Genomic DNA, 288,358 nt, shown 5'->3' on the forward strand with positions numbered 1-288,358 from the left:
AAGAAGAGGTCTTGATTAACAACCTGAGACCGTGCATACCTTTGACGGGCGGAATGGGCCTCCCCATACCCAGTCGCCACCCTTCATTTCTTCCAGGGCTGCTTCATGGGCATTTGCTTGCTTAGTTAATTGTGGTTGCCCACAAAATATATTGCACTTTGTGTGGGGCTCTTCTGTTTTGAGTGAGTGGTGTAAGAAAGACTGCTGACTGGAGTATCTTGAACACTGGTGATCCATGGCTCCTTAGAATGGAGTCTGAATCCTCCAGGGTACTGTTTTATCCTGAGATTTTGCCCACAGGTTCTAAGCTGCTTGGGGGAAGGATTGCAGCTTCACATCCTCTGTCTTCTGCAGACATGGATGAAATCACTGAACTCTCTTCCCTACCCACTTGTGTGCACTGAGATCCTTCCTTTTGGTTCGCCTCCCTCTCCATGGGCTGAAAGCACCAAGGCGATTGATTTCTGTGTTTCTGCAGCTAATGAGATGTGCCTTTCCCTTCAAATTGTCCCAAAGTCCCATATGACCTTAGGCAGGAAAGGGTTCTCAAATGATGCTTTTGACTGTGGATGAGGAGATCAAGTCTTGATAATTCTCTTTGTCCGCCTTTGTGACCAGTGCTGCTTCTCTGTTAAGTAGCCGGGCAGAACTTAGTGGTGTCACCAAATGGAGCCAATTAGCCGCAGACACAGTATAGAAAACATGGCCCTGAGTCTTAGTTTAAAATATGTCTATGTGGCGTGATACAAGGAAAAGTATGCATGACCTTGGATTAAAATTCAAACAGGGTCTGCATTAGTGGCTTGCATGCACCTATGTCCACGTGCAGGATTCTCTATGTAAGTGAGGATGGCTCTCATCCAGACCATTTCTTGAAGTTGATGGAAGCCCATTTCAGGGGAAACTTTTATTTGTATTTCTGGCTATTCTCAACCACAGGGAAAATGTGAGGTAGCTGTGGAGTCTAAGAAAAAAAAAAAGTATATAAAATTAGAAGGCACCCCTTCCTGTAATACTAGCAAAAATAAAAGAAATCTGACTTCTTTTAATATTTTCAATAAATACCAGCCACCCCAAAACAAAATCGGTATTTGTAGCAAGTGGAGGAACTTGATTCAATCATCTACAAAATAGCTGCTAGATGAAAACAGGAAGGGGAGGAGGAAGTCTCTGATTACCAGCTGATTATTTTCAAAGTGGCTTCTCCTACCTGATCTCAGGTTATAAAAAGTAAATTTAATCCTTTTTAACGTGAGTGAAGTAAGTGGTTTACAATTTCTTGAAATAAGCACAGGACATTATATTCCCAAGTATGCAAGTTGTGAACCAGGCAAAACATTCTCTTCTGCTGCTTTATTATTTTTTATTAACCATCACAGGTTCATGTGGAAGATTTCAGATGGGGAGAACTTACTTCTACATCAATTTTTAAAAAAGACGTTTTTATCAGTGTGCTTTTTACCTCCTTTTCTGGCCTCCATTTCTTTCCCTGGTACCTTTTCCCTGAATGGTGAACTATTACTTGCATTTGAATAGGTTATTACTTCGCTTGCGAAGTAAACGACTTTTCCCCTTGTTAAAATCTCATCATTGCCCAACTTCATTAAGATAAATGGAATCTGTCATTTGTCTCCTCGCTGCCCGCCCCCCCCCCCCCCGCTATGGGGTCAATAAAATGATGTCAAGCAGGAGAGGGTAAGGCTGAGAACACTTTTAAATGTCACTAAGTAATTTCAGGAAGGAGTCAGTCTGCAATTGTGCTGGATGATGGATATGCTCTCGACCTTAATGGCTATTAATGACTTACACAATCACAGCTTGCATTATAACCATGACTCTCCAAAATGTTCACTCTGTAATAGTTATAACTAAACCAAAACAGTTACTATCAAGTCAATTCCGACTCACGGCGACCCCTGTGTGTCAGAGTAGAACTACGCTCCATAGGACTTTCAGTGGCTGATTTTTGGGAAGTAGATCGCCAGGCCTTTTTTCCAGGGCACCCCTGGGTGGACGTGAACCTCTAACTTTTCCGTTAGCAGCCGAGCCCGTGAACTGTTTGCGCCACCCAGGACAGTTAAAACTTAAGTACACCATGTCCTCAGCCTGATTAAAACACACCGAAATGTAAAAAAAAAAAAAAAAACCAAGCAAGACAAATAAAACCCTGAGACTGACTAGTAGTCAAGGATGGCAACCAAGAAAGAAAAAGAAACAAGAGTATAGCCAACCTTTTTTTTTTTTAATTAGAGTATATTATACTTCCAAACTGGATACACTAGAAATTGGCAATGCAACATAAGATGCAAAGGAATATACCAGTTACTGTCAAAATGACCCTGTACAGCCTTGTAATGCAAAAAGCTTTATACAATACAAATTTTCAGAAATGTACACAAACCTTGACAGTATGATCATCTGAATGTAGTATGAGGAGTTAAAAAAGGACAGAAGAGAGAAAGTGCTGAGAACTTTAACTGTACTCCGATATGGAAAAATAAGCTAGCTTTCATTGAAGAATGCATAGTGGAAACAGAATTGGAGCTAGGTGGTAGGTGAATTTCTCAAAGACGTTAGTGTTTTACACGGAAAGGATATCTATGGAATACATCCTTCCCTGAGTATCAAACTGCAAACCAAATTCAGGGGTCCATATTTATCTAGATGGAATCTGAAAAATGCTGTATATTTGTCTTTATTAATAACAATAATAATAATATAAAAAGTCAAACTCCAAACACACCTTTTCTCACTCAGAAAACTTTTTTTTTTTTTTTTTTATAATTTACCAGAAAGATGGATGACTCTTTCCAAAGTGCTAAAAAAGTTGCCCAATTACATTAAGCATGATGAAGTCATTCACATACAGGTTCAGTGGCAAGCAGTGAAACGCGTGGCATCTGAGCCCTCAACGTCTCTGTCCGTCGCCCCTCTCGCTCTTCCAAGTCTCCACTCTAGGACCTCATATTGCACAAGTGGCATGTGGGAAACCTACAGTCCTGACTGTCAGGGCCACCTTTGCAGGTTTTCAACCTGCTGGTGCTTCAGCAGGATTCGCCTTTTCTGCCAGCCTTTGGGGAATCCCCGCGGCCCCCTTTCCTGTCATCACTGAGCTTGTCATTTTGAAAGCACATTACTAGCCAAGTGGCACATTCTCCATTATATGGGGATAAAGACATTACTTTTAAAAACGTAGCCCACCCATAGGTCCGGTATTCTTGGAGTGTATCGTCCATAACTGTCTATAGTGTCTTTTACTGAGACGTTGACGTGGCGAGGTTGAACGGCGCTTCAAACGTGGCCCAGAACGAACGACCCCACTGGAGAACAACTGTGGGGTGGAGGCTCCCTGCCTAGCTGGCTCGGGCTCCAGCTCCGGCTCCAGGGCCATCTCCTTAGCGTAAACAGGTCTGCCAGGGCACCGAGCAGCCCCCCTCGGTGGCTGGGTGACTTGGCAGAGGAGTGCTGCACTTCTGCTAGGTCTGGGGGAAGGGGCTGGGTGCGGAGGAGAGACGGAGGAACAAAGGACGGATGCCAGTACAGTCTCTGGTTTCTGGGGGAGCTGTGCTAACTTAGGGGAGGCTTTCAGTAATGCAAACTGACTAGAGGGAGAAAACGTGGGACACCTTTATTTTTCCCTGGTGGAACAGATGGAAAAAAAAAAATCCCAACTCAAGGATAACACATGATGGAAAACAGCAACACAGTAAGAAAGCGTTCCTCCTGTACACCAGTTCTTTGATAGATAAATAATATATAAACTTTTATATTCCAAACTTCCCATTATTATACAAAACACATGTCTTCCTGCTCTTGCAGCCTGCTTCATACTGGAAATTCTGTTGTCTTAAAAATACAAAGCAATTAATGTATTCAGCCCGAGATTTTTTTTTTTCCTTTTTAAATCACCCATTGCCTTTTCAGCTTAGCAAAGGGCCTCACCACTGATCCACGTCTGCTTCCTGCTGCCATAAAGTGCTGCACATGAGTTGCCATTTTAATGACCACAAAATAAGAACTTTAAATAAGTATAAAGTTAGTCTCCTAGCAGGTTACATCTACCAGGCGTGAACAAAATGGAATACAGAAGGACTAACAACATGGACAGACACCGCGATAGCCAGATGGTCTGCAAACACAATGGAAACTTCTCAGGGGCATAAACCAAACCGTAGAAGGAAACAGCACCTTTTTGTTGTGTCAAAGAGGTTGGGACTCAATTTTGAAACATACTGTCTACTCATTCCATATACAAGGTAGATTTTCTTCCTTTTTACTTTTTTTTTTTGCTGCAGGTGAGAAACAAAAATTAGTGCAAGACCAAAGCACTGTGCAAAACTGCCTTTTTTTTTTTTAGTCTGAGCATTTATACCCAGAAGTTATCCAAACCCCTTTTAATCTCCTTGGCTGGATTTCTCAACCATAAAATTTTTCACTCACACTTTTTTTTTCCTGCAAATGAATGGTAACCACTGAATTAATACATCATATATATGTATATATATGTGTATATATATATATAATCTGCCCTTAAAAAATGATGCACTGTGTGTGTGTAACCATACACATTGTATACGTATGGACACACAAACTTTTAAGTTTTGTTTTGTTAGCTGCAGTGCTGCGAGATATTTCTTCTGAGATCGGTCGCTTGATTCCTCGAATCTTCACAACCAAAGAAGATGGAAGCGCAAGGTCACCTGCGCTCTGCTGGAAATCTCCAGCAGCACTGTCGATATCTACCACGCCTTCACCAACTAAGCACCAGGCCCTACCGCTCTGTAGCCATAAAATTGAGAGGGAAAGGTTTTGAAGGACTCGAGGAGACTGGGGTGGATGAACAACCCAGGAGGGCAAAGGACGTTCATTGCTGTTAAGTGAGCCAGTACCAAGAAGGTGCGGTGGAAACGTCATGGCACACAACACACGCGTGACCTTCTCTTTCAGAATCTACAAACGCCCACACACCCCATTCACCCAACAGAAAACAAAATGCACCGGTAGATAATCTTACAAGTGCTGATTGCTATTAAGGACACTCTCTTGAGGATTAAACAAGACAAAATTCCTTGAAAAGTACGGAGAAGGGGTAAGAGTGGGAGGTGGGGAGGAAGGCATGCCTCTGAAGGTAGAAGTATGCAGTAGGTCACCTCTCTGAAGACTGACTAAAGCAGCTTTCATGTCAATGCAATAGGTATACACACAGAGCCAATTTTCTATTCCTTACTAAAGATATACAGTACACATGGTTCAGACCCAGGGGATCTGTGGATTTTGCAGCAACATACACCTGCTGGGGTTGTGTGTAAGTTTAGTGGGTTTTTTTTCTTTTTTTGTCTTTGTCTCTTTGTTTTTGGTACAGAGCATGGCTGCTCTCAGACAGTCTCTGCTCTTTCTCTTAGTCCGAGATAGGCAAGGAAGGAGTGTTTGGGTGAAGGGATGCTAGGAGGTGCAGTCTGAGGTCTGGGAGGGTGGAATGTGAGATCCAAGTGGTTCTTGGGGTACAGCATTGTCAAGGGAATGAGATGGGCAAAATCCGAGTTCCGATACTTGTCAAAGCGCAAAGGGGAGCCGTTGAAGGCCAGAGCCTTGAGTGCCAGGTTTGGCTCTGAGCTGCTGCCGTGGACTGCCGACAGGGCCACGGTCTGCAGAGCCTGGGAGGCGGACATGACCGACAGGGGAGACAAGAGATTACGGGAGCTCCCCACGACGAGGAGCGGGGCCCCAGGACCAGCTGGCTCCTTGGGGGTTGGACACAGGCCCTTCTTGTCCTCCTCAGGGCAGTCCCCACTCTGGTGCTTCTTGAGGTGGCGGCTGAAGACGAAAGGGTGTGTGGTCTTGAACAGGCACTCTTCGCAGCTGAAGGTCTGGCGTGGGGCATGCTTCAGCTTCTTGTGCAGGTTGAGATTGTCCTTGCGCTTGCAGCTGTAGCTGCACTGGTCACAGTGGAAGGGCCGCTCCCCAGTGTGCACGCGCACGTGCTCGATGAGCTTGTTGGCGGTCTTGGACAGGTAGCCGCACTGCTCGCACTTGTAGTGGTTGCCGAGGCGATGCTCCCGGGTGTGCGTCTCCAGCTCCAGCTGGTTGGCCTTCACCGTCTGGCAGATCCGGCACTTGTACTCCATCTTGTAGTGGGTCTTGAGGTGGCACTCCATGGCGGCGGGGCGGTTGGTGGAATAAATGCAGAATGGGCACCTGCGGGGGGAAGCAACGGAAGGATGGTTTCAGCCAGGGAGGTTCTGTGGCTGGTATGCTGCTACCCCTCCTCACCAACCTGTCCCCAACCCACCCTCCAAAATCCAAGGCCTGGCCTGCCCTGCCCAGCCCAGCCCTGCTGCCTCTCAGGGGCTAAGAGACCCCCTGTGGCTCTTCCCAGCTAACAAGGAGCTCTGATGAGGTGCACTCAGCCTACTCTGGGTCTACTGGCTGGGACAGCAAACGCCAGCCCTCTTGAGAGGGAGCAGAGAAAGTGTGAGGAGTAAATAAGCTGTCGCTCCCCTCCCCCTCCTCCCGTCCCCTATGAGCCCTCCCCACACCCCACCAGACATAGCAGAGGTCTAAACCACCTCACGACCTCCCCTCTACATGGGAGCAACACAAAGAATCGACTTTTCATGCACCACACCAAGCACACGCAGAAAGGCTAAGAGGTTTTAAAGAACAGCTCATAGGGGGAGGGCTACCTCCAGCAAACAGAAAGTCACAGGGGTCAGAATCGTGCTTATTAAAGGGTGGTTAGGATGAGAAGGCCTCTGTGTGTCTCTCTCTGTGTGTGAGCATGAGTGTGTGTACACATGTAAAGCATCCTTGGTCTCTACCAGGAAAGGAAGGTGCGGACTATGTCGGGGGCAGGGGAGGCAGCCCACCCACCATCCCAACTACTACTGAGGGATAAGAAGGAAGGGAGCTTGAAGACATTAGGACACTACTGTGTCAAAGAAATAATAATAATCCGACTGGATCATAAATTCGCAGAGGGCAGGACCATATCTTACACTTCTTGTGGATTCTCTACAGTGCTTGGTAGAGTACTCAGCACATGGGGAGCACCCAGGAAACACCGATTCAGTATCTGAGTCATCTCTACACAGAGTTTAGGCAGATGCTGGAAGGGCAGATTTTAGTCCCAGCTCCATCTCCTCGTTGGGCTCTGGCTGGAAGCCCTGGGACAAAGCCCGGGCCGCTCAGTGCCTCGGTTTCTCTATTCCTTGCAGCGAGGATACACTACCACCAACCCTCAGGCTGCCCAGAGGGATCGGGAGGAGCGGTGGGGGCATGTTTACAAAATCTGCTGAGCTTCTCTCTTAGAAGCCGCCATGCGTGAGTCAGTGGTTTATATGATGGCTGTAGTGTTTGCTCTCTTTACAACAAGAATGCTAATGCAAAAGTGGCTGCCTCGACTCTTCTTCGGCAGCCGCAGGGCAAGGGCCAAAAGTGAATTGTCCTCTGAGGGTTTGGAGAGGTGTTCAGCAGAGCCCAACACAACCAAATGCACCGTGCGCTGCCTCCTCAGCGCCAAGCTCGCCGTTAGCCTTTGAACCTCAGCTCACAGAAGAGTGCACACGAGAGAAATATAAAGCCCATTCCCAGGTCAGGTGCACACACAACCCCTACGCCAAGCTGGGCCTTACCTAGAGGAGTGTGACACTCACCACTGTCCTGAGCTACGGCAAAAGAAAAATAATAGTATAATCTTATTTGATCTGCATTATGAACAGGATATAGAGTACAAGCAGTTCCATCACAGAAAAGCAATTGAGACATCTGCAGTCTGTTTCACTTTAAGGACATTTCTGTGACCCACAGCTCCATCTTTCTTTCACTGCTCAGGCAAAGTGCTAAGGATTTTCTGTGCTCCCGGGATTTATCTTAAAGACATTCTCTCAGGCAAATTAATTCTCAGATATGGCAAAGGAAAACAAAACAAAACGAAACAAAGACTCACTGTATAGCCAGAAGGCATTATGAATTTTTTCAAAGTATTCTTCTACTTGGTCATCCTAGAACATAAACTATTACACAGGGGACCGTTAGCACCGCACGGGAAGTGGCTGGACCGGCAAAAGCATCAGATTTCACTGTGCATTCTCCCCAACAGGTTCAGAGGCTCGGGATTTCTCAGGGTCCTGAGGAAAGGCTGACTGGCAAAGCCATGACCGGCAGGTGCCGCAAAGTTAACAGGTGTGACTGGGCTACTAGTTAGGGCAATGAGCCCTAGTCCGATCACAGGGGAAAAAAAAAAAATTTTTTTTTTTAAGAGTATATAAATATTTAGAAAGGGACGGGGAGGGGAGGAGGGGGGACAAGCCAAATCAAATTCTCCAATAAGCTATGGCCAGGCATTTCCCTTCTATTGTGTTTTTTTTTGAATTATAACGGCCTCCTTCCCTCAATTTCCTTTAGCCCCGCCCCTTCTCCCACCTGAGTGACACAAAATGGAAGTCAATAGCAGCTGCTGCTTTCTGACTCTTCTATTTGGGCAGGAAGGTCATCCCCCTGGCCAGGCAGGGGAGCCGATCCTGGCACTGCCCTGACACTGGGCCCTCAGATTCCTTCTGGCCTTTCCATCCCTCACCTACTCAGGAGGGTTACGCCACCTCTCTGGCAGGTTGTGGGTTTCAAAGATGAAAGCATTTTAAACCAAAAGTTTTTTATTTTTTTTCTGTATTAAATTACATGTAATTTTCCATTCTTTTAATTACATTATCATTTTAACTGAAAATTAACAGTAAAGCTTTGAAAGTAGCATTGTGTATCTTTCTGTCTGCCTGACTAGATATGCTTCTTTCTCTTTACTAGACCCTAAGTGCCTTATGGACAGGGATTCTGAATTCAGAATCACTGGGAAGATGAAATTCTGATAGTGCTAGAACATACATTTCCTGAGTGTGGAAATTTTAGCTTATTTCTTGCTTGCCCTTTAGCACCTATTATCAAGCCAGACACATAGTATGTATGATAATAACTGACTGGTCTCAGCTGGGACCAGCTGGCTTCTTGCAAATGCTGGTTAATGATGCAACAGGTTGTCTAGGTCTTTGGGCATCTGGGAATAACATGTGACTGACCATGTCAGATCTCAGGAAGGCTCAACCAAGGAGATTCCAGTGCTGGTTCCTGGAAGGGTATAAGGTATGTTTGCAGGAATACATGAGGCACGTGATCTTTGCGTGAGAAACGTTGCCTCCTGCCTATTCAAACAGCCAAGGTTCCAATTTTAAGGGGTGGAGTGGGGGCGGGGTGGTTGTCATGATTGTTTAAAAGATACATGGCAAATCACCTAAAACTAGAGATGGTGAACTGAAGTGATAATGTAATGATTTACACTTGGCAGACACTAACCCGAATCCATTATTAACATCAAAAGTCTGAACAAAACTCGATGGTGTGGGATGACTGCACCCTTGCAGGCTGGCTCATCCAACATGTCTTCTTCCCCACCCTGAATCCCAGGACATCTGTGAAATGGATTCTCCTGCTGAGAACTTCTGATGACCCCTGGGGGACAGGTCTAAAGGCCACAGAGATGCTCAACTCCCCACATACCAAGCTTCCCCTCTCTAAGACCCCAAAACCTTCAGGGGCAGGATGGGGCAGGGAAGGGGAAGGGGTGTTTAGTAACAACGCAGTAAAAGGTTCTGTACTTGCTTTCCTTACTTGAGCCCACCGGTGGGGACAGTGTGGCATTTCTTATGCTCCAGCAGCTGTTCGGGGGTCTTCATGAACTTGTGGCACACGTCACACTCAAACATCCGGGTGATGAGGTGTATCTGCAGATGGCGCTCAAACATGTTCTTCGTCTTGCAGACAAAGTTGCAAAAAACGCATTCGAACCCTGAAAGGACCGAAGCTGGGTGTACAGGTGCAGGGGGCAGAGAGCCAGGAGGGCCGGAGCCGGGCCAAGTTTCCCCGTCCTCCTGCCCCGTGCGGCTGACCCCTCCAGCCACTGCTTTCCGCACCTCTGTGGTGAAAGGCACTAAATGTGCGGCTTCAGAGTAAGCACCAGGCCCTCCATCCTTCCACCCACATCTGGACGCAAACCAAGCCAGAGGAAATTCAAATTTTGGGTGATGCATATTACACTGCATCCTGGGCTGAGTATTTGCTTCCCAACACCACTTCTCCTGTAGGGCTATTCTCAAGACTGGGTCACCCTAGAGTGAGGAGGGCTGAGGAGGCCACACCCACCTCCTACCTTACCTTTCTCTGGCTTCTCCTCACTATTCAGTGAGGACTGGCCCCCAGGCACCACCGATATGACCAGCAGGTTGTTCCCACCCTTGTTTTTCTGAGAGCCATCTGAGTCATCTTTGCTGTTGGCTGAATCACTCAGAGCTGAGAGGGAGGATGAAGAGGGGCTGTTTGATTCACTGGGGGTCTTCCTGTCTTCCCCTGAAAAACAAAAATCATCCAGGTCTGCTTATTCAGGGGGTGAGAGCCCTCAGAGTGACAGTGATTGTGGGGAAGGGGTATATGTATCATTGGTGTGCTGTAATTCAGGGAGCAAAAGGCTGTTTTCCAACTCCCCCAGTGCACCCACTGGAATTCCAGGTGCCGGTGCACCTACGGTGATAATACTGGTGGTACTTGAGGCCAAGAGCAGGCGTGCTTTTACTCAACAAATGTTTACTGAGGTCTCATAATAATTACAGTAAAATGACAATAGCTGAAATGTAATGAGCACGTAACCAAGTTCCAGGAACTGTTATACTTTAACTTCATTATCTCATTTTATTCTGTGAGGTGCAACTATTATCACCCCCATTATACAGGGGAAAGGAGCCCTGGTGGCGCAGTGGTTAAGTGCTTTGCTGCTAACCGAAAGGTCAGCGGTTCAAACCCACTAGCCACCTCATGGGAGAAAGATATGGTAGTCTGCTTTTGTAAAGAATACAGCCTTGAGCGATTACGAGCCCAAGAGACAGAAAGGGCCACATGAACCAGTGACTACATTATCCTGAGGCCAGAAGAACTAGTTGGTACCCGGCCACAATTGATGACTGCCCTCACAGGGAGCACAACAGAGATCCCCTGAGGGAGCAGGAGAGCAGTGGGATGCAGACCCCAAATTCTCATAAGACCAGACTTAATGGTCTCACTGAGACTAGAAGGACCCCGGTGGTCATGGTTCCCAGACCTTCTGTTGGCCCAGGATAGGAACCATTCCTGAAGCCAACTCTTCAGACATGGATTGCACTGGACAATGGTTTGGAGAGGAATGCTCGTGACGTGGACTCTTGAGACAATGGACAGGAGAACAGAGGGTGGAGGGAGAGAGCAGGCTGTCTCATTAGGGGGAGAGTAATTGGGAGTGTGTAGCAAGGTATATGTGGGTTTTGATGTGAGAGACTGAGTTGATTTGTAAACTTTCACTTAAAGCACAATAAAAATTATTAAAAAAAAAGAATACAGCCTTGAAAACCCCATGGCGGGGAGGGGGGGCGTGGGCAGTTCTACCCTGTTCTATAGGGTCACTTTGAGTTGGAATCAGCTCAACAGTACAAAACAACATCATACAGGTGAGATAATGGAGCCACAGACAGGTTAACCTGGCTGAGGGAGTGGTAAAGCAGAGATCCGAGCCCAGGTGGTCTGAGTCCACAGCCCATATTCTCCACAGTGCACTGGACTACCTCCCTGTACCCTCAAAGTGCAGTAAACACGTCAATGGGCCATTAAAATCTAGTGTCGGGAGATTTCTGTTTCCACTCAAGTGGAGTATCAGGGGCTGGATTTACCCTTCTTACTGAAACAACTAAAAAGCCAGACAAACTATATCAGTGTTTGTCACAGCACCGGATATTAGGCAATGAAGAAGAGTGACCCCTGAGGGATGGGGATCAAGAGGTGAGCCTTCTGATTGCCCAGCTTACTGCCTTGAAAAAGCCTCCAGCCTGCAGTGCAGAGAGGAGCCTGATGGACTCCGTAAGTTGAGGAAACAGCTGAAGGTATAAGGGCTTTGACATGGCTAGACTTTGCAGGACAGAGTGCTGGAAAGGAGACAGCAGCACACAGAAAGACCTCCAAAGACCTGCAGAAGGTCCCTCTTGGGTATTCAGCAGAATATGAATCAGAACATGTGTGTGAAGAAACTACCCAAGGCTGAAGAAAAAATTATTTCAAAGGCCCTGTATATACGTGCCTGGCACATATATACAAGGCCACAAGTAGTGCCAGCTTCCACCAGCCAGACTGGAAAAACTCATAATTCAGGGCCATTGGGTAGAAAACTCAGGAAAGTCTTTTAATAGTGGGAAATAATTACCCCTACATGGAGCACTGCTCTAGACCTGCCTAACGAACTATAAAAGCAAGACCCAAAAGGATCAAAGTTGCCAAGTAACTGCATCCTAGAACAAAGATCAAGAATATTTATAGAAATATACAATCTCCAGCACCAGACAAGGTAAAATCACAATGACTGGCAGAAAATAAAAATTATCATGCATGAAAGAAGAAAACACAACCCAAAATGTGGAGAATAATCAGCCAATGAAAACTGACCCAGAACTGACAGAGACGTGAGAATTTGTAGACAAGGACATTAAAGAAGTCATATGTTCAAAAAGTAAAGCAGAGAAAAGGAAAATACAAAAAAAAAAAAAAAAAGACCCAAAGCAAAGTTCTAGAGATGAGAACTACAACGACTGAGATGAAAAACACACTGGGTGGGATTACTGGCAGTTTAGACATGGCAAAAGCAGAGATTAGTGAACTTGAAAATAACAGCAATACACAGTATCCAAAAGGAAACACACAGAGAAAAAAGAATTACTAAAAATGAAGAGACTATCAGTGAGCTGTAGGATGCCTTCAGTCAGCTTAACGTGAGTTTTATTGGAGCCCTGGCTGGAGAAAGGGGAGAAAAAAAAAAAAAATTAAAATGGCCCCAAATTTTCCAAATTTGAGGAAAATCATAAACTCATAGATCCAAGAAGCTCAAGGAACACCAAGCACAAGAAACACAAAGAAAATGACACCAAGGGCTCTCATAATCAAAATGCTCAAAACTGCTAATAAAGAGAATATCTTAAAAGCTGTCAGAGGTCCAGAAGAACTAGATGGTGCCCGGCTACAACCGATGACTGCCCTGACATGGAACACAACAAGAATCCCTGAGGGAGCAGGAGAGCAGTAGGATGCAGACCCCAAATTCTTGTAAGACCAGACTTAATGGTCTGACTGAGGCTAGAAGGACCCCGGTGGTCACGGCTCCCAGACCTTCTGTTGGCCCAGGACAGGAACCATGCCTGAAGCCAACTCTTCAGACATGGATTGGACTGGACAATGGTTTGGAGAAGGATGCTGGTGAGGAGTGAGCTTCTTGGATCAGGTGGCCACTTGAGACTATGTTGGCATCTCCTGCCTGGAGGGGAGATGAGAGGGTGGAGGGGGTTAAAGCTGGCGAAATGGACAAGATAAGAGAGAGTGGAGGGAGACAGCGGGTTGTCTCACTAGGGGCAGAGTAATTGGGAGTGTGTAGCAAGGTGTATATGGGTTTTTGTGTGAGAGGCTGACTTGATTTGTAAACTTTCACTTAAAGCACAATAAAAATTATTTAAAAAAAAAGTCAGAGGAAAAGACGTTTCTGTAGAGAAGGATGGCAACAGATTTCCCATTGGAAGCAATGTAAGTGAGAAGACAGTGGAGTGACATTTTTAAAGCACTGAAAGAAAAAAAACTGTCAATCTGAAAATCTAATCTGACATAAAAAAGCCGAAAGTATTTATCACCAGCAGACCCACATTATAAGAAATGTTAAAAGAAACCCTTCAGGAAGAAAGGAAAATGATGCCAGATGTAAATATGGATCTACAGAAAAGAATGAAGAGCACCAGGAAAGGTAATTACTACATGGGTAAATATATGATTTTTTCCTAATACTTAAATCTCTTTAAAAGGTAATAAAAATGATTTCGTTTAAACAAAATCAATAATAATGTATTGTAGGGTTTACAACATATGTATAAGTAAAATGTATGACAACATTACCATCAAGGCAGGAACGGGAGAAATGAAGTAAGGTTCTTATGCTACGTGTGAAGTACACCAAAGGTACGCTGTGATACGTTAAAGATGAGTATTATAAACCTTAAATAACTGGACAGCTATACCTTGTTCACCAGTCAGGTGACTCAATGTTGTTAAGATGTTCATTCTCCCCAAACTGATCTATAGATTCAATGCAATCCCATGGTTTTAGGTTAGAATAAAAAATATAGGGAAACTGTTCTTTCAATTTCCTTTAAATCAATTAAGCAAGCTACTGATTGTAAACCCTAGGAACTTCTTTTTTCAAATTTTTAGAAGATTAAAAAGTAAATCATATATTATATGTAGGCATAAAATGTCTTTCTGAAAAGTCACAGCCTTGAAAACTGTATGGACCGGTTCTACTCTGCATGCCTGGGGTCGCTGTGAGTTGGAATCACCTTGCTGGCAACCAATAACAACAACAAAACAAAGTTATAATAGAGTTACACCTAGAGTGTGGAATTATCTGCATTATATTTGTTTTTCACATTTTTCTACAGGGACCAAGAACTACTTGCACAATTAAAACTGTCTTTAAAAAGAAAAAGGAAAAAGACATATACCCACTTATAAAGTTTTCAAATCTCATTCCTATCAGAGAGACATTTATGTCCAGGGCAAACAACTCTTACTTCGCTTTATAATTTTTCAAATTTTGTTCCTATCAGAACCAAGTTAGGTTCCTGGACAAACAGCATGTGACCCCATTTTCGGAGACGGGAGGGATGGAACATGCCTTTCTAATAGCACAGTCCTCCCTTGACACAAGGCAGCTTTGTGAAGGTTAGCACTGCTGCTGTCAGCCCCTTACCTAAACACTTAACCAACTGCAGACAAATGAACCACTTTTAGTGGGGCCCTCAATCCCTGATATTGCTTGCTTCCCCAAATCCATCTTCTAAGACTGGTCTTAGCAACAGGACATTACAAGTGATTACTTTAAATTAGTTTTTAGTATTAAAACTTATTAGTTTTAATCACTGTCTTTAAAAACAGATTTAAGTGCCCTCAGGCATAAGGCACTGGGCAGAGCTACTTAAATTAATAAATTTATAAATATACAGGGTACTGAATCAGCCATTTTGTGAAACAGTATGGGAAAACAGTCCAGCTTGCCTATCTGTAATCCTGAGCCCAAACAGCCTCCTCTGCTTTCAGTCCTCATCTTCCTTCGCTCTGTCTGTAGGGAGTGAGCCAGGGGGCTCTTACCAACTAAATCCAAGGCTAACTATAATCCCAGCGGCCAATTATTTTCAACATCACAAAGATTCCTGGTGAAGGACGCCTGTGCATAGGTACTGTCACTTCACGCATCAAGACAGCCAAGTGAGGAAAACCTAAAAGAAAACCTTAAATAGTTCATAAATTAAAAAACAGAACAAAAAATTGAGACCACAAAGTATGATCATTTTGCTGTCTCAATATAAACACCAATACATTTTTGGTGTTTTTTTTTTTAAGAAGTAAGCATCTATTCTTTAATTATTGCCATGAATTGCATAGTGGTATTTTTCTTTTTTTTTTTTTTTAAGAATGAGGACTTCAAATCCAGAATACCTGGGTTTGAATCTTACCTGTGCTGCTTAGTAGTTGTGTGACCTTGGATGAGGCACTTAACTCAGTGCCTCAATTATGTGAACTATAAAATGGGGATAACGTCAGCGCCTGCCTCATATGACCGTTGTGCTGACTAAATGAGTTTTTACACATAAAGCATTGAGAATGATGCCTGGCTCGGGGTAAGCGTCCTAATAATACCATCATTATTATTACTACTAACATTTTCCCATGCTGTTTTATATACTACGTGGAAACCCTGGTGGCATAGTGGTTAAGAGCTACGGCTGCTAAGCAAAAGGTTGGCAGTTCAAATGTACCAGGCGCTCCTTGGAAACTCTACAGGGGAGTTCTACTCTGTCCTATAGGGTCACTATGAGTCAGAACCAACTTGACAGCAACTGGACGGCACACGGTTGGCTCTCAAAAAGAATTTTTACAAATATTTATGAATTAATCATGTTAAATGTTGGAATTATTTATGTTGAGTGGATTTATCATACTCAAATATTTCCTTGAAATTAAAATTTAAGTTAAAATTAGCATTCCACTGGTTGAATTTTTTCCCTACCGATAAATTCCTGGAAGTGGGATTACTGAGTCAAAGGGCATTCATTTTTAAGCCTTTAGGTATATATATTGCTTCATTAGCTTCCAAAGAGTATTTTCCTTTTGCAGGGCCAGAGCAACATATGATTATCAGTACCATCCTGGCAACCGTGGGTAATACAACAGAATAGTCTCCTAAGGTAATAGGTGAAACATAGGCCATTCCTGAGTTTTAATTGGATTGCTAACAAGGTTAAACATCTTTTCCTTATGTTCAGTGTTAGTTTTATTTCTTTTTTTGTAAATTGACTGTTATTCTTTGCAAATTCTGCAATTAGAAGCCTCAAGTTCTTCTTACCAGTTGATACGAAGTTTCTATTAAACGTTATTAACCTTTTGCCATTTTTACAAACATTTTTTCCAACTGTGGTTTTTGTTTTTGGTTTAGTTTTCTTCTCTCTTTCTTCTTGTGCAAATAGAAGAATGTGTCACATTGCTCCATCTTTTCCTTGGTGATTTCTTGTCTCACACTTTTACAAATCCTCATCACTCTAAGTTTGAGAAATATTCTATTTTGTTCTAGCTTTTCTAGGCCTGATTTGCTTACAGGGACTTCTTATTTCATTGGGAACTTATTTTGGCGTTGGCGTGAAGTGAGGCATCGATGATTTATTTCCCAAATAGCTATCAGATTCCTTGGTGCCATTCATTGCAATGCTTAAAATTTGCAGCAAAATTTGCATTGCAGAAGTCACAAGCACCCAAGGGAATATTTTTCCTTTGCTGATGTTCTCTGCAGGGACAAGGAGTTGGGAAGTGGGAGAAACGGGATAAAGAGAGGTCACCATGAAGAAACACCCAGACAGCAGACAGTTCTCAGATACCGCCTAAGCACCGCATTCACAAGCAGGTCCTGGGTTAGAATAACCGGTAAGCAAGTGTGAGAAACCACGTGAGTTCTGTGGGAGGTTAAGTAAAAATTTGCTGTGCTGAATAAAGCCCAGCCTGTAGATCCCAATGTCACTTAGGTAATAAGAAAGCATTGAGTATTTCCTAGGGTAGTGGGATAAAAGGTTGAAAACAACAACGTGCATTTTCCCGAAACAGGTAAATCGAATTAAAGAACCAGGCTCATTGAATTAGAGAATCTTAGGCCTCTAGGGCGTCTCTTGCTCATTTTGAAAAAACCAGGATGGAGGTTCAGAGAAGTTAAGAGTTCTGAGATTCACAGTATTATTTACGGTAACACTGGGTCTAGAACCCCGGTCTAGAATTCAACGTGTCTTTTCCTCCACATGGAAACCCTGGTGGCATAGTGGTTAAGTGCTACAGTTGCTAACCAGAAAGGTCGGCAGTTCAAATCCACCAGGCGCTCCTTGGAAACCCTATGGGGCCGTTCTATTCTGTCCTATAGGGTCGCTATGAGTCAGAATTGACTTGACAGCAATGGATTATTATTATTTCCTCCACTTAGTTTCTTCCAAATGGTTATACAAATAAGTCAATACACTGTCAGCTTCGAGGCTATGACCATGTCTGAGCAATTTTCTTCCTGAGCACGCACACGTGTAAGGAGATGTGCTTGCACACATACATTCATTCGCTGAGTGAACATTTACTCCCTGTCCACCCTGTACAGGGGCTGTTCTAGGCGCTGGCCACACAGCAGTGGCCTCCACAGTCAAGCTCCCTATGCTCAGGAATATAAGTGGTTATGGAGCCCTGGTGGCACAGTGGTTAAAAGCTACAGCTGCTAACCAAGAGGTCAGCAATTTGAATCCACTAGCCGTTCCTTGGAAACTCTATGGGGCAGTTTTACTCTGTCCTATAGGGTTCTCTATGAGTCGGAACTGACTTGATGGCAATGGGTTTTTTTTTTTGTTATATGTTGTACAGCATACTAATTGCTGTTTATGTCATAACTTTGAAATGATACAGCTCATTAATTTACAAGTTTAGATTGATATATTTGGTGTCAAATTCAAACACCTCAAAATATCAACTAAATACAGGAAACCCTGGCTTTGAGACCATTAACTTACAACAGGGGTCAGCAAATTACACCCTAGGGCCAAATCTGGCCTTCTATTTTTGTAAATAAAGTTTTATTAGAATACTGGCATACCCATTAATTTACATGTTGTCTGTGTGCCCAAGGGCAGATTGAGTAGTAGTGATACAGACTGGATAGACTGTAAGCCTGGAATATTTATTTTGTTGTTGTTAGTTGTCATCAAGTCGATTCTGACTCGAGGCGACCCCATGTGTGCAGGGTAGAACTGCTCCATGGAGTTTTCAAAGCTGTGATCTTTCAGAAGCAAATCACCAGGCCTGTCTTCTTAGGCGCTTATGAGTAGGTCTGAACTGCCAACCTTTTGGCTAGTAGTTGAGTGCTTAATTGTTTGCTCCACCCAGAGGCTCCAAAATATTTATTACCTGGCCCTTTCAAAAAGAAATTCCTGCCCCTAAAACTATTGCCCTGAGATAAACTTTTAAATCTGAAACCATATATATCCCCCGAAGTCTCTTTAAAATCAAATGCCAGTTTAGCTTAACTAATAAAGAATGTCTGCCTTGAGCACTGTGCTCTTTTAAGATCTCTCTATATGGGATCAGACTGACAGCAGCAACTGGGAAGATTAGATACGAACCTTAGGGGGCAGTGAGTTTATTTTAAGGGGGGAGGAACAACTCGGAAAAGGAGGGTAAGAATGGTTGCGCAACTCAAAAATGTAATCGATGACACTGAATTGTACATGTAGAAACTGTTGAATTGGTGTACGTTCTGCTGTATATACTCTCAACAACAACAAAAATAAAATAACTTATTTAAAAAAAAGTCATTTGCCAATCCTTATAAGGTAAGCTATAACCTTATTCTCTAATAGTTGTAGGAATGCCTTCTACCACATTAAAGAAACTTCTTAATATATTTGACTCTTGGCTGTCTGTACTAACAAATGAGACCATTCTTCCCAGCTCGACAAGGAGCCCTGCCACTTCATGATATCTCTGCTGTGTTTCCTGTGACAATCAGGAGGTGAATCAGTTTGCAATGGCTGTTTGTGAATGTGAAGTTTCCACTGATGACAAGTAATCAAATGATTAGACATCCAAAGGCTTTCCAGTCATTATGGCTTCTACGGTTTCTCTGAGGTGAATGGTGGGGACCTGTGGAGCAGGGCGGGAGGAAGGAAGGTGTTCTGCTGGGTTCACGCACCCTTTGGGGCAGCAAAGGTTGGAAAAAGTGGGGTGTACCAGAAAAGAGATGAAAAGAGAATCTGAAGAGCCAGTGGAAATGGAAGAGAACCTGGCCTTTTCCTCCATTAGCCACTCCAGAAATGCTAAATTTAATTTGTCCTCAGCGTGGGCTTCCCAACTCACCTGCTGCCCACAGAGCTAATATGGTTACGGTCAGACAACCGACTGTAAAGATGGCACCTTCTCACTCAGCTAACGGCTCTCTGCAGACCTCCAAGTCATACCTGCTCAATTTACTGACTAAAACAAGCTTTTATTGCTGTTGGCACCTTGAAGCCAGAGCGGCTAGAGAAGCTCAGATCCTCCTCGGCCTGTGCGTTGTCAGCACAACTGTCAGAGAAATTCCCCGTCCAGAGGCCTCCAAGTGCCGATGATGTGAGGGGCTGACCCAACACTGAGCACTGGCCGTTAGCGGCATCAGCTCTTAATGTGTAAGCCCTGCAAACTCAGGGGGAGGCACCCTCGTCCTCACTTCATGACTCCACGCCATGTCATTTGTAACCATCACTTGTGAGAGTATAATTGCAATGTGAAGTCAAAATGTTAACATCACTAAATGGAAGGAGTTATCCAGAATGGTAAGAGGCTTAAAGGAAAGGGGAGCCTCGGCAAAGACTTGGCCATGGCCTAGAGAGTCACTGAACTGTTTAAGGAGAATCTTTTTTTAACCCCATGAACAGACACGGCACATGTCATTACAGAGAATGTCAAGGATGCAGATTCACGAGAGAGGAAAAGAACCTCTAGAAATGGGCACTCAGAGCCTGGGAAGAGCAACACAGGAAGGTTCAAACCTCTGCCAAGTGGTCAGCGTCACATGAAGCTCTCAGAACAACAATGATACAGTGAGAAGGCTCTGGAATTAAAATGGATCTGCTGTGAGCTTCTGTACTCATGCCTTAGTTGTGTAACCTTGGACAGATTGCCTCACCTGTTAAGCCTCAGTTTCTCCACCTAAATAGTGGGATATGGGCCAATAAACAACATTACAACAAATGAAGAAAAGATTGATGTTGTCAATGATCTCATTCTACTTGGGTCAACAATCAACATCTATGCAAGTAGCAATCAAGAGATCAAATGACATGCTACATGTCATTTGAATGACTAAGGTTGACTGATTCAAGATATGGATACGGTCTTTTCAATTGCCTCATACGCATGCAAAAGCTTGACAATGAAAAAGGAAGCAGAAGAGTGGATGGCAAAGAATATTGGATATACTGTGGATTACCAGAAAAACGAACACTGTATTCTTAGAATACAACCAGATGCTCCTTAGAAGGGAGGATGTTGAGACTTCAGCTCGTTTACTTTGGACACGTCATCAAGAAAGACCAACTGCCAGAAAGGAACACCACAGTTGGTAAAGCAGAGTCAGTGAAAAGGAGGGAAACCCTCAATGAGATGGATTGACATAATAGTCACAACAATGGACTCAAACATATCAACAATCATGAAGATGGTGCAGGACCGGGCAATGTTTTGTTGTTATACACAAGGTCGCCATGAGTTGGAGCCCACTTGACGGCAACTGACAACAACACAGTGGGTAGTAATAGTCTTTACCTCAGAGAGTTGTTACGTGGCTTATATGAGATATGGCATGTAAATGCACAAGCTTAATGGGTGCTACCTATGACGATGAGGAAGAGAACCAGGACGAAGAACAAGCAAACAGCCCAGTACCTCTCAATTGCACCTGAGCCTACAGGCCTTCAGATCAGCAAGGCTCAAGCCGTACCTCACAATGGCCCTGCAGCTAGAGTGAAACATGGTGCTGCTACCCTCGGAATGTCCTTCCTTCTGAGGAAGGAAACGCTGATGTCTCATGGAGGTGGGGAGGCTTCTGCCAAGTGGGCAGGCACTCTAGGATGGCAGGGGATGGAGGAGAGAAGGGTGAGGAGAATGGGCAGGAATGGTCACCTGTGTGCTTGGTGCTGATGTGAGCCTTTATCTCCGCTTCTTCCATGGTGACGAAGTCGCAGGTGGTGCAGCAGATAGAAAACATCCACTGCTCCTTGTCCACGTGCAGTGACATGTGGCTGACGAACTGGACATTGAGTTCAGTCTCAAATCCACACACATGACAACTACAGGAGAGAATGAAAGAAGGGGGGGCAGAGAAGAGTCACATGTACTTCAAACATAGACTACCCATTCTTACGTAGAACACTCAGAAAATGGGAGCTGTGTAAACATTCTTCTCTCCGCTCAAAAGGCTTTGCACTAGAAAATTCTTCTGCTTGCTGGTATGCCTCAGAAGTGGTCACCATGCCAAAGAGATTAAGCGCCGGCATAATGTAACAATCCCATACATGCTATAATGATGCAAAATAATCATAAAGTTAATTAAAAACTACAGAATCCAGATGCTGCACATCACCCAACTGATTCCTTTGGGCAAAGAGATGCAGTGCAGCCTTGCCAAGATATTTAGCAGTGCTGGTACACACATACACCCCAAGCGCTCTGCACAGCCCGGGAGCCTCTGCCTGGCTCTGGAATCCTTCCCGTATGGGAATGGAAGCACACAAGGTCATTGCCTGGCACTCTGAGCAAGAGCCAGACGCACCTGTGACAATTCCTGATAGAAGCCACCCTTCCACAGAGACATTTTGTGCAAAAGCAAGTTTCCATCAATTTATTCGGCTTATCTCTAGGGCAAGAATCAGGAGACAGACTGAAACTTGGGATTTTCTAACGACCAAATCAAATACTGATTTATAGTTGATTACGGAGTCCCTGGGAAACCCTGGTGGCGTACTGGTTAAGTGCTATGGCTGCTAACCAAAAGGTAAGCAGTTCGAATCCACCAGGTACTCCCTGGAAACCCTATGGGGCACTTCTACTCTTTTCTATAGGGTCACTATGAGTCGGGATCGACTTGATGACAACGTTTTTTTTTTTTTAATGGAGTCCTTGGAGCCCTGGTGGCACAACGGTTAAGCGTTCAGCTGCTAACCAAAAGGTCAAGAATTTGAATCCACTAGGCATTCCTTGGAAACTCTACGGGGCAGTTCTACTCTGTCCTACAGGGTTGCTATCAGTTGAAATTGACTCGATGGCAACAGGTTTGGCTTTTTTTTTTTTTTTTTTAAGGAGTACTGGTAGTGCAATGGTTAAATGCTCTGCTGCTAACTGAAAGGTTGGCAGTTTGAACCCATCAGCGTCTCTGCAGGAGAAAGATGAGGCAGCCTGCTCCCATAAAGATTATGGCCTTGGAAACCCTCTGGGGGGTTTCTGCTCTGTCCTACAGAGTCGCTATGAGTTAGAGTTGACTCGACAGCAACAGGTTTGCTTTGGTTTGGTTATGGAGTCCCCAGGTGGTACAAATGGTTAACGTGCCCAGTTGCTAACTGAAAGGCTGGAGGCTTGAGTCCACTGAGAGGTGCTTCAGAAGAAAGGCCTGGTGATCTACGGCTGAAAGATCAGCCATTGGAAATCCTATGGAACACAGTTCTACTCTGACACACATGGGGTAGCCATGAGTCAGAATGGACTTGATGGCAGTTGGTAAATGATAGAAAAACTTAAGATTCCAGGTCTAGAAGGACAACACAACCAAGGGTACACATGTGATTGCCTCAGGGTTTTACGATTTATTTTTCCTAGCTCCCCCCTCCCCCTACTATTCCCAGGAAGCAGACAGGTGCTCGGTTACAATGCTAGGGAGCTTTCCAGGTGCACAGACCTAAAGCTAACCATCTCCAGGGCCCTGCCACTCTCTGGAGCTCCACCCCAGAGCCACCTCCAAGACCGTTTCACTTTCACTTAACTCTCCTGGAGCCACCCAAACCAAGGGACGAGTCAGTGCAACCACAGGGTTCAACGTAAGCAAAGAAAATATTAAAAAGGAAGTCCGGCATTACGATTGAGAAAAGGGCCTTGTAACGTATGCCCCTGGCAAACAGGCAGAGGATTTTCAAGCAAGGACTTTGAAAAATGTGGGCTACTGTTGCATTGGCAACTCACCTGTAATAGTAAGGGTGTTTCTTCCCGTCACTGCCTTCGGAGGTGACAGCGCTGACAATGTCCTCAGTGTCTGTACTCACCAGCTTCACAGAATGGACCGTCAGGTGCTGGTTCAGGTTCGCACGGCACTTAGCAGCATAGGGGCACAAATGGCATTTGTATTTTCTTTCTTCTGGGGGGAAAGAAGAACAGGAAAAAACCCAAACCATTCTTAAAAATGAATCCCACACCTTGCAAGAGATCACTTAATGGTATTAAAAGAATGGTTTCAAGTCTCATTCCAAAAGGGGAAAAAGGTAACTAACGCCTTGGAATTTTAAGTATCTAAAAGTCTTTGTGGGGGGGCAGTGTGGTTCAGTGGTAGAATTCTCGCCTTCCACCTGGAAGATCCGGTTTGAGCCCCGTCAATGCACCTCTTGTACAGTCAGCACCCGTCTGTCAGTGGAGGCTCACATGTTGCTATGATGCTCAAAAGGCTTCAGCAGAGCTTCCAGACGAAGATGGACTAGGAAGAAAGGACTGGCAATCTACTTTTGAACATCAGCCAGTGAAAACCCTATGGATCACAAGGGAGTCACCACGAGCCAGGGCTGACTCAAAGGCAGCTGACAACAAAAACAACCCAAGTCTTTACCCAGCAGGTCACTCCTGTATTAATACTTAGAAAGATGAGAAACAGTCCCAAGGCAACTACACCATCAGCTTTTTCCTGGACACCTACAGGCCCCTCTTCCCGATAAGATGAACTCTATAGACGTTAAAAAGAATACTCTGTGTGCGTGTGTGCAGTGTGTCAGTTGTGGTGGGGCTCCTGAACACATAGAGGGGGATTGAAACCCAGCATTCACAGCACTGGAACGTCAGAGAGGGCTCACATTTTCCCTAAGCTCCAGGCCTAGGTCAGCCAAGAAATTAAAAACTAATGAAATTAGAGGGGGAATAAAAAAAAATGACTCATGTGAAATAATTTAATTGAAAATTTTCATTTTAAATAAATAAACTAAAAAATTCCAATTAATTTCTTAATGGAAACCTTCTCGTAAAACTGATGAATGCTGCAGGCCCGTTTCCAGAGTAGCATTCTGAATTCATTTGATTAATCAAGCGAATTAAGGAGCAGGCTTTGCTTTCAATGCACAGATAAAGGGTAACAGTGGTAGATGAAGAAAAAACAACTCCATTTTCTATCCTTATTTCTTACTTTGTATTGCTTGGGTTAAAGAAAGTACCTGTCTGATCTACTTCACAGGGTATCATGAAGAACACATGAAAGTTTCTAAGAGAAACACTGGTCCCCAGTGTCTGAAATGCTGGGGTCTGCAGCTCCACGAGGCCAAGAGAGGAGCCCTTACAGTGCAGGTAAAACAGTACTTTATTTAGAATTTTTGCATCTGTATTAATAATTGAGCAGCCACGTGGTACAATCAGTTAAAGTGCCTGGCTGCTAACCAGAAGGTCAGAAGCTCAAATTATCCAGAGGTGTCTCGGAAAAAAGAACTGGTGATCTACGTCCTAAAAATCAGCCACTGAAAACCCTATGGAACAGTTCTACTCTGACACACCCAGGGTTGACGGGAGTCAGGACTGGCTCGACGGTAACTGGTGTTTGGTTTATCAATAACTGAGGTAGTTAAGTTTTGGTGTTAAGCTTATGCTTTCTTCATAAAGTGAATTGTTGAGCTTTTCATTTTTTCTATCATTTAGAAAGGTTTAAATAACATTTAAGTTACCCATTCTCAAAAGGGAAACCCCGATGGCATAGTGGTTAAGTGCTACGGCTGCTAACCAAGAGGTCGGCAGTTGAAATCCGCCAGGCGCTCCTTGGAAACTCTACGGGGCGGTTCTACTCTGTCCTATAGGGTCACTATGAGTTGGAATTGACTCGACAGCAGTGGGTTTGGTTTTTATTCTCAAAAGGTCAGAAAGAATTCACCTGCGAAAGTTACTGAATCTAATGCCTTTATTAACAGTGTTTCTTTCATCATGTTTCCAATTTTCCCTTGGTGACTGATTTATTAAAAAAATTTTTTTTCCCTCTTGGGTCAATTTTGGTAATTTTGCTTAGATTATCTTATTTATCTAAATCTTCAGATTTTTTTTGCCATAGAGTTGTCCTTGGAGAGTTCTCCTTATTCTCCTATAGTTCTTTAGAGGAGCCTTGCTGGCGCAGAGGTGAAGCGCTTGGCTGCTGACTGAAAGGTTGGCGGTTACAACCCACCAGCTGCTCCACGGAGAAAGATGTGGCAGTCTGCTTCCGTAAAGATCACAGCCTCAGAAACCCTATGGGGCAGTTCTGCTGTGTCCTATACGGAGCCTATGAGTCAGAATCGGATCAGTGGCCATGAGTTTGGTTTGGTTTTTTAGTTTATTGATGATTAGGTTCCCTTTCACATTCCTAATGTGAATATTTTTGCTTCCTTTTCCTCTCTTCCCCAGTAAATCAGGCCTAAAGGGGAGTAGTCTATTTTATAATATTCCTTCTTCCTAGATTCTTTTACTAATTCCTTAAGGTGAGTGCTAAATTCCTTTATTTTAATCTTCCTTATCTTCTATTTAAAACATTTGAGTGTATACATTCCCCTCTGACTAGAGTGGTAGGTGTCTGTTCTAGGTTTAGGCATGAAGTGGTCGATTGTTCCCTCCTTCCAGATGTTCGTAATTTGAGCTCTGATTCTCTTCTTTTTCCCTTTGATTTTACTAGGTAGATCTTCTGTGTAAAACTTGGAATATTTGATTTGGATTATTTCCATCTTGTTTTACGTTTACTATCAATTCTACCTATTTCTTTTTGTCTTCACATACTTCACCCGCACTGATTAAGTTACTATTTCTCCTTTAGTTGCTGTTAGTTGCCGTCGAGTTGATTCCGACTTGTAGCGACCCCATGTCTGCAGAGTAGAACTGCTTCATAGGGTTTTCAAGGCTGTGACCATCTAGAGGCAGATCACCAGGCCTGTCTCCTGAGACACCTCTGGGCGGGTTCGAATTGCCAGGCTTTCGGCCTGGTAGTCGAGCGTTTAACTGACTGCACCACCCTGAGACTCTATGTCTCCTTTCTACCCCTTCGTAACTCAGCTGCCTTCCCTTCCCCAGCACTCAGAATCAAACATATTTCTCTCTACTATCACAAATAAAGATACCGACTGTCTCTCCGCCAAGGTGCTCTTTTCCCTCACTGCTCCCACCCACAACAATAAGATAAACCCTTCAAGATGAGAGTGATACATTGCTTAGAGTTCTGGATATATATTAATGTGTACCTTTTCTCATCAACCCAACTTAGCACTCAGTGAGTGCTTTCTGTATAAATAAAAAAGTCCTTCCCGGGACTTATCTGTACATGCCAGGTAAGATGGCTTGAAAAGGTCAGGATAAGAATGCTCGCACCACTTCCATTTGTAATTCTCTTAGAGAAACTCAGCCTCTAGGTAATGATGCATACGTGGTCCGGAGGGAGGAAGGCAGAGCAGCTGAGGACCTCACTCACCTGTGTGCAGTGAGAGATGTCGGGACAATGTCTGCTGCCGGCCAAACACTTTCCCACACACATCACAGGGAAAAAGCTGGTCATTGAATTTCCAGGATGGCAATCCGTTTCCTGCCTCTAGTACTATCTTTTCTGTTTCTGGGCCAAAAGAACAAAACATTATGAGGACTAAACAGGGGAACATGCACAAATACCATTTAAGTGAAAATTCAGGACTTCAGCAGAGGCTTCTTTCTGAAAAATGTGGCTAGTAACCAGTACTGCCAATAAGTCCCAGGCACCTCTGGTCTTCATTCTCATTTCCTGTCTCTAAGAAGGCCATTCTTGAAAGTTTGGGGTGGCAAACCAATTCCAATTACGTCTACGGTTTTTTTCTCACTTTCATCACTAGAGATCAGTAGACTTGGCCCTCTGCTAGGCTGGTAGTATGGTTTAGCACTGTGCTAAATAGGGTGAATGGTTGAGCTGCATGTTTAAGTTCCAGAAATGTAGATCTTGCCACAAGACAGTTGATGAAGAATGGTGACTCTCAGACTCTGATGTGGAACTAAATGGTTCAAGTCATCAAAAGGAAATACGCTTTCAATACCCTTTGTAAAGAAAAGCTTTGCCCCATGTTTTAGGTCATGCAAAATGCTTAATGAGGAACTTCTGTTAAGCGAACTCAGTGATGGCCCCTGCATACTGCTCCACATATAAGTCCCTAATGCAACAGTGCACAACTAAAATTTCCTCAGTCTCACCATATTTGAGAAAGCAGTGAATGCCACAAATTAACTGTACATAATTCATAGCCATGGATGAAATAAAGGGACGTTAATACATTCTCTTGTCAATTTAAAATATTTCTATTCTCTCATTATTGTCAATAAGATTACCTTTAATTTTCTCATATGTATTTTTTCTCACTGAAGTGTAATGGATTATACAAACACTCCTTCTACCATAGTGTAAGTAGATCCATGACAGAGACAGTACAAAAAAGAGGGAAAGGGACTATTTTGGATTGAATTATATCCCCCAAAAGCTATGATGAAGTCCTAAACCCCGGTACTGTGAATGTAACCTTGTATGAAAATAGGGTCTTTGAAGATGCTGTTAATTTAATATGAGGTCATACTGGTGTAGGATGGGTTCTCACCCAATTATGAGTGGTATCCTTACAAAAGGGAAGAAGAGACAGGCAGAGGGAAGATGGCCATTGTGAAGACGGAGGCAGAGACTGGAGCGATGATGCATCTACAAGCCAAGAATGCCAAAGATCAACAGAAACTACCAGAAGCTAGCAAGATACAAGGAAGGACCTTCCCTTAGAGCCTTCAATGAGAACATGGGCCCACTGACACCTTGAATTCGGACTTCTAGCTTCCAGAACTACAAGACAATAAATAGCTGTTGTTGTAAGCCACCCACTTTGTAGTATTTTGTTACAGCAGCCCTGGGGATCTCATACAGGGACACTTTCATAAAGACATTTGTTTGGGCCATTAATAAGCTTTTAGGCCACAATTTGAAGAACAAGACAAATTATTTACAGAGTCCTTTACCACAGTAAGTTATTGTGAATTTTCTTAAAGCATATTATATTGTCAAACTGGATACCATGTGGGATAATTAAATGGTGCGAAGAATTTTTCATAAGACCCAAGCAGATGGAAATGCTCAGGCCACCAAGACAGCCTCAGAAGGAAGAACTTTATTTCACAAGATTTTGTGAAAACTGTACAATTAGGCTTTCATCTGTATATGAGAGAGCCAAGTGGATCAATTTTCATTTGAATAAAGACTTGCCAGGTAGTATATAACCTAAGCACTGAAGAAACAAATAGCATGCACATTTGGGGTGGAGAAAACAGTGGTGAAATTACAATAATGTCTGCTTTGAGACACCTGTCAGCAATTCCAACACTGATAAAGCACGTTTATTGATTTATCTGTTTGTTAAAACATTGCTCTTCAGGTGTCAGGGTAAAGGAACTGTTGTCTTATTAAAGTAGGCATTTGTGCCTACAGGGGAAGGGGCGGGGATATGGAGGTGGGATAGTGGAAAGGGCGGTACAGGCCAGGTGAACTTCTGAGGGCAGGAACCACTCTTTCAGATGACTGTCCTTTAGTCCAAGCAGTGGACATTTCAGCCACACAGCAACAACAGGGTTGTTTAGTGGTTCCCTTTAAGTGTGTAATCCAAACAGTGCTTCAAAGAATGACGACAATAATAATGACAAGAGGTCAACAGGGTACAGGGTCTTCCGGCAGATTGCCAACAAGAATGAATTAATTGCGTCACATACTAAACAGCAGATGCAGTTAAGGGTAAAGAAGTCTCTTAATCATTTTTTCAAGTATTAGTCATGCACTCGAGAAGCTGAAGCATCCTCAAAGGCCAATTCCCTTCACTCGCCTTAGAAAAAGATTTAAAAGTATTAAGACTGGCCTGCAGCGGAAGCAGAAAGAACACCCAACAGCCGTGCTGAAACTACCAGAGCCAATGAGGACGGTGTTCGCTACAGGTCAGCCGTATCCCTGCGCAACAGGCCGCCCCAAATCTCGCCCCGCGACAGGCTCCTCTCGCCTTGGTGTTTGCGTTTAGTACTGCCTTCTGCTTTCATTTCACACACGGGAACAACGCAGCTACAGGCCATTTTGAGGCTTATCCCTGCAAATGTCCTCCAAATCACAGGTAGGTGAGGCTGGGGAGCGAAGGGGCAGTGGGAAGAGGAGTCTTTTAACAAAACCACCAACGAGTAGAAGCTCCTCTTTCCACAGAGCTGAAATGAAGCTCGGCAGATGCCATATTCTCTAACCAATAACTTGCTCCTTCCGCACTTTGTGCCCACGATGCCACCCAAGTGCTGCATCAGAAACACCAGATTTTTTTTTTTTTTTTTTGGCTTAATTTTTCCTTGTCTTTCAATGCATCAAGTCACCAAAAGCTGTTGATTTTACCTCACAGATCTTTCTGGAATTCCATCCCCAATCTCACTGCCTTCAGTGAGTCATCATTTCTCACTGGGATTGCTAACAACGCCTCTCAGCAGCCCTATCTGCTGGCAGCCTCTCTCCACCTCACAAGTACCAGAATGATCTTCCCGAGGCATAAATCCCATCCTGTCTTTCCCTGTATTCCAGCAGCTCCCCAAGGCTGAACTCCTTCATGTGGCTTCTAAGCGCTTTCACAGCCTGGCTCCTACCACCTAGCCAGCATCGCCTTCTACCACCCGAGGGCTAGGCAGAGTGAGCCACTCTCTCTTTCTGGCACATGCTATTCTCTTTTAAGCTGTCAAAGCTTTTGAATCAAATATGCCTCCACCAGAAGCCACTCCCCACCCCAGCACTGATTTTGCATAGCAAACTCGGACTCATTTTCAAGACACATCTCTGATTTCACCTCCTTGGTAAAGCCTTCCCCACTTCCCCAGGGATTAGTCATTTCCCCTTCTCTGTCCCAATGCACGGGAAACCCTGGTGGCATAGTGGTTAAGAGCTACCCCGCTAACCAAAAGGTCGGCAGTTCGAATCCACCAGGCGCCCCCTGGAAACCCAATGGGCCAGTTCTACTCTGTCCTATACGGTCACTATGAGTCCGAATCGACTTGATGGCAATGAGTTTGGTTTTGGTTTGGTCCCAATGCACTGCACCGTATGAACACTTCTATTACACCACTTTACCTAGTATACGTTATTTGTTTACATATCTGTCTTTTTATACAAAGCAGCCAACATGTTCTATTATGTGCAGTGCATAACATATATGGTCCTTGGTCTCCCTTCCCTGTTAGAATGTGAATTGCTGGGAGGAGGGGGTACTGCATTATTTATTTGTTTATCCTTGGCATTAGCACAGTGCCTGGTACATAGTAGGTACTTAGTACTTACTTGCTGAGTAAGTGAATAACTCAATAAAAGGTTCCAAGTGGGGCAGGGAATAAGCAGTATTCCTATTTTAGGGTGGAAAAGATTTGAGGCCTGGAAATAGCATTAGTTAAGGTCTATGATCCATTAGAAGGAGTTCCTGGGTGGTGCAAATGGTTAAGCCATCCAGTGCTAACAGAAAGGCTGGTGGTTCAGATCCACCCAGTGGTGCCTTGGGAGAAAAGCCTAGTGATCTGCTTCTGGAAAGTCACAGCCTTGAAAAACCGATGGAGCACAGTTCACCTCTTCAACACATGGGTTTGCCATGAGTTTGAATCTACTCCACTGCAAATGGTTTATGGCCTATTAGGAGTGAAAAATACGACTACCTACCTTCTGCATAGGTGTTTTAACTCAAGTGAAGAACTTTAATGATTTTACTAGTGGACATGTCTGCAGTCCTGAGCCACACCCCTACCTAATGGTTCTACAGCCTTATATTCTCCCAGCAGCACCAAGCTACAGATGATTCTTTCCACCAAGACAAGTTTTCTGGCAGACACTGTTCATTGGCTAACCCAACAATTGTTTTCAACTTTCCTTCTCCCTTGTCCACTCCCACTATGGAGGTAGCTGGGATGGCTATGTGCTAAATTTCTGGCCAGTGAGAGGTTTTTGCTTTCTTTATATGACAAAAGATATGGTTGGACATTGGCTCTCTTCCATCTTTTTCCTATCTTGATCACAGAGGAAATGCCTGGGAGGGTGGCAGCCATTTTGTGAATATGAGGCATCAGGACGAAAGCCAGCTTGCTAAGGATGGAGGAGGGAAAGATGGAGAAAGTCTGGGGTCTTTGATGGCATCTTTTAGTATCTGAATAACTGCCAGCAACCACCTACCTCTGGACTTACGGTTTTATGAGGAAAATAAGCCCCTGTTTGTTTCAGCCACTGTTAGTTGGGTTGTCTGTTACTTATGGCTGGAAACATTCTTACCTGATAGCGCCTCCATTTATTACTCTTACTCTTAGATTTTGGATCTTAAGTTTTTTTTTTTTTTTTTTTGGAAAAGCTTTATTCTAAAACTCCAGCACCATGCAGAGGATTCTCCATGTTTATTGTCAGCCAGCTGAACACATTTTCATCTTGGTTATTGTTTTTCGTTCTACTTAAAAAATAACTTAAAAGCTTTTTAAAACTTTAAAAACTTTTTATTGTTTAAACAATAACAGAAAAGCACACACGTTAGTAACTGCTCATAAATCAGTTCCAAAGGCAGAAAACAACCTGGGATTATTTAAAATTTTCACTCTTCTTCATCTTTATTCCCACATTCGTTAGTATCTGCTTTCTTAATCTAAGTAGATAAGAATTTATAATTAAGATTTTCTTCATTTTTTTTTAGTGCAAATAAAAACATGTTTAAGGATGACCTGTTAAACGAGGCTCTTTTTTTTTATATACAGAGTCTCATAGGATTTTGCCTCCTACAAAGTATTTTATTTCTCTTCATACTCTCATATTCCAATCCCTACAACATCCATAAATTCCAGGCTACTCAGTAGAATGTGATCAAATGCTTTTCTCTCTACTTTCCCACCTATAGTCTTTCCCTTGATGTCATTTGGGGCTTTTGCTCTTCCTTAAATAGATGCTTTAATTTTATTATTATTATTTTTTAACAAAGTCAGTAGGTAAGACAGCAGCAGGTACTTGTATCCCTGTAGTACAACTGAGAAAACAGGAACAGCGTGGAAGAATAACCCCAGCTTGGCAGTCTCAATCCAAGAGTCTTAGCCCATTTTGTTAACGGTAAATTGAGGCTCCTAATTCGTAATGATGAGGCCTACATGGCTAAAACTCAATATGACAAACAAACTATGCTGCTTACGGCCTAGTGATCCATACCAAGTCCTGGAAAAATGAAATCCATCAGTGTTTCTCCAAAATGTTTTCATGAAATAAACACATCAGGCACAATTTGGGAGGAAGCTCTACCGGACTCTACTTGACAGAACACTGGGTCGAGTAGAGGCCTCAGATACCTTAGAATCCAAACTTCTTTGTTTTCATGAGGATGAAACTGAGGCAAAAATTCCAGGGCTTCTCCCATTCCAGTGCACCCTACAGCTTACACAGGGTTGGCTGAGTAACAGGATCAAGGTTTCTACAAAAATTAAATCTCCATCCTGCCCCAAAATTTAGTTCAGGAAGGAACCTCAAGGATCATCTTGTTTAATCCTGTCTTCTCACATTTAGAACTCAAGTAGTGGCCCCACATAACCTGCTTACCGACTCTTGTAGAGCAGAGACTAGGCTCACAGTCTTATTCAGGCTCCTCTCAGCCATATAAAATCAATGCCAAAATCCACATCTTTAACAAGGAAGCAATTTTTCTTCTTTGGCTCTGGGTTTAATGTTCTTGGTTACAAGTGGACGTGTGCAGATTTAGCAACAGTTCACAGACACTGGAGTTTCAATTCTATCCCTCTTTTGAAGGTGTCAGCCTAGTATATCTCTAGCAACAGAGAAGCCAGAAGCTGCAGCAAGTCAAAGATTAGAATAAAGGAGAAGTGAGAGAAAGACCAAACGGGAAGGTCCCAAAAGCCAATTCCCTCTGAAGTGAATTAGTCATTACTGAAGAAAGTTCCCTTGGGCCTTTCACTGCCATTTGGGAGTCATTTTGGGTAAATAACTCAAAGAGAAAGAGGGACAAAGGAAAAGACAGTTTTGCTTCTTTTCAGTTTTAACATCTTTTAGCTTCTGGTATATGGTTCAACTTGGACTTGGTGCATTTTGCAGTATGAGAAGATGCCTGCATCTTCTGCCAAAACAATCCTCCCAAAGAACCAGCTCTCATCATGACTTTGGCAAGGGAAATGCTGAGAGAGAAGGCTTTACTTGGTTAAAGCTGTAAGCAAAAGATGGGTCAAAATGTGACCTCAACGTATAAAGAACTGTTCAGATATACTAAATCAGCATCGCCCTGTCAGTAAAGACAAGGCTCTTGGGCTGCTTGGGTTTTACATTATGACGTACAGTATTTTGATCATTTCTTTCTTTCATCATCAAGCCTGGAAAGTTTAACAGCATAACTCATCTGAGATTCTGAACTCTGCTTTTGGAGTCTGTACTCCTGGATAGAGTAAAACCTATTAGGTCACTTCCAGCTCTTTCCAGGAAGGGCATGTGATTCTCTGGCTAGATCTTATCCCTACTGGCTCTAGTCTTCGATTTCATGGGTTCTGCAATTAGCTGCTTATGAAGGTGAGAAGTCTGCTATGGTGTATGACTATTTAGGGATTGGTATCTTTGCTTTAGGCATCCCTCGGTGATGCAAATGGTTAAGTGCTCGACTACTAGCTGAAAGACTGGCGGTTGGAACCCACCCATAAGTACCTTGGAAACAGGTCTGCTTCCAAAAGGTCACAGCCTTGAAAATCCTATGGTGCAGTTCTACTTTGCACACATGGGGCCACCATGACTCAGAATCAACTTGATGGGCAACTAACAACAACAATCTTTGCTCTAGTGCTTGCAGTTCTTATACATTCCCCCCCAACCCATTTTTTTTTTTTTTTTTTCGTTTTAAAGGTCATTTCAACTTCACAACATCTACCTTTTAGTATTTCCAGCTCAGAGGATCTATTTTGCAGCCAGCACCAGGGCTGTCCTAAGTCAGTGAACACCCTGCAGATGGCTGGCACTGGTGACGTGTCCACCTTCTCATTTATCACCAGGGACCCTGCACAAGATGCCAGAGATGCTGCATGGGGCAGGTCCCGACAGACCTATTAGGGTCCCTGTAAACACCTCTCTGCAGGTCTTGGTGTAACCAAATTCCCCTATAAGGGCCATTTCCAAACACTCTCCCCAAGGACAAGATTTTCTGTTGGTCAAGATGTCAAATTCAATGAACTGCTAAAACAGCAGAATCTAACAATAGTTTTTGGTAATCTGTGCCCAATTTAAAACATTGGGTGAAGATTCTTAGATCTAAAAGAGTTCACAGCCTTGAGCTTCTCTGAACTCATTTCCAATTTTAATTCTTTTTTTTTTCATTGTACTTTAGATGAAGGTTTACACAGTCAACTAGTTTCTCATTAAATAATTAATACACACATTGTTTTGTGACACTGGCTGCCAATCCCACATGTCAATACTCTCCCCTCTCGATCTTGGGTTCCCCATTACCTGGTTTTCTATCCCCTTCTGCCTTCTCGTCCTTGCCCCTGGGCTAGTGTGCCCATTTAGTCTCGTTTTGTTTTAGGGGCCTGTCTAATCTTTCAAGGAATGGTGAACCTCAGGAGTGACTTCAGAACTGAGCTAAAAGGGTGTCCAGGGGCCATACTCTTGGGGTGCCAATTTTAATTCTTAACAAACATAGCAAACTGTAGTTTTGCATTACTGCCTTTGGTCAGGTTTCTGGGATTGATATTTTGTAAATAGCTGCTTCTGAAGGATCATTCCAGGAAAGCTGGATGACAGTTGTGCCCAATGCTGGGCAAGAGTTGGCCCCAATAAATACTTACTGATTGACCTGTAACCTCTCGGGCTGGAAACGTGTCCTTTGGAAATCCAAGTGTTTTCCACGCCTAGTTCTTTACGCAGGCCATTTTAAATGAATAGGTGAAAACTAGACTGTGATTCTTATGGCTAGGACCTGGTGACCCTAATTCCAATGAGGCTGATCAATCACACAGAACACAAGCATCTTAGGGAACACTGCTCTGAGCATCCAATTTAGCATCCTAGACTCACTCCAGAATCTAGGCCAACTGATCTCTGCCATCACTATAAAGCTTAACTGTAAAAAGAAACTCCATGTATGAAAATTTGGATGTTGCTTCTACATTTTTCCTCTACTTGTATTTCCAAGATCAGTGGATCCTCAATAAATGCTTATTAAATAAATGAACGATACAGTCAAATTGCCAAGATCAGGACTGCTGTACTAAATGGCAACCTACCACTGCCCTACAACATGGAAGAAAACAGATATTGATTTGGGAATCAGGCCTAAGGAACACTGGTTTTTATCTTGCCAGTGTCACCTGTGACCGACTGCCTCTCTTCTTAAAGATGGCTGTAGCAAACCCCCTCAAATGTCCCAGTGTTAAGGACATTTATAGATGTTTGTTAGAAACCCATCAGGCCTGGGAGTTGTGTTATGCTTGTAGCTTTGTGGCAGACACTGCTGACTGCTGACTCAGCATCCAACAGGGTGGCAACGTGCCTAGTGAAAACACGCACCTTCCTTCCCAGCTTCCACTGCGTGAGGGCCTGGCCAGGAGACACAGTTCTGGCCAATGAAATATGGGTTGAAGTTCCTGGGGTGGGATTCTCTGAGCCACTCAACCTACCAGATGAATAAATAAATAAAGACTGAGTCTTGTAAAAAGGCTTTTGCATTTCACTCTGGCTCTTCTTCCTTGGGTGCCTGGAGGTAGATAGAGCAGCCCCCTCTCAACCATGAAGAAGAAAGCCATGTGATAAAGGTGGTGGGTCCTTGATGTCTTCCGCATGCAGCTGCACCAGCCCTATTCTGCCTATTTCTAAATTCCTTATTATGTGAGAAAAACGAATGCCCCTTTGGTTAAGGCCCTGTAGTTAAGCTGAACATAATTCTAATGGATAAAGGCTGAGAGTGTAGAATTCGATGCACTCTATTCTGGCAGCTTATCTTCATTAGGAGAAACAGTATCAGAGTTTATTAAAAGTGTATTAAGGAGACAATGCCTAATTAAAGCTAAAACTACGGCTTACCTTTATGGAGGGTCTACCATTGATTGGGTCAGAGATGGTACTATGGGTTATACACATACTGTATTTAAATTTATAACAGGACTACCCAGCACTGCTTACCCTGCCCATTTTACAAAAAAAGGAAAATCCGGCTCAGAGAAGATAACAAGGAACTCAAGGTCACACAAGTAGTAAGTGACATCCTATCTCAAACCCACGACTGTTTCCAAAGCCCATATTTTTTAGCCATTCATGCCATTATACTGCCAGATAAAAGAAAATTTCAGGGTTCTAATTTATTTCACCAGAAACAAATCTTCCATCTGTCACAATCTCGATTTGTTCTACTTAAAATTTTCCTGTATTCACCAACCATAAAGAAGAAGCATTTGCGATCACATAAAATTAAAGGGGGCCTGATGGGAACAACCCGAATGGAGAAGTAAACGGGGGAACTTGAGCCTCTGTCTCAGCTCTGTCACCTGACTCCTCTCTGGCCTCCTCTTGTATCTTTACCTCTGCTGTGTTGCTGCATATTGAAAAAAAATCTATGTACAAATTATGTACATTTTAATTATAAAACTCTTTTTAGGCCAGCTTTCATCTGTCCCAGAATTAAACCCCATGATTGTTCTTTCAACTTTTCCCACTAAAGAAAAGTAACAGGCATTCCAGTGAAGAACTACCCAAAGGCTGTACCAGGTGACAGTGGTCTTTAAATGCAAAAGAATTTTCTTCTACAAATTAAAGTATGGGCACATACGAGAACATCTTAAGGAAAAACATTACCATTTTTTGGACAAATAGGGTAATTACCTCTACTTTCTCTGGCTTATTGTTGAACTAGGTGCTTAATATATATTTATCGAATAAACTGAAAGAAAACAGCAGACCACCATCGTTGAAGAAGTTAACCTTTCTAAAATCTGAAAATTTTGACACTCTAAAATACTAAAATTTGAATATTTATCTACCCTTCAAATTATATGATGTGCTATGCATTACACCTCAAGACTATTTTAACAATATTTAATACGCTCCATTTTTAATTCAAGTCACAGTCAAGTCCAAATATTATTCAAGTAATAAGCCCCTAGGGATTCTGTGATTCTTTTCACTAAGACTGGAATCCACCAGTATTCTCAATTATTCTTGGCCTCTTTCTTTACCGACAAGCCTTGATCCATTTCTTCAAAGATTTCTAAATTTCCTTAAAGCCCTTATCAGCTCCCAGACACTGCAATATTCTTGTGTGGCCACAACCAGTTTCAAATTTTCAGTCTTCTCTCTATCTGCTCCTCACCTATTGAATTCTGCATTAATATAAAATATAACTGCTCTATTTTGCCTTTCCCCGACCTTGGGTTTTAGCACGTTCTAAAAGTGATCTTAGTTGGTAGTGGGCTTAACATTTTTAGGGTAACACTGATCATAAATAGTTTTCTCTTTGACCCAGAAATCCTACCTATTGATGAAGCAGAGTTGTATGTTTCATATGGCGGAGACTTCTGTTTGTTGGTTTATTTAATTATTTTCCCCCAGGTGGGGTCAACATGTATAGGACTGGGAAATACCTCATTAGCTGGGATAGGAGGGAAGGGGTTGTGTTTTCCTATTAAGTATGGCAAACTGTGCAGCATTGGTAATTTATTACCAATAATACTTAAATGCCACAGTTGACAAATATTTTACTTTTTGATAAATAAAATAGGCCTCTGTAATAACATCAGTAATTTGAATACACACGTGCTTTCTTTAGGAGTTCCTGGGTGGCACTAATGGTTAAGCACTTGACTCTGAACCAAGAAGTGGGAGGTCTGAATCCTCCTAAAGGCACCTTGGAAGAAAGGCCTGGCAATCCACTTCTGAAAGATCACAGCCATTGAAAATCCTGTGGAGCACAATTTTACTCTGACACACATGGGGTCACCGTGAGCTGGAATCAACTCGACAGCAACTGGCTTTTATGCTTTCTTTAATGGGGGAGGGAACAGTGGATTTAGATGTAGCTGAAAGAGGAATTACATATACAACCAGCTAAGATATCTTCAGCACTTACTTTGTTCCTGGCATTGTGCTAAAGTTGAGTCCTTTACATATATTATTCCATTGAATCCTCACAGCAACACATTAAGGTTGGCCCATTATCTCCATCTTACAGATGAAAGAAAGTTCAGCATGTTAAGGAACTTGCCTGTTTGTCACATGTTGGTAAGGGGTAGAGCTAGGACTTAAACTAGGAAGAGTAGGCACGCCATAACGTCCCTTATCCTGTACCTAATTCTAGGTGTGTCCATGGGGCGTGTACCCCCTCTGGGTGAAGGGCCTTTAATCTCTGCATCCAGGCAAAAAAAACCAAAACAAAACAGCGTGAGAGCTGCTGGCCCTGATATATTTTATAGGCTGGCGACCTTGGTTATGGCATGGTACTAAGGGGATGAAGGTCATATGTTTAATCATTCTCTTTCCTAGGGGGCCAGTGCCACTGCATTTCATGGCTCAGGTAAAAATACAACCTGACCTGCGGTCTTGAACACAAATGTCTCTGCTGAACAACGGAATGAAGTTCGAGTGTGGGAGGTCTGATGTAAATTTAATCCTCCTCCAAATACGTATCCTATTGACAAGGGGTCAAAAAAACTGAACTCGTAAGGGAGAGTAGGGATATTCCTAGTTCTCTCGTTTCTATTCAATCATTTCAGGATTGAAAGAGTAAGGAATGGGGGTTTTTCAGCATATGAACCAGAAATGTAAATATCTAGCACCTATGGATATTTTTAAGCGGCAGATAATACTCCACGATGCAATTCCATAGTAGCTGAGCAAATGGGGGAGAAATCTCTAAGAAATGTGTCTTCTTTCCATTTCACTTTTCAAATGGAAAGGGGAATACAAAAAATGTCATGAAATATTTTGGCTACAAATCAAACTAGATAATCAAGTAATAAATTTGGAGGGGTCTGAACTGCTGACCATGGAACCCTGGTGGTGCAGCAGTTAAGAGATACGGCTGCTAACCAAAAGGTCAGCAGTTCAAATCCACCAGCTGCTCCTTAGAAACCCTATGGGGTAGTTTTACTCTGAACTATAGGGTCACTATGAGTTGGAATTGACCCAACAGCAATGGCTTTTTTGTGTGTGTGTGTATTACTCCATAAGGAGCCCTGGTGGTACAGTGGTTAAGCACTCGGCTGCCAACCAAAAGGTCAGCAATTCAGACCCCACCAGCCGCTCTGCGGGAGAAAGATGTGGCAGCCTTGGAAATCCTATGGGGCAGTTCTACTCTGTACTGTAGGGTGGCTAGGAGTTGGAACTGGCTTGACAGCAGTGGGTTTGGTTTTTGGTTTAACATTACTCCACTGTGGAAATGCAAAATATTCCAGTGATATACCCAGAATTATTATAGACTGTATGCATGTATTTTTCTCATGCATCTGACTTGGCCATCTTTAAAAGCATCTGTTCCCATCCTGTCTCTTTGTATCAATCTTAAATAGAAAAAAAAAAAACCACTGCCGTCGAGTTGCTAGACAATAAATATTTGTTGATTTGATTAAAATTTCACTAATTATAAGCTCAAAACAGAAAACCCGCACTGACGCACATATATGGAAATCATCGTAAGTAACTTGCAAATAAACAAGATGGAGAAGTCCTAGATTCTCCCTGTGTTGCAAGACCTCCCGCCCCACCATGGAAAGCCACTTCCTCCAACTTTGTTGGGGAAGGTTCAGTATTCTTGGATGTGTTCACCACAGCATAATCTTTGCCTTACCTTCTGTGAACTAGGGAAAAGGCAGCATTATTGCATCTGATTTGTAGAGAACTTCAGGTGTGCCTGAGCTAATTGCTGGCGTGAAATCCAGACCAGGGGTGGAACAGTCTTAGCTCAGTGGCCTCTTTACCTCATCCCCCTGCCTCCCCTCACACTCAAGCTCAGGTTCCTAATTGCAATACATACCAAGGGCTTTGCATAACACTCTCCGAACTGTCCACGGTATTATGAAACATACTCTATAGTGGAGAACAGATGTCACCATGAGAATCTTATTTTCTGCTGCTTCTCGATTCTGGCATGTGCACATTTGTAACCTTAATGTTGCATGAACAAAGCTCTTTGCGTTGAGTATTAATATGGGAACTCACAAATACCCCTTCTCGAGTTGGAATGCTGCCACATTCTGATTTCCACAGAGTACAGCTGCTTTTCCAGTGTATGAATTTGCTTCAAGATCCTTTTGGTGTCTCCTGGGCTGACAGTGTGGTCACATTCTGAACTTGTGGGAGATAATGTCAGGTAAAACTCCTAGAGATATCTATAGTTTTCATTGAAAAAGCACACACACACCCAGTACCTATAAAGGCCAACACACAGAGCTGTTTCTACTGTGTCAGGGAAAGGAGTAACTTCTACAGCAGAACAGAACACTGAATAACACCAAATCTCAAATACTGGTCTGTCAGGTAACCATGTAACATATGAGTAAAAAGCGAGTTTTCAAAGGACTGGGCACATTTATTTCCTCTTCAAAAAACCAGATCTGTTGCCACTGGAGTTGACTCCAACTAACAGCAATCCCATGTGTTACAGAGTAGAACTGAACTCCCTAGGGTTTTCTTGGCTGTTATCTTTACCAAAGCAGATTGCCAGGCCTTTCTTCTGTGGTGCCACTGGGTGGGTTTGAACTGTCAACCTTTTGGTTAGCAGTCAAGTGCAAACCACTTGTGGCTCTTCCAAGATGAAGGTTTAATCAAAACGGCAAACTATGTATGATATGTAGCCTAGGTCTATCAACCGTGTTTGTCTGCCAAACCACATGAGAATCGTCAGCCATCTACAGAGTGACTGAAGTCCTCTTTCCCTGACTGTATTTATTTATAAGAGCTATCACCACATTCTACGGCACTATAATAAGTATGCCCATTTAATCCAATCTTTTTGTGCTAGATGCAGACGAGCTGAGCCATATTTTGATTTGGTTTACATGTGTGGAGTAAAGGGGAAATTTAAAGAGGGGAAGTGGAAACAGCAGTAATTTTTTAAAAAAATTCTTTCATATATCTGCTCAGTTACGGTAGGGTCTCTTACTAGCGGGCTCCTCAACTAAGGCTTCTAAAACCCCCCAAAAAACCCAAACCCGTTGTTGTCAAGTCAGTTCCGACTCACGGCAACCCTACAGGACAGGGTAGAACTGCCTCAATAGGGTTTCCAAAGAGCAGTTAGTGAATTTGAACTGCCGGCCTTTTGGGTAGCAGCTGAACTCTTAGCCACTGTGCCACCAGGGCTCCAAGGCTCCTAATCCCCTTTGAATTTAATTTGGAGACTAAACCCTACCAAACCCGTTGCTGTTGAGTCAGTGCCCACTCATAGCGACCCTACAGGACAGAGGAGAACTGCCTCTATAAGGTTTCCAGGGAACGGCTGATGGATTTAAACTCTGACCTTTTGGTGAGCAGCTGTAACTCTTAACCACTGTGCTACCAGGGATCAGTCAGCTAATAAATTTTAACCAAAAAACCAAACCCACTGCTGTTGAGTCAATTCTGACTCACAGCAACCCTGTAAGACAGAGCAGAACCGTCCCATAGGGCTTCCAAGGCTATAAATCTTTACCGAAGCAGACGGCCACATCTTTCTCCCGGAGGGTGGCTAGCTAGTGAGTTCAAACTGCAAACCTTTTGGTTAGCAGCCGAACACTTAACCACTGCGTCACTGGAGCTTCTTAATAAATCTTAGTTACATGAAAAAAAATATGTAAAAGAGAATTGGTTGTTGATTCTGCGTACATATAGATACGGCCCAAGTAGTTGAATGACTGTGCCTCTACTGAGATAAACAGTCTGTTGGATGCAGTTAATAAACTCCAATGTGATCCCACTGAACCACTTGTTTGGCCTCAGTGTCTACCCAAGCAAAGATACACACGTGTCTTCTATAGCCTGTTAAGTTGAGAAGGATGTAACCATTTGATTCCACAGGGTAAATAATTTGCCATTTAGAACCATGGAGGAAAGAGACTCTTACTTCATTTCCCCATTTCAATTCTTGGCTCACAAGGTTCTCCACTGCTTCAGTGGAGTGCTGCTCAAGAATAAAATCCAGTTGCCGTCAAGGTGACCCCGACTCATGGTGGCCCCATGTGTATCGGAGTAGAACTGTGTTCCAAAGTGTTCTCAATGGCTGATTTTTGGAAGTGGTTCACCAGGCCTTTTTTCCAAGGCAACTCTGAGTGGACCTGAACTTCCAATCTGTCAGTAGCTGAGCGTATTAACTGTTTGCACCACCCAGGGAGCCCAAAATGAAAATATCTCTATCTACTTCTCTCTCTAATCTGTCTGTCTGTCTACCTATCTACCTACCAACCACACATACATTTTTCATTTATATATGCATAAAATATCTCTGGAAGGATACACATGCAACTGGTTACACTGGCTACACAGGGGCAGGAGGGTGACGGTTTGGGAACAGGAAGCAATGAACTCGTAGTCAGCGAAGAAAGGTGAGAGGGAGGCTTTCTTTGGTTATTGGCAAATTGAATTTCTAATCAACTCTGCAAATTTGGTATCATTCCTCTCAACCATCTTCATGCCTATACAGGAAATAGGAAGACAGGAGCAATAATAAAATCTCCTGAGAGCTATGTACCAGACACTCTGCTAAGTATCTGACGTAAATGATACCATGTTCTCCCCTTCACAGCCATAAGTGGTTGGTGCTGCCACATTTCATAGGTACTGAACAGAGGCCCATACGCTGACCAGAGGTGCATACACTGTGGGGCTCCTCTCAAGGGTAGTGCCAGGTCTGAGGCAAGACCAGATGCATTGTGAGATAATATGCTTATAAAGAATTTTGATCCCTCAGTGGTCTTGAGTTTCAAAACCTTGAAGTGACATTTGCAGTAATTATTAACCAAAAGGTTTCCACAACGGCGGTCCGATCAATGGAGTCTAGTATAATCTAATATCCCAAAACGAAAATTACAAGTTTTGAAGAGTTTCCCATGAACAAATCCTAACTGGCTCAAGTCAGAGTCGGAATGTCTCTGTGTTGGAGAAAAGAGACTCTACATGACACAAAGACAGCTATGGCTCTGAAAGATAAACTCTTAGGTAAAATTACTTCAGAAAGCTTCACGTTGACCTTTAGAGACATTCCTTCTATGGCTCTCATATAATAATAGCCAGAGGATTATCTTCCTCTCAAGTTACAACTGTTCACCTGGCTACTCGCGTGTGTCTCATGCTCCATTCAAGTTGGACAAGGAAAAGTTTGTGAAAGTTTTAAAAATATATATTCTCTGAACTTTAAGAGATTATTCATAGTCCTCCTTCTCACGAATCCTGCCTTACAGGAAAAGGATTTCGTCCCCTTCATCATGGTGAGCTTGCTCACCAGTGTAAGTGTATCAGTCCCGTTCCCATCTGCTCCTTCTAGGCTTTTCTATTTCCTATACACATTTATTTTAAAAAGAGAGAGAGAGACAGAGAGAAAATGGAATTCTTCTTTTGGCAGCACTAACACTCTAAGGCTTGTTTCTTAAAGATCCCTGAATAATTGTTAAGAGCTACATTGTAACATGCTGAGCTTTAAGAAACTGAATCTTCTGTGGTAAAAATCAAAATGATTTATTCCAGAAATTCTCATGGATTGTTGTTAAATTCACACTCCCTCTGACACAAAACCCAAAACCCAGTGCCGTTGAGTCGATTCCGACTCATACCAACCCTATAGGACAGAGTAGAACTGCCCCATAGAGTTTCTGAGGAGCACCTGGCGGATTCGAACTGCTGACCCTTTTCTTTAGCAGCCGTAGCACTTAACCACTACACCACCAGGGTTTCCCCCTCTGACACAACCCAGGCTAAATGATTTCACTTATATCTGATTCTGTGGACTTTTTCTGTATAATTTTCTGTTGATCCACTAGTAAGAAATGGTATAATACGTCACTATTATTCTCCCTCACTGAATGTAAGATTAAGTTGTCGCACAATCACCCTACTAAATTGTACACTGTGAGGACTGAAGGGACTTTGAGAGACTCTGAGAAAGAAATCAAGACAAAAGTTTGCATATCTGAGTATGACTGCCTGCACTAACTCCATGTCCACATCACAGTATGTAATAATCTACAGAACATACACCCTGTCTCCCACTCAAGCAAAGTACATGAATTTGCATTTCTGTCACCAGGAAGGTAAAATAATGACCTGCTTTAATAATTTACACTGGTTAAAAAAGTAGGAAATGACCTAGCAACCAACATGTGGGTTTTAGGGACCAAACTATAGGATCAACAACAGGGCTTTCTCCGTGATTGTAAGTTACACACGCAGCACATATGTATATATGTAGACTGGCAGCTTTAATGACGTTCTGATCTTATGTTTTTGTAATGTTGCTTATTAGAATGGGTGAGGCACAGTATCAGGAAAGGACATATGTTAGGAGGTGCTGAAATCTGAAATATCAAAAGAGGTAAGACAACTGCTGTCATTTGTAGATCTACTGAGCTGGAATTTTTTTTTCCACTATGAATTCTTCAATGTCTGTACTGAGGGGTAAAGAAAGAATTACTGCGAGCTTAATGAATTTTGTTGAATCAAGCCAGATACACCTGACACCTGCGGAGAAACAAACGTGAGGTGATGTTATCTAAAGCTGACAAAGCAGCTGGAGCATCAGTTGTCCACAGTGAATTTCCAGCTTGTTCACAGAGAGGGCTTTGATGTAAGAACCTGGCAATCCACTAGTTCATGAGTTGGCTCAGGCCCACATCAATCCAACTTTACCTTATCTTTATAATTCCAAATTTAATCTCATGTTTTGATACTTGATAGGGTGCAGAGGCCCACAACTCAAAATTGGATCAAATCAACAAATATTTTTTCAGATTTTAAAGCCAAATCAAATTAACAGGCATTTATGTGCTTAATAAGCTAAGGCTCAAATTAATTAATATTAGTCATTCAGGCTCATGACTCTCCAACAATAATAACAATATTTACGGCTCTTAACGGTGCTCACTATGTGTTAGGCATAGTCTGAGGGTTTTACTGGTATTACTTCATTAATCTGCATCACAACCCCATGAATTAGGCATTATTGTCATCAGCAATTTACAGTTGAGGAAATCCAGGCCCTGAGAGTTGAAGTAACTCGCTGAACTCGACTCAGCTAGCATGTGGCGGTGCGAAGAGCTGAACCCTGGCTGTTGAGTTTCCGAGCTAGCACTGCCTCTCATGTGATTCACAATTCACCCAACAGAATGAAGTAACAGGTCTTTGTAGATCTGTCACAGTCTATGACCTCTATCCTGACCCAAAGCCATTTGGACTTATTAAACAATCTTTGAATTCCTCCTGACCTTGGATTAGCCTGAAACAAGGTGTTTGCATCAGAGACTGCCAGCTGTCCTCCAACATTCAAGCTTTCCTTCCTCCTTTAAGAAGGGCACCTCTCAAAGCCAAATCTTCAGACAGGGACTGGACTGGACTACAAGACAGAAAATGATACTGGTGAGGAGCTTCTTGGCTCAAGTAGACACATGAGACTATGTGGGAAGCTCATGCCTGGAGGGGAGATGAGAAGGCAGAGGGGGAGACAGGCTGGCTGAACGAACACTGGGAATACAGGGTGGAGAAAAGGAGTGCGCTGTCACATTAGGGGGAGAGCAACTAGGAGTACATAGCAGGGTATATATGAGCTTTTGTATGAGAAACTGACTTGATTTGTAAACTTTCACTTAAAGAGTAAAAAAAAAGGGCACCTCTGAGTTTTAGGTGGGCACAAATACTGTTTTGTTAGCCTTCTTCACAGCTAGGTATGGTCCATATGACCAAGTTCTAGACAATGGGTTGTGTGACCCCTAGAATACACCTTGAAAGGAAGGCCGTGCCCTCTACTTCCTTTTTGCCTTCCTGCTGGTTGGAATGTGCATGTGATGATGGGAGCTGCAGTAGCCATATTAGACCATGAAATGGAAGTTGCATAGCAAGAATGGCAGAACAATAAGAGAGAAGTAGCCTGGGTTCCCTACACCCTGGAGGCACCATATCAGCCCTGGACTGTTTGTACTCTGCTGCTACAGAAGAGAGAGATAAGCTTCTATTTTACGTAAACCACCGTTACTTTGGCCTTTTTTTATAGCAAACCTTTATCCTGTTATGGGTTGAATTATGTCCCTCCAAAATATTTGCTGTAAATCCTAACCCCTATGCCTGTGGTTATAATCCCATTGCTGCCTGTTATGTTAATGAGGCAGGATTAGTGTAGGGTGCATCTTGAGTCAATCTCTTTTGAGGCATAAAAGAGATTAAACAAGCTAGCAGAGGACAGATGGGGTAAGACAGATGCCAAGCCACCCAGAGATCTCCAAGGAAAAAGGAAGCAAAAGCTGAAGAGATAAAGACCTTCCTCCTGAGTCCACGGAGAGAGAAAGCCTTCCCCTAGAGACAGCACCCTGAATTCAGACTTCTAGCCTCTTAAACTGTGAGAAAATATATTTCTGTGTGTTAAAGCCACCTACTTGTGGTGTTTCTGTTATAGCAGCACTAGATAACTAAGACACTAACTAATACATGATGACACTTTTTTTTTTTATTAACCTTTAAAGTTAGTTTATAGGGAGTAGGATCCCCACTCTACAGTAATAATGCCTATCCCCTGCTTTTTGAGATTTTCTTGATAATTCTTGAGCAAGTTTCTGCCATGTTTGAAGCTTGCTTTTCCAAGCCACTGTTAAACACTGAAATGGTGCCACAATTGTGTAATTGTTAATTATGAAACTAGTACAAGTGTTAAAAGAGATATTAAATCACCAAATACAGCTTAGAAAGTTGAAAATTTCCCAGAAGTTTGTACACAATTTGAGCAATATGATTTTATTTGTATTTCCTTCATGAGTTTTCAATATGTGTGTTGATCATTTAGTGCAGCTATAACAGAAATACCACAAGTAGATGGTTTTTAAAAAGAGAAATTTATTCTCTCACAGTCTAGTAGGTTACAAGTCCAAATTCAGGGCGCCAGCTCCAGGGGAAGGCTTTTTCTCTCTGGGGGTTCTGGAGGAAGGTCCTTGTCATCAGTCTGCCCTTGGTCTGGGAGAATTTCAGCGCAGGAACCTCAGGTCCAAAGGATACGCTCTGCTCCCGGCACTGCTTTCTCGGTGGTATGAGGTCCCCGTGTCTCTCTGCTCATTTCGCTCTTTTATATCTCAAAAGAGATTAGCTTAAGACACTATCTAATCTTATAGATCTCACCAATATAACTGCCACTAATCCATCTCATTACATCATAGTGATAGGATTTACGACACATAGGGAAATCACATTAGATGACAAAATGGTAGACGATCATACTATACTGGGAATCATGACCTAGCCACGTTGACAGGTATTTTGGGGGGGCACAATTCAATCCATGACAAGATGCCCTTCACGTGCATCTGCCAGCATGTAATGCAGGGTTCCTCAACCTTGGCACTACTGACACTTTGGACTAGGTAAGTCTGTATTGGGAAGCACTGTGGGTCGGTGGTAGAATTCTTGCCTTCCATGTGGGAGACCCGGATTCAATTCCCAGCCAATGCACCTCAGTGGCAGCCACCATCTGTCAGTGGAGACTTGAGCATTGCTATAATGTTGAACAGAGCTTCCAGACTAACATGAACTAGGAAGAAAGGCCTGGTGATCTACTTCTGAAAATTGGCCAATAAAAACCTTATGGATCACCATGGTCAGATCTTCAACCAATCATGGGGATGGCCAGCATTTTGTTTCATTTGCATAGGGTCCCAATGATTAGCGGCCCCAGTGGATGGCAGCTAACAACAATTTCTGTACTGTGGGGGGCTGTCCTGTGTACTGTAGGATGTTTAACAATATCCCTGACCTCTACCCACTTGAGACCAGTTGCACCTGCCCCCAGTTGTGACAATCAAAATAATCCATCTCTAGACATTATCAAATGTTTGCTGGGGGACCAAATTACCCCCAGTTAAGAACCACGCATCTAATGTTGCAGATTTTGCAAATGCAGAAGCTGTGACTATTTAACTTCTAGCAGGGATATAGACAGGTAGGTCCTTAATGTATTTTCGATGAGAGTGGTGACCCTGGTGATTACCAGGGGCAAGGAGCATGAGCTGATCCTTATTTTTTAAATGAAGAAGTTCACTGAGCTTTCAATAAGAAAATTCACGGGGTACTAAAAAAGTCATAGCATAATTCTAAGCACATTTAACTATATGCCCAGCTTCCTCTATCCAAGGTTAAAATGGAAATAATTGCCTAAGTAAAAAAAAAAAAAAAAAATCCACTATGTATGAACAGGATTCTTTTATAGAAACTCTAATGATAGTAGAGAAATTTGACCCTTTCAGAATTGAGATCACTGCCCTGTAAAACTTCCAGTTCCTTTAGCATTTACATATTTTTAGACATTCAGATACTGCATATGTATTTATAAGTGGGAGTTACTTGCAGATATCTTCAAATATGTAAGCTTTTTGCCTCACAAGTCAAGCTCTTCTACCTTGACAGCCCCCATTCATGCTGCTTAGCAATGAATCTATTTTGACGAATGGAGATCTTTCTATATTTCATGGGATCAGCTAATTGAAAGCAAATACTATCTTCAAAATCTCTTTCCTATTAGAAAGAGTGGCGAAGAAGCATCTGTAAAAAGATCCATCAGGCCCATCACCTGTCCTGAGATGGGACTCCGGGGGTGAGGTGAGGAAGCTGTCAGCTTGAATGTCTTTCAGATGACTACACTCATCGGGAAGGTCCCCAGCACCTTTGCCATAATTAATGATTGTCAGGGCGTGGGAAGCCAATCAATTTGATGTGCATTTTTACCAACATAGCAGAAGTAATGCACCAAGGGTGGGATGGAAATTACATTATGTTTTAATTGAGAGAGGTCTCACTTTGCTGATTTCTGGAGTGGGTGGAATCCATATCTTCTTTTCCCTTTCAATACATATGCTTTTAGAAGTTCAGCTGATTGCTGCAATTCATCATTTCCAGCAACCAAAAAAAAAAAAAAAAAAATCCATTACTTCAATCTGAGCATTCTGCCACTGGTGGGGGTAGTGAGGGGCGGGAAGGGCAATCTGCTATTCATAGACTGAGATCATTTTAGAACAATGAAGCTCAAAGGCAACATACTGGGGAGGGGCTTTCTTGCCCCTTATCTAATGCACTGAATCAGGAAGAAGGCTGGGCATTGTCAGTTACCTCTATCCAAGAAGGTGCATAACCAAAGACTACTTTCAGATACTTAGGGCTCCAGGAGCCCCTGGATAGAGCAAATAGTTAAGCAGGTTGGCGGTTCAAACCCAACCAGAGGTACCTCAGAAGACAGGCCTGGTGATCTGCTTTGGAAAGATCACAGCCTTGTAAACGCTATGAAGCGGTTCTACTCTGCACACACGGGGTCACCATGAGTTATAATCCACTAAAGGGCAACCAACAACAACAAGGGCTCCAAGAGTTCAATTAGTGGCTAAATGCAGAATTGGAAATATTTCTTCTTTTTCCTCCCACTTAAGTTCATTTTATCATTACTTTTAAGATTTTGAAAAGAAATTCAGAGGCATTTGTTCTTCACTGATACTCACTCAAATGTTAAACATCATCACTTTCTCTTCCCACTGAGATACAAAGCAGAACATTATCAAGCCATGCTACAAGGGGTTTGCTTTCTTTTATTTTGTTGATTTTTAGCACAGATGGGCACAGCTTCAAAGGTCTGGTTCAGGAGTGACCTAATCATCTCAATAAAGATGGGGAGTTTGGATCCTCAAGGTGTCTGGCATAAGCCAGCACATTCAGTCAAAACCAAAGCAGTTGGTGTGAAGGGGGTAGCTGGGATGCATAAGGTAGCTCTCTGATTTGCCAAAGGGAACTCAAAGATGGAGACTCCAGGCTTCCTGTCTCTTTGCTTAGCCTGGTGGTTTTCCAATTTTTGGTTGGGACCCACTGTAAGATCATGAAATAGTTAGCTGAGTCTCAATCAGCATTTTTCTTTTAAAGAAAAAGGATGAAATAAAATAGAAAATATCACGCAGAGCACATGTCTAAGGGTGAGTGTTGTGTGAAACTTGTTTTAGTTACATCCCTCTACCTACCTATCTCTCTCTATATTTTACATCATGACGTTAACACACACGCGCGCGCACACACACATAAACAAATTTACTCCGGGCTTTTGTCCAGAAGAGTTTGAAAGACTCCAAGTCAGTATATCATTCCACCTACCTTGTTATGATAAAGTCTTTTTGGAGCCCAAGTCTATGAAAAACAAAACATGAAACAACAAATATCCTTTTGCTGGTGCAAATCTGAAATTCCTTCTTTTAGAAATCTCTTAATTCCCATCACCTCAACAATTTGAAAAAAATAAAAATAAGCCCAAGCAGGTAAGCACTATCAAGAGGATAAGAAAATCACTTCTCTGCTAGCAAATAGTGCATCGGGCTCACTCCTTGTTCTTCAGTTGCACACATAAAGGCAGTCATGTTGGCATTTAGCTGTTTGCAAAAGGAATTAGAAAGTGCCAATGGAGATGGTCTGAGAAGCACTGAGTTGTCATCTTGAGCACATCAACTCTACAATCTGACCAGTGAGACGTCACTCTGCCTTCATTCTGAGCAGAGAAGAGCTTTTCCAATTGATCAAAGGATTCCTTATGAATCGGTGTATATGACTGCCCCAGACTCCAGGGATGCAATACAGCTAGCAATATCATTTAGGTTCAGCCAGTAATGATTTCCCAAAGGTGTAACTGCTGGTCTATCCCAGTTCTGCCACAAAACAAAAATGACTTAAATGTGCTCACAGTGTACTAAGCACCCAGGAGCATCCCGGTTGGGTTATTTATGCTTAAAAAAAAATTCAGACTCTCAAAAGTAGATGCCGGCTTGCTTGAACTCCTTTCTCTTTGTTATAAACTTGTTCTAATATATGCTTTGACAACCCTGAAGAGGGGCCATGATGGCGAGGGAACAATCTGCTCATTTCAGTCAACCAAGAAATTTTTTTAGTAACTGTAAAATCTTTTAAGTGGAAGTTTCTGTTTAAAATAGCAAAGATTCTGACCAATCTGCTCTCAGATGCCAAAAGGAAACGAACACTATGTATATAATTGGATCACTTGCAGAGCTTTCTCCACTCTCCTCCACTGTCTACCCCTCACCCAGTGAAGTCTTCGCGCTTGCATCATCCCAGAGGCAACTGCCATTCAGACTCACTCTGTACCTTACAGCCTGCCAGCAAGGAGTGGACTGTTTTATCACGGAGACGTATTATCTCATTCTCTATCTCCACAAACAGCCTCTGAATGCTTGAACCACTTGGCTGAAGAATGGTACAGTAACAGGTCTAGACTAGATAACAGCCTACTCTATATTCTGGTGGCAAAAAAAAAAAAAAACCAAAACAAAATGAAAACATTTAAAACAAAAGTTTAACCAAATGATCTATTTAGATAATGCAAATATTGAAAACTCTATGAAGAATATGCAGTTTCTCAGATATTCTGGATAACAAAATATTTTAGAAAAGTGCTTGCAATATCTGGGAATTACTGAAGATGGGAGAGAAGTGGTATATTTAACCAAAAATATTTGAACCATAGCCCATCAGTGGTTGTGGTTATTTTATTTAATAACTAGTTTTCTGATGATTTGGTATTTGCTGTTTCCAAGTATGGGAGGCAAAGAGATTCCTTATTAAGTACTGTCTTCACGAATGGGGCAAAGGCCAATTTCCCATCTTGCCCAGACGATTCACTTATTAGCAAATATGGGCTCTCTTGATCGTCAGCGGTCCGTATATACAACAAATATTTAAGAATTCTGTTGTAAATAACCGATGTTAGTGTCTTACACAACATAATTTGGTGTAACATTTGCAAAATGCCATCATTAGCAGTTTCAGAACTCTAACTCACCTCTTCAGTGGCAGGACTGGCAACATAAACACACATCCAACAGCCTCTCGGCACATTTTAGAAGAATGTTAGAGTACTTTGCAGTTTTATCGGTGAATTCATAGGTCCCTGACATAGCTCTTTATAAACAATGCTGGAGCAACTCTTCTGTGAAGCTAAATTTACCTCTCTTATGAAGGCATTCTCTTTTCTACAAGAAATTCTAAATAATGAATTTTCCTGTTCTTTTTTTTACATTCTGATTTCATGTTCTTAACTTTGTGAGCCTTTTTGTTAGTAGAATGAGATTTGTAGACATTTTTCCTCTAAGTATTCATTTAAATATCTGGATAGTCATTTTTAGCTGATTAAGAAAAAAAATTTCAACCCAACATAATAAAATATAATCCCTCCCTTACAACTTTAATAGTAAGAAAAACTAAGGTAAATACTGGACACAATTCATCATCAATAACTAATTATTAAGGAAATATGCACTGACTCCACCCACTAGGAAACTAATACTCGGTAAGTTAAATTAACTTTCTTTGCCTCTTTTATCTTTACGCAGGGCCTCTCTGTTAACATTAAGCCTTTAGGAGACATTATCAGGGCTTTAAAGATGAAATAAGAAAGAGTCAGATTAACTTTTTAAAATGAAAGTAAGACCATGTCGCTTCTCTGCTTAAAACATTCCAGTGGTTCCTGGCACATCTGCAATAAAACTCAAAGTCCCTGCTATTCACTAGCCAGCTGCCGTCAAGTTAACTGACTCCCGGTGACCCCTGTGTATCAGGGTAGAACTGAGCCCCCCCGCCTTAATTGTTTACACCACCCAGTTGGTGTTAGCTGCCGTGGAGTCAGTTCTGACTCAAGGCGATGCCATGTGTTTGGAGCAGAACTGCTTGCTCCATAGGGTTTTCAAGACTGGTATCTTCCAGAGGCAGATCACTAAGCCTGTTTACTGAGGCGCCTCTGGATGGGTTCGAACCACCAATCTTTCAGCCAGTAGTGAGTGCTTAACCGTTTGTGACACCCAGGGACTCCTGCTATTCACTACAAGGCCCTGCATGCTATGGCTTGATAATCACTGCTCTTCTCCTCCTCCCCTCCAGCCTGTCTCCCTACCTGCTATCCCTTCCCCGAGCCAAGCTCACCCCACCTCAGAGCCTTGCAGTCACTGCTCCCTTTACCTGAAACATGCCCCACACATAATCTCATGGCCTGCTCCACATTTGCTTCAGGTTTCTGTTCAAATTGCATCTTCTTGAGGAGACTTTCTAGGACCATTCTACCTTACACGGACCATACCCAACTATTTTTTGTTTATTGTCTGCCTCCTCCTCCAGGGTGTCAACCCCATGAGGGCAGGGACCTTGTTTTCTTCACTGCTGTTCCCCACAACCTAAAAAGTATCTAGCACGTACCATATTTTTCGCAAACAATGCACGCACCTATGTAAATAACAGGTCCACACGTATAACGCGCAGAAATAATCAAAGTAAAACTGTGCTGGCATAGTGAGCCCATGCATATACCACACCCGTCCAGTGAGGCTTTCAGAAGTGAATTTTGGCCTCAGTCACTCGTCCTCCCATATTACAAGGAAATCATATTGATCTGTTCATTTTTTTAATCTCCTGTTTATGTCCAAAAATAGTCCAAAAATGTTACTTTTGATCAATTGTATAATGTATAACATGGTCAAGAAGTCACAGATTGAGCTTGGTAGCCCCTCTAGTAATCAGAAAATAAACAAGCGAAACTGTGTGTCTGCTTCTATTACTTCGTTGATAATTACAGCACATTAGCTCGACCTTTGAATGTGAAAATTTTATAAGATCATCTCAAGTTAAACCAAACCAAAATCTGTTGCCGTCGAGTTGATTCCGATTCATAGCAACCCTACAGGGCAGAATAGAGCTGCCCCATAGAGTTTCCACGGAGCACCTGGTGGACTCAAACTGCCAATCTTTTGGTTAGCAGCCGTGGCTCTTAACCACTACGCCACCAGGGTTTCCCAGGGTATGTTAGGCCTGCTTATTTCATAGTTTTATTATGTCTTCTTAGCGTCAACTGAAGTCAGCAAGCTGTAAAAAAAAGAAAAAGGAAAGAAACTGGCATAGCGTGCTTGCGAAGATAATGTGCTGGGGGTGGGGGGAGTGCGCTGTTGGCAAAAAATGTATAATGCATGTGTTATTTGTGAAAAATATGGTACTAGCTGTGCAATTCTTATTATTTGTTGAATGAACTAATGAACTTTCTACTCATTCCAAGGGCACATACATCTCACAAAAGCTTCTCAAACTGCTCGGCAAATAATGATGCTCAGACCCTTTCATATTTAATTCTCATTTCATAACACATCAGTATCCTCTAACACTGATGGAGAAGAATGCGAAAAAAACCTAAGGGGAAAGTCAGTGAACTTGTCTGTAGCCACTGAGACCATTTTTCTAACTGATCTCTTCCATTAGGAGATTAAATAGATGCAACAGAAATGCTCGTTGTATTTCTTGATATAACTCCTGAAAATACCCTCCATCAGCACCTATTATTTTATTAATTATACCTAAGTCAATGATACTAATGAGACCAACAGTGCAATGCAACAGTACAGCGGACTGTCCCATAAACACTGGATAACCAAGTTAAATAACACGGTGTGTAATTCTTCCATTAACAGCCGGTGCCCTAAGATAAATTTAATTCATTAATCTCCCTTGTAAGGTTAAAAATAAGTAACCATTCTCAAACTTCAATCATTCCTCGAGTGAGTTTAGTAAGTACCCAAATTGAAATAAGTATTTAAATAACGGTGGTCATATTTATAGTTCACATGATTTCACAGTTCTTTATTAATAACTTACAGGATGTACAACCTTAACATTTTTTAAAAAAAAGACTCTGCCAACAACTTGTTTGCCATTGCACAAGAAGTTTAAGAGCCTCTGAAAAAGAGCTGTCTTGTGTTGTGACCACAATCATCATATTTATGTCCTATAGCTCGAAGCACCATGAAGCTTAACTTTGCTCCTTAATATCTTCTTACTCCCTCTAATAAATTCAATTTTTCTTTATAAATCATTCCATGCTTATCATAGGACACTAGGACAATGGAGACAAGTGGAAAAAAGAACAACATCACTCAAAGACCACTGCTACGAACATTTTGGTGAACTTTCATTTTATCCTTTTCTCATGTCCAAATGCCTTTTGAAAAAAATATTAAGTACTATGAAAGGTATGTAATCCAAAGCAAGTCTTAATATGATACCAATGGTGGTATTTTTAAAATATCACATTTTTGAGTGATAAAAGTAACAGTTGGGAGAGGGCTTTGAAAATTAACATTTTTCATAAAACTGAAAAGCAATTTGGCTAGAAATAGTGTCAAAAATAACTTTCAGATACTGAAAGCATGCCTACACGTTAAAAGCATTTGCAAGGGTACGCATTTTCTTTTTCTGAGCAAAAATTTCTCCTGCTTTTCTGCTGGCAAGTACCTACACATTGGATAACAAAATTAGTCAGCAAACAAATCATTTGTGTGAGTCATCGTGACTTTTGGGACCAAAATGGTCACCTAAAATCCACATCATCAGTTAACTCCTGCCTCCATCCATACTCCAGCAAAAACTAATAGCCAGAATTTAGACCTAATGTTTTTTGTAAATCATTATATCTCCTCTGTTGGGGTGATCCCACTCCCTAATTACGCAGCTTTCCTATCTCTTTCCCATTCCCAAAATACAGCTCACTTCCCTGATAAGCTCACTACCCCCTTTCCTGGGACCCATCCATTCATGAATCTTTCAACCGAATGTCCCTGAGCCTAATTCCATTCAAGTTAAAAGAGAAGCAACTGATCTGAGTGACACATTCCTGGATAACTTATGGCAGGAAACTCGATTCTGCAGTTGGATGAGTCATTTGATTGGAAAGCCCACAATGGGAAAAAGGTACCTGAAGGTACATGCAACAGAAGATGGGGACATCACAAAGGTAGTAGGTGCCAGTAAACACAAGACATTAAAACAGTATTCCTAGACTGAGGTTCTTTTAATATAACATCTTAAAGACAAATCTCTAAAATAGGTTCTGTTTTTCAAATGGAGTCCCTCAGTACTGCAGTTAACACACCTAGCTGCTGAACAAAAGTTTGGAAGTTCAAGTCCATCCAGAGGCGGAAGAAAGGACTGGTGATCTACTTCCCAAAGGCAGCCATTGAAGCCCCTACGGAGCACAGTTCTACTCTGACACAACATGGGATCGCTGAGTCGAAACAGGCTCCACGGCAACTGGCTGGCTGTTTTTTTTTTTTTTTCATATATCTCCTACGAGTTATTTTCTCCAATATTTTCATCACTTCCAGCTCTTAGGCCTACCATTTTCTGTGTGAAGGAGCTCTGGTAGCACAGTGGTTAAGTGCTTGGCTGCTAGATGAAAGGCCAGTGGTTCAAATCCACCAGTGGCTCTGAGGGAGAAAGATGTGTCAGTTGGTTTCCATGAAGATTACAGCCTTGAAACCCTATGTGACAGTTCTACTCCGTCCTAGAGGGCCGCTCTGAGTTGGAATCGACTCGACGGCAATGGTTTGATTTGGTTTTATTTTCTGTGGTCATGTAAATGTGATTCTGTGAAGTTGATTTCCTTGTCCAAAGCTCCAGGTTCATCACACTCATGACAAAAACTTCCAGAGAGTCAAGTATTCAGTCTCAAGAATATACAAGATAGTTTCTCCTTTGTCCAAAAGAAAATAGCTCTTTGATGATTTCTGGTTATAAAAGTAATATATACTTCTTGTAAAAATAGAAATCCATGAAATATAAGTAAAAATCACTCGCAATCCCAACAACACTGAGATGACAGCTATTAGCATCTCTACATCTATCCTTTCTGAGTCTTTTCCTACGCAGACACATTTTGTTACAAATCATGGGATCATACCATTCGTGCAGGGGTTGTCACCTGCTTTATATTCTCTTGAAGTGTATGAAAAACTCATTTAACTTCGGGTTCTAGCCAGGGGAGCTCACTGAAGAAAGATGGCTAAGAGTTATTGCTTCGTCTATGTGTTTAACAGTTCACTTAATCTAGAGATTACTCATTAAGGTTTCAAACCATTATATGGGCAAATACCAGATTCTTAAAAAAAAAAATAAGTGATTTAAACGCATAGGTCTCTCCAGTGTACCTTTAAAAATTATAAAAGTAATGCAAAATAACGGTTGGAAAAAAATAAAACAACTGCTATCAATTGAAAAATACTATTTTTTCCGCATCTATTACTCTTCTCCTAACCCCCAAGTCCCTCCCACTCTTCTGTGGTAATCACTATTAACTGTTCCTTACAGATCTGTTGAGAAATTATCTATGCATATTCAAGCATGTTACGTGCACATAAAATAAACACCCTCTTTTTTTAAAACATAAATGGGATCATGTCATACAAGTTGTCTGGGGCCAATTGTTTTTTATTTTATTTTTTAACCTAACAATATTTCTTGGACATCTTTTCAAATAAATTCCTACAGGTCTCCTTTATTCTTTTTAATGTCCGTGGCATTTTCGTCATCTGTCCTCCCACAGTTTATTTCACCAGCTCTCCATCTGTGGACGTCGAGCTTGTCTTCAGCTCTTTATGCTGCAAAGCACATCTCTGTCCACATACCTTAGCATGCTTGCTCAAGTCTATTTGTAGGTTAAATCAAGTGACATGGTCACTGGAAGCATGGGTGAAGTAGAGGTAATGATGAAAGATGACACAGTACATAGTCAGTTCCTGCCCTTCCCTTGCCCCACATTATAACCTTGCCTCTACTACTTCCATGTCTGACTTCCAACTGTCAGCATCTGCATATATTTGCCAAGGGCTTTCTCTGGCCACTGAAGCCTGTTTTGCTGACTTGTGTGACAGAACAGAGTACTAAGAAATGAACTCTCCTGGGAGTAACCTTAACCAAATGACTGACTGCATGAACACCCCAGCTCTCTCACCCTTCACGTCTCTGAGTGGTGGATATGTTTAAATGCTCAGCTACTAACCGAAATGTTGGTGGTTTGGAACCCACTCAGAGGCACCTTGGGAGAAAGGCCTGGCGATCTGCTTTTGAAAGGTCAAAGCCTTGAAAACCCTATGGAACAGTTCTACTCTGCACACGTGGGATTGCCAGGAGTTAAAACTGACTCCATGGCAACTGTTTTTTGTTTGTTTTGTTTCTCACCCTTCAGGTAGGGTAACTCTCAGGTGCGCATCCTATGTTGTTTCCCTGAGTTCCCCCATGAAATTAGTGGTGACTTGTTTGATAATGTATCCTTATTAGCCACCTTCTTTCTCCTGCCTCACTTCCCCAATCCCATCAGTGTTTGCAGGTCTTGCCTCCTAAAAAAAAAAAAAACTAACTGCACTCAAATCCTTGTCTCAGGATCTGCTTCTGGGGACCCCAAACAGTCTCTGAACTTCTGGCTTGTTCAATGATGGGAAGATTATGATAGAGCTATTCACTAAGATGGAAAAAACAGGATAGAGAGGAGGGCTTTAATTTTTTTTTTTTTTTTTGAGAAAGGTGCAGGAAAAGTCCACACCACCCATCCATTGGTTGGTCGTACTCTAGTGACTTACATGTTCCTATGATGTTGAAAGCCATGCCACCGATCTTTCAAATACCAGCAGATGACCCATGGTGAACAAGTTTCAGCAGTTTCCAGATTAAGTCAGACTAGGAAGAAAGGCCTGGTGATCTATTTCCAAAGATTAGCCAAGGAAAATCTTAAGGATCACAAGAGAATATTCATATTGTCCAATAAGATAGCGCAGGACTGGGCAACATTTCATTCTCTTATACAATGGGAGCCGACTGGGAGGCAGCTAACAGCAACGTGGGGAAAGTGGGAGGTGAGGAAAAAGAAGTATTCAGTGTGGGACCTGTCCAATTGAAGGAATTCGAGGGGCTTCTGTGTGGGGACGTCTTAGCAGAACACCGGAAGCTATTATGTAAACACAAAGATTGGCCATCCTTTTGTGCTGCTAGTTAAAATCTTTCTTTTCTGGTTGATAAATTAATAACAGAAAAGTAAGTGTTTTGCCAAAGGAAGCACAAAACGAAGCCTCTATATATATTCCCACAACTACATCAAGAAAGTGCTGGCATGTGATGTGGGGGATGTCTTTCTTAACTGGGAGAGGTGCTCATTTGGCCTACATATGGGAATACAAAATGGATTTGTTTGAATGAAAATAGATGGTCTAGTTTGCTAGTGGAATGACTTTCCCTTTTTTCTACCCTGGTTACCCCAGGGCAGTTGCTGCCCTGAGAAGGAATAAACACAAAGAAGAAATTGCACGAAATGAGAATATGTATTTTTGATAGCAAAGGAATGGAAGAACATATTGTATATACAGAAAAGGCCTTGTGAATTGAATTAGCCAGTCCCAAACTGAAGCCAGGGTCACTACATTGTAATTTTCAAACAAACACTCTCCATCATCTATTACACACACGCTCAAGACTTTGGCCTTTTATGGCACCGCTCATTCTCAAGGCATCTAAATAGTCTTTGTAAAAGTAAAAACACAACCGCAGGCATTGCTGAGGCCTTATACAAGGGTGTTCAGCATGTTTTATGTGAGTCTGTCCACATTTGCTCTGCTCAGAGGGTACCAGTCAGCCCAAGGCCAAAAAGTGGCTGCAGCCCCAAGGGGTAGCCTCTGCCTGAGAAACAAATTCCTTGAACTGGGTTTTAAAAATGGCTTTTGGATTTTACCATTTCCTACAAAGTACAAACATGAAAGTGTTGATGATGATCTTTAATCCCAAGTGATTCAACCCATGTGCCATATGGGCAGATAAGAGAAGCCTGGCCAAAAATCCGTCTACTTTCTGTCTCGTGGCTTTCTATAGATATTTCAGGTGAAGCATCTAAACAGGTGTACACTCCTGCTTTGCGAGGGTTGTTGCTGTTGTCAGCTGCCGTCCAATTGGCCCCCAACTCATGGTGACCACATGCATGGCCAGATCAGACTGTTGTGATCCACAGGGTTTACATGGGCTGACTTTTGGAAGTAGATAGCCAGGTCTTTCTTCCTGGTCCGTCTTAGTCTGGAAGCTCTGCTGAAGCCTGTTCAGCATTGTAGCAACAACACACAAGCCTCCACTGACAGGTGGGTGGTGGCTAGACTTGAGGTGGATTGGCTGGGAATCTACCCTGGGGCTCCTACATGGAATTCTACCACTGAACCATCATTACCTCCTTGCAAGGGTTACCACTCTTAAAAAAAGTGTGCCTGGATTTAATTTATAAAGATTCAGTGTGTGAACTCCAGTACGGCTGCCCTGCAGAGACCCAGTTAGTTATATTTTTGAGAAGGGCTAAACTGAATACAAAACTGACAGCGTGTAATGCAAGAACTTTCTCTACAAAGATTTTTAAACAGAGTAAACAGCTTCCCTTTGGAATACACCTACACTCTAAGGCCAGACGAGGTTGGTGAGGGACAGATGGGGCTAGCCGTGAGTACACAATGTTCAGTCTCCAATAACATTATCTGGATCAGGAAAATCCATAAAGATGAAACTTCCTCTCCCTAGTAATCAGCTGGACAGACCATAACTGATCTACAGCAAGTACATAAAGTAATACCACAGGCAGAGTAGAACAGTTCTCAAATTTGAAACACGACAGGCAGAAGATGTACCAACCGACACGTCACGTAGTTCAGGGCAAAATGTTTGCACAACAAATGGACGTTTCCGCAAACTAAACATCATATAATTGAAAGCCCACTGTCATCATCATCACTGTCATGGTCCGGAGGGAATGTATACTCATAGTGATGGCCTGGAGGTGACTACTTGGGACAAGACCTACCTACTGGCCCTGAAAAATGCAGAAATACTATGTCTACAGCTTGATCAATTTTTACAAAGTTACATACACATGTGGTCTGCACCCAGATAAAGAAACAGAACATTCTGGTTTCCTAGAAGCCCCTCATTAAGATGCCCCTGCCAGTGACGAAACCAGGTGCCATGGAGTTGACTCTACTCATGATGACCCCGTGTGTGCCAGAGAAGAACTGTGCTCCACAGGGTTCTCAATGGCTGATTTTTCAGAAGTAGATTGCTAGGGCTTTCTTCTGAGGCACCTTCAGACAGACTTGAATGGGAGCTTATCAGCACAGTGTGTTAACCATTTGCACCACCCAGGACCCTGGCCAGTTACTGCCACCTTCTAACACTGTGTGTCTCAAGAATTACATATGGCGATTTGTCCCTTCCTCATCTCAGTGGGGCTGACAGAATTTTACAAGTGGAGCCCCTACACCAGACTCTAACTGCTCCCTGTACCAACATATACAACTGGGTGGTACAAATGGTTAACGTGTTCAACTGCTAACCGAAAGGCTGGAGGTTTGATTCTACCCAGAGGCACCTTGGAAAAAAGGCCTCCCATTCTACTTCTGAAAAATCAGCCACTGAAAACCCTAAGAGCGCAGCTCTACTCTAATACATATGGGGTTGTATGAGTCAGAATCAACTGTACAGCAACTGGTGTGATAACTGTTAGCTTCCTCCTCTGTAGACAGTGAAGTGATTTCATCAAGAAGGAGTTTAACTGACAAAATGACACATACCAACACCCAGTGTTCTACTGTTTATCTACGGCTTAGTCTGAGTTTAAAAAGAATCTGTTGTGTTTGAGAAAGGATTGAAGAAAACACTTTGCTGTAATCCGGGATAGCTTTATGTTTCTTTCTCAAGGCGTAAGTTGCGAAGTCTTAACATAAATGAAGGTGATATGTACCCATTAGGACATATCTTTTAAGCCAGCTGTCTTAAAAGGGCAATTCATATCTGGCCCATAGCACGGCAGGCTAAGAGTTAGCTACTGGCAGCACCCTAATGCAGGGTGTCATTTGTTTAGATTTCAGAAAAGTATATGACATGGTACCACTTATATTAGATTGAAGGGCAGAAACAGAGAGGGGAAAATGGATCAAGAATTGGCCTGGGGACAAAGTAGACGATTCCAAACCAGTCTTTTATTTGACATCAAATCCTGATTGTCGTACTGAGTCCTAAAAGGAACTAAATTATCCCCATGCTGGCCAAAAGTAGCTTGTCTTTGTGAGGAAAGCTTGTATTTTTTCCCCTTGTTTATTGTAAACAAAAAGAAGAAAAAAAATTTTTTTTTAAAAAACAAGTTAGCAAATAATGGGGATAAGAATTAACAAATAAAATTGTTGACAGGTTTTATGTCTTCTAACTCCAAGCTCAATCTAAAATAAAACAGAAACATTGGTGACTCCAAACACTATGGAAGAATTCCACGGAGACCCACATTTTCCTTCACAGGCGCCCTAGCTGCATTTTTGTTTTTTGGTTTAATACAGAACAAACGTACTGTGACTTCAAAATTGTAGCAAAACAGAATTGAAGCTCCACATTGTTTACAAACAATTCTATTAAAATTGTATTATATTCTATTAAAAGCCTTTGCTTACAGGAAGACCAGGAGAAAACATACACCGCTGCAGGTAAGATGGTCATGGCTCTACTCAATACAGAATCACCCGACCTGCCCTAAAACACGTCTGACCTCGGAGTCCTTCTTCTATTAAGGTAAATCTTCTACAGGGTGACAACAACAAATTAAACAAAGCACATTAAGTTATACCAGGTCCATAATTTCTATCTCCTCTGTAACAGGAAGGTACTTCGATTTCTTTTGCGAAATCACCATTGGCAACACCACTACCCAGGGTGCACTCACTAATCTATTCATGGCTTTAAGGATATGCTTCGCCCACATCCCTCCGACAGAAGGTGACAGTAGCTTTTAAGTCATCATTTTATTAAGGATCCCTGATGTTATCCCTAAGACAATAGCAGCAGGTAAAAATGTTACGTCTTTGCTCATGAGCATTCTCTGGTTCTCAGAAAAGTCATCTAGAAACACTGGCAACTGTGTTTATTCTGTTTCCCTGGGAGGGTGGCAGCTGTGTGTCTCAGATACCATCTGCCGAAAGGCAAATGCCTCGTTAACTGTGCTATTCTAGATTTCTTCACAGTCCACGTTTCTACTAATCTCTCCCCACTTTGCTAGCCTCCTTACTGCTTACTTCACTCTCCAACAGGCCTGAAACACAATCTACCACATGGAATCTACCATGAGCCCTCCTGGCCCGGGAGCTGTTAGGCTTCAACTGGTACTCTCATCTGGCACATCTCCCCTGCTCTATGGCATGCGGAAGAAATTTCATCCCACTGATAGAAGATATGCAGGTAGATACACATATATACACACACACACACCCCTGAAATAGTGCAATGAGATTTTAGCATTTGCCAGGGATTTCTTAGACTGGAACTAGGTACGCTGAACTTACTAATTTGGTCTCCACTAATCGGGAATCTGAGATAATTATCTGGACCGACATTTATCTTTGCATTATCTGCGGAAAGACAAGGTTTGCTAAGTACACAGAAGAGTATGAATAATATTATGGAAGTAATGTTTAAACTAAGAGAAGATTTCTAAGGACTCTGAGGCTTTTGTTTACATACTAACAACTGTCATGTTGACTGCAAATTATTTCTGACCTGGTCACTAAAGCCAGGTGTCACCTTCCAGGCTTCCCCATTCCTGCAGAGGCAATGTCATTCCCTAATTCAACCAGCTTATAGCAAAGCTGGAGTGTCTGGGGGGCACATTTGGCTGCTAACTGAAAGGCTGGAGATTCAAGCCCAACCAGAGGCACTTCAGAAGAAAAGCCTAGTGACCTGAAAAATCAGCCATTGAAGACCCTGTGGAGCACAGTTCCACTCTGACTCACATGGGGTCACCATGAGTTAGAACTGACTGGACGGCAAATGGTTAGGTTAGTTTTACAGCAAAGCTAACGAGTCCCCCCACCTCCACCCCCACCCTAAGCCATTCAACTGGCCCTTTGCTTCTTCCAGTCATGCCCTCCTTTCCTCGCTACCCAGGCCCTCCTTAACAATGCCACCCCAGAATTAGACCATCCCTGTTGGGCTCTAGTTTCTTGTCCTGGTCCTCTTCAAGAATTCAGCAATCTGCTTCCAAAATTTTTTCTTAGAATCCATGACTCTTTTACCCCAGAATGTCAAGATCCTCAACTCTAGCTTCAACTTCCTTGCTCCCAGCACAGCTTTTAGCAGAGTCAATAAACCAAACCAAACCCGTTGCCGTGGAGTTGATTCTGACTCATAGCAACCCTACAGGACAGGGCAGAGCTGCCCCCATAGGCTTTCCAAGGCTGTAAATCTTTATGGAAGCAGACTGCCACATCTTTCTCTCATGGAGTAGCTGTTGGGTTCTAACTGCTGACCTTTTTGTTAGTAGCTGAGCGCTTAACCACTGCACCACCAGGGCTCCTTGAGAGTCAATGTAGGTCCACTTTATCGATCTGAGACCTGTGGGACAAGATGTGTTTTGGGATTCATAATTTTTCTAATGTTAGAAAAATAATATGGTGCATAAAACGTATTTTCCGTAACACTCCTAGAGGCCCGGGGCAGCACTCAGAATCAAGCACACTGATATTTCTGCCACAACATGTATGTATTTCCCTCTTGGTGTAATAAATAAAGCCTATGAAGAGCTTCCTCATTAGGTTTTGCCACCAAGTAATTTAAGAATTTGGTTTGTAGAGCTCTGTGGATTTCAGAACCGTGGATAAGCGACTGGGGTCCCGTAGAGGGTTTAAAATAAGACATTTATCATGGCCCTATACGTGAAAGAACTGTTTTCCTTCAAAGCTTTGCAACTGGAAACTTTTGTTAATTCAGACTGGTCTTCTCTACAATTAGTCCAAATTACTGAGGCTTTCCTTACAGAATATCTCTTCAGATTACGGGGACCTTCACGATCATAAGGTTGTCCCTATCATTTTCCATTTTTCTGATTTTTAACTCCATTTCCAAAGTATTTTCAGCTTGCTTATTTTTCTTGAAAAAGTCTTTCTTCAGCTATCTACTTTTGCAAAATGTAAATAGAGTCATTTTGCTTATCCTCTGCCTACAGACAGGCTTTATGGATGTTCAGGAGATTGGTTATCTTTTAGAATGGTGGATTTACATTGCACAAATCCCAGTTATTGCTGACCCCTCAAAAATACAACAGTTTAGCATTTAAGCTCTTTTGAGTTTATCTAATTTGTAGTATCAGCCTATCAAGCAAATCATAGAAAATTCCCCTATGCGCAGTAAAACATACACTGTATCACTCTTTGCAGTCAAGTTAACTTGACCAATAAAGCCCTTTCTTTAAATACAGCCAAACCAAACATGAAGCCACCAACTCAAGGTTTGCACATACATCATGGGATGCTGGCCGTATGGGTCACAGCACTCCGACAAGCAATTCCTAGACAGTTATTTTGACATTAGAAAGTCACCATCCGTCAACTTAACAGCAGGGCAATAATTCTGAGACTCGGGAGATGGCTATTGAAAACAACACTGTGGGAGTAAACGGTAGTTCAAACAGCCCCAGTTTGGGAGCGAAGACATAAACTAGGCGGTGTCTTTACACTTCTAGAACCAGCTATTATGCAGTGTGTTTTTGTGTAAGCATGTTATTTCTGGTGTTTGAACAGAAGAGCCCTGCAAAGCTGAAAAGCATGCAGGTACCCGGACTCTTGGCCTGGATGTGTGGAGATGAGAAGAGAGGGATATACCATCCGAAGATTAAACAACAAACAAAGAGCTGCTTTTCCCCTCTGCTTGTCATACGCCACCTCTAATGACCTGTAGCACTCCAAGACAATATTTCAGAAAGTGATACTTGACTCTTTCTTAATTGCAAGATAATCAGATCTACAGCCATCTGGGATCCAAGGCTCCTTGGGTCCACAGAGGACTCTTGGGCTTTATTCTTGAAGGGGCTACAGGGCAACAACCTAGTAAGGGCCCCACCTGTAGCATGTAGCCTGGGTCTCTCGCTCTGCTCTCCAGGACAAGTGCATGGATATGGAGGCCACTGAGTGCTTCTAAAATCTGGTCAATAGCTGGGAACAAAGGGAACAGCTAGCAGGAGGTTCTCCAGCTGCTGGATGGCGGTGAGGAGGGAATGGAGTGTGAGCTGCAGCGCAGTGGTGGTTCTCACATGTTCCCATTTCACAATTAACTCTGAGGGATGCCCATGATGTTGATAAGGGGAAAATAAGCACATCTTTGCTTTAACCCTCGAAAGGAGAAGTGAAAAAGGAAGAATGGATAAGAAACTCTGCATTGGTGGTTGAGATGGCAAAAAAAGGAGTGTTAGATGGATACAAACCAGGTACTAAGGCTAAGAAGAGGGATGAAATCTAGGTGGCAAGATTGTCCTCATGAGCTGTGTTGCTTCCATGGAAACCAGCATGGTCTTTGTGGCGGCCCACACCCAACTGGGATCACCGCCTTCCCTGCTGGGGACTCCTGCTCTCCAAACTTCTCTCCCATACCTTCCTGGCTGCCTGCCTGAAATACTGACAACACGTGCAGCGAACTATCTCCTGGTTCTACTTCGCTGTTTGAAAGAAAAAAGAAATTCACCCTACAGAGGAACTATCAGCAGGGGAAGAACAATAAGCTCCTAAAGCAAAGATGAAGAGGTTTATTACTGTCTACATTTTATTTCCATAAACTTTTGTGGCTGGTTAAATTGAGTTTTCTCCCTCTTTTTTTTTTAAAACCCTAGCTTTGCATGGAGAACTACAATACACAGGCTGCAAACATCTGAAAATTCACACATTTCAGAAAAGCGGTTTTTAAGCCCCTGATAGCAGAAGCGCAGTCAAGAACGTGTCCATACCTGGAGCTGACATTCTTCCGTGAAGCACAGACTGGACAGGCAGCAGGTCTTTTGAATTGGAGGTGAATGGTGATTGTCTAAAGGTATCTTCTGAAAAGAAAGGGCTGGGGGTGGGGGAGGAGGAGCGAGGTTTAGTAAATGCAAGTTATTTAAGATACCCAGAGCATCTGGCCCCAAATAAACATACATACACAAATGCTGGATAAGGTATTTTAAGAAAACGATGTTTAGAGAGTCTAAGATGATAGCGCTTAAAATGGAGAAAGAAAATATATTACATCGGACAAGTGCCATCTGTACGTTTTGCCTATTGGTGTTATATTTAGGGTGAATATATGAAATACCATCTTTGAAACACTGTTAAATCCAGAGACCAGGACAGCAGAGCAATACATTTTCCTCTTTCTCTATACTTCCTGTGAATATATGCTGAGCCGAGGTGAAGACTGACCGTGGGGGTCTGAATGGCAAAGGGCCTGCCCGCGGGTTTTCCCAGTGTGGGTGGATTTGCCCCAGTTCACCCACATTTTGTCACCTGAGCCCTCAGGGACCCACAGCCCACATCAGAAGGGCAGCTGGCTGGAGTCAGGGGCCATGAAACCGAAGGCAACAACTCACTGTCCCCATGGGAACGGAAAGTGCACTCTAGAATTGTCTCAGTTCTGAAGGAGCTAATGTCAGAAAATGGGGCTACCAGAAAGGACCCCGGGGAGCACCTTTGTTTTACATGAAACTGAGGCCCTGACTTCAGTGAGCCTAAGCTCCCCTAGTGACACTCAGCAAGATTAGCACCAGGGATCCTAGACACCCTAGTTGGGGATATCAGCTAGTACCACTGCCACAGGGAACACAAAGGACTCAGATGCTTTTAATGAGAGGGTGTTAACCCAATCACAGCATATATTCCATGCCTCTGAAGGAAACTGGAAATAAGTACTGGGAATTTGAAAATACTCAGGTACCCATCTGAGCCCAACCTGGAATAATGGACAGTCCGATTTATTTACCAGGTGTCCCTGGGTGGTGTGAACAGTTAACGTGCTCAGCTGCTAACCAAAAGATTGCAGATTGAGTCCACCCAGAAGTGCCTCAGAAGAAAGGCCTGGTGATCTATTTCCAAAAAAATCAGCCATTGAAAACCCTGTAGGTGATAGCTTTACTCTTACACACATGCGGTTGCCATGAGTTGGAGCCAGCTCAACGGCAACTGGTTTTATTTATTTACAACAGAAGGAATTCAATCCCCACCCCGTCTGGAGCAAGGCAGAATGAAGAAAACCAAAGACACAAGGGAAAGGTAAGTCCAAAGGACTAATGGACCGCAACTACCAGAGCCTCCACGAGACTGAGCCCAGCACAACTAGATGGTGCCCGGCTACCACCACCGACTGCTGTCAGGGATCACAACAGAGGGTCCAGGACAGAGCTGGAGAAAAACGTAGAACAATATCTAAACTCACACACACACACACACACAGAGAAAGACCAGACTTACTGGTCTGACAGACTGGAGAAACCCCAAGAATATAGCCCCCAGACACCCTTTTAACTCAGTACTGAAGTCACTCCTGAGGTTCACCCTTCAGCCAAAGATTAGACAGACCCATAAAACAAACAATAATACGCATAGCTCAACCTATGTATATGAGACCAAATGGGCATGCCAGCCCAGGGGCAGGGATGAGAAGGCAGGAGGGGACAGGAAAGCTGAATGAATGGAAACGGGGAACCCAAGGTCCAGAAGGGAAGAGTGTTAACACATTGTGGGGCTGGCAACCAATGTCACAAAACAATATGCGTATCAATTGTTTAATGAGAAACTAATCTGGTTTGTAAACTTTTACCTAAAGCATAATAAAAAAAAATCAAATAAAAGAAGGAATTTAATCAAGGGAACTGGGGACACAGGCCATAGAAGGTCCTTGGGGACAGTAATGCAGCTCAGGAACAGCAGGAAGCCACCACCACCCTGAGGCTGGAGGGACAAAAGGAGGTGGTCAGCAGAGCCCTGTGGGGGATACAGCTGCTGCAGGAGACAGAGAGAAAGGCCAGAAATACCCGAGCTCCTCCTTCAACCTCCCCCCGCCCCCACCATTTCCCACCAGGGCCTCCCCTTGGCCAAACCTTCCCCAGAGTCCAGGCAACACAGGCTGCAGAGATCAGCCCCCTGCAACAAGGAACAGATCAGGGAAAGGAACAGATGTAAAGGCACACGAGCCTAGGGCTCCCACGATTGGTGCTGCTTTTCTAAGCCTGCCTTTTCTGAACAGGCTATGATTACTATTATTAAATATTAAAAAGGAAATATTACAGTGAAAATGGAAGATGCATAAAAAAAATGAAGTAAAACGGATTGATAAACAATATGGTTTTACATGACTGTTAGGCTAGAATTAATGTCACTTTGTATAGCATGGTTTTTATTTATATCTTAAGCACCAAACAATTTAAATAGCCTTAAACACTGAATTGGTAAGTAGATGACTGGAGTGGAGAACTGGAGGGGAGAGGTATGTCTGATGGCTAAGACCATGTGTTCCCTCGAGAATGGGCAGCTCTGGGTTTAAATCCCAGCTCCACTACTTAGCAGCTGTCTGACCTTGCACAAGTTACTTAGCATCTCTGAGCCTTCATTTCCTGTCTATGAAATGGGATGATAACAGCATCCACACCTCACAGGGGAGCTGTGAGGATGGAATAAGATAGTCCATGTAACAAGCTTTACAGAGGGCTGGGCACATAGTAAATGCTCAGTAAATGTGAGCTACTTTTACTTATGTTTTGTTTATATCTCTGGAGCATAAATTAATCAACTTTTCCTCATAAGCTGACAAAAACTGTAGGTTCTTTGTGTTGAATCCATTGCAAAATGATGAAAAGGAAAGCCCTGGCTAGATGACTGCTGGGGTGATAAGGTTAATCCCAACTTGTTCCTTTAAAAACAAAACCAGGAACACCTGCTTAGAATCAAAGAACTTTCAACGAGATAGAAGCCTTAGAGGATTCCCGGCAAAACCCAGAGTGTGAGATTTCTCGACTCCCACCTCATCAGCTCTGAAGCTTATAAATAAGGTGACAGAGGCACCCTGAGTGTCTGAGGGGACGTTCACATGGGAAGCACAATGGATTGGCTCATGGGTACACAGTGAAGGTCAGACAACGCACCCTCACGTCACCATGACTCTAACTAGGGAAATTACCCTCAAATCAGAGTTCAGGGGAGCCCTTGGAACTGTTTTGCCTGAGATTTAGAGACTCCCTTTTGGGGACACCAAGAGGTTGGAAAGGGGACCCCTAAAGGAAGGTGTGCACTGCCATTATTCCCTTATTCCTACAGCAAATGCTTGTTGGCCTCCATAAATGAGGAGTATTTCCTGGACTTCTGGGAAGGTTTGGCCAATGGGAGGCGCTGGGAACATAATGGCCAGCAAAGGTGGCTCTGGCTCTGAGATGGTTAATTTTATGAGTCAACTTGGCTGGGCTGTGGCGCCCATTTGTCTGGTCAAACGCTAGTCTAGATGCTGTTATGACATAGCTACATGTGATAAAATCAGTTGTCTTAAGAGGCCTCGTTCAATCAGTTGAAGGCCTTAAGAGCAAAAAGGACGTCTTCCCTAGGGTGTATGAGGCCTGCAGATTATAAATAGACATCTTGCCTCCACTCTTCCTGTTGTCTGACGTACGGATTTTAGGACACAACACGGAAGGAATCTCCAGCCTGTCATCTACGGATTTTAGACGTGCCAGCTCACCACCATTGTGTGAGCCAGTTCCTTAAGTCTCTCTCTCTCTATATACACACACACACACACACACATATATATATATGCTGTTGTTGTTTAAAAGACAAAGTAGGAAAAACTCATAAAAGAACATTTAAAAAAAAAACAAACTTGTTGCCATACAGTCAGTCTCAACTTGTAGAGACCCCAGGTGTTACAGAGTAGAATTACTCTATCAGATGTCCTTGGTTGTAAACTTTATAGCAAGCAAAGGAGCCCTGGTGGCACAATGGTTAAGCACTCGGCTGTTAACCAAAAGGTTCAAACCCACCAGCCACTTTGCGGGAGAAAGATGTGGCAGTCTGCTTATGTAAAGATTTACAGCCTTCAAAACCCCGTGGGGCAGTTTTACTCTGTCCAATAGGGTTGCTTTGAGTCAAAATTGACAGCATATAACGCAACAATCTTTACGTATGCAGACTGCCAGGCTTTTCTTCCACAGCACCGAGTGAGTTAGAATCACCAGTCTTTAAGTTAGAAGTCAAGCACAGCTGGCACCAGTGTGGCTCCTGTGGTAAAGCCCACTGGTACCTTTAAAACCAACTCTACAGTTTCTAGGTGAACAAGGCCGAGGCGGCCATGCTATATCGTGGGAAAGTCTCCCAGGTTTCACCGAGTGGTGGAAACAGGCTAGCTCTGCTTCTTCATATGTTCTCTTCAGCAGGAAGATTTCCACCCAGTGAGGACTGAAGCCCTATTATCACCTAGACGCTCAGAATAAATTGAGTTGAAAAGGAGACAATCACTGAGGGAAACAACATTCCAAATAATTTTCTACCCTGGATGCCAGCTTTATCCTGTATAAAAAAGAAAAGATTTCTTTAGACGGAACAGAGAATTAGAAGGGAGCCATGGTGAATACTAAAACCTACAAAAGACCAGCAATGCTTCTGTGGGGCAAAGAATGAATGGAGAAACTTTCAGACGTCAAGGCAGCTTAGGCCTGGTGTAAGGTCTTATCTGTAAAGAGAACATATTAGATTAACAGAGCACCAAAGCTCAGGCCGGACACACACTACCTTGCTCTACTTTATATTCATTCTTGCCGGGGATGGGGGAGTGCCTCAGCTTTAGCCGTCTTGGGGATCAGGGGATCTGACTCTAAATTTCATACTGGTGACTTCATAGTTTAGTGGCCTTTGGCAAGTCAATAGCTTCTCTAGCCTCAGTCTCATCATTGGAAAAGAGGTGGAGGGTTAAGTGAGATATTTTATGTTAAAGTTCTTAATACATACCATAGTACATGCTCAATAAAAAAACAACAAAAATAACACACATATTGCTTACCAGAAATCTGGCACTGTTCTTACATGCTTTGTGAGTACTAACTTCATTTAATCCTCAGAACAACCTTATGGGGAAGTCACCATTAGTATTATAGCCATTTTACAGATGAAGAGACTGAAGCACAGAGAAGTTAAGTAACCTGCTCACATCCAGAGAGCTGAGCCAGGATTTGAATTTAGGCAGGCTGGTGTCACAGTCCACACCCTACCCCGCTAGGCTACACTGCCTGTAATGGGGAATTCATAGACAATATAAACAGAGGCACAGAATTGATAGACAATATAATAGAGGGTCAGCGAAAAAGAGGAAGACCCTCAACAAGGTGGACTGACACAGTGGCTGCAATAATGGGCTCAAACATAGCAAGGATTGTCAGGATGGTGCAGCAGGACCAGGCAGTGTTTCATTCTGTTCTACACAGGGTCACCGTGAGTTGGTACCAACTCAAGGGCACCTAACAACAATAACACAAACCCATGTAGCCTTCTCGGAATGGACAGAGCAAAAGGAAGAGACTGAGGATGAAGGGATGAAAGGGTTTGGAAAACAGCCATTTCAGTATGCAGAATCCCGCGTAGCTGAAGGAAGACATTTTCAACAGACACACAAAGTGAGAATGATTTTAGTTTTTACTTCTGTCTGAAAGTCTACCTATACTCCAATTTCCCGAAGCTCCTGTAACCCATGGGCCTGGTCAATTTGCGATCCTAAACTTTGGTGTGAGATCACAATCTCCATTGCCTGTAACCACTGCTTCAGAGAACAGGCATTTCCCTGTTATTAAACCTAAATGAAGAGGAAAGGTGTCATTAGGTGTTCATAAACCTTTATTTCAGAGCAGACAGGAAGCTCATCATGACACTATGCTATGTAGGCATCTTTCTTTCTACCACCCAATTGACATCTACATTCCAGGAAGAGAGAGAGGAGAGAAACCAAATTTGGAACATACCCTATATAGCATGTGCTTGCTTGATGGGATTGGATCTTCAAACACGTTGGCCATCTTTCTCTCCGCCCATGTTCTGAGAGGACAGAAGACACTGAACCTGTAACTTAGAGACTGGGCTGGCAGGGCCAAGCAGCAATGTCGAGACAGTGCTCCTGAAGCTTTTTTTCTCCTCCTGTGTTTTACGGTGATTTAAGGCACAGAGGCACATTTGATCTTGGCTGACGCCCAGCTCTGCTGCAGATAAAGCACTAGGGTAAGTGGCGGTGGGTCCAGCCCCCCATTTATGCTGAACAGTGGCTATCATTGTTGGGAGACAGTGGTGGGGCAGGAAGTTCCAGAGGTGCCTGATAACAGGATGGACCCGGTCTGCATCTTCCCAGGGAGGAGAGCAAACAAAATAAATCAGACTCAACGATGTATGCTTCTTTGAAGCAGTGTCCAGGGCCCTTCAACTGGTAACTTAGTCGGGTACCGATTCTTCCAGAAAAGGAGCCAGTCTGTGAATGGCCCATGGCCCTTGTTTCCTGACTCTCCAGCTGCCTAAACGTTAGTCATCTTACTATGAAAAGGCCTCGCCATTAGAAAGTAAGCAAAGGAAATGGAAAAAGGCAAAAGTTAAATTGTCAAAGAAACGGATTTATTGCTAGTCAATGTTTTTGGCAAAAAGTTGGTACAGGAGGAGGCTGAAACAGATAGCTAAATGGGGGAGAGAACCATCACTTATTTCCACTGAACAAAATCGCCACCTACGACAAACTATTCTCTCTGGCCCCGGTAACCTGTAAGACCGAGCTAATTCCTATAAATAGTCCATAAACTTTCAGCTGCAGAGTCTGGAAGCTGTTGCAATAGACTTAGAACCGCCCAATTCCTCTGTTACTTTTCCTGTTTTTTGTTATTTAGAATCGATCTTGCAAGCTTTTATCTATTCGAGTTTCTTCCCTGGATAAAAGTGAAATGGACACCAAATGGGTATTTTTATTTTTCTCCTGCAGAAAATCTAAGGGCTGAAATCTGAAGGGACAATGCTGTCACTGTGACTGGACAATTCCAGTCATCAGACAGCGCAGACTGGAGGTTAGTAGCACAATGCCGCGGGAAAAAAAAAAAAGATTTACAATAAATAATAAAACAGTTCATAAAAGATTATGGCCCTAACTAGTGATACATTTTGCTAAGTGCAGATTGTGGCACAAATATTTCCACCTTTAACATCTGATTGCCAACAGGAAGCTCTACTTCATGCAGAACTGAAGGCCCAGCTATTTAAAAGCCACCCCACTCTGTGTGTCACCATAAAACCCAAAAAGTTACGGGAATTCACATTTTGATGGCAAAAACCAACACAGAACAAAAAGAAAATGAAAAAGGAGGAGGGGATACAGCATATAAGAGAAAGTTAAGGGAAAAAAATGTTATGTTTAGTAATGACACAATAGTTTTAGAGGAGCAACAGAGGGAAATAATTTTTTTTCCTTCAAAAAGACAGTTAAGGTAACTCGTAGGACTAAACTTGGGAATGGCAAATAGAAAAGAAAGATACAAACTAAACAAAGAAAACCAAGACTCTGCTTTGTAATGAGGTTTTACTCAGAACCCATAAGGATCTTCATAGATCAGAGTTGAATGAAATTCAGTTAAATGTAACAGTTTCAGCCAAATGAACCTGAAGTGATAGTCTGACTTCAATCCAAACTTAGACAAATTTTTCCTTAGTGAATTAAAAAAAAAATATATATATATATATACACACACACACACATATATGGTGGAAGTATTTGGCTATCTTATTCAGCTATATATTATACAATAGAACAGGACTTTCATACCTTCTCCAAGAACTGAGTAATATATGTCCCAAAGCTCTTGGGTTAGTTTTTATTTTAATTTACGGAAATTTTAAGAACAAATTTCCTGACTTAGATCCATCTGAGAAGCTACAGATTGAAAAGGAGAGCACTCTGGGGTGGAAAAGTTCTGTGGAGCTGATACTCTTCTTCTCCACAACCTGCTCTCCAACAGACCTCAGCTCCGGGGCCATGGAACCCTTAGGGCTATGTTCCCTCAGCTCTACTTAGTCCTAACTGTCAGTTTAAGTCACTGCAGTACTGGTTTTCAGCATTTTAATACAACGTTATTTTTTTCAGAAGTGAAACACCACATATTTGATTGTCCAAAACTAGCATACTGGTATTTTTAAAAATCTGACCTCTGAGTCATTCAGACCTTGAAACATGACAATATTTTTTAAAAACCCAGTGACAAGAGTTACACAGTGTGTAAATATTCTGAAGTGAACGAGATGTACTAGTTGAGAAAGCAGTCTTCCATGCCTCCAAAACCCTCAAGAAGAGAGTCAATAGAGTCAAGTGATTCCAACATCAAGTCCTAGTCTTGTTTGAAGACTTTTTGAACATGTAGAATATGAACGTGATGGAACTGACGTGGACATGGGTAGCTTCCATGAGGAATCTCCATGTATGCATAATCGAAACCAAGGGGAGTGAGAACAACACAGACATGTTTTCTCTGAACAAAAACTAGAGCTTGCTAACATCAACAGATTACAGTCCTTGCTAGCAAACATGGGGAGTTTTTTTTTAAGCTTCTCAAATATATCAAATAATTAAAATGGGATTATTTGAAGATGAAAAATGTGGAAAATATTTGGATCAGTTATAACTGTCTTCTTACTAATTTCCTCAAGTACTTTCCAGTAGCTTGCATGAATATATGCTTAGAACTCAACAACAAAAACACTGCCACACTTTCTTTTTAAAGGATCCAATTTTAAAAAACTTCAATAGTATTTCATTTTCAATTTTCAGGATTACTGAAATTTTCTTCATTTTTATGTAGTGATTATTTTTTTCAAATATTTTATGGATTAGTATAAATTTGCTAATTATAGAATAACAGAGATTTAATATTTCTTTTTATATATTTACATATCTATGCTTTGTAACACTGACTGCATTTAAAATGCATTAATTACTTAGTTTCATAGATTTTATGTAAATTAAATTTGAACACTTTTAAAAATAAATACCAGGATTCGATATAGGTGTATCAGTATTATGATGAATACTGAAATAAAGAAGAAAACACTGGGAATATCAATTTGTTCTGGTATGTTGTTGCTGTGCGCTGTTTAGTCATTTCTGACTCATAGCGACCCCTATGTAACAGAGTAGAGCTGCCCCATAGGATTTTCTAAGCTGTCATCTTTATGGGAATGGATCACTAGGGTCTTTTCTCATGTGGGACCACTGGGTGAGTTCCCGTCACTGACCTTTTAGTTAGGAGCTGAGTGTTAAACCACTGTGCCACCAGGGTTCCTGGTAGCAATCAGTATATGTGACCTTGGACTATATGTGGTCCTCCTAACTTCCAGCTAGAGCCCTCAATTTCTTTTTGAATGAGAGCTGGTATAGCTGCTTTTTCTCCAAATGTGCCAAGATATTAATATTTAAGGCATAAAAATCAGGGCCAGTTTTCTCACTAACTTTCCTGTAGTCAGTGAAAAAGGTAATCTAGAAAGTAAGAAAACACATTTTCAGTGGTACTCATGAATACTATTATTCCCTCTTCAATATCACAGAAATGAGGACCCCTGTCTTGGATGAGGAGCCCTAATGGTGCAGTGGTTAAGAGCTCAACTCCCAACCAAAAGGCTGGCAGTTCAAATCTACCAGCTGATCCTTGGAAACTCTATGGGGGCACTTCTATTCTGTCCTATAGGGTTGCTATGAGTCGGAATGGACTCGATGGCAACAGGTTTGGTGTTGGGTTGGTCCTAGGTGATTTTCTTTCTTTGTTTTATAAAAGACCCCTGGGTGGCAGCTTAGGGCACTTGGGATGAAGAGGAATGTTCTCGATTAAAAACAACTGCCAGTCCCTGCCATGAAGACAAGCCTGGCCATCCAAAACGGCAAGGTCCTTATTTGAACTTAAAAAAGGCATCACAGAAAAAGACCTCCTGTAACCCCAGTGGACTAGGCCTGGAAACCTAGTCATTGATCATGTTGGACTCAAACATTTTCAAAGAAAGTGGGACTGTAGTGAATAAAAGTTCAATTAATCTTGACAAACTGGCAAAGTTCAGCTGAAGTATTTATCTAAAATTTGAGGCTGGCATTGGAGAGTCAGTCAGTTTCTAAATGGGGCTTGTGGGCACAGGGAGAACCAAGGTCGCTCCATTGTTTCACTTCCCATTCAGGTACCAGGCTTCCTTAATTTCTGGAAGTGGCTTGAAAAAACTGGCAAGAAAGATAAGCTTTGTCTCCTTCATCTCCTATTACACTGATGTGGCCACGCACTTGCCGGTTGACAATCTTCTTAGCAATTAAAAACCAATAAACATGTTGTTAATTTTGTAAGGTCTTAAATGGTAATGTGGAACATATCCTTATTTTTTTTAGAGATGTATACACCAAAGACAGGCCCGGGGGCTCAGGGGCTAAAGAGCTCTGCTCCTAACCAAAAGGTCAGCAGTTTGAATCCACTTGCTGCTCCTTGGAAATCCTATGGGGCAGTTCTACTCTGTCCTATAGGGTCATTACGAGTCAGAATCGACTTGACGGCAACAGGTTTGGTTTGACTGGTTTGGGATTTGCTTTAAGTACAGAAAAAATTAAAAAAAGATTGGTAAAGCGAGTGTGGCAAAATGTTGGTAACTGTTCAATGTGGGTGATAAGGGTAGGATGATTTATTATATTATTCTTTCTACTGTTTTGAAATCTTTCATAAAAACAAAGTGCCACACCCAAGCAAAAAATCCAGCCCAGACCAACCACCAAACAAAATAATAAATGACAGTAAAGGATAATATATGAAAGGAGAAATACAAATGCCTCCCCATGAACAAAATGCTTAAAACCATTAGGAATCAATAAATGCAAAGGTTTTAATCATAAGATGCTATTTTTAAATTAAGAAGTTTTTTAAAAATAATAAAGCACAGGAGGCGGGGCCAAGATGGCAGAGTAGTCAGATGCTTCCTGTGGTCCCTCTTACAAAAAAGACCCGAAAAAACAAATGCATCGATTATATATGACAATCTAGGAGCCCTGAACATCACAGACAAAGTTGAGAATGGAGAGTCTGCTCAAGCCTCCAGAAGCAGCAAGAAACGACATTCAATCAGTGAAAGACAAATACAAGCATCTAACCTACCACACGGATCAAAAAAAAAAAAAAAAAAAACAACCCTTTTGGGAAGTACCTCTCTCCTATTTACCTGCCCCCTCCTCACTCTGCTCTGGGTCCCGGTCTGGCTTCAGAGATTGCTGTGCTCCCTAGGCTGGAACTAGAATCTGTCGCATGCCCTGAGCCATTCTTTCAGCTTCAGAAAGGGAACAAATTAACAAACAGGAAAAAAATAATCTGTCAGCTCCCCTAAGCTGGGAACTCAGAGCAGTCACAGCCCCTCTGTCTAGGCACTGGCATAAGAGGTCCACGGACTTTGAATTACCTTTCACCCCTACACAGACCTGTGTGGGCCCATTTCAACAGTGTAGGCCCTCATTAGCAGAGTATGACAGGGTGTATACTTGAAGCCTATCTGCTTTAAGGGGGAGTGGCAGATCTGTGACATTTGACACTGCCTTGCCCATTAGGCAGGGTCCTCACCAACCTACATAAGGGGCCTGAGGATTGGTAGCTCCACCCAATCCATCAAGCCACCCAAAATAAGGGACCAAGAATAAGTGCTGACTCCCAGTCCTTACAGCAAATACTATTTGGTGCCCATAGTCTGGCTGCAAAACCCACCTACCTGCGTGCTCTAGGGAACAGTGACATGCCTTCTACCTAGATACTCAGGGGCAGCAGTCAGCCCCTTGCCTTCATCAGGTCATGACCCCCTTCTGCAGCCAGATACATGTACCTACTCCAATCACCCCTGCCTGTCTAGGACTGTAGGTGAGCGCTGTACCACACACTTGGTGTCTGATGACCCGGACACCTGAGCTGAATCCACACTAGAAAAGTAAATGAACTCCTGGGCTCACATACCTAGTAACAGCTCTAGCTACCTAGAGACACGATGTGAGGGCTTTAAATATGCCAATAATCAAACTAGCTCACACAACAAGCCTATATGGGCATATCAAAACAAGAAGCTAGGATGCAGTAAGCAAACATAAAATAAATAAATATAATAACTTATTGATGGTTCAGAGACAATGTCAATATCAAATCACATAAAGAAGCAGACCATGATGGATTCAGCAAGCCATCAAAACAAAGAATCAAGAACCCTTCCGGAGGAAGAGAATTTCTTGGAATCACGGGAGGCAGAATTAAAAAAATCAACATACACAACTCTTTAAGAGATCAGGAAGATCAGGCAAAATCCAGAACAAGCCAAGGAACACACAAAGCAATAGAGGAACTTGAGAAGATTATACAAGAGCAAAAATGACAAATTTAACAGACTGCAAGAATCCATAGAGAAAGCAAACAGAAACCAAGAAGACTAACAATAAAATTTCAGAATTAGACAACTCAATAGAAAGTCAGAAGAGCAGAATTGAGGCAATGGAAGGCAGAATTAGTGAGACTGAAGATAAAGCACTTGACACCAACTTATTTGAGGAAAAATCAGATAAAAAATTTTTAAAAACTGAGGAAACCCTAAGAATTATGTGGGAGTCTATCAAGAGGAATAACCTATGAGTGACTGGAGTACCAGAACACGGTGGGGATAATGGCAAATACAAAGTATTGTTGAAGATTTGTTGGCAGAAAACTTCCCTGATATCATAAATGATGAGAAGATATCTATCCAAGAAGCCGACTGAACCCCACACAAGGTAGGTCCCAAAATAAAGTCACCAAGGCATATTATAATCAAACTTGCCAAAACCAAACATGAAGAGAACATTTTAAGAGCAGCTAGGGATAAACAAAAAGTCACCTACAAAGGAGAGTCAATAAGACTATGCTCAGACTACTCAAGAGAAACCACGCAGGCAACAAGGCAATAGGATGACATATATAAAACCTTGAAGGAAAAAAACTGCCAGTCGAGAATTATATATCCAGCAAAACTGCCTCCCAAATATGATGGCAAAACTAGGGCATTTCCAGACAAACAGAAGTTTAGAGAATTTGTAAAAACCAAACCAAAATTACAAGAAATACTAAAGGGAGTTGTCTGGTTAGAAAATCAATAACATCAGACAACGACCCAAGACTAGGACACAGGGCAGAGCAACCAGATATCAACCCAGATAGGGAAGTCACAAAAATAAAACAAAGCAAAAACACTGGATTAGGGAAACACAGATGTCAATATGTAAAAGATGACAACATTAAAACAAAAAAGAGGGACTAAATAATGTAGTCATAGATCTTCCTCACAGACAGAAGTCAAGGTGATATAAAGAATTAAAGATTGGTTTAAACTTTTTTTTTTTTTTTAACTTATAAAAATAGGGATAAATATTAAGGTAACCACAAAGGAAACTAACAGTCCTACACATCAAAATAAAAAACAAGAAAAACATAAAGACTCAGCAAATACAAAACCAATGACAATGAAAAAGATGAAAAGAAAATACGGAAAGAAAAATGACTCAGCACAGAAAATTAAGTGGAACAAAGAAACCATCAATAACATACACACACAAAAAGAAATCAAAATGTTAGCACTAAACTTCTACCTATCAATAATTATGCTGAATGTAAACAGACTAAATGCACTAATAGAGAGACAGAGAGTGGCAGGATGGATTAAAAAAACACGATCTGTCTATATGCTGCCTACAAGAGATACACCATAGACTTAAAGACACAAACAAACTAAAACTCAAAGGATGGAAAAAAACATATCAAGCAAACAAAAAAGAGCAGGAGTGGCAATATTAATCCCTGACAAAATAGAGTTTAAAGAAAAATTCACCACAAAGGATAAGGAAGGACACTATATAGTGATTAAAGGGTCAGTACACCAGGAGGACATAAAAAAAACAAACATAACCATAATAAATATTTACGCACCCAACGACAGGGCTCCAAAATAAATAATAAAGCGTAAAATTCATCAGACCTTAGAAATATGTCCTCCCTTGCTCCCTCACCAGGAGCCCTGGTGGAAAAGCGATTAAAGTGGTCGTCTGCTAACTGAAAGGTCAGTGGTTTGAGCCCACCAGCTGCTCTGCAGGAGAAAGATATGGCAGTCTGCTTCTGTACAGATCTACCTTGGAAACCCTATGGGGCAGCTCTGTTCTGTCCTATAGATTCACTATGAGTCAGAATCAATCTGATGTCGATGGGTTTTGTTTTTTTCTCTCTCATTAGCTTTTGGTAGAATTGTAGATTCAACCCTTTTGGAAATCAATTTGACAATTCATAGCAAAAGTGAAAAAATGTGAGTGCTTTTTTGAGTCATCAGTTCCCTTCTAGAATTTATTCTATAGGAAAAAAAAAAATTCACCAAGCATCCAAAGATAGGTGTAGAACATTTTATCCCAGCACTGTTTATGTTAATAGCAACAACTTGTGTAAAAACCTCCTTTGATATCCAATAATTTTAATAAGGGACTGATTAGATAATGATACAAGCAAACACTGAATACTAAGCAAACCTTAAGAATAATAGTGGGTTATGTTTACTGACATGAAAAGATGTTCTTAAATATACTGTTAGGTGAAAAGAGAAGATGACAAAACTATTTATAGTAGGATCCAAATTTTTATAAAAACGTATACCTATATAAATAGACAAAAAAAATTCAGCAAGGATCCACACTACCACCTTAGCAGTGGCTCTCTCTGGGTAGCAGGACTATGTTGTTGTTGTTAGGTGCGGTTGAGTAGGTTCTGACTCATAGTGACCTCACAGAACAGAGCAGAACGGCCCTATAGGGTTTCCAAGGAGCAGATGGTGGATTTGAACTACCAGCCTTTTGGTTAGCAGCCGAGCTCTTGACCACTGCACCACCAGGGCTCCACAGCAGGATTATAAAAATGGTTGTTCCTCCCCCGCTTTTTTTATGCTCTCCTGTATTGTCTGGGGGAGGAAACCCTGTTGGCATAGTGGTTAAGAGGTCAGCTGCTAACCAAAAGGTCGGCAGCTTGAATCCACCAGGCGTTCCCTAGAAACTATGGGGTAGTTCTACGCTCTCCTACAGGTCACTAGGAGTCAGCATCAACTTGAAGGCAATGGGTTTGGTTTTTTAGTTTATCTTGTCTGGGGGAGCCCTGGTGGTAAAGTGGTCAAGAGCTTGGCTGCTAATCAAAAGGTCAGCAGTTCAAATCCACCAGGCACTCCTTGGAAGCCCTATGGGACAGTTCTATTCTGCTATAAGTCGGAATCGACTCAATGACAATTTTTTTTTTTTAATTGTCTGGAAATAAAGTTATTTTTGAAACTTAAAGAAAACGATTAAGTTTTACTGTTCAGGATCCTTTATTTCTGAAGAGATTCTTATCTTTTTAAGGAGTAAGCTTGAGGGACTATATAATTGAAGACGGTTGTAAAGACACAGGGCAGGAACGACCGTATCTAAATTACGATCCTACCAGTGTATCTGTCAGCTCCAGCCTCAGAAGGCAGAAAGTTATGGAAGAAAGGAGCTGCTCCAACTATGGTAGAAGAAAAATAAGAGCATCTCAGGAAAAAAAAAAATTTTTATATATATACATATGTCATGTTTTTCATTTCCTCCTTTGAAAAGTACAAGTGCCTTATATCTGAGGTTGCCTTAAAGGCAGGCCAATGCGTACAACCTAACACCAGGTTTTCAAGGAACAAGTTCCTGTTGCTGCAGCTCTAGCATTCATCTATTGTGGAGCCAGGAAACTTCTCAGGACAAGAGCACAATGCCAGGCCTTGTCAAGGGCTTCCACTCTGGGGAGGCCAGGCTAGGGAGCCTGGGCCAACCTCAGACCAAGGAAGTCAGTCCTGCACGTCCAGATAGGCAAAATGTCAGCTTGTGCAGGGACCTGGATCTCCCGGTGGGACCTGACTTTCTACATAAACAAAGACAACGGGTATTCTGATGAGGTGAGCAGAGGACAGATTAACTTAGTATTGCTCTGCAGCAACACAAGAGTCTACATCATATGGGAGTTGTAGAGAATGCCAATGAAATAGGGGGCAGTCCTTTGTAACATTCCCTTTGCCTGCAATGTTAACTGGGAGGCTGTTTCCTCCTTAAACAGAGGTCAAGGCGTGAATATTTGATACATTCTTAGTAACAATCATGGAGATACTCTTGAGAGAAAATTCCAAATAAGAACAGGATTGAAGCCAGCACCTTAACCACACAGCCCTCCCGGCCATGTCGCCCCACGTAATCTGTCAAAGCTGCCCCAGGGAGAATATAGGTTCTGGAAGTCGACTTACAAAATTTACACTTCATTCATTGCGAATACTGTGGCAAGCCAGTAGAAATAAAGGTGGGAGTACCCATGGGAAGTGAAGAAAAGAAAGGCCCAGCTCTCTGCAGATTCTGTAAAGGCCATTTAAACTTGCCTCTTCAGAGTGACATAACCCTAAGCAGTTCTAGCGGCATATTGTTTCAACTATAATGGTTCAGTGTGGCGGTCACGAATGGGAGTAAAAATAGCAGAGGGTAATATCTACAGGACAATGGAGTATACACTAGATAAAAGTACTGAGAAAGGCTTGGTGAATTGAGAAGGGGAGGGAAAAAAAAAAAAAAACGTCAAATGGCAATAACGTACAAAGCAGTTTCAACCTATACGTATAAAAAACTATCTACAGGAAATCCTGGGTTATGAATGACCAACTTACACACATGCCGTAATTCCAAACCAACACCCCATAAGCCTATTATATGAAAAATGTGAGAGACATACTGTGGTTCGTAATAACAAAGGGACACTACTTTGCAACACATATCAAAACATTATTATTATTACTATATTATTTTGTTAAACATGTTTTAGTGTATCTGGAAGTGTCTCTTTAATGTTTTTTATGCTAGAAAGGTACTTTATATTATATACTACATGCTAAGACAAACATCTGACTGATGTTAGATAGGAACCGTACCTAGCTGTTCCGATTTACGTATAAATTCGGCTTAAAGACAGACTTTGGAACAGAACTTGTTCATAATCTGAGGGATGTTTTTAAGAATAAGTTTTCATTTCTTTGAAAAATGAAAACTCAAAGATAAGCTGAAAAAGATACATTTCTAATGAAATTATTCTCAAGTCAATATTTGTGTCATGGCAGCTGCCGACAGTTGTGCAGACTGTGTACTGTACAAAGGCACCTTACCTAAGTGAGCATGATTTATATCACAAACATCAAAGATTTATACATTTATTATGACAGTATCCCAGCAGATGGCAGTGTCCTGAAGAAGGGCATCTTTTAAAAATTTGCAACGGCACCATATGGACCACCAGCAGCCTTGACTTCACCAAAAAATAATTGTATGTCCTAACTGAAGGGACTCCTTAAAATAAGTAGCAGCTTCTGTTCTTTGGAAATAGAACTCTCAGTGTGTAAATCTAAAGGGTAAAGAGAATATATGTGGATCTGCTCCAAAATCCCCAATTTCCTTTGCTCTCCCGTTTCTTTTCTTAGTTGCTTCTGTCAGGACTTAAGCGCTAGGCTGCTAACCGATAGGCTGGTGGTTTGAACCCACTTGCTGCTCTGCAGGAGAAAAACGTGGCAGTCTGCTTTCATACAGATCTACAGCCTTGGAAGCCCTATGGGGCAGCTCTACTCTGTCCTATAGGGTCGCCCTGAGTCGGAATGGACTGGACGGCAATGGGTTTGGTTTGGGTTTAATCCGGTGTTCTAAGTAAAGTAATAGAGCATTATTTTCGTATGCCATCCAAAGAAACGTAAAGGGGAAATTGCATGAGCTGAAGCAGCGCATCATGCTTTTACAAATTTGTGCAATTTCTATTACTGAATCATAAATATTTAAGGACATGCATCCAAACCATCGCACAGGAAATATATTGGACACTTCAAAGTGAATATATCTTTTAGTAAACACCGCAAGTGCCATTATCCAAATCACAGAAAAATAGCTCGCTTTTCGGATTCTGAAAATTGGGCAAATTAAATGTTGGTCTGAACAGCATGACATGAGTCTACCTTTCTCGGATTTTCCCACTTCTGCTTTTGCTCTAGTAATGGAGACAAGGAGAATCCAGGCAAATGCTTCCTTGCTTTTGGAATAAAGCAAGCCAGGTGTGAGAAGTTTTTCTTATAGGCCTGCAATCTTATACCCCATTGGCACTGAATTATTAATGGGGAAAAGAGAGAACAAATAACCAAGAGAGTGTTCTTGGCAGCCACTGTTTGACGTTCATGGTGTTACACAACATTGAGCTTGTCCAATTCACCTGCCAGGAGCTACTCGATTCTTACTCTAGAGTTCCATTTTCCTATTTCGATCTTATCCAGCATCTGGCTGGGTGATGGTCCATGTCAAAAGATGTAGATCTTCTTTTTATTCCATTAAACCTTGGGATCTTGTTATGATATCATGCCCCATATACTTTCATCTACAAATGATCGTATTAGCTGGCTCTCTGCTCCCTGCAGAACCAAGGCTTGTACTGGGAAGGGAATATAAAAAATCAGGATCTTATCAGTCTTCTAAGTATTCAGTCCTTCCATTCTCTCAGGTTTGGCCAGGATTCTCGCTCCATCTCATTTGTCAGACAGAATGGCATTAAGAACACTCAGTCCATACACTATCTCAACGGAGACTCATAGCCTTCTGGATACTTAGATGGAATTTTCTGGACTCTAAGGTTAAACCGGTAAAAGAACTACTGTTTTAGCAATTACAGTGAAGTTCCACCTAAGGGACTGGTTCAGTAGAGGTGCTCCCTCTGAGGGCACAAACAAGGGCAGAAGGGCTGAGGCTCCAGCATTAGTGACCAGGGACCTCATGGTCTAACCATCCCAGCTGCTAAGTAGATTGATTTTTCTGCCTGGTTATGTGGTGTACTTTGGCGGACTGTTTTTCTCCTTTATTTTTGGGAAGATGATTCTAATTTAAGCAGCTGAGCCTAATTTCTTAGGATTAAGAAAATAACAACAACATAGGTTTTCTCAAGTCAGTTCTTAAAATGATGCCTGGGATTTGCTTTAAAATTATCTAGGGGGAGGGAGGAAGTCGAACAAAGGAATAGGTAAAACAACACTGGTCATGAATTGATAATTGTTAAAACTGGGTGATGGGTTCACACTCTCTACTTCTATGTTTGAAATTTTCCATTATAAGACTTAAAAAAAAAAAAAAAAAAAACAGGTAGGGAGCCAATGATCCAGAAACTCGCTAGTTATTACTTTCGACCTTTAGCTTCACCTAACTTTAAAAAAAAAAATGCTAACAAGGAATGCTGTCTAACATCATTTTCCCTGCCCATCTTGTAACAGATATTAACGAACAGCAAACTTGCCGGCCGACAGATGAGAGGAGGGAAGATTTAATGAAGAGCACTTAACAGACGGAGCATTAACTGTATACATCAACGGGTTTCATGTTCTCTGGGTGCCTAAGTATGGAAATCAGCACCCCCATGTCTCACTGGAAAGCTTATAGCATTGGAATGCCAAGCTCCACAGTGTTTCATCTTGGGTTGCTACATTTTCCTTAGTTCTTGTGGTTGGAAAGAGAGTGGAGATCACTAATGATAAACAACTGTGGGGGAAGTCGTGGGTTTATAAAGGACATGGAAAGAATCATCTTTTCTTCAGTAGTGCACGTCTTTTCTTCTCTGTCACCCCCCTGCGTATAGAGGGCCTTGGAAGAGAGCTTTGTGAGTGGAAGAACTCAGGGATCAACATTTGGAAAGGCCTTCAATACTATGCTGAGGCCAGCATTCCAAGGCTGCCCTTCGTAATTAAACTATCGTAAATGTGCCTCGTAAACTCTCAAACAAGGAAAATTCTGAACATAATTCCCATCATGAGCTATTGTTCTTAACAGTCAGCTTCTTCCACGAATTCAAGCACATAAAATTTGATAATGAACCAAACATCTTAAGAATCTATACCCATTACTGTCGAGTGGATTCTGACTAATAGCAACTCTACGGGACAGAGTAGAGCTACCCTACATTGTTTCCAAGGCTGTAAATCCTTACAGGAGGAGACGCCACATCGTTCTCCCAAGGGGCAGCTGGTGGCTTTGAACCGCCAACCTTTCAGTTAGCAGCTGGGTGTTTAATCACGAGCTACCAGGGCTCCTGTTAAGAATCTGCAGGTACAGAAATTTTAAGGCTGGATGTAAATCTTTCCAGAGAGCTTGATAAATCATACCTTAAAACATAATCCGCAAGCTGACCTTGTACATACAAAATAAGTGCTCTTTCTAAAACAGGAATCAGAAGAGAGAGTTGGCATTTTTTTCTGTCCCTGATATCTGTTAATTCAAGTGAAAGAGGGTTTTTTGGCACAAAGCAGCTTGATTCTATTCCACCTGAAGTGATGAAGTGAGAAGGTAAAAAAGAGATACATCTGGGGATAGGCTAATTGAGCAAGTTGCATACCCAAAGGAAGAATAAAAATGTGCCGAGGATTTTTGTAGGAGAACTGTAAACCAAGAATCTTGTAGCAGATTTCTGAATGCTACATAGTGTGCCAGTGGCTTGCAGGAAGCACCTTTTCCTTTGCTTTGGGCAAAAGATATGATTTGGATTTCTTCTTACTCATAATCTCCCAGCAAGAAGAGAATTTAAGGATTGCTTCATTTTTGCCAAATGGTTCCAGGAAAAAAAAAAATTCTCTTCTATAATCACACTGTAGCTCCAGCCAGGGCAAGATGAGGCATATTTCACTCGTTTAAAGCTAGTTCAAGCCTCTTCTTACCTCTTTCCTGAGAATACCTACAAAACATTCAATAATGTGGACTCACAGCCTACCTTCCTGGATATAAATATTATTATGTAATATTAAAAAGCCAGCAGAAAACCTCCACAGGAGATGTTGCTGGGCCCCGCCCAGGCTCCCTTTAGCACACCAGTGCACCCTCCCCCCGTGTTGCTGTGAACACTGGGTGCCAACGGTCAGTGAGAAATGCCCTCACCAATTGCAGCCCCCTTACCTGGGAGGTCATACATCCCCCTGCTGGGGGTGACCTGAAGCCAGTGACTGGTAAGGGGGTACAAAAAGCTGGTGCCCTCAAGGCAGGATCTACCCTGTGGTGCCATTCATGCCCCAGAGCTCCTGGTGGGATCAGGCTCAAGCTAGATCCAGCTAAAACCATATCCTTGCTTAGTTCCTTCTCTCTCCCTCCACTGTCTCCATCACAGAGTCCCTGCATGGTACCCATAGTTCAGTGCCCTGGAAGGTGGTGGTTCAAACTCACCCAGAGGTGGCTCAGATAAAAAGCCTGGTGATCTGCTTTCCAAGGGACACAGTAACGAAAACCCTATGAAGCACAGTTCTACTCTCTGACACACATGGGGTCAACATGAATCGTAATCAACTTAACGGTAACTGGTTTGGTTTTGCTACTGCCTCCATCACCTCCCTGCAGGCTCAGGGAACACCCCCTCAATAAAGCACTTCTATACCAATGCCCACTTCGGCCTCCGCTTCTGGGGAACCTGGCCTATGGCACTTCTAGAATCCTGTGGAGGCAAATGAAAATCAACATTTATTATTTCTAGTCTGAAGTCCTTAAATATCTACGAATTTGGCCAATTTCATCAGTGTTTACAGGGGCACACGCATATTTACTAAGCAGCCTTAGGATTTACGTGTAGAAGGGAGTAAGCTAGAATTTATGAGACTCACATCTCCTACTTGGATATCCAACTTAATAGTCAAAATAGCTTTTTAGCCCCCAGACCCACTTTCCAATTCATTTCACAGACCATCTGTACAAAACTTGTTTTCCATTTGCGTACTTACACAATAAAACCTGTAAAACCCAAAACCTGAGTAAGGTGGAAACCTGTCAGAGAAGGAAAATGCAAATATTTTCCACTAAAATGAGTGACACAAAAGTGTTAAGATGGCACCCTGTCAAAGGTGGAAAACTTGGGAGACCCGGAAAAACAAGGCATTCCCATCGAGTTCCGGCTCTCACAGGTTTCACTGTATCTGGTGATAAGGCTGAACCTTCTCTTCTTTTCTATTAGAGTGGGGTGCCTTTCCCTGGTACTATGTAAATCCTGTGTGAGGCAAGCTGGATCTGTTTTAATTACTATTATTGGATATCCTTAAATACCAATTAACAGAATTAAAAAAAATAAAACCTGGATTCAGGCTCAAATGAGGATTAGCCGCTCCAAGGTCAATTCATAACGTATCAAGAAGAAAACCATCATTTATCTTTTGTTGCAAGAATTAAAAATACAAAACCAATTGACCACTTCCTTGACTCAGACATCGTGGTAGCTCACAGCTAGCTCTTCCAGCTTCTAGGTATTCATCCTGCAAAGTGATCTCACATCTTGTGGAAAGGTGGGCTGAGGGTAGAGGAGGGTCCTTCAAAGGTGATGGCTGCATCTTCCTCGGGCTTCCTTTCTAGGGTGGTGGGGTTTTCACTCCTTGGCTCTTGCTCAGGTTTGGGTGGCCTTCAAGGCTGAGTGTGAGCAGCACGGGTGGGCCCTTCTCCCTTCATAAGGACTGATTAATGGGCACCCCACCTAGGCTGACCACCTCAAACTGCTTTTGCCAAACGGAAAACTCTCTTGCCCACAGTTGTTAATGATATTGATTTTCTGGCAATTTTCTAAAGCATTCTTTCTTCTGCTTTTTTTTTTTGCCCTCCTAACCACGCTGTGAGATGAAAAGGTGGGATACCCTTCGTGCCAAATGATCAGCCCACGGCTGCAGAGTTAGTGAGGAGCGCAACTGCGAACCCTGGTTTATTGACTGGGTGAAGCCTTCCTGAGACAGGAACCCAGGTCCCAACCACAGCAGTGCCACCTACTTAAACTCCTAGGTCAAGACACTCTACAAAAAAGGATAGTAATAATAATGTCTAATTCAGTAAACACCATAAGGAACGCAAAACAATAACGTATTGAAAATTCCCCATCAAAGGGACACCTGATAGGTGTTTAATTAATATTTACGGTCTTCCCTCTTGGCGTCTTTGCTTTCTGTATTGTTTCCACCAACCAAAGTTCTACTACATAAGGTGGTGAGGGGTGTGACCCCTTTGAAACCAGTGTGAGAACACAGTTTGGGTAGGATGTTCAACACATGATGCGGGCCTGATATCCCACACAGGGTGCGACCGGAGGGGGCTCCCAAATAGCCTACCTGGTGGTGGTCCGGATGGTGTTTTCTTTTGTGTGATTGTGCTCTTTGCTCACTTTTTCTGCAACAAGAAAGAATAAAACATACACCTTTTAGGCAATGAGGGTGTAAGCAGAAACACCAGCCAACACTTCTCTTGCGGGCTGAAGAAAGTCAATTTTTGGTTTCTTTTTTTAAAAATCCACACCCTCCCTTGCCTGAGTGGTAAAGCTAATCGCTAAAAGCAGATAGATAGCATCCACAAAAAAACATTTTATTACAAACCAATTGAAGGGGAACAGTTAGTTACAAATTTCAAGTGCGTTGTCCAATTTTAATCAGGGCTTAGCAAGTATACGGAAACCCTGGTGGTGTAGTGGTTAAGTGCTACGGCTGCGAACCAAAGGGTCGGCAGTTCGAATTCGCCAGGTGCTCCTTGAAAACTCTATGGGGCGGTTTCTACTCTGTCCTGTAGGGTCGCTATGAGTCGGAATCGACTCAGCGGCACTGGGTTTGGTTTTTTTTGGTTTAGTAAGTATCTGTCAACACACACCCATACAGCTGTGTGCCCAAAGACAGCTATCTCTACTCTATCTTTCGCCAGCCGAAAACTTCTGCTTTCCTCTGATTCAGCATGAAAACTGCAGTTGTTGCAACTGTTCTGCTTCTGCCTTTGATGACAACCTTGAAGTATTCTGTATTGTTAGGCCCCTCGGTGAGAGGAGACATAAAAACAGCCCTAAGACCTCTTGGTGCAGCAGTCACCGAGCGCTTATTCTGATAAATGTCACCGGGGACAAAAAATATCATTAGACAAGAAAAGGCAAACCCTCCCCTTACTCTGTCTTGAGGACTGTGTCTACCAGCTGTCAGAAATTATTTAATTAGCTTTTAAGAAAACAAAAGTTGAACTCTGGCCTTCCCAATCCAGTTCAAATGCTAGGGCCTGGCCCTGACTGCCTCAGGTTTGAATGGCTTCTTTTAAGTATCTATAGAAAACCTGGCCAACTCTACGAGCATTTCACGTTTCAACTGCAGGGCAAGTAAAAAGCTCCTAATCTTGGGGATTTTTTGGAAAAGTTTAAACACAGACCTACAACATCTGCTGCACTCTGTAACACTAATTTGCGGCCGCCGTATGCATGCTTGCTCATACAATCCCCTCCTGTCCGCTCAACAATGACAATGAGGGTGGACTGAGATTCACAGCCAGTGTTCTCTCAGAGAGCAGGAAATCCAGGCTCAGTGACCTGCCTGAGGTCACCCAGGCAGTTAGTGACAATGCCAGGGTGAGAACACTCAGACACACAGTTTTTAGCCGATGGAGATGGTGATAACCTACTGCTCCAGATAGGGACTGTAACAAACCCCAAAGGTCTCACTTCGGCAAATATTAACATTTTAAAAAGTTGCATCATTTTTAGATATGCTTTCAGCCTGTTTAAAAAAGAAAATCTTGTGTGTTTTGGAGCTTGCAAAGATCTACGTGTCCTATTAAATTTACTAACAACTCTTTCCAGTATTGCCCTGTTCTTCGCAAGTGCAGCCCTTGTTTGAAAAAACACTGATTGATGACACTGTTTCCAAAGCCAGCTGTTAGTTACAAGGCTCTGGTGTGCGCTGTCAGGCCAACAGGCCAGTGAGAAGGTGAACTCTGCCGACGGCACACAGACTCCAGCTTCTTTTCTCTTTGCTGGTATTTCTCTTAGGCGTAAGAGAGGGGAGGACAAATGAATATTTAAAGAATGAGGCATTTAATGGGTGTTTCAAATTTATTATCCATAACAAAACACAGAGGATCAAACATTAGTAAGAAACTTTACTGCTGCATGAACTCCAGTATGTAGACTGATGCTTGACTATGGACAAGTGATATGTGTTTTTATCTACAACTGAATCTTGTATGTGACGGTATCATCGGTCTCAATCAGGTTCAAAGAACAGCAGCATATAAAATGTGTTAGGAACCAACAGTGCAGGGCTTGATAGAGTTAACAAAGGGAATAATACCTTAGGTATTAGGATCCTCGACTTCTCTAGCAAGACACTTATCTGGTGATTACTGAACTTTCAAACTCCAAGTATTCAGAGTAGAAAAGTTGGTTCACAGAAAATGTTCCACTAGGCTATAGTTGGATACATTCCCCATACTTTAGTCTTTTGCTTTCCCTTGTTTTTTTTTTTTTTTTTTCCTGGCAAGATACAGTAAAATCTCATTAATTCAGACCACAACTAATTTGGAATTCATGGTAATTCACTCGCTGTGGGAGTAAATTGAAGTTTATCTTTTGCACATTAGGAAAAAAAAGATTGTTAATCAGATCAACTGCCTAAACAAAATTAGAGGTGAGACGTTTAGCCCATTCAGCAGGGATCATTTGCACAGAATTGAATAGAGTTCTAATTTCAAATGATTCTTAACTATTTATTAAAGTTTGGCAGGGACTCTACTGGCAACACTTTATTAACTGTTAGTTCGAGTGGCAATATGCATTTTAAAGTGATAAAATTGATTTCTGTCTAAAAAATCCTATAATGCAGTTTTTTGTTTTTGTTTTTCTTTGTTAGAATGGCTTTCCTTCCAATTGCTTCCAATTACTGTAATTTTCTGCACATAAGTTTACCTGACAGTTGAAAGAGAAGCTCGGAGGCCATCTTCACAGATATGTCCTGACTGAAGAGGTTTCTCTCTGGGGGTACTCGGCCCTCTGGTATCTTCTGCAAGGGCTCGGTCTTCTCTCGCCCGATTAAAGTGCTGTAGCCAACATTCCGGCTGGGTGACATCGAGACGTGTGGGTCCTGGATGTCAACCTCCATGGGTTCCTCTTTAATCTTCACCATCTGGGTTTCCTTGTAGCTTTCCGCTGCACATGGGTGAGTTAAGAGAAACAAGAACAGCACAGTTCCTTAATTTTGAACCAAACCCAGCTTCTAATCACAGAAACAACTTATAAGGATTGTGTTAGGACGCAGTTTCAAAAAGAACAACTTGCCACATGGAACATAGTTTGAAAAACTACTAATCTAATCCATTTGATTTCCTGAAAAGGAAGGAAATTGAAGGTCGGGGTAGGGGGAGAGGGGAGGTAAGAAATTAAGTGACTTGCCCAAGCTGCAAACAAGTAACGTGCTTGGCTGTTGGAAGTTCAAGTCCACCCAGAGGCACCTCAGAAGAAAGGTCTGGCAATCTACCTTCAAAAAGTCAACCACTGGAAACCACATGAAGCACAGTTCTACTGAGACACTCACGGGGTCACCCTGAGTCAGAGGTGACTTGACAGCAAATTTTTTTTTAGTCCAACGTCACACATACGGCAGCTGAACCAGGCCTAGAGCCTGGGCATGCAGATCGAACGCAGGTTTCCTGACCAGTGTCTGCTGACCACTTCTGTGGGCTCCTTCCTCTACCACATTGCTTCTAGAACTAACGCCACTACCAGCTGCCATCCAGTCGATTCCGACTCACGGCAACCCTATGTGTCAGGCTAGAACTGTGCTCCATAGGGTTTTCAATGACTGATATTTTGGAAGCAGATCTCTAGGCCTTTCTTTTGAGGCACCTCTGGGTGGACTTGAACCTCTGACGTTTTGGTTAGCACCAAACCCAAATCCAAACGCACTGCCATCAAGTCGATTCTGACTCATAGCGACCCTACAGGACACAGTAGAACTGCCCCAGAGAGTTTCCAAAGAGTGGCTGGTGGATTCAAACTGCCGACCTTTTGGTTAGCAGCGGGAGCATGATAAATCCCTGTCCTCGTTTTTTAACTTACTCAATTTCAGTGAACCAAATAAGAGCATGCATATTAATAACACTTTCTCCCTCTATTTTTAAAGCTTTGATCAATTTTTTTTTTCTTCTACGGCACTTAAATTAAGCAAGGGTAAATAGGGTCAGTTTCAACTGAAACCTTTACACCTTGCTGGGAGCTAGTAATACTCAAGACCACCCAGGAAGTAAAATTAATTGCAGCCCAGGCATTAATAGCTAGAAAAAACAGCAATTTTACAGCTTATAGTAACAGTTCAATTTGCTGACTGTTTTTCCTTTAGAGGTGACTACTAGATGTCTGGAAACCCTGGTGGTGTAGTGGTTAAGTGCTATGGCTGCTACCCAAGAGGTCGGCAGTTCAAATCCACCAGGCACTCCTTGGAAACTCTATGGAGTTCTACTCTGTCCTGTAGGGTCACTCTATGAGTTGGAATCGCTCGACAGCAGTGGGTTGGTTGGTTTTGGTTATTAGATGTCTGGTCTCTAGCCTGAAACATACGTTTGCTCGGCAAGGTTGGCGCATCTTTACGTCCACACTTTCCTTGGAGTTAAATGATAGAATATCTTTGCAACAAGGTGGGACAATTAGCCCAGTCATTAATTTGGATTGCTTTAAATAAGGCCACGCTTCCAAACCAATAAGCACTTAAGTGAAAGAAAAAAAAAAAGAAGACTCCTCTAGATAGATAAAACCAGTTGCCCTCAAGTCAGTTCTGGCTCATGGTGACCCCCATGTGTGTCACAGTAGGACTGTGCTCCACAGGGTTTTCAATGGCTAATTTTTCAGAAGTAGATCTCCAGGCCTTTCTTCCTACCCACTCTGCATAGACTCAAACTTCCAAATTTTTGGTTAGCAGCCGAGCACGTTAACCATTTGTACCACCCAGGGACTCCTCTAGATAGACAGGTAGGTAGATTGGTAGACAGATAGACATCCTGGGTTGAATGAGGGCTCCCCCAAAAATATATATATATATTTTTTGTACCAAGACCCTTTTTCTAAATAGTCACATTTACAGGTTCAAAAATACATTTCCATATTCTAACCACTAGAACCTGTAAATGTGACTATTTAGAAAAAGGGTCTTGGTAGATGTAACTAAATTAAGGATCTCAAGAGAAAATCATCCTGGATTATTCAGGCAAGCCTGAAGTCCAATAAAAAGTGTTTTTATAAAAGACAGAAGATACAGACACAGTGGAGAAGGCCATGTAAAACAGAGACAGAGACTAGAGTTATGCATTAATGAGCCAGGCTTCCAAAAGGTGGAAAAGGCACGGAAGGATTCTCCCCTGGAGATTCTGGAGGCAGCATGGCTCTGCTGACACCTTGATTTTGGAGTTCTGGGCACCAGAACCACGAGAGAACAGTTTCTGTTGTTTGAAAAAACCAAGTTTGTGGCATCTTGTTGTAGTAGACCTAAGAAACTGATAGTGAAACAGATCATAGATGGACGGATAGATGGACGGACAGATGGACGGACAGAATAAGAGCCAGTATAAAACAGATGCTGATCTCTCGGACAGTCAGGAATTCTGAAAGATGAAACCTCACTGCTGTGAGGTAGGTGGTCACAGAAAACTACACTTTTCCTTGCAAAATATGACACTTGTTGTGTGCTGTCGAATTGATTCCGACTCACAGTGACCCGACAGGACAGAGCAGACCTGCCCCAGAGGGTTTCCTAGGCTGTAATCTTTACAGAAGCAGATTGCCAGACTTCTCTCCCATAGAGTTGCTGGTGGGTTCAAACCACCTATCTTTCAGTTAGCAGCCAAGTGCTTAAACACTGTACCACCAGGGCTCCTTGATATGAGACTAAAACAAAACAACAACAAAAAAATGATACCCATCGCCATCGAGTTGATTCTGACCCCCAGTGACCCTACGTGACAGAGTAAAACTGCCCCGTAAGGTTCCCAAAGGAGCGGATGGTGGATTCGTATTGCCGGCCTTTTGATCGGCAGCCGTAGCTCGGAAGCATCACGTCACCAGAGCTCCTTAGTATGAGACTAGTGAAAGTCAGACATGTATGGCTTATAGACTATCAGTAAAGAAGGCAGAAGAGCATATTTAAGTAAATGATTAAAATTTACATCGTGCTGTAAATAAGATCTTATGTAAGAAACACGCTAATTGTTCTTTTTCTTCTTGACGTATCACACGTTTCCGAGGGAAAGCTGCCTGCTTCTTAGCAACTAAACTGCAGGCAAATGTCTCATTTCACTTAGATCCCCCACCCCATTCCCACCAAGTGGTTCTTTCTCTGCAAGTCTCTGAAGTAGCTCACCCAGACTAAGTTCATCAACTCAGCCATGGCGAAACAACAAAACAAGACACCTAATAAAAAGCTTTCCAAGTTACATGCTTAGCTTCTTTGCCTTTACTTGCGGTCCATCTGATTTTTTCTTGAGCACCGGCCCCCTACCCAGGGACTAGGTGACCTGCCAGCCACCCTTACCTCCAGCTAGATCACCCACAGGTACAGTCACAACACATGTTTTCCCTCTTTGTGTTCCCCCAACGTACTTAATATTTAGAAAATAAACAGTGAGGTCAATGTCAAGGGTACACAATGATGCCTCTGAGCCCTTCATGGGTAAATCATTCCACTGCCTGAGGACAAATACAAAGGAATACTAGAAAGGAGCTCATTTAGTTTAAAAAACCAAAAACTTGGCAACATGAAAAGCAAAGCTAGAAAGAGGCTTCATTATTTATCTTTTTTCCTCCCCTGTTTCCCCAGCTTTGCACCAGGGTTAAAAACCACCTGGTTATTTACACCATTGAATTGAATGAAATTAGTCTTAAAAAGCTACCTGGGATAATTTCAAGTATGATTCACATGAAGTGCTTTCTGCCCTTTCTTATGACAACTGTTGACCTTTAAAAAACTCACAAGACACTGATAAATACCTTTATCGTTCTTAATCTACCTGATAAATTCCAGGCTTGCAGATAAGAGTTTTCAAATTGACATCTCAATGGGCAAATGAGGCCTAAAACAATGAAGTACTTTCTTCCAGTCCTTCCTCTTACAGGTAAATGGCAGTATTGCCAAGTGTTCTCTTGCCTTTTTTAAAAAATAGCATGGTTTCTCAACAACGGTATGATTGACATTCTGGGTCAGATGGTTCTTTATTGTGGGGACTATTCAGCAGGATCTCCAGCCTCCACCCACCAGATACCAGCAGCACCTTCCTGTTGTTGTTAGATGCTGTCAATTGGGTTAATTCACAGAACAAAACACTGCCTGGTCCTGAGCCATCCTCACAATCGTTGTTATGCTTGAGCCCATTGCTGCAACCACTGTGTCAGTCCATCTTGTTAAGGATCTTCCTCTTTTTCACTGACCCTCTACTTTACCAAGCATGATGTCCTTCTCCAGGGACTGACCCCTCCTAATAACACGTCCAAAGCATGTGAGACGAAGTTTCACCAACCTCGCTTCTAAGGAGCATTCTGGCTGTACTTCTTCCAAGACAGACTTGCTCGTTCTTCTGGCAGTCCATGATATATTCGATATTCTTTGCCAACACCATAATTCAAAGGCATCAATTCTTCTTTGGTCTTCCTTATTCAGTACCTTCCTAGCTGTCCAGAAATGACTCCAAACATTGCCAAATGTCCCCTGGAGGATCTTGTCCACTGCTTTACTGTCTTTGCCACACTCTAATTTTTACCCAAGGCAAAGAAGGAAAAAAAAGCCTCTTATGTTCTAGCCTAGACTCAACCTAGTACCAATCACAATCTCAGAGGCCCAGGAGTCAGAAGTCAGGCTGACCTTGGAACACTGGTTTTTGCTGTGTCCCCCACTCGGTCCCCAGGGCAGCTCTCTCTCTCCTGCCTGGGGCACTGGAACGTAACAATGGTAGAATTAATCACTTCCACTCACTTTCAGCTTTGACTCCCACACCCAGGGACATATCTACATAACCAGGATTATACTCTTTCCTATTGCCTTCTACCTACACACGCAATTTGAATCATTTTAGAATCTCTTCCTAAAATCACAGGACAAATATTCATTTTATCCCAAGTGGTCTACACTGCTATTCCAAAGAAGACATGGCACCTGGAAAGAAGTGGACAAAATGTTACAGCAGGTTATGGCTGGGAGGTAGGTTGTGGGTGATTGTTTATTGCAATGTTTCTTTGTATCTTCTATTTTTTCTATAATAAATGTGAATATTTTGGCAATTATCTAAATTTTAAAAAAATGAAATACAATTACATGTGCCCATAACAAGATGACAAAATCCAGTTATGACAGAGTGGTGTGGAATGGTATTTCCTTGTTGGAAGTGTTCAGAATGCCATGTACACCTAGTGGCCTTGGAAGAATGGATTTGTGAATCAGATGAGCCTTATTCCAACCCTGTTTGGCAACAGAAAAAGAAAAAAGCAATAAGAATGCAATAATACTCTTTTATACTTTCATAATACACATTACTTATCAAACTATATCTTTCATTCATCAGTCATTCTACAATCTTTTTTCAACGTCTACTAAGTACTATGAGAGACGATATTGCGGGATACGTAGATAGCTAAGAAATGGTTCTTTTCCTCAAGGAGTTTAAATCTATATGAATGGTGAGGAAAGTATAAACATCTCACTAATACAGGAAATGGAGTTCCTAGGTGGTGCAAACAGTTTACATGATCTACGGCTAATAGAAAGGCTGGAGATTTGAGTCCACTCCAGTGCTCAGAAGAAGAGTCTGGTGATCTACTTCTGAAAAATCGACCACTGGAAACCCTGTGGAGCATGGTTCTACTCTGGCACATGTTGGGTCAACATGAGTTAGAGCTGACCTCGATGGCAACTGGTAACACAGGAAGTAAAATTAAAATACAGTGTGGGAAGAGGAGTTCAGGGAGCCATGAAGCACACCACAAAGGTGAAACTGTATCCTACCTGGAGTGTTCAGGGAATACCATGTTGTCTAGATGGATGAAGGACCAATATTAAGACGCAGAACTGGTACCTTGAATAAACAGACTCATAGGGTATAAACATAAAAACAACTCTATTTTTGTCTTCCACTGTCTGGTGGGGGTAGTTCTTCCCCTGCCCCTGGATGAAAACTCAGGCAGGCACACAAGCTCCTGATAATTCTTAGATGATATGACACCTTACAGCCCCTTGCAAGAACAAAACAGTCTAGATTCAGAAACCAGAATGTCCAATCCCATGTGTTAATTCACAGTTTAAACTTCCTTGGAGGGTAAGCTCTTGCTCCTCCCAGGTAAAGGCCACTGGTTGCCTGCTGTGTGGAAACAAGGTGTGATGGGTTCCTTCCTGCATTCTGGTTTGCCTTTTCCCCAACACACTGGTTTGCCTTTCAAACCCCACTAGAAAAGGAGACGTGAGGAAGAGGAGAGGTGAGGGCATGAGAATGGTCTTAACTTTACTGACCTGTGGTTCAGTGAGTTTGTGCCTCTAGGCCAGCAGATGTTTCTCTCGGGGGAATTGCCCGTGGGGTCTCAGAGACCTCTAACTTCTCAGTGATCTCTCCCTCGCAGTCCCTTTCACCTGCATGAACTCACTCTAGCCTGGGGTCACTTCCTTCTTCACTACCCCTGGGAATCCAGCTTCCATCTTCCTTTATGCCGAGGTGCCATCACTTTTCTAGGCATTCTTATTGGACAGCATTTAGAACACCACCTAGGCCAGCCATATTGTGGGCATTTGGCCTGCGTCTGGGTTGAGGGAAACTGTCACCTCTTTACGTGATCAGGTAACGAGGTCAAGTTCAGGCCCAGCAGCAACTCTCTTCTACTCGGCCACTGAAACAGCTGCCAACCCATTTCACTCGCTAGATTTCCTGGACAGAAGTCTGACACCAGTCTGGTACGATGCACCTCAATTGAGGAAAAGATAACACCAAACTTCCCAGACTCGTTCCTTAAGTTCAGTTCTCTAGACTCTGGGTAAGAGGCCAATATTCTTCCCTGTCCCCTCTACCCCGATGAGGGGGAAATCACGATACAGCTCTCTCCCAAGAAATCTTCTCCAAAGTTCTGCTCTCTTCCCAGAATTTGGTACTCCCTCACTTTTATAGTTTCAATTCTTCATGCTGTAACCTTGATGCCCAAGCCAAATCTTCTGGTTAACATATTGTTTAACAAAGAATGTCGGGTTATATTTCAGAGATACAAAACTGGAGAGGTAGGTAGGGACAGAATACAGAGCCTTCACTGCCGGGCCAGGAAGCCTGTGTGGAATGGGGCATCAATGAGGACCGGCCATTGAGGGTTTTACACAAGGGACCAGCACAATCAAAGCTTCATTTCAGAAGACCAACCTGGCAGTGGCATTTAGAAGCAACAGGAAACAGAAATAGAAGAGTTGTTAGAGGGGTTGACTGTAATAACCGAAGCAAGAGACTATGGGGCCTGAGCTAAAGCAGAGGCCACGAGGATACAAAAGATTCACTCGACATTCCAGAGGCCGGAAGGAGAAGACTGCTGGCTGGCTGAATGAAAGTCTCTGTAAAAAATAAATGAAAGATCAATGTAAAAAAAATCATGGAGAAGACTAATACGCCACATGGATGAGAGAGAGGTGATTAAAGGCAAAACAAAAAACATAACAAAACAATGAATTATACTACTTTTCAACCTCTGAGATTTGGATGATGCTATTAATAGGAGTAGAGAAAAGAGAAAATCTGGGTTGGAGAGAAATATGCAGGAAGATCTTCAGTTCTTTTTTGGATAAACTGACACAGTAATATCTAATGGGCAGTAAGAGAACATTTGCTAGTGACACACAGATTGGAATCTGAACCCAGGGGATTGCATGGCCTGAGCCAGGGAGAGTGAGGACAGAGGAGAGGATAGGGAAGAACTGTTAATTACCAACTCGTACGAAGAGGAGGAAGAAAAGAAGCAAGGTAAAGAGGTAAAGAAGTAGTGGTCAGAAAGGAAGGAAAACCCAGCACGGTGCTGTGCCACAGAAACCAAGAGAGCAGAAGAAGTGTGTAATGGAGTGCCTTGAGAGACTTCCAGGGCGCTCGTTTTAGGCTGGGTGCTCTAGAAAAGCAAAACTAGTGAAGCATATACATACAAACATGTATAGAGAGAGATGTATTTCAAAGAAATGGCTCACACAGTTGTGGAGGCTGGCAAGTCCCAAATCCATGGATCAGGTGTCAGGCTGGAGGCTTCTCTGGACACTCAAAACTGGCAGGTTAGACAGCAGGCTGCTGGCTCACTGGCCAAGAACTGGAGGCCAGAGAATGACAAGCTGGATGCAGGATCAAGAAGAAGCGTGCTTTGCCAGAACATCCATATATATATTCCCCCCAAGGGAACTCCCCTTTCAACTGACTGGCTGCTCACATCAGATCACAAAATGGAAGATGACTACACGATATCTGCCAAACCACTAAGAATCACAGCCTAGCCAAGTTGATACACAACTTTAACCATCACAGTGCCCAAAGAGCTTCCTGCTTCCAGGCCTGTCTGAGGCCCCGCTGCATTACTGCCCTTGGGTTCCTCCACCCTTAAAACGGTTCTTCTTCTTGATTCTGTTTCTGTCCCATGTTGTTTTTAGTTTTTGTCAAGTTGGCTCTGTCTCATGGTGACGTTATGAATAACATTGCCCAGTCCTGCACCACCTTCACAATCGCTGGTATGCTCAATTCCATTGCTGCAGCCACTGTGTTACTGTGAACGCCTTCCAACCTAGGGGGCTCATCTTCCAGCACCACATGAGACAATATTCCATTGTGATCCATAGGGTTTTCATTGGCTAATTTTAAGAAGTAGATCGCCAGGCCTTTCTGCCTAGTCTATCTTAGTCTGGAAGCTTTGCTGAAACCTACCCAACCATGGGTGACCCTGCTGGTATTTGAAATACTGGTGGCATTGCTTCCAGCATCATAGCCAACACACAAGCCACCAGAGTACGACAAACTGACAGACAGGTGGTGGTTCTGTCTCATAAAAAGCCCTAAACCCAATGCCCCTCCCTTGCACCATCTCTTGCCTGTCTTCACTTATCTTCACGCTCCCACCATACTGAAATATCCTACTAGCCTCAACAGGCCTGTGCTGTTCCTCACCTTACGTATCTTTTATCTTCCCTTCTTAAATGCCCTGATAAGGTCCTCTTCAGATTCAAAACTCTCTTTACATGTCTCCTCTGTAAGCAGGCTTCCTTTATCTTCCTGCAGGGTCATTCTCTCCCTCCTCTGAACTACCCTTAGATTGCTTTGCAATAATGTTTTACAAAGTTGTTGCCCTCCCTGGGCTGAACTCTCTGGGGTAGTGCTTGATTCCTATTTATCTCTCATCCTCAAACTTAGCACAGGGCCTGGAACTGTGCTCCACAGGGTCTGGAACTGTGCTCCACAGGGTTTTCAATGGCTGATTTTTTGCAAGGAGATCGCCAGGCCTTTTTTCCAATGCACCTCTAGGTGGACTCAAACCTCCTATCTTTTTGTTAGCAGCCGAGTGCATTAACTGTGTGCACGACCCACGAACTCCATTTCCTGTATTAGAGGGGTGTTTATACTTTTCTCACCATCATTTACTGTATGATTGTCACCATGATCACCTGAGCATAGCACCCCACATGTATGCAGAATTATTCTCTCTTCCCTGACTCCTCACTCTCCCATTGATAAATAGCCATACACAGAGGCAAAAAAAGAATGAAACATGGGCAACAGCAATCAAATAAACAATGAGAATTGACCACTGCCTCCCAAGACTGCGGAGACCCCGGCGGCGTAGTAGTGAAGAGCTACGTCTGCTAACCAAAAGGTCGGCAGTTCAAATCCACTAGCCACTCCTTGGAAAAACCCTACAGGGCAGTTCTACCCTGTCCTTTAGCATTGGTATGAGTTGGAATCGACTCAATGGTAATGGGTTTTTTGGTTTTTTTTTTCTTGAGACTGCACAGTACCATGATCCTGAACTAGCCTTTTAATTTTGTTCTGTTTTGTTTTTGGTATATTACCTTTTCATTTTTAGAATGGCAGCGGGTGGGTTAATCTGTGTTACATAAGACATTTACCTGCATTTTTTCCTTCTTGGACCATAAGACTTTATTCACTTTTTAAAATACTATTATCAGCATTTATTTACTTTAATAACTGATTTACTTTATTGTTGAGAACACACACAGCAGAACAGACACGAATTCGACAGTTTCTACATGTATAATTCAGTGACACTGATGACATTCTTCAAGGTGTGTAACCATTCACATCTCCTTTTCCGAATTATTCCTCCACCATTAACATAAACTCACCGTCCCATAAGCTTCCTATCTAACTTTTGGAGTGGCTGTTGTCAATTTGATTTCAAATAGATACTGAACTAGTATTTTAGAATAACAAGAAGCTTAAAAGAGCCTGTAAAAGCAACTCCAACTATGCCATGCTGAAGCAATGCACTTTCTAGCATGATAATGCCTTTCAATCAGGTAATTAAAAATCTTCAATCTCCAACCTGGCAGTCCCAAAGAGACAAAGTTCTGGTTGGTCATAGAGACGGCTTCCAGGTGTGAAATTTGATTCCAGGAAGTGTAGGGTTTGTTTTACCACTTTCTGAACAACAATGCAGGTGGAAAGGACAGAGTGACAAAAAACAAATGACCAGGAAAGCAGAAACGAGATTGCGTGGTACTGTCCTATTGCAGTGCTAGCGCCCAACTGGTATCCCATACAGGTGAGCTGCTTCTTCCGTTGCCTTCCCTTAGAGCCCTTGCTAAAACCAAAACGGAATGAAGAACTGGGCTAGGTTTCCTTGATCACACAGAGAACGAGGCTCAAGCCCCAGACCTAAGCAAGCAGAGATCAAGGATAGAGGCAGAAGTGGAAATGTTATTTCACTAAAGTGTGCCACCATGTGTTATGGATTAAACTGTGTCCCCCCAAAAGTTATGCTGAAGTCCTAACCCCTGTACCTGTAAATATGACCTGTTTGGAAACAGAGGTCTTTGTTTTTTATGTTAATGAGGCCATACTGCAGTAGGGTGAGTCCAAAACTAATCACTTCAGAGTGGAGTCTTATAAAAAAGAGCAGTACAGACAGGGAGACACACGTGGTGGAAGACAGAGGCCACGTCACAGTGGAGACAGGTATCTATAAGCCCACTAATGACTGCCAGCAGCTAGTCAACACTGAGGAGCCCTGGTGGCACAGTGATTAAGAGCTCAGCTGCTAACCAAAAGGCTGGAAGCTTGAGTCCACCAGCCACTCCCTGGAAACCTTATGGGAAAGTTCTACTCTGTCCTATAGGGTTGCTATGAGTCAGAATTAACTCAATAGCAAAAGGTTTAGCAGACACTGAAAGAGACAAAGAAGGACCTTCCCCTTCGGCTGATGCTCTGAATTCAGACTTCTAGTCTCCTAACCTGTGAGAAAATAAATTTCTGTTCTGTAGAGTTACTCACTTGTGGTGTGTATATATGTATATATATATATATGTGTGTATGTGTGTGTGTGTATATATATTTTTTTTCTTTTGTAACAGCAGCACCAGGAAACTAAGACACTATATGTCCAACTTTCCCTTCTTACAGAGAAGGAATGTGGGAGTAAAACACCCTTGGGTCCCTCCCTCATCCCATAGCTTGGGCTAACTAGTCAGTCGCCAAGGAACTGAAGTCTGCTCTGACTCATGGCGGCCCCATGTGTGCAGAGTAGGACTGCTTCATAGGCTTTCCATGGCTGTGACCTTTTGGAAGCAGATAACTAGGCCTTTCTTCCAAGGTGCCTCTGGGGGGTTCGAACCGCCAACCGTTCAGCAAGCAGCCAAGCACTTAACAGTTTGCACCACTAGGGACTCCCATAACTTGAGCTAGGTACACAGAAGCCCCCTGACCTCCATTTTCTTATGAGAATTAAAAACCGATGCTCAGATGCCAAATGTTAATCTCCCTTTTCTCTTTTTTTTACCTTACCCCGTTTCTCCCTCTTCAGGAGATATAATATGAAACAGAAACACATGCGTATGGAGACAAGCTTCATGTCCTTTAAAGGATTAGATTATTCTATGCTTCTTCTCTGTGGGAAGGCACATAGGAAATCTCATTTTTCTCTATGCTGTGGCCCTGGATTCATTCCCACAATGCCCAGAGGGCAGTGCCCCTCAATGGGGAAAGTCTTCCCATTCCTGCTCTTAGGCATGAAATCTGAGGCTGAGGGTATGTCCACAGGTGCTGCCACACCCCAGAGAGGGGCAATACAAGCTCTGGTGAGTTTTCTACTTTTCCTACTGGAGCCCTGGTCATGCAGTGGTTAAAAGCTCGTTGCTAATCAAAAGGTCAACAGTTTGAATCCACCAGTTTTACTCTGTCCTACAGGGTTGCTATGAGTCAGAATCGACTCGACGGCAACGGGCTTGGTTTTTGCTACAGGACAGCTGGTAATCTGTTCCTGGGAGGAAAGAGAGGAGCCTCTCTCCATGAAAGGGAATGGTAGTGGTACAGCTGACTTTTCTCTACTTCCCCTAATATACAAAATCTTGAAAAACTGTGCTTTCCAACAGAAGAGCCCTAAAATGACCTCCAGTACACAGACACACAATCGCCATACATTTCACTGCAAACTGCTCAGAAGTAACTGAGCAAATCATGAGACCAAGCCAATGTTCTTGAGGAAGATAATCAAAAAAGCCGGTGCAAAATTAATTAATTTGATAAACAGTCTCTTCTAGGTAGTGAAATTAGTTTCACAATAATTGAAACATGAGGAGAATTTTTGTTTAAAATGATGGGGTTAGCTTTTTTAAATATGTTCCTTCCCCCTTGTTATGGATTGAATTGTGTCCCCCCAAAATGTGTATCAACTTGGCTAGGCCATGATTCCAAGTATTGTGTGGTTGTCCACCATTCTGCGATATGATGTAATTATCCTATGTGCTGTAAATCCAAACCTCTATGATAATGAGGCAGGATTAGAGGCAGTTCCGTTAATGAGGCACGATGCAATCTACAAGATTAGGTCAGTCTCTCTTGAGATATAAGAGAATGGAGCAGAGAGGAGGTGGACCTCATGCCACTAAGAATGAAGAGCAGAGTGCATCCTTTGGACCTGGGGTCCCTGCACTGAGAAGCTAATAAACCAGGATGATGACAAGGACCTTCCCCCAGAGCCGACACAGAGAGAAAGCCTTCCCCTGGAGCCACCACCCTGAATTTGGACTTCTAGCCTCCTAGACTGTGAGAGAATAAATTGCTGTTTGTTAAAACCACCCACTTGTGTTATCTCTGTAATAGCAGCACTAGATGACTAAGGCATCCCCTTACACACACACACACACACACACACACCCCATTTTGATTCCTAAAACAATTTCAAAGATAAATGATCAGAACTGACTTTATGAATCTACCATCGAAACCATGAATTACCAGTGTCTAGGAATTAATAATATCTGAACAGCTGGCTTTGCATGTTAGATTTCACAATGATGTAGACATAGGTAAGCAAGGGATCAATTAAAAAAGCACACACACTATGAGGAGCACCAGGTATTGTGGATTTGCAAAAAACACAAATACCCCGATAAAGCTTAACTCGAACTTCAAACATAATGAAGAATTAGTGAGACCTAGAAATTCTCTTTCATGGGTATAAGAAACCTATCATTTCCCCCTGGAGCAAAGCACTTGATGTTTTATTCTCATGTCGATTTTTAAATTAGCCTCAGTATCCCCAATACAAGTAATCAATGCAATAAATAGGTCCTTATAGGAAATCATTCAGTTGGGTATTTGTTAATGCTTCAGACTGCCCACCAAACTGGGTCCACATACTGAAAAAAAGTCACTCCTAACGCTCATCCTTCAGCCAAAGATTAGACAGGCTCATAAACCAAAACTGGACTATATGGGCACACCTGCCCAGGAACAAGGACAAGAAGGCAGGAGGAGGTGGGAAAGCTGGTAATGGGGAACCCAACGTCGAGACATGGTGGGTATTGACATGTCATGGGGTTGGCAACCAATGTCACAAAACAATATGTGTATCAACTGTTTAATGAGAAACTAATTTGCTCTGTAAGCCTTCATTTAAAGCACAATTAAAAAAAAAAACGAGGTCCACAATTGCAGTTATGTGTTTCAACTAGATCCTGGGTACGGTCCTATCTAGTGTTAAACTACACAGCAGGAGTTCCCCATGTCATAAAGGAAGGTTGTCTGGAGTGGAACCTGGGAAGGATGACCATGAGTCAGTAATTGCCCTTCACACGTAACAAATTCTGCATTCATTTTCACTTTTGTCCAAATAAAAATACAAATGGAAATCCCAGTCACCGGCACTCGGGGAGATGAGCTCCACCAGCCCAGCAAATGACGCGGGGCAGCTCAGACATTATCAGCTGAACTCTGAGTGTCCCGGTCAGTGTTAACGTAAAACCTCTCCTGATGATCTTGTTTTCTTTTTATTTAACGATTTCCCTAGAAATTAACTAAAAAGGTGCATTTAAACGGCATGTATGCCATCTGGTAACATTCCAAATGATCTCATTTAAAAAAAATTAATCTATTTTTTACTTAACGTCCAGAATATAATTTTCTTGCCTCACATTGAAAAGGCCGGGTGGGGAGGAAAAGGGTCAATTAAAGTATCTGATCTAACCTTAAGCTATTTAACATAATTATCCTTTGCCATCCAAATAAATCTCAGCCCTGTCTACCCTCATCTGTTGTGATTAATAGGTGTTTATATATTCTTCCATGAACCTGTATGCTGGGTGTGTGTGTGTGTGTGTGTGTGTGTGTGTGTGTGTGTGTGTGCATATATGTGTGGTTCTAAAACAGAATTCCTGACAGATTCAATAGAATTCTTGTTGACATAAAAAATTACCAAAAAGCAAGGGCCATCTCTTGTCAGGTGATGGGTTGGCCAGTGCTTTCTTTAGGTACAAAGATTTAGGAGGAAGACAGAGGGATTCCTGAATGCCCAAAGAGAGGGGGGAACACAATAATGAGTTTTATTTCAAAAACTGACAGTTTTACTGAACTTCTAAGTATTTTCCACTGCCAGGTAATAAAAGGCTTTACAAGATGCAGACAAGTTTAACATGCTTTTCTTAGGTGATACTAAATATCACTGATCACTGTATCATGTCACAAGGCCATCTCTGTGGAGAGGCCCTGATTATTTTGCTCCCACTGGCCAATGTGTCCATCAGGTAGAGAAAAGGTGGGAAGCATGGTGAAGAGAGCACAACATCATAGAGCAATTAAGATGAGGGCCCAGGCACTAACAAGGATGAGGTATGCGTATCAGTAGAGGGGGTGGGAAGAGACTGTAGGCTCCATGCTGTCAAAGGCGTCATCTTGCTCCCCTTGGTAACCCCTAGAGCCTGGGATTACAAAGGACTTGGAACATAATAGGAGCTCACTTGGAGGAAATGATGGCTCAGTGGTAGAATTCTCACCTTCCACAGGGGAGACCTAGGTTAGGTTCCTGGCCAGTGCACCTCATGTGCAGTCACCACTCTGCTGTCAGTGGCAGTCTGCATGTTGCTATGATGCTGAACAGGTTTCAGTGGAGCTCGCAGAAACCCTGGCGGCGTAATGGTTAAGAGCTACAGCTGCTAACTGAAAGATCAGCAGTTGGAATCCACCAGATGCTCCTTGGAAATCGTATAGGGCAGTTCTACTCTGACCTACAAGGTTGCTATGAGTGGGAATCAACTTGATGGCAATGGGTCTGTTTTTGGTTTTGGCTTCCAGACTAAAACAGACTAGGAAGAAAGGCCTGGTCATCTACTTCCAAAAATCAGCCATGAAAACCCTATGGATCATAACGGACAGATCCCATTGTGCATGGGGTCGTGATGAGTCGGGGGCTGACGTAAACAGCTAGCGACAACAACAACAACAACAGGAGTTCAACCAATATTTGTTGATTGCATGAATGAGTGAAATAAAACAAAAAAGCAGGAAGAACTGGAAAGACAGGATGAGAAGTAGAGGAAAGCTTAAGTATAGAGTTCCTTGGGTCCCAAGAAATCATTACATACTTTTGCCAAAAGCCAGTAACAATTGACAGGGCACTATCCCCGGTACCATGCCTGTGAGACTCTTTAGACTCCGGGGTGGGGCCTTCTGATGCTGGATAATGTTCCCTCTGGACTCTCCAACAGGGAGAGCACGGATATCCTCATGAAATGTTCTGACCATGTTTCAACCTTCTTTTCCAAATGTTTTTTAAATCAAAATACTTATAAGTAGCATAAGTGACTCATTTTAATTTTGCTTCCTTTCTCTCTTCCTGTATCCTCTCTGATGCAGGTGCTAAACAGCAATGAGACAGCCAAGGCACTGGCAGTGGGGAAGAGGAGTGGTAGCCAATAACCTGGAAAACAAGCCCTAAGTAAATGAAAACTGTTACAGGCAGGATTGACTTTAGCTCTGGGTATCTGTAAGAGAGCTGAGAAACAGGTAGGAAAAGCTTTCTAATGTGAATAATTTTAGCAGAAAATAATTTTAAACAGCATCAGGATGAGATAAACAGGGTGCAAAAGGAAGTGAGGATAGCACAGTGATTAGAAGGAGACAAGCATTTGTCCCGATCAAATTATCCTCCTAGTCCCCGGCTGTCTTCCTTATTCCCTGCAACTCTTTAAAAAAAAAAGTACTCCTTATATATTTCCTGTTCCTGGGTCATGCAAATGATTTGAGCTAGACTGCTACCTTAAAGGTTAGTGGTTTGAACTCACCCAGCTGTTCGGAAGAAAAGCTTGGCAATCTGCTTCCATAAAGATTGTTGCTGTTGTTGTTAGGTGCCACCGAGTCCCTTCTGACTCATAGAGACCCTAGGTACAACAGAACAAAACTGCCCAGTCCTGCCCCATCTTCACAGTTGTTGCTATGTTTGAGCCCACTGATATAGCCACTTTGTCAATCCACTCCATTGAGGGTCTTCCTCTTTTTCACTGACACTCTACCTTACCAAGCATGATGTCCTTCTCCAGGGACTGGTTCCTCCTGATAATATGTGCAACGTATGCGTGACAAAGCCTCCCCATCCTTGCTCCTAAGGAACATTCTGTCTGTCCTTCTTCCAAGACAGGCTTGTTGCTTCTTCTGGCAGTCCATGGTATATTCAATATTCTTTGCCAACACCATAATTTAAAGGCATCAATTTTTCTTCAGTCTTCCTTAACTCATTGTCCAGCTTTCACATGCATATGAGGTAAATAACATGGCTTGGGTGAGGTGTACCTTAGTCCTCAAAGTGACACCTTTGCCCAATGCAATACATTGTTTGATTTCTTGACTGCTGCTTCCACAGGCGCTGACTGTGGATCCAAGTAAAATGAAATCCTTGACAACTTCAATTTTTTCTCCATTTACCATGATGTTGTTTATTGGTTCAGTTGTGAGGATTTTCGTTTTCTTTATGTTGAGGTGTGATCCACACTGAAGGCTGTGGTCTTTGTCATAAGTGCTTCAAGTCCTCTTTACTTTCAGCAAGCAAGGCTGTGTCATCTGCATATGGCAAGTTGTTAATGAGTCTTCCTCCAATCCTGATGCCACGTTCGTTTTCAAGCAGTGCAGCTTCTTGGATTATCTGCTCAGCATACAGATTGACTCGGTAAAAAGGATAGATACAACACACATCTTTCCTGACTTTAAACCACGCAGTATCCCCTTGTTCTACTGGAACAACTGACTCTTATTCTACGTACAGGCTCCTGATGAGCACAATTAAGTGTTCTGGAATTCCCATTCTTCACAATGTTATCCATAATTTGTTATGATCCACACAGTCCAAAGCCTTTGTGCAGTCAGTAAAACACAGGTCAACATCTTTCTGGTATACTCTGCTTTGAGCCAAGATCCATCTAACATCAGTAATGATATTCCTAAAGATTACAGTCAAATCCTATGGTGCAATTCTACTCTGTAACACATGGGGTCGCCATGAGTCAGAATCAACCTGACAGCAACAGGCTTGGTTTACGTATTTCCCAATAAAAAATTGGCTAAATAAGCAATGATGACCAAGTGAAGGTCCTCACCGATACTCAAATGCACAGAGCAAGGCAGGGCAATTCAGCTCTCAGAATAAATTCCACAAATCACTGCAATTTCACCTTAAGTCCTCATTAATCCTTCAGCTCAGCTGAGGGCCTCTTTTCCTTTCCATTAAGAAGGCTGTTAAGTATACTTTTTGGCAACATGAACGTGGACCACAGGAAGTCACCGGTAAGGTTGTCCCCATGAATGCCCCCTTCATCCCAAAATAGCAGGAAGAATTTCTGGTTGCAACTGTGGGGGAAGGGTGTGGTATATGCTGAGGGAAGGGTGGGCTCATGGGGATAAGGATGGTAGTGGCAAGTAAGGAAACAAATTCACCATTCATTCTTTAAACAGTGGCCCTTATCACTCGATTCTGGACCTCAGATAAAATGTGGTGGGTCACACAGCTAATCTCTCACCTCCCCTGCTTCTCCAGCTGTGGAGATAAGCAACACTAAGCATATGGCCAGCCACAGGAAACCAGGAAACGCACTTGAATCCAGCGGCCATCCCGCATTTAGAAAAAAGGAAGTAAATCCAATCACAGCAGAAACTCAGGCTGGCTTAAATGTGGAAAAATATATACATTGATAGAGTAAACAGAAGAACTATTAGGAGTGAAGACCGATATTCCTTCATGGGTCCTCACACTTTGACAAGGAATAAACATCACTTCCCAATCATTTGTCCTCCCATAAGAATAACAGAAGCCAAGAGTGGGAGGGAAAATAACTCTCTTCGCGAACATTTTCCACTCTTGGGCTTGCTACAGACACTCCCTTGCCCTGTCGCTCTCAGACTGTGCACTTCCTAGAGCTCCTGTGTTTTGGGCTGCCCCGGCCTCACCACCCAGTCGAGCCTCCGCCCAGGGGGCGCCATGGCAGCTCAGCAGCGGAAAGGCTGCCTAACACTGAGGAACAGATTTCCTCTCTCCAGAGGTAGGTCTGTGGGACCAGCATGTACCCAGATGGACACGGAATCCACGGGGCTTAATTATACATGCTAATGGTCCCCTTCTTTGACATAACTAAGTTAAAGGTGAAAAGTTAATATGGTGATGAAAAGAAAAAACTACTGCAGAATGAGAATGGTTTAGATCTCATGTTAAGGAAAATAATGGTATCTCTCTCCCTCATAAGACCGTAACTGTGGTAAGATATAGCCCAAAACACTGGCGGCGGGGGTGGGGAGGGACTATAAACAACTAGAACAGTGTAAGAAATCCTAATGCAGTGATAAAGTACACAGCCTCTACCTAGCAGGGAAATTTGTCCCCGGAGCGAAAAATTGAACAGAATGTCTGACTGGTTACTCAAATATTTGCATCCACACTGCAACTGGATCTCTCAGGGAATAAAGCTTCTTCTTAGAGTTGTCACCATCAAACAGTATTTACTAGAAGCCTCTGTTTGTACCACAGTTTGTGTTGTAGATAATCCTTCACACCCCAAAACAGAAAACAACACAGAAAAATAGGGGGAAGACATGCTATCCCAGCCTGCACACACATTTTCTACGGTGGCCCAGTGGTTAAGAGCTTGGCTGCTAACCAAAAGGATGACAGTTAGAATCTAGCAGCGGCTCCTTAGCAACCCTATGGGCAGTTCTACTTTGTTCTATAGGGTGGCTATTAATCCTACGAATCCACTGACAGCAATGGGTTTGGCTTTTTGGGGTGAGGGTATTCTTAATTTTTCCACTTATTATTATAAAGAAGGACCTGGAACCCTTCTCCTCCCACCCCAGCCCTACCCCCACCCTGCTGTGCTCAAACCCCTCCCTCCCCCAGTCCTGAGACAGCCAAACAGAAAAGGAATCTATAATGAAAAAAAAAAAGGTGGAGCATAAATTCCTTTCAGAGTTCTTGCCCGGTTTCTGGGAACACAAGCCAATACAAATTTTCGTGGCTATATTAACATATGCAGCTATGCAACAGGGAGATGATAATACAACAAGAGCCCTTTTGAGCGCCGGTCTTTCAGAGGCTCAGGCCTCAGTGTGGGAGGCGGAGGAAGCCAGGTCAAGAAAGCAAAAAGGGTACCCACAAGGAGTAAGGGCTCTAAGGGGAAGAAGAAGGCGGAGGTGCTGGCCCTGGGGGCGTGAGCTGCAATAGCTTCCATATGAGGTGGGGGTGGCGGGGTGGGGGCAGCAATAGCCGCTCAGATGTATAGGTTCAAGGATTTGTAAACCCTGTGTGGAACTGTGAAATAATTCTTTTACTATCCAAAGACTGAGTGTAACACCAGTTACTGCGGTGGTTGTTGATTCCCATTCGTAGTGACTCCATGTGACAGAACAGAACTGCCTTAGGGTTTTCTAGGCTGTAATGTTTACAGAAGGAGCCCTGGCGGTGCAGCAATTAAGAGCTCAGCAGCTAACTGAAAGGTTGGCAGTTCAAATCCACCAGCCGCCCCGTGGGAGAAAGATGAGGCAGTCTGCTTTCATGAAGATTTACAGCCTTAGAAACTCTATGGGGCAGTTCTACTCTGTGCTATAGGGTCACTGTGAGTCAGAATCAGCTTAACGACAATGAGTTTGGGTTTTGGGGTAATCTTTACAAAAGAAGATCACCAGGTCTTTCTCCCGTGGAGCCACTAGGTGGGTTTGAACTGCCAGTCTTTCAGTTGGCAGTCAAGCACTTAACCATCGCACCACCAGGGCTCCTAGTTACTGTGGAGAAGTCCGTTACGTATAAGCCAGTTCTCTCTTCTGGCTGGGAAAAGGACAGCCTTTCCACAGCTGTATACGGCTATTTCTTACTTTGTCCTGCTTAAAAGTTCAGGTCCATAATACCCTGTATATTCTCCGAGCTTAACCAGATACAGACTTAAAATAATAATAATAATAATACTTTTCTGGGTATATAAACATCCAAAATTTTATTTTATTAAAGTGACCTATTCCCTGTTTTGTATATTTGTGTAAGATACAGTGTTAGCTTGCCAAATATCTGCAATTGTCACTGAGTTTTCAAGTGCTAAATAAATATAACAAAAAAAATAAAATAATAAAATAATTTAAAAAATAAATATAAATAAATAAATAAGAAGCATATAATTCCTTGTTTAAATTTAACTCTCCCTCAATTTGTGCTAAGGAGCCCTGGTGACGTAGTGGGTAAGTGCTCGGCTGCTAACCAAACGGTTGGCAGTTCAAACCCACCAGCCACTCTTCAGGAGAAAGATGAGGCAGTCTACTTCTGTTAAGATCTACAGCCTTGGAAACCCTATGGGGCAGTTCTGCTCTGCACTATAGGGTCACTATGAGTCAGAATCAACTTAATGGCAATGAGTTTGGGTTTGGTTCTGGTAAGTTTGTGCTTGGCTACTAACCAAAAGGTTGGTTGTTCAAACCCACCCAGCAGCACCACTGAAGAAAGGCAATCTGCATCCATAAAGATCACAGCCAAAAAAACCCTACGGAGCTCAGTCCCACTCTGTAGCACACGAAGTTACAATGAATCAGAATCAACTTGATGGCAACAGATATGATATAGTATAGTATATACCTATATAAAACCAAAACCCATTGCCATAGAGTCAATTCCCACTCATAGCGACCCTACAGGATAGAGAACTGTCCCATAGGGTTTCCAAGGCTGTAAATCTTTACAGAAGCAGACTGCCACATCTTTCTCCCACGGAGCGGCTTGTGGTTTCGGAGCGGCTTGTGGTTTCGAACTGCTGACCTTTCAGTTAGCAGGCCAACACGTAACCACCGCACTGCCAAGGCTCCAAAGCCAGGACAGTTCTGGGCAAATGGGACGATTGCCAGTTAAATTGCCCAGGTGCTTCCCAACCTAGTTCAAGTCATGGCACATGTGGAAAATGGTCATATTTGTAAAGGAACCTGGGGTCAATGGGTGAGACTGCCCTTAACAGGAGGTGACTGTCCAGGGGCTGCTGACTCTTCAGCCCTGCAGGGCTGTCATGGGGGCTGAAGGGCTGGTGGAAATGAACTGCCGATCTTTTGGCTAGCAGCCATAGCTCTTGACCACTGTGCCACCAGGGCTCCTGTATGTCTATATAAACATATAGAGATAGCAACGAGGAAAATAATCCAGCCAATTAGTTGTAAGCCCATTTCTTGTCACATTCATTCAGAGTCATTTAAAAAGTTTATGTACAAATAGTTTTGCTATCAGGTAAAGTGCAGAATACTGTAGCACAGATTTCCAGAAATCAGAAGGGTCAACTCCACTATGGCAGAATTACTCAATAAAAAAGGTTTCACAAGCTTTATAACCCAGAAAATTAAATTACACTTTTCTAATACAGGTAAAGACAGGCTTTAGTTTTCATATTAAACACATCCACATTTTTACTTAAATTTTTGGAATTATGGAAAATGTGATGATGATGCTCACAGGTGGCAAAAGGAAAAAACATAAATTCGACTACAATTGGTGCTGCAAATGACACCATTGAGAAAGTGAAAAGACAGCCCTCAGACTGGGAAAAAATGTTTACAGATCATGTATCTGATAACAGATTTGTATCCAGGGTATATAAAGAACTTTTATAACTCAAGAATAAAAAGATAAATAAACCAATTAAAAAGTGGGCATTCCTGCTCTGAATATGGATAGACATTTCTCCAAAGAAGATATACAAATGGCCAATAATCACATGAAGGGAAGTTCAACGTCATTAGTCACTAAAAAAAAAAAACCCTTAAAAACCCCACTACTATCACATTGATTCTGACTCATAATGACCCTATAGGACAGAGTAGAACCGTTCCAAAGCTGTAAATCTTTACGGAAGCACATTGCCACATATTTCTTCCATGGAGCAGCTGGTGGGTTTGAATTGCCGACCTTGTGGTTAGCAGCTTGGCACTTTAACCAATGTGCCACCAGGGCTCCTCTCATTAGTTATTAGGGAAATGCAAATCAAAACCACAATGAAATACTACCTTACATCCACGAGGATGACTATAATGAGAAAAAAACAAGTGTTGGTGGCAAGGATGTGGAGAAACTGGAGACCTCATACATGGCTGGTGGGAATGTAAAATGGTACACCTACTTTGGGAAACAACTTGGCAGTTCTTCAAAAGTTGAACACAGAGTTACCACTCGACTCAGCAATTCCACTCCTAGGTGTATATCCAAGATAATTAAAAGCGAAAGTCTACACAAAAACCTTTACACAAATGTTCATAGTAGCAAAAATTGGGAAATAACCCAACTGTTCATCAACTGATAAATGAATAATGTATGTGCTATTATATCCATACAACAGAATGTTATTTGGTAATGAAACTAAATGAAGTACTGACATGTTACAACATAGACAAACCTTGAAAACATTAAGTGAAAGAAGCCAGTCACAGAAGACCACACAGCGTATGATTTCATTGACATGGAATGCCCAGGACAGGCAAATCTATAGAAACAGGGAGTAGATTAGTGGTTGTCTACGGCTGGAGTCAGGGGGACAAGGAGTGACTGCTAATGGGTCTGAAGTCTCTTCAGGGGGTGATAAAAATGCTCTGGAATTAGATTGTGGTGATGGTTGCACAGCTCTGTGAATCTATCAAAAATTATTGGGTTGTGCACTTTAAATGAATAAATTGTATGGTACATGAATTTCATCTCAAAATAAAAATGTTTTTTAAAAATGTGATGGTGCTTACAAAAACTAATTTAGAAGTCCATTCTAAAACACAACGCTCTGAAATATATAAATTCTTAGAAAAGTACAGTACTGGAATGAATAAATTTCTCCAGATACTCTCAAAAAAAAAAGTCTAAACGAAAAAAAAGTAGTGTTCAGTTTCAGAAATATTAGACTGTGCCATTGACATCTTTATGCTGCCAAATTCTTCAATACCATGTGTCTGACAAGATAAATAGATCATATGAGTAAAAATAAATGAATGAAACACTTTTCTAATGATGTTTCTGAATTACTCTTAACTCTCTCTCCATTGCTTTGCTAACATGTCCACCTGCCTGTGGTCACTCATTTAGGAGGGCGTTCTACTTTCAGCTGTAGGTAAGCAAGGCGAATCACAAGGAACGAGGTACAACTAGACCTGACATCTTCTCTCCTCTGTTTAAATAGACTATGAGTTTGAAGGAGGCAAATATAAAATAATATTAATGTAAAACAAAAATACACATTTTCCTTTCTTAAAGATTATTACTGAAGTCACACTGCTTTTCAAGTTTGATAGATTACAATTTTCCAAGGGAGAAATATCCAATAGAATAGCAAATAACTTTTTGCCCTGAGAAATTATTTAGCTAAAAACTCTAATTTAGCTCAAGAAATTCTTTAGGATATAAAACATGGTTTTTGGTTTGCTAGGGGGAAAAAGAGCTTTTTCTTCTACAAGACTGCCAACACTGCACAGGAATAATTATGAAATTTAACTGCACAGCCAAAGAACATTGAAAAAAAGGCAGTATTATCTGAGGCTTACAACCAACGCTATCTTGATTTATTAGGTACATGTGCCCTTCTAAAAAAGGTTCCCAGATACCATCATTTCATAATAAATTAAAAAGAAATCTCCATTGGAAGAGAGATGGTTCTTTTTAAAAAGTAAAATGTACATTTAATAGAGCTTTGTTCTCTGTCAGCTTCAACCTAAGGCAGTCTTTTCAGATGGACAAAACTTATTTCCCCCGTTCACCATTGCCTAGTACTCCCACCGCCGGCATCCCTGGGTGGCACGAATGCTTAAGTGCTCTGTTACTAACTGAAAGGTTGGAAGGCCAAATCCACCCAGAAGTGCCTTGTAAAAAAAGGCCTGGTGACCTGCTTCTGAAAGGGCCACAGCCATTGAAAACCCTATGTGCAGTTCTCCTCCGACACACATGGGGCTGCAATAAGCCGGAATGAACTCACTGGCCACCGGCTGGTTTTGTTTGCAGTACCACTATCCCCACCACCAGTTACTACTGCGTCAATTACAACTCATGGCAACTCATGCATCAGAGCAGAACTGTGCTCCATAGGGTTTTTCAAAGGTTGATTTTTCAGAAGTAGATTCCCAGGCCTTTCCTCCAAGGTACCTCTGGGTAGACTCAAACTTCCAGCCTTTGAGCTAGTAGCCTAGCACATTAACTGTTTTCACCACCCAGGAATCCTATTTCCTAGTACATTGATTCTCCAACCTTAGCTGTCCAAATCACTTGGAAGTCTTGTTACAGCGCAGGTAGCTGGGCCCCACCCCGAGTTTCAGCTAGGTGTGGAGGAAGGCTCAGGAATGTGCGTTTCTTACACTCCTCTCCCTACCATGCTGACTCTGCACTGCCTTAGCACAGAGAGAATGGGGCTGGCTAGGCAAAGTCTTGGCTGGGCAGGTCTTCTATGCAATACTCTACCAGCAATAAAAGGTAGGCAGCACCCAAAAGTCAAAACACACTCGTTATACTCAATATTTAAATAACAGCAATTACCATAATCTGTTCGTTGAACTTCTGTGGGTCATACATAGTGTTATATCTTTCTAGTTTTGTACCACTACCATTTCTGCCCACCCCAAGATATGTTTCTGGGGATTCTTCTCCCTCTAAGCAACCCTACCTGGCTACCTGACAGCCCCTCTTCCTAGATACAGTTGATGCCTCCACTGGCCGTTCCCAAACAGTGCTGAAGCAATCAGCTGCAATTTGGAGCTAGGACTAAGAAATTTCTGTTTAACTGTTCTTTTAAACAAGATATAAATGCAGAAGCTGTTAGCAATTGCCATTTTCCACCATGTGGATGGGGTAACAGAAAAAGTCCATTGATATCAAGGTAGGCTAATGAGGTAGAAGCCCAGGGTGAAGCAGGCATGGGGTGGAGAGCGCAGACTTCCTGGGTTCCATGTGGTCCTCCCATCCTGGTTCCAGTGGGGGCCTGAGGCCTGCTGCATCCCTGCCCTTGGTTTCCAATAACCAACCCCAAACCCACATATTCTATTAAATTCCCCTTTCTTGCCTAAGCCAGCTAAAGAGGGTTTCTGTTATTTACAACCAAAACCAAATCAAACTCATTGCTGTCAAGTCAATTCCAACTCATAGCAACCCTACAGGACAGAGTAGAACTGCCCCATAGGGTTTCCAAGGAGCAGCTGATAGATTCGAACTTCTAACCTTTTGGTTAGCAGTTGAGCTCTTAACCACTGCACCACCAGGGCTCCTTACAACCAAAACAATAACAGCAAAAAAACCCAAACCTGTTGCCATTGAGTCAATTCCAACTCATAGTGACCCTATATGACAGGGCAGACAGAAATGCCCCATAGAGTTTCTAAGGAGCACCTGGTGGATTTGAACTGCCAACCTTTTAGTTAGCAGCCGTAGCTCTTAACCACTATGCCACCAGAGTTTCCGTTTTATTTACCGTGTTAGATAGTGTTAGATATATTTACATGGTTAACTTTTCATTAATGTTTCTGAGTGACTCCAGCTTTCCAGCTACTTTCGTGTGTGTGTGTGTGTGTGTGTGTGTGTGTGAAACTCACAGTTTTAAATGACACACTTTATCTGCTACTTTGAGGCTGGCCCAAGCATATGCATGGTACATTTTATATCTGTGTTCCCATGTAGAAGTGTTGCTCCAAAAGGGACAAGAGTGCTTATCTTTATCTATCTCTTTGCTTCTAGCTATTTCTCTTAAAGTACAATAGAAACAAAGCAGATGAAAATTTATGTCACTTTTCAGCATTACATCACATCTTGAGATAGCACTTCTATTCCATAAGTTTGTGAGGTGACTAGGCATTGGAAAACCACAGTTGTGTGTTATAAGTGCCTTGATTATCTTACGCTGTCTAGTGTTATATATCCTCTGTCTTGAGCTAGCTTCAGGATTTTGGCCTCCTTAATTCAAGCCTTCTGGAATTATCTTTGGCAACTATACGCTTAGCAGAAAAGTCTGATTATTTTGGCTACCTTGTGTCACATAACAACAGGTCGTCGCAGACATCCAGCAGTTCCCTTAGAGTCGGTTGCTTTCTTTATGGCAATCAATTTATTTGGCCCAGCTGTCAAGCACTCGACTTCCCAATTAACAACTAGAAATAGAACTTGGGCCACAGGAAGGAAAAAAACTCAGATTTTCCCAAACAAACAAACAATGAAAACATCTAGTCTACTCTTTAACTTATCTGTGTTTTTTCCATAAAACCTACAAGTAAATTTGGAAAACAATATACCTACAGAGATTTCTCCACATAGAAAACTTTCACGTGATAGTTGACTGGGCCACGTGCCAAACATCCACCCTTTAAGAAGTTACCACAAATTAATTTAAAACTGGAAATGAAGCAGCCAAAATTGTTGACTAGTTTTCTCTTATTAATTCAATGAAAAGACTGAAAGGACTTAAGCTCTTGGCTACAGCTTCCAATCCCAAAGAAGTAAGTAAGAGAAAGGAAAAATCTTTTTATTCCTCATCTTGGCTATTCCTTGGGTCAAAAGTGAAAGAAGGAAAGAAATGCACTATAATGCATGGGATGTACTTTTCTCACCCAACTCCTCCTGACCAAAAGGATTCTTCCAAGCATGACAAAAGATCATAAAGGGGAATTAACAAGGCAGGGGGCGACAGGGACTCAAATTTACAAGAATGCCTGCAGCAAGGCTTTGGGGGCAGCAGACGAGGCGAGCAAGGAGCAGCCCTGGGTAACCTGCACAGCTGCTTTGGGAAACAGACCACTACTCTCAAATGTAGTGGGGCAGGAACGATAGTGGCAAAGGGGGTCTGAAGACACTGACGAGTCTTTTACTTGGATGTCTTCTGGGGCATGGACATTAAAATTGCTAAAAACACAACCTGAGGGAAAAAAACCCAGGAAGTTTTTTCCTAACGTCTCCTTGTTTGCAAGAGCACTGACCTATCAGAAACACTAATATTTCCTTTAAACCTAATGATGAGTGAGTCCTCTTTATGTTGTGGCTCTGATTTTAAGGCACATGCCTGTTCTTAGGACTAACACAGAAACTAGTAGTCCCTTGCAGAGCTCTAGTGGTGTAGTGGTTAAGAGCTCGGCTGCTAACCAAAAGGTCAGCAGTTCAAATCCACCAGCCGTTCCCTGGAAACCCTATGGGGCAGTTCTACCCTGTCCTATAGGGTTGCTATGAGTCGAACCAACTCAACAGCACCTAACAACAGTCCCTTCCGGTTTACTTGAGCACAGTAAGCTAACATAGCAGAACTAAGTTCAGCCAGCATAGCAGGACTAAGTTTGGCTAGCGTAGCAGGACTGAGTTCCAAGCTCATGCCACTTAATGAGTGGATTCCACTGCCCTAGATTATTTCTGAAAAGACTGTGAAAGTACCTAGGGGGCAGGGTTGCAATGTATATTTCTTTGTATTACTTGACTTCCTTGCACATAAAATGCTGGGGTAAGTTTTCAGGATAACAAAAATAGTTGCCTTAGTCCTCAAACCTGTTTTCATTTCCACATTACAAAGTGGAGGCATTCCATTATCCCTTTGAAAATACGACCATGTCATCCATTCAACTACTACTGAACCCTACACTACATGTGCTCAATAAAAGTCAACATGAAACATTTAGGAGGGCCATTGCTGGCCATGAATGTCATTAAACATGCATGGCTGCAGAACCTTATTCTATATTTGAGGGATTTATCACTATTTTTTTTTTAATGAAATTATTGTATATTTCAGTGTTGTAAATCATGCCATCCAAAAGGAGTAAGTTAAATGCTTTCCTTTTTTTCTTGGGGGGTTGGGGGGTTGCTGTTACTTCATGTTTGGAGTCCCTGGGTAGTGCAAATGGTTAACACGCTCAGATGCTAACTAAAAGGTCAGAGGTTCAAATCCACCTAGTGATGCCTTTGACGCACATGGGCTTGCCATGGGTCAGAATCTACCCCACAGCAATGGGTTCACCTCATGTTCGCGTATTATCTCTTTGTGCGATACCACCCCTCGCCATACTGGCTGCCCGGCAAACTCTGAGACAGAAATATTATGCACTAGAATTTTACTATCAGAAGTTAAAGTCGTTGTGATATGCAAGTCTGTGCTATGGTAGAAGACTCAGAGAGGCTGTGTGACCCCTTTAGACTGAACAGAAAAACAACAGATGGCTTACTCTAGGTTACTGAGATCTTTTGTGGTAGGAGGGAGGATTCAAACATACTAAAATGTGTTGGCTTGAATAATCTAAAATTTCAGCTTTCAGCAATCCTGCGAGACCTCCCATCTGTAAAGGAGAAGCTGCACTAACACTGCAAAGTTTAGAAAAATGGGGCTACAGTAAGGACTTAACAGTTATATTACATTTTATCTATATCAAAGCATGATCCACTGAAGTTCGTGTATTTTGAATTAACACCAAAGAAAAGCATTCTTAACCCCACCCACTGGCAAATACAGGAATTTCAACTGTTTTGATACAAAGTAAGTCACTATTAATTTCTTATCTTCCAACCTACTGGTCAACCAGAAACAGGGTCAGAATTGCTGATGAAATTACAGATCAGAGGGAAGGCATTTCCCTAATGCATTTCTTGCTATCATTCTCCACACGCAGCAAGTTACAAACTGAAAACAGCTTTGGATTCGTATTAGCATTTTAAATAGAGTTTCCAAATGCTGCCTTTAAGCAGCAGTGAACCACTGATATGACTTTACAAGTATTATTATTGATAAAACTTTTCATCCACGTTCTGGAAGTCATACCTTTGCATAAAAAAGACACTATATTTTTACCTGCTCCTTAGGGGAGAGAAGCAGGTAGTAGACTAGGTAGATAAGAATCCAATATACATGAATTTCATATTTTAAGCCATTTTTCTGATATTTGAGAGTATGGCTAGGATTATAGTTAAATACTAGTAGAGAATTATTCATTCACCTTAAGAACACAAATTAATCATTATAATAGTCTATTATGAAATTTCCTATTCATAAAATGTTGCGTTGCTACTCTCTTGGCAATTACTTCAAGCATCATCTGACGTGCTTATTAAATTAAAAAATTATTTCAATGGTCCTTAAGAATACAGTATAAATACATCAAAAATGCAAGGGTCTCTATTAGGAAAGAATAGATATTTTGATCAATTAGCAAAAGTGCCTTAGAATGTCATTAGAACCCATCTAAAACTATGACCTACAACATCTTAGACAGGAGCAGTGTCTCCAAGTAATACGTAGTATTACCCAGGAAAAGAAGGCTACATTTAATAAGACAGGTACACAGCTAATGCACACAAACACACACCTACAACACAGGGATTGAAGCCAAGCAATCGGATTGTTCCCGAATTCACTGCAATAACGTGACATTGCCGCCACTGGATTAATTATAACTCAAGCCAGAAGCAGCCATGCAGCTGGCTGGCTAGGGAAATGATCAGGATGTGAATATTTTAGAATAATATCAAGTACCTGATAGTTTCATGAGAAGTTCAGATGCTGCTTTGACTGACATGTCCCGCCTTAGCACATTCCCCTTCCCTTCCTGCGGCTGAAGTGTGTCCTCAGGAATGCTTGGGGCTGACACTTGAGATTCCGGGCTGAACACATAGCTGGACGGAGGCAAGGTCGCACTTAAGGCTTCCTCTTCCTTAGGCTCCTCTTTCACTTTAAAATTAAGATTCATGGGCTCCTTCTGATTTGCAGCTGTCAAAAGAGAAAAGGGATTATATATATATATATAAAAGGCCACTCCCCCTCTAAGCTGCCCCGGACTTAATGAAGTATGCAATGCACAATCACACGCTAAACAGCAGGAAGGGACCACAACTGACCAAAACAGCCTTGGCATCAGGCACAAAATGCAAATCACTCCACGAGTGTAGGACTCTCCAGAGTGTGGGCTTCTCAATCTGTTGAACCTAAAAGCTTTTAAGAAGCGCTGCCTCTACAAAGTCTTCAGACATTTTCTCTTTGGTTTCCCTAAATGCTCTCTTTCCTGTTTATGCTGCTGACCCCCTTACCAATAAGTGCTAATAGGTAGGATAGGTCTCCCTACCTAATCCTATTATAAAAGAATGCTTTCAACCAATTATTCTCTCATAAAATACTGAATATAAACATGAGTCAAAAGCAATGCCCAAAGCAAAAAACTAGGGTGTGGTGGGTAAGGTGAGGATGGAAAATTTGCCAAAGAGGGAACACCTCAGACTAGAGCTATCCCAGTCTTGCCTTCACCATAAGCTGACACCACTGACCCACAAACAATCAAGCATGGTTTGCAGTGTTTTTCTGGTCATAGTGACAGGATCCACTCTAGCCCAAGTCACCTCTGGGTCCACAATAGGCATTATTTTTTAAAGAAAACTTATTAATTTGGAATAATTTTAGACTTACAGGAAAGTTGCAAAGACAGTTCAAAGCGTTTCCACACACCCATCTACATCTCCCAATGTTAACATTTTATAAAACCACGGTACATCTGGCAGAACGAAGAAATCCACATTGCTATGAACTCAACTCCAGATTTTATTCAGATTTCACCAGTTTTCCCACTGATGTCCTTTTCCCATTTTTAGCACAATTGGTTGGTGTGGAGTGTGTGGTCAGGGCAGATGCTAACTGGCCCATTATGGGATGGATTCTGTGGTGCAGCCACACTATCCTGGCTGCCTTCACCCACTGAGCTAGCCACTAACTAGGAACAACCAAAAAAGGAGAGACAAGCATCTCTTTCCTACCACCTCCCACTCTCACAGACATCTTGCTCCACCTTTAAAGGTCCATCTACGCAGTAGGAACTGTTTTTTTTAATAGGAACTTTAGGTTGGTTATATTGGGTGTGTTTATCTTTTAACAGGATCTTATCCTAATACGGAGTTTTAGTAATGATTATCAGAATGAACCTCACACCCAGTCCAGCTTAACAACAACAACAAAAAAAATTCAAGATGAAAATAAATTCCCAGACAAACCCCTACCACCTCCTCCTACCACCTACCTCCAAGCCAATACACAAATGCAAAGTCCTTTCTTGTAAGGACTCGCAAATTCACACAGACCAGAATATTTGAAAAGGAGACTCTACAGGGCTAAAGTAATGTGGGGAAGTTTTACTACCAGAAAGACGCAGAGCTGAGACTAGAACCCAAGTCCATGAGTGGCCTGCCCTGTGTCTTTTAGCTGCCTTCCCCACACTGTGATCCACCTCTGCTCCTTGTGCTGAACAGAATGTCAATCTAACTTGACCTTCAACAAGCCTTTGCTCAAACATCACTTTCTCTACCCTGACCATCCTGTTCAAGATTACAGCCCCCGCCCCCACAGAACTCACAATTTCCCTCACCCTGCTCTAATTTTCCCCAAATAATTATCATCTAATGTTGTTGCTAAGTACCGCTGAGTCGGTTCTGACCTAGAGTACAACAGTACAAAACATTGCTGGGTCCCGCGCCATTCTATAATCATCGCTATGTTTGAGCCCGCTGTTGCAGCCACTGTGTCCATTCATCTTGTTGAGGAATATTTTCCCACATCACAGCAATATGCAAGCCACCACAGTACGACAAACTGACAGACAAGTGGTGAATCATCTCCTAACAGACTATAATTAATTATGTTCACAATTTATGGTCTGTTCCTCCAACTCAAAGGTAGGCTTCGTTTAACACTGATGTACCCTGAGTGTCTAGAACAGTGCCTGGCATATATAGGTGCAAAATGTATATTTGTTGAATGAATATAATACGTTGGCACACAAATTAGTGACATCTGTTGATGCTCCAATAGTATCTGCAGTTACCAGAAATTTAAATAAAAAAAAAAAAAAAACAGTTGCTGTCAAGTCAATTCTGACTCATGGCGGCCCCACATGTGTCAGAGTAGAACTGCACTCCACAGAGTTTTCAATGACTGAGTTTTTGCACGTAGATCACCTTTCTTCCAAGAGCCTCTTGCTGGACTCAAACCACCAACTTTGGTTAACCATTTGCACCACCCAAAAAAAATCTGAACCCACTGCTGTCAAGTCGATTCCAACTCATAGCAACCCTACAGGACAGAGCAGAACTGCCCCCATAGGGTTTCTAAGACTGTAAATCTTTATGGAAGCAGACTGTCACATCTTTCTTCCAAGAAGCTGCTGGTCGGTTTGAACCGCTGATCTTTCAGTTAGCAGCCAAGCACTTTAACCACTGTGCCGCTAGGGCTCCTTGTCTGCACTACCCAGGGACTCCTTAACAAGAACTTTGTTGTGTTGTTGGTTGTTGGCAACTGCACCACCCAGAAACTCCACCTTAACAGAACTAAAAACTCCTTAGTGTCCCACCGAAGGCAATCAAAAGTGTTTCCCTGGATCTAATCGTTGGATTGGGGTAAGTCCTCTGAGATAAAAGCTTTGTTACCTAGACCACAGTGTTTACTTGTTGTTGTTAGGTGCTCTCGAGTTGATTTCAACTCATAACAGCCCCATGTGACAGAGTAGAACTGCCCCACAGGATTTTCTTGGCACCAGGTCTTTTCCCCTTGGAGAGGATGGTTGGGTTTGAACCACCAACCTTTCTGTTAGTGGTTGAACACTTAACTGTTTGCACACCTCGGGCCCCTTAGCCTTTACTTAGATGTCTCTGAATAATCACTTGGGCTCTGGCATTACTAAAGGAAGTACCAGGAGATCTCAAAGAAAAGTGCTTAAAATCTAGCCCTTTGGGGACAATGCTATCAGAGTCTGAACCAAAGGGGATAATGACACTCTATAGCTCAGTCCTCGGTATATATTTCAGACCTCGACCAGGAAGGCTGCTCCCGAGAGGACTTTGTTTATTTAGCACACTTCTCCTCTTTGCGCCTTTTAACCTCTTCCTGGAAACTTCTGCCGGCCAGCTCCTAAGGTCTGCTCTCTACCTAAGCCTTTCCTCCAGAATCCTTCATAAGTCCTTTCCCAAAGCATCCTTAGTCAGGGAAGAGTAGTTAAATAGTGTGTGTTTATACAGTCTGAGATTTCCATGTCTTTGGGAAGGAATAATGTAAAATGAATGGTTATACATTTTTAAAATGCTTTAGTACCGCATCTTTTATTTCAAAATTTTATATTCTCAGGTAAGACTATGAAAGAGATGAAGGCCTTAGAAACAATTCCCAATTTCTAGAAAGGGCAACCATTAAGCAGATGCTATCTGAACATATAAGTGGTTTTTAGAAGCATTAGTCAGAAAAAAATGTTCTATAAGACTTAAGGGGAGAACAACAACAACAAAAAAAGATATTTATCACTGTTAGACACAACCTGGATTTGACAGAATTTCATTTCAATAAGACAATCAATAATAATAAATAAAAATAATAATAAAATAAAGGCAAGCCTCCATTGCTCAATTATAAATGGGTAAGGCACCACATACCTGGTTTTCATCCTAACAATGTGAAGAATGACATAAAACTAGTAATGTGCTGGTTTTATGTAAATATAGCTAATGACCTACCAGAAAAACATGTGGGGAACATGCCTTTGCCAGAATTTTAATTTCCCAAACACTATTTCTAAATAGAAAATATAACAATAGAAATACGAAGGCTACCCTGCTTTCTCTCAATTACCAGAAATATTTACACTGAAAAGAGTACATAAAACCTATATTTTAAAATTAATATGACTGGATAATTGCTGTCGTTTTTTATTATTCTACTTAAAAAAAACATGCACAGAGACAGGTAGAATCAAAGATGTTTTCTTTTATCTCTGGGAAAATTGCTAAGAGAAACACAACAAATTTACGGCTCATTGCAGTCTTCTTTACTTCATTTTTACTACTAACACAAAAAGATCTGGACATATCTGGAACTCAACTTGCAAAGGGCTTTCACAGCACTTGCCTTGATCTCGTTTTATGTACGGTGAAGTTTTGTGGACACTCAATTTTGGAAACAGTGAGGAAGTCTCACTAAAGCAAGAGGCCCCTTCTCTCACTTAATGTTCCAAACTTTTCAGGACCCAAGCCACTCTGATTATAAATTGACTATATCGTTAAGTTCATGATCTTAGTAGAGTTGGGCTGCCGTTTAAAGGAAATGAATCTACCTTTTTCGAGGACTCCAGTAAAAACTAATGTGAGAAAGAAACGAGAAAGCCACTGGGATAAAATGATTCCGTTTTCCATTTCTACTAAACCAAAACCAAACCCAACCCATTGCCAGCCAGTCGATTCAAACTCACTGCAACCGTACAGGACAGAGTAGAACTGCCCCATAGGGTTTCCAAAGAGTGTCTGGTGGATTTGAACTGCCGACCATTTGGTTAGCAGCCAAATTCTTAACCATTACGCCACTAGGGTTTCCACCATTTCTACTAGGTGGGCATTAATGAGTTATAAAAGAAACCACTCTATATAGTAAGATGTTATCAGCTCACATCTAGATATCTTCCAAGCTCCCCCCATCCCCAGGAAAATTCTGTATAACTTCCTTAAAGACCACTCTTTGTTTTAATAACACATACAATTAGCATTTGAATAGTGCACACACAGATTGATCCTTTCATCAACCACAGGAAACTAATGTTAGTACTATCTTCATATTTCAGGTGAAGAAAGTAAGGTCCTAAGAGGTTAAGAGTCTGATGCCCCAATCACAGATATATACACAAAGAAGCCAGATTCCAAGGCTCCTGGCTGCAAAGCCCTGGCTCTTTCCTTTCTCTCCAAGACAGGCCAGGGGCCTTTAAGAAGGACACTGGCTTAAGTAGTTGAACCATGGGTTTTGCAACATAAGTGACATAGAGTAAACTAAACACTGGTCACGAGAAAGGGAAGGGGGGAGTGTGACCTGAAGGTAAGGCAAAGCTCTGCAGTAGGAAGGAACCTTGAGAAAATCTGACCAATAGGGCAAAAGACAAGAAATGAACTGTGACAGGACTAATCCTGCTTCTGTTCAGCCTGCTCCCTCTGGTGAAGGAAAACCACACCTTCCTTGAGGTTAAAAAGACAGAGCTCCCTTCCAATTCAGAGTCTGGCAGTTTTGTGAATGCTGAACTGCTCTGTGAAAAAGTTAGGCCACTGAGAATTTGACGTACTACTTCATTCTGAACCAGAGCCAAGACTCTTGGACCTGGAAGGGACTCCGGATCAGTAGTTTTCAAACGGTGTTCCAAGGAACCCTAGGGAATCCTTCAGGGGTTCCAACAAATGTTTATTTCAAGTTTAACTTTTTACAATTATTTTACAATGTGCGCCTTTGGCTGTATTATTTCTAGAACATGAACTCACTGGAGACCACGAAGATGCTAACTTGTGCTGACAAGTTAATTGTTTTGCATCGCCCTGTTTTAACACAACCTGTGTTTTAACACAGGTTCTCCTGCCATCACAGGAGCGTCAGCGTTCTAGTAATATGTCATTAATAAGTAGGAGCCCTGGTGGCACAGTGGTTAAACACTTGGCTGCTAACTGAAAGGTCAGTGGTTCGAACCCAACAGCCACTCCTAGGGAAAAAGATGTGGCAGTCTGCTTCAGTAAAGACATAGCCTTGGAAACCCTACAGCGCAGTTCTGCTCTGTCCTATAGGGTCGCTATGTGCTAGAAGCAACACGACTGCAGTGGGTTTGGTTTGGTTTGGTTTTGGCCTTATTAATAAGGAAGTGGCCTGTGCGTGTGTATCCATGTGTAACTACACAATTACAGTACTACCAGAGCCTATATGCATGCCTTAAATTGCTATCCTGGGCTGGATAATCCTTTGTTGTAGGGGGTTGTCTTGTGCATTGTAGGATGTTTAGCAGCATCCCTGTCCTTTGCCTACTAGATTCTACTAGCACCATCCAGTTATGAAAAACAAAAATGTCTCTAGACACTGCCAAATGTCCACTTGGGGAAGGAGGGGGGCAAAATTTCCCAGGGGAGAACAATTGCCTTAAATTAAATGCTAGGGGAGGTTCAAATGTTTCTGTTTTGGTACAGCCTTTGATCACAGCTGACAGACAGAGATATGTAAATATACAGACAGAGCTGGATCTATCATTTCTTGAGCACCTAACAAAAGGTCTGCAGTTCAAATCCACCAGCCGCTCCTTGGAAACCCTATGGGGCAGTTCTACTCTCTCCTACAGGGTCATTATGAGTCGGAATCGACTCGACAGCAACAGGTTTTATTTTGTTATTTTGTTTAGCATGGGCTAGGGAGGGTGTTAAGAGTTTATCTAGATTAATTTATTTGACCTTCACAACAAGCCTCTGAGGTAGGCCCTACTATTATCCCAGTTTACAGATAAGAAAGCTGAGACCTAGAGGGATTGAGTGAATTCCCCAAATAACAATTAACGGAGTAGTAACCAAGTAGTGTTAATATAGAATTATAAATGGCTGTAGTGCAAATTTAAAGTTTCCTATCTTTCTCGTCAGACATTTATTACAATAAGGAATGAGGGCCGATGCTACACGTTGTCAACTCTGAAGAACAAATTTTATATTACTCTACTCTTCTTGCAAGCATCTGAATAAATTTAATTGACAGGATCCTGAGATGACAAGCTGAGCTGTAAAAAATCTGCTCCACTTGCCACCACTTCCTTATGTGAACCAGTATTTCTTGCAATCACCAAAATATACTTAGAAATACACTAGGCGCTAATACTGCTATACGACTGCACCCCCTCATAACACACTTACTGTCATATTTTGTGCTCATCACATAGCAACTTTTTTCTAATTGCTTGACTTTTTAAAATAAATAAATGTAATGAGTAGGAGCTTAAAAATAAAGTTATACTTAATAAAAAAAGCACTTTCTATGAGTCTGATGTATTATGTTCGCATCTGAGATTTTCTTTGAAAAAATGGCTTCTCTGTTTAAAAAACAAACAAAAGAAAACCATTCATGTTTTCTACTTCCGTATTTTACATGAGGGAGCATAAGCCCAGAGAATGGTATGACCTTTTGAAAATCACAGCTCATTAATGACAGAACCAGAATCAGAGCTCAGCTGTCCCTATTACCAAGCTAGAGCTGTTATGACCACCCAAGTTCCCTTGTAAGCACTTATGTAGGTATGTATGCACAGGTTGGGGAGCTGAGGTTTTCCAGCAATTCGATGTACTTTGGGTGACAGAAAAATACACTGCCTTCGGAAATCACAAGAAAAGCCAAGGTTTAATTAAATAACAACGCCTGAGCATGACTTTTAGCTATTAAGCATATTCTATTCAAATAGAATGTTTAAAACATTAGCTGAATATTTTTAAATCTTGCTCTCCAATGTGCCTTCGTTTTAGAATTAGCATTGACTTACATTTTAACCATCTCATTTTCCTTGTGAATCCCCACCTGAGCTAATCCCTCGCCACATTTGAGGATCTATGTACCCAGGCCAAGACCACACATGTCCCCTATGACAGCTACTAGGATTACAGACAGAGTGCCAAAGGGAAAGACAACAGCCTCTGGAGAAGGGTCAAGGGTAACAACAGTGAGCTGTGTTGCAAGAACTGCAAAATAAATAAATAAGGCTTTTCTCTGCAAAGGATACTATAAAAACCAATGCATAATGTACAAAAGTAGCACCTGCAGCGATCAGCTTAACAGACAGGACCTCTCCCTCGTCAAAAGCAGGAAGGACAAGTCTGAGAAAACCAACCAAGCCTTCCTTGAGTAAATGTGAAAGAACGCTGAATTTTGAATTCATACTATCACCACAGCCAAAGAATGAAATATATGAACACTAGGGGAGTGGTCTGCATGGAAACTAGAAAAGGGAGGAGTGGGTAGAGGACAGTGGTGGGTCAGGGATAGAATTCTGGCCTTCCTTGCATGCAGGAGACCCAGATTTCATTCCCGACTATGTACCTCATGTGCAGCCATCACACGTCTGTCAGTGGAGGCTTGCGTGTTGCTATGATGCTGAACAGGTGTCCGCGAGGTTCCAGGCTAACACAGACTAGTAAGAAAGGCCTGGCAATCTGTTTCTGAGAATCAGACAATGAAAACCCTATGGATCACAACAGTTAGATCTGCAACCACTCAATGAGATGGCACAGGACCAGGCAGCATTTCAGTCCACTCAACATGGGGTTGCCATGAGTTGGGGCAACTTGACAGCACCTAACAACAACGACAAAGACTATTGTTGTTGTTAGGTGCTGTCAAGTCGGTTCAGACTCATAGTGACAACAAAGATTAGGGAATATATTTCCAACATTCTTTAGGGAAGCGCTGTCCCAGTGATCCTCCTTGTGACTGTTACACTTGTCATTTTATATTAATATACAGGTATTTGGGTTTACAGATCAGTTTTCTATGGTCTTTGTCACTGTGGATCACCCAGAGAGCCTGATGAACTCTAGGTTGTGTCAGTTCGTAAAATGGCTATGACAACTCCCCTCCCTGAATGTCTACCGCTTTGCAATGTGACTTTGTGGCTCCTCCCATCCAAAGGTGGAGTCTGTTATTCCATTTTTTGAGGGGAGGCTGGCCTTGTGACTTGCTCTGATTAACAGAATGGTGGTGGAAGTGATGTTGGGTCAGTTCTGAGTTTGTGCCTTTCTCTTCTGGAACCCTGCCCAGCTACCACACGAACAAGCCCAGGCTAGCCTGCTGAAGGATGAGAGACCATGTGGAGCAGAGCAAGCCACCCCAGCTGAGGCCATCCCAAACCATTCAGCCCCTAGCTGACCCAACAACGGACTGCAGATGGATGAGTCAGCCCAGCCGAGACCAGAAGAAGCACACTGTTGAACCATGCCCAAATTGCTAGTCCACAAAATCATAGGCTATGTAAATGGTTATTGTTTTGAGCCACTAAGTTGTGGAACAGGTTGTTACCTAGCTAACTGTGTGACAGACTCCAGTTCTGAGACTTGGACCTATAAGCTAAGGCCCTGTAATGTGGGACATACAATAGTCCTAAGACACTCACAGCCCTTGAGACACCATTTGAACAGCTGGCTGGCCTCCACAGACCTTAACACTCTTCCATCTTCTCTCTTCCAGTATTATGGAGCTGGTCTTGAATATGTAAATTTTTTTAAAAAGTGAAGTCATACCACAACTTCTAAACTTCTGACTTCCAGAATATGACTAGTGGAATACCTTTTTTTATAATCTATTAAGGAATGCACCCTGGCAGGCACAAAGGTGTGATAAAAGTAGTGTTATATCCCCCCTCTAACAACCTGTTACAGTCGAAGAGGCAAGACTAATACTCAAGCAATGGAATGAGCTATGCAGTAAGACAAGCACCAACTTGAGTGGTAAAGACTGTGACAGAACAACAGGAGAAGGCCTCACTGAAGAAGTGGGAACTACGGCATTCCTTGAAGGATGGCAAGCATCTGCATAGGCCAGAGAGTAGGGGGAGGGCAGCACAGGAATGGAGCACAACACTGCTGGAAACTCTCCACAAAGATACAGAACCCCGGAGCGTAAGGGATATGGGATGCTTTAAAATAGTTCTTTTAGCTTTAGTAACATGATTTTTTGTAGAAACAGTTTTTTTTTTTTTTTTTTCCGTTTTACTTAACAGAAGGAAAATACATGTCACTCCCTGGCTCAAATCACCTTACCCCTGGAAACATTCAAGGAACAACATGAGTGAAGACAGGGAAATGGAAAAAAGACCAGTGTGTCAATAAGCCAGTGAAGACTGCCAATCTCCTTCTAAGAGGAGTGGAATACAGTGGTTCAGTAGAAAGGAGCCAGGCAGGGGCAGAACCTGAGGCAGGAGGTAATGGAAGAAGAGTCTGTCAGAGATGTGTTGGAGGGCCTGGAGCAGCGGAGAAGGCATTAGGGAGGGAGTGAGGAGGGCAAGCTGTCTTGGTGCAAGGTGATGGCCAGGATAGACTAGATGAAGGGACGGATCTTAGATACATTTTGAAGACACAAAAAATTTAACTAGACTAGTGACCGAAAGATCATGCATTAGAAATAATGCCATGGTCTAAAGCCAAGGAAAATAAACACTGAAGCAGACGGAGGTCAAAACATAGTTCGCTCAACTGAGAGAAAAATTAAGTAATAGCTAATTAAGTGGTCATGAGCCAAGACTTTGCAGTTAGGCAGAGCTGGATCTTTGCTCCGTCCCTCAGAGTTGAAACCTTTGGAGCCTCAGCTTCCTCGTCTATAAAATAGGTTTAATGTTATTGACCCCATAGGTTAAATGAGGGATTTCATGAAGTTGTTGGCATACTGCCTGGCTCGCTGAAAACACACTAGGTTAATAATAGCTCTGATAACAATAGTAGAACTAGTTACAATAATAACCGCAGTGAAAACCCATTGCCTTTGAGTCAATTCTGACTCATAGCAACCCTATAGGACAGAGTAGAACTGCCCCATGGGGTTTCCAAGACTATAATCTTTACGGAAGCAGAATGCCACATCTTTCTGCCACAGAGCGGCTGGTGGGTTTGAACCACTGGTCTTTTGGTTAGCAGCTGAGCATTTAACCACTGTGCCACCAGGGCTTGGAGAAAATGTACTTCTATGGCGAGGAAGAGAATGACCTGGATTCGGTTTTGCAGAAACATAGCCCTTCATAAATTTTCCTAAGGGTCCATTAAGATAAAAAATTATCCTGATGGCTACTCTAGAACTAGGTAGACTCTAGCATAGTGAAGAAAGAAAGATCTGGATCCCAGTTGTGACTTCTGTACAGTTATTTTACCCTGAGTCTTGTTTTCCTTATGTACACACTGGTTATAAGAGAATATACCCTATAAAAAGCTACAGAAATGTAAATGGCATCTGTTAGCACTAAACAATTCCTGAAAAGCCTAAACGTATTAATACAACTTCCAAAGGTATCTCACATGGAACATTCAGGCTCCCATGCTGGGTACTCTAACTTTAAGATAAACAAAAAGGGCCGAGAACAGAGCCAAGTCCCTGTCTTGTTCCTTCTTTACTCCGTGATTTGGGGTACAGGCAGCTTGGGGGGGTGGCGTGCTGGAGCCAGGCTGCCTGGATTAGAATCCCAGCTCTGCTGCTTACTGTGTGAACTTGGGTAAATCTCTTACCCTCTGTTTCTTAGTTTCTTCATTTGTAAAATGGGAATACTAATACTACCTCTATAGGTTTGTTATGAGGTTCAAATTAGTGAAATGGCACAGAGTAAGCACTATATGGAGCCTTGGTGGCTCAGTGGTGAAGATCTTGGCTGCTAACCAAAAGGTCAGCAGTTGGAATCCACCAGCTGCTCCTTGCAAACTCTATGGAGCAGTTCTACTCCGTCCAGTAGGGTCGCTATGAATCAGAATCGACTCAACGGCAATGGGTATGGTAAGCACTACATAAAGTCCCTGGGTGGTGCAAACGATTTGGACCTGTAACCTAATTGTGGTGTTGGCGAATAATACTGAATATACCACGGACTGCCAAAAGAACAAACAAATCTGTCTTGGAAGAAATACAACCAGAACGCTCCTTAGAAGCAAAAATGGCAAGACTACACCTCACATACTTTGGACATGTTATCAGGAGGGATCAGTTCCTGGAGAAGGACATCATGCTTGGTAAAGTAGAGGGTCAGCAAAAAAGAGGAAGACCCTCAACAAGGTGGACTGACGCAGTGGCAACAATGGGCTCAAGCATAGCAACAATTGTGAGGATGGTGCAGGACCGGGCAATGTTTCGTTCTGTTGTGCATAGGTTCACTATGAATTAGAACCAACTCAACGGCACCTAACAACAACAACAAAAACAACTAATCTAAAGCTTGGCGGTTTGAACCTATCAAGTGGTGCTGAAGAACAAAGTCCTGGCAATCTGTTTCCATAAAGACTACAGCCAAAAAACCCCTGTGGAGCAGTTCTATTCTGTAACACATGGCATTGCCATGAGGGCAATCAACCTGCAGGGAACAGGTTTGGTTTTGTCTTTTGGTTAAGCACTATATAAGTGGTTGATAAGTAAAAATAACAAGCAGTGAGTAAATGTCACAAAGTCTCCATCCATGCAAGTTTCAGCACCAGTATGTGTCACTCCAGGCTCCACTTTCTTGTTATCCCACCTGTCCCCTATTGTGACTCAGATCGCTTCTCATCTCATCTCATGGAGCAGCGAGTCACTGAAAACCCGGGAAAAAGTCACATGCTCCCTTCTCGTATGTATCGCTCAATTCAATACAATCCTAGATTTCAAAAGGGCATTCAGGCTGCCTGTGTGGATAAGGTCCTTCAATACAGCTTCTTACACAAGGAATTTTCGTCACATGATCAGTGAGTGCCCACCATGAGAAAGCCAGGCAGGGTTAAAAACAGGGGCCAGGCTGGGGCTGCAAAGGGAGGCAGTCAGAAATAAGCCTACTGGGGAACGTGCTCCAGGGTGGGGAGTGGGACAGCCCCCCGGCTATTAGCACTGAAGTCTTAGGGAGTGAATCACACAAGGAGATCATTTACTTGGAAGAAGGCTCATTTGTTAAGATGTTTTACAGAAAGCCAATCAGAGCCAGGCAATGAGGACAACTTGGCTCAACAGCATCTTCCATCTCTCCTTCCCCAACAGCACAAAGGTAATAAAAAGATAGGGGAGCTACCACTTATAGAAACGCTATACAGTAACTCCAGATGCATAAAATCGTGTAAAATAGTTGGTAGTTGCAGATCAGAGGCCCATGGAAAACTGCAAGATTCCTGTACAACCCAAACACATTAACCAACGCTCTTTCATTTGTAAGTGAAAACCTTTGCCACTTTATGGCTGAAAAAAAAAAAAAAGCTCCTAATAAATCAGAAACAATTTAGCTCATTCCCATTTGTTCTTAAAATGTCTCCATGAGGCTAAAAGTGAGTTGCTGCTTTAAAAGATCCACCTCTCCTAGTTAAAATTATTTTGGTGTCAATTTTATGAAATTAATATAACGTGGAAGACAGTATAAAAAAAATTTTGCCAGTTTCCAGATTAGAAATAGTTGAAATGACTTCTATCTTTTATTTTGGAAAACCGGGGGACAAAAAGATATTCCCAGCCAACAGCTGAGGTGCCAAGTTTCTGCCAACTGCTTGGGTATAATTTGGAGAGCTAGAATAAAATTTTCTATCTTGAAAAGTGTAGTCTGCAGAAAGAGAAATAATGTAAGGCCATCACAGGCAACTTTTAATCAAGCATGCAATGATCCAGCCAGCTTTGGTTGAGTTTTGAGACTTTCTAACTTGGGAACATGCTTCTTTTAATTCTCCTGTCATGAGGTCCCCCAAGGAAAACCACGGGACTCCACAAATGTGACTCACCCGGACCTCTCCTCCATGTCCACTCTAACCTGTGGTGAAACTCCTGAGACTCCTCTCACATCGCCAGGCTCCCTTTCATGGTTTGAGATGGAAGGCAAGGAAGAGAACCGTACTGAAGAAAAACCATAGCTACACTGGTCCTCAGTCCTGGCTACACATTAGTATCATTTAAGGATTTTAAAGAAAATATCAATGTCCAGGCCCTATCCCAGACCAATTAAATAATATTACAGGGAGTTGCATAGCCCCCATTGCTGTCCAGCTGATTCCGACTCATAGTGATCCTATACAACAGAGTAGAACTGCTTTATAGAAGTAGTTTATAGAACTACTTTATAGAAGCTGACTGCCACATCTTCTTCCACAGAGTGGCTGGTGGGTTCGAACCTCCGACCTTTCAGTTAGCAGCCGAGTGCTTAGCCACTCTGCCACGAACGCTTCTTTAGGAGTGGGAGAGGCCCCAGCAATGTTTAAAAAGCCCCCCAGGTAAGTCTAATGTGCAGCCAAGGTTAAGAACTATTACTGGACACAGAACAGAACGCACAGCGTTAGCAGGAACTTAAGCCTACCAACGGGTCCTTGGGTACTGCAAATGGTTAACATGCTCAACTGCTAAGCGAAAAGTTAGAGGTTCAAATCCACCTACGAGGGTCTTGAAAGAAAGGCCTGGAGATCTACTTCTAAAAAATCAGCCACTGAAAACCCCACGGAGTACACATGGGGTCGTCATGAGTCAGAGGTGACTCAAAGACAACTGATTTGGTGATCGTACCATAGCGGGGAGGATCCCTTCCCCGGACACCCCCCGTCACATGACCACTGGACCACTTGCCCCACATGTAATAACCTGCATACATCTTACTTCTAAGAAAGAGCCACAAAAGCGAGTGTGTAGAACTATGGCACCCAACGAGGTTCCTGTGGAACAGGTCTACTCTGGAAACACACGGGGTCTCCGTGAGTCAGAACCGACTGGATGGCCATGGGTTTTTTGTTTTTTGTGTTTTTTTTGGCTGGCAATCAAAGACCTGCCTCCTAGGCCCAAACCCTGAGGGAAGTCTACAAAATTCTTTTTTCTCTAGGCCCAGAAAGCCAACAATAGGGGCTGCTTCATACTCTTCTCTACATCGATCATGGTGCTGAGCCTGGGAAGCCTTGGTTTTAGGAAGCAACATTAATCTTGGAGGACCAAGGACTGCTAAGTGTGGGTTCAGTCAGAAGAATAGCTGATGGTTCAGAAAGGGTTTTATTTCACAATCACATATGTTCCAAAAACCAAACCCATTGCTGTCGAGTCGATTCTGATTCATAGCGATCCTATAAAACAGAGTATAACTGCCCCATAGGGTTTCCAAGGACCCACTGTCAAGAGTCGAACTGCCAATCTTTGGGTTAGCAGCTGAGCTCTCAACCTGCGCCACCAGGGCCCCATCATGTGTTAGGAAACCTCAAAAAGGGGGATTCTGGTTCAACTCAGAGTCACATCCCATCCAGGGATTTTAACCCCTCTGGATTTCATTTAGTCATTTTATGCTAAGTTTTAGTCAAAGGAGCAAGAGAAACTCCCCTTAATAAGTCGGCAAGAAAGAATCAAGTGTTTTCCATCTCTCTATTTGTAACAAGTACGTATCTACACACTAGCATTTGTCACTGTGCTCCGGGTTTGCAGACAGCGATCTGGCTGGCACAGACACTCACAGACTCGGCAACCACCAACAGCTGCACCCGATAGTACCAGCAGGTGCACGGCAGAGCCCAGCTCAAAATTCGGCTCAAGAACAATGGCGCCGTTATGACGCCAAAGGACAAGGCCCGACACGAACCACTACTTCACTACCCTTGATGATGGGAAGGGCTGAAACTCAGCCACAGCGCAGAGGAATTTGGCCTTCTTGTCCATGGATCACATCCACAGAGACAGCCAGGTAGCAGCTACTACTGCAGGGCCCGGCCAACCACAGCTAGTGGAAAAAAAGAAATCTCTCCTGAAAATGCCTTCTTTTCTTTTTAACATATCTTCTCCTCCTGTGGGCTGGGCTGCCACAGCCACCAAGTTTACATTTACATCCAAATACGCACACACAAAAAAATTACTGATGCATCTCACTCCCCGGTGACTTTATAACAGGTTGCTAGGTAACACTGGATACAAGTCAGGTTTCAGGACCTCTAGGAAGCCGCCATAAAATAGCTGCACGGGCCTTTTGCATAAATAGTGTTCATTTGTTATCTGTTTTCATATGCCAATTGGTCAGTCAGTAAAAACTCTGACTGTCAAACCATAAACAACTCCCCATCAACAGAGATCTGAAAAACAGATCACAATATGAAGCTTGGGTGCACAATCCTTCACCCCAACCTACCACCCCATTTCTCCCTGTATGTCTGCAATCCTGGCCCTCAGCAGCCACAAGCCTGGTGCTAATCACGGCCTGATGTGGGGTGCTCAGGGCTGGGCCCGGCAGGCAAGGTGTATCATACACCAGTGTGTGATCCAAAAAGTAAACCTCTCCTCACCTTCCCTCCCACCACACTCTCTCCCAGGTTTAAAAAATTCCTGAACTCATGGATTAAAGGGAATAACCTTTAAGAAGGTTTCTCTGCCTGTTAGGTAAGGAAATACCCTCTTTCCTAAACTACGCCAAATGAATGTGTCATTTGCATTCTTTCTTTTGGGATTACGCCATTAAACAAACAAACAAACCAAAAACCCACTGCCGTGGAGTCCGCTCTGACTCCCGGCAACCCTCTGTGTTACAGAGTAGAACTGGGCTCCACAGGGTTTTCTGGGCTGTAATCTTTACGGAAGCAGGTCACCAGGTTTTTAGTCCTCAGTGCTGTTGGGTGAGTTCAAACCCCAACCTCCCAGTTAGTGGCCAAGCACAAACCATTTGTACCACCCAGGGACCTTGATTACACTATAACCAAAACGAACCTATTGCTGCGAGTCGATTCCAACTGATAGCAACTCTATAGGACAGAGGAGGGCTGCCGCACAGGGTCCAAGGAGCAACCGGTGGACTTGAACTGCTGACATTTTGGTTAGCAGCTGCAGCACTTAACCACTACGCCACCAGGATTACACTATAGGAGCCCAGAAAAGCAGGCCCTTTGCTATGACATCAGCCTGAGAGACCATCAAGGAAGAACTGCAGTTTTCCTCGAGGCAAAATCCTAAAGAATCAGGGTAACAAAAAGAAAACTGGAAACATACATTTCCTCTCATATTTTTCATAGATTTTAAAACATAAAACTCAATGTTTCTAAAAAGCTATTTTCCCCTAGATTGGGATGGAAAGGTGGGGGAAAGGAGAGGGAAGGGGTATAAGGAACCCCACTGTTCTTCAATGCCCCAGACAGATATGCTTTAAGTCCTGCGACTTAGTCACTTGCTCACTACCATTACAGGCCATCTGTGCTTCACTGTGTTAGTCCCTGCTGCTCGATTTTCCTCCTCAGTTCATTTCTGTGAAACCTTGTTTTCCATCCTTTATCTTTCCTTGTTTCTCCCAGGCCAATTTCTCCCGTTCCTAAGGGCCAAGATCTGGGGAGACAAGGATATTCCAAAAGACGGAAGTGAAGTGTCACTTGAGCAGGACTTCAGAGTGATGCTGAACCTCTAATTCACCTGGCAATGGCATTTAGTGAAATGCGGCTCTCGGTCCATTTAAAGGAAGGTGGTGACCAATTATTCTCAATTTAAAAGGGTATTGTCAATCTCCAAAGAGCTGAAATGGCACTTGGAAATCATTGTGGGGACCGCCACCTTCACTGAAAGACAGAACCAATTCTCAACCGACCTTTCCCCACCCTCCACAACTCCTTTAAAATTTAAAACCATACTTTTAAAAACATAATGAGTAGTAGCACAATCCCGCAACATGTCTTGTCATTCCAAAAGAGAGTCAGGAAAAACAGTGTGCTCCTTCTGCAGCTCCCCACCCCCTGCTCAACAGTACAACTATAGCACAGAAACTGAAGGGAAAATAGACATAAAGAAGCAGCACATTTAATTTCATGATGAAAGATATATCGATGAATAAGAATAATTCTTTACAATCCAGGAGGCATACAGGTAGTTAGAAAAGAATGTTTTTTTCTAAAAATGTTTCAAGGGTCGGCAGTTCAAATCCACCAGGCGCTCCTTGGAAACCCTGTGGGGCAGTCCTACTCTCTCCCATAGGGTCGCTATGAGTCGCAATCGACTCGATGGCACTAGGTTCTAGGTATCATTTACTTGAATTTTAAAAGTCTATGCTTGCTAATGGGGAAACCCTGGTGGCGTAGTGGTTAAATGCTACAGCTGCTAACCAAAAGGTTGGCAGTTCAAATCCTCCAGGCGCTCCTGGAAGACTCTATGGGGCCGTTCTACTCTGTCCTGTAGGGTTGCTACGAGTCAGAATCGACTCAACGACACTGGGTTTGGGTTTTTTTTTTTTAATGCTTGCTAATAGTACTGTCTGTATATATGTCCTTCGGAAATCTTTCAAATTAAGACGGTGAAGAACTTGAATAGTGCAACATGACATATTCCATACAAGTACTTTAAAAAACAACCCAGGTCAGAGACAAGTTAAACAGGGTCCAAGGTCACACAAAACAACTGACTGACAAAAATCTGGCTTACCATGTGACCTTTCCCCCTCAACAAGAACCCATAAAGGGGGGAAAAATCAGAAGGAAATCAGCAGTCTCTATTGTCTCTAGACCCAACAAAAGTAATGCTTACTTCCAAAGGATTCAGGGGGGGAAAAAAGGAAAGTCAAGGAGAAAAGTCATGAAAGCGTAGACTATTAGAATTTAAAGGAGCCTTGAGATCATCTAGTCCTACCAGCTCATTTTATAGATGAGAAAACTGGGAGAGAAAGAGAGAGAGAATACAACCCTATTCAAGTACCTGACAGCTTCATGAGAAAATCAGACGCCATCTTAACAGAGATGTCCTGGCTGAACAATGCTGACGCACTGTTGGCCACATACTCGGAGGGGTCTTTCAGCTTTGTGTGGTTGGTGGGCCTGTCGGCAGCATTCAGGGTAAAGGAGGTGGACAGGCCGTTATCTTCCTTGGGTTCCTCCTTCACCAGCAAAGGCGAGACGCCAGCCCCACCCTGGCTAGTCCTCTCTGGAGTGTTAGACGTCATCATGGTCCCCACTAGCTCTGTCCCTCCTCCTTCCCTTTGCTGCCCCAGGCAGGCACTGTCACTGAGGTGGGGAGATCCCTTGACATCTGTGTCTGGGATCTCCTCCTTCACCTTGGCTTCTGTCCTCAGGAAGTGCTGATGGCAGCGCATGTGGAGTTTCAGGCTGAAGTGGCGTGAGGAAGTGAAAGGGCATAGCTGGCACTGAAAGGTCTCTCCTCGGTCCTGGTGCTGATGAACCTGACGGAGAAGCAAGAAGAATGAGCTATCTACCGTGCGCGTATGGAAAACGCCTTGTTGCATATCTGGACTATTCATCAATCATCTCCTCACAGTACAAAGGGTTGGCCTAGGAAGTAAAAGAACCAGAGGAGCATTTCATTACTGTGCTCCAGGCAATGAGGTTAATCCCTAAACGTAAAGTGGGTCCACAGAGGTTAAAAGCCCGTTATTAGAGCCACACTCACAGCCGCCAATGGACGCTGTTACGGGTAGAATCCTCCTAATAGTCTAGTCATGCAATCTCAGTTGATGTCTTCAGAGAAAATATAAACCTAGCACAATGCAAACTTACATAATTACGAGTTGAGGGTCAAAAGAGGTAACCTGTCAAATAATTCCTCTCACAATAATAATTTTGCAAAAGCACAATTATTGTCACCCAGAGAATTAGTTATGTTTCGCAAACATCATTTCCATTTTCAAGATGCTTCTCTTAGGTAATTAAGAACCTGGAAAATAATGTCTCCAGGGGATACCCAGTTCACAGGCAGGCAAATTGAGACCCCAGAATAAGTGGCCTGAGCAAAATCACATGTGAAGAAAGCCAAGTAGAGTGGGAGAAAAACCAGGCTCTGACTCCCACCAAGTATTCTGAGCAAGATAAAACTAACTTTTCCCAACGTGGTTATTTCACCTTCTAGATTCCAATGTCTGCAATGCAAGAAGGGAGACTTTTAACCCCAGTTCCAGTCTTCCACGCACATGACCTGTAAAGAGTGCAAAAAACTTTTTCTTCCTGCCACTACCAAATTTAGTGCTTGACAAAGTGAGGAAATAATTGCACCGGCCTGAGCTCGGCTCCGAGCTGGCAGGTGCTCTGTAAGCTTTTAACTTCCCCATTCATCTCTGCCAATACACTTCAGTCCTGACCTGTGACACCCCTGCTATTTCAGTACCGGCCTTCCCTGGAGTAGAAACTGCCAATTGTGTCGATTTGGGCCAAATTATCTGGGCAGTTGTGTGATCTGGACAAACACGCAAGTGACTGGAGTTCAACCCCAAAACAGAACTGATAGCTTATCTATCAGCTGTGATTTCAGTGGGATTTGAACCCAGGTCTAATCAAGGTTAAGGGCATGTTCGTTAACCCACTGTACTACCTGGCCCCCAGGCACAAGTTTCCTTTCCAAGAGAGCAAGTTTTACTACAGCTGTTTATGCATTCTGAATGCAATCCAAAAGCATTATTCGCCAGCCAAAACATACTTTTAAATAATGTTAAGTGACCAACAAAAGCAAAGAAATTAAAAGTTAATGGTGAGATTCTGTCGCTACAGCACCCCACTGTGGCTTTTTGAAAAAAACAACAGAAAACATTCTGGGTCCCCCAAAGCATGACTTACTCATCAGAAATAACCATATAAACTTAAATTCAGTTGCAGCAAAGTGTTCTTCATTAAATGGCTTCCTGTCTGCTGGGGGTGAGAAGAACTGAGGGTAGGGAAACACACCATTTGTCACTGGCTTTTAAGATCACCCTTCTCTCTCTTTTTTTTTTTTTTTAAGATCACCCTTCTCTGTTCTTTTTACTACAAAGGGATTAAGGTGGAAGCTGATCACTTCATTTGCCTTCTCACAGAATCATGAAGATTCCAAGCTCTCTCAGAAGCAGACACCTTGGAGGCCTCGGGTCACAGCACCATGGGACGCTGACAGGTGCTGCCAAAAGCGTGCCTGGGAACCAGGTGGTAAAGGTCAAGAGGCAGAAAGCTTCCGTCCCTCAGAGCAGTACAGTGGGGCTGATTCCATTTCAGCAGCGTCCTTAAATCTATTAACCCCAAAGAGGAGGGGAATTAATCCAAGAACAGAAGCTCCGGAAGCAGCTTCTGGAAGAAGGCAAAGGGCAGAGAGAGAAGCCTAAGTTCTAAAATCAAAAGGGAGCCTTGGATTAAAAAGGGACTGTGTGCAAATATTTTATGTGGTTTCTTTTCTACCAGATCCTGGTCCGCCTATATTTAGTTATGGAAAAATCACTGGAAGATTAAAGGGGATGCTGTGTTGACTTTTACTCATATAATTTCATTTGAGCTACACCTTCCCAAAGGCACGACATATCACATTTGATTTTTGAGAGAAGTATTAGCTCTATCCTCCAGTTGCAGTTTCTCCCCTTCTCTCCTGACATTAAAACACTTTTATAATTTTTATTCTCTTTAGCCTAATACCTGCTTTAAAACTCCTCTTAGTCCTCTAATGTGAAGAAAAACTTACATAAAGGATTTCATTCTCTCCAGACAAACATTTAGAGACTCACTTACCTACTGGCCACTTCCCACCAACAGAACATATCACCCACCCTAAAGGGTAGGAAATAGGCACCCTGAGCGGTGCAAACCATTATTGGGCTTAGTTGCTAACCGAAAGGTTGGCGGTTCTGATCTTCCAGAGGTGCCTAGGAGCAAATGCCTGGCAATCTGCTTCTGAAAAATCAGCCACTGAAAACCCTATACAGTTTTACTCTGACACACACGGGTCACCATGAGTCAGAATTGACTTGATGGCAACTGTTTTTCTTTTTTTTTAACTGGTATTTTATCATTATCATTATTATTATTATGCTTGGCATGTGGTATTTCAGAGCACGAAGAAACTTTGGGAAACATCTACTCCACTCCAGTTATAGGGAACAGACCAGGCAGGCTAAAGGGCTTACTGAGGAGTTGCAGCTTCTTACATGGCATAGCTAAGACTAGGACGCCTCAGCCTCCTGAACGCCTAGGCCAGTTTCTTGCCATTACTTCACCATTGCTCTTTGCCTTCGCAGTCTCCCTCACCTTTTCTGGTCCGTTTTGCTTTATGAATTTCATAGGTAATTCCTATAAGCTGACTCATCCAGTGAAGCTGTAAAAGACTTAATGGAAATCTAAGAAATCCTGAGGAAGCTGGAGGCATGAACAAGCTCCTTCCAAAGCTGGCCATAAAAACATTCACACAATATATTAAGGAGGAAAAGGCAGGCTTAACAAAACTGACCACACCAAACACCTTCTAAGAATACAGTACAGATCCTGCATTTGTTGACTGTATAAAATATAATCCCTTTTTTCTTAAATAAATATATATAATCAATATGGAAAGATACATCAAAATAATAATAATCATTATTTCTAGGTGATGGGATTAAGGGTCAATTTTACATTCTTTTTATCAGTTTTTCTAAAATCTCAACAGTAAAGTGACATCAGAAGAAGAAAAAAGCGGAAGTTATTTTAGAGTAATTTTTTATACCATTGCATTGATTTATTTCTAAATATAAACATTAATGTGTATCCAGATGGCTTTCAGACAATAATTACTATAGAAGATATATTTATGAGTGATTCTCCATGTTGGGCATTGAATTAAGTGCTTTATATGCATTAACTCATTTAATTCATAGAACAACCCCTAAGACAGGTAGTATGATCATTATTAATGGAAACAGAGGCTGAAAGAGGTTAAATGATTCATTCATCCATTGCCACTAAACTGCGGAACTGAAATTCTTATTAAAGTTTTTCTGACTATACAGTTAAAGATCATCATCTATAGGCTATACTCCCCTCACTTCTTAGGCAAACTTCTTTTTAGGAAATCTATCAATTTTTGTAGTCTACTGATGACCATAAGGAGCCCCAGTGGCACAGTAGTTAAGCACTCGGATGCTAACTGAAAGGTGGGCAATTCGAAATCCCCCAGCAGATCCTCAGGAGACAGATGTGGCAGTCTGCTTCCATAAAGATTTATAGCCTAGGAAACCCTACGGCGCAGTTCTACTCTGCCCTACAGGGTTGCTATGAGGAACTGGTGTGGAGTTTTTTTAGTGGTGAACATAACCCAAAAAAACCAAACCCTCTGCCGTCGAGTCGATTCCAACTCATAGCGACCCTCCCTGTAGGATAGAGTAGAACTGCCCCATAGGGTTTCCAAGGAGCACCTGGTGGATTCAAACTGCTGACCTTTTGGTTAGCAGCTGAACTGTTAAGCCATTATGCCACCAGGGTTTCCTGTGGTGAACATAGCAGAGGATATTCATGCATAAGACCACACCCATTATATTTATGTGTAGCCAATATTTATAAAATGAAAGTACATCTAGTTAGAAAATAAAACCACGAATTCTTTGATAAAAAAGAGAAAAGTCCTACAGGTGAGGTGGAGAGCAGGCAGAAGAAAGAGTGCCCCATTTGATAAAATTAAACTTGCATGAGTTATCTCACACTTCCCTTATCAAAAGCCAGAGTCGTCGCTCAACAGGTTAGGACACCATGAGTTTGAATAAAGTAGTAATTTCACACAACTGCTTTATTGTACTGGTTATTGATTTGTTCTGAAAGCATTCTAAGACCCTACGACCCACAGAGCTCTCGTGGCTCTCATCTGTAACACCGTCATGGCTGCCATCTGTATCATCAAGGCACCCAACTCGTCTCCCGTAGTTTCGGGGTCAGTAGTTCCTGCTATTGAAAACCCAGCTTTTTTTTTTTTCCGTGGGTTTATAAATAGATTGTTTTAAGTGACCCTGAGCTGAAACCTAGCTTACAAGGTGTCAGGCTGGATGCAAGTTTTCTGCTCACTGAAGCTTTAAATTCAGTAGACCTGATTTCTAAGCTCCTAAGCTGAACACAGAGGAGCTGAAATGAATTTTAGTTTTAAAGGCATTGCTTTTTTAAGTCTAATCCTGCTAATGAAATCCACCTCGCAGGTTTTAAATATAAGAGTTTACTTTGGGGAGTGCTGATAGAAGATCAGGGTTAAAGACTTAAAAGTAAACCAAACAAACCAAACCCAGTGCTATCAAGTCGATTCCGACTCATACTGACCCTATAGGACAGAGTAGAACTGCCCCATAGAGTTTCCAAGGGGCACCTGGCGGATTCAAACTGCCGACCCTTTGGTTAGCAGCCATAGCACTTAACCACCACGCCACCAGGGTTCAATAAAATTCAACCAACCAGGCTCCTGGTTAAGTGGATTCCCAAGGTGAAGGGCAGGCTACTCCCAGGCAATGGGAAATCTTAGAAAAAGGCAAAAGATAGAAAACAAACTACATCATGGATTTAATTTTTTCTTTTTTTAATCTTCTAAGCTATTTCCTAAAGTCAGTTGAGGTTCTGGCTGACTATATCTTTTCTGAGCTACTATTCTGAACAGTGATTATGTAAGGATTAGACTACAAGATTTTTAAATAAGCAAATGCCTTAATTATGTACTATACTTTTTATGGCAGAAGAGTAGACACTTTATAAACAACGTTGACAGCAAAACCATATTTAAAACTCAGCAAGAATGACAGTTGTTAATATTATTAAGATGTTCAATGGCAGTTTGTAGAAAGAAGTTAACTACCACTGAAGATTTTCTGTATCACACACTTTGCTGACATGATCTTCTAAGTACTAATGACAACTCTCCAGGCAAGCATTATCATTCCCATTTAGCAGATGAGAAAATTCAGTGTCTAAAGGCTAACTTGCTCAAGGACACTTAGCTAGTAAGTTGAATAGTAAGATTTAAAGTCAGGTCTATCGAATTCAAAAGCCTATGCTTTTTATCTCATCAGTTTTCTCCTTGAATTTTAGACAAAATCCTTAGTATTAAAGAGGTCTGCTGTAAAAGATTTCTGTATGACTTAAGAGTTTTTCTTCTCAACCTATGTCACAAAACAATTTGTGTATTAATTGTTTAACGAGAAACAAATTTGCCCTGTAAACTTTCACCTAAAGCACAATCAAAAAAAAAAGAAAAAGACGTTCTCCCACATCTCACTAACAGTAGCACATAGATTCCAGTGAATTCTCTACACGTGCATTACAGACACAAGCCCCCAGGTCATATGTTTTTAATTGAACACTGAAAACAACGTCCTTTGACGTTTGGTAAGTGTAATCCTGGGAATTATGATAGCTTAAGCACTGACAACCTGCAGGAGAACTATCAGTCTTGTCAAGAATGGTTCCCAAGCCTCTCATGGGGCTAAGTTAAAGTCAAAAAGCCTTTCAATGTCCTTACACCTCTAATAAGGCAACTCTAAGTGTTCTTCTGGATTTGCAAGCAGAAGAGCAAAGCAATAGCACCACCACCACCCACTGCTCATGGCTACCCATGTGTGTCATGAGTAGAACTGTGCTCCATAGAGTTTTCAATGGCTGTGACCTTATGGAAGTAGGTTGCCAGGCCTTTCTTCTGAGGCACCTCTGGGTGGACTCGAACTTCCAATCTTTGAGTTTGTAGCTGAGCACATAAATTGTTTGCAGCAGCCAGGGACTTCACAAAATAGCAGAAGGGGTCAATTTCTCTAGGAAGGAGAAGAAGTCCAAAAGCCCTCTCCTTGGTGCTCAGGTCAAGCAGCTCTCTAGTCCTACTTTACTTGGGTCTATACTTGACTTGGAAACCCTGTTGGTGTAGTGGTTAAGTGGCATGGCTGCTAACCAAATGTTTGGCAGTTCAAATCCACCAGACACTCCTTGGAAACTCTATGGGGCAGTTCTACTCTGTCCTTCAGGGTTGCTATGGGTTGAAATCAACTCAACGGCAATGGGTTTGGTTTTTGGTTTTTTTATACTTGACTTTCCCTGCTTCTTGCTCTTCCCAAGCTCTTCCTCATAAAGTGCCCCAGAAAATGCAAGGCAAGGTTAGGCTGTTGCTCCTATATAGGAAATGCTGGCTGTATACTACATACAGAGTCCCTGGGTGGCGCAAACAGTTAAGTGCCTGGCTACTAACTGAAAGGCTGATGGTTCAAATGTACCCAGAGGCACCTCGGAAAAAAAGACCTTGTGATCCCCTTCTAAAAGGCCACAGCCTTTGAAAACACTGTGGAGCACAGTTCTACTCTGAAACATGTGGGATGCCATGAGTCAGAACCGGTTCAACGGCAACCGGTTTGGTTTCCTTTTTTTTTTTTTTAATTACACTATAGACATTATTTGGATATTAAAGATTCTCTCTGCCTTTTATGTTCTTGGTTGCAAAATGGATATGAATACCTTCACAAAGAGACCCACTTCCACTCTTTCTTTGCATCTATTCTCCCTTGCTACATTAAGCAAAGCAGTCCACCTGCTCTACCGATGTCCCTCTACCTGCCTGAAAGCCTCTTGCGTGCTCTATGTTTGCCTCTTGGTGAGGTCGTCTGCAGATGCCTTACCTTCATGTGGGATTTGAGATTGTCCTTGCGAGCACACCGGAATGGACAGAGCGGACACTGGTGACTTTTTAAACCTGTGTGAATCACCATGTGCCGCTTCCAGTAACTCTTCCTTTTTATAACCAGACCACATATCGGACACTGGAAAGGCTTTCCGCTTTCCTCTTCCGAGGCTTGGAAAAAGGAGAAAGAAAGAAAAATTGAGGAAAACAAAAAGGTACATGGCATCCAGCACTAATTCACACTCATTGGTATATAAACAACACTAAAAATATTTGCTTGTTTCTTGGCAACTCCAGGACTTTACCCCTAAGGAAGTTTTATTACGTGTTTCTTCAGGTAAAAACCCACATTCATTTAATTATTTCCATCCGGTCATCCTGCCTTTGTGAAAGTCTTACTTCAGGGGGCCATGACAGACGTCACATGGCCTGTCCTGGCGAAGGTACTGTACAAAGTCAGAGAAGCCTGAGCTCAGGAGCTTTGATTCCTGAAGGAAAACGCCAGATCCGAGTCCAGATCTGAATTCCTGGAACTTGGAAGATGGAGGGAACTACAGACAAATCAAATGAGACAGAAAATAGCATATTGCTCTACACCGAAAAACCAAACAGCCATTATAAACCTCCCAAACTGAACTCCAATGGAGAAAACTTTCAGACTCCCTAGTGCTGACTTGTTCAGTTAGGGCTCCAGGAGATGCTGCTGCCAATTTAGCCATCAGGGGGTCTCAAGGTCAGGGTTTTTCACCCTCTTATTTCTGTCCCTCTGGTTGCCAGTAAAGATACTGCTGCTTTCCTCTGCACTGTGACTGAGCCTTGCTGCTCACTTTGGGAAAAGCTACGACCAGGCATCTACAAATGCTTCAATTTTTCAGGAAAGCAAACAGACCAACGATGGCCCCCAATTAAAGCTAAGATCACACTCTCCTCCACCACCCCTAAAGAGCAGGGTCTCTGTTGTGACACTGTATTGCTAAACTTCTAGACTACCAACTTTCATTGCTCAGTGCCACACTGACCTCTGCCATTTGGGAATATTGGAAAGAACAAGTCGAGTTGAGGGCTCAGACTTCCCTTTCTTAATTAGGAGGAATCAGAAAGATTTCCAGACTGGGTAAATACACTGTCATACACTCATAAAATTAAATATATGAAGCCATTTTAAAAAACAAGCTAGATGTACAGGTGCAGATATAAAAACATATTCGAGATATTAGAGTCCGTGGATAAAAGCAAGACACAAAACTCTATGTCTGGGGTGGTTCTATTTTTGCTTTTTAAGAAATGGGACTCAATTGCTGCTGAAACCATTAGGTGGAAGGTTGATGTGGAACCTTGTAAAGGGTGGGTCTAGCTGGTAACACCTAAAACCACTGATCCATCTTCCATCACTACAAACGGGACAGCAGCATGTGCCTTTCAGCACGCCATCTATGAAGTGTACTTAGGAAAAACAATCTTAAACCTGAATTTAATCAAGCCTTTATATAACCAGCAGTTTAGAGGAAATACAGGTGATAAAGAAACATGTAAAACACACCAAGGGAACGGAATCAGCCAAATCCAGAATGTGGGAATTTCTACAGGACAATGACCTGACTGGCAATGACCCAGCTTCTTCCACAAGTGGCAGTTTAAAAAGGGCAAGGCTTATGGATAAAAAGAGACTTAAGACATATAAAAACAAATGCCAGGTGTGACCCTTATTTGAATCCAAATTTGAAGAAAGCAAAGTAAAAAAAAAAAATCTGTAAAAAGGCACTTTTGAGATAATTAAGGAATTAACGAGTATACCAAGTATAGCCTGGGTGTTTCACAATATTATGAATATTAACAACTGTTAATCCTGTTAGAGGTGATAATGACATTGTGGTTTTTTGTTTGTTTTTTCTAAGTCCTTATCTGTTGAAGATATATTGTGGACGTATTTACAAGCAAACGGATACAGATACACTGTTTGGGGATTTGCTTTAAAATGCTTCAGCAAAAAAAAAAAGGGGGGAGGCAGGCAGGGACAGAAGGATGGATAAATGAGACAAAAAATGACACCCTTTTATTAGCATGAAATTTTTCTGGAACCATGAAGGACTGGGGATTAAAAGGAAGGGGCCGTCGTATGCAGCAAACTAAAGATACAAGGGGAAGATTAGTCCGGAGGACTAATAAACCACAACTACCACGGCTTCCACCAGACTGAGTCCAGTACAACTAGATGGTGCCCAGCTACCACCACCAACTGCTCTGACAGGGATCACAATAGAGGGTCCTGGACAGAGATGGAGAAAAATGTAGAACAAAATTTCAACTCACAAAAAAAGACCAGACTTACTGGTCTGACAGAAACTGAAGAAACCCCAAGAGTATGGCCCCAGGACACCCTTTTAGTTCAGTAATGAAGCCAAAGATTAGACAGGCCCATGAAACAAAACAAGGCTAAAGGGACACACCAGCCTAGGAGCAGGAACTGGAAGGCAAGAGAGGACAGGAAAGCCGGTAATAGGGAACCTAAGGTTGAGAAGGAGTGTTGACATGTCCTGGGGTGGGTAACCAATGTCACAAAACAATATGTGTACTAATTGTTTAATGAGAAGGTAGTTCTGTAAACTTCATCTAAAGTACAATAAAAATAAAAAGGAAGGGGCCAGGAAGGGAAACTTTTATTGGTGGCACAAATTGTTAAGTACTCAGCTATTAACCCAAAGGCTGGTGGTTTGAATCACAAGAAACGCCTGGTGATCTATTTCCAAAAAATCACAGCCATTTAAAACCCTGGGGAGCACGGTTCTACTCTGAAACACACAGGGTCGCCATGAATCAGAACTGACTTGGCATCAACTGGTCTAAGTTTTGTTTGGTACTATTTGAATTTTTCAAGCACACAAATTACTTTTATACTTTTAAAAGGAAATATTTCCAAGCGTATAACTTAAAATCATCACATCTATTCATTGAGTTAACTGAGTCTGCACATGCAAAGGACCACTTAAAATAAATGGAAACAGGCAGGGTTCAGGAATAAAGTTGTTGTTAGTTAATTGTTGCCATTAAGTCGATTCTGACTCACAGTGACCCCGTGTGTGCAGAGTAGAACTGCTCTACAGGGTTTTGAAGGCTGTGACCTTTCAGGGAGCACATCTCCAGGCCTGTCTTCTGAGTCACCGCTGCTGTGTTCAAACTGCCAACCTTTCAGCTAGCAGTCGGGCACTTAACCACCTGCACTAATCAAGAACTCCTGGAAAAAAGTTAAGGTATTCCAAAACGTAGTTTTATTCATACAGGTATAAGCAAGGACAGATTAACCAAGAAGCGTGGACTGTGCCTGCCTGGCTTACAGTAAGCAAGATACGCACAGGCTTAATTGTGTTTACTTACTAATCTGCAGTGCACAATTTCACCTGGTTTTCAGATGCAATCAAATTAAGCACGCGTGTACCTTGCTTACTGGATAATCCATTCCTGGGTATAAGCAATCATGGTTAATTTAACCAGGTAACTTGAGAAAGAATGCTCTATCTAAAAATATACTCAAGTCTGGAATTTCTACTTGTGATGTGTCCCAAGTATTTCTTCTTTTGATGGGGGGTAGAGATTGAGAGCTGCCTTTTACTGTGTAAATCCTATAAACAAGCATCTTTATTAACTCACCATGGCTTTCCTGCTGTCTGGTTTTCTTGTTGATTACCTCTGCTGATTTAAAGTCTGATCCCTAATTTTGCCTCCTATTTTCTATCCTTCATTGTCATTTCCACCACCCTGATACTATGATCACTAAGACTACAAGTTGAATGCCATATTTGAGAGAAAGAACTAAATCAGGCCTCTAGGTGTGATTATTGCCATAAACTAGAGGAAAAAAATGATAATGATGTCTATTCGTGGTTGTAAGAACATCAAATTGATAAGGGATACACAAGCAGGCTGCCGCTGATCCCCATTTTCAGAAGCTACTTTCCACTAACTAAACCCTAAACTGCCTAATTTTACAGAAGTGTCTGGGAGAAGAGAGAAAAGCCGAGATGTCCTCATTGACCTGAGGTTTCATGGCACATCACAGGAGGGCAATAAAAAGGCATTAACCAAAAACACGAACCTTGTCTGTCTCCCCAGCCCCCTTGCCTCACCTAATTCCACCAATGTGCTTCCTATTCTTTCAGACGCACAAAATGATGAGAAACTCACAATGACAAGATACTCACTTCAAGAAACGTGGCCAAATAGCTACATGACTACAGCGCTTTGAAATTTGTAACTGATCATACCAGGAAAGGAAGAAAGCTGAAGCTAAATGATAAATCTCACCAAAATACAGTGATCAGTTTTCAAATTTGGCCAGTAATCTTCCTAGGTAGCATTTACGTTTTTATTTGTTCAAGAAAAAAATTTCATATTTTAGTAGGATTTCCTCTGTAAGTATGATATTATTCTTAGCTGCTGTCAAGTTGGCCTATGACTCATGGTGACCCCTACAGATGGGACCGTTGTGATGCAGTGGTTCTGGGGGCGCAGTGGTTAAGAGCTACAGGCTGCTAACTAAAAGGCTGGCAGTTTGAATCTACCAGCTGCTCCTTGGAAGCCCTATGGGGCAGTTCTACTCTGTCCTATAGGGTCACTATGAGTCGGAATCTACTCGATGGCAATGGGTTTGGTTTCTGGGTTTTGTTGTGATTTGTAGGGTTTTTACTGGCTGATTTTCAGAACTAGATTTCCAGGCTTTTCTTCCTAGCCCATGTTAGTCTGGAAGTTCCCTTGAAACCTGTTCAGCATCATAGCAACACACAAGCCTCCACTTAGAGACAAAAAGTGGCGTGCTTGAGGTGCCCTGGCAAGGAATCAAACCCAGGTCTACTGCGTAGAAGGTGGAATTCTACCACTGGACCACCACTGCCCTCTCTAAATGTGTAAGTCCACTGCCGCAGAGTCGATTCCAACTCATAGCCACACAATAGGGCAGAGCAGAACTGCCCCATAGAGTTTTCAAGGCTGTAATCTTTACAGGGAACCCTGGCAGCACAGTGGTTAAGAGCTCAACTGCTAACCTAAGGGTGGGCAGTTTGAATTCACCAGCCACTCCCTGCAAACCCTGTGGAGCAGTTCTACTCTGTCCTGTAGGGTCCTCATGAGTTGGAACTGACTCGACGGCAATGGGTAATCTTTTCAGAAGCAGACTGTCACATCTTTCTCCCACAGAGCGGCTGGTAGATTCGAGCTGCCCACCCTAAGGTTTGCAGCCGAGCTCTTAACTGCTGTGCCACTAGGGCTCCTATACTACATGTATATAAAAAAAAAAATGTATAGGATGTTGTTAATTTGGTTAGAGCAGGGAGGAAGTAAGGATGTATTCTATTTCCTATGCCAAACTACATTCAAAGAACTGACAGATGTAAATTTTACTCAAATCTAGAACCGAAGGAATTCTGACCACTTTCCTAAAATGAACCACACATTCTAGAGGCAGTCGGACAGAGAAGTTCATAATTTTACCTAGTTTACAAATGCCTGATAAACAGCTTCCCCTACATGTATCACCAGCTAGTTAGTATCAAAGCAATGAAAACTAAATTGCACCAACTGCTAACAGAATCAATGGGATAGACAGCTGCTAATTTGCTTCTCTGGAGAAAACAATATTATTAGGCAATAATATTATTAGCATAAAAGACATACTAATGCGTGTGCAATGCATGGCACACAGGCACTGGGCAAATAAAAGTAATTGTAACAGTGGTTGTTCTATAACGGTAGTGACGATCAACTCTAGTCATACCCTCCAAATCAGAAAGTTCAACATCAGAGCAGATGTAAATTTAAACAACCAGTCAAAAAACAAAAAACCCAAACCAGCTGGGGTCAAATTGATTCCAACTCATGGCAACTCCATGTGTGTCGGAGAACTATGCTCCCTAAGGTTTTCAACGGCTGCTATCTTTTAGAAATTGATCACCGAGAGTAGCGTCTGGAGTAAAAGCCTGTGAGCAGCCATCTAAGATACCCCGCTGGTCTCATCCTTTTGGGAGCAAGGAATAATGAAGAAAACTAAAGACAAAAGTGAAAGATTAGTCCAAAGGACTAATGGACCACAATTACCACAGCCTCCACCAGAATGAGTCCAGTACGACTAGATGGTGCCCAACTACCACCACTGACTGCTGACAGGGCTCACACTAGAGGGTCCCAGACAGAACTGCAGAAAAATGTAGAACAAAATTCTAACTCACAGAAGGAAACCAGACTTACTGGCCTGACAGAGACTAGAGGAACTACAAGAGTATGGCCCCCAGATACCCTTTTAGCTCAGTAATGAAGTCACTCCTGAGGTTCGCCCTTCAGCCAAGATTAGACAGGCCCATAAAACAAAATGAGACTAAAGGGGCACACCAGCCCAGGGGCAAGGACTAGAAAACATGAGGAGACAGGAAAGCTGGTAATAGGGAACCCAAGGTCAAGAAGGGACAGTGTTGACATGTCATGGGGTTGTTAACCAATGTCATAAAACAATATGCGTACTAAAAAAAAAAAAAAAAGTAGATCACCAAGCCTTTCCTCCAAGGCACCTCTGTGTGGATTCCAACTGCCAACCTTTCAGTTGGTAGCCAGGTGTTTTAACTGTTTGCGGCACCCAGGGGGCTCCATATAACTGACGACACAATAAACACACAGCTCAAGGCCTGGCCCTACACAGTAGTTTGTTGCTGAAGCCAAGGGGAAATGAAGGAGCAGCAGTTCATGTGCTGCTCAGGTAGGGCCTGGCTCAGCTGAGATGGAACCATGATGCAGAATTCATCTCAGCAGGGAAATGACAGAAGAGGAGAGGAAGAAGAAGGTGGGGGAGGAGTTGGCTGGGCAGGGCATGCAAGTCCTTACCTTTGTGTCTCTAGCACCCAAAATAGTGCCAGGTACAAAGTACAGTTCAATAAATGCTGGACTGTAATGAGATTAAGTGGAAAGGGCTGGGTCAAGACAGTAGTCAAGAATGAAACAAGTGCTGGGAGTGGAAGAAAAAGATGCAGGAGGCTCCAGGAAGTCCTAATGGAACAAGTGCTAGCCCAAGAGGGCACGCCTTTCATAGTGCATCAATGCACATATATTGAATGAATGAATGTATGAACAGAGAGACGTTCACTATTGTTGTTATCAGGTGCCCCTGAGTTGGTTCTGACTCATAGCGACCCTATGTACAAAAGAATGGAATGCTGCCTGGTTCTGCGCCATCCTCACAATCGTTGCTATGGTGAACCCACTGTTGCAGCCACTATGTCTATCCATCTCATTGAGGGTCTTCCTCTTTTTCGCTGACCCTCTACCAACCAAGATACCCCTCTCTATGAATTGGTCCCTCCGGATAACATATCCACAGTATGTGAGATGAAGTCTCATCACCCTCACTTCAAAGGAGCATTCTGGGTTTACTTCATTCAAGACAGATTTGTTCATTCTTCTGGAAGTCCATGGTATTTTTAAGATTCTTCTCCAGCACCATAATTCAAAGGCATCAGTTCTCCTTTGGTCATCCTTCTTCATCATCCAGCTTTCCCAAGCATATGTGGCGAATGAAAATACCATGGCTTGGGTCAGGCGCACCTTAGTCCTAAAGGTGATATCGTTGCTTTTTAACACTTAAAGAGGTCTTTTCCGGCAGATTTGCCCAATACGTTATTTGATTTCTCAACTGCTGCTTCCACGGGTGTTGATTGTGGATCCAAGTAAAATGAAATCTTCGACGACTTCAATGTTTTCTTTGTTTATCATGATCCAATTGTGAGGATTTTTGTTTTCTTTATGTTGAGATGTAATCCATACTGAAGTCTGTAGTCTTAGATCTTCATCAGGAAGTGCTTCAAGTCCTCTTCACTTTCATCAAGCAAGGCTGTGTTATTTGCATATCACAGGTTGTTAGTGAGTCTTCCTCCAATCCTAACACCACGTCCTTCTTCATACAGTCATTTCTTGGATTATTTGCTCAGCATACAGACTGAATAAGTATAACAGAAGGATACAACTCTGATACACACCTTTCCTGATTTTAAACGACATAGTATCCCCCTGTTCTGTCCGAACAACTGCCTCTTTTTCTATGTACAGGTTCCTCATGAGCACAATTAAGTGTTCTGGAATTCCTATTCTTCACAATATTATCCATAATTTGCATAGTTAATAAAACACAGGTCAACGTCTTTCTGGCATTCTCTGTTTTCAGCCAAGATCCATCTGACATCAGCAATGATAACCCTCATTCCACATCCTCTTCTGAATCAGGCTTAAAATTTCTGGCAGTTCCCTCTCGACGTCCTGCTGCAACCATTTTTGAATGACCTTCAGCAAAATTTGACTTGCATGTGATATTAACGATATTGCTCCATAATTTCTGCATTCTGTTGGATTACTTTGCAATGGGCACAAATATGGATCGCTTCCAGTTGGTTGACCAGGTAGCTGTCTTCCAAATTTCTCGGCCTAGGCAAGTGAATGCTTCCAGTGTTCCATCAGTTTGTTGAAACATCTCAATTGCTATTCATGGACTTAGACCTCACCTATTTCCAAAAAGGAATCTGTAGCAGTTTATAGTAAAAATGTATACAGTGTGACTACATCGTTAATAAAAAACAATGATATATGGCAAACTAACTACAACAGACAAGATCTGCCCAAAGCGGAGACAAACTTATGGTAGGTATGAAAGCAATTTTTCAAAGCAACATATTTAGCTCAAAATAGACATATTTTAACATTTGTTTTGAGTTAACAGACAAATAAGCATTCAGGAATAGGCAGTTAAGTAAAAGCAAAAAAACTCAGAACCAGAAAGAATCTTGGAAATCATCCCCCACTGGCCTCATTTACCATCCCCCACTGGCCTCGTTTACAGATGAAAAGTTTGAGGTAATATGCTTAAAGTCCCATGGCTAGTGGAGGGGTTGAGATTAGAGCCAGCCTCCTAAATTCCGGTTTTGTGCTTTACCCTGTTGTATGTATACACATTTACAAAGCAACACAACTTCATTGGGTTAAAAACAACAGTAACAAAACCATCATGGAGGGTTTTAATAACTGATGTGCTTTACTGAAGGTCCACTACTACCCGTTGTCCCCAAGTCGATTCCAACTCATGGCGCCCCCATGTGTCAGAGTAGAACTGTGCTCCGCAGGATTTTCAATGGCTGATTTTTTGAAAGTAGATTTCCAGGCCTTTCTTCCAAGGCACCTCTGGGTGGACCAAACCTCCAACCTTTTAGTTAGCGGCAGAGTGTGTTAACCATCTGTACTACCCAGGGACTCCTTAACTCAAGGTAGTTATTTTTAAAACAAATCTAATTGTTTTGTAGGCTTTGAAATCAAGCCTTCTCTTGTTAGATCTTACATGGCAATTTTCAGAAAACCAAGATAATTTGCAAGGGGATAGTTTCTGCATACAGACCTTACTGTGCACACAGAAGGACTTCAAGACGCCAGGCTCCCATGGTGTGCACACTCCAGGCATCATCACCATCTCCACTACAGACCTCCTAAGACTAATGGTGCACATTTAGTAGAATGATGCATCCTCCCCCCTAATAATATACATAAATTTAATATATTTTAATGGAATGTTCCGCGCATGTCTTGCAAATGCTACTTCAGGACAACAGAACACTATGTTAGCAATGGATATCATTAGGTTTATCTGCAAGACCGTTATTGACTCTGACATTACCAACGCGTATTTTATTAACTAGTAAGTATTCAATAAAACTAAGAGAGAAGTCTGATATCTATAGCCAGCCTAAATTCAAATCATTGGGAAATCATAATTGAGATCAGCACAGATAGTTCTTAATCTGGATTAAACGGTGAATTTTCCGGGGGCGCTGTGCTTCTGTTAAGGGTGACAGATCTGGAAACAGAAAGTGGTGATGGATACATGACATGACAAACGTAATTAGTGTAATTGAATTGTACATGTAAAAAAATCTTGAAATAGCAAATGTTTTGTTTTATATATGTGTGTGTGTATTTATTTACCACAATTTTTTAAGAAAGAAAATTTTCTAAACAAGTTCACGTATGCGATCATTCCCAGATTATGGTTATAATCATCATGGGCCTAAAAGGAGTATCTGGAGAGGTTGCCTGGGTTTCTGGACTTTCAATGCTTTTGCAATAATTTTAAATAATACTGCATAAATATGAAAGAAAACAGCAGCCAGAAAACCCATATTTACCCAGAAAATATTCTTAGCCCTCAGCTGCATGAGAAACCAGCTTGCTTCTAAGTAGATTTAAATTTTATTCAGCAAAATAAGATGTTTTGGAGATGCTCCCTCTGAAGTCCTCCTTTGTATTTCTTTTAACTAGGAGCCTGGCATCCTGGGAATCTTGTTGGCCTTCTGCAAGGCACCTGAAACTTTGTCTTTAAAATAAAAGCCATTTATTTTCTTCTTAGCTTCAACAGCACAGCAGGTTCAAAGAGAATTGAGTCAATGTGTGACATTTATCTTTATAGCAAATGGACATCATCTTCCCTCGACCACGTCTACGTCTAGAGGACCGTGTAGCATGTGCTGGGGGCACAGGGTCACATGAAAGAAACCTCCTCCTCAAGTGTCACGTCTCTCCTGTGGGGTGGAAGGTCACTGAGTGGTGGACTCTCTAAGGAATTAAATATATCAAGACCTGGTAACAACCGAATCCTGTTCAAAAAAGGAAGACTAAGACCAGACCTGAAAGATACTTTATTTTTTCATGGTTTAGACTCCGCTTGACCTAAAGAAGGTCAAAGAAATGCTGGTGTCTAAATTACTAAATACACGGTCAGCTTTTCTAGCACATAACTCTTTGTAACTCTAGAATCAACTGTATAGGCCTCCCCCCTTCCCCACCCGCCGCCTTTTGCAACATTTTGAGAAATAGCTTTAAAATTGAAGCTGTGCTTGATATCGGGATGGTGTGTAGTTTATCTTCATGGCCTTTTTGGTTATTTCTTTTTTTAAGCCATTAAAAACCGAAAAGAAAACCCGTTGCTGTCTAGTTAATTCTGACTCATAGCAACCCTATAGGGCAGAGCAGAACTGCTCCATAGGGTTTCCAAGGAGCACCTGGTTGAGTCTAACTGCCAACCTTTTGGTTAGCAGCCATAGCTCTTAACCACTATACCACCAGTTCCCTACTGAGAGCTGCCTACCTACATACCTATTTTGAATTAAACTAAGATTTCTTTCTAAGGTAAAGCGAAAGAGTAAGAGTGAGAAATGCCTAGGAGCATGGTGACAGCTCTCACCCCATCACCAAAATGCTTTTTAGTGAAGCCGAGTTACACCTTAATCCAGGCCCCCAATCTTCCCTGAAACCAACAGTACAGTGTGTGGAGAGACAACAGGAAGGGGCTGATGGAGAAGACCCACCTTCCTTTCCACTCCTCAGATTCAAACACCAGTGCTCCTATGAACATTGAAAATGTTATGCTGAGTGAGAGAATTCAGTTACAAAAAGGACGCACATTGCATGGATCCCACTTACACCAGATATCTAGAATAGGCAAATATACAGAGACCAAAGTTAACTGGTGGTCACCAGGAGCAGAAGGGAGGGGAAAAGAGGGACTCACTGCTTAGGAGAAACTGAGCTCTTGTTAAGGGTGATGTAACAGTTGGAATACAGTGGTGACGTGACGGCTGTACAACATGAGGAACAGAATTTAACATAACTAAAAATGTTGAAATGGCAAATGTTTACTATATATATATATGCTTACCACAATAAAGAAAAAATTTTAATAAAAAGATTAAAAAAAAACTTAGTGATCCTATTAACACCAAATCATCTCCCCATGACACAAAGATAAATACCGAAATCAGATATTATATCAACTGCTTCTTGACCAAAAATCTAGCTAGGATGCTGGGAAGCAATGGCATTCGCTTTAAGTGAAGAGAGCACAAGTCTCCCCGCCCATTTCCGTTCCATACCATAATAAACAGAACTTGAATTTAGGATGCACGCACGCAGGTACATGGAACATTTTTCAAGTGATGATTTCAAAGCCCTCGTGTTTTCCTTTGCAGCAATCTTTCCTCTCGCGTGAGTTTTTATACAATTGCTCTGCCAATGGAGCTGCTTCACTAAGTTTTAGGTTGTGGACAGAAGGATGTACAGCAAACCAAAAAAACCAAACCCGTTGCTGTCGAGTAGGTTCCGGCTCATAGCAACCCCTTAGGACAGAGGAGAACTGCCCCCCAGAGTTTCCAAGGAGCGCTGGGTGGATCTGAACTGCCGACCTTTTGGTTAGCAGCTGTAGCACGGACCATGAAACAGAAATCAGCAGGAGGTTGTATAGACCAAACCTAGCAATTCCTTTCCCTCTCCTTTCTATTTGAACATTTTGAACATTCACTGATTAAAATATTAAGAGTTTCAGCAATAGAATAAATTCAGTAAAAAAGGAGAAAAAAAAAAGATTTCTTAGAGATCTTGCATACTAAATTCTGCTGAGAAGCCTGTTGAGACGTTGGTATGGCTCAAGTGTATTTAAACCAAAAAGGGAACACATCTTTTCTCTCAGGTGTATATCCTAGAGCGAACCAAACAGAAAAATCCACCCTACAATGGAAGCACAGACCTTTCTCGTTTTTACATGCATCTCGTCATCTGAGTGAAAAAATTATACTTCATCACTGTCGATTATACCTGAGACCATTTTAAAACAGCAAAACCCCAAACAGCTCGGCCTTTATGGGACATAGTTTTATAGTCACAGTATTCTTTCCAAGCCTTCGGTAAACTAAATTTTATTATTAATTTTGCATGATCATTTCCAAGGAACTAATGGCCAAACAAATTCATATTATAAACCCCATTTGTGCATTTATGCAAGAACCAGATAAAAAAGATATTCACAAAATTATATCTATATACAGCCAGACCCCTCTCCTGCTGCTACCCCTAAATTAAATTTTTAAAAGTCAAGACTGATTTATTGCACTGCAAAATTATCCAGCTTCCTCTGCTCTTCTCCTTGTTTTGTAATTTTAGCCGTTCCTCTCCTTATTTTACCAGATGGCAGGTAAAAAGTGAGGAGAAATGAAACTCAGAATTGGTAAACTTTTTAGGATCTTATTGACACTTTAGAAACTCTGGAATGAACAGTTGGGATCACTTAAAGTCATCAAAGTCCCAGGCATCCGTTTCCTTGATTCTATTCTGCTGTTAACACAAGTTTTAAAGTAATTATAATTAGTGAATATAGCTCGCTCAGCAATTTAAATGGAAATTTCTCATAAACGCATCAAATTGATGTTAGCTGTGATCATTCAGTCAATTGTTTGCCTTTCCAAGCACTCCTCATCGATGCTGCTGCAAATGATCCAACGTTGGTGAGACACACAGGATGGCAGTGTTTATGCTGAGGAAGACACACAGAGCCTACTTCCTGTTCCAGTCTGGCAGGATATCCTTAAAAGACATCTGAAACTCCATACATACATCCCAGGAACACGAATTTATCATGCACACAACTCACAACCAAACCAGCACAAGAAATGATGTTTTCATCCCAAGAATTCAAGTGACTAGATTTCTACCTTGATAACTAACTGTGAACTCCAGGGCTCTCTATGAAACCGGCTTCTCCTTTGGAAAGACTGCCCCCACAAGAGAAAACTTGGGCTTCAAATTGTCCATAAGTTCCTTCAGAATCTGACTGGATTTGAAGAAAATAAAGCATTTGGAGGAAATGTTTTGATTATGTTTGAGTGACAATGTTTTTTTCTAGAGTTCTTGAGTGACGAGAAATGACAGAAGAATGGGAGAAGTGAGAAAGGCTTAAATTCCACAAAAAAGTAATAACGATGCTAACGTAAAAGTATGTGCTGGGATAAATTAGGGCAGAGTCGTTACCAATTTTACAAAAGTCCATTTGTGATGGAGGCAGCAGGGGGGTGGGCTCTCCCTTGTCCACTGTTTCAAAAGCAGTGTTTTTGCCCACGTTAAGCAATGCCATGCACTCCCTGACAAAGATTCTTTGATCTTCCCCCATTAAATATATCTTGCACGGACCTAGCCTGAACTTGGTAAGGAAAAAAAAAATCAGTTATGTGAAAGGGAGGAGTACCGTATGTCTCCAAGATTATTCATTACCTTTCAAAACCGGAGCTATTTGTGAAGTCTTTGTGTAATACATACATGAAAGACGACTACGCTGCTCACTCACAGCCTTCCGTTGTGCTTTTTGCTTTTTTATTCCTGCCTCAGATAGGATGAGGAACCCAACCGAATAAGGCAATGAATCAGACATCGCAATTTACAGTCAAAAAGATTTGACGTGATGGTTGAAAATAAAAGATTCCTTACCTGAATTGGAGGGTTTAGAAACTCTTCCTTTAGGAACTGGGAGTAGTAATAATTCCAAGGATTGTGGCGGCGGCGGTGGAGGAGGTGGCGGTTGTGGTGGTGCAGGTGGTGGGGTGACTTTTTCTTGCTTTTTCTCTGAAGGCGGTGGTGGTAGAGGATCCTCAGGCACCAGTGACGATTTCTCGGCCAGAAGGCTCCCAGCAGCCCTTGCGGCTACCTCTTTCAGAAGAGCCGCAGAAGAGGTCATAGAAGCCAGGGACAGAAAGGAGCTGGCTGGAGGTGGGTGTTCCTGACCAGGAGTCAAACTTCTCTCACTGACTTTCTTGGACAAAGCTGCCAAGGTGGAACTGGCAGACTGGGAACTAAAAGGGGAGGAGAAGGACTCAAATCGCATGGTCTCCTCAGTCCTGGTGAGAGATTTGTCCTGAAGAACAGCATTGGCTGCAGCTTTCAGTTTTAGGATGGCTGAATCCGGGGACAAGCCGCAGGTGGTGGCTGAGTTCGGCAACCACTTACCTTGATTCCATATAAAACGATTATTTGGAGTGTACTGGTCATTCTGTTCCTGCTTCTCAGCCAACTTCCTGGCAAGAACACTGAGCTGTTGGGCATGGTGGGATGGCGGCGAAAAGGAGAGATTTGAGCCAGTATTTACTGGGGACTCTACTCTGCCATTGGCCGTGGCTGTGGCATCGAGTTTGAGAGAACCTGCCTCCAGCAGCCGCCTCAAGTTGCTACTCAAGGGCTTGTTGGAACCTGGGGGATCATCTTCACAAAAAGAAGACACACCAGGGGAAAGGTGATCTTGACACTGCAGCGAGTCTCGGAGAACCTCACCGTCCAGTGCTGCCAGCTCCAAGGTGTGACTACTGGGGGTCGCACTTCCCAAGGAGGTGTCAGGGGAGGTGGACTGCTCTTGGATCCGGTCCTCCAGAGACAATTTATAGTTCTCCTGGACTTCTCCATAGGATGCTTCTGATGGCGTCTCTGAAGAGTTCCCATACCAGTGTTCTCCTTCACTGAGTTCACCCTCCGCTTCTTCCTGCCTACTAACATCTGGGGGAATTAAGAAGATTGGGTTTACTCCCAGTGTCAGCAGCAAGCAAGTCTTATGACATTCAAAGGGAACTGTTAACATGCTTTCTCTTCCCTTCCACCCAAGAACCGAATAAAAGATAGCAATGTCTAGGAAGAGAAAGTCAGGTGCTGAATCAGTTTTAACATAAGCCAGAATAACGTAAAAATGCTAAGGAGTCAAAGGTAAAACATACTCACCTACTATGTACATTAATGTTTCTGGTAATTACTTTAGGATAAATTGAAATGGGAAAGAGAGAGAGAAAAATGCATCTGTTAAGGAAGCAACTGGAGGAAGAACCTGCTATTTTCAGTGACTGGGGAAATGGAAAGAAGTTGGTATGCACACTTGTAAAGAATCAGCACAATACCCTTAGAATGTCAGAATCAGAAAGGCAGCCCAGCGTGGTAGGCAAACACACACTGTCTGTGAGACCCAAGACTGTGGGAACCCACTTCCCCGCTTTCTAACTCCATGACCTAAGGCAAGTCAATCAGCTAGCTTGAGAAGCCATTTCCTCCAATATGAGATACAATTAATGAAAAACAAATTTATCAGAAAATGTAAAAAAAAAATACCTGCCAAACTTACTTCACTCAGTTGTTATGAAGCTTAAATCAGAATAAGCATGTGATCGTGTTTTGAAAAGTCGAGTACTACACAAGTCAGATGTCAGTAGCAAACCATCATATCACTGATTCCCTAAAGTGACGATACCTCCCATGCTCTTCAGTATCTCCCACGTGACTCCCGACTCCAGTCACCAACATGCCTGCCATCTTATCACAGGCAGTGATTAGGAATTTTCTCCCTCATTCCACTAAGAAACCCATTAATGTCAAATAGATTCTGACTCATAGCAACCCTATAGGACAGAATAGAACTGCCCCATAGAATTTCTACGGAGCACCTGGTGAATTTCAACTCCCGAACTTTTGGTTAGCAGCCGAACTCTCAACCACTATGCCATGAGGGTTTCCACTCCACTAGGAGTACACCCTTTATTCTCTATCCCTGAACTCAATGACCCACCACTACCACTACCCCACCCAACGCCGTCAAAGCAACAGTCAGTCAGGGCTCCTCGCCATTCTAGGAACACTTGGGAAGTCGGTTACTTTTCTACCTTTGCTCATGATATTCCTTCTGTTTGGAAAGTCTTTCCCCAGAAAACCCGCCTGCCCAATCCTACCCATCCTTCAAGACCCAGCTCAAAGTTCTCCTCCTCATGACTCTCCCTAGAACTCGAAGTCAGAACTAATCCCTCCTTGTTCATTCATTTGAAGGCGCCCTGGTGGCACAGTGGCTAAGCACTTGACTGCTAATCGAAAGGCTGGCAGTTCAGATTCACCAGCTGCTCTGTGGAAGAAAGACATGGCGGCCTGCTTCTATAAAGATTACAGTCTTGCGAACCCTATAGGGCAGTCCCACTCTGCCCTACAGGGTCACTATGAGTCGGAATCCACTCAATGCCAATGGGTTTATTCATTCATTCACTCATTCAACAAATAATTTTGTAGTGCCTGCCGAATGCCGGGCATTGTTCCAGGTGCTGGGAATACAAAACCAAAACAAAGATCTCTGCTCTCTTGGAGCTTACATCCCAGAAGAGGAAGAAGTGTTAAACAAACAAACGAAAAGAATAAATTTATAAATATAACATGTAGTATGCCAGAGGAGCCCCGGTGGCACAGTGGTTAAAAGCTCAGCTGCTGACCAAAAGGTTGACAGTTCAAATCCACCAGGCACTCCTTGGAAACCCTATGGGGCAGTTCTACTCTGTCCTATAGAGCTGCTATGAGTTGGAATCAACTCGATGGTAACGGGTTTGGTTTTAGTTTTAGGATGCCAAAGGGTGATAAATGCTATGGGAAAAAAAAGCAAAGCAGGATGAGGAAGATTGTGGGTAATGAGTAGGAGGTGAGATGCAATTTTAAATAGGATGGTCAGGGTGGGCTTCACTGAGGTGGTGGCATTTGAGCAAAGACTTGCAAGAAGTGAAGGAGTTGGCCATGTAGCTATTATGGGAAGTGTTCCCTGCAGAGGGAAAGCTGCTATAATGGCCCTGCTGTGAAAACATGCCTGGCACATCCATGAAACATCAAGGAAGCCAGTGTGGGTAGAATGGAGTGAATGAGGGTCACAGCAGTAGGAGAGAAGGTCAGAGAAGTAACATGAGTATGTGTGTGTGTGAGAGATGGAGGAGGAGGGCTGTGCAGACCAGTAAGACATTGTAAACTACTGATAGGTCTTTTGTATCTGGTGAAATAGGGAAGGACTGGAGGGTTCTGAGCAAGAGAGTGATACAGTGTGGCTTACATTTTTAAAGGATTATCCTGGCTACTAAGTGGAAAACAAACTGCAGACACAAGGGTAGGAGGAGGGAGACCAGCTATAAGGCTGGAAGCCAGGTGAGGAATGAGGGTGATCATCTCCAGGTGAGTGCAGGTGGTGAGAAGGCAGCTCACTCTGTGCAGAGTATGAATGCAGGACCAACATTCCTATGCTTTGTTTATATTGATTTTGTATCACTCTAAATTATGTCCACTGTGGGCTTATCCTCTAAAAGGCTGCTCCTCGTGGATAGGGACTGTATTTTATTATCTACATTTCCCATATCATGCCTAGCAGCATTTAATAAATGTTTAGGAATTGAGTCAAAGGTCCCTGTTGTGCCAAATTTTGCCACATAACATGCTGGTACTTTTCTGAATAGCTGGAGTTAGTAGTGCATGAACTACAAGCTAATACATTGATCTTCCCATGCTATTTAGAGAGGAAATGTCACAAACGACAAATTCTCTTTCACTAAGCTAAAGTTATACAACTCTTTGTGAGCTTCTTTATTGAGTTACAAAGAAAATGTAAAATAGCAAATGAAATTGGCTGAAAAAAGCAGACAAAATTGAATTTTCTGTTAAAAAAAAAAAAACCCAAAACTCTGGTTCCTTATGATTTGCCACATTGCCTTCTTCCCACTTCATTTCAACATTCTGCTTCTTTCCTGAAGTCGGTGGCGACCCTGAGCTACTCATCTCCCCGGTGTCTTCTCACAGAGATGCTTTTTACCAAACGCCAAGCAGTCAACATCAATTTCAACAACAGCACTAATTTTATCTTACTTTAGCAAACCATCTTTCTTGATTTCAGCTTAAATATCTTATTCCTCAGGAGAACCACAAGGGAACTATCCTATAAATAGTAAGAGAAATAAAAGATTTCAAAATCATTACATTAAGAATTAGTTGACTATCTCCTCCAAGAATCTCTTCTCTGATCATTTATGGACCCTTATGGAATGAATTAACTTAGGAAAACATATGATTCAAAATGAAATACTTTTATGCTGTTTAGGGTGATGAAAAAGTTTTAGAAATAAATAGTATTTGACAGTTGCACAGCACTGTGGATATAATTAATGCCACAGAATTGACTGTACACTTAGAAATGGTTAAAATGGCAAATTTTATGTTAAATATTATTTGTTGTTGGGTGCAGTCAAGTTGATTCTGATTCATGGTGATCCCATAGGGTATTCTTGGCTGTAATCTTTACGAGAGCAGATTACCAGGTCTTTCTCCCGTGAAGCTGTTGGGTGGGTTCAAACTGCCAACCTTTCATTTAGCAGCCTAGAACTTAACAGTTGTGCCACCAGGGCTCCCTACATATTGTTTAGAACAATAGTTTTTTAAAGGACTTTTAGACTATACTTTTATCATACCAGATGTTATGGATTGAATTGTGTCCCCCCAAAATGTGTGTTGAAATCCTAATCACTGTGCCATACATATGACCCTGTTTGGAAATATGGGTTTTCCTTTCATGTTAATTAGGTCATATCAGACTAGGGTGGGTCCGGAACCTAATCACTTCTGAATTATAAAAGGAGCAGAATAGACACAGAGACACACAGGAGGAAAAGGAAAGTGGAAGACTGAGGCAGGCCCAAGAACCCAAGGATTGAGGACAGCTACTAGAAGCTGAAATAGACAAGGAAGGACCTCCAGGGAGAGCCACGCCTTGAATTTGGACTTCTAGCCTCCTGAACTGTAAGACAATAAATTTCTGTTCTTCAAAGGCACTCACTTCTGGTATTCTTTTGTTATGGCAGCACTAGGTAACTAAGACAGTAGAGTAGCTGTAGATTGTCAAGCTGGGTCCAGAATCAATGCAGAAACAACTAATCCCCCCCCCCCAAAAAAACCCAGTGCTGTCGAGTCCATTGAGACCCACAGCGACCCTACAGGACAGAGTAAAACTGCCCCATAGAGTTTCCAAGGAGTGCCTGGGGATTCGAACTGCCGACCCTTTGGTTAGCAGCTGCAGCACTTAACCACAATGCCACCAGGGTTTGAAACAACTAATACCAGAAATAAGGTATACAAAATCAGGGTTTTGAGAACCACAAAAAAGTAGAGCCAGTTGGTCAGTTTTATTTGATTGAGAATATTAAACACTCTAATGGTTATGTGGTTGAATCAAAGACACAGAGCCACCTACTGCTAAGGCTGGAACCAGAACCCAAATCTCTCAGCTCCTGTGGTTCTCTGCACAGCCCACTGCCCAGTTGGCAGAGAGGCCTCTGAACCACTACTTCCAGTGAGCTTTCAGCAGCTGGCCCTGGTCCAGGCGTGCATCCCTCCACCTTCTTGAATTGGAAATTAGCAAGGGGGTTCTCTCAGATGAGGACAGGACTCACTCTTTATTTTGAGATAAATGACTATGAGGTGAGTATCCATTATTCCTATTCTCTAATCTCTCCAGCCCCTTTTCTCTGTCATAATCTGGTCAAAAACTGATTCAAATGCCTAAAGAATTAAACACTTCTATTGGCAAAGCCCCAAAGGCAAAGCTTAATTCCCTACCCCTTCCTGTGCTCATGGGCGCAAAGGTTAAGTGCTCCACTGTTAACTAAAAGGCTGGCAGTTTGAACCCACCCAGAGGTATCTCTGAAGAAAGCCCTGACCATCTGCTTCAAAAAGGTCACAGCTTTGAAAACCCTGTGGAGCACAATTCTACCCTGACACACATGGGGTCACCATGAGTCGGAATCAACTCCACCGTAAATGGTTTTTGGTTCTGGTTTCTATGCTCATGATGGTGTGAACAGTTAATGACTTCAGCTGTTAACCAAAAAGTTGGAGATTCAAGTCTACCCAGAGGCACCTCAGAAGAAAGGCCTGGTGATCTACTTCCAAAAAATCAGCCATTTAAAACCCTATGGAGCACAGGTCTCCTCTGCACACATAGGGTTGCCATAAGTTGGAACCGACTAGAAGGTAACTGGTTTTTTATGCTCATGTGGGCAAGGATATTGTCCCTCCAAATCTGCTGGGTCAATTCTAGTCCTATCAAGCAGTGATATGAAGATCCAGACATCCTTGAATAATACAGAAAGCTACTATCTACACCTAGAGCAACTTTCCCAATCTTGCCAAAAAAGGAGCCCAAAACAAACAAGCAAACAAAGCATTTCTCTGAGTCTAAAATATTTTCCCAGATATTTCTCAACTAGCCATTCCTCATCTCTTTGCAGGTGCAACCACTGAGTTATGCTCTCTTCCGGACTGCAAGGAAACTCAAATACATAAAGACTATTTTTTTTTTTTTAACTCCTAACACTCTACTAATAGCTTTTCCGAAGATGCTGCTACTGAAATTGAGGTTATTCAAATAATAAACCCCCAAATAATTGTAACGCATGGCCTAGAAAGAGCAAGACCAGAAACTTGAGAAGAAAGTATGTGCAATTATTCTGGCATCACCTGAGGTCAAATGAAAGGTGGGGAAGCTTTCAGAGAAAAAAATACAAGATGAGTGGGGGTGTGCAGAGGTGAGAGGAAAATCCTAAGAGGCTCATGCAAATAGGCTTTCAGTTCACAAAACGGAGGCCACAAGGTTTTTCCACACAAATATTCATTTCTTGCCTGCCGTGCTCCTATTTCCACGTTACATTTCATCAAGGAGCTGTTCCTTGAAAGCAGGTACCTTCATGTACCTGCAGGTACTGCGACCTCGCCTTACAGCAGTGTCCATCCGCTGGGCCTTCCAGCACCTTCCCTGGCAAGGAATTCACTTTCGCACTACATTATGAGAAAAGGTTCTCTCAACAGGAAGCTCAAAACAAAGCCCTCCTGCAAGCCAGAGGATTCGTTTGCTTGACACCACAAACTTTGAAACAAGCAAGGCTTGACTTCTGCCTCTCTTGCACAATTTGAAAAGCCCCCGGGAGGCGAGACACCTCCATTTTCCTGTCTGTCAACCAGCGAGGAATCCTCGTGGAATCCCAGCCCCGCACGTGAAGCTCCCAGAAATGCTTCCCACCGCACAGCCCCCGTGGATTTCACAGCTTTCCTAAAGAAGGCTTCCCGGGGAAGCCTCGAAATGGCCAATGTAAATAACTGCCTTGTAAACACATTATTTTTAACCTCCAGAAAAGGAAAAGACTTCCACCGCTAATTTTACAACCTATGTCGCCTGACTGGCGGGTTCACACGTGCTCCCGTCAAATTTTACACAACAGTCTGTTTTGTTTTGTTTTCATCAGAAACTCAAAGAATTAAGAATAGAAATGGTGCAATTACAGAATGAAAATATGCAGAATAAATTTTGCTTCAATGTGGCGAAAACTTCTCTTTGGGGAAAACAAAACAAAATTCCACTACCTAACACATTTATTTATAATTGAGTTCTCAAGCAGCAACTCAGTAACTTGAGAACCTCAACTCTTGCTGCATTCTCCGAAGAGAATGTCTTTTCAGCTCACATCCTTTCTGCTTTGACAGTTTTAATCAGCTGTATTTAACAGGACTGATACTCAATTTAGACCATTCTCCTTCAGAAAGATCAGGATAGAGAAAAAATACATAAGAGACACTGTCAGGGGTTGAATTGTGACCCCCAAAAAGATATGTTGAAGTCCTGCCTGTGAATATGACCTTGTTTGGAAATAGGGTCTCTGAAGATATAATTAGTTAAATTAACCTGAGGTCATACTGGAGCAGGGTGGGCCCAATCCAACACGACCGATGTAGTTATAAAAAAGAGAAGACAGACACGGAGGGCAGACCACCATGTGAAGATGGAGGCGGAGCTTGGAGTGAGGCTTCTACAAGAACACTAAGGGTTGCCAGGAGCCTCCAGATGCTAGGAGAGGCAAGGAACAGTCTTTGCCCAGAGCCTTCAGAGAAAGCACAGTCCTGCCTACACCAAGATTTCGGGCTTCTAGCCTCCAGAACCGTAAGTGAATAAATTTCTGTTGTTTTAAGCCACCCACTTTGTGGTACTTTGTTACAGCAGCCTAGGAAACTAATACCAAAAAAACCAAACCAAACCCACTGCCATCGACTCGATTCCGACTCATAGCGACCCTACAGGACAGAGTAGAACTGCCCCATAGAGCTTCCAAGGAGCGCCTGGTGGGTTCAAACTGCTGACCTTTTGGTTAGCAGCTGAAGCACTTAACCACCACGCCACCAGGGTTTCCGGAAACTAATACAGACACCCGTTAATTTTTATGCCTTTTGGCTGAGATTGAACCAAGTAGAGATGGAATCCTAGTGTCATCTCTAAATCTACCCACAAACCATTCCTACCAGCAGACTCACATGAATCTAGCCAGGATTTGAAGAGAACAAGACTCAAAATTCTAGGAATAACTGGGTTGTGGTTGACTCAGACGGCCAACCTTCTAACAGTCAGTGCTTCTAACACCCTCCTGTGATTACTGGTTTGTTCACCTGATACCTACCAACTAACATTCTGGTTCATTTTCCTCTAAAAAAAAACTCTTCTGTGTTTTGCTTTCCGCTTAAAACAAATCTGTAACTATATACGTACCTATCTTCCAATGCCACAAATCTTTATCAGTATTATCAGTTATGTCTGCAATAAAAACCAAAACCCATTGCCGTAGAGTTGACTCAGACTCACAGGAACCCTGTAGGACAGAGTACAGCCACCCCAGAGGATTTCTAAGGCTATAATCTTTATGGAAGCTGACTGCCACATCCTTCTCCCATGGAGCAATTGATTGGATCAAACCACCGGCCTTTTGGTTAGCAGCCAAGCACTTAACCACTGCACCACCAGGGCTCCTTTATGCCTGTAATACTTACCTCAAATCACACCATCAACTTTTTCATACAATTTTATAAAATTTAAGGAGTTGTAATGGTGCCCTGGTGGCGCAGTGGTTAAGAGCCTGGCTGTTAACCAAAAGGTCTGCAGTACGAATCTACCAGCCGCTCCTTGGAAATCCTATGGGGCAGCTCTACTCTGTCCTATAGGGTCACTATGAGTCGGAATCAACTAGACAGCAACAGTTTTGTTTTGTTTCAATACAAAAGATACTGCCAAAACCAGTGCTAATAATTGATTTAATTCAATAAACATTTAATGAGCATTTACTATGTTCAAGGAACTGTTCTCTGCAATAGGGAGGCTCAGAGATGGGGCAGTCTCTGGCCCCAACAGTTTATAATCAACAGAGGAGCCAGAGTTGCAAAAACACACCAAGCACAATGACCGGTGTCACAACAAAGGAACAGAGCAAAGGTTACGTGAGCACAAAAGAGGGAATGATTAATTCCAACAGTGGCGCGGCTTTTGAAATGGACCTTGAAGGATAAGGAAGATTTTAACAAAAAAATTTTTTAATTCATTTATGTCAGCTTGCTCCTCTGCAAACTATCAAAAAGGAAGTATCCCAAGCATGAAAAAGCTAATATTCAGGTGATATATGTTAGATAAATTAAAAATTAATATTTTCATATTTTTAATTTTATATTTTTAATCATTCACACTTTTAAAACACCAAAAACCCCAAAACCAAACCCACTGCCACTGAGTAGATTCTGACTCATAGCGACCCCATAGGACAGAGAAGAACTGCCCCATAGGGTTGTCAAGGAGTGGCTGGTGAATTCAAACTGCTGACCTTTTAGTAAGCAGCCAAGTTCTTAACCACTGTACCACCAAGGCTCCTTTTTAAAACACCCAAACCCAAACCAAACCCACTGACATCACCTTGTTTCCAACTCACAGCGGCCCCTAGGGTTTCCAAGCTGTAAATCTCTAGGGAAGCAGACTGCCACATCTTCCTCCAGAGGAGCTGCTGGTGGTTTCGAACGGCCTACCTTTTGGTTAGTAGTCAACCGCTTTAACCACTGAGCCACAGGGCTCCTTTTCAAAACACACCATCTGTTAATTCATTAAAGGTAGATTTTGCCAATTATCTTACCATGGTTCACTAGTTTTTAAATCAAGCCATTAGATTATAAATTCCTTGAGGCAGCACCATGGGTTAGTGATTGTTGTATTCTTGCTCAATGCCTTGCACATAGTAGGGATATTTGTCAGGGCTCCTGTAGCTGTAAATGGCAGAAAACCACCAGGACTGCATAAAGCAACAGGTAATTTTCTCCTACCAAACAGCGGAACGGGCACAGTGGGGCCAAAGTCAGATATGATGTCTACAGCACCATCAGGGCTCTCTCTCATTTGCTTCCAGTCTCTTCTCTTAAAGGTTAGCCTCATCCTCTCAGGCCACCTTTCCCAGGAGTCTGAAAACCTGGCTACAACTGGTTCTCAGTTTTCAGTCTCAATGGAGGGAGAGAGAGAGATGAAGGGAGGGAGGGAGGAAGAGAAGGGAAGAAGGAGAGAGAGAGAAAGGGAGAGAGGGGGAAAGGGAGAGAGTAATACGGGGGGGGGGGGAAGAGGAGGGAGAAGAGGAGAGTAAGAGAGGGAGAGACCTTTCCCCTGTGATTGGCCTGTTGAAGGTCATGTTCCCCTCCCTGGACCTATCACAGAAGCCAGAGGGCAGGTTCTACAGTTGGCTCAATCTGGATCACGGAGGAAGGAAGAGCGAAGAGGTATCAGGAAGACAAAAGCAATGACCTCTGTAATGTTTAATAAAGGTTGATTGTACCGCATACAAGGCTGTTCTGGACCAGCTTTATTATTTTACATATGAAACATATCTGGATTTAGGCCAGTTTTATCTGCCAATTTTTAAATCGTCCCTCTGTAGTCTGAAAGCCTAAACACATCTCCCACATCAGCTCTGCCTGAAGTTATGCGACCTCTCGGGTCTTCAGGGCTCCAGGTCCACTGTCTGAAGTAAATGCTTGTGAGCACAATCAACTCTACAGGACAAAACCACAGAGATTACAGTCATGGAAACATCAATGCCCAGGGAACTCAAGTGCTCCCAGTGTGGCCCATAAGAAAAGTGAAGAACTGCTAGTTATTTAAAACTGCCAGGGTAGAGAAGACAACCAGATTCCTGTCATCAGTGCAGCTGGGGAAAAGGTGCCATGAAGGCACAGGGAAGTGAGAGGAAGTCTGGAGAGGGTAAGAGTCCACAGGCTGAGATAGCAGGAAGGGCTCCTGGGTCAAGAGGAGTACTCTGCACACAGCAGTTATTTTCAAATTATTATTTTAAAAGTCCATGAATAAAACAAAGGTAACAAAAACTTACACGTCACTTCTTATCTTCAAAGTGAGTTCCAAACAGTACTTGAGCCAGTTTCAATATTCTTATAGGAAGTGCTTAACCAGATCTTCTACTGACCAAGGAACTCCCCAAGTGCCTTCATCAAATTTCCCATCTCAACATAAACGGCAACTCCTTCATTCTTCCAGTTGTTCAGATCAAAATCCCCTGGGTGGTGCAAATCGTGAAGCGCTCAACTACTAACCAAAAGGCTGGCGGTTCAAACCCACTCAGAGGCGACTTGGAAGACAGGCCTGGAAATCTGCTTCTTAAAGGTCACAGCCTTGAAAACTCTATGAAGCAGTTCTACTCTGCACACATGGGGTCACCTTGAGTCAGAGTGGACGGAAGGCAACCAACAACACAAACACCCTTGACTCCTCTCTTTCTCTCATATCCTACAACTAATTCATTTGCAAATTCTTTTGGTTCTACTTTCAGCATACATCCCAAATCTGACAACTTTCCACCATTTCTACTGCTACCATCCTGGTATACAACCCTGCCACCCCTTGCCTGAGTATGGAAGTAGCCTTCTGGCTGATGTCCTTACTTTTAATTCTTACCCCACTATTCTCAACCACCAGCCAGGGTAAACTTTAAAAAAAAATGTTATGTCTGATTTCATTCCTCGTTTCCAAAACTTCTACAATAGTTTCCCATCTTTCTCAGAATAAAATCCAAAACCCTAACCTAAGACCCTATATAATCTGTACCCCTCTGACTTCATCTCCTACCACTCCCTCTTGTTAGTAATGCCCTACCTCAGGGCCTTTGTACTTGTTCCGTTTGTCTAGAATCTTTTCCCCCAAATAGCCACATGGCTCATTCCCTTAGCTCCTAAGATCTCACCTCAAAGGTCACTCTTTACGGTCCGTGTCCTCTTACTAGAATAGAAGCTCCATGAGAGGAGAGACTGTTTTGTTCACTGCTGTATCCTCAGCACCTAGAATGGTACCAAGCACAGAGTGGGCACTCAGTTATTGTTTACTGAGTGCACAAATGGAAAAGCAGAATGGGTTTACCCATCAAATAACACCTGTCAGCACTGGAAATGAGTACTATTTTCAAAATTACAAATCACAATGCTATTTTTCACATGTGAGTCAAACATGAAACAGGGGAAAAGAGCCTCTTTCACAAATTTTTTCACCAAAGTTCCCCTAATACCCAAGGCAAGAGAACAGTACCCTTGGGGAAACTCGGGACTGAAGCTGAAGCTCCCTCCAGAAAGCCCCAAATTTCCTTGAGTCTGAGCTTAACATTTCAAGCAAATTCTACACTCTAGTTTACACTGTATCTGTGCTTGTCTTTACTTAATAATACAAGGATGTTTCCCACAAATCATCAAGGAAAGTATATTCTCCAAGAGGATGCACCGTGTTTCTCTGGATACCCACTTGGTTTGGAGATACAGGTACCTGAGTTGGAAAAGCAAGCATGTATGAAAAGTACCTAGCACAGTGGTTAGAGCTCAACAAACAGCAGCTATCACTGTTATCTTATTACTACCTGTGTGAAATCACAAAACAGTACTAGTCCTGTCCCCTCATCAGCGGAAAGAAGAGCTAAAGCACAGAGGATAAAGTAACTTTACAGAATTATGCAATGGACTGGAAGCATATCAAGAACTAAAACCCTATTTGCTGAACTTGAATTTTGTTAATATAAATGATTTTAGAGATGGAAAAGTCTTATAGCCCATACAGTTAATTTCTAGGCAGGGACCTATAGTCGATATACAAACAGACAGGACTTGAGCTGAGAAGGTCTGATCCCAAGGCCAGTGAATCTACCACTAAATCACGTGCCTTTCAATGATCATTAAGTGAATGGCAAATAATAGGCTCCCAAAAGACATATACTGAATGAATGAAAAACATATAGGGAACTAAATATATACCAGGTACTATCAGCAACTAACAACAACATGTTAGACAAATAGAATATTCATCAGCAAATTTGATCCTTGCAGTAATTTTATGTTGTAGACTATACTCTCTTCATTTTACAGACTGGAAACCAAGGTTCCGTGAAGCTAAATGGCTTACCCAACACACATGCTCACTGAATGACAAAGTCATGTCCAAACCCAAGTCTTCAGAACATCTAACAGAACATAAGCAACCAGACAAAAAAAAAAAATTTCAGGTAACCAAAAAGTACCGAAGTACCACCTAGTGCCCAACATTTTAAATTTTTATTTTATCAATTTTGATGGGATTTTATACTGCATACACACTTAAACATGGTCTGTTGAATACTACTATTGTGGTGTGATACATAGATGTGCCTTGGGAGCTACTGGGACTTTTTAGCAGCTTACACCCATATTAAATGGCCTAAGCAACGGGGCTTTTTACGTTATTATTCCTACCTTAATAGCCCTTCCAAAGATTTTCTTTGTCTATTATGCCTCAGTAGAACCCTTTCCCTCTATGTTTGTGGCTTCTTGTCTCCACAAGCTAACGATAACCAGGCTTACTACAACTGTGTGCAAACTAGGAATAGATAAGTAGGCTTAAATGAAGGCATAAAGACCTTTTTTTTAGATTGCTTCACCTCTGAATTCTAAACAGTGGTGTTACTGCTTGTGTATAAGCTGGGTATTATTATTGCACAAAACTGACTGCACTGCTGGTCAGTGTTAAGGTCACCTATATTGGAAGGACTATGAGCAGACGCGTAGGTTATTTTTGCCTATCTCTACACTTTAGCCCTGGTGGCACAGTGGTTAAGAGCTCAGCTGCTAACCCAAAGGTCAGCAGTTCAAATCCACCAGCCGCTCCTTGGAAATCCTATGGGGCAGTTGTATTCTGTCCTGTACAGTCACTATGAGTCGGAATCAACTTGACCGCAACGGGTTTTTTTTTTTTTTTTTTTTAAACTTTAGCCAAATTTCTTTCAAATGAAAGATTCTAAGAAAGACATTAAGCAACAGAGGCCTTCTCTTCCTAGAGCTACTTGGAAATCTCTGTAAGGAAAAAATATATTCATCATAGCTGTAGTATTAGTAAGAAGGGGAGGGTTCCAAGTAGCACTGGAATCCACTCGCCAAAAGGCTAATCTCAGTACCAAAAATGTACTGGTTAGTCCACGGATTGACTACTTGCTCCTTCACCCTTTCATGCCCCTCTGTGTTACACAAGCATAGACAATCTGTCCCCTCAAGCAATCAGAAGTAAATTTAGCATGGCTACCACATTGTTATCAGAAAAATTATCTGCTAAGGCTGATAAATCAGTCGATTATCTGCTTCCTTGACTTTTATTTCCTCTTGTGTAAATGTTTTTCATCCTAACATTACCAATACCTGTTATAAGATGAACGATAAATTATCAAACTCCTGAAATCAATAGGAAATTCTTAATAGATCAAAAAAATATCTAAAACAAAACAAAAAGCCCTAATAACATAATACCTTACCTGGTAGTCTAAGAAATAACACCGACAGACAGATGAATGGCTATTTATCCAAATCTTAGCTTACATAAAATGATACGTTTCTTTGTGGGGCATGTAAGAAGTACTGACATCATGCATCTTGAAATGAAACATATTATGGTCATAAGCATTCTGCCTGCCAAAGGAAAATTGCACACAGTAAGCCCTTTATTTACTAAAAATATATGTATATCCCAAAAGAAAAGGGCCTTGGGGGATAAGAGATTCAGGGAGAGGAAATGAAACTGCTTCGTATTTAGTGCTTAAATATGTATAAAACAAAAGCTGCAAAGGAGGCACTCCCAAGCCCCCACGTACTCACAAAAGGTTAGCGCTACTGAATTTTGTGATTATCCACTGAGTGTGCACAAGCGTCTATGACACCAAAGGACAACCGATTACAAAGACAATCCTAACTCAAAGTTAACTTTAAACACTGATTTAGGCCAACAATTTTAACCTTTACTCCTACCAGGCTTTGTGCCAGGACTGCTATCAAGTGGTCAAATGTATTACTTATTTGTTAGTTCCTTTTATTTTCCCCGCCACCTTCTGGCACAGACACAGAAGTGAATGACAGAAAGCCAAAACACAATGGAAACAACACAAAACGACAACCAACAAACTAAGACAACCCCAAGGGCCAGGACACACCACAGCTGGATTAACGTCCCCGAAGAACTCAGCGTCCAGTGTGTATCCACTACATTCTCTCTGAAGAATCCTGTTGGTGATTCCTTTCTTCTTGGGCATCCTACTTGGGGGTTTCACGAAGGAACCTTTGCTAGGTCTTTCACCTGAGAGAAATCTGGCATAGTTTTCTAGCTGTCTGTCCTCCATCAGAGGCCTGGCGGTGCAATGGTTAAGAGCTACGGGCTTTGAACCAAAAGGTCAGCAGTTCGAATCCACCAGCTGCTCCTTGGAAACCCTATGCGGGCAGTTCTACTCGGTCCTATAGTGTCACTATTAGTCAGAATTAACTCAATGGGAACGAGTATGGTTTTGAGTTTGGTCCTCTATCAGCAACGCCCTAGAGAAGACATTCATTCCATTCCCCAACAATAATCGGGCTGGGACACAGGACTGCAGAGCCCAGAAGAGAAAGAGAGGCATTCTCTGGGTAAAGTTCCCTTCACTGAACACATCTCTGAAGAAGCAAGGAGCCTGCTAAGAAAATTCATGGAGAATTACATTTAGAGAGGCTTCTAGAAATGCAGCAAGTGATGATGATGAGTTTAAGGAACACCATCTACTGCTGTTTTAGATGAAGGCTCCACCCCAAGGTGGTGGTTGTTAGCTACCCTCTGGGAGGCCCCTGAGGCCCCATGCATGAGGAAATGAAATGCCGCCAAGTCCTGTGCCATCCCCATGATCACCTGGGCGTTGGATCTTAGTCACTCATAGGGTTTTCATTGGCTGAATTGTGGAAGTAGATTGCCAGGCCTTTTTTCCTAGTCTGTCTTAGTCTGGAAGCTCCACTGAATCCTGTAGTTTTAGCAACACACAAATCTCCAACGAGAGACGAGTGGTGGCTGCACTTGAGGTGTACTGACTGGGCACTGAATCCAGGTCTCCCCAATAAATGGTGAGAATTCTATTGCTGAACCACCACTGCACCCCAATAGACACTCGAGGAAAAGAAATCATCTGGCATGCATACATATGGCCCAAGTGGCCGCAGCCATTCGCTATTCCTCGTTTTTAGCCTTGCAGGAGGCTATAAACTGCTTCATGTTTGTATTTGAATAAGCACATCAGTTATTACTCACCTTCTAGAACTATCTGTAGTTCCCCAGCTGCAAATTCTTTCACGTATTGTAAGAACTTAATTAACTAGCTTAGGAGACCTGGTGGTGCAACAGTTAAGCATAACGGCTGGTAACCGAAAAGTTGGCAGTTGGCACCTACCTAGTGGCTCTGCTGTAGAAAAACCTGGCCATTGTCTTCCGAAAAGATTGTGGCTATTGTTGTGTGCGGTGGAGTCAATTCCAACTCACAGCGACCGTATAGGACAGAGTAGAACCTCCCCGTAGGGTTTTCAAGGCTGTAATCGTTACAGAAGCAGACTGCTCCATCTTTCTCCTGCACAGCCGTAGGTGGATTAGAACTGCCGACCTTTCAGTTAGCAGGTGAGCGCTTAACAACTCTGCCACCTGGTCTCCTCCCGTAAAGATTACAGCCTAGAAAACCCTAAGGGGCAGTTCTACTCTGTCAAATGGGGTCACCATGAGTCGAAATCAACTTGACGGCACCTAACAACAGTTAACTAGTTTAGCTTCCACCACAAAAGAGGTATTTGAAAAAATTTGAAAGGAGGGGTGAAAATGTATTGGGTAATTTAAGGTTCATTTAAGGAATACAAGTCTGAGAAGATTTTTGATGTGAATATGCTCGGCTAATCAGGCTTTTTAAAATTTTAATCTATATGTTTTGAAGTTACTTAGGGAAAGTCAAATTTTTTGGGTAATTCAATTGTCAGTATTAAACAGTACTAAAACCTCTAAAGCGAAGGTTAGCAATCTTTTTCTGTAAACGGCCAGATAGTAAATATTTGAGGCTTTGTGAGAACCATACAGTCTCTGTCCCATATTCTTGTTTGCTTTTTGTTGTTGTTTGTTTTTCTAACAACCTTTAAAACTGTAAATACCATTCTTAGCTCAAGGGGCTGCACAAAAACAGATTCTTTTTCTTTGTAATCAAAGCAGAACAACGCTTTAAAGCAGTATTAAAATTCAGTTATATGGTGACAAGTTCCATCATCCTCTTTTTAAAGTAGCCACTTGTGTGAGGTATTAACCACCTTTGCGCCTCGGCTTCCTCATCTATAAAATGAGCTATTAGGAAAGATCACTGACTTATAAACCACACACCTCAGGGAACCCTAGATCCTAAGGGAGGCATGATCCTCTACCTATTTCTCCCTCCACCTAGCAAACATCTAACCAGCACAACCCTGCTTTCATCTTTTCTACAAACCAGAGATCTCTATAAAAAGCAAGGGATCCACTGATTTTTTTTTAAGTTTTAAATACACTTTACTAGATGATCTCAGGAATTCTCCTTGGTGCTAAACTCTACAAATTCATAAAAAGGATCATCAATCCTTTTTCAATCATTTTATTGGGACGTAAATGTCAGGCGTCGATGGTTCAGTGGTAGAATTCTCCTCTCCCATGCAGGAGACCCAGGTTCAATTCCCAGCCAATGCACTTCATGTGCAGTCACCACACCTGTCTGTCAGTGGAGGCGTGCATGTTGCTTTGGTGCTGAGCAGGATTCGGAGGAGCTTTCGGACTAAGAGGAACTAGGAAGAAAGGCTTGGCAATCTACTTCCAAAAACCAGCCAAGGTAAACCCTATGGAGCACAATGGTCCGGTCCACAACCAGTCATGACAATGGCTCGGGACAAGGTAAAGTTTTGTTCCGCTGTACATTAGTCGGGACCCTACTCAATGGCAGCTAACAACAACAAGGGTCAGGCAGACAAAAAATGTTGTAAATCCTATATTAAAGTACTTAAATGGAGAGAAGCGAAAGCAAGAAAGGTTTTATTCTGAGGTGCTACCTTGTCCTTATTTAGATGTGTGGAAATCTACGAGATAGCCCCATCCGAGGGTTCCCAAGTCCCATACAGGCTAATAAGACAGTTAATTCTCACATTGCTCTGCTTAGGGCTCTGGAAAAAAAGCAGGATGGTTTCGTGGTGGAAGGAGCACAAAGCTGAGACTCAGAGACTTGGGTTCCACTCTGAATTGGGGATATACTGAGTTGTATAACAGAACCCTGGTGGCGTAGTGGTTAAGTGCTATGGCTGCTAACCAAAACGCTGGCGGTTGGAATCTACCAGGCACTCCTTAGAAACCCTATGGGGCAGTTCTACACTGTCTACAGGGTCGGTACGAGTCGGAATCGACTTAACGGCAACAGGTTTGCTTTTTTAGTTATATAATAAGGTGGCCTGGTAGCACAGTGGACAAGACCTTAGCTGCTCATCGTAAGGCTGGCAGTTTGAACCCAGCAGTCTCTCAGTGGAAAAAAGATGTGGCAGTGTGCTTCCATAAAGATTATAGCCTTGGAAACCCAATGGGGCGGTTTCACTCTGTCCTAGAATCGACTTGACAGCAATGGGCTTGGGTTTTCTGTTTTGGGGTATATAACTCCTGGTGTTTAACAAAAATTGGAAAGCCTACTATGTACTAACCTGTAGACTGGGTTTTGGTGACACAGTGATGAACCAAACAGAAGTGGTACACTCTGCCCCCCATCACTCAGATCCCACATCCATGAAAAAGGGTAACAGCACCTGCTCTCCCTCCCATACAGGGTGGTCCTGTAGCTGTGGCAAAACATTTGCAAACTGACAGCATTAAACTAGGAAACTACAGATTCTTCTCCTTTAATAAAATATACAGAACTTCAAGAATGTACCAAAATCAAAAAAAAAAAAAAAACCCATTGCCGTTGAGTCGATTCTGACTCATAGCGCCATTTCTCAAACTGAAAGAACTAAAGAGAAAATTCAAGCCTCAGGTTGCAATATTGAAGGATTCTATGGGGAAAATATAAAATATCGCAGGAAGCATCAAAAGAAGATGGAAGGAATACACAGAGTCACTGTACCAAAAAGAATTGGTTGATGTTCAGTCATTTCAGGAGGTAGCATACGATCAGGAACTGATGCTATTGAAGGAAGAAGTCCAAGCTGCACTGAAGACACTGGCGAAAAACAAGGGTCCAGGAACTGACGGAATATCAACTGAGATGTTTCAACAAACAGATGCAGCACTGGAAGTGCTCACTCATCTATGCCAAGAAATTTGGAAGACAGTTACCTGGCCAACTGACTGGAAGAGATCCGTATTTGTGCCCACTCCAAAGAAAGATGATCCAACAGAATGTGGAAATTATCAAATAACATCATTGATATCACACTCAAATAAAATTTTGATGAAGATCATTCAAAAGCACCTAACAACAACAAATCTTTACAGGGAGCCTTGATGGCACAGTGGTTAAGAACTCGGCTGCTAACCAAAAAGTTGGCAGTTCAAATCCACCAGTTGGAAGCCTATCGGGAAGCTCTACTCTGTCCCATGGAGTTACTACGAGTCAGAATAGACTCGACAGCAAATTTTTTTTTTCTTTAATCTTTACTGAAGCAGACAGCCACCTCTTTCTCCTGCGGAGTGGCTGGTGGGTTCAAACCGCCAACCTTTCAATTAGGAGCAAAGCACTTTAACCACCATACCACCAAGGCTTCTTTCCAAGAATGTACCAAACTGATAAAAATAAGGCAACAATTTGGTTTGCATAGCAGGAAATTGTTCGTAGAGCATGAGGCAGCATGGCAAAGTAAAAAGGGACAAGCTTTGGAACAAGACACTCCTACTCAAATCCTGCCCTGCTACATTCTGGCAGGACACCTCCAAGCCTCTTCTCTCCTTTGTAGAATAGGTACTAATGCCCGCAACTTTGCAAAGCCCTTGTGAAGGTAAATCAGAGTTATGTAAGTAAACCACCTGGCACAGAGTTGGCACTTAACAAATAATTTTTCCCTTTTCCTCCCTCCCAAGCACCTAGAAATCTCAGATGTGAAGACATTATGTTTTAAATAGTAGGGCCTGCTTCAGAACTGTTGGTATTGCTACCCAGCTCTATATCACAACCACCTCAACCAAAGACGACAGGAAACTGCTGGTTGCTAAGACCATGTACTCCAGATACAGAATACGCCCAGTCATCAGGAAAATCTTACAGTCTTGGCAGTTTGAGGACAGAAAGAGAACAACGGCCAATAGCTGAGGGAAGACTCTACAGTCTGGAATGTGCCACAGACTTCCAACCACAAAAATTCTCTCTTGCTCTCAGACTGTGGTATCCCCCTGTGGCGCAGGCCATGGCCTTCTGCTCTTCTCGGCAAGTATCCTGCGGAAGCACATGATATCCCTGAGCAAGCCAAAGAAACCCATTGCCGTCAAGTCGATTCCAACTCATAGCGACCCTACAGGACAGAGCAGAATTGCCTCATAGGGTTTCCAAGAAGCGGCTGATGGATTCGAACTGCAGGCCTTTTTGGTCAGTAGCTCCCCATGGCTCTTAACCACTGTGCTACCAGGGCTCCCTCTGATCAAAACCAAAAAAAAAACCAAACCCAGTGCCGTCGAGTCGATTCTGACTCATAGCGACCCTATAGGACAGAGTAGAACTGCCCCAAAGAGATTCCAAGGAGCGCCTGGTGGATTCGAACTGCTGACCCTTTGGTTACCAGCCGTAGCACTTAACCACTATGCCATCAGGCTTTCCTCTGATCAAAAATATCCTTTAAATACAGAAAACGCCAACACTGGTGTCTGTAAACTGTGTCCAGCCATCCCTAGGCCACATTCACATGAATGTCCGCGGTGCTGCTCATCACCTCCCACCCTCGTCCCTGGTTGTATAGCTTGGGCAAATTGTTTTCTCATTTCTGAAAGAGCAAGATGGCAGATGTTCTCCAAAGTCCTTTCCACCTCTAAAATCCTTTGATTCTGTGACCCATCCTTAACTTCATTCATTCATTCAGCAATATTTATGGAACACTATCTCTTCAACTCTGTGACCCATTCTTAATTTCATTCATTTATTCAACAATGTTTGTGGAATACCTATCGCTTTAATTTTGTGACCTGTCCTAACTTCTCCCTTCATTCATTTATTCAACAGTAGTTATTGACCACCGACTATATATACCAAACAGCCTTGGCAGCACAGTTGTTAAGTGCTTAGCTGCTAACCGAAAGGTCGGCAGTCAGAACTCACTGGCCACTCCACAGGAAAAAGATGTGGCAGTCTGCTTCCATAAAGATTACATCCTTGGACACACTATGGGGCAGTTCTACTCTGTCCTACAGGGTCACTATGAGTAGGAATAGACTTAACGGCACACAACAGCTATATATACCCAGGTACTGTTATGTACAAGAATATACAAAAACAAATGAGGTAGCCAATGCCCTTAAAAAGCTCAGAGTCAATAAGGACAAAGACAAGCAAACAACTGTAACACAGTATGGGAGATACTGCCTTAGAGCTGTGCACCACGTGCTATGGGAACCAGAGGAGAGGAAGCCTAATTCTGCCCAGTAGACGGAACAATGGTGGAAGAGGAGGGGACACAAGAAAGGCTTCCCAGAGAACTGAGGGGAGAAGACTGAGTAGGAGGTTATCAGGCAGCGCACATGGTTGAAGACATTCCAGAAATAGGGAAAAGGGGAAAAGAGTATACCAAGGCAAGGAGGTATAGGCATGGTGGCTTGCAGAACAAATAACTCAACATGAATGAAGCAAAGGTAAGGGGGCGGGGGGGGCAGATAATAAAGTGCCTTCTATGCTTTGCTAATGGGTACAGTCTAGAAGTGCAAACTTCATCCTTATAGTGAATGCCTAGAAGATTCTAAATAAGAGATTATCTGGGTTACACGGATGTTTTTGAAAGACTACTGTAGCAGTGTGAAAACTGGATTAGAGGCCGAGGAGGGGTGGGGGTGAGATCGGGACAAGAAGGAAAAAAAAGATGTAGTTCGGCTACAGTTAAGAGCTACGGCTGCCAACCAAAAGGCTGGCAGTTTGAATCCACTAGGTGCTCCTTGGCAAGTGTATGGGGCAGTTCTACTCTGTCCTACAGGGCCACTAAGAATCGGAATCAACTGGGCAACAACGGGTTTGAGTTTTTAGTGAGAGAGAAAATAACAGTGTAAACTAAAGCAGTGCCAGAGGGAAGCAGAATCAACAAGACTTAGTAATCATTTCAACCGGGGAGGAAAGGGTGGCACCTAGCTACCCAGACTTTTCTCTGTTGGGAGAGTGGGTTAATGGGTAGTGAGAATGGCAACCCAGAAAGTGAACACAAGAAGACCAGAAATGCCCTCAGTTCCCCAGACTGGAAAACCTCAGCATCTCTGTATGCATTTATGCACCCTCCAAGGTAAATCAACCCACTGGAGCTGTCCTTCTCCAACAGGGATGCTGGGGGGACAGAAAGCCACAAGCAAATACAGAGCATCTTCACAGGGCAACAATTTTACGTACATATTTGTGGGAAAGAAAATTTATTGAAGTTTATTGAGACCATGACTTTTATCTTAAAACATACACATATACATAATAGAATACAGTGCATAGTTTCATCCAAATTTGTAGAAAGAACAAGAGACTTCAAAAGTACTGCAAAGAAATGTCACAGAAGCTGTTCAGATTAGTTTATGGGGCCCTAAGGGTTCCCTTTCTTCAGGGTTCTCTGCCTTTGGGGTACTTCAGTGAAAATATACCTTAAGGTGTTCATTCTAGCATTATCTAATACAGCTAAAGAAGCTCAAGCTCCAAGGCTCAGCATTTCTGTGACCATGTGGCTGCTTGCTTCAGAGCAGTGGTTCTCAAAGTGTGCTCCATGGACCCGTAGGGGTCTCTGAGACACTTTCGGGAGCCCTCAGGATCAAAGCTGTTTTCATAACAATAAGATGTTATTTGCCCTTTTCACCGTGTTAACACTTACGCTGATGATGCAAAAGCAACGGTGGGTAAAACCGCTGGTGCCTTAGCACAGTCAAGGCAGTGGCGCCAAACTGTACACGTTGGACTCTGCGCTGCCACACGCTCACGGTGAAAAGAAACGAAACACAGAAACCAACAAAAATTGTGACCGTTTCACTGAAGAATGTCTTTGATGAAGCAGTTAAAATTATCGATTTTATGAAGTATTGATCTTTGAGAAAACATCCTTTTAGTACTGTCTGTCATGAAATGGCAAGTATGCATAAAGCATTTCTGCCATCAAGGAAGGAAGGTAGCTGCCTCAAGGAAGAGGACATACGTGACTGTTTGAGGTGGGAGCTGAAGCAGCCACCTTTTTTCATGGAACATCATTTTTACTTGAAAAGTAACCAACTTAAACTATAGTCATTCATATTTGGGCATTTGGCAGACTTTTTTTTGAAGACGAATGAAGTAGGGCTCACACTTGAGGAAAAACTGATAGTATTTGTTGCCAGTGATAATATTTGAGTTTTCGAGAAAGAATTAAAGTTTTGGGAAACATGTACCGTACACTAAACTTGATAGTATTTAAAGAGTTTTCAGATACAATCAGTGGTGATATTAACGAAGGTATTTTTTTAAAGATCTACATAACTCAGTGAGCCAATATTTTTCACATGACCAATGTGTGATGTTACATGCACAATGATCTATTCAAAGTGAAAGATAAAAAACTAAATCCATTGCCGACTCATACCAGTGAATTTTAATGTAACAGAACATGAAAAGTACACTGAAATGTACTTTTCAGATTCTACACTGCAACCTTTTTAAGAAGTTAGCTCTTTCTAACTTTTGATGTAGTGTCAAAGAAGAATAACCATAATTATCTGAAGAGGCTATGACATATCTGTGTGAGGTCAGAGCTTCTTGATTAACTCATCCAAGATAGCATATTGCGATTGATAAAAGGCAGAAGTAGATATGAGAATTTAGTTGTCTTCTATCGAACCAGCCATTAAAAAAATTTGCAAAAACTTAAAATATCAGTCTTCTCATTAAATTTTTTTAAATATATTTTTCATTTAAAATATGCTATTTATAGTTAACATGTAATGGGTTGTAGTCATGATTTTTAACAATAAAATATTTAATTTCTCAGTTTTAATTTCTAATATGGTATCAATAAATATAATGTATGTAAGCAAAAATTTTTTTTAAAGTCATCAATAACTTTTAGGAGTGGTAAAGGGGTCCTGAAACCAACGTGTTTGAGAACGAGCCACTTAGATAAATTTACACTCAAACCAAAGGAGTCCCCGGGTGGCTCAAACGGTTTAGTGCGAGGCAAGGCTACTAACCAAAAGGCTGGCAGTTAGAACCCACCCAGCGGTGTCTCGTAAGAAAGGCCTAGTGATCTGCTTCTGAAAGGTCACAGCCACGAAAAACCTTTGGAGCATAGTTCTACTCTGACACACATGGGGTCACCATGAGTTGGACTCAACCCAATGGCAACTGGTTTAAAAAAAAAAACACTCAAACCAAAGTACATGATATTCACAGAAACACTGTTCATAACAGCAAAAAGCGGACACAAACCAAACACTCGTGTTCTGTTTCTACAGTGTAACAGAAAACAGTGAAAATGAGCGCACCACAGCTACAGGGACCAATGTGGATAAACTTAGAAGACAGTGGTACAGTGCAGAACCACAGTGCAGAATGCACGTAGTATGCTAGGATTTTTATAAATTCCAAAATCAAGCAAAACTAAATAACATGATAAAAGTATAAAGAACAAACACAGGAAAGGATAAACAAAATTTAGGATGATGGGAACCCGCAGTACATGGAGAGGTTTAACAGTTTTGAAACTTGTTCGATTCGGGAGATAGATTTACAGATACTTACTTTATGATTATTTTTCATTTTATATGCACATATGTTAAATGTATTGTTTTTTGTAAACAGCAGCGATTAATAACCTTCAAAGGGAGGTGCTGCAGCAGAGCTTTCCTTGCCATAGTCAGGAACCAAAGAGGGAAGGAAGGAGAAGTGGCGGGGGGAGGGAACCCTGGCTGAGGGCTCTAGCACCAGCCCAAAGAAGCCATAATAAGTGGGTGCACCTCTTCCATTGGCACCTTCAGGGGTCTCATCCCACTGCCAGCCATCCAAATTAGGCTTCTCAACAGGTCTCCCTATCTGAAAAGGTCCTTTCCAGACTAATGGACCACAGCTACCACAGCCTCCACAAGACTGAGTCCAGCACAACTAGGTGGTGTCCGGCTACCACCACTGACTGACAGGGATCACAATAGAGGGTCCCGGACAGAGCAGGAGAAAATGTAGAACAAAATTCTAACTCAAAAAAAACCCCAGGCTTACTGGCCTGACAAAGACTGGAGAAACCCCGGGAGTAAGGCCCCTGGACACCCTGTTAGCTCGGTAATGAAGTCACTCCTGAGGTTCACAATTCAGCCAAAGATTAGACAAGCGCCATAAAACAAGACTAAAGGGGCATGCTAGCCCAGGGGCAAGGACTAGAAGGCAGGAGGGGACAGGAAAGCTGGTAATAGGGAACCCAAGGTTTAGAAGGGAAAGTGTTGACATGTCGTGGGGTTGGCAACCAACGTCATAAAACATTATGTGTACTAACTGTTAAATAAGAAGCTAGTTTGTCCTGTAAACCTTCATCTGAAGTACAAAAAAAAAAAAAAAATCATATTCCAGTCAAAAAAAAAGGTCCTTTCCTCCTTCAGGCTATCATCCTCCATCTCCACTATTACCCCAGTGAAAGAAACTGTCACATTTCACAGTTGCTTTTTGCATTATAGCCAAACCACCAAACTTAGCAATCATAATCTCCGTACTGTATTCTTCCTACCTCCTATCCTTATGCAAGGAAACCCTGGTTGCGTAGTGGTTAAGTGCTACAGCTGCTAACTAAAAAGTCGGCAGTTCGAACGCACTAGGCGCTCCTTGAAAACTCTTTGGTGCAGTTCTACTCTATGTCCTACAGGGTCGCTATGAGTCAGAACTGACTCGACAGCAACGGGTTTCGTTTTTTGTTTTTATCCTTATACACCACCACCTGTCTGTCAGTTTGTCATACTGAGGTGGCTTTGTGTTGCTATGATGCGGGAAGCTATGCCACCAGTATTTCAAATACCAGCAGGGTCACCCATGGTGGACAGGTTTCAGTACAGCTTCCAGGCTAAAAGAGACCAGGAAGAAGGGCCTAGCAATCTATTTCTGAAAATTAGCTAATGAAAACCTTATGGTTCACAGCAGAACATCGTCCAATATAATGCTGGAAGACGAACCTCCTAGGTTGGAAGGCACTCAAAATACACAGTGGTGCAGCAATGGAGTTGAGCATACTGGACCAGATGGTATTTTGTTCTGTTGCACATGGGGTTGCTATGCGTCAGAGCCGACTCAATGGCAACTAACAACAACACTTACACCACCAATTTGGCCCCTCCAACTCAGTGAGGTCCCTTCTCTTAGTGCCTCCTGCATACTTTCTATTTCAACCTCTTTTGGCTAATGTCACTTCTTCAGCTTGGAATGTTCTCTCCTTTCCTCTCCTCTCCAGGTCTAAATCCACTTTGTCATTTCACCACCAGGGTTCCATTTCTTCCTTTAACCCTTTCCCTTCAAGTCGATTCCAACTCAAAGCAACCCTATAGGACAGAGTAGAACTGCCTCAAAGGGTTTCCAAGGGCAGCTGGTGGATTTGAACTGCCGACCTTTTGGTTAGCAGACACAGCTCACCGTCGCTCTTAACCACTGCGCCACCAGGGCTCCATTAGGATGCTTTAAACATCACTGATCTGGCCCAGTGGTTAGGCGTTCAGCTGCTAACCAAAAGGTCAGCAATTCCCATCCACCAGCCACCTCTTGGAAACCCTACGGGGCAGTGCTACTCTGTCCTATAGGGTTGCTATGAGTTGAAATCGACTGAAAGGCAACAGGTTCGGGAATCTCCAAGAATCTTTACCCCATCCGTTTTCCTCCGCCTTTCCTCAACCATTTACACATCTAATTCATATTATATTGGCTGGTACTTGTTAGCATATTGATTTGTACTTTATCCTCTGTGATGGTTTTGTGTCAACATTTAAAACAACTGTCAGTGGAGACTGCATTCTATACCACTTTTGTGAGCCAGGTCAATGCTCAAAACTTTTCCTTAGTGAATAAGCACCAAGTGGGGAACACAACTCTCAGCTATCAAATCCTTATTACTTGTTCTAACATGACACCAGGTATGCTGCCATATATTCTTCCTCCCAAAAGGTTTTCAAGTCAATATATCGAAAGATGCTTCTCCCCACTGTAGGAGCGGATTTCCTGTTTTAAAATGGAACCCAAGCAAAGCAGTATTTGCTTTACAGAATTCTTTTTTATGGTACCAAATGATTTTAGAGTTCGATCTTTCTCCTCTTCAACCCACTGCACATGACTTGGAGTCCTTAGAAAACTACCCCTAACAGATGGCTGAACTACCTTCTTCATAAACGTAAGACATTCTGTTTCGTTTTTGCAGTTTTCATTATTCAATAGGTCCTTATATTAATCAAATCAAAGTTATCATCCCTGTAACTTCTACCCTACTGGTCCCAGTCTCTGTTTAATGCTCAGCAGTTCATAAACTTATGAAAATACTTCATCTGCTTATCTTTATGTTTCTCTCTTGCTTCTCTCATTTGGCTTTGAACTTCCTGAAGACAGGGACCATACTTTATTCAGCTGTACATATGCCTAATTGCTGGCACACAAAAACTCTGTTACTTTTTGCTGAATGAATAAATAAAGTATCAGTTTTCAGATAGGAGCTGAGAATTTTGGATGAATGACAGTTCAGAGTAAGTGTACTCCCTTTATCACTCAACAGGCCTTTGGAACTTGAATGTAGCTACCATGTGTGATTTTCATCCACCCCTACTCCTTTCTTCAAATTAAGCACTCCCAATTGCCTGAATAATTAATTCCTCACGATTTCAAGAGCCTACAACAGTCTAGTTGCCTCCCTTCTGGTAAGTAGTTTATCAATTTTCCCCCATTAAATTGGGGCACCCAATCTAGGATTCAGTACTACAGATGTGATCTAATCAGTTTACAAGAACAATGTTGCCGCCCTTATCCTGAATGTGGTACTCAAATTAACTCAGCTAGCTCTGCTGAAGTGCATCCATTTTTCAAATGAAGGCTGAATTTTAAATACCGCTTGTTGGTTCGCAGTGGTTATCTCTGGGGTTACTTCACATTTTTCTTTAAACATTTCTACACAGTCTTAATTATTTATGGTAAGCATGCACCACTTTTGTCATTAAAAACCAACACAGATTTAAAAAGATAAATTAGTATGTATCTGTAATTTCTATGACTCTGTGGTTCTAGCCTTAGGGGGTACACCAAGTCATAATGAAAACACCTGGGCTTTTCTTTTTTCACCCCTCCTGTTTTGTACAAATGTTTCACCTATCAGCAAGTATTGAGTAGCCACTGGTGCACAGCACTTGTCTCTAACTACGATCTACTGGTCTAGCCAACCCAAACCCTACTTCTGCGTTGTGAAATGTCTCTCTTCCTATAAATGTCAGAAAGCAGCTCACTATAATTTGATTTCGCTCTTTCTTAAGTTCAGATTAGAACCCATTAAGTAATGATTTGAAGTTTGCTTTCCCCTAAAAGGGAGAAATTACACTAGCACATTTCAGGAATGTTTCCTGGAGCGTAGGGTCTCCCACACTTTGTTTCCTCCCAAATACAGCTGTGTTTCGTGCTCCACAGAGGACTGTTGGGTTAACAAGTTGGGCCAAACAAGCAGAGATTAGAAAACAACTCATAATTCTAAGCCATTACACCAAGGCAGTGTTCTCCATATGGAGTGCCTAACCCGAACCCCAGAAAATGCCACTGCACGTGACTCTATTATCCTCTGCTTGGTCTGAAGTCTAAAATCGGAATCTTAAATCTTTGAGGAAAGAAGTGTTATTGGCAACATCCATTTCCATGGATCACAGAGCTGACACGTTCCATCGGCACCCAAGGGGTCCTCCTATACAGGAGGTTGTTGAGAACAGTTTCAGGTGACAAAGGCGTGTCTTCTAGTTGTGAGATTCCATTAAGATTTCACAGACCTCAGAGCAAAAATGGCAGTACCTGCTAACAGTGACCTCAATCTAGTGTATTCCTTTCCCTGTGGCTCAGTTTCCACTTCTGTCCAATTGGGGAAGGAAGGAGCCCTTCCCTGCCTGCCTCATAAGCAGATGATACAAGTGAAAGTGCTTTGTAAACAATAAAGCAACATCTAAATAGAAGGTTTGGTTAATGCATTATTATCCATTTTACAAGATGAAGCTATTAAATCCTGGAGAGGTTAAGTGACCTGCCAAGGTCACAAAGCTAGTAAGGAACCCTGGTGACAGTGGTGGGAGAGGGTGACAGAGAAGGTTGGAGTCTGTGTCTCCTGCCTGGTCCCTGAGCCTCTGGTTTCAAACCTGAAAAAGTCAGAGTCAAGTCTGAGTTATTTTTAGGGTTTAAGACTCTAACAAATTATCGTCAATAAGCTGTCCAGGCTCAGCATCACATGTCTTTGTTTTTGGCTGAAATGACATCACCTGAGTGTGGGAGCTCTGGTTAGCTCAGGGGTCCTCAACACTGGCTACACATTAGAATCACCCAGGGAGCCTTTTAAAAAACGTCCATGCCTAGGTTCCACTCTGGGCCAGTTAGAATCTCTGGGGGTGTATGTATTTTTAAAATCTCCCAGGTGATTCTAATGTGCAGCCAGGGTTAGAATCACTGGGTTGGCTGATGGTGATCAGAAACTGCTATGTTTGAAATAGCTACGTTTGCTTAACTACACCGTAGAGTTACAAAAATCCTACCGGGATCCTTGGTTGCAAATGAATTCAAACCTCAGTGTACTAACATCAGCATTTACTGTGCACTTACTATGGGCCAGACACAGGTCTAACCATCTACATGTATAAACTTCCTCAGTTCCCACAGAACCTAAACTGTCTCCCCCATTTTACACAGGAGAAAACAGAGGTAGAGAACTGTACTAACTTGCTATGATCATGGCTGGAACGTGGGGGGGCCAGGATGCAAACGCACTGATCTGGTGCCCCCGTGTTGATTCTTGATGAAAATAAAACCAGTTGCTGTGGAATCAATTCTGATTCACAGGGACCCCACGTGTTGCAGAGTAGAACCGAGCTCCATAGGGTTTTCACACCTGTGACTTTTCAGAAGCAGATTGCCAGGTCTTTCTTTGGGGGTGTGGCTCTAGGTGGGTTCAGCCCATCAACCTTTGGGTTAGTAGCCAAGCCCATAACTGTTTATGACACCCAAGGGACTCCCTACTTCTTGGTAGTTCCCTAGAAGGTGGTTTGCAATACCTTCACCTAGGTGATGAAATTAAAAGATCAAAGAACGCTGGAGAATGTTGAATAATCCAAATGCCTGCAGGGGCCGTGAGGGAAGATACATGAGGGAGGTAGGCAGGTGTACACCCATATGGGAACATGGCAGCCGAGTGGTAGGAACAGTGGCAGACTGACGAGCACATGCCTGGAGTAAGGGAGACAGCCGCCAACGACTACAGCAGATTGCTGCCATGTGGGGAGGTGGGCCCAGTGCTTCCAGCTCCTCCAAGTTTTCAAAAAAAGCTAAAAATGTGGACTTTTATGTAAAAGCTCCCTTTTCCAAATGTTATCTTGGTTTTTCAAACATACGGTGTGGGTCAAAATACCACAGTAGGCCAGCAGCTTGTGACCTCAGATATGACCTATTGACCTCATCCCCTCGCTCAATCCCTCACTTAAGGTAGATGGCCAGCGAGCAAGCAGTCACCCCACTGTGCTCTCTTGAATTCGTTCTCTGGGATTAGAAACTGCAGACCCTGTTTTCCTTCTTGCTGTGCAAAATTTTTCAACTATTAACCTACATAACACGTAGAAAGCCCAGTATAAATTTCCCCCAGGTAATTTTAATCAGCGGACGGCCTATTGAATACATGAATGAATAAATAAACATTTATTAAATACCTATTCTCTCATTTGAATCTCACTACAAGTCTGTGAAGGCGGATTTACTATCCTCACTTTATGGTAAAACCTGGTCATAATTCTTAAGATTATTACACAATTCAAATCATATAAACAAAGGAACTCATCCCTACAATGAAAGTCTAACGTAATATTGTTGGCCTATGAAACATGCATTAGTCAAGCCCTGCAATAATAGCTTTATAAAAGAATTTTACTCTATCATACTATTATTCATCATTCTAATGAGATATACAGAAAAAGAAAAACAAAAAACATCTAAACTAACATGAACTTCTAGGTTAGAAATGGTGCAATGGTTAAGCATCCGGCTGCTAACCAAAAGTTTGGTGGTTCAAGCCCAACCAACAGCTTCGCGGGAGAAAGACCTGGAGATTTGCATCTGTTAAGATTACAGCCTTAGAAAACCCTCTGGGGCAGTTCTACTCCAACACATGGGGTCTCTATGAGTCAAAATCAACTCAACAGCACCTAACAACAATAATCGCAATGTAAACAAACTGAAATGTGTATCATATACTTAATAACAGGTAATACTTACTAAGCTCTTTCTATGCACCAGGTACTACTCAGGCATGCACGTGTGTGTGTAATATTTCTATTTATATATGCACTCACTTCATCCTTAAAATAACCCTTCTGTACAGGCACTATTATCACTATTTAATGATGAGGGATCTAGGGCACAGAGAAGTTAAGTAACTTGCCCAAAGTCACACAGCTAGTTAGTGGCAAGGCTGGGATATGAACAACCTGGCACATGTTTGTACTCTTAAAAGCTACATTATAAACTTAAAAAGCACATGTTCTCTGTTTTTACATTAGTCAGAGCATATACAATAGACATAGTGAAAAGAGGGTAGAGTCATAGATGACATTTCCTCCCTGTCATTACAAAACAAAACAAACAAAGAGCTTCTTAAGATATACCACCAGGCAACAAAAGATACTACCACTATAAAACTTCAGAAAAATCTCTCACCCTCCACAAATACAGTAGCTGGTTTCAAAAGCTCAGATAAACAAAGTTCTGCCAATCAATCCTATAAAAGATCATTTTCTTCTGGCCTTGTCCAGGCCCCTCTGAAGGCCAACTTCTTCAGAGCACTCAGAACATTTCACCCTGAGATCTGCATCTCTCCCTTCCCTTTCCTTTTTCCTCCACACCACAGCTCTAACAGGGTTAATCGCTTTTCTGATCCATCTAGAAATTACCAGAGAGAGTGAGTGAGGTTATTTTACGGTCTGCTTTTTCAGGCCCAAGCCACAGAGAAGGTCCGTGCGTTTCTTCCTTGCCAACAGGTAAAACTTTACTGAATTTGGATTTTGTTAAAAACAGAAGCCAAGAGTACCTAAGGCTTGGTCACATAAGACCTCTAGAGACGGAACTTCGGTGGTCGTAGTAGTGGAGGCTAAATGGATAATGAAAACAAGACCCTTTTTAGGCACACAGACTATCTGCTCAGTCTACTTCAACCCTGGGCCAGTCTGTGCAAAGCAGAGTCGCTAACAGCCAGGTTCTGGTCTCAGGCTGTGGGCATGTATCACTCTATATTTTATAAAATTAGCTACAGTGTAGTGTGTGTGTGTGTGTGTGTGTGTGTGTGTACCTACCCACAGTGAAGCCGGCTTTTATAAAATAAACAGCAATATGCACCCATGCAGCTTAAGACGGTTATCAAGTCAAAGTTTGATTTTAATGTAGGAAACTACCTTGTAACTACAGCAATGCTATCCCAAGGTGGGTCCTTGGAGAATGGTAAGAGTCATCTGAGAGGGTTCTTGCTTCAGCACCTAGTCCTAGACTATCCACTAATATCATAAAAATGTAATTTACAGACAGAGGATGGAAATACAAAACCTGCTCATAAACAGAAGGGGGAAAGCAGCTAGAAACTTCAGCCCATCGAGTAGTCTTAGCTATTTCTAAGGTCTGTGCTTCACACATTATTTCCTTATAAAATATGACAAAAGACATCTGAGCTACCATGAACCATAAAGTGTTCTGTACACTTATCCCTAGATGGTATGAATTACTGAGCTATACCTCGCACAGCAGGCGACCAAGGAGAGCACGTCAGAGACAGGACCCAGGACTGTCACTTACGATCTATACCTCTAAAACGGGATGCTTGGGGTATGTTAATAAAGGCAAAATAGTGATGAAATCTTATGGGGGAGAAAAAACACACATCTTAATAACTAGGCCTCATCTGGATTTCTTTTCAATAAGAGAAAACCCAAAATCTATTCCTTCACCACAAAGCCCATGGTCCTGTAAAATCTTATGCTAGAAATCCTTTAACGCCCCCAAAATCCTATTTTGCAGGTCATGCTCTCATTTTCTTGTTCTAGGATGAGTCTGATTAAATTACAGAAAATTACTAATACATCACTCAGAGCAGAGAGATGAGCTCCCACCTGTTCTGTTCATTTTTCCTTCCTTCTATCCTAACACTCCAGCAGATACTTAAAAAGAAAGAATGGAGGAGGACATGGCAACTTTAAATGAGGAGGCTCAAGAATAAATTAACCTACTCTCAGGAGTTTGATGCCCTTCAGCTTTCACAGATGGGCATTACTGACCAGCCACAGAAACCAGGGAAACTTTTTATGGAGCAGCAATTTGGGCTCCACCACTGTTAATCGAGTACCTTGTCATCTTTGAGTCTCAGGATACCAATTTGCATATGAGGTGACCAGGGTTAGTAATACTGGATGAGAGCTTCCTCTTTCATGAAACTCACTAGCCAGATACAATTTAAACCCAAACTGTTATGATTACTAAGTAAGCTGGTTTACCAATCCAGCAGGCACTGTGCATTTCTATTCTGGTCTTTTCTACAAAAGCATCTTGGCATTAATAGGACTAGGTGTACTTTAAACCAAACTGTGACCCCAGGAGAAGCTTGCCTGGTTACTCTACCAACACAACACTCTCCCATGGGTGTTGCGGCAGCCTTTGGCCATCTAATTCTACATGTCTCACAAGACAGGGACTTTCCACACCTCCCTAGGAACTATCCTACTAGATGCCATTCAAAGATTCTAAAATCTCAAGTGCATAGTGAGCTCTAACAACTGGCTGAAAGCTGTCCAATTCATACTTCTCCAGCATGATTTATTAACACTTTGTGCAGAGAGACTTGTCAGCTCACACCAGCTGTGTCAACGCCAAAGTGAGATGGCAGCACGCAGATAAATTAAAAATCAACTTTTTTTTTTAATCAGAAATTACTTTGAAGCATTACAAGGAATGTGGTTTTGACTATCGTCCTCATTTTAATGCGAAAGCTCAGTGCTACCTAACTTACCATAAGGAACACATGCACGGTGTTCTTTTAGGAGAATGTTGTTGTTGTCAGGTGTAGCTGAGTTGGTTCCGACTCATAGCGACCCAACATACAAAAGAATGAAAATGCTACCTGGTCCTGCACCATCCTCACAATCGTTGCTGTGTTTGGGCCCATAGTTGCAGGCCCTGTGTCAAAACATCTTGTTAAGGGCCTTGCACAGTAGTTTTACCAATGTTAATACGTCAATTGATTTCCTGACTGCTGCTTTCATGGACATTTATTGTGGATCCAAGTAAGATGAAATCCTTACAACTTCAATCTTTTCTCCGTGTATCATAATGTTACTTGTAAGGATTTTTGTTTTCTTTATGTTGAGGTATAACCCACACTGAAGGATGTATAGACTTTGATCTTCATCAATAAGTGCTTCAAGTTCTCTCTGTTTTCAGAAAGCAAGGTTGTCTCATCTGCATATCACAGGTTGTTAACTAGTCCTTCTCCAATCCTGATGCTGTGTTCTTCTTCATATAGTCCAGCTTCTCAGATTATATGCTCAGCATACAGATTGAGTAAGTATGGTGGAAGGATAAAATCCTGACACACACCTTTCCTGATTTTAAGCCACACAGTATCTCCTTGTTCTGTTCCAATGACTGCCTCTTGGCCTATGTACAGGTACCACATGAGCACAATTAAGTGTTGTGGAAATCCCATTCTTCGAAATTTTATCCATAATTTGTTATCCACACCGTCAGGTGCCTTTGCATAGTCAATAAAACACAGGTCAACATCTTTCTGGTATTCTTTGCTTTCAGCCAAGATCCATCTGACATCAGCAATGATATCCCTCATTCAACACCATCCTCTGAATCCAGCTTGACTTTCTGGCAGGTCCCTGTCAATTTACTGCTGCAACCCTTTTTGAATTATCTTCAGTATAATTTTACTTGCGTGTGATAGTAACGATATTGTTAAATAATTTCCACATTGCACTCAATCACCTTTCTTTGGAATGGACACGTATATTAATCTCTTCCAGTCAGTTGGCCAGGTAGCTGTCTTCCAAATTTCATGGTATAGACAAGTGAGCACTTCTAGTGTTGCATCTGTTTGTCGAAACATCTCAATTGGTATTCCATTCATCTCCCAGAGTCTTGTTTTTTGCAGCTTGGACTTTGTCCATTCCATTCATCTCCCAGAGTCTTGTTTTTTGCAGCTTGGACTTTGTCCTTCAGGGCTATCAGTTCTTGATCATGTGCTACCTTCTGAACATCGACCAATTCTTTTTTGTAGAATGACTGTTTGTTCTTTTCATCTTTTTTTGATGCTTCCCGCTTCATTCAATTTTTGGGCCATAGAATCCTTCAATATTGCAACTCAAGGCCTGAATTTCTTCTTCAGTTCTTTCAGCCTGAGAAATGCCAAACGAGTTATTCCTTTTTGGTTTTCTAATGCCAAGTCTTTGCACGTTTCATTATTAACACTTTGCTTTGTCTTCTCGAGCCACCCTTTGAAACTTTCTGTTTACTTCTTTTACATCATCATTTCTTCCATTCGCTTTAGCTACTCTACATTCAAGAGCAAGTTTCAGTATTTGAAGTACTGGTGGCATAGCTTATAGCATCACAGCAACATGCAAGCCACCACTGTATGACAAACTGACAGACAAGTGGTAGTTTAGGAGAATAGATATGCATTATTACCAAGTATTAATCCAGACTGCTGCTCAATACCTCAGAATCATTAGCTCTGACTGACCCAAATCCACTGCTGTCAAGTCAATTCCTACTCACAGCGACTCTATAGGACAGAGTATAACTGCCCCATAGGGTTCCCAAGGCTGAAATCTGCAGAAAACAGTCTGCCACACCTTTCTCTGGCAGAGCAGCTGGTGGGTTCAAACAGTCAACCTTTCAGTTAGTAACCGAGCATTTTAACCACTCCTCTCTCTGGCTGACAGGAACAATAAAATATTTTGCTATTTCAGACTCAAAATTTTTCCCACATAGTTTCTGCCATGGTTAGTCAGGTATTGTCTGGTCACTGCAAAAATTAATAAGCATAAATACGGAGAGATAGTTAAATCTTCTACAGTTTCTCTTTCCTCAGACATGTGTTCCTGTGGTTGTTAGCTGCTTTCCAGTTGGCCCCCCGACTCATGGGGACCCTATGTGTTACAGAGTAGAACTGTTCCAGAGAGTTTTCTTGGCTGTAATCTTTACTGAAGCAGTTTGCCAGGCCTTTCTTCCACACAGTTGCTAGGCAGGTTCAAACTACCAACCTTTAAGTTAGCAGCTGATCACAAACCACTTGTGCCATCCAGGCTCCCATCAGACATGAAGACTGATAATTAAAAGTCTAAAAATAATGGATTCTGCTGCTTTTCAGTCATTTTGCTTCTCTGTTTTACTAGACAGAAAGAGAATTTTTTTAAGTTTTATGAATGAAGAACGTAATCATCTGTTCTGGTCTTGACCCACAACTGAGTTAACAATGAAAATACTGGAAGAGCAAAACAACTGTTTTATTAGCTTTTCCTTTGTGCCCCCTCCCTTGGGAATAGGCAGCAGGCAAGTTGCCAAAGATAAACATAATAGCATCTAAACTCATACACATTTATGGGCAAATTGAAGCTAACGAGAAAAATCTTAAAGGCTCTGATGGCACCAATGATGGAAGGAATTAAAACGCAACAGACAGAGGAGAAAGCCCTTCCTTTTCCTGCCCCTCTTCAGTTTGTGATCCCAAATAAAATAATGTTCATAAAGTGCCCAGTCCCATGCCTAGCAAACGGCAGCAGTCTTAGTTTTCCTCTTGCTTGCTGACAAACAATTTTAAGGATCAAGTTTAGGGCTCTGCTAAAGAAAATTTCATGGTATAGCTCAAACAGCCTCTAGGACACTTTTTGAACATTGCATCTGACCTTGCTAGCAGAAAGAACTTTGTAAAAAAGCCATCAAAAGCAGCAGAGTCATACTTAAATCCTAAAATGATAATTGCTACACCAAAAAAAAAAAAACAAAAAACCTGTTGCCCTCGATTCCAACTCATAGGGGCCCTATAGGACAGAGTAGAACTGCCCCAAAGAGCTTCCACCAAGCCAAGCAATAAAGGTTTTCGGTAATAATTTTTAAAGCCAATCCTCAAAAAGAATATAGGTTTAACACCCTTTTGGGAGATCACCTCCAAGAGCTAATGAAAAACTTCTTTTTGCTTTGTAGACAGTAGGACCACCACTCAACTGTGGAGGACACTTTTTTTTTTTTCTGCATATGTATTAGGCCCATATAACAAAAACCAAACAAAACAGAACAAAAACTTCAGAGGCCCAGGAGGAAATGACTGTGTAGAATTTTAAATCAGAAACCTAAAGCTTAGGTTAGTAGTGTCAGGTTAAAGGCTTGCCCATCCCCAAAGCTAATTCGGTTCTGAACAGTCCCATGGGTGTCTAGTTGAACAGAAGGAGCTAGGAAACCTTAGCAGGCCGAAGCCCAGCCTAGGGAATTGCTGGGACACCGTGCCAGGGGCTGAGGCTCACCCCAGACTTGGTATCAGATAATACCAAGTGCTAGACTGGATTTCCAGGACTAATCCACTCTAGGGTGGAACTTCCAGGTTCCTTGGTGTTCTGTGCCACAGAGCGGGAGGGCAGTGGGCTTTGTAGATCCAGTCTGTGCCTGGCTAGTATCATATTTAATAACAGATAAATAGATTCAACAAATGGAAACAGTGCACAGGTCACAGTGGTTTATGCTTAGGTATCTTTAGTTGTATTGTTGGGGGGATGCAGAAGCAAGAGGGGAAAGCATTCCAAATTTTCTACAGATTCACGTTTTACAAGCTTCTCTTTTTGTATTTTAACCTTAACTTTTTAAATGTGTGTTTACAGGTTCCTCAGATTCTTAAAACCATGTATCAACAGTGGTTGTTCACAACTTTTGTACTTATTTAGAAGGGCTCTTTGGCTTCAAGAACAATTTACCCATCTCATTCTGAGTACCCCCACAAAAAAAAAAAAAAAAAAAACCCAAACCTGTTACTGTGGAGTCAATTCTGACTCATAGCGACCCTACAGGACAGAGTAGATACTGCCCCATAAGAGTTTCCAAGGAGCACCTGGTGAACGTGAACTGCCGACCTTTTGGTTAACAGCCATAGCTCTTAACCACCACACCAACAGGGTTTCAGAGAGCCCCCCACACCCCCACATTATACACATCGCTTCTTTCTTTCAGGGTCAAATCTTAACTCTGCCCCAATATAACTTCTTAAAATCCTGCGATGACTTCCATTACAGCAATTTGAATCCCTATCCAGATTTGAATCCCTAGATTTAGTCTATTTTAACTTTAATACAGAACAGTTCTCTAGGAAAAGAAAAATCCTCCCCAAACATAGTTAGCGTTAGAACTGGGACTTAGGCCCACAATTCTATTCTGCATTAAATACAAATTAACACTAATTTTATAAAAGACGGTATTTATTAAATCTCCACACCACTAAAAATTTCTTCAGGATTCACTAAGCATTTAGTAAGCTTTGTGTTACTGTGACTGAATTGCAAACTACACCATTTGCCCAGAAGCTACTTTTAGCCCAAATGAAATTGCCTACAAAACACGTGTAAACCACGGGAAGAAAACGCAGCGCATGTCCACAAAAATCCATTCAACGCAAAGGTAAGTGGAAAAGCTTCGCAAATTAAGGCTTCCCTTTCAAAACTGGAGGGACGTTTACACTGTTTCCAAGAGGCAATTGCTTCTTACTTCAGTGAAAGTGCCTTTATGCGACTGGGAGAAGGAGTTTTTTTTTAAGTGAGTGGCTAACAGTATCAGAGAACAGGATGGGAGAACCCACTCTCAAAATATAACTTAATCATCAGGCACCAACGTGCAGGAGAGGCCCATCAAGCACTCGAGCTAAAATGGAGCCTGAATTTCCTCTCAGACAGAGAGGGTAGTCGCACCAGGTCAGGGTCAAGGTCACCAGCAGGGCAGGCTGCAGCTGCCCGAAAGCGCTACACACCACGGGAGGGAAAGCGTTCCATCTCCGTCACAGCCGAAACAGAAAAATCCCTTCTCCTCTCCCACCCTCCCTCTAACCCCGCCAACAGTTTGTTTTTTTTTTTTTTTTTTCAAAGCAGATGGAGAAGAAAGGAAAATGACCAAATAACCTCACCGCCCTGGTTTTCACATACAAGCTCATCAGCTCCCAAAGTTGCCATCTAAGGGCAAGTTCGCAAAGAACACTGAAGCCCATTTTGTCTGAGCAGGGGAAGCCTCCCCCGGCCCCCCCAGGATTCCTGCCTCCTCTCCCTCCTCCCACACACCCCCGAAAGGAGCTGGGAACTGTGGCCGGCCGGCCATGTGCACACACACACTCTTCCACCAACTGCTGCGAGTTTTCTGTGAATCGCAGCGCGGAGCCTCCCAACTCGCCCTTCCCAACTCCACCTCCTTCTCCTTCCTCACACAGAATTTCCCTACACACTCAGCCGCCTGAGAGTGATTTTATGTGCATATATATTACATATGTGATATTATCCTCAGAACCTCTAGCGGGCAGACGAAGAAAGGACTGCACAGGGGCATTTTTTTTTTTTTTTAAAGGAAAGGAAAAAAAACACACACACAACCCAAGCCCTGTGCGTCGACTCCTGCGTACCGGGAAGGAGAAAGAAAGAGGAATGTTTGCGGAGCAGGCTGCCTGCAAGTGCCCTTGCTGGCCACTTCGGCCACGGCCCGGGTGACACGGAGCGGCGGGGGCGCCCGGCCCGAGCAGCCTGCGCCCCCTCCCTGTCCCCCGGGCGGGCACCGCCGCGGATATTTCGCGAGGGGGAGATCGATTGCGCTGCCTGTCTGCAGCGGAAACGCACACGCTCACACACAACCCGAGCCCGAGACACCATAACCTTAACCCTTCCCCCACCCTCCGTGAACTTCAGGTGACCGACCACGTCGGCCTGACACGCGGGCTGGCGGGCGGGCGGGCGCTCCGGCTCCGCTCCCGCCCCCAGCCCGGGTTTTGCAGGATCGGGCGCAGAGCAGGGCCAAACCGCCGGGAGAGGGGAGCAGTGGGGGGGGGAGAGAAATTGACCCTCCGTCTCCCCCGACCCCTCCCTCCGGCGCCTCCGGCGTCCCCTCCTCCCGGTCACCCCGCCCCATGCCTTCTCCCCTGCCCCCTCCTCTGTGCATTCAAGGAGCCGGGCGGCCCCGGGGGATATTTTTAGTTGCTTCTTTCTCCTTCACTTTTAGCTTTAGCAGCATCTCGGAACACTCAAAGCGGAGAAAGATTGGGGGGGGGGGGTGAGCTGGAGAGGGAGTGGGGGGAAAAGTTAAGAGTCTCGCAAAGAAAAGCAGGAGGGAGGGCAGAGAGCGACCGGGGGCGCGGGTGGAGGAGGGGAAGGGGACCGGGCCGTGCCGGCGGGTATGAGTCTCCAGTTGGTGTGTGTGGCTGCAGCCGGGGAGGCTTGTGATGCACTTTAGTCCTGGACTCTGCTCAGGCTCGCCGGCCAGGGAGGTCTGAGAGCCCGAGTCTCGCCCGGCTCCGTCTGATCCGACTGACCCCGCATTTTATTGCGGCCAGGAGCCCTGCTCCTCCCTCCCCTCGGCTCTGCAGGGACCTCGCGCGCCGCGAGCCGCCCTGCCTCCTGCCTCCGCCTCACCGCAGCTCCCGCACCCCACATCCGCCCGCCGCTGCCCGGCCTCGCCCCCCGCCCGGGCGCCCCGCGCCCCCTGCGCCCGGGCGCGCACCCTGCCCCGGCGCCGCGGGAGCAGCCGCCCGGCGGCGCGTGTGTCCCCGTGTGTTTGTATGCGGTGCCCCCACACCCTCCCCAGCCTCTCCCGCCTCGCCCGCCCCCGACTCCCCTCCTCCGCCGCCGCCTCCACCTCCGCCTCCTCCTGCTCCTGCCGCCGCCGCCGCCGCGGGCTCCGGGGCCGACCAACCCCGGCGCAACCTTTAGCCGGAGACGGACCTCTCCCTGGATCCCGTCCCCGGCGGGCGGCCGCGCGCCCTCGCCCCGACACCCCCAAACGCCATGTCACGGCCCCCAGCCCTCCGCGCGGCCCGACCCTCCAGCACTGGGAACCACAAGGAATTTTTTTTTTTTTTTAAGATTCCAACCTCTCCCCCCACCCCGCGATAAAAACCCCGGCATCCACACTACTCCCCACCTCTCTCCTCGCGCCCCCTACCCCCAGCAACCGGAGTGAGAAGGTGGAAGGGGGAGGAAAAGGGAAAAAAGCCCGATCTCAAGGAAAAAAGAGGGGGGGTGAGAGAAAGAAAGAAAAAGAGAGAGAGAATAGAAAGGGCACGGGGCTGATCATCACCAACATGGCTGCCTCAGCATAGACCTAAACGAGGAGTAACCCGGGCTGTGTCTTTGTCAGTTTCACCTCTGTAACCCTAAACTAATGCAGAAAACAACGGAGGAGGCTGCGGAAGGGAGAGAGGGGAGAGGGAGGGCGAGAAAATGGCACGAGAGGAGGTGGAGAAGGGATGACTTACGTGAGGGAAGGCGCTTGGGCTGCTCCTGCTTCCTCCTGGGCATTTTCCCCCTTTTCTCACATTCTCCTCCTTGGTTAATGTGAGATCAAATAAACCCCCGTGGGGGCAGAGGCAGACACTGGCAGGAGCGGGGAGGTAGTTGGGGGGCGGGCGGGCGGGCGGGCAGGGGGAAACCCCTTCTCTCCGGTGTGTGCAATGGGTTGAAGCTTGTTTCCTGGAGCCAGAAGAGGGGTTTTCTTCTTTTCTTTCCTTTCTTTTTTTTTTTTTCTTTTTCTTTTTTTTTTTTAATTTTTGGTCGTGCACCTGGCTTGTCCCCGAGCGTAATATTCTTCAATGGAAACGGATCTAATAGGTGTGAGTGTGTGTGTGTCCTATGCTCGCGTGTGTGATGGGAGGTATAAATAAATGAGTGCCGGTGCGGCGGTGTCTATGGCCGCGCTCTGTGTCTCCGAGCCCCTAACACTAATGTCGGGATCAAAGGGCAGCGGCGGCGGCAGCACAGCTCACAGCTCGCTCTCTTGCTCTCTCTCTCGCTCGCTCGCTCGCTCTCCTCTCGCGCTCTCTCTCTCTCTGTCACACACACACTCACACACACACAGAGGCACAGACTGAGGGAAAGAGCGAGAGCTAGACACACACATACACACACAGAGAGCAAAGAGGAAGGTGCCCTAAGGCTCCCAGGGCGGACTCAGCCTCGGATTTGCAACTGCTCAGTCGGGAAAGAATGGGGGGCGCGCGCGCGGGGGTGGGATGGAGTTCTTCGAATTTATCCCGCTAGTCGCCGAATCGAGGGGGGAAAAAGTTTTTCCCACTCTTCAAACAACGGTTAGTTCATTATTCTTACTGGTTTTCAAAAGTAAATAGATTTGTCTCTTAACTTTCTTTTGTTTATTAAACTACACTTTGTTCTGTATAAAATTTGTCGGGCTTTTGTCATCAAAAGAATTACTCTCTCACCCCATCACCTTTAGTTTCTGGTAGTTGCAGTCTCCCACACACTCCCCAAAGACATTCCAATAAAAATAATGTTAAAAATAAAAAAGATAACATATGGTGAAATCAATAACTAGGTTGATGGCGTAAGTGCCCTGTTTGGCGTGCCCAATGGAGTTAAAACTGAAAAATACTGCCTAAATGAAAATTACAGCTCCTTGACAAAAGGGGGAAAATAAGATTAGGTCACCCCTGATGGTTGATTTAACTGCTACAGGATACTCCTACAGTGCACACAGCAATCTTGACTTCTGAAATTTACTTTTTTTTTCCGGCTATAACGCAGGTATATGAAGCTTACCCTGAAGCCATTCCAGTGTGCCTTATGAGCCCAATATAGCAGTTTTCATTAACTGATACATACTTTCATTACTTTACAAATCACACATCTTTCTTCAAAGAGACACATAAAGGGGAAAAATAGAAAAGGACGGGTCTCACTCTAGCACAAAAGGCACTTGGTGAAAGAGGACTGTTCTCTTTGTGACTTGCAGTCATTTGGATAAAAGTTCACTCAGAGGTTGTTAATGATTTAAACTCCAAAACCTGCTACTATAATTGAAGCAAAAAATGGTCTGAAGAAGAGTTGTTTCATAAAACTCTCTTTGTAAGAGGAAACTTTGAACTTAGCAGAATACATTATATGTCATGAGTCAGATGTGGCTAAAGAATTAAAAAAAAAAAAAAGTGCATTATTTAAGTACATCTTCCCTTTTCAGTTTTAAAAAAAAAAAACCTGACTCATCATCTTATTATGTTAAATATTTTCCTATCAATTCTAAAATAGATTTTTTCACCAAAGTAGGTGGAGGCACAGTGAAGATATAGAACATGACAATGACACTATATTCACTTACATAGATAACTAATGGCTCTTTGATGTTCTGACATAATTCTCACAACTCCAGTGGTGTGTTAATAAGGGCAGTGGGGGTTATGTTCCTACACACCTCGTAAAAAATAACAATAAGACTTTATATTGAATGCTTTATTAGAAAAGCTTAAAGTGTGCTGTATCTCCCAAAAGATGTTTTTTCATTGATAATGAATCTCAGGATAAACCCCTCCCTGCCAACTTCCCAGAAGCTCTAGCTTACCCATCACAACTAATGTTATCTGAAGCGGGTTTTGAAACACATGCTTGATTCCAATCAAAACCCAGAGTGGAGGGTAGTCAAATTGAAAATGGATGTCATCTAAACCAATTCTTCCTCAAATGTTGGTCTAAGAAAATTGATAGTTAAGTGTCCCTGCATTATAATTTGAAATAGGACTATCTTTCACATTAGATCAAACTCATCTTGCCATGCCTTCAAATATTCTCAATAGCTTTGGACTTGAAATTAAAGTTGTCGTTGTTGTTGTTAGTTGCCATTCGGGTTGATTTTGACTGATGACGACTTCATGTGTGCAGGGTAGAACTGCTCCATAGGGTTTTCAAGGCTGTGACCCTTAGAAAGCAGATCTCCAGGCCTGTCTTCCAAGGTGCCTCCGGGTGGGTTCTTATCAGAGCCCATTCATTCCAAATAGACTCATTGCCCTGCGTGAGCAGGATCTTTAAAATTAGCGTGGGGTGAACAGAATGGTGTAGCAGTCCCCCACTGCTTCCTTGGAGCCTTTGCCTAGAATGTTCAGGCTTATTATTCTGCATAGACACACCACCACATTTTCCTGAATCGCTATAACCCTCTAAAATGCTTTAAAAAAAAGAAGAAAAAAGCCAAACCCATTACCATCAAGTCAGTCCTGAATCACAGTGACCCTCTAGGACAGAGAAGAACTGCCCCACAGGGTTTCCAAGGCTGTAATCTTTATAGAAGCAGACTGCCACATCTTTCTTTCATGGAGTCGCTAGTGGGTTCAAACTGCCAACCTGCTGATCTTTCAGTTAGCAGCTGAGCACTTAATCACTGCAACTATAATTGAAAACACACTTTAGGCCTTTCCTCAAAGCAGAGTACATTTCCTGGGGCCTTTTAAGTGCATGCGGACAAATCTGTCAACTTTTAATTGTATATGTGATCTACCAACAGCAGAGAGTATTTCTTTTTGAACGAACTTGTTCATACCTCCACCTCTTTCCAAAAATAACTTGAAATAGTATGCGGCATAGAAAATGGAAATAAGGACAACTAGTTCCTGTTTAAATCTCAGGTTGGTATCTGTCCGCTACAAAGCACTCTTCAAGGGCACTTTCTCGCATCCACAATTGCTGAATGCTCAGGAAACACAAACTCATTTTAACATTAGACTAATCTCAACTATCAGGAAGAGAAATAGCTGGAGATTACTCCAGTGGATTTCAAAATCAAATTAATAATTCCAGGAACATATGCATTTTGGATACACGTACACACGAACCATTAGTTTGGATTATTATTGATCACAGTCATCAGATTGGAATTCTCAATTTGACTCACCCTCATGGACCAAGCTTTTAAAAGCATATTTTATCTTAATAATTATAGTACTCCTTCCTCCCCCACCTCCATCACCTCTCAAATGTGAGATTAAAATAGATTTTCTCAAAAGTGTTCATTCTAAAAAGATGCTTCATAAACACCCACTCCCACAGGAGTAAATTCTAGCCTAGCCCAAGTATTGCTAAGAGGGGGAAAACAGTGGGAACACTTCCCCTAGAATAGCATTCATCCAACTGTGGTCTGAAGAGATGTCCATGCAGTCAAAACTGTCTTTATAATAATACTAAGACATTATTTGCCTTTTTCTCTGTCTTCACTTTGGCACTGATGATGCAAAATCAATGGTAGGTAAACCTGTCGGTACCTTAGCACAATCAAGGCAGTGGCACCAAAATGTTTATCGATAGTCATTGCGTTTTTCACCAGCCTTGGGGGAGGGGGAGGTTTATTTACGAATGTCCTTGATGAAGCAGTAAAAAATTATTAATCTTATTCAATCTCTACCCTTGTGTACAAGACTTTTGAATATTCTCTGTGACCGAATGGTTGGTACATATAAAGTATTTTGCTGCATACCAAAGCACATCAGTTGTCTCAAGGAAAATCACTGCTGAGATTGTTTGAAATAGCCTCTTTCTTCATGTATTTCTCAAAAAACGAACGAAGTAAGTCTGTAAAGCAATGGATAGTACTTTTTGACAATGATATTCGTTCTTTCAAGTGAAAATTAGAATTTTCGGTAACTTATTCCGTTACTGTGAGTTTAACAGCTTCCTGATACTTAGAGATTTTGTTGATGATATTGGTGGTGATATTAAAAAATGTGACTTTTTAATACTGTGTTAACATTTTAGAAGATCTGCATAACTCAGTGAACCAGTATTTTCCAAATGGCCAATGCTTGGTGCTGCAAAATCATGCTATAGTCAAAAATCCATTTAAAGTACAAAATAGGCCAATGGATTTTAATGGGAGAGTATGAAAAGCTCATTGATATGATTTCAGATTCCACATTGCAAGTAACTTTTTTTTTTTAATTAATTTTTATTAAGCTTCAAGTGAACATTTACCATTCCAGTCTGTCACATGTAGGTTTACATACATCTTACTCCCTTCTCCCACTTGCTCTCCCCCTATTGAGTCAGCCCTTTCAGTCTCTCATTTCGTGCCAATTTTGCCATCTTCCCTCTCTCTCTATCTTCCCATCCCCCCTCCAGTCAAGAGTTGTCAACACACTCTCCAGTGTCCACCTGATTTAATTAGCTCACTCTTCATCAGCATCTCTCTCCCCCCCACTGACCAGTCCTTTTCATGCCTGATGAGTTGTCTTCGGGGATGGTTCCTGTCCTGTGGCATCAGAAGTTCTGGGGAGCATTGTCTCTGGGATTCCTCTAGGCGCAGTCATACCATTAGGTATGGTCTTTTTATGAGAATTTGGGGTCTGTATCCCATTGGTCTCCTGCTCCCTCAGGAGTTGTCTGTTGTGCTCCCTGACAGGGCAGACATCGATTGTGGCCGGGTACCAACTAGTTCTTCTGGTCTCAGGATAATGTAGGTCTCTGGTTCATGTGGCCCTTTCTGTCTCTTGGGTTCTTAGTTGTCGTGTGACCTTGGTGTTCTTCCTTTGCCTTTGCTCCAGGTGGGTTGAGACCAATTGATGTATCTTAGATGGCCGCTTGTTGGCATTTAGGACCCCAGGCACCACAATTCAAAGTGGGATGCAGAATGTTTTCATAATAGAATTATTTTGCCCATTGACTTAGAAGTCCCCTCAAACCAAGTTCCCCCGACCCCAGCCCCTGCTCCGCTGACCTCTGAAGCTTTCATTTTATCCCGGAAACCTCTTTGCTTTTAGTCCAGTCCAATTAGGCTGACCTTCCTTGTATTGAGTGTTGTCTTTCCCTTCACCCAAAGCAGTTCTTATCTACTGATTGATCAATAAAAAGCCCTCTCCCTCCCTCCCTCCCTCCCCCCTTTGTAACCACAAAAGTATGTGTTCTTCTCCGTTTTTTCTATTTCTCAAGATCTTATAATAGTGCTCTTATACAATATTTGTCCTTTTGCCTCTGACTCATTTTGCTCAGCATAATGCCTTCCAGATTCCTCCATGTTATGAAATGTTTCACAGATTCGTCACTGTTCTTTATCGATGCGTAGTATTCCATTGTGTGAATATACCACAATTTATTTACCCATTCATCCGTTGATGGACACCTTGGTTGCTTCCAGCTTTTTGCTATTGTAAACAGAGCTGCAATAAACATGGGTGTGCAGCAAGTAACTTTTAAGAAACTACCGCTCATCAAGTTTTCGTATAGTACCAGCGAAAAATATCCACAATTATCTGAAAAGGCTATTAAAATACTCCTCCCTCTTCTGATTACATACGTGTGAGGCTCAACTTTCTTCATGTACATATTCAGCCAAAGCAACATGTCCCAACATATTGAATGTGGAAGCAGATACAAGAATGCAGCTGTCTTCTATTAAGCCAGACTTCAGAGACATTTGCAGAAATATAAAACAATGCTACTCCTCTCACTACATTTTTTGTTTTGAAAAATATAGTTATTTTTCATAAAATATGTTACTTGTATTGAGTTTATTGATGGATTGACATAATAGTCTCAACAATGGACTCAAACATACCAATGATGATGAAGATGGTGCAGTACCGGGCAATGTCTTGTTGTTATACATAAGGTCACCACGAGTTGGAGCTGACTCTACAAAAACTAACAACATTGAGTTTACTGTTGCTATTTATAAACGAATAAAAAAACTTTTTTAATTCCACAGTTTTAATGTCAATATCAATAGACATAACCCACATAAGCAAGAGACCCTTGGAGTCCTCAATAAATTTTAAGAGTGTTAAGGAGTCCTGATTTCAAAAAGTCTTAGAACCACTGCCCTAGAAATTAAAATGCAGTTAAAGAGAAAAAAGAGCTTCTAGGGATCTTTTACTAGAGGTCTCAGAATCGGGTTGTACATAAGCTTACCCCTGCCCATAAAATGAAGCCCTTGGAACTGAGAGTTGGACCCATATGCCCCCAGCCGCACTTCCTGGATGAGACCTCTTATGAGATGCAGGGAGAAATGGGTGTCTATTCAGTTTTGGAACAGATTGCTCAGCCACACAGAGAGGCTGGTTACTCTGAACAGAGAGCCCAAGTCTCTTCTGGCCTCTAGTTCTCCAGGAAAGTAAAACCAGTGAGAATCCCTCCCTCTTTCCCAGGGCCTGAGCTGTCTGCCTCAAGAGTTAAGGCAGGGACACTCTTTAGCCCCAAAGTGCTCCAAGCTTGACATTTTAAATGATGAGTGCTCGTCCCAAAGCACAGATAGGGGTCTGGCGTCTCTCCTGGCCCGGACCTCACGTGTTATAAATCAGTATCTGGTGACGATGACCAGCCGTACTTCTCAGAGGGGGAGGCTTTTGCTGTGATCTGTACTTGCGTTCTTAGGAGGCTGGAGCCTGGTTGGGATCAGCAAGCTTTGTCACAATTTGGACAAACCATGCTTTCAAGAGCAGTTGATACACAAATACATGACCTGGCAGACTACCTGGCAAAGGAACCGCTTCTGGGCATTTTTGTGCTCTAGAAAACTTTCTCCTAAACATCTCCCCAGTAGTTCTTCCGCTTAGCCCCCCGTGAACACTCTGAATACAATGTAATATTTAGACTAGGAGAATCCTGGATCTCTGTGGCCTATGCGTCCCTCACCTGGTATATCTAGCTCTCATGCTTGGATCATTCAATCCTTCGTGTTTGCACCTGACTCCAATCCAAATGGGCATGAAGCTCTTGCCTCTTGATCATTATTTGCCAGGATTCTTAGCATCTACCAGTTTCTTTGGGTGGTTTTGTTTATTTGTTTATTATCCACGTGGTTAAGATCTCCCCTGAGCAGCTGCTCCCCACTTACATGCATTTCCAAACTGATTCATCTGATCACTTTCTGTACTATTTTCCTGCCTGACCCGGTCACCCTCTGACCTGCCTCAAATCATACTGCCGTCTCCTTGCCGGTCCCTGTGTGCATTATAGCTTCTCTCAGCCCCTTTCTCTGGCTGCAATCAGCTCTGATTCAGCTTCTCTGTGACATCTCTCTTTTCCTTTGTCGAGTCTGCTCCCCAGAACTGTGGTTCCTACACCCGGGGCATCTTGTTAAGGTTGTTGATGCAACCTCCGTGTCAAGCAACCTCCTTCTTGGAAAAAGTGCTATATGGCATAACGCTATCGGAGTAACAAATGACAAAGTCATCACACACCCAGACTCAGGATTTTTGTTGTTAGCTGCTGCCCTGACTCATGGCAACCCCACGTACAACAGGATCAGCCTATTGTGAGCCACAGGGTTTCATTGGCTGATTTTTTGAAAGTAGGTTGCCAGGCCTTCCTTCCTAGGCTATCTTAGTCTGTAAACTCTACTGAAGCCTGTTCAGCATCATAACAGTACAACAAGCTTTCACTGACAGATGGGTGGTGGCTATGCATAAAGTACATTGGCTGGGAATTGAACTTGGGTCTCCTCATGGAAGGCAAGAATTATACCACTGAAGCGTTAATGCCACCTTGTGATTTTTGGTGATCCCCAAATAAAATAACAGCAGGAATCAACCAAAAAGCTCCCTGTGGATTTTCCTGTTACTCTCCCCTCGATGATACCTCTCTCTGCTGTCTCTAGTCACACTAGTCTACCTCCATCCCTGGAATTCCACAGCTGCCTCTGTCCATATTTATGCCAGATTTTATGTAGTTGGGTATTTCACGAGAAGTCGGACCAACTTACCTTGAACTCCAACTGTGTCTTTGTGGTTGTTGGGAGATTGGCTGTATCATTTATTGGATTTAATGTCCTTTCATATCAAACAGCAACTGGTAATGCCTTCTACATGGGGGTTAGCTATGTTCCCTCTCTTCATCGTTTAATCTTATACTTTAATATTTTTAATAAGGAGGAAAATTAAAATCACAGAACTTTAAGGCCAGAAGATGTTTTGCAGGTGACTTTGCTAAGCCCTGGTATTTCACAGATGAGAAACTGGAGAGACAGAAACGTTGAGTGATATTCCTGGCTGAGCTCTGACTAGTGAGTCCTCCACTATTCCAGAAAATTAGAGCTAAAATAGGGTAATGGGAAGGCATATTTGTGCATTCTTGATGGATTTAAGCAAACGAATTTTGCAATGCAGAACTTAGAAGCATTTGACATAGCAACATATAAAATAATGGAACTGAGTGCTTTTAAATATTATACATGGAAAATTTAGTATGGGTTTTATATTGTTTGGTTACCTTCCAGAAGGTTCTTCTAAATGTGAATGAAGTGTAGCTATGAGGGCTAGAAACTTTAACAAAAAACAAACAAAGAAAAATGCTTATTTCACACACCATGGAAATAAACTCTGTTGAGAACATAGGTACTCTTGATTAAAAACTGGTAACCCTTAAGAAATTAGGCAGGGGAGGGGAGTGTAACATCCTCTGAGTAGAAACCCTGCAAACACTTCAAAATAAAATGTTTATACCTACACGTAAAAAAGTGCTTATGAAGCCAAGGTTCAGATCCCATTTTAATGTTAGCCAACAGTACACTTAGCCTTGGCCATTGTCTTATAAATTCTTTCAATGGGGCTCACAGGTAGTCTGGGAAAGACATCAATGTATCAATGCAGATCCATTAAGCTTAAATCCTCCAGCCCAGTTCCCTGAGGCAGTTCAGCAAGGGGGGTTGTCACAACGGAAGGACAGACTCTCTGACAGCAGCAGGCTTCAGAAGATTCATCCTCCTTCCACGATGCATTTGGGAGTCCATATCTGAGGCACAATGGGGGAAAAGGGGGAAATTCCCAAAATGTTTGAGACAAAAAACAATTCCTACAAATTGCTCGAAAAAAACAGAAAGGAACAGAATAGTCAAAGTACAATACAAATACTTATCCTGGGATCTGAAGCACAACTGGTTCAGCAAGTGTCCTTTCAGTAAACAGACCCTGGTGAATGGATTAACAAGTTAGTGTGGAGTTACGCTACGATTGTGGAGTTGCATAATGGAAATTTTATTGTGCAAAAGCCTCACAGGTGGAGGCTTCTTTGGCTCTTGTCTTTTTCCCATAGAGTACAGAGGACTGGCTGCCATATGTTGTTGCTAGGTACCGTCAAGTTGGTTCTGACTCGTAACGACCTCATGTACAACAGAACAAAACACTGCCCCATCTTCCGCCATCCTCACAATCCTTGCTAGGTTTGAGCCCATTGTTGCACCCACTGTGTCAATCCATCTCATTGAGGGTCTTGCTCTTTTTCACTGACCCTCTACTTTACAAAGCATGATGTCCTTCTCCAGGTACTGGTCCCTCCTGATAACATGTCCAAAGTACATGACGTGAAATCTCACTATCCTTACTTCTAAGGAGCATTCCAGCCTTTCTTCTTCCGAGACAGATTTGTTCGTTCTTCTGGCAGTCCATCATATATTCAATGTTCTTTGCCAACACCATAATTCAAAGGCATCCATTCTTCTTTGGGCTTTCTTATTCACTGACCAGCTTTCGCATGTATATGAGGCTATTGAAAATACCATATGGCTTGGGACTGGTACCTTTGCTTTTTTAGCGCTTTAAAGAGGTCTTTGTAGCAGATTTGCCCAATGCAATATGTAGTTTGATTTCTTGACTGCTGCTTCCATGGGCATTGATTGTGGATTCAAGTAAAATGAAATCTTTGACAACTTCAATATTTTCTCAGTTTATCATGATGTTGCTTATTGGTACAGTTGGGAGGATTTCTGTTTTCTTTACATTGAGGTGTACTCCATACTGAAGGCTGTCGTCTTTGATCTTCATGAGTGCTTCAAGTCCTCTTTGCTTTCAACAGCAAAGCTGTGTCATCTGTGTGTTGCAGGTTATTCATGAGTCTTCCTCCAATCCTGATGCCATGTCCTTCTTCATATAGTCCAACTTCTCTAATTATTTGCTCAGCATACAAATTGAATAAGTATGGTGAAAGGATACAACCCTGATGCACACCTGCCATATAGTTCTTATTAAAAGTGTCCTGAAAAAGACAACAGGCATCACAAGAATTATGTAATTTCCAAAGGTCATGCCTCTAGAAATCTGCACCCCAGGAGGTTCAAGCTCCATTTGTGCCAGGTTGTTTGTTGTTTAAGAGAAAGGTTGGGTTACTGACTGCTTTTTTTACATATTCCAACTCCTCTGAGAGTTTGCTTCCTAGTAGGGTACCCATGGGAAGCTTTGTTGTGACTTTTGCATAATATAAGCATGTTTTGTTCAGCAATATTTGTGTCTGTCAACACAGTTACACATAGCAAAAAAAAAAAAAGAAAAAGAATAAAGATCATATTATATCAGCAAGAACTATCTAATTCGTCTTCACAATAGCTCTCTGGACATTTCTTTCTTCACTTTAGGTTAGGGAAACCGAGGCACAGCTCAGGAGAGGAATCGCTCAAGGCCTTGTAATTAGAACACGTTCACTTGGGGCTATAGACATTCACTTAGATGACTAATATTTTACATCAGGCCCAGTGATGTCCCTACATCAATCAAGCAGAAAGCCCGACAAACAGATGGGCAACACATCATGCCCTAGGGGACAAGACATTCCGGGTTATGTCTAATAGGGAAGGTGTAAACCCACATACCAGGTGCTCTTCTCAGGAAATGCTGTTTCCAGATCCCTGAAAGACAAGTCTGAGCTCCCACGTTGATACGAATTATTATGTTATTAAACAGAGTAAAGTAATCTCTAAAAGTAATGAGAGTGTAACATACAGAAATGGACGTTGCTTCCCCTAAGCTCTAGGGAGGTAGCACTGTGATTGTTCTTCTACATTTGCCTCCCCAGTTCTTCTCCCTACTCTACCTCTTCTGTGTCCTAGAGCTGACCATGATTGACTGCATCACCCAAGCTTCCTTGTTATCTTGACCATTCAGTGGGGTTCAGCCAATAGTCATTAAGAGATCAAAGGGTGGAAGGGAAGAAGGGGCAGATATTTCTTTTCTCCCTCCCTGTTTTGATGCCTTATCTGGGGCTGTAATTCTGTCCCTCCGTAACTACAGCTTCTGAGCATGGCTCAGTCTTCGTTGGACTTTAGATACATCATTTCCTCCATTCCTTCAGCCCAAGCGGTGGTAATGGCTTCTCACATTTGCTAGTCCCTGACATCTCACTAGTTCTCATATGTTCCCTCAACTTTAACCATGTCCCTGTAAGTAGTCCCTTCCCTAAAGGCTCTTCATTTGAATCATCTAGGGGTTAATTTTGTTCCCTGCCTGGGCCCAGACTAATACAAGCTCTTTTCATTCATTCATTCACCAAATATTTAATGAGGATCTACTATGTGCCAGGCACTGCACAAGCACTGGGAATACCATGGTGAACAAATAGAGGGATTACCCCTGACCTCATCATTTATAGAACTCCATGGTTTATTTTAGTTAGTCCTTCTTTATTTCTGATAAAATTGATATATATATATATGTTCAGTCTTGAAACATATATATATATGTATGTATATGTTAAAGCACTTGGCTGCTAACCCAAAGGTCAGCAATTTGAACTCACCAGCTGCTCTGTGGGAGAAAGATGTGGCAGTCTGCTCTGAGAACAGGGAATGAGGCTATGTGAGAGGTAATAATAGGCCACAGCCCAATACTAAACACATAATAACATTAAAACGTGGTTAACCAGGGTTCTGGCCATCATGGCACTATAGACAGAAGTACCACGCCATCCCTCCACAGCAAAGACCTGAAAAACTAAGTAAAACAGAGACAAATGTCAGTCCTTGAACCCTAAGCATCAAATGAAGAGATAAAGAACTCAGCCAAGCACCAAATGGAATCAGAAACTGACAGAGAAAAGAGAGCAAGGAGACATATGTGCAGAGGCCCCATATCAGTTAACACAGCAAAGATTCGCCCTCTTGGACCCCTGTCAGAGACCGGTGGATACAGAGTACAGGAAAGCAACTTCCAAGAGCTTCCAGCAGGAGACAGAGCACCTGGTAACCAGCAATATATGCTTTCACACCCTTCATCCTTCTCCCCGCACTGGTCAGCCTCCTCTGCTTCCCACCGCCCTCTATCTCTTGGTCGAGAGGCAGTGGCTTCAGCCCCTTGCAGCATGGATTCACCCTACCCACACTGGCCAGCTCCTGGAGTGCCATCTGTTTGTTGCCGCTGTTGCTTTTTTTCCGCTTCTTTTGGTTTCTTTGGTGCCTCTTAACACCTCTCCCTCCTTTCTCTCAAACACTTGGCTATGCGTGCCATCTTTGCTTCTTCTTGAAAGGCTGTGAAGCACCACTTGACTGGGGAACAGCTTCCCCAGCCCACCATCACGCTGGTGGGATCCCCAGGGCTTATTTATTTTTTAACTTTTTTTGTTTGTTTTCAAGGCTTGGGAACCCCTTCTAGACAGGCTGTACTGTGTGGCTTGGGAGCCACTTCTCGGGGCTCCGGAGCTGCACTGGTGGGATCCCTGGGGGCATGTATTTTTCTTTTCTTTTTCTTCTTTTTCTGTTTTCCTTTTTGTCTTTCTTCATTTCTCAGTTTCTCATCTCTCTATACTTACCTTCTTTCCCTGTCTCTTGAATACCTGGCACTGTGTGACATCTCTACCCCTTCTAGCTGGGCTGTACTGCGCAGCCTGGGAGCCACTTTCCCAGTCTCGCAGCTGCACTGGTGGGATCCATGCAGGCTTTTCTTTTCTAATTTCTATTTATTTACTTTATGTTTTTCCCTTTTGTTTGTGTCCATTTCTCGGTTTCTCACCTCTCCACTCCAACAGCAAGCTCCTAAGCACTTTTTTGTTGTTTGTTTTTGCCTCCTGTTTCTCTCTCCTCTTTCCCATACCCATTCTAGCGCCACACATCACAACCTTCCCACTCCTACCTGCCTATCTGCACCATGCACTGAACATCACACCCAAGAGCAGCACTGGCAGGGCCTACCAGAACCTGCCCTGCACTGATTCATAGCCCGCACTATTGGCCTCAGTACGTGCCACAAACAACCTATCCCAGCCCCTCCCTTTCAGCTGGAACTGCCCTGCTGCACCATAGCTGAACAACTAGCCCTGCCCATTGGACAAAGAGGTGAAAAGTATTGTGCCCACAGCAAAAACAAAGAATGTACGGCCTGCCTGCTCAGACATAACCAAATAAATAAAAAAAGCAAGATGAAACAAACAAATCTACAATCAATAAATGAAGCAAATAACTGCTGAGTGCCCTGAAGACAGCATACAATATCAAAACATAAAAAGAAAAAGGACAGGATGGTTCCAGTAGGCATCCAAAATAAAACACCAGGTGACGTCCCATTAGAAGAAAAGGCACTAGAACTACGTGATAGGGAATTCAAATCGCTAATATTCAGAGCTCTCCAAAAGTTGAAGCAAAAAGCAGTCAAAAATGAGGAAAAAATAGACAAATTCTTGGAAAAGGCAAATTCATGAAACATACAGAAAAAAATGGAAGAATTCAGGAACAAAATGCCAAAATAAATTTACTACTAGAAATCATACAAAAACAACAACTAGAAATCCAAAAGATAAACAACAAGATTTCAGAAATGGACAGTGTCATAGAAGGGCTGAGGAGCAGGTTTGAAATGATGGAAGACAGAATCAGTGAAACTGAAGACAAAAACTTGGATACAACTCTGAGGAAAAATCAGAAAAAAGAATGAAGAAGAATGAAGAAATGCTGAGAATTATGTGGGATACAATCAAAAGTAAAAATTTGTGAGTGATTGGAGTTCCAGAACAAGGGGAGAAAACAGAAAACACAGAGTGGATCATTGAAGAATTGCTGACAGAAATTTTCCTTAATATCATGAAAGATGAAAAGCTGACCATCCAAGAAGTTCAACAAACCCCGTATAGGATAGACCCCAAAAGAAGAACACCAAGGCATGTCATACTCACACTCGCTAAAACCAAAGACAAAAAAAAAAAAACCTGAGAACAGCTTGAGAAAAACAAAAAGTCACATACAGAGGAGAAACAATAAGATTAAGCTCTGATTATTCTGCAGAAATCATACAGGCAAGAAGGCAATGGGATGACATATACAAAACCTTGAAAGAAAAAATATTGCCAACCAAGAATAATATATCCTGCAAAACTCTTGTTCAAATGTGATGGTGAAATTAGGACATTTCCAGATAAACAGAAATTAAAGGAAGATGTAAAAACCAAGCCACACTCACAAGAATTATTAAAGGGAGTCCTTTGGTCAGAGAACAAGCAACATCAGACCACAGCCTAAGGCTACGATGCAAGATTGCACCAGCCAGGTATCAACCTAGGAAATTAACTCTCAAGGACTATCTAAAAGAATTACAATAGGGAACTAGAGAGGTTAATAGGCACATGATAACAATGTCAGAACAATAAAAGAGGGAATAAATGGTATAGGTATAGAACTTTCCAATGGAGAGGAAGGCAAGGCTATACCAAGTAATAATAGACTGGTTCAAGCCTGGGAAGAAAGGGTAAATTTCAAGGTAACCACAAAGAAAGTTAACAAACCTACTCATCAAAATATAGAAGAAAAATAAAGTCTCAATAAAAACAAAATCTACAAAAACAAAAGAAAAAAAAAATCCACAAACAAAAGGAATCCAGCACAGAAAAGTTACAGGAACAAAGAAAACGTCAGCACCACAAAAGAAAGCATTACAAAATGACAGCAGTAAACTCACACCTATCAATAATTATACTGAATGTAAATGGCCTAAATGCGCTCATAAAGAAACAGAGAGCAACAGAATGGATTTAAAAAAATAGGATCCATCAGTATGCTGTCTCCAAGAGACATACCTTAGAAACAAAGATGTAAATATATTAAAAATCAAAGGATGGAAAAAAAATACATCAAGCAAACAGCTACCAAAAAAGAACAGGAGTGGCAATACTAACCTCAGATAAAATGGACCTAAAAAAAAAAATCCACCATAAAAGAAAAAGAAGGGCACTATATAATGATTAAAAGTACAATTCATCATGAAGACATAACCATAATAAACATTATGCACCCAAGGACAGGGCTTCAAAATACATAAAACAAATTCTAACAGCACTGAAAAGAGAAGTTGACAGATCCACAAAAATAGTAGGAGACTTCAATACACCACTCTCAGTAAAGAACAGAACATCTAGAAAGAAACTCAACAAAGATACGGAAGAGCTAAAGGGTACAATCAGTCAACTTGACCTCATAGATGTATATAGAACACTCCACCCAACACCTGCAAAGTATACATTCTTTTCCAATACACATAGAATGTTCTCCAGAATAGACCACATCTTAGGTCACAGAGCAACCCTCAACAAAATCCAAATCATTGAAATAATACAAAGTATCTTCTCTGACCACAATGCCATCAAGGTAGAAATTAAGAACAAGAAGAATAAGGAAAAAAAATCAATTGCATGGAAACTGAATAACACCCTGAAACTGAATAAACCACTGGGTAATAGAAGAAACCAGATATGGAATAAAAAAATTCCTAGAATCAAATGAGAATGTAAATACATCAAACTAAACCCTTTGGGACACAGCAAAAGCAGTCCTCAGAGGTCAATTTATAGCGATAGATGCACACATCAAAAAAGAAGGGAAAAAATCAAAACATTAGCTACACAATTCAAACAAATAGAAAGAGAACACCAAAAACAAACAAAAGCCCACAACCACCAGAAGAAAAGAAATAGTAAAGATCAGAGCAGAAATAAATGAAATAGAGAACAGAAAAACAATAGAAAGAATCAACAAAACCAAAAGTTGGTTCTTTGAAACGAAAAACAAAACCAACAAAACACTGGCCAACCCGAAAAAAGAAAAGCAGGAGAGGACACAAATAACCCAAATAAGAAATGAAATGGGGGATATTACAACAGACCCAACTGAAATAAAAAGGATCATAACAGAGTATTATGAAAAACTATACTCCAACAAATTTGAAAACCTAGAGGAAATTGAGAAATTTCTAGGAACGCACTACCTACCCAAGCTAGCACAAAATGATGTTGAAAATTTGAACAGACCTATAACAAGAGAGAAGATTGAAAAAGTTAAAAAAAAAAAAAAAACTCCCAACAAAAAAACCCCCTGACCCAGATCGCTTCACTGAAGAATTCTACCAAACATTCAGAGAAAAGCTTACATCAGTACTACGCAAACTATTTCAGAACATAGAAAAGGAAGCGATGCTTCCAAATTCATTCTTTGAAGCCAGCATAACCCTGATACCAAAACCAGGCAACGATACCAGAAAAAAAGAAAACTACAGACCAGTATCTCTCATGAATCTAGATGCAAAAACTCTCGACAAAATTCTAGCCAATAGAATTCAGCATCATATGAAAAAAATAATACACCACTACCAAGTAGGATTCATACCATGTATGCAAGGATGGTTCAACATTAGAAAATCAGTCAACATAATCCACCACATAAATAAAAGGAAAGAAAAGAATCTCATAATCATCTCAATCAATGCAGAAAAGGCATTCGACAAAGTCCAACACCGATTCCTGATAAAAACTCTCAATTAAATAGGTATAGAAGGGAAATTTCTCAACATAATAAAGGGCATCTATGCAAAACCAGCAGCCAACATCATTCCTAATGGAGAGAGGCTGAAAACATTCCCCTTGAGAACAGGAACAATACAAGGATGCCCTTTATCACAACTCCTATTCAACATTGTGCTAGAAGTCCTAGCTAGAGCAATAAGGCAAAAAAAGAAATAAAGGGCATCCAAATTGTCCTTGTTTGCAAATGATATGATACTATACATAGAAAACCCAAAAGACTCCACAAGAAAACTACTGGAGCTAATAGAAGGATTCAACAGAGTGTGAGTAGTAGATACACATATACATACAAGATAAACATACAAAAATCAGTTGGCTTCCTATACACCAATAAAAAGAAGAATGAAAAGGAAATCAGGAAAACAATACCATTTATAATAACCCCTAAAAATTAAAATACTAAGGAATAAGTCTAACCAGGGATATAAAAGATCTATACAAAGAAAACTACAAAACACTACTGCAGGAAATCAAAAGAGCACTACATAAAGGGAAAAACATACCATGCTCATGGATAGGTAGAGTCAACATTGTGAAAATGACAATTCTGCCCAATGTGATTTACAAATACTATGCAATCCCCATCCAAATACCAACAACATTCTTTAAAGAGATGGAAAAACTAATCATTGACGTTATATGGAAGGAGAAGGAGCCCTGGATAAGTAAAGCACTACTGAAGAAGAAGAATAAAGTAGGAGGACTCACACTACCTAACCTCGGGATGTACTATATAGCTACAGTAGTCAAAATAGACTGGTACTGGAACAATGACAGATACATTGACCAATGGAACAGAATTGAGAACCCAGATGTAAATTCCATCCATCTACAGTCACCTGATCTTAGACAAGGGCCCAAAGTCCATCAAATGAGGAAAAGACTGTCTTTTTAACAGTTGGTACTGGCAAAACTGGATGTCCATCTGCAAAAAAGGAAACAAGATCCACACCTTACGCCATATACAAAAACTATCTCAAAATGGATCAAAGACCTAAATATAAAGCCAAAAGGTATAAAGTTCATGGAAGAAAAAATAGAGTCAATGCTAGAGACTCTAATACACGGCATTAACAGGATACAAACCAATAATACACAAACTCCAGAAGATAAGCTAGATAACTGGGATCTTCCAAAAATTAAACACTTATGCTCATCAAAAGACTTCACCAACACAGTAAAAAGCGAACCTACAGACTGGGAAAAAAATTTTGGCTATTACAAATCAGACAAAGTTCTGATCTCTAAAATCTACAAGAAAATCCAATACCTCTACAACAAAAAGACAAATAATCCAATTAGAAAATGGGCACAGGAAATGAGCAGACACTTCACCAAAGAAGACATTCAAGTGGCCAACAGACACATGAGGGAATGCTAACGATCACTAGCCCCTGGAGAAATGCAAATTAAAACCACAATGAGATGCCATCTCACCCCAGCATTACCGGCATGAATCAAAAAAACAGGAAATAACAAATGTTGGAGAGGCTGCGAGGAAATTGGAACTCTTATGCACTGCTGGTGGGAACGCAAAATGGTATAACCATTTTGGAAAATGATATGGTGCTTCCTTAGAAAGCTAAAAATAGAAATACCATACATCCAGCAATCCCACTTTTAGGAATATATCATAGAGAAATAAGAGCCGTCACAGGAATAAACACATGCACACCCATGATCATTGCAGCATTGTTCACAATAGCAAAAAGATGGAAACAACCTAGATGCTCATCAACAGATGAATCGATAAGCAAACTATGGTGCCTACACACAATGGAGTATTACACAACGATAAAGGACAATGATGAACCCGTGAAGCATCTCATAACATGGAGGAACCTGGAGGGCATTATGCTGAGAGAAATAAGTCAATCACAAAATGACAAACATTGCATGAGACCACTACTGTACATACTCATGAAAAGGTTTATGAACCCACTCACTGCTGTCGATTCCGACTCATAGCGACCCTGTAGGACAGAGTGGAGCTGCCCTGTAGAGTTTCCAAGGAGCGCCTGGCGGATTCGAACTGCCGACCTCTTGGTTAGCAGCTCTAGCACTTAACCACTACACCACCAGGGTTTCCCAAACAGAAAGAAACAATCTTTGATGGTTACGAGGGAGGGCAGGGATGGGGGTGGAAAAACACTAAATGAATAATAGATAAGTGGTAACTTTGGTGAAGGGTAAGACAGTACACAATACTGGAGAAGCCAACACAGTTGCACAAGGCAAGGTCATGGAAGCTCCATAGACACATCCAAACTCCCTGAGGGACTGAATTGCTGGGCTGAGGGCTGTGGGGACCATGGTCTTGGGGAACATCTAGCTCAATTGGCAAAACATAGTTTATAAAGAAAATGCTCTGTAGTCTACTTTGGTGAGTAGCATCTGGAGTCTTAAAAAGCCTGTGAGCAGCCATCTAAGATACAACACTAGTCTCACCTCTTTGGGAGCAAGGAAGAATGAAGAAAACTAAAGATACAAGGGAAAGATTAGCTCAAAGGACTAACAGACCCCATCTACCACGGCCTCCACAAGATTGAGTCCAGTACAACTTGATGGTGCCCAGCTACCACCACCGACTGTTCCGACATGGATCACAATAGAGAGTCCCAGACAGAGCTGGAGAAAAATGTAGAATAAAATTCTAATTCACAAAAAAAGACCAGACTTACTGGTCTGACAGATACTGGAGAAACCCCAAGAGTATGGCCCCCAGATACACTTTTAGCTCAGTAATGGAGTTACTCCCGCAGTTCTTCCTTCAGCCAAAAATTAGACAGGCCCGTAAAACAAAACAAGACTAAAATGGCTCACCAGCACAGGGGCAAGGACTAGAAGGCAGGAGGGAACAGGAAAGCTGGTAAAAGGGAACCCAAGGTCAAGAAGGGAGAGTGTTGACATGTGGGGCTGTTAACTAACGTCATAAAGCAGTATGTATAATAACTGTTTAATGAGAAACTAGTTTATTTGGTGAACCTTCATCTAAAGTACAATTAAAAAAAAAAACGGTAAAGCAAAATCAGTTGCCTAAAGGAAAGTCTTGGTCCCCCAGGACCTAGGATCATCTTAGTTCCATGCTCTGAACTAATTAGGGATGACCTAAGCAAAAATGCTAAATGGGTAGCGTTTCTCTCTAGGACCCCTTTCTTGCCATCTTCCGTATTCTTTCTGCTAACACCACTCCCAGCACGTTTGGTGCTGGTTCTCACTCTCAGCAGTACTGCTCCCGTTAGCATCCAGAAATATCCACTGTGGTTCCCCACCCAAACTGATTCTCTCCTGATGAATGGGGCCCTACACTCTTTCTTCATTCAAAATGTAACTGTTCTTTTTTTCCATTTCTCTGGCCTCCGCGTGCTTTTATTCCCCCAAAGAGGTAGCCAATGAAATAATGAATGTTGTTCATTGTTTCTCTTCTATGTTCCAAGTTTTCAACAGGGACGCATGCATTGTTGTTATAATTAAATTTTTTTTTTTTAAACAACGACAGGAAGTAAATTAACCACTAAATGCAAATATCTTCAGCAGTACAGACAGCTTGCTGTCATATTTTTTCAAATACGGATATATATAAAGTACCAAGAAAATATAAGACGTCACAGAATAAAGATGGCTATCTTTCTGGAATGTTCCTTTCACTCAAATATTTTGGGGGGAAAGTTAAATAATTTAATTTTCAAATCATTTGAAACATGTTTTCATTAAGATATGTATAGATATACCATGTGCCTTGGCGTTTCTCATCTGAAAATGGGGATAATGCCAGTATTGTACTCAGCTCATGAGACTGGTGTGGAATTTAAATGAATCCTGTAGGTAAAGCCCTCAGCACGATAACTATTATGCTGCTTCTCCTGATGGCAGTATCGAATATGCCATGAGGGCCGAGCTTTGCATTGGTTTTAAATCTAAACGCAAGGTCTCAAAGAAATTTTGCCCAGAAACTTCCTCAGACTCTATCTCCAGATTCTCATGGGATATGTTTTCATTTTCTTTGGTTACTACAGGAAAAGTTGGAGCAACATTAGCTATTTGAATATAATATCTATGCTGTCTGGATTTCCCATGCTTTATCCCAGAGCAGTGACTTTAATAGCAGAAATTTTAGGCATCGCGGCATTCATTCAGTTATAAATTTCAGTTGTAAAACATTTATTGAGGTTTTTGTGATTTGATTTGTTTTAAACCAACCTATTCTCCCTTCCGCTTCTCTATTGTTGTGCCTGAAACAAAATAAATGGCCCAGAATTGTTTGGCATAAATCGTAACCCACGCTGGACTACTTTCAAGTCTACATTATGGGCCTAAGGAAAAGTACAGTTTTGAATGAGAAACACCCCTTAGCTTTTAACACTGCTCTATCACTGTCTAAAACAGAGGCAAAAAAGTAAGAATAACATCAAAAACAAAATTTATTTTATAAACCAGGACTTTCTTTGAATTCAGAAAGCAATGCGTTCACACCAAAAACCCAAACAGAACAACACTCATGTATACAAATTTTGATAATGTTTAAAAAAATCTTGGTTTGAAATCTTACCTTGAAAGGATTAAAGTCATAAGACAAGTCTAGCTGTCTTGTTGTGCTTTGTATGAATGCTTTCAATCGCTTGCGATTTTGAATGTCTTTGTCGCCCTTTTAGTTACCATGTAGGTCATCTGCATTCAACTCACCACAAAATTTACTCAACACTTAACAATAGTAATAATAATACTAACATTACATGCATAGCAATGGCTGATATTATGCTATGCCAACTATGCTTTGGGTCTACAGTATGAAAGAAGAATGAAGGCCCTTGCCCTCATGGAACAAATATCATAGCAACAAGTCCTGATCTTAAAAGGCTCTAATGGTGACACCTTAGACTTTATCCAGTTACTTTTGTCTAATAATGAACAAAACAAAATAAACATGTGAATACTTGAAAAAATGATAAATATGTTAACATTCTCCTATTTCAGATTCCTTGGTCAAGAGCTTGCATCTTACTGAAAGCTATTTAAATACTTAACTCATTTAAATTCACGATTAGTTTATAATTGATAGCGTGTCTAAATGTACAACAGGGGCTGGGGTGGGAATGGTACGGTGCAATGCTTTACTTAATATGGCCCTTCTACCCATACTCTTTGTGACTAGCACACAGAGATTGAGTGGGACTATACAAATAAGGCATATGGAACCCTAATGAAGGGGTTGGTTAGTTTTGCCATCTCGCCAGGCTTAAGATAAGCCATCCTAGAGGTGGGAGGAGAGGATCTCACCACCATCTAGAAAGAAAAGCTAAGAGTGGAGCGTGTCCTTTGGACCTGGAATTCCTGTGCTGAGAAGCTCCTGAAAGTAGGAGGTGGAGAGAGAGCTATAATACTGAAGATGGCGAGAAGCAATGGCAGAGAAATGGCTGCAGCAAAGGCAGGAGACTGGCAGGATGTGGTAGGCTTCCTGGCTCACCGAGCCAGAAAGCTGAGTGCCTTTGGGCAAGATGCTTGCTGGTGGAGTAGGGTGCCTCTGCGCACTTAGTGGAGTTAGGTTTGCCAACCCATGGAGCTAGAGCTGAGCCCATTCTGGCAGAGATTTACTGGCAGAGTGGGGTACCTCTGGGCGCTTATTGGCAGAACTAAAATAGCTTTGTAATACTTGCCCAAGCAGGGCAGAGGCCAGGCTGAGAGGCCAAGGGCCAGAGAGAGACCTGCCTGTGGGCACGGCTGAGAAGAGGCTGTCCTGATTGAAGAACTGTATCCTGAGTGTTCCTGAACCTGAATTGTAACCTGTTACTTCCCTAATAAATTCCACAACTGTGGGTATGGTCTGTGAGTTTGGTGTGGCCATTGCAACCAATTATTGAACCCAGCAGAGAAGTAGAGAGTGCCATGGGAGGGATGGTTGGTATCAAAACTGGCAAAAAGTTTGGAGGGTGGAGGTACGTCTGACCTTCTCCTCATAGGAATCAGCCTTGGGCCTGTTGATCTTGAGTCTTCTTCCCCCATGTGAAGTTAAATGAGGAGGTCAGATGCTGCCCCATGCCATTTTTACAGATGGGTTGAATGCTATTGATTAGGGCAGTGAGGGCACCTTCCATTTCTCCACTTCAGACACTGTAGACCCAGTGTTGTCATTTCTTGCCATCTTTCAAGAAAAGCAGGATATCTGGACTTTATTTAAAGAAATCTCCAAGTTTGAGAACATATATACCAAACAAAATGCATTTGTAGGTCATGTCTGTGGATCACCAACTTGTGATCTCCCCTCTATATACACACAACTCCCAATAAGTCATTGTGATTCAGAAACTATTCTAATCTTATATACATCAGAGTGAGAAAAAGAGGCCCTTAAATGCCATTGTGCCATTAAAAAAGCAAAACAAAACAAAAACCAAATGTATTGTCATCAAGGTGATTTTGTTTCATGGTGACCCCACGTATTATAGAGTAGAACTGAGCTCCACCAGGTTTCTTGGCTGTAATCTTTATGGAGGAGTCCCTTGGTAGTGCAAATTGTTAAGTACTGAACTACTAACCAAAGGTTGGCGGTTCAAACCTACCTAGGGGCGTTTTGGAAGACAGGACTGGCAATCTGCTTCTGAAAGTTCACAGCCTTGAAAACGCTATGAAGTGAAATTCTACTCCGTAAGTTCTTGGAGTTTCCATGAGTCAGAATCGACTTGATGGCAACTAACAACTACAACAATCTTTATGGAAGCAGATTGCTAGGCCTTTCTTCCTTGGCACTGCTGGGTAAGTTTGAACCAACCAAACTTCCTGTTAGTAGATAAGCACAAACCGTTTGCACCACCTAGGGACCTGTTATATCATTATATGCCACGAATTCATAGACTTTCAGTTTTGGAAGTAGGTTACCAGTAGTCTAACCTCTGACTTGATTATCCCTAGTAATGTGGAACTCATTATCTCCAGAGGTCAACCCTTTCAGGACAGGTACCCTTATGAGATGTTCCTTTCTTAGAGTCAGTCAGAATATAATATTTCCACCCTCTGCTCTTTGCTCTGTTCTCTGAAGCCATACAGCATAGGTCTGCTCTTTTATACACAGTATTAAGACAGAGCTAGTGGTTAAGAGCTACGGCTGCTAACCATAAGGTAAAAAAGCAACCCCCCCCCAAAAAAAAAAACTTAACCATAAGGTAGGCAGTTCAAATTCACCAAGCACACCAGTTCTACACTGTCCTATAGGATTGCTATGAGTTGGAATCGACTCGATGGCAGCGGGTATGGGTTTGTTTTTTTGGTTTAGACCATAGAGCCATTTTTTTTTAGCCTCAAGACAGCCCCCCACCCAGCCCATTTCCTGGAGTTGTTTTTTTTCTTCCTCAGAACCTCCTTGAAGAGAAACAGGCCCGGGCTGGCCCAAACCGACTAAAACAGGTCCTGTCCTCCATCTTGGCACTCCAGATGACCTTTAGCTCATTAACTGCCTCAGGCATGGTAAATTCTCGGCCCCTGGGTGGAGAGCTGACATGCTTATGAACAAAAATGGCTAGGTTCCTCCTGCGTGGGAAATTGAACCCAGGCCCTAGAAAATGCTGACTCATTCTGGAATGCTCTGCGATGGTACGTGCACCATCTTGTATTTTGTAACTGATCTTGCCTATGTAAACGAGACTCAACAAGCTGCTTGTGAGCAGTCTTGGAAGACACTTAGCCCCGACCGTCTCCTTGCTTGGCCAGCCAATAAAGTTGCCTTTGTTCTCCCCAATTCATTCTCTGTCTTCTGGCCCTGAAGGAGTTGTGCCGAGCAGAACCCAGAGTTCCCGGCAACAACAGTGGCAGAGAGCAGCCCAGGTGCTTCTCAGTCTTCTCTCCTACATCCTTCCAGTCTCTCTCTGCCCTGCACCCTGGCCAGAATGCAACATGTATAAAGAGGAGAGGAAAGTACACCCCCTTACACACACACATTCCACTGCGGATACCAGGTTTCTAAGAGGCTCTTAGATGGCCAGACTCATGTTTTAGGTCTCATCTCATTTTCTTTTGGGACCACAGAGGCTGTGGTTCCAGCATCATTAATATGGCTCACTTATCTGCAGGTTATAGATATCTTGAAGGAAAGAGACACCCAGGACTATTATGGAGGCCTGGTGCTACAGTGGTTAAGAGCTCAGCTGCTAACCAAAAAGTCAGTAGTTTGAATCTACCAGCCGCTTGTTGCAAATCCTATGGAGCAGTTCTACTCTGTCCTATAGGGTCCCTGGGAGTCAGAATCGACTTGATGGCAATGTTTTTGGGTTTTTTTAGGACTGTTATTCCCTGATCAAACATCTTCAAAGCCAATTTCTCACCAAGTGATTTAAATTCTGAATTCTAGAATCACAGCATGGACAGATTTGAATTTCCACTGAGAATTAGTCTGTAGTGGAAAAAGATTCACTCATGGACTTTCAGTCTGGAGGCTTTGTCCTTTCCGAATCAGATGAGGCTCAGACAGGAGAGACACTGAAAGATACTAAAACAAAACTTCTATTTGCTACACCTTGGCACCACTTTTTCTGAAACTTCTACGTCTTAAAGGTAAATGTAGTCTTACGAGATTAAATTCTGGAATTCCAGGCATTCCAGTAAGGCCACTCCTACCCTTCTTGTTAAACCAAACCTGTTGCCATCAAGCCCATTTGAACTCATACCAACCCTACAAGACAGAGTAGAACTGCCCCATAAGGTTACCAAGGCTGCAATGTTTACAAAAGTAGACTGCTGTACCTTCTCCCGTGGAGTGGGTGGTGGGTTTGAATAGCCAACCTTTTGATTAGCAGGTAAGCACCTAACCATTGTGCTATGCTACCAGGGCTCTTTTTCGTGCCCTTAGGTATCAATAAAATCAATTATCCTCCTTCCTATCAAGCCCTCCCTACCCCTAAAATACAAAGTCCATTTTATATTATTTCAAATTTGCTATTTGCCCATACAGGAACATGTAATAAAAAGCTACTTCCTGAAGAAGTTCTGTCAAAATCCGTGAGCCCTTTTGGCCTCACAGGCTGTAAGGCATCCCAATGTATTTCCTTCTAAGAAGGGAGACGGAAAAAAGGCTTCCTTGCTCAAACAGCTAGCGTTGCAAAGGACTTTGGAAAGGTCTGGGGGATGCTGGGAGTTCCCAGCTTGCCAGCTCAGGCTCCAGCTCCTCTAGGTCATGTTAAATGTGAGTATGTATAATAAAGAATGGGCGATGACCTCAATTGTCTCAACAGGATGTAGGACAGCGAAGGGGCGGTCCAGCAAGTGGCTCAGGCCCTCACTATTAAGAGCTTTAAATATCACTGGTATTAGTAAATGAGCAGCTACAAGCAATGTCATAAACTTTATGAGTTCACAACACACTGTGACAAACCCTTCTTGAAATATTGGTTGTGGCTGAGAGATTCCTGATTGTGCCGTGTATGGACACAGGGTAGACGAGCCAGAAAAAAAAGTCATTTGTCTCCAAGCCAAAGTCCATCTATGGGCAGCAGCATTATTACTTATTATTATTAACCATAATGTCAACAATACACATTTTTATAGCATTTGAATATTGCAAAGTGTTTCAACATCATTCTAAGCTGTTATCCTACCCCACCATGGAGCAGGGGAGCCTTGGTGGTGCAGTGGTTAAGCGTTCGGCTGCTAACCAAAAGGTGAGCAGTTCGAATCTACCAGCTGCTCCTTGGAAACTCTACGGAACAGTTCTACTCTGTCCTATAGGGCCACTATGAGTCGGAATCATCTTGACAACAGCAGGTTTGGTTTTTTGGTTTATGGAGCAGGGTAGAATGTCAGAAGGAAAACATCAAGCTTAGCTGCAACAGAAGCTGAGCTCAAGATTGAGGTGGGGGGGCTGGTAGTCAACAAAAGCCATTCATTTATAGTGATGAAAAATTAAGTCAGTAGAAGCCCTTTGTCTTGAAGTGGCCAGAAATGTTCAATGTTCCAATTGCAGACTTCAGCAACATGTCAAAAATTCTGAGCACTCAGGTTTTTTTCTTTTCTCCCTTTTTCATTCTTTGGCTACTTACCCCCCAACTTCAAACTCTTTGACAAGAAGTGAGGCCCTGCCTGCGTGTGTCCTGCCTACCTCTCTGCACTCATCTCTTCCACTCTCCCTCCACTCTGGTCTCATACTCTTGCTCTTCTTCCCAGAAGCCAACGTTTTTCCTGCTTCAGGGCCCAGGGCCACACGTTGCTGTGAAAAAAAATTAGCATAATGCACTTACAAAAATACCTGATTGGTGGGAGGGAAGGGCACAGTTGGCAAACAATTGTAGAAGGTGTGCATTATTCACCTAAAAATATGGCATTACTCAGCCATACAGAGAAATGAAGTCCTGATACATGCTACAACATGAATGAACCATGGAAACATTACGCTGAGAAATAAGCCAGTCACAAAACAACAAATACCACATGATCCTACATATATGAAAGATAGGAGCCCTAATGGCTCAGTGGTTAAAGTGCCCAGCTGCTAAGCAAAAGGTCTGTGATTCGAACTCAGCAGCCACTCCGTGGAAGAAAGATGTGGCATTCTGCAGGGCAGTTCTACTCTGTACTATACGGTCCCTATGAGTCAGAATGGACTTGGTGGCAATGGTTTTTTTTTTTTTTTTTTTGGTTTTACATGAAAGATCTAGAATACACAAATTTATAGAGACCAAATTTGTTAGTGGCTACCAAGGGTGAGAGGGAGAGGGAAAGGAGGACTCAATGTTTAGGGGACACAGAGAGTCTGTTAAGAGCAATGGCAAAACTTGAAAATGGAGTCTGAGGATGGTTGCACAATGTGATAAGCATCATTAACGTCACTGAGTTGCACACTTAATGTTGAAACGGCAAATGATTTGTTGCGTATATACTTGCCATAATAAAAAAGAAACATATAAATTAATAAATCCCATTTCAGCTTTTTAAAATTATACTTTATGACTCTTGGTATAAAAAGATAAATCTGTTAATATTACATTTTAAAACTTTGGACCTAAAAGTTCAATTTTTCTTCTGATTTTAAGATAAATTAAAACATCTTCATGGATCCCTAAAAGTATGATGGGCCCTTGGCACTAGCCGACTGTGCATGATGGAGGAGTTGGCCCTGTCAATTCCTTTGCTCCTGCTGTTCCCTCTGCTTGAAAGGCTTTTCCCCCAGATACTCCTACAACGTACAGCCTCACTGAATTCATGTTTCTGCAAAAATGGCTTCTTTTCGGATAGACTGTCTCACCACCTTGTTAAAACAGCCCCATACCTCACCTCCAGCCACTCATCTCTACCCTTCTACCCTGCTGACTACTTGTGTGTGTGTGGTAAAATACATATAAAACATAAAAATTCCCGTTATCAACCATTTTTAAGTGTACAATTCAGTGGCGTTAGCTATATTCACAGTGTTGTACAACCATCATCACTATTTATTTCCAAAACGTTTTCATCACTCCAACCAGAAACTGTACCCATTAAGCTGTCACTCTCTAGCCCCTGGTAACCCCTGACCTACTTTCTGTCTCTCTGCTTTGCCTATTCTAGATAGTTCATACAAGCGGGATCATACAATATTTGTCCCTTTGTTTCTGGCTTATTTCATTCAGCACAGTATTTTCAACCACCATCCATTCGTCAATTGGTCATACCATGTTGGCTTCCATGTTGCTATGATGCCGGAAGTTATGCCAGCAGTATTTCAAATACCAGTAGGGTCATCCATGGTAGGCAGGTTTCAGAGGAGCTTTGAGACTGCAAAAGACTAGGAAGAAAGGCCTGGTGATTTACATCTGAAAATTAACCAATGAAAACCCCATGGATCACACCAGAATATTATCCAACATAGTGCTGGAAGATGAGTTCCCTAGGTTGGAAGGCACTCAAAATACAAAGTGACCACTACAACGGACTCAAACACACCAACAATCAGTTTCTTTCTGTTGTACATGGTGTCATCCAGGCAAAGTTTATTCCTGTCGTACATGGGGTCATCACGAGTTGGAACTGAACTCACAGCAACTAACAACAACAATATTTTCAAGGTTCATTTGTATCCTAGCATCTGCTCTACTATTCTTGAAAGAATCTGATAATTATATTAGATATTTATTTATGTTTCACTTGCTTGTGGTTTAAGAACCCTGGTGGTGCAGGGGTTAAGAGCTTGGCTGCTAACCAGGAGGCAGGCAGTTCAAATCCTCTAGCCATTCTTTGGAAGCCCTACGGGGCAGTACTACTATGTTCCATAGGGTCACTATGAGTTGGATTCAACTTGATGGCAACGGGTTTGGTTTTGTTTTTTTGTCTGTGATCTATCCCTCCCACCAGAATATAAGTTCTGTGACACCAACTTACCCTATTGTCAGGACCCAGAACGGTGCCAATCACACCAGAGGATGCTCATAAATGTTTGTTCTTGAATGCATTTGCGCCTGCCATGTTTCTTCTATATTCTGAAACTTTTATTTTCTAAAACACAAAGAGAATAAAAAGTGACCATGAGGGAAGTAGGAAAATGTTGCCTTGCTCAAATATACAAACTTACCGAAGAACTTGAAAAAGTCTGAGACATGCTCCGAGCCCCCAGCTCTTCCACCCAGGCCCCCTCCTCTGTGTTCTCCGTCACTTTTCCATGCTCCTCTCCTAGCAGTGCTATCCTAGCACACACCACCTTGCTCTGTAATTGGACATGCTTGCTGAGACCGAGGCTTTGCATCCCTCAGACCTAAGTGCACATACTGAGCACTCAATAAATCTTTGCTGAATCAAAAGAGTAAATGAATAGGAAGAAGAGAGAGAAATGGGTTTCTGTGAAAGTGCAAAGAGCTTATGCTTCAACACTGGATTGTGCAAAGTCAATGAGTTGGTGTCAACAAAGTGGGGAGCACTTGCCACGGGACGTTTGTTGGCGAGTACCAGAGAAGGTTCGTTCCAGCATGCAACAAGAGAGAGCTTATAAGTACAGTAAGCCTCTGGAAGCAGGCCTCTTGAATGATGCTTGGTGTAGCAGGTACGACTCTTGGTTGCAATATTTTCCCTTAAGGAAAAAAGAGACTTACTGACTCCTAGTATTGAAAAATTTAGGGTTAGACTTCTTCAGACCTTCCAGGATTCAAGGTTCTAACAGCATCATGGGGCTTGGTTGCTCTTTTTCTAAGCTCTTTCTCCTGCTGGAGTAACTTCCATCACCAGCAAACAAACAAACAAAAAAATTCAGTTGCCATCAAGTCGACTCTGACTCACGGCCACCCCATGTGTGTCAGAGTAGAACTGGGCTCCAGAGGGTTTTCCATGGCTGATTTTTCAGAAGTAGATCACCAGGCCTTTCTTCTGAGGTGCCTCTGGGTAGACTTGAACCTCTAACATTTTGGTTAGTAGCCAAGCACATTAAACGTTTGCACTATCCAGGGACTCAGGCTTCCATCACAGGTTCTGCAAAATGGAGGCACAGCTCTAAGCTATTTGCCCTCTCAGATCCAGCAAGGGAAGAGAAAGGGTCATTTTCTAGGAGTATCTACTAACTGTCTCTGTGACCCATTGACTCTGATTTGGCCATTCATCTGCCTTTGGCCAAGTGACAGCGCTCAGGAAGAGTGTGATGATCCACTGACCATCTTAGGCCTGGGTCACCTCGCGGACTGGCTCCTGGCATGGTGGAAGGCGGTGGGGTGGCCCCCGAGCCATGGGGATCAGGAATGGGTGGAGCAGACCTCAGTTATAGGAAGTAGGGTATATGGATGTTGAGTGGCCAAAAAACAAATATCTACTCCAGATATAAAGAAAGTATAATGGATTGGTTTGGCATAAAGGGCCTGGACTTTGAACTAAGAAGTTGCAGGGGAAGTATGCTAAGCATCGGATTCCCTGGGGACATTGTGAAAAGCTCATTCGCATTTGTGGAGGAAAACTCTTCCTCATAATTCCGTGTCCTGTATGTAAGCCGCAATTCTCATGATCTAAGGAGCTAAGGATGGTTCATTTTGTTGAGACATTAAAAAAAAAAAAAAAAGAGGCAGGACATTAATTTGCTTTAACTCAACTTTGTTCTGAGCAATGGATATGGGTGGGAAGTGAATTACCTTTCTTCATGAGAGGGAAAGAGTCTGTGCCCTGGGGAGGCAGAGTAGATGGATTTTCTATAGCTGCTTCTGACTGGATTGTCCTAAGCAAGTCATTTCTGTCTCTCAAAGAAGTTGGGAAAATACAAGGTGATTTTTTTGGTGAAGGTTTAAATGTTAGGCAAGAGAGCTTGGCAGATATTTTATTTTGGTATTGGGTGCTGTTGAGTCGATTTTGACAGAGTAGAGTTACCCCATAGAGTTTCCAAGGCTGTAATCTTTACAGAAGTAGACTGCCACAGCTTTCTTGTGAGGAGCAGTTGGTGGGTTCGAAACGCCAACCTTTCTGTTAGCAGCTGAGCACTTAGCCGTTGTGCCACCAGGGCACCTATCTTATTTTATTTAGGAGTTGCTAGGTGGTACAAGGAGCCCTGGTGCACAGTGATTAAAAGTGCGGCTGCTAACCAAAAGGTTAGAAGTTCGAGTCCACCAGCTGCTCCTTGGAAATCCTATGGGGCAGTCCTACTCTGTCCTATAGGGTCGCTATGAGTTGGAAACGGCTCCACAGCAACAGGTGTTTTTTCTTTTTTTTTTTTTGGTTTAGGTGGTGCAAGGAGTCCCTGGGTGATACAAATGGTTAAGTGCTGGGCTAGGAACTGAAAGACTAGCAGTTTGAACTCACCCAAGAGCACCTTGTAAAAAAGGCCTAACAATCTGCTTCCGAAGGTCACAGCCATAAAAACCCTATGGTGCTCAGTTCTACTCTGCAACACATGGGGTTGCCATGAGTTGGAACTGACTGCTGGTCTGGTTTTAGTTTTGGGGTGGAGCAAATGGTTAATGCATTCGGCTGTTAACTGAAAGCTTGGAGGTTTGAGCTGTGTCTTGGAAGAAAGGCCTGCAATCTACCTCCGAAAAACGTCATCGAAAACCCTGTGGAGCATACTTCTATTCTGACACGTGTGGGGTAGCCATAAGTTGGAGTCCACTCCAAGGTACCTGGTTAAATGGTTTAGTTTATTTAATACCAAAAGGAGACAAAACACTCCCTGAACCTCCCTGGAAGCCACAGCCTACGCACCAGGGCAATCCTACCTTCCTCCAGGCCTGTGTTGTTGGGGTCACAGGAGAGAGAATGTTCATGTCACTGAAGTTTTCTGAAAGTCCGTTGAATGGTAGACTGGACAGAATTGACAGATCTGTTCACCTGTTCACCTGCTTAGAACAGATCAAACACAGGAAACTTCCCATGTTCTTCAGCACTATGAATGAGTTGTTCCCATTCAGTAACAAGTTCCAACGAGCCATAATTGGAGTATTTTGCCTCTTTAGAGAAAAAAAAATAACAAAATAATAAAAAAAAACACAAGACAAAATAAACAGGAAGGTATTTAGTTCAATTCAAGTCACAACCACCCTATTTCACTGCCATCCTCTTTTTTTCCTAATGAAATAGAAAATTGTACTTTCTGTTCCAACCTTAAAATATCGTTGCAAAAGCAACAAAAATTAAAATGCAATGATGGTGTTCCTTTTAGAGAGTGAGGGATGCTGGGTTAGGAGCTGTCCTTTTTGCTGACTTGTCTTTCAGAGTATGAAATGCTTTGCAATCCTTTGAGTCAAGGTATGTAGTAGCAACAAAAAAATACCTTTGAAATGACGTTACTTCAGTTCCGTTTTCTTTGGCCATCTAAAAGGCCACATATGTCTAACTCCTTATGCCCCCTTTCTTAATTTAAAACAGAGAGTGAGCATGCATCTTTAATTAATTGACTAGCTTTATACACTAAATGCTGATTTTCCCTCCCTGGGGGAAAATGGAGCCTTGGTGGCGCAGCAGTTAAGAGCTCGGCTGCTAACCAAAAGGTCAGCAGTTCAAATCCACCAGCTGCTCCTGGGAAACCCTATGGGGCAGTTCTACTCTGTCCTATAGGGTCCGCTGAGTCAGAATTGACTCAATGACAATGGTTTGGGGGAAAAATGTTCTTAAAACTTTGACCTGGATTTATAATCTGATGGGTTCCAGAGTGGTGCAAATGGTTTGCTCTCAAAGACTAACCTAAAGATAGGTGGTTCAGACTCACCCAGCAGTGCAGAGGAAGGCCTGGGAATCTGCATCTATAAGGATTACAGCCAAGAAAGCCCTATGGTGCTCAGTTCTCCAGAACACATGGGGGCACCATGAGTCAGAATCGACGCGATGGCTACAGATTCATTTTTTTGGCATCATGGCATGAATTTTTGTTATTGAGCTCTGTGAGTTTTCTGTGGCAAACGTTTCTTGTCTTTCACTTTTCTCCCTGCCCCCCACCCTCCACCTCCACCCTAAACATAAACCAAAAGGATCCTGTCTTAGACTGGGTTCTCTAGAGAAACAAAACCAGAGAAGCGTACACACACACATATGTATGTATGTATATGTATATATAGAGAGAGATTTATCTAAAGGAAATAGATCACGTGGTTGTAGAGGCTGGCAAGTCCCAATTTCGTGGGTCAGGCATCAGGCTGGAAGTTTCCTCTGACTCATGGAGCTGCAGGGGCTGACGAACTCAAGATTGGCAGGTCAGACAGCAGGCTGTTAGCTTGTAGGCTACAGAGGCTCATGAATCCAAGATTGGTAGGTAAGACAGCAGGCTGCTGGCTCACAGGCCGTGGAGGTTAACAAATCCCAAGGTCAGCAGGCAATATGGCAGGCTGCTGATTCAAGTCCCAAGAACTGGAGGCCAAATGATGAAAAGCTGGATGCAGGCTCCAGGGCAAGCAAGCAAGCTTTGCCAGAACGTCCATATGGATTGGATGCAGGCCGCACCCCTGAGGAAACTCCCCTTACAGCTGACTGGCTGATCACATCAGATCACATCATGCAGATGACTACCTCATGACATAACTACCACATTTCATCATTACTTAACTGCCAAACTACTGAGATTCATGGCCCAGCCAAGTTGGCACATGACCTTAACCATTACAGATGCTAAGGAGATGAAGTGATGGCCTCAAATTCAGAAACAAAAATGTAAAATTTTGACAATCTGTCTGAATAATTCAGCTAATATCCCCCCCTTTTCTGCCCTCACAGTGAATGAATGCAAGAATGGGTGACATTCCATCCAATTTGCTAATGCTTGACTTCATTCTGATATCCCCCAATACTGCCCTAAACGCAGCTTTTCCAGCAAATCCCTATATCCATTAGCAGGATTTCAGTGCTACACTTTCCTCAAATGTATCTTTCTACCACCTGCCCTTTCCCATGGGGGAATCTTTCTATTTCTTTTACATTTTTAATTTGGTTCCCTATTTCATCAACTGAACTGAAACCTGGATATCTGTCATGAAGCAATTCCCTTAGCAACCTCTTCCAACAATGTCCGCTCTTCTTGCTCATGGGCTGAGGAGGAGTTCCCCTCCCTGTATTCTACTAACTCCAGACAATAGTTCCATCATCTTCTCTTTTCTGAAGTTCACCATCCACTTGCGCCACCCTCTCTCCATCCTTCACACCGTCATCTCTCATTTTGAAGAGCATGCATCCATCTTTCTCAATGACTTCAGCATCCAGGGCCCATATCATGCCAATATCCCTTGGTGTTATGATACTCACATTAATGACACCACAACCCATTGGTTTCTTGACTTCTTAGGCTCTAGGGACATTAATCTTCACTCTACATTACTGGTTCACTGGTTCAGCCTCACCTAAACCTTGGACTTGACTGTCATTTAGAACTGCTCTTTTTTAAGCCTTCATGGTAGCTAGCCTCCAAAAATGACTCCCAATAATTCCCCCTGCCTATACACTCATGCTGCCTCACACATCAAGAAATAGAATTGATTTCCCCTCTCTTGGAATCTAGGCTGAACTTGTGACTTGCTTTGACCAATAGAATGTCACAGAAGTGACACCTGAGAATTCTGAGTACAGGCCTTAAATTAAAGGGCAGCTTTGGCTTCCTCCCTATGTGAAATCAGATACTATTCTAAGAGATCTGATTATCCTAAGGCCTTCATGCTCTGAGGAATCCCAAGATAATCATGTGAGAGACCAGGTAGAGAGAGATAGAAGCCTGGGCAACCTCCAGCTGTTCCAGCCGTCCCAGCTAAGGCTCCAGACATGTGAGGGAAGAAACCATCTTGGATATTCCCCAACACAGATTTTAGAAGTGTGAGAAACAATAAATTTTTATGGTTTTGAGTCACTAAGTGTGAGTGGTTTATTACAGAGCAATAGAAAACCCAAACAACCTTGAATTGTGAAATTTCTCTCTAGCCATAATATTCTAATTTCCAGCCCTCCCACAACTTTATCCCTACTGATAAAGGATAAACCAAAAAACCAAAACCACTGCCGTCGAGTCGATTCCGACTCATAGCGACCCTAGCGGACAGGGTAGAACTGCCCCATAGAGTTTTCAAGGAGCGCCTGGTGGATTCGAACTGCCGACCTCTTGGTTAGCAGCCGTAGCACTTAACCACTATGCCACCAGGGTTTCCTGATAAAGGATAGGGATATCCTTTATTCCTCCAATCCTTAGACGGACCTTCAACAGCCCGCCACCCTATGCAAGCTAGGTCCCTCTAATATGTTCACGTTTTATATACTTCTTTTCTTACAAAAGACTTTTCCTAAACTCTACTATGTTGTGGTTCTAACTGATTTCTCCTTCTCCATCTCCTATGTTGTTGTTGCTAGATGTTGGTCAGTAGGCTCCGACTCATAGTGATCCTATATACAACACAAAGAAACGCTGCCTTGTCCTGCACCATCCTCACAATCATTGCTGTGTTTGAGCCCATTTTTGCAGCCAGTCTGTCAGTACATCTCGTAGAGGGCCTTTCTTTTTTTCGCTGACTCTCTACCAAGCATGATGTCCTTCTCCAGGGACTGGCACCTCCTTATATAAAAAAAATAACATGTCCGAAATACCTGAGACAAAGTCTCACCATCTACGCTTCTAAGAAGCATTCTGGTTTACTTCTTCCAAGACAGATTTGTTCATTCTTCTGGCAGTCCATGGTATATTCAATGCTCTTTGCCAATACCGTAATTGAAAGGCATCAATTCTTTTTCAGTCTTCCTTATTCATTGTCTAGCTTTCTCATGCATATGAGGTGATTGAAAATACCATGGCTTGGGATGGATGCACCTTAGTCCTTAAAGTGACATTTTTGCTTTTTAACACCTTAAAGACCTCTTTTGCAGAAGATTTGCCCAATGCAATACATTATTTGATTTCTTGAGTGCTGCTTCCATGGACGTTGATTGTGGATCTAAGTAAAATGAAATCCTTGACAACTTCAATCTTTTCTCCGTATTATGGATTGAATTGTATCCTCTCAAAATTTGTGTCAAATTGGCTGATACATGATTCCCAGTATTGTGTGATTGTCCACCATTTTGTCATCTGATGTGATTTTTCTGTGTTGTAAATCCTACCTCTATTAATGGAAACCTTGGTGGTGTGTGGTGGTTAAGAGTTTGGCTGCTAACCAAAAGATCAGCAGTTCGAATCCACTAGGCACTCTTTGGAAACACTATGGGGCTATTCTATTCTGTCCTATAGGGTCACTACGAATCAGAATCCACTCAACAGCAACAGGTTTGGGTTTTTGGTTATGATATTAATGAGGCGGGATTAGTGACAATTCTATTAATGAGGCAGGACTCAATCTACAAGATTAGGTTGTGTTTTAAGTCAATCTCTTTTGAGATACAAAAGAATGAAATGATCAGAGAGAACTCACACCACCAAGAAAGAAGCACCGGGAGCATAGCGCATCCATTGGACCCAGGGTCCCTGTGCTGAGAAGCTTCTAGACAAGGGAAAGTTTGATAACAAAGACCTTCCTCCAGAACAAAGAGAGAGAGAAAGACTTTCCCTGCAGTTGGCACCCTAAATTTGGACTTCTAGCCTCCTACATGCGAGAGAATAAATTTTCTTTGGAAAAACCAACCACTTGTGGTATTTCTGTTATAGCAGCACTAGATAATGAAGACAGTGTGTTTATCATGATGTTGTTTATTGGTCCAGTTGTGAAGATTTTAATTTTCTTTATGTTAAAATGTTATCTTCCTCAATAAGTGGTTCAAGTCCTCTTGACTTTCAGCAAGCAAAGTCGTTGTTAAGGATTGGAGTCTTCCTCCAATCCTGATGCCGAGTTCTTCTTTACATAGTCCAGCTTCTTGGAGTATTTGCTTAGCATACAGATTGAATAAGTATGGAGAAAGGATACAACTCTGATGCACAACTTTCCTAATTTTAAACCACGCAATATCTCTTTGTTCTGTTCGAACGACTGCCTCTTGGGCTGTGTACAGATTCCTCATAAGCACAATTAATTGTTTTGCAATTCTCATTCTTCACAATGTTATCCATAATTTGTTATGATCCACACAGTCGAATGTTTTTGCATAGAATGTTTTGCATAAAACACAGGTAAACTTCTTTCTGGTATTCTCTGCATTCAGCCAAGATCCACTTGACATCAGCAATGAAATCCCTCATTCCACAGCCTGTTCTGAATCCAGCTTGAATTTCTGGCAATTCCCTGACAATATATGGCTGCAACCGTTTTTTAATTACTTTCAGTAAAATTTTACTTGCATGTGATATTATTGATATTGTTTGATAATTTCTGCATTCTATTGATCACCTTTCTTTGGAATGGGTACAAGTAGGGATTTCTTCCAGTTGGTGGCCAGGTAGTTGTCTTCCAAATTGCTTGGCATTGATGACAGTGCTTCTAGCACTGCATCCATTTGTTGAAACATCTCAACTGATATTCCATTAATTCCTGGAGCCCTGTTTTTTTCCAATGCCTTCAGTGCAGTCTGGACTTTCTCCTTCATTACCATCGATTCTTGATCATATGCTGCCTCCAAAATGTTTGAAGGTTGACCAACTTTTTTTTGTACAGTGATTCTGTGTGTTTCCTCCATCTTTATTTTATTGTGTTTTAGGTGAAAGTTTATAGCAAAAATTAGTTTTTCATTTGAAAATTTATACACAAATTGTTGTGTGACATTGGTTGCAATCCCCACAATGTGTCAGCACTCTCCCCCTTTCCCATTCCACCCCAAGCTTTCCATGTCCATTTGCCCAATTTTCCTGTCTCTTCCTGCCTTCTCATCTTTGCTTCTGGGAAGTATTGCCCATTTGGTCTCATATATTTGATTGAACTAAGAAGCACACTCCTCATGAGTGTTTTTTTTTTTTTTTTACAGGCCTGCCTAATCTTGGGCTGAAAGGTAGACTTTGGGGGTGGCTTCAGTTCTGAATTAGCAGAGTGTCTGGGGGCCATAGTCTCAGGAATTCCTCCAGTCTCCGTGAGACCAGTAAGTCTGGTCAGCTTTTGTGAATTTGAATTTTGTTCTACATTTTTCTCCCACTCTGCCCAGGACCCTCTATTGTGATCTCTGTCAGGGCAGTTGGTGGTGGTTTCCAGCTGCCATCTAGTTCTTCTGGGCTCAGGCTGGTGGAAGCTGTGGTTCATGTGATCCATTAGTCCTCTGGACTGATATTTTCCTTGTGTCTTTTGTTTCCTTCATTCTTCTTTCCTCAGAACTTGATGGGGCCAATAGATGAATCTTAGATGGCCACCTGCAAGCTTTTAAGATCCCAGACTCTACTCAGCAAAGTAGAATGTAGGCCATGTTCTTTATGAACTGTGTTATGACAATTGACCTAGATGTCCTCTGAGAACATGATCCCCAGCCCTCAGCAGCAGTAACTCAGCCCCTTGAGGTGTTTGGATGTGTCTAGGAAGCTTCTATGACTTTGCTTTGGTCAAGTTGTGCTGACTTCCCATATATTCTGCGTTGTCTTTCGCTTCAACAAAGTTAACATGTGTACTATCTAGTTAGTGATTTCTCCTCCCTATCACATCCTTCCCTCGTAACCATCAAAGACTTTTTTTCTGTGTGTAAACATTTTCTTGGGTTTTTATAATAGTAGTTTCATACAATATTTGTCCTATTGTGATTGACTTATTTCACTCAGCATAATGCCCTCCAGATTCATCCATGTTGTGGGATGTTTCAAAAGTTCATTATTGTTGCATAGTATTCCATCGTGTGTATGTACCATAATTTGTTTAGCCATTCATCTATTGATGGGCACTTAGGTTGTTTCCATCTTTTTGCTATTGTGAATGATGCTGCAATGAACTTGGGTGGAAATGTGTCTATTTGCATGACAGCTCTTATTTTTCTGGAATATATATTCCAAGGAGTGGGACTGCTGGACCTTATGTTATTTCTATTTCTGGCTTTTTAAGAAGGTGCTGTATTGTTTTCCATAGTTGTTGTTGTTGTTAGGTGCCATCGAGTCAATTACAATTCATAGCAACCCTATGCACAACAGAACGAAACACTTCCCAGTCCTGCGCCATCCTTACGATGGTTGTTATGCTTGAGCTGATTGTTGCAGCCGCTGTGTCAATCCACCTCGTTGAGGGTCTTATACTTTTCTGCTGACTCTGTACATCACCAAGCATGATATCCTTCTCCAGGGACCAATCCCTTCTGACAACATGTCCAAAGTATGTAAGACGCAGTCTCGCCATCCTTGCTTCTAAGGTGCATTCTGGTTATACTTCTTTCAAGACAGATATGTTCATTCTTTTGGCAGTCCACGGTATATTCAATACTCTTTGCAAACACCACACTTCAAAGGTGTAAATTCTTCTTCGGTCTCCCTTATTCATTGTCCAGCTTTCACATGCATATGATGCAATTGAACATACCATGGCTTGTGTCAGGTGCACCTTAGTCTTCATGATGACATCTTTGCTTTTCAATATTTTAAAGAGCTCCCTTGCAGCCAATTTGCCCAATGCAATGCATCTTTTGTTTTCTTGACTGTTGCTTCCATGCGTGTTGACTGTGGATCCAAGTAAAATGAAATCCTTGACAACCTCAACCTTTTCTCTGTTTATCACAATGTTGCTTATTGGACCAGTTGTGAGGGTTTTTGTTTTCTTTATGTTGAGGTGTAATCCATACTGAAGGCTGTGGTCTTTGACCTTCATAAATAAGTGCTTCAAGTCCTCTTCACTTTCAGCAAGCAAGGTTGTGTCATCTGCATAACGCAGATTGTTAATGAATCGTCCTCCAATACTGATGCCCCATTCTTTTTCATATAGTCCAGCTTCTCAGATTATTTGTTGAGCATACAGATTGAGTAGGTATGGTGAAAGAATACAACTCTGGTGCACACCTTTCCTGACTTTAAGCCACTCAGTATCCCCTTGTTCTGTCCAAACAACTGCCTCTTGATCTATGTACAGGTTCGATAAAGTCCAACACCCATTCCTGATAAAAACTCTCAATAAAAGAGGTATATAAGGGAAATTCCTCAACATAATAAAAGGCATCTATACAAACCCAATGGACAACATCATTCTTAATGGAGAAAGGCTGAAAATTTTCCCCATGAGAACAGAAACAAGACAAGGATGCCCTTTATCACCACTCCTATTTAACGTTGTGCTGGAAGTGCTAGCTAGAGCCATGGTAGTCAAAACAGCCTGATACTGGTACAATGATAGATGCATTGACCAATGGATCAGAATTGAGAACCCAGATGTAAATCCATCCACCTATGGTCACCTGATCTTTGACAAAGACCCCAAATCCATCAAACGGGACAAGACAGTCTCTTTAATGAATGGTGCTGGCAAAACTGGGTGTCCATCTGCAAAAAAATGAAACAAGGCCCACACCTCACACCACACACAAAACAAATTCAAAATGAATCGAAGGCCTAAATATAAAACCAAAAGCTATAAAGATCATAGAAGAAGTGCTAGAGGCCCTAATACACAGTATTGACAGGATACAAACCATAACTAACAACACACAAACACCAGAAGATAAGTTAGATAACTGAGATCTTCTAAAAATTAAACACTTATGCTCATCAAAAGACTTCACCAAAAGTGTAAAAAGAGAACCTACAGACTGGAAAAAAATTTTTCACTATGACAAATCTTATGCAGGTCTGATCTCTAAAATCTACAGGAAAATCCAATACCTCTATAACAAAAAGACAAATAATTCAATAAAAAATGGGCAAAAGAAATGAACAGACACTTCACCAAAGAAGACATTCAAGTGGCTAACAGACACATGAGGAAATGCTTGTGATCACTAGCCACTAGAGAAATGTAAATCAAAACCACAGTGAGATACAATCTCGCCCGGATATTACTGGCATGAATAAAAAAAAAAAAAAGAAAATAACAAATGTTGGAGAGGCATCAGGGAGATTGGAACTCTTCTGCACTGCTAGTGGGAATGCAAAAATAATACAACCATTTTGGAAAATGATATGGCACTTCCTTAGAAAGCTAGAAATAGAAATACCATATGGTCCAGCAATCCCACTCCTAGGAATATATCCTAGAAAAATAAGAGCTGTCACAGGAATAGACATATGCACACCCATGTTCATTGCAACATTGTTCACAATAGAAAAAAGATGGAAACAATCTAAGTGCCCAACAAAAAATGAATGGATGAACAAATTATGGCACATACACACAATGGAATACTATGCAACAGTAAAGAGCAATGAGGATTCTGCAAGCATCTCGCAACATGGATGAATCTGGAGGGCATTATGCTGAGTGAAATAAGTCAATCACGGAAGGACAAATATTGCAAGAGACCTCTACTATAAAAACTCATGCAGAGGTTTACACACAAAAAGTAGTAATTTTTGATTTTTTTATGAGGGAGGGGAGAGGTGGAGATGGGAAAACACTAAATAGGCAATAGATAAGTGGTAAACTTGGTGAAAGGTAAAATTGCACAATACTGGGGAAGCCAGCACAACTTGTCCAAGGCAAAGGCATGGAAGCTTCATACCCATACCGTACCTGTTGCCATCAAGTTGATTCCGACTCATAGCAACCCTACGGGACAGAGTAGAACTGCCCCATAAAGTTTCCAGGGATGGACTGGTGGATTCAAACTGCTGACCTTTTGGTTAGCAGCTGTAGCTCTTAACTGCTACACCACTGGAGTTTCCATAGGAAACTCCATAGACACATCCAAACTCCTTGAGAGACCAAATTAGTGGGCTGAGGGCTGTGGGGACCATGGTCTCAGGGAACATCTAGCACAACTGGCATAAGAGTTTATAAAGAAAATGTTCTGCATTCTACTTTGGTGAGTAGTGTCTGGGGTCTTAAAATCTTGTGAGTGGCAATCTAAGATATTCCACTGGTTTCAACCCATCTGGAGCAAGGGAGATTGCAGAAAACCAAAGACATAAGGGAAAGATTAGTCCAAAGGACTGATGGACCACAAGTACCATAGCCTCCACCAGACTGAATCCAGCACAACTAGATTGCTCTGATAGAGATCCCAGAGGAGGATCCTGGACAGGGCTGGAGAAAAATGCAGAACAAAATTCTAACTCAAAAAAAGAAAAACACAAAAAACAGACTTACTGGTCTGACACAGACTGGAGAAACCCAGAGTATGGTCCCCGAACCCCTTTTAGCTCAGTAATGAAGTCACTCCTGAGTTTTACCCTTCAGCCAAAGATTAGACCGGCCCATAAAACAAACGGGAGTAAATGGTCACACCAGTCCAGGGCCAAGGACGAGAAGGCAGGAGGGGTCAGGAAAGCTAGTAATGGGGAACCCAGGGTCAAGAAGAGTAGTGTGTTGACACATCGTGGGGTTGGCAACCAACGTCATAAAGGAATATACATATTAATTGTTCACTCAGAAGCTAGTTTGCTCTGTAAAACTTCATCTAAAGTACAATTAAAAAAGGGACAGGGAAAAAAATACCAGAATTCACTTGGTGTTGTGTTCATTTGAATATATACCATCTTTCTCACTTGACTGCAAGCACCTTGGGGACAGGGACATGGATTGTCCATTTTTGTGTACCAGTACCTGGCACAGTGCCCTTGACTTTAGTAGGTGCTAGTTGCTGAGAGCCTTGGTAGCAAGGTGGTTAAGATTTTGACTGCTAACCAAAAGGTGGGTGGTTCAATCCACCAGCCTCTCCTTTGAAATCTTATAGGGCAGTACTACTCTGTCCTATAGGGTTGCTATGAGTCAGAATCGACTCAATGGCAACACGTTTTTGTTTTTGGTTGAATATTATTGAGTGAATTTGGAACATTGTAATAATTGCTGCATATGGGATGCACCCTCTGAGAGATACACACTGAGTTGCAAGTCAGCCCTTTTTATGGTGACCAATTGTCTAGGTTTGCTCAGGACTCAGGAGTTTTCCGGAACACCCCTCTTTCAGTGCTAAAACCAGGACAAAAATAAAAAAAATAAGCATGTTGCCCCATTGAGTTGATTCCAACTCTTGGGGACGCCATGTCTTACAGAGTAGATCTGCCCCATTGGGTTTTCTTGGCTGTAACCTTTGCAGAAGGAGATTGCCAGGCTCTTCTTCTATGGTGCTGCTGGGTAGCTTCAAACCTCCAACATCTGAGTTAGCAGTCAAGCGCAAATCGTTTGTGCCACCCAGGGACACCCCTCCCCCCCAGATAAAATCATTGCCGTTGAGTAGTTTCCGACTCATAGCGACCCTCTAGGACAGAGTAGAACTGCCCCATAGGGTTTCCAAAGCTGTAAATCTTTACAGAAGCAGACTGCCACATCTTTCTCCTGAGAAGTGGCTGGTGGATTGGAACTGCTGAACTTGCGGTCAGCAGGTGAGCCCTTAACCACTGTGCTGCCAAGACTCCAAAACCAGGACAGTTCTGGGCAAATGGGAAGATGGCCAGTTAAATTGCCCAGGTGCCTCCCAATCTAGTTCAAGTTGTGGCACATGTGGAAAATGGTCATATTTGTAAGGAACCTGGGGTCAATGGGTGAGACTGCCCTTAGCAGGAGATGACTGGCCGGGGGGCTGCTGACTCTTCAGCCCTATAGGGCTGCTGTGAAGGCTGAGGGGATTTGCTAGCTCAGCACACCTCCAGCCCACCTGGTAATGTGTGTATGTACTCGCTCAGCAGTTGGGAAGCTCTGCTATAGGTTTTCCACGAGGAGGCAGTTGGGCTGGAATGCAGGAAGGCTTGAGAGTGTGACCACTGGAAAGTCACCCAACCTCCCAGAGGTTTAACTGTGGGAAAACAATGCCTATTTCATATGCTGATGATGATGGCTCAAACAAAATTATGTAAGTGGAAACATTCTGTACACTAAAAATACCATACCAATGTTATACATTATTACTGCTTCTACTTCACAATTTGAATTTTTAGAAAAGAGCTTGTTGAAAGGACAAAGCCACAGGGAAACAGAACATAGGTGGAGGGTTAAGCTTCAAATCAGAGAGGGCATGGTTCTTCCTGACATAGGAGGGAAGAAAGGCATGGGGAAGACATGACGACACACTGAGTTGGGGAGGGTGAAATGAAAGCCTGGTTAAACCTAACCTCTTTGAAGGTCTCAGCAAAGTAAAAATCAGTGTTTGCTCCAAGTTAGGCAGTAAGGGTGACTCTTGGAGCTGAAGGCCCCTGAAAAGGGTATGAAATAAATTTCTTTTATTAATACAAGTATGGTGGTGGATGACTGAGTAAAAGATCGGGCTTGTTTGTGGGATGAGTAAATCAGGTCGACCCCAAACAAGGGAGCAGAGCCTGGGAAGAAAAGCTATGACTCAGTCTTCCTGCCTTCTTTTCTTTCCTTCTCCATCTTTTTCACCACTGTCTTTTCACCTTAACTGACCATACAGCAGCCAGTTTTAAAAATTAGCTGTATCACTTGTATTTGTTCGATTTGGTTTTGCTTTAATGCTTGGGAATTGAAGGTTTTGCCTTCCTTTCTCTCTCTCAAGAAAAAAGAAAAAATTAATAGCGGGAGAGTGTTTTCATTTTCACATGTCCAAGAAGGGTTTTTTTAGTGGATGCTTTATGAGTCTTATAGAGGAAAAAAATCTTCCCACCTTAAGACTGTTTCTATAATGTTAAAAAACGTGGCAGTAATGGCTCTTCCTCAATATTCATTTAGTAGTGTGTCATTTTCAACTTTTATTTCCTTTGCAACTTTCTTTCTGGAGAGGCAAAATCTCTCTCTCTCTCGTTTTAAAACATTTTTACCTTGATGATAAGGGGATGTTGCTGTTATCAGTAGCCATCCAGTTGACCCCGACCCGCTGTCTCCTGCTGTTGTTTCTCTGCCTCTGCTTCTTGAGAGCTCTCTCTCTCTCTGTCTCCTGGTTCTAGAAGCTTCTCAGCTCAGGGATCTCGGGTCCAAAGGATGTACTTTCCTCTCCTGCTTGTTCTTCCTTGGTGGTGGTGGAGTCCTCTCTCTCCCACCTCTGGAATGGGTCATCTCAAGCCCAGCAGGATGGCAAAACTGACCAATTCCTTTGGTGGGCCACAATTACCCTATCTGCACATTACTGCCCAATCACATCAGTGGGAGTTACAAGGTCATGACAAGAAAGGCCACACAGAAGTGATCCATCACAGTGCACTGAGCCAAGGGATTATTTCTGAAGTTGGATTTACTTATTTGGGTTTACTGGTTCCAGTTAATTTATGACTTGCCCAACTAACAAGTTACTTCTTCACCAGCCCACAACTGTTTGATTTTGCATAGAGGTAAACAAAAAAAAAAAAAATTTTTTTTTTTTTAAACAAAAAGCATATAAATATAGAATGTCCTCACACTTTCAAATACTGTCTGTATCTTCTTTCCTGTAGCTTTAAATATCAGCCATTAAGTCAATAACCACTCTCTGGCATTATTTTTTCAATATGCAAAGATATCTTCACCTACCTGGGCAATTCTGAGCTACTGGGCTATTGGCTGAATTCCGTATTTACACAGGAAGCAATTCAAGACATTGATTATATGCAGTTTTGAAACATTCAAACCCAGATATTTGACTAAGCCTGTTGTTGTTAGGTGCCGTCGAGTTGGTTTCGACTCAGGGTGACCCTATGCACAACAGAACGAAACACTGCCCAGTCCTGCCCAATCCTCACAATCGTTGTTATGCTTGAGCCTATTGCCACAGTCACTGTGTCAGTCTACCTCATTGAAGGTCTTCCTACCAAGCATGATGTCCTTCTCCAGGGACTGATCTCTCCTGGTAACCTGTCCAAAGTATGTGAGACGCTGTCTTGCTGTCCTTGTTTCTAAGGAGCATTCTGGTTCTATTTCTTCTAAGATTTGTTCTTCCTTTTGGCAGTCCGTGATATATTCATTATTCTTTGCCAATGCCACAATTCAAAAGTGTCAATTCTTCTTTATTCATTGTCCAGCTTCCACATGCATATGAGGTGATTAAAAACACCATGGCTTCGGTCAGGCGAACCTTAGTCCTCCAGCTGACACCTTTGCTTTTTAACACTTTTAAGAGGTCCTTTGAAGCAGATTTGCCCAATGCAATACATCTTTTGATATCTTGACTGCTGCTTCCATGAGTATTGATTATGGATCCAAGTAAAATGAAATCCTTAACAATTTCAATATTTTCTGAATTTATCATTATGTTGCTTATTGGTCCAATTGTGAGGATTTTTGTTTTCTTTAGGTTGATGCATAATCCATACTGAAGGCTGTGGTCTTTGTTCTTCGTCAGAAAGTGCTTGAAGTCTTCTTCACTTTCAGCAAGTAAGGTTGTGTCATCTACATAATGCAGGTTGTTAACGAGCCTCCCTTTAATCCTCATGCCCCATTCTTCTTCATATAGTTCAGGTTCTCGGATTATCCGCTCAGCATACAAGTATGATGAAAGGGTACAATCCTGATGCACACCTTTCCTGACTTTAAACCTCGCAGTATCCCTTGTTCTGTTTGAACGACTGTCTCTAAATCTATGCACAGGTTCCTCTTGAGCACAATTAAGTGTTCTGGAATTCCCCTTATTTGCAATGTTAATTCGTTATGATCTACACAGTCGAATGCCTTTGAGTAGTCAATAAAACAAAGATAAACATTTTTCTGGTATTCTCTGCTTTCAGCTAAGATCCATCTGACATCAGCAATGATATCCCTGGTTCCACGTCCTCTTCTACTATCTGGAAGTTCCCATTCCACTTTTGAGTGATCTTCAGCAAAATTTTACTTGCCTGTGATATTAATGATACTGTTAGATAATTTCCACATTCGGTTGGATCACCTTTCCTGGGTATAGGCATAATTATGGATCTCTTCCCATCAGTTGGCCAGGTAGCTGTCTTCCAAATTTCTTGGCATAGACAAGTGAGCACTTCCAGTGCTATGCCCATTTGTTGAAACATCTCAATTGGTATTGCATCAATTCCTGGAGCCTTGTTTTTCACCAGTGCCTTCAGCGAAGCTTGGACGTCTTCCTTCAGTACTGTTGGTTCCTGATCATGTGCTACCTCCTGAAATCGATAAACATTGACCAATTCTTTTTGATATAGTGACTCTGTGTATTCCTTCCACCTTTTTTGGTGCTTCCTGCATCTTTTAATATTTTCCCCGTAGAATCCTTCAGTATTGCAATTCTAGGCTTGAATTTTTTCTTCAGTTCTTTCAACTTGAGAAATGCCGAGCTTGTGCTTCCCTTTTGGTATTCTATCTCCAGCTCTTTGCACATGTCATCATAATACTTTACTTTGTTTTCTCCAGCTGCCCTTTGAAATGTTCTGTTCAGCTCTTTTACTTCATCATTTCTTCCTTTTGCTTTAGCTACTTGACTTTCAAAAGCAAATTTCAGAGTCTCTTCTGACATCCATTTTGGTCTTTTCTTTCTGTCCTGTCTTTGCTTTCTTCAAGTATGATGTCCTTGATGTCATTTCACAACTCGTCTGGTCTTCGGTCTTGGTCATTAGTGTTCAACGCATCGAATATGTCCTTGAGATGGTCTCTAAATTCAGGCAGAATTTACTCAAGGTTGTACTTTGGCTCTTGTGGACTTCTTTCTTCAACTTCACCTTGAACTTGCATATGAGCAATTGAGGGTCTGTTCTGCAGTTGGCTGCTGGTCTTGTTCTGGCTGATGATATTGAGCTTTTCTATCATCTCTTTCCACAGATGTAGTCATTTTGATTCCTGTATATTCCATCTGGCAAGGTCCACCTGTACGGTTGTTGTTTACATTGATGAAAATAGGTGTTTGCAATGAAGAAGTTGTTGGTCTTCCAAAATTCTGTCATGGGATCTCTGGCAACATTTCTATCACCAAGGCTATATTTTCCAACTATCAGTCCTTTTTCTTTGTTTCCAACTTTTTCATTCCAATCACCAGTAATTATCAATGCATCCTAATTACATGTTCGATCAATTTCAGACTGCAGAAGTTGGTAAAAATCTTCAATTTCTTCATCTTTGGCCTTAGTGGTTGGTGAGTAAATTTGAGTATAGTTATAGTAACTAGTCTTCCTTGTAGGCAAATGGATATTATCCTATCACTGACAGTGTTGTATTTCAGGACAGATCCTGAAAAGTTCTTTTAACTTTGAATGCAAAGCCTTTGCTTTTCAAGTTGTCATTCCCAGCATAGTTGAGCATACTAAGCTAAAACCCGTTGCTGTCGAGTCGATTCCAACTCATAGCGACCCTATAGGACAGAGTAGAACTATCCTATAGAGTTTCCAAGGAGGGCCTGATGGATTTGAACTGCCGACCTTTTAGTTAGCAGCTAGCTCTTAACCACTATAACACCAGGGTTTCCATAGTAGAGCATATGATTGTCCAATTCAAAATGACAAATACCAGTCCATTTCAGCTCAATAATGCCTAGGATATTAATGTTTATGCATTCCACTTCACTGTTGAAGATTTCCAATTTTCCTAGATTCATACTTTGTACATTCCATGTTCCGATTATTAATGAATGTTTCTAGCTGTTTCTTCTCATTTTGAGTCATGCCACATCAGCAATTGAAGGTCCCGAAAGCTTGACTCTATCCAATTCATTAAGGTTGACTCTACTTTGAGAAGGCAGCTCTTCCCCAGTCATATTTTGAGTGTCTTCCAACCTGAGGGGCTCGTCTTCCAGCCCTGTATCAGACAATGTTTTCTGCTATTTACAAGGTTTTCACTGGCTAATTCTTTTCAGAAGTTGACTACCACATCCTTCATCCTAGTCTGTCTTAGACTGGAAGCTCAGCTGGAACCTGTCTGCCATGGGTGACACTGCTGGTATTTGAATACGGGTGGCATAGCTTCCAGTATCACAGCAACAAGCAAACCCTGCAGTACAACCAAATGACAGAAGTATGAGGAAATTTAGCTGAATAAGCCGATTCAGTTTAATCCATGAGTCTCTATCAAGATATCTCATTTGATATCAAAATGGATGACTATCAGAAAGTTAGACCAAATTTTTCCCTTTGTTGTGTATTTAGTCTAACACATGGAAAAAAAAAATTTCTTCTAAGAATTTGAGGATTCATAAATAAATGTGTTACAGCTTTATGCTGCCACCTCTCCCCATCTTCCAGGTGGCTCTCCTGCTTTGGTAAAGCACTTGGAATCCTTGTTTGCTATCTTCCTCTCCATTCCAATTCCTGCCACCAGCCTGGGTTACTTCAGTGTCCTTGTGAAAAAAAAAAAAACACCCTGCCTCTCAGCTCCTTGATTTCTTGTAGGCCAGTGATCTTGGTCTCTCCCTTGCCAAATCCCTACTGGGACCACACCTGGACTTTGTTATCATTCAGAATCATTCCACCTCTCAATTGTGACACTCCGTTGTTCTCCTCTTGAACTACAACTTCCTGTTCTTTCAGGTCCTGTTCTCTTCCTCTATACCTTACAAGACCCCTTTTTCAGTCTTCTTCACTAATGCCAATACCTCTGTCTATTTTTTAATATACCTTTGTTTTTTACCTTGGTTGTTTTATCTTCTCACTCTACATTCTTTCTTTGGGTAATCTCATCTACTCCATTGGCCTCCATTACATCTAAAAAAAAAAAATGTGTTGATAATTCACAAGTTTGTTTTCTGCAACCCTTGCCTCTCTCCCAAGGTCCAGAACAGCATTTTTAGTTACTTAATAAAAATAAAGGAGCCTTGGTGGTGCAGTCGCTAAGTGCTCAGCTGCTAATCGACAGGTCCACAGTAGAAACTCACTAGCCTCTCTACAGAAGAAAAGACCTGGCGATATGCTCCAATAAAGATTACAACCTAGGAAACTCTATGAGGCAGTTCTACTCTGCCCTATAGGGTTGCTATGAGTCAGAATCGACTCAACAACACACGACAACAACAATAACTAATATTTATAGAGTCATTACTATTGAGCATCCAATGTTTTAAATGCTTAAAGTGTGTTACCTCATTTAATGACCATGACAACTCCATGAGGAGTTTTTCTTAAGTACTAAGATACTACTGATGGTAAGACACCTCATTATTTTACTTACAACTAGAAAAAATGATGCCAATTACACAATAGCATAATTATTATAGGCTGAATTGGGTCCAAAATATGTATTAGAATCCAAACCCCTATACCTGTGGATGTAATTTCATTTGGGGATAGGTTTTTCTTTATTAAGTTAATGAGACCGTATCACTGTACGATGTGTCTTGAGCCAATCACTTTGGAGATATAAAAGGAGCAGATGGGACACAGAAGCAAGGAAGCACAGATGGGGGAAGATAGATGCCACATCACATGAAGATTGCCAAGGGACTGAGGAACAGAAGCTGAAAAGAAACAAGGACCTTTTCTCAAAGCTGAAAAAGAGAGACTTTCCCTAGAGCTGGTGCCCTGAAGTTGGACTTCTAACCTCCTACATTACGAGAAAATAAATTTCTGTTGGTTAAATCCACCCACTTGTGGTATTTCTGTTATAGCAGCACTAAAAAAAAAAAAAAAAAAAAAAATTTTTTTTAAGAAACTAAGATAATGATGATTTCTTATCATTTTGAATTTTATTTTTATATTTACTGAAAGAGTTCTTTTGATTTTATTTAGGACTACTTTTTTAAAAAGAGTGTATTGTTTGTGTGTGTGTATATAAGAAAATACAAACTGTAAATTAAGATGTTCCTAAAACTTTGTCACAGTAAGTGTCTGAATTCTCTGAATCACTTTTCAAAGCGAAGTCATTATCTGTGATGTTTCACACAAAGCTGTCTTCAGTGCTACCCATAGCATTGGTGACATAACAATTTTCAAGGGAGCTCCACTATTGTCTCTGTATTTTCTTCCAGGACACTGACATCCATTTTCTAAGTTTTGATGGTGACACTTTATTGATCTTCCTAGAAAGTATCAATGGAAGGTTTTTTGATGACTCTGAGGTCTCCTATTTCTTCCTCCAGTGGTCTTTAAGTGGTTTGTTGACTGAAATGTCAAAGGGCTGCTGCTGTCCACCAGAAATAACAATCACTTCATTACACTTTCTAGCCAGCTTATTTTTACTTTTTTTACTGTACTTTAGACGAAGGTTTACAGGACAAACTAGTTTCTCATTAAGAAGTTAGTACACATATTGTTTTACGACATTGGTTAACAGCCCCATGACATGTCAGTATTCTCCCTTCTCTACCTTGGGTTCCCTATCACCAGCTTTTCTATCCCCTCCTGCCTTCTAGTCCTTGCCCCTGGGATGTTGTGCCCCTTTAGCCTCATTTTGTTTTATGGGCCTGTCTAACTTATGGCTGATGGGTAAACCTTGGGAGTGACTTCATTACTGAGCTAAAAGGGTGTCTGGGGGCCATACTCACGGGGTTTCTCCAGTCTCTGTCAAACCAGTAAGTCTGGTCTTTTTTTGTGAGTTAGAATTTTGCTCTACATTTTTCTCCAGCTCTGTCCAGGACTCTCTAGTGTGATTCCTGTCAGAGCAGTCTGTGGTGGTAGCTGGGCACCATCTACTTGTACTGGACTCAGTCTGGTGGAAGCCGTGGTAGTTATGGTTCATTAGTCATTCGGACTAATCTTCCCCTGTATCTTTAGTTTTCTTCATTCTTCCTTGCTCCCCAAGGGGTGAGACCAGTGGAGTATCTTAGATGGCTGCCTACAGGCTTTTAAGACCCCAGATGCTACTCATCGAAGTAGAATGTAGAACATTTTCCTTAAAAAGTATGTTATGCCAATTGAGCTAGATGTTCCCCAAGACCATGGTCCCCACAGCCCTCAGCCCAGAAGTTTGGTCCCTCGGGGAGTTTAGAGGTGTCTATGGCACTTCCATGACCTTAGAAAGCTTATTTTTAACTGTTACTATACAAGTCCTTGAAAAGCTCAAAGAACTAACACACTGGTGGGTTATCTGGGGTTCATGATGACTTTTACCCATTTCTATTTCCTTTTCTTTTTCCCTGTTCTCTGGTGAAATCTCTTTTTAGCCCAAGGGAAATCCTTCTTCCTTCAAGTTTTTGAGAGGACTTTCCATATCTGTGAATTCCTTTCCCTAAAAGCTAAGGCTTTGCTCAAAGAATGTATGCAGCTAAAAATGACATGATATAAATAGCTGATCAATGTGTACATGTAGAGACAAAAAACAACTATGGTATGACGGAAGCTTGACTAATAGCAATTGAAAGACAGCCCTCAACTTTAGAGAGGTCACAATGTAGGACTTTTGCTTCCAGAAACACAGAGTATACATACTTTTCCCTATTCCTTCTGCTAAGTACAACTATAAACGCTAGACATTATATATAAAACAAGTACAGCTGATTTACCCTGAAAGGATGGCTAAAAGAATTTCTGTAAAGAGAAACACAACAATGAAAGAAAGAACCTTGGAACACCAGGAAGGAAGGAGGTACACAATAAGCAAAAATGTGATGAAATACAGAAATTGTTCCTTCTCCTCTTGACATTTCTGAATTATTTTTGAGGATTGAAGCAAAAATTATAACACTATCTTAAGTGGTTCTAAATGTATTTAGAGTAAATATTTAAGACAATTATTTTATAAACAGGAAGGGTAAAGTGATCTAAGGTTTCTATACTTCACTCAAACTGATAAAATGACCCCACCAGTGGACTGTGACTAGTTATGTGTATATAACGTAATACCTGGATCAGCTACTAAAAAAGCTATACAAAGAGATATAATCTAAAAAACTTTAGATAAATCAAAATAGAATACTAAAAAATATTCAAGTAACTTATAGAAGTTATTTGAAAAGATTGGCAGATTGGATTAAAAACCATGTCCCAACTATATGTTATCTACAAGAAACTTACTTCAAATATAAAGAGAATAGAACTGCCCCATAGGATTTCCAAAGAGTGGCTAGTGGGTTCAAACTACAAACCTTTTGATTAGCAGCTGAACTGTTTCTTAATCTCTGTACCACCAGGGCTCCAAAATGCAAATATATATATATACACACACACATATGTATGTATGCATGCATAATACAAACATTAATCAAAGGAAAGCAGTGGCTATTTTAATATTAGCAAAGGTAGGCTTCAGCACAAAGAAAATGACCAGAAACAGATAGACATTATGTATGATAATAGGGTCAATATACCAGTAAGAAATAACAATCTTAAGTGTATATGCACTAAACAACAGAGCTGCAAAATATGTGAAGCAAAAACTGATAAATCCGACAGATAGAAAAACTCATAATAAGAATTTAACAACCCTCTCTCAGCAACTAGACAGAATATCAGCAAGGAAGTAAAAGAACTTAGCAACACTAGGAAACAACAGGATCTAATAAAAATTCCATAAAACATTCCACTCAACAACTGCCGAATACACATTGTTTTTAAGTACTCTTGGAATATATACTAAGATAGACCATATCCTAGACCATAAGGCAGACCTTAACAAATTTTAAAAGAACATAAGTTATACAGACGGTGTTCTCTGACCACAATGGAATCAAACTACAAATCAATAACAGAATGTTAAGAAGAAAATCTTGAACACATGGAAACTAAGCAACAGAAGTCTAGATGACTGTCTTAGTCATCTAGTGCTGCTATAACAGAAATACCACAAGTGAATGGCTTTAACAAAGAGAAGTTTATTCTCTCATAGTCCAGTAAGCTAGAAGTCTGAATTCAGTGTGCCGGCTCCAGGGGAAGGCTTTCTCTCTCTGTGGGCTCTGGAAGAAGATCTTTGTCATCAGTCTTCTTTTGGTCTGTGAGCATCTCAGTGCAGAAATCTCAGGTCCAAAGGATGCACTCTGTTCCCAGCACTGCTTTCTTGGTGGTATGAGGTACCCCTGACTCTCTGCTCTTTTTTATATCTCAAAAGAGATTGGCTTAAGACCTATCTAATCTTGTAGATCTCGTCAATATAACTGCCACAAATCCATCTCATTACATCATAGTGATAGGATTTACCACACCTAGGGAATCACATCAGATGACAAAAAGGTAGACAATTATACAATACTGGGAATCACGACCTAGCTAAGTTGACAGATATTTTGGGGGGATACAATTCAATCCATGACAATAATATGTGGGTCAAAGAGGAGATCTCAAAACAAATATTTTTTAAAAATGTATTGAGCTGAAAGAAAATTAAAATACAACATAACAAAGTTTGTGGAACACAGCTATAGCAGAGTCAAGAGGGAAATTTATAGCACTAAATATAAAAAAATATATATACACATTAGAAAATAGCGAAAGTCTCAAATTAATAATCTAAACTCTAGCCTCATGAACCTAGAATAGTTAGAGCAAAATAAACTTAAAGCAAACAGAAGGAAGGAAATTATAAAAATAAGAGCAGAAATCATTGAAATTGAAAACAGTAAAAGAATAAAGAAAACCAATTGTTTTAGCCATCTAGTGCTGCTATAACAGAAATACCACAAGTGGATGGCTTTAACAAAGAGAAATTTATTTTCTCACAGTCTAGTGGGTTACAAGTCCAAATTCAGGGCATCAGCTCCAAGGGAAGGCTTTCTCTGTTGGCTCTGGAAGAAGGTCCTTGTCCTCAAACTTTCCCTGGTTGAGGTGCTTCTCAGGCATAGGGAACCTGTGTCCAAAGGATGCACTCCACTCCTGGTGCTGCTTTCTTGGTGGTATGAGGTCCCCAACTCTCTGCTTGCTTCCTTTTCCTTGTATCTCTTGAGAGATAAAAGGTGGTACAGGCCACACCCCAGGGAAACTCCTTCCACGTTGGATCAGGTAGGTGACCTGAGTAAGGGTGGTGTTACAATCCCACCCTAATCCTCTTATCACAAAACTACAGTCACAAAATGGAAGCCAACCACACAATACTGGGAATCATGGCCTAACCAAGTCAATACACATATTTTTGGGGGGACATAATTCAATCCATGACACCAATGTAACAAAGAACTGGTTGTCTTAAAAAAAAATCAACGAAATTGACAAATCTCTAGAAAGACTGTCAGGAATAAAAAGAGAGATGACAGAAATTACCAAAATAAGGAATGAAATGGGACAGCATTACAGACTCTGCAGACATCAAAAGGATAATAAGGGAATACAATAAACAACTCTACATACATAAATGTGACAACCAGGCAAAATAGACCACTTTCCCCCAAAACATAAACTATCACAATTCATCCAGGATGAAATACGTAAATTCATGCCATATCTGACAAGGGCCTAATCTCGAAAATCCAACAATACTTCAACACCTCAAAAACAAAAGGACAAATAACCCGCTAAAAAATGGGCAAAGGATATGAATAAACACTTCACCAAAGAAAACAGTCAGAAGAAAGACACATGGGAAAATGCTCACAATCATCAGCCATTAGAGAAATGCAAACCAAAACTACAATAAGATACGTCTCACTCCAACATTACATGAATAGTGAAAAACAAAACAAAACAGAAAATAACAAATGTTGGGGCGATTGCAGGGAGATTGGAACTCTTCAGCACTGCTGGTGGGAATGTAAAATGGTACAACCACTGTGGAAAATGATATGGTGCCGCTTAAAAAGCTACAAATAGAAATACCGTATGATCCAACAATCCCACTCCTAGGAATATATCCTAGAGAAATCAGAGCCATCACATAAATAGACATATACACACTCATGTCTATTGCAGCATTATTCACAATAGCGGAAATAACCTAAGTGCCCATCAACAGATGAATGGATAAACAAATTATAATACATACACACAATGGAATACTATCTAATAAGAAAAAACAGTGATGAATCCATGAAACTTCTCACAACGTAGATGAAGTATGCTAAGTGAAATAAGTCAGTCACGAAAGGACAAATATTGTACGAGACCACCATTATAAAAACCCAAGAAAAGGTTTACACATACAAAAAAAAAAAAGAAATAGTTGATGGTTACAAGGGAAGGGAAGGGTGAGGAGAGGAAATAACTAACTAGATAGTAGACAAGTGTTAACTTTGTTGTTAACTTTGGTGAAAGGAAAAACACCATACAATATAGGGGAAGTCAGCACAACTAGACTAAGGCAAAGTCATAGAAGCTTCCTAGACACATACAAACATCTTGAGAGACTAAACTACTGGGGCTGAGGGCTAAGGACCATAGTCTCAGGGACATCTAGGTCAACTGGCATAATATAGTTGATAAAATGTTCCACATCCTACTTTGGTGAGTAGCGTCTGGAGTCTTAAAAGCTTTCAAGCAGCCGTCTAAGATACACCTATTGGTTCCAGCACGTTCGGAGCAAAGAGGAATGAAGAAAACCAAAGACACAAGGAAAATATTAGTCCAAAATACTAATGGACCACATGAGCCACAGCCTCCACCAGCCTGAGCCTACGACTAGATGGTGTTTGGTTACCACCACCGGCTGCTCTGACTGGGATCGCTATAGAGGGTCCCGGGCAGAGCAGGAGAAAAACATAGAACAAAATTCAAATTCACAAAAGAAGACAGACTTACTGGTCTGACAGTGATTGGAGGAACCCCGGACACTATGGCTCCCAGACTCCCTGCTAACTCAGAACTGAAGCCACTCCCAAAGTTGACGTTTCAGCCAAAGATTAGACAGATAACTAAGATAATTTAGTTACGTAGTTGTGCTATGACAGAAATACCACAAGTGGATGCCTTAAACAAAGAGAAATTTATTTTCTCACACTCTAGGCGGCTTAAAGTCCGAATTCAGGGTGCCAGCTCCAGGGGAAGCTTTCTCTCTGTAGGTTGTGGAGGAAGGTCCCTGTCATCAATCTTCCCTTGGAGTAGCGGCTTCCCATCACAGGAACCCTGGATCCAAAGGATGCACTGTGCTCCTGGCACTACTTAGTGATATGAGGTCCCCATGTCTTTCTGCTTGCTTCTCTCTTTTATATCTCAAAAGAGATTGGTTTAAGATACAACTTAATCTTATACGTTGAGTCCTGCCTCATTAACATAGCTGCCTCTAATCTTGCCTCATTAACTTCATAAAGACAGGATTTACAACACATAGGATATCACGTCATGTGGCGAAATGGTGGACAATCACACAATACTGGGAATTATGGCCCAGCCAAGTTGACACATATTTTGGGGGGACACAATTCAATCCATAAGAGACAGGCCTATAAAACAAATAATAACATGTGAGGAACGTGCTTCCTAGTTCGATCAAGTACAGAAGACCAAATGAGCAATACCTGCCCAAAAGCAAAGATAAGAAGGCAGGAAGGGACAGGAAAACTGAATGAACGGGCACTGAGAACCCAGGGTGGAAAGGGAAAGGGGAAGAGTGCTGATACATTGCAGGGGTTGCAACTAATGTCACAAAACAGTTTGTGTATAAAATTTTTTAGTGAAAAACTTGTTTTCACTGTAAACCTTCACCTAAAACACACACACACACACACACAAAAGATAAAAGTCAAATATAGTAAAGACATAAATTTTCCTCAAAGTGTTATGTTTAAAGCAATTGCTATAAAAATTTCACCAAGATTTTTTGTAAATATAGACAAGATTATTCAAAAATTTATATGGCAAGGCCAAGGAACAATGATAGCAAAAACAATTTTGAAAAAGAGTAATAAAGAGGGAAGAATCATCCTACCAAATTTCAAGATTTATTATACAGCTACAGTAAAAAAGACTGGTATTACAAAAGAATAGATACATACAGCAATGGGACAGGATAGAGAACACAGAAATAGACCCATAAAAATATGCCCAACTGATTGCTGACAAAGGTGCAAAGGCAATTCAATGGAAAAAGGATAGCCTTTTTTTTTTTTTTTGTAGTAAATGCTGCTGGAGCAAATGAGCATTGATAGGCCAAAAAAAAACTCAGTCTCAAACTCAACCTCACACCCTATATAAAAGTTAAGTCAAAATGGATCACAGACTTAAGTGTAAAACATAAGACTTTAAAACTGTTAGAAAGAAACATAGGTAAAATCTTCAGAATCTAGGGCTAAGCAAAGAGTTCTTAGACTGGACACCAAGAGCACAACCCATAAAAAGAAAAGGTTGGTAAATTGGACTTCATCAAAACTAAAAGTTTTGCTCTGGGAAAGACCTTGTTAAGAGGATAAAAAGACAAGCTACATAGTGAGTAGTGAGAGAGAGTATTTGTAAGCCATATCTCCAACAAAGGACCATTTATCTAGAATATATAAAAACTTCTCAAAACTTAACAGTAAAAAAAAAATACACAGTACAATCAGAGCATGGGCAAAAGGCATAAAGAGATATTTCACTGAAGAATATATGCAGATGGCAAATAAGCACATGAAAAGGTGTTCCACACCATTAGCCATTAGAAGAAAAAAAAAAAACCCTGTTGCCGTCAAGTCGATTGCGACTCATAGTGACCCTATAAGACAGAGTAGAACTGCCCCATAGGGTTTCCAAGGAGTGGCTACTGTATTTGAACTGGTGACCTTTTGGTTAGCAGCCGAGCTCTTAACCACTGTGCCACCAGGGCTCCATTTTTTTTTTAGGACATGCAAATTATAACCACAGGGAGATACCACTACAAACTTACCAGAATCGCTAAAATAAGAAATAATGACACCACCAAGTGCTGGTGAGGATGCGGAGAAACCAAATCACTCATATATTGCTGGAATTTAAAATGGTACGACCAATATGGAAAAGAATTTGGTAGTTTCTTCAAAAACTAAATGTGCAATTATCATTAAAAAAAAAAAAAAATTTTTTTTACCCAGTAATTACACTCCTGGGCATTTGTGCCAGAGAAATGATTTATGTTCACACAAAAACCTGTACATGAATGTTTGTAACCGTTTTAATGTGATAACCCCAAACAGGAAACAACCCAGATGACCTTCAGCAGGTAAATGGTTAAACCAAAAATGGTATATCCATAGATGTACCATGAAATACTAATAAGCAATAAAAAGGAATAAACATTGATACATGCAGCAACCTGGATGTATTCGCAGAGAATTAAGGTGAATGAAAAAAGCCAATCCCAAAAGGTTACATAGTGTATGATTCCATTTATATAACATTCTCGAAATGACAAAATTATAGAAATGGAGAACAGGTTAGTTGTTGTGAGGAGCTGAGGGGGGAGTGTGGATGGGAGGGAAGTGGGTGTGGCTACAAAAGGGCAAAGCGAGGGACCCTTGTAGTGACGGAAATGTTTTGTGTCTTGAGTGTATCAATGTCAATATCCTGGTTATGATATTGTACTATGGTTTTGCAAGAAGTTATCTTTCAGGAAATGGAGCCCTGGGTGGTGCAAATGGTTATGCACTCAGCTATTAATCGAAAGGTTGGCAGTTCAAACCCACCAAAAGGCACCTCAGAAGAAAGCCCTGGAGATCTCCTTCTGGCAGACCACAACCACCAAAAACCCTGTGGAGCACAGTTCTACTCTCAAACACATGAGGGCACCATGAGTTGGAATTGACTTGACAGCAACTTTTTTTTTTTTAAATCAGCGGAGGAAACTGGGTAAAGGGTATATAGTATTTCTCTACTATTTCTTAAGACTACATGCGAATCTGCAGTTATCACGAAACTCCCAATTGTTGTTGAGTCGACTCTGACTCATGGCCACCCCATGTGTAGATCTGTGTCCCACAGGATTTTCAATGGCTGTGATCTTTCAGAAGTAGAGCACCACAAGTTTCTTGCAAGATACCTCCGAGTAGACTGGAACCTCCAACCTTTTGGTTAGCAGCTGAGCACGTTAACTGTTTGTACTACCCAGGGACTCCATCACAAATAAAACATTAATTTTTTTTTAAAAGTACATCTTAAAACAAGCATTGGAGACTGTTGTAACCCAACTTCTGGATCTGCCTCAACCCCTCTGCTACAGTGTTTCTCAATAGATCTATTTATCATTCCTTTACTTCTTTCTTTTCCCTTCCCTTCCCTTCTCTTCCTTTCTTTCCAGTCTCTCCTTTTTCTCTTCCTGAACAATTCAGTCCGAAAGCTGTTAGGTGGAACAGAACGAAGTAGGTGTCTGAACCCAAGGTGAGGGTCAGGACCTGCAGTGCCCAGAATTGGTGTTTCAGAACCTAAGCAGGGTGAGGAGGGTCCCTACAGGAGAAGTCAGGTCTTCAGGAAGTGCCAGGAGCTGACTGGGGTGAGGAGGGCCACTGTGGGGGAAAGAACGATGGTAGAGATCGGCCACTGACTACATGTGGTAGATTGATCAAGTAAGTAACAAGATCATTCTCTGTTGGAGAATGATCTCACAAATATGGAAAAGGAGAAAACTAGAATGAACCCCATGATGTTGGATTGGAATTGCTCATGTTATTGTGAGTTCATAATTTCCAATATATGTAGAGTTAGAAAAAAATAAAGCTATAAATGTGTGTGTTTGTATGTAGGGGTGAACATACGTACATATATTTTCTACCTCCATACACTGAAAGGACCTGGGAATAGCTACTCTCCAATAACAATAAGCACACCGAGCCTCCAGAGTGTGGCTTTTAAATATTATTCTCTGCTAAAAGGAAATGAGACTTCTTAGAGAAATGACTGATTTCGTGGCTAGCAGAGAAAGTACAAGATGAGTCTGGAATATCTTTTTAGACTAGAAAGCAAGGTTGTGTTCAAAGAACAATAAGAGCATGTCAAAAGGACACAGAAGCCAGCTTGAAGGGGCTCCTGCTGGCCAAATTTGGTATAATTTAAGGACATAAAAAAAAAAGTACAGATTATAAACAACTCAAAAAAAAAAAAATTCCATTTTGATATAAATTAATGAATAAATAAAAGTTTGATGAGGAATAGCAAATTTACTTATTAATTACACAGGAAAAAACAGTAACTTTAAAGTGAAGAAAACTGGCAGACACCATTTTAATCAAGTGATCAAAGCAAACATCATCAGTAATGCGATAAATTGAAATCGTGTGCCATCTGATAAGATGCAATGAGAAGAACCTAGCATCGCTTCTTTGATTTCCCTGCCAAAGATGCATAACCTGAATCTAATCGTGAGAAAACATTAGACAAAACCAAAGTGAGGGACACATAACAAAATAACTGACCTGTAATCTTCAAAAGAGTCAAGGACATGAAAGTCAAGGAAAGCCTGTGGAACTATTCCAGACTCGAGGAAACTAAACAGACATGACAACTGAACACAACCATGATTCTGAACTGGACCCTTTTGCTAAAAAATATTAACATTTGACAAAACTAAAATGAGGTTTGGGAGTTACATGGCACTAATTTTTTAATGTATCAAGTAAATTTTGATTTTGCTGGTTATATTCTGATTATGTAGGAGAATGTTCGTGTTTGTCAGAAATACACCTAAGAAATTAGGAATTGATAGGGCATTAGGCCCATCACCCATCTGTTCAGTTTGCTGACTGTAGTGGCTTCGTATAGCTGTGATGCTGGAAGCTATGCCACTGGTATTTCAAATACCAGCAGGGTCACCCACAGGGGACAGGTTTCAGTGGAGCTCCCAGGCTAATACACGCCAGGAAGAAGGGTATGGCGGTCTACTTATGAAAAAATTGGCCTGTGAAAACCTTCTGTATAATAGCAGAACATTGTCTGATATAGTGCTGGAAGACGAGCCCCTCAGGTTGGAAGTCACTCAAAATACAACCGGAGAAGGGCTGCCTTCTCAAAGTAGAGTCAACCTTAATGATGTGGATGCAATCAAGCTTTCAGAATCTTCATTTGCTGAGGTGGCATGACTTAAAATGAGAAGAAACAACTGCAAACATCCATTCCATGTACAAAATATGAATCAAGGAAAACTGGAAGTTGCCAAAAATGAAATGGAACGCATAAAGAATGATATCACAGGCATTACTGAGCTGAAATGGACAGGCAATGGCCATTTTGAATCGGACAATCATATGAACTACTATGAAGGGAATGATGTTGCGTTCATTGTCAAATAGAACATTTCAAGCTCTATGCTGAAATTCAGTAATAGGAAAATATCCATATACTTGCAAGGAAGACCAGTTCATTTGACAATTATTCAAAAGTACGCACCAAACACTAATGTCAAAGTCGTTGGTCTTGCAAAATTCTATCATGTGATCTCCTTTTTCATGTCGATCGCCAGCAATTATCAGTGCATCTTGATGGTACTTTTGATCGATTTCAGACCACAGAAATTGGTAAAAAATCTTCCTTTTCTTTGACCGAAGACTTCTTCACTGCAAATACCTTTTTTCAACAACAAAAAGGTGGGTATATGAGTGGATCTCACTGGATGGAAAACACAGGAATCAAATCAACTACATCTGTGAAAAGAGAAGATGGAAAACCTCAATATCATCAGTCAGAACAAGGCCAGGGGCCAACTTCATAACAGACCATCAATTGCTCATATGCATATTCAAGTTGAAGCTGAAGAAAATTAAAGCACGTTCACAACAGTCAAAGGACCACCCTGAGTATATCTTGCCTGAATTTAGAGCCCATCTCAAGAATAGATTTGATGCATTGACCACTAATGACTGAAGACTAGAGGAGTTACAGGATGATATCAAGGGCAGCACATATGAAGAAAGCAAAAGGTCATTAAAAAGACAGAAAAAAAAGAAGACCAAAATGGGATAAAACGAATGGAAGAAATGATGAAGCCGAAGAGCTGACCAGAAAATTTCAAAGGGTGGAAAAGACAGGGTAAAGTATTATAATGAAATGTGTAAAGACCTGGAGTTAGAAAACCAAAAGGGAAGAACATGCTTGGTATTTCTCAAGCCGAAAGAACTGAAGAAAAAATTCAAGCCTCAAGCTGCAATACTGAAGGATTTTATAGGCACCCTGGTGGCACAGTCATTACAAGCTTGGCTACTAACCAAAAGGTCAGGAGTTCAAATCCACCAGTTGCTCCTTGGAAACTCTATGGGGCAGTTTTACTCTGTCCTATAGGATCGCTATGAGTTGGAATCAACTTGATGGCAGTGGGTTTGGTATGGTTTTTTTGGGTGAGCAAAAAAGTGAATGACACAGGGAGTATCAAAAAAGAAAACGGAAGGTATACAGAGTCCCTGTTCCAAAAAGAATTAGTCGACTTTCAACCATTTTAGGAGATAGAATACGATCATGAACCGATGGTACTGAAGGAAGAAGTACAAGCAGCATGGAAGGCATTAGCGAAAATCAAGAATCTTGCAATACTGACTGAGGTGTTTCAACAAGTGGATGCAATGCCGTAAGTGCTCACTTTCTATGCCAAGAAATTTGGAGGAGAGATACCTGGCTAAATGACAGGAAGAGATCCATATTTGTGCCCATTCCAAAGAAAGGTGACCCAAAACAATCTGGAAATTTTGGAACAATATCGTTAATATCACATGCAACTAAAATTATGCTAAAGATAATTCAAAAATGGTTGCAGCAGTACATTGACAGGGAAACGAAAAAAAAACAAACCCAGCGCCGTCGAGTCGATTCCAACTTATAGCGACCCCATAGGACAGAGTAGAACTGCCCGACAGTTTCCAAGGAGCGCCTGGCAAATCTGAACTGCCGACCCTTTGGTTAGCAGCCATGGCACTTAGCCGCTACACCACCAGGGTTTCCCATTGACAGGGAACTGCCAGAAATTCAAGCTGGATTCAGAAGAGGACATGAAACGAGGGATATCATTGCTGATGTCAGATGGATGCTGGTTGAAAGCAGAGAATAGCAGAGAGATGTTTACCTGTGTTTTATTGACTGTACAAATGCGTTCAACTGTGTGGATCACAGCAAATTAGGGATAATATTGTGAAGAATTGGAATTCCAGAATACTTAATTGTGCTCATGTGGTACATAGACAAAGAGGCAGTTGTTTGAAGAGAACAAGGAGATACTACATGGTTTAAAATAAGGAAAGATGTGCTTCAGGCTTGTATCCTTTCACCATACTTATTCAATCTGTATGCTGAGCAAATAATCTGAGAAGCTGGACTATACCAATCAGGATTGGTAGAAGGCTCATTAACAACCTGTGATATGCAGATGATACAACCTTCCTTGCAGAAAGTGAAGAGAACTTAAAGCACTTATTGATGAAGATCAGTGACTACAGCCTTCAGTATTTATTACATCTCGACATAAAGAAAACGGAAACCCTCACAACTGGACCAATAAGCAATATCTTGATAAAAGGAGAAAATATCAAAGCTGTCAAGGACTTCATTTTACTTGGATCCACAATCAATACCCATGGAAATAGCAGTCAAGAAATGAAACGACGTATTACCTTGGGCAAATCTGGGGGAAAAGACCTCTTTAAAGTATTAAAAAGCAAAGATGTCACCTTGAGGACTAAGGTGCACCTGACCCAAGCCATGAAATTTTCAGTCACCTTATATGCACGTGAAAGCTGGACAATGAATAAGGAAGAGCGAAGAAGGATTGCTGGGTTTGAATTATGGTGTTGGCGAAGGATATTGAGTATACCATGGACTGCCAAAAGAATGAACAAATCTGTCTTGGAAGAAGCACAATCAGAATGCTCCTTAGAAGGGAGCATGGCAAGACTTCTTCTCAGGTACTTTGGACATGTTATCAGGAGGGATCAGGCCCTGGAGAAGGATAGCATGGTTGGTAAAGGAGAGGGTCAGTGAAAAAGAGGAAGACCCATTGTGGCTGCAACACTGGGCTCAAGCACAGCAACAGTTGTGAGGATGGTACAGGACCCGGCAGTGTTTCGTTATGCTGTACACAGGGTCGCTATAAGTTGGAATCGGCTTGACAGCATCTAACCATATCAGCAGGGCATGAGGTCAGTAACTTAGAAATGGTTTAGGAAAAGAAAGTTCTTTACATTGTACTTGCAACTGTTTTGTAAAATTTGAGATGTTTCAAACTAGAAAAAAAAGGAAAACGAAAGGAAAGAATAGTGCACCTGGTTAAACACCAGTTATGTAAACTTTAGTATGTCTCTAACAGAAAAGACCACTCTTCCAATTTTCTCCTTTACTGATTGTCAGTTTTGATTAATAGTATTTTTTTTATTATGGCAAAATATATATAATAAAATATTTGCCATTTTAGCCATTCTTAAGTGTATAATTACATCCACCACTATCTATTTTCAAATGTTTTGCAATGATTAAGCACTCGGCTACTAACTGAAAAGTTAACAGTGCAAACCTACCCAGAGGCTCTGCTGGAGAAAGACCCAACAACCTGCTTCGTAAAGATTGCCAAGGAAACCCTATGAGGCAGTTCTACACTGTCACATAGGGCTGCCATAAGTTGAAAATCAACTGGATGGCACCTAACAACAACAAACAGATACGCAGAACCCCTTAAGTAATAAACTCCTCAGTTCCAACTTTCTTGAGTTCCTGGTAATCACTAATAAACTTTGATCTCTACGCATTTGCCTATTCTGCGTATTTCCTATAAGTGGGATCATTTAATATTTGTCCTTTTGTGTCTGACTCATTTTGCTCAGCGAAATGTTCACAAAGTTCATCCTTTTGTAGCATGTTTCAGGACTTCATTTCCCTTTGTGGCTGAGTAATATTCCATTGTATGCATATACCACATTTTGTTTAACCATTCATCTGTTGTTAGGCACTTGGATTGTTTCCACCTTTTGGCTATGGCGAAGAATGCTGCAGTGAACATTGGTGTACAGGCATCTATTTGGGTTTCTGCTTTCAATTATTTTGGGTATATTCCTAGGAGTGAAATTGCCAGGTCGATGATTAATGGTATGCTTAATCTAATCACTTATCAAAGCTGGAAACTTGGGATCATTCTTAACTACACCTTCCTTACTCCCATATCTAAGCATTGTCTATTCTGCCTCAGAAATGTCTCCTAGTTTTAAGACATGTTCTCCACCTTTACTGCCACCACCTCAACCTCTCTACTCTTCCTTGGCGTCACTAATCTGTCTTCCTGCACTCAGCCCCTCTTCTGCCCCAATGCCAGTTATCTTACTAAAAGTAGGTCTTTTCATGTCATTCTCATGCTTAGAGGCATCATCAGGCTTGCCAGTAAGTTCAGGGTAAAGGTCAGCATCAGTAATTTCAAAGCCTTCCTCAATCCTAACCAACCCATGGTCATTTTCTCTCTTGCCCCTCCTGAAAAACCACAGCCAGCTGCTGAAACAGTCATCCCCAGATACACTTGCTGTCTTAGTTTCCTGGTGCTGCTGTAACATAAATACCACAAGTGGTTGGTATTAAAGGAGAGAAATTTATTTCTCACAGTTCTGGAGGATAAAAGTTCAAGTCAGGGTCTTGGCCGTGTAGATTCCTACCTTGTTGGAATCTCTGGGTGTTTCTTGGTTCCCTGGCGATCCTCCTCACAGGGCATGGTCCAGAATGTGCTTATCTCTAAATCTAATCTGCTATTTTTAAATAAGTAAAAAGTGATTAGGTTTGGGATTACACTCTACACTCATAAAACCAAAATATTCATTGCTGTTGAGTTGATTCTGACTTATAGTGACCCTGTAGGACAGAGTAGAATTGCCCCACAGGGTTTCCAAGGCTGTAATCAGACTGCCACATCTTTCTCCTTTGGGGAAGCTGGTGGGCTCAAACTGCCAACAGTTTGGTTAGTAGCAGAGTACTTAACCACTGCATCATCAGGGCTCCTTCCACACTGGTCAGGCCTTATTAACATAACAAATGAAACCCTGTTTCTAAACAGGATTATATCCACAGGTACAGGGATTTGGATTCCAACATATATTTTGGGAGGACACAATTCAATCCATAACATCTGATCTTCCTTAACTTTGTCTTTTTACCTACGTGTCCCCACCACCTAAAACGCCTCCCATGTCATTCACAAACTAAGGGACATAAATTGGAAGGCCCATAGACTGAATCTGGCCCCCAGAATATTTCATTTGGCCAATGCAGAAGTTTCTAAAATGTTGATGTGTTTGCTTTAGGTGGGGCCTTCTCTTTGTAGCTCATCACGAAGCCCTCCACAACCGGTGACTTCACACATTCCCCTTTCCTGAAAGGATTTGAGTTGGCTCTTTTGGCACTCGTCTCCTTTCAAGCCTTTCATGACTTCTCCTTCTTCAAGACCCTGTACTTACTCCTAAAATAGCCCCTTCACATCATCTTAAAGAATCTACTTGCATATTGCTCAACTTTGAAATTCTCTGCAGAGACTGTCGCCCAACCTAAATTTACTAAGGGGAGTTTAGACCTACACTGGAAAGCACTAGACAGGGATCCGGAGCACTGGTGGTACAGTGTTTAAGAGCTATGACTGCTAACCAAAAGGCTGGCAGCTCAAATCCACCAGCCACCCCTTGGAAACCCTATGGGGCAGTTCTACTCTGTCTTACATGGTAGCTATGAGTCGGAACCGACTCAATAGCAATGAGTTTTAGAGGTATAATTTTCAAATGATCCCTAATCAGACATCCTTTAGAGGGGTGGGGGGCAGGGAAGGGCTTTGACAGTTTCTTTCATCTTATTTGGGAAGGTGGTGTACCTAAATGTCTGGCCTGGACTGCATATTTTGTCTGATTATGCTTTTTGGTGGGTTGTGGTAAAATTGAATGTGAAGTTTTCCTTAACTTTGGTGCTGACTGATTCCATTTCTGTTCCAGGTCTGCAGGACTTTAGACAGAGAACAAGTGAATGAGGAAGGGGTATCACTGTGTATGTGATTATCTGTCAACTAGTTTTATGCCTAGCCAGTAAGGAAGCAAATATATTTCTGTTACAATAATTCAAAGTCCTTCTGGTTATGTGAGTAAACCTTAAATTTTGACCCAAATAGAAATGAGCAAAAGGATTTGCATGATTCCACCAATACTATATGAATGTTTATTTTGGTGAGTTTTTGGCTATTTTTTTCAGATTTTTGGTGAGTTTTTGGCTATTTTTTTCAGATTTTAATTATGTTCTCTCAAAACACATTTCTAGAGGAATTTAGAAAGAAGCATAACAAGCAGACAAAGAGAGATGAAGAAACAATAAAAGTACTCACCACGTGGTTTCCCTGGAGGCATTCATAATTCTGTGTGCCCCCATCAGAAATTTGTTATTGTTATTAGGTGTCATTGAGTTAGCTCCGACTCACAGCGACCCCATGTATGACTCACAGAGACCCCATGTACAACAGAAGGAAACACTGCCCTCTCCTGCGTATTCTCAAAATCTTTGCTATGTCAGTCCATTTCATGGAGAGTTTTTCCTCTTTTTTGCTGATCTTCTACTTTGCCAAACATGATGTCCTTCTCCAGGGACTGATTCCGATTCACAGTGATCCCATAGAGTCTCCAAGACTGTAAATCTCTATGGAAACAGACTGTGGAGCCACTGGGGGTTTCCAACCACTGACGTTTTGGTTAGCAGTCAATCACTTTAAGCACTGTGCCACCAGGACTCCTAACAACATGTTCAAAGTATGTGAGATGAAGCCTCCCCATCTTCTCTTTTAAGAATCATTCTGATTGTATTTCTTCCAAGACAGGTTTGTTAGTTCTTCTGACAGTTCATGTATACTCAACATTCTTCGTTAATTCAAATGCATCAATTCCTCTTTGGTCTTCCTTATCCATTGCCCAGCTTTCACATGCATATGAAGTGCTTGAAAATACCATGGCTTGGGTCAGGTACACCTTACTCCCAAGGTGACCTCTTTACTTTTTAACACTTTAAAGAGGTCTCTTGCAGCAGATTTGCCCAATGCAATACATGGCTTTATTTCTTGACTGCTGCGTCCATGGGTACTGATTGTGGATCCAAGTAAATGGAATCCTTGACAGTTCAATCTTTCCTCCATTTATCATGACATTGTTTATTGGTTCAGTTGTCAGGATTTTTGTTTTCTTTATGTTAAGGTGTAACCCATACTTCATCAATAAGTGCTTCAAGTTCTCCTCACTTTCAACAAGCAAGATTGTGTCATCTGTATAATGCAGGTTGTTAATGAGTCTTCCTTCATTAAATTCTTAAGTCAGATACCTTTTTTACCTATAGGAATGCTACAGCTTTTAAGACAAACTATGACAGTCAGTTTACAAAGTTTATTTTTTCATTTTACTGTTGTCTATTGGATATAGTTAGTAGAAATGAAAGAATCAATTTCTCAAAACTTTAGAAAAAGTTTTTTCTTTAGTTTATTATGTTTTTAGGGAAAGGGTTGTTAATACCCAGGTAAGTTAATTTCCTAGAGCTGCCATTACAAAGTGCCACAAACTGAGTGACTTATAAGAACAAAAATTTATTGTCTCACATTTCTGAAAGCTAAACCCGTAAACCCATTGCCGTTGAGTCGATTCCGACTCATGGTGATCCTCTAGGACAGAGTAGAACTGCCCCATAGAATTTCTAAGGAGTGGCTGGTAGATTTGAACTGCCGACCTTTTGGTTAGCAGCTGTAGCTCTTAACCACTATGCCACCAGGGTTTCCTTCGAAAGATAGTAGTCCAAATTCAGGGCCATATTGTCTAAGAAGGCTCTGGGGGGAATATTCCTTCTTGTCTCTCCCAGCGTCTGGCAGCCCCAGGCATTCCGTGGCTTATAGCAACACTGTGACTGGGTCCTCACGTGGCCATCTTCCCTCTGTCTAACTCTCTCTTTCTGTGACTCATCTTCTCTTTTTACAAGTACACCACTCAGATTTGACCCACCCTACTCCTGTATGACCTCATGTTAATTTAATTGATAACGTCTTCAAAGACCTTATTTCCAAACAAGATTACATTCACAGATACAAGGGGTTAGCACTTCAGCTCTATCCATACCAGCAACTGTGTATAAAATGGGGCAATCTGTATAGATTTTTTTTGGTGACAACTGGATCTAATGAGCTTGAAAAAGTTGAGCTCAAATAAATATAAGCCTTGCCTCTGCATGTGGGATATTGGTTAAGTGCTATGGCTGCTAACCAAAATGTTGGCAGTTCAAATTCACCAGGCACTTCTTGGAAGCTTTATGGGGCAGTTCTACTTTGTCCTATAGGGTTGCTATGAGTTGGAATCAACTCGAGGGCAACGGGTTTGGTGTGGGTTTTTTTGCCTCTGCATGTGGTTTTTAAAAACTGCCCTGGCAATTTGAGATGCTGGCTAACTCTAGATATTTCTGATTGCAAAAAGTCTTTTAATCTGGTGTCGTAGTCATCTAGTGCTGCTGTAACAGAAATAGCACAAGTGGATGGCTTTAACAAAGAGAAGTTTATTTTCTCACAGTAAAGTAGGCTGAAAGTCCAAATTCAGGGTGGCAGCTCCAGGGGAAGCCTTTCTGTCTCTGTCAGCTCTGGAGAAAGGTCTTTCTGATCAATCTTCCCCTAGACTAGGAGCTTCGCTGCATAGGAACGCCAGGTCTAAAGGACGTGCCCTTCTCCCAATGCTTCATTCTTGTTGGTATGAGGTCCCCAACTCTCTGCTTGCTTCCCTTTCCCGTTTTGTCTCTTGAGAGATACAAGGAGTTGCAGGCCACACCCTAGGGAAACTCCCTTTACATTGAATCAGGGATGTGACCTGGGTAAGGATGGTGCTGTAATCCCACCCTAGTCCTTTTTAACATAAAATTGCAATCACAAAACGGAGGACAACCACAAAACCTGGAAATCATGGCCCAGCCAAATTGATACACGCATTTTTGGGGATACAAAATTCAACCCATGACACCTGGTGACATGGAGGCAAATGGCACACAGCTGAACACTTATGTTATATAGCTTCTGGATCTGACTTGTCATTCCAAGTAACATGCACCATCAATCTAACCAGTTACATTTCAAGGGGAAAAAGCCCAGTAGATTTAATATACTTGTTGATTGTATGATACACCCTGATTTTAGAAATATAAAGTGGCAGGGAGATGAGGGAGAAACACATCTTAAACTAAGGTAGGAAGAGGAATACTTGGAGGGATAGCTTGTTCCTAGCAAATTGGTTCAACTAAAACCATGGCATTCATTTTAAAACATAGATTGCATAAAACCCTGCAGCAGGAAGTACAGGAAGAGCTCACAAGACCTAGACAGTCACCAGGCAGCCAATATCTTAAGGTCCGATGTTGTCTTCTCTCTACATATCTCCAGTTCATCTTTCTGCGGATCTTCCTACTGATGACTCATAGCTTTTGCTTGCCCATAATCACAACTTTGACTTTTCCTGGTGCCAAACTTGGACCCAATTTGACTGTTTCCCACCACTAATGAACTTATTCTTAAAGTGTTACAGAATCCAGTAGAAAGAATCCCTTTGGCTCAGCTTGGGTCAAGTGTTCACTCTTTGCCCAATCGACTTTGGTTGTGGAGTTTGAATCACCTAATACAAACATCCACCATCCGCCTGACAGTCTGTGGTACTTGTGTGCTGCTGTGAGGCTGGAAGCTATGCCACCAGTATTTCAAGTACCAGCAGGGTCACCCATGATGGACAGGTTTCAGCAGAGCTTTCAGACTAAGACAAGCCAGGAAAAAAAGCCTGGTGATCCACTTCTGAAAATTAGCCAGTGAAGATCTTATAGATCACAACATAATATTGTCCTATGTAGTGCTGGAAAATGAGCCCCCTCGATTGGAAGACACTACACGATAGCCGCAAATGATGGACTCAAACACACCGAGAATCAAGAAGATGGTGCAGGACCAGGAAATGTCTCATTCTGTTGTATCTAAGGTCACCATAAATTGGAGCTGGAACTAACAATAACAGCAATACAAATATGGCACAAAGGCTCACTTCATCAGGCTGTGGGTAGAGCTAGAGTCTCTTAATACGGGAGGGGAGTGATTGTCACTGGATGCAAACGTGGATGTGTGGAGAATTTTTTAAAAACTGTAGATTTTGGAGTTAAGTAAAAGGTAGTCATATGTACCTTGGCTTATATGTGAAAATGACCAAAATAGTTATGTTTATTGGTCATCTAAACTGTGCCTACTGTTTTCAGTTGTGAGGCTCCATCTTCAACTAACCTATAAGCTACATAGTCTGCCATCTAAAATGTTGGAGATTTAAAGCCACAGGGCGCTGGGCTTATGTAATATACACTGTGTCTGACACACTCTTACTTAAGGTTTTTATTTAATGTAATACATATGGTGAAACAGAATTTTCTTACATTGCTTGTGGGTGTGCCAATTGTCAAAATCTCTTTAGAAAGCAATTTGGAAATGCGTATCAAAAACTTGAATGTGTCCATAACTTATTTTGAATTTGGTTTGAGGCTTATCGGAGCTAGTTCCATAGCTGGTGCCCAGTGCAAGCTTGCTGAGAGATTGGTTTCTTTTTTATTTGCTTTTTACGTCATGTATTTTCACGCTTTTCTCTTTCACTTGCCTTACTGAGTATGGCATTTCAGGCTTCTGTTTGAATGAATAGAACAACATTTTGTGAAAGCTGGTTAAAATGTGTGCATGCAATTTGTACAGTGGGACGGAGATTTCATAAAAATGAAGCTTTGTGTTCAAGATGGCCTGTGAATACAGGTTTATAATATCAGCCTTAGGATGTGATGACTGAAGGCAAGCTTGGAGAAAGGGCACTGATGAGAGGTTGAGGTTTTATTACATCTGCTCCTGAGTAAAATGTCATCATCCTAGCATTTTTTGGTCTGGCTCGACTCAACTTCGTCTGAAGGCAGAATTTGTCACCTTACCCAACGTACAACAGACAAGTCTCTCCCCTTTAACACTGACTCTGTGTCAGCAGTTGGAGAGAAGTATATGTCTTCAATGCTATGGACTTAACAGCTCCTTCCCTCCCCACTTCATCCCACTCCCCTCCCGCCCCCGACATTTTATGGTATTTTACCAAAAACAAGCCGTTACTACAGAACTTTAATTTACCAAGTCTTCCAAGAGTGAGAGCTCATGTTGGTTCTTCAGGGGCTAGTATGGTAGGATGCTTCTTGTTCTGGATGTCATTCTACAGAAGTACACAAAAGTGTTCCCAGTTCCCTGACCTTGGAAAATAATTTGCCATCACACGTTTTTGTTGCATGCATCAAGACGTAGATTGCTGCCTGTTGACCTGAAGGCTGATGTTCCCAAGGCAGCAGAGGGGATTGGAGAATGTCAAGGCTCTGCTCCCTCAACGGAGACAGCTCAGGGAGACTCTCATTTTTACCTGTGGTTTGTCGTCAGCTGGGTGGATCTGCTTGAAATCTCCACACTTCATTCGTGTGCAGATATAGAGGCATCATAGGCAGCCTTTTAAATTCGAGATGTTGAATTTAGACATCTTTAACCGAAGGCGGAAATTCATCACTGAGTACAACAAACAAACAAAAACCAAACTCAGTGTTCAACTGTGAAAATACTTTAAAAAACTTTAAAAATTCAATATGAACAGAACTCAGGGTTTGTGTTAGGTTTCTGAGATTCCGACGACAATTTCCTGAGAAGTGCCTGCTGCATTTGGCAGGTTTGTAAGATCTACACTGAAAAATAGTTTATTCAAGGCTGCTGCAGATTTCATACATGTACTTTCTCCTCTCAAGAGTCCCGTGCCTCGATGCTACAAAAAAGCAAGTTAGATTAAGTTTTGGCAGCTGGAGAGAATTTGGGAGGAAGGGTGAGGAAAGGGGGACAATGAATTTGTCTGTTTTAGTTTTGGGGGGAAAAAAAAGATTTTTGATAGGCCCCTGTCAAAAATCAACATATAGGTGAATTGTTGTAGTTCAATCGAAACTCAGTGCTTAAACTGTAATTTTAACTCATTTTTCCAGGGTTTCCTGTTAAAATTTATATTTTCTAGGAACTGATGATAGAGTAAGAAGATGACTCTTCTGGTTTCCAGTTACTTCTAGGCCTTAGCACCCAAAGTCCTTTCCCCCAAGGCTAATTACTTGTACACTTCTCCTCCCAGTCCAGGCTCTTAAAGGTTCCAGGAAGCCTGGCCTTCTGTCCCTTTGTCCATGAGTGGCCACAGAGCTGCAGAGAGGTCTGGCTCCTGGGTCACGATGGGTAATGCTACCATGCCAAGATGGCAGCGAGTTTTCCCGGCACCCACCTGCTTTTATAGTCAGTTCCTAAGTTCACAACAAAGGGGAACTTTCACCTTGTCCCTGGACCTTATTCCTTCCTGAAAGTGAGAAAGCTTTTGGCCCCAGTACATACATTCAGTCCAAGAAGAGCCTGTTTTCCTTCAGTCTTGTGATCGTTGAAGGTATAGAATGTAACAACAGAGCTTTCCTTGGGAATAACTCTGGGGCGGTGAGGCAGATTTGAAATTGTTCTCATATTTCTTTATTGTTCAGGCTCAAAAGAAGAGATACCTGGTACTAGTGCCACCTACAGATGTAAGGTACACTCAACCCTACTTTCTGCGTTGAGAGATACATGGAGAAAAATCAGAATTTCTCAAAAACTATATACCATACTTATCAATCTTGCTCAAGTACGTAGATGTGGTAAATGTAAAAATCTTCCTTTTTCCTGGCAAAGGTGAGGTGTCTCAGTTTTTCCTTTGTGGTAGATGTAGGGAGAGTGCAGTGTAATGAATTGCTTTTGTGTGGTCTTTCTCAGCAGGGTCTTGTAACTCCCACCCAGGTGATTGGGCAGGACTGTGCAGACAGGGTAACTGTGGTCCACCAAGGGGATTGGTCAGTTTGCCATCTTGCTGGGCTTGAAATGAGCCACCCCAGAAGTGGGAAAGAGAAGAACAGCCAGCTAGGAGCCAGCATGTCCTTTGGACCTGGGAATCCTGCACTGAGAAACTCCTCGACCCAGGAGACAGAGAGCATGTTATAACCTTGAAGATGGCAAGAGGTGGTGGCAGAGACCCGGCAGCAGAGATTTGGCAGCAGAAGACAGCATGGTGGGCTTCCCGGTCCATGGAGTGAGAAAGTTGAGTGACTTTGGGCAGAGGCCTAGGGCCAGGGAGAGGTGTGCCTACGAGCATGGCTGGGAAGAGGCTGTCCTGGAGGAAGAACGATACCTTTGAGTGCTCCTGAGACTGAACTGTAGCCTACTTCCCTGAAAATAAACCCCATAATTGTGAGTAAGGTCTGTGAGGTCTGTGTGTCCATTGCAATGAAATATCGAGCCCAGCAGAGAAGTAGAGAATGTCACGGGAGGGATGGGTAGGGTGAGAATTGGTAAAGATGGCGGAGAAAGGAGGCACGTCTGAACTCTGCCTCATAGGAATCAGCCTTGGGCTGTTGAACTTGATTTTCCTTTCACCTTGTGAAGTTAGAGGAGGTCAGACGCTGCCTCCACATTGTTTTTACAGAAAGACGGAGGAAGTGCCCATGTTCAGCCTTGACAATCGTTAACATCCAGACTTAATGTCATTACTCTGCCACTTGCAAAATTGTAACATTGGATTTTATCTTTGGTGACTGACCAGCTGTATAAATGATTAAAATTCAAATAAAGATACATTAACGTATAGGCTACAGGTTTTTGTTTATTTTGTTTGATTGATTTTAACCATTGTTCTTATGTAACACTTTATACGTGGATATACAAACACCTTTTGTATAAAAAATGGTATTTACCTTCTGGAAATGTTTTAATTACTGCTTTTCTGAGTTCTATATTTAGCAGAGGAGTGCTCAAAAAAGTTCTGCAAGCATTTTTTTTTAACTTGCTATTGGCTCTGATTATATTGGCAATGCCTACTTACTCTACTGTTAAATGCATCAAACACTATTGTTTCCGTAGCCCTTGCTGTGTCAAACTGTTATTTCTGGCATTTTAATATAAGCATGCAGTCAAGAAGAACAGAAAATACCAAATAAATTTCTCAGTAGGAGTTCCAGCTTCTCTCCTATATGTTCCAAACTTCTGATTTCCAGGATAAAACTATATATATTTTAGGCAGATAAAACTGTCTGAATTTTGCGGTCATATCTACTCATGGCTTTTAGAAGACTAAATGTATTCTATACCATAGTGCATAGTTTTGTATAGTAGAACCCTCTTAGCTTACATATAGAGAATAATCTGGACATAATATATATTTGAATTTCTGCGTTTATACTCCTTTGAATCCTTCTTTATATAATTTCTCCTACAGGAAAATAAACCACCACCTCATTTCTGGAGTGCTCATTGTCCGGTGCTTTCTAAACTTGGATGTCTGAATGTCTTTAAAAATGTTTGATCATCATAATGCATAAAACAATGTGGAGCAGTCTGACATTGTTTGTCTTTGTGTGGTTGAAAAAAATGCAAAAATAAATTGTTTGTACAGTGCTGAAAGTGGAGGTTGAGATTAAATTGACCGAAGGTTAATGATAGGATGAAGATCAACTGTCAAGTAGCAAGAAAACGCTGTAGCCTTGGCAATAATTAACATTGAACAATGACTGGAGTTCAAATTACTGCAACGAGAGATGATACGCTGTTCCGAGTGTCCAGAAGTCAGTGTTACTTGGTTTCCTGAGGTTAGGGGTAAATAAGGAGGACTTCCTAGTAAAACAATGTAACTGGATATAATAAACCTAAGTTGACCCAAGGTTCCTGGGAGACGTTGTTAGTATGTATTAAAAAAAAATTTATTTATTTATTTATTTATTTTGTATGTATAAAGAGTTTATAAAATATGTAGCAACTGATCTTTTACAGATTTTGGTGCCTGGATGGGGAAAAAAATCCAGGAGGTATTTATCTAAATGTTGAAACATACCAAGATTACAGTTTTCAGAGTCCCAGATGTTGGCTATTATCCTATAATTCTAATGAATCTTTTCTTCAATCCTTCATTTTCTGAATGACACCATTCTTCCCATAATATATCATCAGTCGTCCTTGCTCTGATAATGTATTAATATATCATTAAAGCAACAGATTTATTAGTGTCATACGTTATCAGAACAAATTACTCTGGTGTTGATGTATTTCTCAAAAGATGGCTCCATCTTAGGCAGAACAAGTCCCGAAGCCGTCAGTTCCACAAGACAAAAGGTGAGTCCAAGTCGCATGCTCTTTTGCACTTAACATTTGGCTTCAGATGTAGGATGTGACGCTAGGGTAATGCATGTTCCTATTTTAATTGGAACATTGAGTCTTGGTCAAAATCCTTGGACTCTCATTTCTGAAAAAGAAACAGAGTAAACGAAAAGTCTTCTATGAGAGATGATTGTCAGCAATGCATTGTCCAATGCTTCATTGTTTCTGGGAAGGCAGGTTCACCAGGGAGTGCAAATCCAAGTCTCTCTGGAGAGGGTGGCACCTGGACCATCCGTGGACACAGAATGGCAGCTGTATTTGCTTTCCTTGCCATCCCACTCCAAACATCATTTTTCCCTCGACACTTTCATAAGTCATTTAACCTGGGACAGGTGCTTTCAAAATCAAATGTTTGATCTACAAGTAAACAGAGCAAGCTCTAAAGATGCTCAATGCCTCCAGAAAAAAAAGAAAAGGAAGGCAAAGGGAGAGGATTGGCATGCTTCACCTAAAGATGGGCACATTGTTAGTTTTGCTGTAACTGAGCCAGAGGAGTGGTGACCAGGCAGGAACAAAGGTGGAGTATTTCTGTGCTTGCTTAATGGACTTTCAGATGAAGGTGGGTTTTCAAAAATGATTTGTTTATCGTCATCTTCTTATTCTCTCAATAACTGATTTAGGAACGAATTCAGGGTTTAGGTAGGGATGGACATGCCAAGCCTCAGATCACACGTGGATATATTGACATGTAGATAGAGCTGTGACCAGTGTTGTGGTCACTGCTGAGATTTTTATGGCAAACACCAATCACATTATAGCTATCTCTGTGCAGAAATCAGATTTCTTGTTCACTGCCACCCTTTGTAGCTACTGGTTTGACCTGTGAAAAGTCCCAGGAAAGGAACAGAATATTTATAATTAACTCAAAGGCAAGCTGGCTAGAAACTGCAATTGATGGAAAGAATTCTACTAATTGTGATGTGAATGAAGAGGGAGGGGCTGATACTTTCTAGGTAGTGGCCTCTTATGTTTGAATGAGCCTCAGAGAAAGGGTTATTCATTTAAATTCTTACCCTTTCAGGGTCCCCTCACAGCTGTGAAGTTATTCCCTCCCTCCCGCCCACTCTCACACCCAGGAAAAAGCAATAATCACCTCCTAGTTTTTTTTAGTAAGCAGAAGCAGCCAATACCTTGAAAAACCAGCCCAAGTTAGAGAATGGAATCCTGTGGGGGTTTTGCACTGGCACTAGAAGGAAGGGTTTGGGAGTGTCCAGAAGAAGAAGCATATCTACTTGCTAATATGATTTTACAGTAGTTGTTGTGACTGTTTATCACATGACTTTCTCCGAGGCCCTTGGTATGAGATGTTTGCTAACTGGCCATTTTCTAAGTCATGGATGACTATTCCTTAATAGAGTGCCAGATATCCTAGGAGAGAGAGGTAGAAGGGGAGAAGAATTGCTCTTTTCCTGCCCTTTCTAGTTCCTTCCCTGGAAGTTTGCTACAGAGCAAAATACGCATGAGTTATATGTCTGAAAGGAAAAGAATTTTGAGCGAGACTCATTGCAAAATGGTAAACACTTCAAAGAGAAAACAAAGCAACAGGCATGTAAGAAGAGATAATTATCTTACACATGAACTTGAGGCTCCTGTCTGTGTATTTATTTACCTGTGATCTTGCCCTTTACCCTTAGGATTGGATTATTTGGAAAATAGCCAAGTGCCAGAGCTTACATTTCCCCTGAATAGACTCAGTTCCCACAAGTGCACTGATATATCCAGTTTCTGAGCCATAAATTAAGTCACTGATATTACATATTTCGTAAAAGTGTAGAAGCACATATCCATCAATTAAAAATTAAGCAATCAAGGCAGAACAATCCACACACACACACACACCATGTCATCCATTACTACGAAGGGGCCCACCAAAAGAAGACCAAGGAAAGACAACTTACATCAGGTCTGCAAGTAAAATACAGTTATCAGCCCTTTAATAAATGCTTTTTTGACATTTAAGAGCTCGTTTCTACATGGCCCAGTACCAAAAGAGATTTACACATGCGCGAGCTGTGCACTCTCAAAGTTGATAGTCTAAGAAAGACAGCTGAGCCAAGTCCTCTGAGGGCTCCCAGTGCGCTGCACTAATAGGGAAGGTATTTTAAAGACATAGCAAATGAATATGGGTGTGTTTTGGGGCTGTTCTTATATCACAATCTGAATTTGGAAGATAGATCAATTAGAAGGAGATTACTCATTATGTGAGCACCCAGTGACTTGCAGATATCATGGAGGAGGTTGCCAATTGTTTCCAACTTCCTAGAGCAATTTGGCAATGCATATTTACAGCCTTGAACTTCTTCATTCCTGTTAGCCCAGAAATTCTACTTGCAGGAATTTCATTTAAAGAAATAGTCATAAAGATTGCAAAGATTTAGCAACAAGAATATTTATTTCAGCAGTGTTCACAGTAATGCAAATTTGTAAACAGTCTAAATGTCCAAAAATAAAGGATTGTTTCAATTGATTCTGAACACTCTTGTGGTGGAGCAAAAATAATGAAGACTAGTTAATGACATGGGAAGATAAAACAAGTATACTGCTGGACAGCATCACTGCAGCTACCCTTTTTGGTTTAAAAAAATTACACACATGAGCAGCCATACACACTCAAATTTCTATGCATATGTATATATATATATATCAAATCTGCAAGGAAACAAGCCCAAATGTTAATAATGGATATCTCTGTGTGATGCAATTTGGATGATATTATTTTATTTCCGTGTATTGTGTTATCTTCATCTTCCAAACTGAACCATTAAACACTAACAAAAATGCACTCCAGTGGGTGAAAACAAGAGTGTGACTGAAGAGGGGAGTGGCCAGGAGATAATGCTGGAGAAGTGGGTAGCAGCCAGAAGAGTCTTCCATGTCATGCTAAGAAACAGACATTTCCCCAATCAACAGTACATCTTCCTGTAATTATGGAAAATTGAGCTAGAGCAATATAAAATACTGGCGATGTCACTGTACAGTCAAAATTAGAGATAATCTGAGTCTTCTCCTCCAGTTTAAGAACCTTCATCAAAAGTCCATGGATTATCCCAGATGGTAAGCTCTTTGCTCTGTTGCTACCTAGCAGCATCTCTCTAGCTGCATCATCCTTCATAAAAGCCGGTGAACCGGAGTTGTTTAAGTGTGTGGGGAGGTCTGTGACTGATCTGATGGCTTCCCTCTGTTATTTTAACATTCACTGTTCTTGAAATTTAAAATCTTCTCTATATCCTATCTATAATGCCGTAACAAGGTCACCCAAGAGTTCAGGAAGTGCCAGAGCTCTAAAACACTCACAAACCTCAGAGACTTTGGAACAGAAGTTTCTTGTGCTAAATGTCTACTAGGAATGTGACCCCCGATACCCCCCAGCATGTATTCTCTTTTTTCAAAACGGGCAACTGAGAGCTTAACATAGCTAAGGCAATGATGAACCTATAAGTTGTTCTTCCTCTGCCTGCCTCCTTCACATACCTCTGTTAATGACTCTGTTTTAACCACATGTTAATGGCTTTGTTCTTTGTTTTAAACTGATGCAAATAACCTTTTGTTCTGTCTGGACTACCTGCGGCCTACAACCCCTACAGGAAAACCGGAGCCCAAGTTATCAGATATGTATATCTTTAGCCTAATAAAGAAATGTCTGGCGGGGAACTACAAAGACAATTGTAACCCTTGTAAGGTTCTATGTAAGCTCTAATGTAAAACTGCTCTTTGGGACTCCATAGAGAGAGCCTGTGTTGCTGCTGGGTCCCCGGTGATGTATACATCTCCTTAATAAACTTTCTCACTCTTTCTGACTTGGAGTATGTTTCATTGGCTCGACTGCTCCAGGGCATGGACCCTAATCAGGTAACAGGAAGGCCGAACAACCACAACTGTGCTCTGTACTGTTAATTTAGGCGAGAGCACTTGGAAATATTAGATAGCATACAGAGGAAATAAAAGCAGTCTTAAAGAAAATGGACATTACAAAGCTTGCAGATTTATGCACTCAGGATTGTATTCCCCTCGCCCGCCTGCATACACGCTTTCTATGCAGTCCTGTGGAAAAAGCAGACTTGAATTATGTAAGTTTTGAATTATATGAGGTTTCCAGGAATGCATTCTTTGCATAAAATGCAATCATCCTGTGCAGTGGAGGTGGGGCGGGATGGTATTGGTAGAATGGCACTAGGAAGGGACTTTGAGGAGTGGGCAACATGAGCGCAAGGCTTTAGAAGCCTCCTCGAGCTTCTACTCAGCTAGGAGGATAAACTGCACGGATGAGAAGATGGGTCTGGGAGACAAGTAGAAGGGGCAGGAGGATTTAAAACTAGCTTTCTGCGAGGCACCGGGGGAAGCAATTTACTGGATCCTGTGGCTTAACTTTTAAGACCTTGGAGGAGGTGCTATTTCTTCTTGACAGTAAGAAAGAAAGAAAAAAAAATCCAAGATCTCAAAGCATTCGTGGGAAGACTCCTTTATTTTTTCGTCAATTTTCTTTTCATCCTTTTGATTGGTGCAAAATGAAATT

General features: G+C 42.1%; 1 protein-coding gene across 5 annotated transcripts; it reads right to left on the bottom strand.

The window, feature by feature from the left end:
* Positions 1-4,313: 4,313 nt before the first annotated feature.
* On the bottom strand, positions 4,314-206,801 carry ZNF827 (zinc finger protein 827). Of its 5 annotated transcripts, none has more exons than XM_010597218.3 (15): positions 206,620-206,801; positions 164,206-165,261; positions 149,885-150,057; positions 142,234-142,714; positions 123,601-123,834; positions 93,075-93,314; positions 90,475-90,532; positions 67,224-67,327; positions 26,864-27,001; positions 23,377-23,548; positions 21,328-21,494; positions 10,201-10,392; positions 9,658-9,835; positions 7,632-7,664; positions 6,101-6,195 (listed from the first exon to the last, which is right to left on the bottom strand). In XM_010597218.3, exons 1-14 carry the CDS (start codon positions 206,660-206,662, stop codon positions 7,649-7,651), a joined length of 3,252 nt encoding a protein of 1,083 aa, XP_010595520.1. In that variant the 5' UTR covers positions 206,663-206,801; the 3' UTR covers positions 6,101-6,195; positions 7,632-7,648. The 5 variants fall into 5 exon arrangements, with proteins under 5 accessions (XP_010595516.2, XP_010595515.2, XP_010595517.2 ...); XM_010597216.3 differs by lacking the exon at positions 7,632-7,664 and adding an exon at positions 7,946-8,012 and having other exon boundaries at positions 6,109-6,195; XM_010597214.3 differs by lacking the exon at positions 7,632-7,664 and having other exon boundaries at positions 4,314-6,195; positions 23,377-23,545.
* Positions 206,802-288,358: the final 81,557 nt, after the last annotated feature.

The sequence above is a fragment of the Loxodonta africana genome, chromosome 13, assembly GCF_030014295.1.
Source record: "Loxodonta africana isolate mLoxAfr1 chromosome 13, mLoxAfr1.hap2, whole genome shotgun sequence".
NCBI lineage: Eukaryota > Metazoa > Chordata > Mammalia > Proboscidea > Elephantidae > Loxodonta > Loxodonta africana.

Coding starts and splice junctions, on each gene's coding strand:
- ZNF827 (XM_010597213.3), bottom strand. CDS start 206,662: ATGCCCAGGAGGAAGCAGGAGCAGCCCAAGCGCCTTCCCTCAC. Junction 90,533..93,074: donor GCTTCTCTTTCAACTGTCAG/GTAAACTTATGT, acceptor TTCTTGTTGCAG/AAAAAGTGAGCAAAGAGCAC. Junction 23,549..26,863: donor ACATCTCTCACTGCACACAG/GTGAGTGAGGTC, acceptor CTTTCCCCCCAG/AAGAAAGAAAATACAAATGC.